At 36.5% G+C, this 288,358-nt stretch overlaps 2 protein-coding genes and 1 pseudogene across 2 annotated transcripts; 1 reads left to right on the top strand and 2 right to left on the bottom strand.

Moving 5' to 3' along the window:
• Positions 1–78,539, bottom strand: part of LOC143381925 (10 kDa heat shock protein, mitochondrial pseudogene) — a 104,330-nt pseudogene extending 25,791 nt beyond the window's left edge.
• A 4,730-nt stretch (positions 78,540–83,269) lies between these two features.
• Positions 83,270–84,361, top strand: Bhlhe22 (basic helix-loop-helix family member e22). The gene has a single exon (XM_076836340.1). It carries the CDS (start codon positions 83,270–83,272, stop codon positions 84,359–84,361), a length of 1,092 nt encoding a protein of 363 aa, XP_076692455.1.
• A 13,605-nt stretch (positions 84,362–97,966) lies between these two features.
• On the bottom strand, positions 97,967–270,605 carry Cyp7b1 (cytochrome P450 family 7 subfamily B member 1). The gene is made up of 6 exons (XM_076836139.1): positions 270,322–270,605; positions 126,068–126,204; positions 117,079–117,666; positions 116,402–116,608; positions 106,270–106,445; positions 97,967–99,356 (listed from the first exon to the last, which is right to left on the bottom strand). Exons 1-6 carry the CDS (start codon positions 270,417–270,419, stop codon positions 99,069–99,071), a joined length of 1,494 nt encoding a protein of 497 aa, XP_076692254.1. The 5' UTR covers positions 270,420–270,605; the 3' UTR covers positions 97,967–99,068.
• Between the last annotated feature and the right edge of the window lie 17,753 nt (positions 270,606–288,358).

Here is a 288,358-nt window from a genome sequence, read left to right as displayed (position 1 = left end):
CATTACCCAATGGGGTAATGCATGCATTAAATACATGCATAATTCTCAGGATTAAATACAGCAAAGTATAAAAGAGCCCAGCCAAGGGCTTTTACCTTGTGTGAGTTGTTCCTGTGGGCTGCTATCATCATCCTCAGAGGAGCCACCAGGGGCAGCTGACCACTATAGGTTGGGGCTCCTCAGGAAGTGTACCCACTGGGACACTGTGGTGCAAGAATTCCAGCTGAGCCTGAAATGGTGCATGGAGCTTAGTGAACACAACCCAAAGTGTAGAACTACAAATGTTCTGTGTTCTCAGCTTCTAGGAGCTGAGAAATAAGACTGTGGTTTACAATTAGGACTCAGGAAGAGATCTGAAGGGAAGCTGCTAGGAATAGGTAATTGCATCCTTCTATTTTCCTTGTTGTTATGACATGTGTTACACTTGAGTCTCTCCCACATCAGTCCTGGGTTCCTGGGTTTCAAAAATGGAGTGCATTCTAGAAAAGAGCCAAGTGCTTCTTCTGAAGCTTGCTGGCTGGAATTAGTCATTTAAACTTCTTTTTTGTCGTTGTTGTTGTTTTTTGTTTTTTGTCCTGGGGGATTGAACCCAAGGACACTAAGCTATATACTTAGTTCTTTTAATTTTTTTTTTTATTTTGAGACAGAATCTTGATAAGTTGCTGAGGCCATCATAGAATTTGAAATTTTCCTGCCTCTCCCAAATCCTCTGGAATTATACGCATGCACAACCATGCCTAAAATGGCTTCACTTAATTTTTTTTTGATATTTTGTTTTAGTTGGACACAATACCTTTATTTTATTTTTATGTGGTGCTAAGGATGGAACCCAGTGTCCTGCACGTGCTGGGCGAGGACTCTACCACTGAGCCACAACCCCAACCCCTTCACTTAAACTTTTAAGCTATCATTTTCCTCACCTATAAAATGGGAGTAATAATCATAAAAATAATTTTAAAAGGAGAAATTGGGAGGGCTCAAAAGAGAAATATTATGTGAAGGTAGTACTTGGCCAGCTTTTAGTGCTACAGATATTTTGTATTCTTACTGCTGTTACCTGCGTACCACATAGGTTTTTGGTTTTGTTTTTGTTTGATTAAACCCAGGAGTGCTCTACCATTAAGCTACATCCCCAGCCTTTTAAAATTTTGGGGGACAGGATGTTACTAAATTGCCTACCCTGGCCTTGAACTTGTGATCCTCCTCCCTCAGACTCCCTAGTTGCTAGGATTCTAGGCATGTACCACTGCATCCTTGCCAGGAAATTTTATGAGGTCTGTTCTCCAACCTCATAATAAATACTTTCTTGAAAAAATTCTTGGCCAGGTACAGTGGTATATGCCCATAATCCTAGCAGCTTGGGAGGCTAAGACAGAAGGTCACAAGTTCAAGGCCAGCTTCAGCAAACTGGTGAGGCCCTAAGCAACTTAGTGAGGCCCTGTATCAAAATATAAAATAGAGGGCTGCGGATGTGGCTCAGTGGTAAATTGCCCCTGAGTTAAATCCCTAGTACCCAAACAAAACAAAACAAAACTCATCCTCTCCTTCACCAAGGTCAACTGAGATGTGCTAGCACATTTGTGGTTCTACACTGCACCAAGTTTTCACCTTCCCTAGAGGGATGAGTACACCCCTCTCCACTATCAAAGGGGGCCCTTGACTCAAATCCTAGCTCTTCACTCATAAGAAGTGTCATTTTGCCAGCATGCAAAGAATTTCAAACAAAATCAATGTCATGATACTAAGGATTAGAGTAAATTTGCATTATATACACATAAGTTGTATGCCGATGCAGGTATAGACATAGGTATCTCCACTGCCCTTTAGGAACACAGCATCTGTACTCAATTCCCACTACTTCTCCTCTTTCCAGAGATCATCAATAGTATCCTAGTTCCACTGTGTGTAAAGGTTTTAAAATTACAAATGAGGAAAATTGTTTTCAAATTTTAAAAAAAGAGGCATACATAGTCTCTCAATAAATTATAGTAGATTATTTCACTCCTAAGAGAGAAGGAGTCTCTGTTTTGGAGAGTATAAGCAAGGCAGAAAGAAATAAAAAACAGTCAGAATGAGAAAATTGGCTTATCATTAGTTGTGCCAACTGAGGTAGAAAGAAAAAGGTTATAAAGAGAAAATCTGATTGTGACACTTTCAACAAAACCATGTCAAAGTTAAGAGAAAGGGAAAAGCATTATCAAGAAGAATTTTACTATCTTTCAAGGTAACTATTAGTCAAAAAGGCAATAAATAAGAAGGCATCCAATGGTATATGCGTGAGACAGACAGAAATAGAGAATAAAATGTAGGATAGAAGCAGCTGACTAGTCTAAACAACATTTTAAAATATATACATGTATCAGTTCTCACAATCTCATATTGCTACAAGACAAAATATTCTAACAGAATAAAACAACACAATAACTTTAAAATTGCCAGACATACAGACACACTTAAAAGTTTTAAAGCTTGCATGGTGACCTTAAAGAGTTTTAAACTGTAATTGTATATAACTTCAAGATTCTGCTTTGAAACAGAGATAGTACAGGCACATCTGCTCTTGGAGATGCACCACAGTCAAGTGGGACCAGTTGTACAAGTTACTATTTGTCTTTGAATATCTATTCTCTTCTCCCCGGTAAAATGAATTTTTTGACTGGTCAAGTGACTGCATAAATGAAGGATAATCCTTCTAAGATCTCTTAGAGTCAGTACTAAGTTCTTGGCAATAGTATACCAGGGAAAATTATATGTGCCATTTCTGAGCTAAGCCCTTAAATGGAAATCATGTCAACTTCTGGTCCCTTTTCTCACTTTCTTATAGCTGAATGTGGACAAGGTGTTGTAGGCCATCTTAGTCTGGGTGAAAAGGATAATTCCCTAGAGATATAGAAGGACAAATTAGAAGGCACCTAGACCTCTGATCATTCAGCTTGTCAACTTGAACTTGTATATGGGAATAGGAAAATGAATTCGAGTTCGCAGCTGCAAACAATTAATTCCTAGCATGCTGCCAGCTGTTTACCTTAAGATGGGAATCTGCCATCTTCTCAGATGTAATCCAGGAGAAGAGAGGAATCAATGTATTAAAGGCAGCTGTCAATCTAAGGGAAATGGAATTGGAAGATGAGCATCCAGTCTCCCCATCCGTCACTGAAGAATTTTAAGTATTTCCTCATGGCTTTTCTGATTCCTCCAATCCATCTGGATCAGCTGCCCCCTATATACATTAACACAGGCTTTCTTCACTTTCCTCCTTTACCTGTCTTACTTTCCCATTTTGTTTCTCTTCTACTTCCTCTGATCTCCCACAGACAAACCTCATCACTGAGTCTCTGTTTCAGAATTTGCCTTAAGTGGAAACCAAACCAAATGATCCTGTTTTCTTGCTTCCCTCACTCCAAGGACCTCCAAAGGCAGTTACTAAAAGAGTAATAATTGACAAAAAAGAAACTTTAGAAAATAATTACCCAGTTTTATCTCCATATTGTTTGTATGAAATTTCTCAACTTATATTACATGGATCCTACTAAATTACTCCAGTATGCAAGAATTTGGGGCAAAATATTGCTCACTATATTAAAAGATTATAGTAAAACTTTCTGTTGTAAGGAACAAATATCCCCAACCCACAATAATCTATTTAATAAAAATATTTGGGATCCAAATCAAATTTTGATCACCCAATAAACTAAGCATATATACAATGATTTTTCAAGGTTTTCATACACTTTCATAAAATTGTACATATTATCTAATGAGATTATTTCTATTCAATTTCTTCCAAATCAGGAAAGAATAAAGAAATGACTTCCTTTATTTTCCTGAACTTACTATTGAAATACCTTTAGACAAAACCAATTCTTAGCCTTGGTTTCCCTGCACTCAAAGGAATTTCTGGTATACACACTTAACCATGTTTTGCATTAATAGCATAGTTTACTGGTGGGTGTTAGCACTTTGATTTTTTGACTCTTAGTAAAGACATAATTCTTATTAACAAGAGAATCCAACAAGTATAAAAATGAAGGAAAGAATAGTTTCAAGCTATTCATTTCTAAAATGTTTTACTCATGTTGCCTTATATTTTATGCTCTTAATTCACAGATCTGATTCACCCTTGACTCTAAGAACTATAAATTATTGAAAACATAACTGTCACATTACAGAGGCAGAATATTTTTTCATGTATCATCTTTACAGTTAGATAAAAGATGTACAAATACTAACCTTATTGTGACATTATTCTGTGTGCAGTAAACTTCATGATAACAACTGTTTTTAAAAAATAGAGCCTTGGGTTGGGTAGAGAGCTCAGTGGTAGAGAGCTTGCCTAGCACGGGCGGGACCCAGGTTCGATTCTGAGAACCACATAAAAATAAAGGCATTGTGTTGTGTCCATCTACAAAAAAGATATTCTCTCTCTCTCTCTCTCTCTCTCTCTCTCTCTCTCTCTCTCTCTCTCTCTCTCTCTTTCTCTCTAAAAAAAAAATAGAGCCTTCTAAAACATGTACATGCAGAAAATTCAACCCCACTAACTCCAGAGGTCTAAGGTTCTTGTCATAAAGTAATGAATTACTAACCAGTACATTCAAATTCCTACTTCTAAAGAAAAGTAATTCAACAACAAAGGCAATGACTCTGTGATAGCATGACCCCTTCAGAGAGAGATACATTTGATAACCACACTGCATTAAGTGGGTCCAGGCATAGATTAATCTTAAAAAAATGCTCATACTTTCGAACATATTAAACCAGGGCATGATCTTTGGTGTCATATTATTTTTGTTTTCTAGAACTAAAAATTAGAACATCATTTTTCTCAATAACTGTACCCAGCGTGAGATAAATTTTACTAGCCTGTGCATACAATTGAGGTTGCATTCACACCATTGCTGAATTATAAACACTTGAAGATCCACCTCCCAGGCAAGACCTTAGCACCCTGAGTCACCTCTGACGGGACTTAGGTGTGTACTTCCATTTGCTTTTTCCAACAGGTGCTGATACTTCCTGTAGGTACTCAGCTCCACCAAAAAATGTCTCAGGGGTCCGTACCATATTTGCCCAGTTTCTGCACCCAGCAATATCCTGTGCCTTGGTCTGAAAAACCATTCCTACCTCAAAGTATCACCTGGGATCCTTGAAAAATATCGCTGAGCACCGTCTGACCAAGTCAATGCGGAAATCAGTTCCTTCAGCTTTCTACCTCCCAGCATCCAGTCTGCTGTCAGCAGCCACTCCAACAAAAGAGAAATCTCACTAAGGCAAAAGGGGAAAAAAATGTTCCCCTGAACCGTTAGGGAAAAAACAAACCATTTTTCTTAAAGAGATTTAAATGCACAAGAAATACAATTCGGATTTTAAAATGTGAGTTTATCACAAGTGACACCACTTTAGTCCTTTAGAGCAATATCACCTATAACAGCTTTCCTAGCTGCAATTCTTCACCATTTCCCATAGGGAGCTTTTCCAGATCAAAGGAACAGACTGCCCTAGACCCACAGCTTGCAGCACAGAACACATAATTCTCATAGTTTGAAATTACTTTGTTTTTAGATGTCTACCATCCCCATTAATATATTAAAAATAGTAAGGACAAGTTTCAAGGAACACTTGAGCTTAATAACCAATCTCTACATCCCACCCTTTCACACATTTCCAACTGATCAACTTGGAGTTCCATTCTGAAATACTGGGGTACACACTCATCATATCTTGCTTTGAGGATGCTGTTGCCTTTTGTTAATCTAGCCATTAGATCTAATCTAAGATCACTGCTAAAATAATACACATATAAAAAATGTTTAAAAAATGGCTTGATGACTTTGTATGATTTCTAGAAAAGTCTTTCTACTCCACCCACATGAGTTAGGATTTCAACTTAGGTCCTTAGTATAATTCATATCCAATTATGAAATATTCTAATAAATTATAAAATAATTTATATTGATATTATGATCTTTATATGGCTATTGTATAAATAACATATGCTAAGTATAAAAATTTAGACATTGAAAATAATGTAATATCAAAATACAGTTAGCCACTAATTCATTTTGGCACATTTCAATGCTTCTCTATAAACACTTTCATACAGGGAAGATCTTAAAGTCTTACAATTTCCTAATCTTCTTTTCTCACCCCAAATATATGATAAGAATCTAACTATGATTCTTGTTTCTCAAAGACTTTTTAAAATGACTCCATAATAGTTCATCAAGGAACTGAGTATAGATCAGTTAAGTATTACCCTATTGTTAAACATTTAGATTTTCTTGGTTTGTGCTATTATAGAAAATTTTATATTGCCTAAGTTTCTGTATAAATCTATATCAGTATTTCATATTATTTCCTTAGAACATATTCTGTGAAATGGAATTTGGGAACATGGACTGTTTGTTATAAATATATTGTCAAAGTTCTTTTCAATAACTTCTAACAAATTAATAACCCCATAAGTGTATGAGTGCTCATTTTATTATATCCTGATCAACGCTGAATACTATTATATTTAAAAAATATATCTCTATGTACAAAAGAAAAAAAGTCTCCCTGCTTCCATTCAAGATGGAGTGGCAAGGCCTGAATAGAACCTCTACCTAAAACAACATCAGACAAAATAGACGGACCATGACAGAAGAACATTAGAGATCAGGCAGCAGAGGATGCTGATTCCTGAAAGATGGTGAACAAATGAGGTGAGTACTGTAATCACCCAGGAAGTATCTGGGTAGCATCCAAAGAGGGGAAGCCCAGGCAGATCTCAGAAAAGACATCCTGAGTTGAGGATAAAGAAACAACTTAGCCATGGAAACTAAGTTCATGAGGCAGAGTGCCACAGAGGGCAAAACTAAATAGAGAGAAAGTCCTAGAGGTCTGCATGTGGTTCCCTCAAGTCTTGAGCTGAGTACAAGTTAGATAATGCAAATGAGGAAAGGCCAGGGACAGAACCAGCCAAGGTAAGTGGAGGGACAGTGCTCAGGTCAAAACACAGAGCTGGAAATACTGCTTACTGCCAATAGCCAGAATGGGACACCTCATATTTGGGTATCCATCTGTTAGAGTACTGAGAAGAGTCATGGATCAGTAATGTGGAAAATTAACCTTAAAATAAATGCAGTTTTAGTCCCATTTCACCAAGCAAAGCTTAAATGCAAGCCCTGAAAGTCTCAAACTGTTCCCAAGAAGTCTGATCACATCCCAAAACAAAAGGTCAACAATAATTGTAGAAATAGAAAACGAGTAACACCTAGTAGGGCAAAATTCACAATGTCTGGTAATCAACCAAAAATTACCCAACATGAAAAGAACAGAAAAATGCAACCCATAAATAAGAAGAAAATCAGTTAATAAAAATAGCACAAATGAACTCATTAACAGGGACATTAGAACAGTGACATATGCACTCTGTGTTTACGAAAGTAGAATACTGAACATATCAAGTAGAGATATGAATGATGTAATGCAGACTGTAATTGAAATTCTGAAAACGAAAACTAAAATATCTGAGATGAAAAAATATACTAGATGGGATTAACAGCAGGAGAGATATTCTGGAAGAAGGGATTATTGAATTTAAAGATATCTATATCTATATCTATCTATATATCTATCTATATCTATATATCTATATCTATATATCTATCTATATCTATATATCTATCTATCTATCTATATCTATATCTATATATATATCTATATATATATTTATAAAGTCCCATATAAAATAAAACTCAGAGAGAACCAAGAATGAATAAAAATGAAGAGAGCTTCAGCAAACTGTTGGGGTAGCTTCAAGCAGCCAGAAATACTGCAATTAGAATCCCTAAGAAATGAGTAAAGACTGAAAAAGGTATTAAAGGAAAAAATGGCCAGATTGCTTCCAAATTTGATAAAAACTGTAATCCCACAGAACAACTCCCAAGCAGAAAAATCTTGAAAAATGATACCAAGGCAAATAATCACCAAATCAACCTATAAATTTAATGCACCCCCTATTCCCATCATGTTTTGCTCAGCTTTTTTGCTGCTGTTACCAAAAGACCTGACAAGAACGATTAAAAGAGGAAAAGTTTATTTGGGGGTTCACTACGGTTTCCAGAGTTTCAGTTGTAGACAGCTGACTGTATTCTTTGGGGCCTGAGGTGAAGCAGAACATCATGGCAGAAGAGTGTGGCAGAGGAAAGCAGCTGGGATCATGGCACCAGGAAGCAGAAAGCAAGCTCCGCTCCCCATGGAGACAAAATGTAAGCCCCAAAGGCACGCCCTCAGTGCCCCACCTCCTCCAGCCACACCCCACCTGCCTATGGTTCCTACCTAATTGACCCCTGAGGGGATTAATACACTGATTGGGTGAAGGGTCTCATAACCCAAAAATTTCACCTCTAAACTTCCTTTCATTGTCTCACATGTGAGCTTTTGGGAGATGCCTCATATCTAAACTATAACACATCATAACATTATTTGGGTAGGATTTGAAAAACTAATTTTAAGATTTATACAGAAATATAAAAAAACTAAAAGAGTTAAAATTAAGTATAACAAAGTTTGGCTCTGTTTTGGCTGACTTCAAGTCCTGCTTTAAGGCTACATGAAACAGGACAACAGAGTATGATGTAAAGATAGACATCTACATTATTAGAACACAATAAACATGTCAGAAATAGATTTGCATATACATGGTCAACAAGTTTTTGACAAAAATGCTATAGATATGAAATGGACTTTTATAAAAACAAATTGCACTGGACAAAATGCATGCCTATGTTTTTAAAAAGAAGAACCTTAACTCTTGCTTCACACCAAAACCCAATGTTAACTTCAAATAGATCACAGGCTAAAATTCATTTGGAAGAATAAAAGACCCAGAATAGCCAAAGCATTTCTAAGCTTAAAAAACAAACAAACAAACAACAACAACAACAACAAAAAACCTCAATGCTGTAGGTATCACAATACATGACTTGAAATTCTCTCATAGAGCTATCACACCAAAAACTTCATGGAAAAAGCATAAAAATAGGCACATAGACCTATGGTGCAGAATAGAAGACATAGAGACAACCCCACACATCTAAGTCATCTGATCCCTGACAAAGTTACAAAAAACATACATTGCAGGGAAAAAATCAGCCTTTTAAATAAATGGTGCTGAGAAAACTGGTTATCCATATGAAGAAGAATAAAACTGAACTCTTATCTAAAACAATACACAAAAATTAATTCAAAATGGATCAAAGACCTAGAATTTGATTTGCATTTCTCTAATTTCTAGAGATGACGAACATTTTTTTCATATATTTGTTGATCAAATGTATATCTTCTTCCAGGAAGTGTCTGGTCAGCTCCTCAGCCCATTTATTGATTGGGTTGTTGTTTTGTTTTTTTGGTTTTTTGGTTTTTTTGGTGTTAAGTTTTTTGAGTCAGAATGGCAGTTATCAAGAATACAGATAACAATAAATGTTAGCAAGCATGTGGGGGGAAAGGCACACTCATTCATTGCTGGTGGGACTGCAAAATGGTGCAACCAATCTGGAAAGCAGTATGGAAATGCCTTAAAAAACTTGAAATGGAACCACCATTTGACCCAGCTATCCCACTCCTCAGTCTATACCCAAAGGACTTAAAATCAGCATACTATAGTAATGCAGCCACATCAAAGTTTACAGCAGCTCAATTTACAATAGCTAAACTGTGGAAGGAACCTAGATGCCCTTCAATAGATGAATGGATAAAGAAACTTTGGTATATATACACAATGAAATATTACTCACCATTTAAATAGAATAAAATTATGTCATTTTCAGGTAAATGGATAGAGTTGGAGAATATCATGCCAAGTGAAGTAAGCCAATCCCCAAAAGCCAAAGGCCGAATGGATGCTGATCCATAATGGGGATGGGGGAGGCATGTGAAAAATGGAGGAACTTTAGGCAAAGGGGTGGGGAGGGTAAGGAGGGTGCATGGGGGCAGGAAAGATGGTAGAATGAAGTGGACATCATTATCCTAGGTCCATGTATGACTGCACATATAGTGCAACGCTACATCGTGTACAATCATAGAAATATAAAGTTGTGCTGCAATTGTGTACAATGAACCAAAATGCATTCTGCTGTCATATACATCTAATTAAGATAAATTAATTAATAAAAAAGAAAAAGGTTCTAAAATTAAAAAAAAACTAAAAAGTAAAATCACAATGAGATACTATTTCATGTCTACTGGAATAGTTAAAATTTAAAAAGACTAAGAATAGTATTTGAGGGGGAAGAAGTAGGACAAATCAAATCAAATCAAGTCATTATGGCTGACGAACAAGATCAGCAGCTTCCTAAAAGACTAGGTAGTTATCCTTTTACACAACATTTTCACTCCTAGGCTCTGACACCAAAGAAATGAAAATATCTTAAAAAGAGTCTGACTCCATTTTTATGTTTCAACACTGAGAGCTTTCAGGTCCTACTATTCTCTCTTTCCCTTTTGCCTATATCTGAGAAAATCAATCAAAAAGTTTGAGCCTTCTCTCTTTTGGTGCAGAAGTGGAAATTCACCCAGTGCAAACCCCAGCCACGGGAACATTTATTTTGGGTCCACCCCCAAATTACAAAAGAAACAGCCTGCCCCTTTGCTCAAGCCATTCTGTAAAAGTTGGGTATGTGTGTGTACAGCTAAAAAAAATAAAAATAAAAAATAAAAAAAAAACTAGTTTAGCAAGTTTGCAGAATACAAGAACAATATATAAAATCTTTATATGACATTATTCTAGCCATTGCATCTCTTTTTTAGTTACTATTTTCATAGTTTATCCATTTTCATCTTTTTACTTTCAATATATTTTATACATTTGAATAAAAAGTATGTCTCATGGATAGCATATAATAAGATCACATCTCTTAAATTCATTCTGCATTTTCTGTCTTTTAATTAGAATGTTTAATCCATTCACAGTTAATATATTTGCTGATCAGATAGGATTTATTTCTGTCATTTTATTTGCTTTCTCTATCTTATTCCTTTTTGCTCTTTCTATACTTACTGCTTTCTTCTATGTTAAATAGATATGTTTAGTATATCATTTTAATTTTCTTATCACTCTTTTACTGTATATTTTAAGTTAGTCTTGTAGTGATTATCCTGAAAATTTTAATTAACATCTTAATTTATAACAAACTAGTGTAGATCAATATCAATTTAATTTTATTACTATACAAAACTTTGTTATGTAACTCTTTTTTGAGTTGTTATTGTCATATAAATTACACAAATGCCATTAACACAAATTTATAATAATTGACTAATTCAGTGATCTTTTTTTAAAAGATATGAGAAAAAAAGAATTACAAGCAGAAAATATATTTTCATAGTCCTTTATATATATATTCCTATGTAATTACCTTTACCAGTGCTCTTTATTTCTTAAGAATGATTGATTTATTGCCCCAAAACTTTAAATTTGACTTAAACTTCCTTCAGTATTTTTGTGCACTGGGTTTGCTAGCAATGGATTTTCTGGGTTTTTTTTTTTTTTTCAATCTGAGATTTCAGTATCATTTTTGAAGAATAAATTTGCTGGATATAGAAACCATGTTGACAGCATCCCACTGCCTTCTGGCCTCTGCGATTTCTGATGAGAAATCGGCTGCTAATCATGTTAAGGATTCCAGATACATGATGAATCTTTCACTCTTGCTTCTTTCATGATTTCCTTTTTGCTTTAGTTTTCAGGGGTTTAATTATGATGTACTCTAGAGGTGAATCTCTGAACTTATTCTAGTTGGAGTTCTTTGAGCTCTGATGTGTCACACTCAGGTATATAGATTCATGTAGACTGTTTTTCTTCAAATTTGGAAGTTTTCAGCCATTATTTCTTCATATATTGGTTCTATACCCACCTCTTTCCCCTGAAGCTTTTATTGTACATATTTTGGTACACCTAGTCATATCCCATAGATCTCTAAGGCTCTGTTCAACTTTCCTTGTTCTTTTTCTTTTTCTTCTGCAAACAACAAAACCTTGGTTCACCTGTTTTCAGGTTCTCTACTTCTGCTTTCTACCTTTGCAAATATGCCTTGGAGTACCTCTCATGAAATTTTTACTTCACTAATGTTTTCTGAAGTTTTTAGTTTTGTAATTTTTACCTCTTTATTAATACACTTCATCTGGTGAGTCGTCATTATCTCTTCTCTTTAGTTCTTTGGGTGTTACTTCTTTCATTTTTTTCAATATTTTAAATGACTGATTTAAAATCTTTATTTAATGAGTTCAACATTGGGGCTTCCTCAGTATCAGTTTCAACTGACTACTATTTCCAATATGTGAACCATAGTTATTATTGTCTCATTTTTTTTTTTGTCAAAAATGAATATTTTACATTCAATCAACAAATATATGAAATAATGTTCAACATCTCTAGTAATTAGAGAAATGCAAGTGAAAACTACTCTAAGATTTCATCACATGCCAGTCAGAATGACAGTTATCAAGAATACAGACAACAATAAATATTAGCAAGGATATGGGGGAACAGACACACTCATTCATTGCTGGTGGGACTGCAAAATGGTGCAACCAATCTGGAAAGCAGTATGGAAATGCCTTAGAAAACTTGGAATGGAACCACCATTTGACCCAGCTATCCCACTCCTCAGTCTATACCCAAAGGACTTAAAACCAGCATACTATAGTAACAAAGCCACATCAATGTTTATAGCAGCTCAATACACGATAGCTAAACTGTGGAAGCAACCTAGATGCCTTTCAATAGATGAATGGATAAAGAAACTGTGATACATGTACACAATGGAATATTACTCACCATTAAAAGAGAATAAAATTATGGCATTTGCAGGTAAATGAATGGAGCTGGAGAACATCATGTTAAGTCAAGTAAGCCAATCTCAAAAAAACCAAAGGCCAAATGTTCTCTCTGATAAGTGGATACTTATCAGAGCCATAATTGGGAGGAATATGGGAAAAATGGAGGAACCTTGGACAAAGGAAAGGAGGGTGGGGAGGGTGCATAGGGATAGGTAAGATGGTGGCATGAGATGGACATCATTACCCTAGGTACATGTATGACTGCACATATGATGCAACACTACATCATGTACAATCATAGAAACGTAAAGTTGTGCTGTAATTGTGTAGGAAATGAACAATGAATCAAAATTCATTCTGCTGTCATATATACCTAATTAAAATAATTTTAAAAAGGAAATTGTATATGTTAAGGATATTGAGGATACAAAGTACTTTTTTTAAAGAGAGAGAGAATTTTTTAATGTTTATTTTTTAGTTTTTGGTGGACACAACATCTTATTTTATTGTTATGTGGTGCTGAGGATCAAACCCAGTGCCACGCACATACCAGGCGAGCGCGCTACTGCTTGAGCCACATCCCCAGCCCAAACAAAGTACTTTTTGATGTGCATCTTATATTAAAATTTTAGATATGTACATTCTTAATTGAAATGTATTCTATAAAACATTAACATAAATTCCATTAACTAATTCTTTTTTAAAATTTTTTTTAGTTATAAATGGACACAATATCTTTTTATGTCTTTATTTTTAAGCAGTGCTGAGGATCGAACCCAGTGCCTCAAACATGTGAGGCAAGCACTCTACCACTAAGTTACAGTCCCAGCCCCTTCATTAACTAATTTTAATTGAGCACCTTATATTAATTTACAAGATTAAAATGTTCAAATTAAAAATTTATAAATGAGCATTTAAAAAAATTAAAACTATGGAAGTCAGATTCTAATCCTTCCCCAATATTTGTCTTTATTACTATCTGTTGTCACTTACTGTCTTAATGACTTCTCTGGACTAATTATCTAATCTGTGTTCTTTTTCATTTGTAATCATGGAAATCTCTACTCATTTTGCTTAGTGGTCAAATAATGATTGGACAGAGATATTTCTAAATGCCCAGAACCAGTCAAGCCTTCCAGTCTTTGCCAAGATTCTCTACGTATATGTTGTGGAATGCCTTCGATTCATCCAGGATATTTATAACTCGACTTCAGCCTTCACTTCCTACTCATGAATAGTCTAGAGGTTGGTCAAATGTGAGGACAGAGATTTTCCCCAATCTTTTCTGAACATGAGTTCCTAGACATATGCAAAACCCAACATATGAGTGTTGACTTCTTTATTTCCAGAAATACCTTACATTTTTTCAAAGTTCTTTATAGACATCTTCTTCTCTGGGTTTTCTTCTTAAACTTTTTGGTTAGCCTATTTGCCCCGCATTGTTACGTACCACCTCAGGCAGGCACAGTGTTAAATAATTGCCTCCCATTGTTTTCTCCTCTGGAGAAAAGACTGTCCAGGCTAAGTGATGTAAGATTGCAAAATGTTCTTTTTCAAGGTTTTCTCAGAGGTGGGTAGGGAACCCAGAAAAGGTCCAGTTAAAGTGTTCACAAATTTCACATTCCCTACAGAAATTATAGTATTTTTTTGTTGTTGTTGTTTTTACTAAAACTCTAAAATTCTGATAATGAAGACTCTTTTAAATTTACAGGTTTTTGAAAAAAAGTTGATTTGGGATGTTTTGGCTGTTTTTCAATGCTTTTATTGGAGGAGAAGATGTTTACAGTTCCTTCCTCTACCATTGTCACTGAAGTCCTCTACCTATCCCCAAATTTGATACATATTTTTAAATTCATCTATCTGAATAATTGTTTTTGTTCAGCTTTAGAACATTGAGTTTCCTACATATCTCATTTAATACATATCACTAATAAATTTTCATTTATATCTACGTACATATGTAGTTTTGTACAAGTAGCCACAAAAGGAGACACATTATTTGAAAAATCTTCTAATAATCATGGACACATACACACAAATACAAAATGATCTCCTTAAGCCCATTGAGTTCCCACTGTGCTCCAGCATTGACTAATTTCTGTCCTTACATGCATATCAACTGAATGGACTACAATTTTTCAGATGGAATACAAGTAGAGTCTCCAGTGTGGCAGCTGCAAAAATTCATGTAAGAGTAATGATCCTCCCAGTTCATGTCACCATCCTTCAACCTTCACCATACGTTTTGGTCTTCAATACTTGAAGAAAAAATAAAATGGGAATGCAGATAGTCTCCCTTCATAGTACACACCCATACCCCTTTAGGTGAGAAATAGGAAACAAAGACCTAGGACTTTATTTTAGATATGCTGAGTAGCTTCTGATGTGGCCTCTGTCTTTTCGTATCACCCAACTCTTGTTCTACCCAATGTTGATTCTTCAACTTGAGACTTCACTGAAAACCTTCCTTTGTGCAAGACAAAGAGTACAATACTTATGTTGGGCAAATTTTAGTTATGCTAATTACTAACCAAAGAAAGGTGCTAAACATTGAAATATACAGGTGAAAGAAAGTAATTTCTATTTGCATCAAACATATCTGTCAAGTGTTAGTCCTTTAGAAGCAGAATGATGTTGTTCTACAACAAGGAGTAGAAAGCTTCTATACAGTGTTGTGTGTTTATAAGATGAGGCATATTTGGAGTTTTCTTTCCTAGTAACTATAATGCCCTCGCACCAGAACTTATAAAACACACAAGTGAAGACCCTTGGATCTGGATTCAGACTTCCAGAATCTCAGTAATACTCCTTTTAAACAAAATGACAACTTTGTAGACTAGGCAGTATTCATGCAACTGAAAACAACATATGGCCATCAATAAAGGGAAAGGTAAACTAGGAAGGGTCAGCCTTAAAGAATGTTTTTAAGTAGTACAGGTAGAATAAAATTCAATATTCCTTTACTAGTTGAAAAAAAAAGATATATTTATCTGTTTTTATCCTAAGAGATTCATGAGGGGAGAACTTATGTGGTTTTCCCTTTTCCCACCCAAAAAGAATATGCTCAGAATACATCTTAAAATAATACATATAGAATAACCATATCGAAGAGAGAGGAAAGCAAAATGTTTAAAATGTTTAAAGTCTGCTCAGAGGTATTAGAATCCAATTCGCTAGATAAAATTCTCCCACCTTTATCTTCTATTTGAGGTATTACACGTACAATATGTATATCCTATCACAGAACCCATCTTAAAAATATGAGAAATCATGGCACATGCCTGTAATCCCAGCAGCTTGTGAGGCTGAGGCAGGAGGATCACAAGTTCAAACCGAGCCTCTGCAAAAGCCAGTCCCCAAGCAACTCAATGAGATCCTGTCTCTAAATAAAATACAAAATAGCTCAGGGGATGTGGCTCAGTGGTCGAGTGCCCATGAGTCCAATCCCTGGTACCCAAAAAATATATATAAATATGAGAAATCATGCTTTAAAAATCAACTTCTCATTTGTGCTGTATTTGTATTGTGGTGACCACAATATACCATTTGCCCAGGAGGTTAAATGTCTCTGTTACTTTCTTGTTTCTGAAAATACTTTATAGTGTTTTTTTTTTTTTTTTTGTAAAAAAAAATCATTTACATTTAAAATGTAACATGGGGCTGTGAAATGTAGTCATGGAAACCATGACAGTAGGAGAAAAAAGAGATTGGAGGATTTAGTGAGTGTTTTTTGATTTTTCAAATACAATAGTTCCCTTAGCAAAGTCAGTGGTGCCATATGGTGAACTGTGTGTGGTAATTTTCTAAGCTTGCAAATAGAATTCTGCAAAATGTGATCAACTGCTAAGTCAGTGCACTCTAAGTGAGCCCAAACTCCACTCCTGCTCACCATTCCCAGGGGAATTAGATGCCAACATTTTACATATTGCAAACAAACAAGCAACACTTAGTGTTAAATTTTTAAAAAGCAAATAAAGGTTCATGGAATTGGTGGGAAGTTCTTCAAAATCACTCACCATAAAAAGTAGAGAAGCGTTTGATTTCAGAAGGTCACAGACTTCGAAAACTCATTGCTGATCATCTACCTGGAACTTTTGGTTGCACTGAGATTTAGCCCTTGCCCTCTCTCCACCAGCAAAAACCCTTAATTTTACCATAGCTCTCTTCTTAAAGGAAGCATTGTCTGTATCATAGTTTTTAAATGCAAATCAGCTTTTGCTGCAAAGTTAAAAAAAAAAAAAATCACAATCTCATTTGCATAACAAAGAGCATGTACTACTCTCTCATGCACCTGCAAGTTGGCTGAGGCAGATTTGCTTCAGGCTGCAGGTCTATGGGTTGAGACAAGTCTGCTTCATGCATCTAACACTGGAGCCCAGTCTGGAAAGCTAGCAGGTCTTCCCATGGTAATGGCCAAAGTGCAAAAAGGATAAGCCCAACCATGCAAATGTATTTCAAGCCTCTGTTTGCATCAAATTGACAAAAGTTACATAGTCAAGCCCAACATCAGTGAGAAGTGTTCTTTACATCTAAGTAGGATGATAGAGTAAATATTTACTTAATAACAAATTTTGCCACAATACCCCCTTTTGTTCTCAAATATTCTGTCTTCCCATAAGCAAAATATCATTTGTATAACAAAGAGCATCATATTCAAAATCCAGAACCTCATCATCTATATCGGTCAGGATGCAGTGTTTTAATTCACTGACCTAAACTAAAAACCCAAGCTATCTGATCCTACATACCTGATTTATAGAATATATAGTTGTGTAACTTGGATATTTCCACAATAGATACTCTTGTATTTAAAAGGGGAGGAAAGGAAAGTACCTAATGGTCTCAGGTCCATAGTAATTTTAGAACCTCTAGAGTCAATGTCATCAGATCTTCAAACATTAGGCAGCTTAAATCATTGCTTGTTAACTGCTCTTACTCTAAAGATTGACCAAAATTAGAGGTCTTATAAGAGCAGCAATGAATGGCACCTGTGCATCTTCTCAGAGGAGGAAGATGAGTCACTTTGAACAAAAAAAAATAATTGGGAACTTGTATCTACACAAGTATACGAGTTGACACAAAGTGATCAAATTTACCCTCTGTTAATGTTTTCTGGAGATCATAAATAACGGAATTATGAGTATATTTTTCAAAAAGATCTAAGTTCTGCTCCTTGAGAATAGCTTTCACTTCACTATTCTCCACAGATTTTGGTTGGCCCTCTTGGAGGTCCTTTCTCTGCCATCATTCTTATTGACTATGTCTAAGAAGGCACTTGAAAATAATTTCCTTTTAGTGGTCCAACGACTTTTTGAAGTTCAATTCTTCAATTTGGGGGGCAAGAGATTTTTTATATCTATAACAGCCTTAGTGTCTTTCAGTCGAAGTTAATGGGTCTTTTGCCAATATAAATCTCTCAAAACTTGTTTTTTTTCCCCCTATGTACTTAAATATAGTTTAATACAATTGTCAAGAACCACAGACACAATTCTTTGCAAGGCATACCTCTGTCTAGACTTAATTGTGGACACTTTGAATACATTAGACATCTGTGTTATCTAGCCTGTGTTTTTCTAGAAGCCTTTTCAGTTAGCTGAAAAGACTTTAATCTGCTCATATGTCTTAAAAAATGATACTAAAGCAATCATTGATTTAGTCTCTATAATTAATTACCACATCTCTGTTTTGATAGGAAACCAATTTATTTTGCAAATCTGAGATTTCTAGGCTTTCTATTATCTAAATCTGTTTGCAAACCATCCAGTTTTGGCTGAGCTCATATTCTTGAAGCATTTTATCACTCATGATTAGCAGGTGTCTGCTCATGCTTTTTAGATCTGCAAGTGTTGTAAGTTTATTAGGTGCCTTTTCTATTTTCTGGGTAATTGGAAGCAATAGTTTTATCAACTGTTTTGTCATTTTATAACATATGTCACCATTTTCCTTCCTTCTTTAAATTTCTTCATCACTTATTCAGTGAGCCCAAAGCCAGTCAAATATTTGAGGTTTTGATATGATTGAACCCCATTTCCATCACTAATATCCATATCAATCAGTTATTGCCATTACAATATATTTTTTAAGAAAGCACTTGAAAATTCAGTAATTTAGAGTAATTAATTCCCATATTTATGTATCATCATGGTGACTATAGTTTAGCTAATTCAGGATAAATTTGGCTGTGATGACTCTATGTCAGGGTGTAACTTGACTGAGTTTGGCCCCACATAGCAGCAGATATCTGGGAAATGTTTTCCTGGCAGAGTTTATGCTTATAGACAATGTTTCATAAGTCATTTACACTCCTGCACATCTTGTGGACAGAAGTGCTGACTACCTTTGTTCCAGATTCTCTTTTCTTTTTTTTAAGAGAATTTTTTTTTAATATTTATTTTTCAGGGACACAACATCTTTATGGGGTGCTGAGGATCGAACCCAGTGCCCCGCGCATGCCAGGCAAGCATGTCACCGCTTGAGCCACATCCCCAGCCCCCAGATTCTCTTTTCAAAGAGATATGGCAAACAGCCTTGGAAGACAGAAATAAGTTCTCCTTTCAGAATAAAAGGCAGACATTCTGGCATATAACAATGGTTTTATAAGGGGCATTATAAAAGATCTGGATTACCTAAACTCAGAGTTTCTTTCCTGTAATGCAACTCACTGAATATAAGCCTAAAGTGGCCCTCTTCATACAAATCAGTGGAAACTGGGTTTGGGCGACCAAACCAAGAAATATGGATAATCTAACTTCTGCTTTTACCATGAATAATAAAGTTCTTCAATTCTGACAGGAGGTTCATGCCTTCTTCCCACCTCCATGAAACTATGCTAGCTTGTAAATAGGGTGAAATATCTGATCTTTTACAGTTCCTGACCACCAGAAGCAAAGAAAGTCACAAAATCAAACCCCCCATGGAGACAGGAGGAGTAGGACAAGAAATGAATATTTGCTAAATGACAACCTAATATACCATAATATCTACCACTGCATCTTTTATTTCTGCACATTTAGAATACATAGATTTTATTGGGAAAATAATAATACACCAGTGCTAAGTTTAGCAAAACTGAGAAACAAGTTGAACTTTGGGACTTCAATTTCCATAGTATTTATCTTTTAATATTGATTATGAACATTTACAACTCCCATCCCCATTTTGTAAATCTCCATTTCTCCCACGTCTTTTCTAAGATTTTTAGTGTCCCCAGAGGTTTTAAATGTAGACAGTATTAATGAAAGTCTTAAAAATAAGAAGAAATTATAAAAGTGGCAATTTTAGGGTTGAAGTTGTGTAGAAAAAAGTGGACCTCCTAGGGGTTCTCTAAAATGAAAACAAAAAGCCAGTAAATATTTCTCTTGATGCCTTCTCCACCATTTGGACTCTGGAACTGCAGCAGGTATTACCAGCAGGTATTACAAAAGACAAGATGGTAAAGCTTATAGAGTATGTCCTGATCTTATGCACTTAATCCATGATTATTAAGCCAACATGATAATAAATCAAGACTATTTCCTTGCATGCATAAAACTACAAGGGATTCATAGAACACTAGATGCAAACTTACCCATCATAGAAAGTTATTCTACAGTAGGTAATGGACAGGAATTTTCTACTTAGTTTCGGAAATATTAAGACTTTTGTCTTTCCAACCAAACAAGGCAGATTATATTCTAAATTTTAATCGTGTGACTCAAGCAATAGAAAAGTAATTGAAACTCCAAGAGTTTAAGCACATAACCAAAAAATTATGATCAAATGCAAGATTTGCAGTCCATTGTTTTGTCTCCCATATCAGCACACATTTTTTATAGAAGAAATGTAGAAAAACTAACAAAAATCAAATTATTACCTTTTATCCAATTTATTTTTTTCATTTGTATGATATTAGTATCACAATCTCAATATTTATTTGCTTTAAATTTCAACTTCACTAAACAGGTATTTTTGTTTTTGTTTTAATTTTTTATTGGTGCATTTTAATGATATGTAATAGGGGGATTTGTTGTTATGTATTTGTGTGTGTATATATGATATAACAGCACAATTTGGTCAATTGCATTGCACAGCTGAACAGATATTATACAGACAACCCACTATTTTAAGAGGAAATGCTATTCTTGGCACTCTAACTACCAGTATATACCCAACACCTACTTACTTATTAATTATTAATATATTCAATATTAGCCTTACACTTACCTAAGGCTCCTAGATAATAATGACTCCTATTAGACAATTCCCCAAAATGAACAAGCAAAGTAAAGTCATTCGGTTTTGCATTCATTTTTCGAGTGTAATGGACAGCATCGGTGCAAACACTGAGAAAACATGCTAGGTAAGTTTAGGCGGGTTATGTGACATCAACATAGTGTCCTGCAGTGGAAGAAAGACCAAAGGTAAGTAAGAAATAAAATGTGATGCCCTTTCTAGGCAAGATTGGCAAGTCTCAACTTCATCTATCAAAGTAAAAAGACCTCGCTGGGCAGAGAAGGAGATAGCTTAGAAACAGCCAAGCTTAAATTTCAGGACAAATAGAAGAACTCACTGAACCTTCAAGAAATTTAAAACATAAAAATATTTAGGCATAATGAAGAATCAATAATGACCCTTCTATTTTTAATAACATGTAAAAATACAGAGAAAATGTATGTCCCTTTACCCACCACCTAACTTAAGAAATACAATTTTACAAATATAAATAAATCCCACTATGTCTTACCTCTTACTCAGAGGCTACTTCTAGCCTAAATTTAGCATTCTTCCACACTCTATTTTTTCCCTTCCACTTATCCCTTTCACTGTCTGCTGTCACCACTACCTTTGTTCAGGGAAGCAATATTCACTTGCTAAGCAACTCTAAATATTATAGTATATCTGTAAAAGGAAGTTTCTATCTTTTCTTTCGTTTTAAGTTGTGATCTCATACTGTGATCATTGTATCCCTCTTCTTCACATGGGTTAAACTAAACACATTTAAACATGTGTTTAGCACCAGTAATGTGCCAGTTAGTCTTCTAATGACTGAAAATATAGTTTAATATTCATGATAGGCTCATAGCAATTGCTTAGTATTTCTTTTTTTTAATTTTAACTTGTTATATATGACAACAGAATGCATTACAACTCATATAACACATTAGAGCACAATTTTTCACATCTGTGATTGTTACAAATTAGAGTCACATCCTTTGTGCCTTCATACATGTACTTAGGGTACTGATGACCATTGTATTCCACCATCTTTCCTACCCCTATACCACCTCCCTTCCTCTTCCTCCCATTTTTCCCTTTGCCCCATCTAGAGTTCATTTAATCCTCCCATCTCTTCCCCTACATCATATTATGAATCAGCATCCTTAAATCAGACAAATCATTCAACATTTGATTTTTTGAGATTGGCTAATTCCACTTAGCATTATATTCTCCAGCTCCATCCATTTACCTGCAAATGACATAGTTTTATTTTCTTTTATTGCTGAATAATATTCCACTGTGTATATATATACCGCAGTTTCTTTATCCATTCATCCACTGAAAGGCATCTAGGTTGCTTCCACAGTTTAGCTATTGTGATTTGTGCTGCTATAAACATTGATGTGGCTGTGTCCCTGTAGTATGCTGTTTTTAAGTCCTTTGGGTATAGACCAAGGAGTGGGATAGCTGGGTCAAATGGTGTCCATTCCCACTTTTCCAGTGATTCTTCATACTGCTTTCCATATTAGCTCCACCAATTTGCAGTCCCACCAGCAATGTATGAGTGTGGCCTTTTCCCCACATCCTCACCAACACTTATTGTTGTTTGTATTCTTAATAGCTGCCATTCTGACTGGAGTGAGATAAATCTTTGGTTTGCATTTCTCTAATTGCTAGAGATGTTGAACATTTTTTCATATATTTATTGGTTGATTACATATCTTCTTCTGAGAAGTGTCTGTTCAGTTCCTTGACCCATTTATTGATTGGGTTATTTGTTTTATTGGTGTTAATGTTTTTGAGTTCTTTATATATTCTAGAGATTAGTGCTGTCTCTGCTGTGGAGGTGATAAAAATTTGTTCCCAAGCTGTAGGCTCTCTAATCACCTCACTGATTATTTATTTTGCTGAGAAGCTTTTTAGTTTGAATCCATCCCATTTTTTGATTCTTGATATTAATTCTTGCCCTATAGGAGTCTTATTTAGGAAGTCGGGGCCTAATCCAACATGATGGAGATTTGGGCATACTTTTGCTTCTAATAGACAAAGTATCTATGGTTTAATTCCTAGGTCTTTGATCAAACACTTTGATATGAGTTTTGTGCACAATGAGTGGTAGGGGTTTAATTTCATTTTGTTGCATATGGATTTCAAATTTTCCCAGCAACATTTGTTGAAGAGGCTATCTTTTCTCCAATGTTTTTTGTGCCCTTGTCAAATATAAGATAACTGTAATTATGTGAGTTAGTCTCTGTGTCCTTTATTCTGTACCATTGGTCTACAAGTCTATTTTGGTTCCCAAACCATACTTTTTTGTTACTATTGCTCTGTAGTATAGTTTAAGGTCTGGTATAGTGATGCTATCCACTTCACTCTTCTTGCTAAGGACTGCTTTAGCTATTCTGGGCCTCTTATTTTTCCAGATGAATTTCATGACTGCTTTTTCTATTCTGTGAGGAATGTCATTGGGATTTTGATTGGAATTGCATTAAATCAGTACAGTGCTTTTGGTAATATGGTCATTTTGATAATACTAATTCTGCCTATTCAAGAGCAAGGGAGATCTTTCCATCTTCTAAGGTCTTCTTTAATGATTCCCAAGTATTTCATTTTGTTGATGCTATTGTAAATGGGTTTTTTTCCTCATTTCCCTTTCAGAGGATTTGTCACTAATATACAGAAATGCCTTTGATTTATGGGTGTTGATTTTGTATCCTGCTACATTAGTGAATTCATTTACTAGTTCTAGAAGTTTTCTAGTTAATTTTTTGGTCTTCCATGTATAGAATCATATCATCAGCAAATAGTGCTAATTTGAGTTCTTCTTTACCTATTCATGTCCCTTTAATTTCTTTTATCTGTCTAATTGCTCTGGCCAGTGTTAGAACTATGTTAAATAGAAGTGGTGAACAAGGGCATCCCTGTCTTGTTCCAGTTTTTAGAGGGAATGCTTTCAATTTTTCTCCATTTAGAATGATGTTGGCCTGGGGTTTAGCATACACAGCTTTTACAATGTTGAGATATGCTCCTATTATCCCTAGTTTTTCTAGTGTTTTGAATGCTTTTTTTTTTAATCTATTGAGATGATCATATGATTCTTATATTTAAGTCTATTGATGTGATGAATTACATTTATTGATTTCCATATGTTGAACCAACCTTACCCTGGAATGAACCCCACTTGATTGTGGTGTACTATCTTTTTGATATGTTTTTGTATTTAATTTCCCAGAATTTTATTTAGAACTTTTGCATCTGTGTTCATTAGAGATATTGGTCTAAAATTTTCTTTCTTTGATGTGTCTTTGCCTGGTTTTGGAATCAGGGTGATATTGGCCTCATAGAATGCGTTTGGAAGTGCTGCCTCTTTTTCTATTTCCTGAAATAAATTGAAGACTATTGGTGTTAGTTCTTCTTTAAAGGTCTTGTACAATGTGACTGTGTATCCATCCAGTACTGGGCTCTTCTTTGTTGGTAAGCTTCTGATGATGTCTTCTATTTCATCACTTGAAATTGACCTGTTTAAGTTGTGTATATCAAATTTGGGCAAATCATATGAGTAGAAATTTATTGATGCCTTCAATATTTTGTGTTTCATTGGAGTACAAGTTTTCAAAATGATTTCTAATTATCTTCGGTATTTCTGTAGTGTCTGTTGTGATATTCCCTTTTTCATCACGTATGTTAGTAATTTGAGTTTTTTCTCTCCTTTTCGTTAGCATGGCTAAGGGTCTGACAATTTTATTTATTTTTTTCAAAGAACCAATTTTTTGTTTTGTCAATTTTTTAATTGCTTCTTTTGTTTCATTTTTTTAAATTTCAGCTCTGATTTAATTATTTTTTTTTTCTTCTACTGCTTTTGGTGTAGAATTGTTCTCCTTTTTCTAGGGCTTTGAGATGTAATGTTAAGTCATTTATTTGTTGATATTTTTTTCTTTTAAGGAATGAACTCCATACAATGAACTTTCCTCTTAGAAGTGCCTTCATAATGTCCCAGAGATTTCAACATGTTGTATCTGTGTTCTCATTCACTTCTAAAATTTTTTTAATCTCCCACTTGATGTCTTCTGTAACCCATTGTTCATTCAGTAGCATATTAGTCTTCAGGTGTTGGAGTAACTTTTATTTCTTCTTATATCTAATTTCTAATTTTATTCTATTTTGATCTGATAGAATGCAGGGTAGTATATCTACTTTTTTATATTTGCTAAGAGTTGCTTTGTGGCATAACATATGGTCTGTTTTAGAGAAGGATCCATGTGCTGCTGAGAGGAAAGTGTATTTGCTCATTGATGGATGAAATATCCTGTATATGTCAGTTAAGTCTAAATCATTGATTGTATTATTGAATTCTGTAGTTTCTTTATTCAGTTTTTGTTTGGAAGATATATCCAGTGGTGAAAGAGGTGTGTTAAAGTCACCCAAAATTATTGTGTTGTGGTCTATTTGACTCTTGAACTTGAGAAGAGTTTAATGAATGTAGATGCTCCATTGTTGGGGCATATATATTTATAATTGTTTTGTCTTGTTGGTATGTGGTTCCCTTGAGCAGTATGTAGTGTCCTTGTTTATCCCTTTTGATTAATTTTAGCTTGAAGTCTACTGTATTTGATATGAGGATGGAAACCTTGCTTCCACAGTCTATGTGGGTGGTATGATTTTTCCCAACCCTTCACCTTCAGTCTGTGGATGTCTTTTCCTATGAGATGAGTCTCTTGGAGTCAGCATATTGTTGGATCATTTTTTTTTAATCCAATCTGCTAGTCTATGTCTTTTGATTGGTGAGTTTAGGCCATTAACATTCAGGATTATTATTATTGAAACATGATTTGTATTCCCAGCCATTTTTGTTTATTTTTTGGTATTTAACTTGACTTGGTTTATCCTCTGATTAGTTTTTCCTTTAGTGTAATATTTCCCTCTGCTGATTTTCATTGTTGTTTTTCAATTCTTCCTCATGGAATATTTTGCCGAGGATGTTCTGTAGTGCAGGCTTTCAATTTGTAAATTCTTTTAACTTTTGTTTATCATGGAAGGTTTTTAATTCATCATCAAATCTAAAGCTTAATTTTGCTGGATATAAGATTCTTGATTGTCTTCCATTTTCTTTCAGAGCTTGGTACATGTTGTTCCACGATCTCCTGGCTTTGAGGGTCTGGATTGAAAAATCTGCTGAGATACGAATTGATCTCCCCCTCCCCGATATGTGATCTTATTCCTCTCTCTTGCAGCTTATAAGATTATATCCTTATTCTGTATGCTAGGCATTTTCATTATAATGTACCTTGGTATATATCTGTTGTAATTTTGTACATTTGGTGTCCTGTCAGCCTCTTGTATTTGGCTTTCCAATTCATTCTTCATGCTGGGAAATTTTCTGATATTATCTCATTGAAGAGATTGTGCATTTCTTTAGTATGAAATTCTGTACCTTCCTCTATCCCAATAACTCTTTAATTTGGTCTTTTGATGCTTTCCCATAATTCTTGGATGTACTGATCATAGTTTCTTACTATCTTCACTGTGTGATTAACTTTATTTTCCAGATGGTACACTTTGTCTTCATTATCTGACGTTCTTTCTTCCAAGTGACCTAGTCTGTTGGTTATGCTTTTTATTGATTTTTTATTTGATTTATTGTTTCCTTCATTTCAAGGATTGCTGATTTGTTTTTTTCAGAGCCTCTAACTCTTTTTTGAAGTAATATTTTGCTACCTGTATTTGCTCTCTTATCTCTTTGTTGAGTGATCAGTTTTTGCCAGTATTTGCCCATTTAGGTCATTCTTTAATTCACAGATCATTTTCATTATGAAACTTTGCACTCCTTCTCTGACATTTCATCAGCTTCACTGTCCATGGGTTCTGTTATTGTTGTATCCTGGTTTGTTTGGGGCACTTTCCTCCCTTGTTTTTTCATGTTGTCTATGTGTCTTCCTTTCTTGCAGTGTGGATCTGAGGTATTACAGTTTCTTCCCTACATTCTTGTGGTACCCATGCAGATTGTCTGTATCTCACCTTGACGTTGGGTTCCAGACCCTGCTGGTGTCCCTCAATGGATGGTAGTACAAGTAAAGCTGGTGCCCCAAGATAAATGCAATGTCTTACAGAGATGGGGCTGAAAAGGTGGGCCTTACACTGTCTTGGGGATGCCTGCTCTGAGATGTAGCTGCTTCTAGGCCCTGTCTATTGTCAAAAAAGTAGGAGCTATTGCATGGGGAAAGCTATGGCAATGTCTTCAGTGTCCCAAGATGGAAGTGGGTTAGGCTTGAGCTCCCAGGTGAGGGGAGGGTGGCGAACTTGGACCTACCCTGGGCCTGGGTCCCATGTATGTCAGTGTGAGCAGATCTGGACTGGGCCTGAGCTCCTGTGGTGGTCTGCTGGTCGGAAGAGGTGGTCCTGTGCTGGAGCCTGAACTCCAGGGGGTGTCTGCTGGTGGAGGAATGGATCTAGGCCTACTATGGGTCTGGGTTCCACGCAGTTCAGTGTATTCTTGAATGACTGAATAATGGACTCTATTACTACCCTCAAGAGCATCCAGAATAAACAAAAGAAAAAGACACGGCAATAATTTGATAAGCAATATTGGAGGAAAGAATGTAGGGCTACAGGAATATAAGTGCAGATATTCCATAAAGGTATTTCTTTGAATCATTCCAGGGTGTAACAAAACCTTGCCACTTAATCTAATAACGGTCACGTAAACATTTGCAGAATGTTTCCTATGCTTCCACGAGGCAGAAGCATAAAGAAAATGTGCTTACTAAGCATCAGGACCCCATAGAAAGTATTCTAGACAATGTTTACTTCCCCAGAGTGTCAACGGGAGAGACAACCCCAGCTCAATACCAGGCATCAACTTGAACCCCATCTTGATCAGTTCAAAGAGTTCTGTCCAACCAAGGGCAACTCCGAAAATGTTTTCTTCTCTTCCCACTTTCAATGGTGGAGACCCACCATCAATGCAGAGTGGGGAGGATCACTTTCTCCTCATATCTATCCAATAACCACAACAAAAACAACAACCATAAACAAACTAATAATAATGACTGGCACATATTAAGCACTTGATATGCGATACATATACACATTTTCACATGTGCTATCTCCTGTAAGCCTTACAACCCTTTATTAAGCATCAGTCTCATTATTGCCCCAATATTACATTAAAATTTTCCATCCAGTCCTGAAGTCTGTTAAGTAAACTACCTAAGAATATAGTCAAAAAAGCTTATCTGAAAGTTACTTGTCCTTTATGAAAAAATTTTGGTCATAAAAATAAATTTTAGCGTCATTAACAATGAATTATTGACAAAACATTAGTCATAATAATAATAATAGCATAGTAACTGAAAATTGGAACACCTGGGCAGAAAAGGACTCTTGATGGAGAAGGCATTGCATTGAAATTAAGTTCAGGGGGCATATTGATAGCATTGCTCATTTGTTTAATATACAACTAAGAACAGGACAAGGACTCACCTTCTTATCACTTGTCACACCAGGTTGTAGTTTCACATTGCCTGAGGCAGCAGGGCTCCTGCTGGAGTTTGTGTTAGTAACAGAGTTATTTCCATGGTTCCATTATGGTTTCTAGAGACAATAATATATATTTTTAAAGCTTGGCTGATTTTATTCATGGAATCCACCCAATAGTTGACACATTAAAAGTGGCATAAGTCCATATTTTGTAAAGTGTATCAACATGTCACAATTATGAAATACTGTATCGTAGACTAAAGATATCTTTTAAAAATGATATGCATCTACAATTGTCCTGCTCAGGGCTACAAACCAGGGGACCTCATTTATAATAGGATCCAGGGTATCCTCAGTGGTCCTTGCTGACCAGTCCCACAGAGGTCCCCTGGGAAAACAAAGATGCAGAATAGCCAATGCTCTCACCTCAAGTAAAAATGTTTATGGATGGTAGAGGCTGCAGAGAAATGCAGAGAGAGACAAATGTAAATTTTTAGGTTGAAATGTGATTTATTCTACAGAATAGAATGATATGCTGTCCTACATACTACTTTTCCAGGAAAACTTACCCAGAAGGCATTGTATTTAAGGTAGGTTTTGGAGGAAAAGCAAAGGTTCACCAGGTGGGGAAGTGGGTGAAATCTCAGCAGATGTGAAAACAAAGGTAATAGAATTTTCTCAGCCTATATGAAGATGAGTCAAGAGGTGTATGCATTTTTATGTGAGATCAAATTATTTACCATTATTTATGTGAGATCAAATTATTTTGCATGGGGATTTTTCTTAAATAGTATATCAGAGTTACATCTAAAATTCTTGAAAACGCCGTTTTAGAGATGATAATTTCATTGTATATTTGACTCTAATTTCTTTAACCTTTCATTTAGTTTAAGTTATTTAGATTTTTTTTCCTCCAATGTTCCTGCATTATGAGCAATGCTGGTAAAAATATCATTGAGTGTGAATTTTCATCTGATTTTCTGATCATTTATTTAATATCCAGTCTTAGAAGTAGGATTGCTGACCAAAAGATAATAGAAATATATGAGCTTCTATACTGACAGATTGCTTTCCAGTAAATTTGTATCATTCCACTTTGTGTCCAATTCTATGAAAGAGTCCTTATTTGACCAAGCCACATCCATCTTTGGGTACCAACTTGTATCAAAACTTTCTAATATGATAGAGGTAAATTGTATGTCATCACTGGACATATTTTTTTTTAATATTTTCTTCCCCATATAAAATAGTCATTAAGCTTTTGTATTGTACACTGTTCATAATAACAGCCTTCCTCTTTCAGGGAGAAGATTAATTTCTGCATTGCTTCTATCTGCAGAATCCAAGGAGAGGAGAGAGTTTGACCTAGCATTCTGATTTGGCCCAAGAAAGGCAGGGAAGGAAGGTAGAGGGAACATTAACTTCCAAACTCTTGTTTTATGTTTCAGTAAGTAAAGGTTTCTAGGTTTGTTGTTTAGTAAGTCCTTGGGCATAATCTGAAAGTAGGATGAAAAAAATATAATTAACATTGCATAACAAGTGAGGCTCCACGGTATCTGTAAGAAAAGTCTCCTCTTCCTTATTTTCTGAAAAATATTGGCTGCCTGTGGGAGATGAGTGTGTTCTTTTCACAATTACATAAATCAAAATTTACACAGTCACATGTGACAGAAACTGAGCTCAAAATAGCTGAAGCAATAATAGGCATTTGTTGGCTTAAGTAACTGAAATGCAAGAGCTCTATCCAGTTATTAAAATCATGATCATAGCTCCGCCATTTTCCTTTTTCTTTAAACATTATTTTCTTCTCTGCTCATTTTTGTTTCCAAGTAGGTTCTCTTGACATTGTGATCAGCAGGGCTCTGAGAAGCTCCAGACATTTCAGGGAATTTTGTGTCCTAAGGCCCAACAAAGCCCTTGAGGCCTGATTAGACCTAAGCCCCACCCACTGGAACTCCACTCATCAAATTCTGCAGCAGCCCCACCCTGGGAGCACACCAATCTGGTCTGAGTGGACAGAACTGTAACTGACAGTGTTTCCTAATCCACCCCACCTCATATTGATGAGAAGGGAAGCTGAAATTTATGTCAAAGAACTTCAGTCTTCAGTCTCTCCAACTGGCAGCTCAAAGAGCAATACAAAATCAGGAAGGAGTTAACACACCCAGCCCTTGTTCTATCCGTATGTAGATCAAGAAGAAATGAAAAGAAATAGAATTGAACACAGACTGTAACCATCCATTCTGATCAATAATTTTGACAACCTTACTGGAGGTGTTTCCTTCATTTTTCACTGAGAATCGTTTGTGTGTGTGTGTGTGTGTGTGTGTGTGTGTGTGTGAGAGAGAGAGAGAGAGAGAGAGAGAGAGAGAGAGAGAGAGGAAAGGAGGGAGAGAATTCTTGCTGGTGCTCATTGGTTCAGGGACATATATACATGCACTTGTTTCCTTTTTATTCTCATTTTAGCATTTTTAACTTGTTTTTTCTCTTGCCTTGTTTTTTGAGAGTTAGGGTTTTTTAGTTTGTATATTTTGTTTTTGTTTTGTTTTTAGTCATTTGTTTCTCTTTCTTCTTCTCCTGATAATGGCAAAATTCTATCGCTCTGTCTTCCTCTTTGTTCTCCTATTTTCTCCCTCCTTCCTTATTACTATCACGAACTACATCTCTTCTGTATTCTCTCTGTCCACTTTTTGAAATTATGAAGTCTTTTGTGTCTTCCTACTGCATTTTTTCTCCAAATTTACTGTATTTTTGCCATCTTTTAGAACTAATTTGTTTATATAACTCCTGCTCCCACCATTAATGTTGATGCAATCCTTATTGCTGTGGATGACATAGTTAACACCTGTTGTTTACTTTAAAGTAAGTGTAGTTCATGGTTACTTTTTTTACTCTTAACAATCAAGTGATCCACCATTTCTGCTTATTTATGGTAATTAATGTGGAAGATGTCAGAGCAGGAACTATGGGTATTTATTATAATGCTGTGTATCATTTGTAATGGTTGTTCCTAATTTTTTTTGCCCCAATTTTTGAGGTGCTAGGAACTTACGGGGACACTGTTATAGTTTAGATATGGTATGAGGGGTTACCCAAAAGCTCATGTGTGAAATAACACAAGAAAGTTTAGAGGTGAAATGATTGAGTTATGAGAACCTTAACCCAATCAGTGAACTAATCCTCTGATAAGGATTAACTGAGTGGTAACTGTAGCTAGGTAGAGTATAGCTGGAGGAGGTGGGTCATTGAGGCATGCCTTTGGGGTGTATATTTTGTACACAGTGAGTGGAGATTCTCTCTACTGCCTGATCATCATGTATTGAGCTGCTTCCCTCTTCCACGCTCTTCTGCCATGAGTTCTGCCTCACTCAAGCTCTAAGGAATGGAGCTGGCAATCTATGGACTGAGACCTCTGAAACTGTGTGTCCCCAAATAAACTTCTCCTAAAATTGTTCTTGTCAGGCTTTTTAGTCACAGAAGTGGAAGACAGGCACTAAAAGTTCACAGGGCAGAGTCTCTGCTACTGAAATACACTCAACAAAAAGACAGCAGGACTTGCTGCACACAAAAATTAATGACACTTGATCTTCAGCCATGCTTTTATACAAAGAATAGAAGAAATCAAGAACAACATTCAAAATTATACTTTGAAATTCCTATACCCCATTCAAGTTGATGTGACCATTAATATGCTAGACAACATAGTAGACACCTGCTGTCAAATTCCTGATCTAGTTCATGTTTATTTTTTATTGTTGGTACTGTTGTTAAATGCTGACCACACCATTTGTGTATAGGTGCAATTAGTATTATAAATGTCAACACAGACACCAGACATTTATTATAAAGCAATACATCCATTGCTGACCTTAGTGCAATGAATTCCTGGCTCCGAATTCCCTCAGAGAAGGGCTAGAAAGAGATTGTGACACTTAAAGATCACAGAATAGAGACCCTACATCTGATAAATACATCTCAACCATGTGGAGTGAGATTCAGTCCACACACAATTTATCCCACCGAAGTCCTGACATTATTCCAATTCAAAGAATTCAGGATACAAAAGCCTCAAACCAACAGCAAAGGACCCAAAGAAAACAATCAGAGAGGAACCTCAGATCTCCCCCCTGGACATATACTCATATAACAAAAAAAAGAAAGAAGTCCCAAAACAAATAAGATAAATACACACAAGAGGACACATGTAAAAAAGAAGAATTCATTTAAATTGATGTACGAGTCCAAGACCTCTGAAAACATGAAGAAGCAGGCAAACAAATCTCTCCCCAAACTTTATGATCCCCCAACAAAGAATCCCACTGACAGTGATGTGGATGAAATCCCAAAGAAAGATTAGTTGTTGTTTTTTTTAAAAAAAAAAAAAAAAAAAAAAAACCTGATTACCAAAATGTTCAATGAACTAAAAGAAGATCCAAAGAAGGAATTAAAAGAGCAAATACAGAGATAAAAAAAACCATTTTAATAAAGAAATAGAAATAGTGAAAAGAAACCCATCAGAACTCCTAGAAATGAAAGACACAACCCATGAAATTTTAAAGTTCACTTGAAAGCATCAATAAAATATTAGATTCAATCCTTAAAAGATAAAACTTCAGGCCTTGAAGACAGTATATATGATCTTGAACATAAAGAATGCAATAATGGGAAAAAATTATAGAACATGATCAGATTACACAAGAACATGGGACAGCTTTTAAGATCAAGCCTGAGAATCATCGGGATAGAAGAGAACGTGGAGATACAAACTAAAGGCATAAAGAAAATTTTCAATGAGATAGTTACAGAAAACTTTTCCCATATCAGAAATGAGATAACCACGACAGGAGGTTTATATGACCCTAAACAGACCTATTCAAATGAGAAGCTATCTAAAATATTTAACATAGAAAATAAGTACAGAACATTAAAAGTTGCAAGATAGAAACTAAGTCATATTCAGAGGCAAACCAATAAGGCTCACTTTTAATTTCTCAATGCAGACCCTAAATTCAAGGCTGGTCTGGAATGAGATATTCCAAGCTCTAAAAGAAAACAACTGCCAGCCAAGATCACTATACACAATAAAGCTCAGCTACAAATCCAAGGAGGAAATAAAAACTTTCCTTGAAAATACTAAAGAATTCATGAGCACTCAGCCAGCACTACAAAGAATAATCAAAGATAAACTAAACACAGAGGAACTAAAAAACAGTTCCCCAAGCTCCCAAACAGAAGCAGTCCAATAGAAAAGTAATCCAGTAAATGAGAATCAAGAGAAAATTAAATATAGAAAATATCAAAATGGCAGAAAGCCAAAAGATATCCATATGTATTAATGGTCTCAACTCCCCAATTAAAAGACACAGATTAGCAGGGGTAGGGGGGGACAAGATCTAACTACATGCTGTTTACGAGACTCATTTTACAGGCAAAGACACCCACGGGATGCAGGTAAAAGGATGGGGGAAAATGTTGTATGCATTTGGGCTCTGAAAACAAGCAGGATTAGCTACTCTCATATATAACAAAGCCGATTTCAAGCAAAAATTAATTAGAAGAGAAAAGAAGGCCACTAAATTCTGGTAAAGGGAACAATCCAGCAAGAATATATAATGATAGTAAACATTTATGACTCAAATATCAGTGCACCAAATTACATTTAAAAAAAAATACTCCATGACATTAAATCCCAGATATAGCCCAACAGAATAGTACTTGGTGATATCAACACACCCTGATTACCAATAGGTCATCAATATATAAAATCAATAAAGATATCTCCAACCTAAATAATACTATAAATCAAGTGTACCTATAGATATATAAATAATATTTTATCCCCAAACAGCTGAATTTACCCTCTTCTCAGCAGCACATGAAACTTTTTTCCAAAATAGACCATATTCTAAGCTACAAACCAAATCTTAGCAAATATAAAAAATAAAAAATTATATAATTCAATGTGTCTTATCAGATCAGAATGGCATGAAGCTAGACATCAACAATAAGAAAGCCAACACATAAATACACAGGAATTGATCAGTATTCTCTTGAATGAAGAATGAATCAAAGAAGAGATGAGAGCAGAAATCAAGATATCTGGGACAAAAGCAGTTCTTAGAGGAAAATTAATAGCATTGAGTACTTACATTTAAAAAAATAGAGCAATCCCAAGTAAATGAGCTTAGGCACCTCCTGAAGGGCTTAGAAAGAAAAGAACAAACTAACTCCAAAGCCAGTAGAAGACAAGAAATAACTAAGATGGTAGAATAAGATGGGCATATTACCCTTAGGTACATGTATCACTCACTACACATATGATGTGATGTTACATCGTGTACAACCACTGAAATAAAAAAGTTGTGCTGCAATTGTGTACAATGAATCAAAATGTATTCTGCTGTCATATTAAAATAAATAAATAAATATTTTTTTAAAAATTTGTTTCAAAAAAGATAAAGGGAAGATCAGTAATGTAGAAGAAGGCAGAGTGGAAGGATCAGTAAGGGGAGGCAATGCAGAATGAATTCTTAAAAATCAAAACTACATTAAGATTTCATCTGACTCCAAACAGAATGAAAATGGTCAAGAATAAAATTAATAACTGCTGGTGAGATTATGGGAGGAAAAAAGGAACACTTGTGCATGATTGGTAGAACTTGAGACTAGAACAACTCTGGAAAGCAGTTTAGAGATTCCTCAAAAACCTAGAGATGGAACCACCAAAAACATTAAGATTTCATCTTACCACACACACGCACACACACACACACACACACACACGAGTTCTACTCAGCCATAAAAAGAATAAAATTTATGGCATTTGCTAGTAAATGGATGGAAATGATGAAAAATCATTTTAAGTGAAATAAGCAAAAGTCAGATACTCAGTGGTTGAGTGTTTTCTCTCATATGCAAAAAATAAAAGAGTAAAATAAAAGAAATAAAAGAAAAGAAAATAAAGGGAAGACCAGTAATATAGAAGAAAGGCAGAGTGAAAGGATGGGTAAAGAGAGGCAATGCAGAATGAATTCTTAAAATCATGTTACATGCATACATAAATACACAACAGGGGATTGCAGCTTTATGCATAAGTAAAAAGAACAAATCACCTATAAATAAATAGATGAGCAACAGGAAGTCTAGCCGAGTAGAGGAAGGATAACACGGGAGGGGAAGGAGGATGGTAGGGGAAAGTGGGGAGGGAACGAAGAAATCACGAACTGAAATTGAATTCCATGCATGTATGAGCTTGTCAAGATGAGCCAAATTACTCTGTATAACTATAAATCTCTAATAAAAAAATTTAAAAAATATAAGCTTAAAAATGAGTCTGAATGTTATGTGTGACTCTAATGCACTAATAAAAATGTTTTAAAAGAAAAAAAAAAGAGTGCTACCAATCCTTGAACATTCTGTCTACTTTCTGACATATTTACAGAGGGAAGTAAATTAAAATATTATTTCTACTATCACCCCACTCACAGAAGCCAACAATGTAGTGAAAGTATCAAGTTGAGGGAGAAAAATTTGATGGTCTTGGTGGCATCAGGAAAGTGGGAAGGCACTCAAAGTAGAGTTGAGAGGAAAAGGGGAGGTGGGAGCATTGTGGAGAAGCTATGGAAGTCAAGGAGGAAAATGTCTCCTTTCCCCGAAAACACATTAAGTAAAAGCTATCCATATGGAATGTGTTTTACTCTCCAATGAATCCCTAGTCTTCCTCCTTAGCTTCTTTTCTTTCCCTTGTGCTTAGTATTTTAATTTTGATTCATGCCACAGAACTGAGCTATTTCAAGATCCTTGAGATGAGCATTTGTATAAAAGTGACTTCTTAGGAAGTATTTCTAGGCAAGACTAATAGGGGAGTGGAGAAGTGGGACAGGAAGGGAAGAAGAGCAAGCAGGTTTGTAGTACCTGCCCCAGGGAAAGCCTTCAAATATGAGGTGACAATTCTAAGTTTTCCTGGCCAGAGGACATGGGAGCTTTGCCTCTTGGCTCTTCATAGGACTATCCTGTGTTCATAGGAGAATTGGATTCAGACTCGTATTTCCTAGCAGTTTTGATTCTCCATGCAGCCAGTCAAAGCATGTTCAATTTGGATAAGAACAGGCTTCAAAGAAGAAATGCAGGTACTCATGTTTGAAAGGGAGCACACACCAGCCTCCAGTGTGACAAAGACAGTAGTGTCCAAGGGAAGAAGAATGAAGCACAGACAATGTTCACTGTAATTGGCTACATGGCAAGGGTTCTGTACACAATAAAAATATTAACTTCTGTCATACTTGTTAGATATGTTTTCCCAAGATCATTCTTTCATTTTTAATTCTGATTATGTTATTTTCTGATATGCAGATATGTTCCATGTTTATGTAGAAGAATGTTAATTATAATTTCTTTGCAAAGAATGCACAATATCAATCCTGTTTATGAGTACCTACCAAAAGGTTTATTAATTTTGAGATTACACTGTGAATACAGTTTTGTACATTCAATATTTTACACTTTTGGAAATGGCTAGCATTTCCAAAAAAAATCCTAAGAACCTCCCCAGATTTTAAAATATTTCTCTTGAGAATTTATCTTCAATGTAAGGTGTAGAAAAATGCAAGAGAATGTCACTCTCATCCTAAAAAATGTGAAAAATCAAGACAATTTACAAAAGTATAAATTGTCTTAAGCTCATTAGCAAGCTGAGGTTACAAGGCAAAAGTAACTTGCTTCTGGGAGAGAAATAAAACCAAACACCATCTGCCCTCAGGAGAGGAGGAGAAGATACATTTGAGCTCAGGAAACTATATAGATACAAAGCAAATCACAAGGTAAACAAGAGAAATACATAAAGATTTTTGTCAATTTGGGTAAACAAAGATTTTTTAAATAAGATACAAAATATAACACATAAAAGGAAAAATGAATAAATTGGACTTTGTCAAAAAAAAAAAGACTTTAAATCTTTGAAAGCCAATAACAGAAAGGACAGGTCAAACACTAGGAGACATTATTTTCAAAATACACACCTGAAAAGCAATTTGTACCCAGAATATACAAAGAACAATAAAAAGGACACACACAAAAAAGCAAATCTTTTAAAATGTCCAAAGATGTGGACAGACACTTGATCAGAAAAAAGGTACTATTGATAAATTAGAATATAAAAGTATACTAAACATTAACAGGTGTTAAGTAAGCAAATCAACATCACAATGACTACCCAAGAAAGGGGTAACTCAGCTGGGCTATTCAAACCCTGGATGTTCCACAGAAAGGTCTTCAGATTGTCCCTTGGAGTGGTTAGTCCACTATCAGAGTTGTATGCCTGAAGTTTTGCACCATGCCATTCAGGTTTGATAAGTTTGTCCTAATAATGTGATTTATGATGAATGCCTGGTTTTGCTCAGGTGGAGTTGGGATGAAGTGTGGAGACACAATAGCAGTTAGTCATAAGTATGGCATGACTGCTTTAGTCGTCCCCAGGAAAACTCTGCACACAAGGGCTCAGGTGAACTTCTGTGTGTAAATGTCTTCTCATGTATTATCATACATCATTTTCTGGAGGAATTAAACACCATTCTCAAGACTTCAATGGGAAAAGACAGCTGGAAGCTTGTACCTACTATATTCTTCTAAACTTCACCCCACGTTCTTTTTTCTTTTGCTTATTTCAGTCTGTATCTTTTCACTGTAACAAATCATAAGCATAAATATCATCATTTATTTGAGTCTTATGATTTCTTCTAGTAAGTCATTAAGCCTGATACTGGGGAATCAGTATAATGAGATAATACTCCATACCACCTTGAAAGGCCAAAATGAAATAGATTGACACACTAAGATTTGGCCAGGAGTGAAAGCACCTGGAATTTTTACATATTATTGGTTGGAAAGCAAAATGGTGCATGTAGCTCTTTTGGGCAACAGTTTGACAGTTCCTTATAAAGTTTAGTACACTTTTCAGGTGACCAAGAATACCACTTCTATATATTTAGCAGAGAAATGGAAAATATATGTCCACAAAGACATACATGCCAATATTTTGTAAAGCTTTACCCCAAATTGACAAACACTTCAAATGTTTAATGCCTGGTGAATGGATTTTTAAAAAATGTAAATAGTATATAGAATACTACTCAGCAACACAAAAGGAACAGATTACAAATACATGCAACACCATGGATTAATTTCAAACCTATTATACCATGTAAATGGAGCAAGACATGAAAAACTATATACTCATATTATTCCAGTTATGCAATATTTGGAAAAGGGCAAAAAATTACAGAAATAGAAATCAGATAATTGGTGTCTGAGGATTGGGAGGGGGAGATCACAAAATGATGTGATGGAATTGGGGACAATGTTATGACTGTATATATTTGCCAAAACATAAAAAAAAATGTATGTTTCTAAAAGTAATCTTTGTGAAACATTTCCAAAAGACACATTGTCTGGTTGAAAAGATATAGGCAGGTATATATTTAAGTAAGTTCCAAAGGATTGAATCATTGCCTAAGTTCCATATATCTAGCACTGTTCACCTAATAAATGCCTAATAATTTGCAAAGAAAAATCTCTCCTAAAAGTATTCCACCATAAAAAATATTTCTTAAGAAATTCAACCATTCTCACATTGTCAGTAGTTTAAATATTTTACTATTATAAATGATGTTTTAAGAACATCCTCATGTATGTTTCCCTACCTTTTCTTAAATTTTTTACATAATGTCTTTCTTTTTGTATATGTGTATATACGTATATGCCATATATATGATAATTTATTAAATTTCCATTTTTTAAAGTTTCCATGGAAAAATAAACTTCTATTTTCTGTGTAACTTACTGCTCTTGCTTTTGGGGGGGGGGGTGGAAGATGAGAGTTGGGTGCCCAGGATTGAACTCCAGGGTACTCAACCATTGAGCCACATCCCCAGCCCTATCATGTATTTTATTTAGAGACAGGGTATCACTGAGTTGCTTAGTGCCTTGCTTTTGCTGAGGCTGGCTTTGAACTCACAAACCTCCTGTCTCAGCCTCCAGAGCCACTGGAATTACAGGCATGCAGCACTGCGCCTGGCTCTGCCATTGCTTTTGATGTAGAAAGCTCTCTCCACTGGGCATTGTGGCACACATCTGTGATCCCAGCTACCAGGGAGGGTGGGGCAGGAGAATCATAAATTCAAGACCAGCCTAGACAATGTAGTAAGACACTGTCTCAACATAAAATACATTTTTAAAGAGCTTGGATATAGCTCAATATTAGAATACTTGCCTAGTATGTAAGAGGCCCTGGGTTCAATCTTCAGTACAAAAAAAAAAAAAAAGGAAGAAAAAAAAGAAAAAAACCCTCTTCTTTCAGATATTTTACTTCTGAACTTCCTTGTTTCACTTCGGTTTCTCTTTTGTGATCTTTAAGGACTTGGTTTAAACCAAGTGGCAGGAGGGTATGGCTGCTTTATAATTATTAATTTGTCTGTCTTTTCCCTGTAGAGGGTGCAATTCCTATGAGAAGAAATGGGTTTTAATCAACTTCTTCGTTCCTTCTCTCCCCGCAGTGTTTAGCATAGAATATGGGCTTCACCAGAACACCTTGGCTAAACAAAAAAATGACAGGGGTCTGGAGACCTGGGCCCTATTGCGGCCCCTTGTTGCCACTGGGTAAATAGACCCCTACTCATTGTTCAAACAAGCTAAATTCTGCTTTTCAGTGTCTTGAAGTGTAACCCCAAAGGAATGCAGCAACTCTCACCAGAGAAACATTTGAGTAGGTACCTGGTTCTTTGTTCTCTGCCTCCTGTGTTAGTCAACACTCCATTGCAGTGGCAAGATACCTGAGAAAATCAACATAGACATGGAAAGATTTATTTTGACTCAAAATTTCAGAAGTATCAATCCATGGTCACCTGGCTCCAAGGCTTCTGGGATTGTGGCAGGAGAGTGTGGTAGAAAAAAAGAAACACATTTCACAGAAACCAGGAAGTAAAGAAAGAGAAAAGGAGAAAAGCACCAGTGACAAGATTTGTCTCCAAAGGCACAACCCCTGTGACACTTCTCTTCCAAGTAGGCTCCTCCTCCTAAAGGTTTTACCACCTCCCCAAATCACCACCAGCTGGAGACTATTCCTTCAATACATAAGCCTTTGGGGAACATTCAGATCAAAATTATGACACTTGTAATGACATTGTAGGGCCTCATTAACTCAGAGAGAAGAGGGTTTCTTTGTTGTAATGCAGTATAGCTAGAGATTCAGATGATGGGTTCTGAAAACAGAATTCTTGGGTTGAAAGGTGAGTTTTGCCACTTGTTGGAAAGTTAGTGTCTTTCTCTGTGATATGGAAAACCAGCTACACTCTCTTCACAAGATGAGCTGACATAACATATGCAAAAATCCCTGTACATACCTAAGGCACAATAAGGGTGATATCCCTTTATGTTAGCTATCACCTCCCTCCATTGCATCTGTGTTGAGAGCTTACATTTCATGGAGAACATGAGGAAGGTGTTTTACCCGGGCTAGTACATTAAGATCAGAGCTCGGGGCAATGTGCATGGCCATGCCCACTCACCTTGCTCATTCAACCAAGGCAAGTCTCTTCGTGCTTCTGTACTAAGTCCCCTGTATGGTCCATCTCTCCAGCTCTGAGATTATCCTGTCAGTCATCGATGATTGATAGAAGAGCCTTCTCATCAGGCTTTGCTTTTTGTGCTCTGTCTGCACAAAGATGAACCATTATTTTTCATCACAGTCCTGTCACCAGTGTCCCCAGTCATCACTTGGTGCTTCGGTATTTATTTAATGAAAGGTCTGAAAGCCTGGAGACCACCCTCATCCCAGCTTCATTCAGGCTGTGATTTCTCACCTATTGACAATGGTTCCACTTGGCTGTTGTTCCAGAAGCTGGCTTCCTCCTGCTCTTTTTATTTCTCTTGTTTGCTTTACAAATTAGAGAGAAAAAAAATCTTTCCCCATTTTCTATTTCTGTCATGGGACCAGGAGCTGGGCAGAAGCTGGTTTTCTAATGTATCTTTCTAGATGCACACACACACACACACACACACACACACACACACACACACAACTCTAAGGGAATCCTAGAATTTGCTTTTAAGATTAAGTTTGCTGGGATTGTACCTGCTGGGTTTCCAGGCTGTAAATAAATACTAAACTAGTGGTTATTTCACCAGGATTTTAACTACAGTCTCATTTGCTTCGGTGAAATTCTAAGTGAGTCTCATTTTTTAAATGACTGGTGAAGAGAGACTTCAAACTCTGTATTCTAAGCAAATGGCATAGCCTCCCAAGGCCATCGACCATCTGCCAGCTATGTGTCTAAATTGCCACCGCTCAAATCCCACTCCAGTAAACAACATTAACCAAAAGGTTCACTTTGCTGAATCATTTTCAAGTCCTGAAAGTGGTCCACACTGACATTCAGTGTGGCAAAGAGGGAAAAACATCATTTTAGAGGAAGGATGACTTCACTTTGAATAGTTGGAAGAAAAGCAGGAGGATTGATAATAAAATAATACTAAATAATGCTTACTGGGAACATATTCCATTCTGGGCCCTGGGTTTAGTTCCTCATAACAGCACCTGATTGAATTCTCTACACAATCCTTCGAGGAGAGTACTCTATTACCTACTTTTGCAGATGACAAAAATGAGAACATTTAGGTAGGTCGGTGACCTACCTAAACTCATACAGATGGTGTTATGAGTTGGATCCAAAATGTCCTGCAAGAGCTCATGTGTTGAAGGCTAGGTCCCCAGTGTAGCACTGTTCAGAGGCTGTTCCTTTGGGAAGTTATTAGATCATGAGGCCTCTGACCTCATGAATGGATTGGTCCATTGATGGATTCATAGCTTCATAGGTTATTGGAAGGTGAAAGAATCTAGGATGTGGGGCCTACCTGAAAGAAGAAGGTCAATGGTAAATAAAAACAACTGGTTGAATTGTGAAAAAAAAAAAAAGAAGAAGGTCAATGGGGCACATCCCTGAAGGTTATATTTTGTCCCCAGCCCCTTCCCCCTACCCTTTTCCTGGACTCCATGAGGTAAAGCTCTGCTCCACCATGTGCCTCCTGCCATCACATTCTGCCTCACCAGAGACCCAGAAACAACAGAGCCAAGTGACCATGGAATAAAACCTCTGAAACCACGAACCTGAGGTAAAGCTGACTGGCACAATGATAAACAGTAGAATCAGGATTTAGACTCTGCGCTGTCTAAAACCCAAAACTACGGTATACAGCACTGGTCCTCTTAAACAGGACTGGAAAATGACAATAGTGCCTTAGCTACATAAGCAGTCTCTGAGGAGCTCATTAAAAAGGGAAACCCTCAGCTATCTGAGGTGGTGCACCCCTGTAATCCCAGTTACTTAAGAGGCTAAGATACTCCTATCTTTAGATACTCCTAAACAACTGAGTGAGAACTTGTCTCAAAATAAAATAAAAATGACTGGAGATGTAGCTCATAGCATGAGGTCCTGGGTTCAATCCCAAGATAACAAAAGAAAAAAAATGGAAACCTTTGGCTTCATGCTTAGAGATAATAATTCAGAGGGTTCAAAATTGGAGCAAATAAAAAATTAATTAATTAATTAAAAAAAATTTGGAGCCAATGAATTCTGACAGGAGCACAGTTTAGCTTCTACTATATCATGACTCCTGGAGTCTGTGTCTGTGTCAGAAATTAACATAAATGCTTGCTAGATTGTTGCTGCAGACTGGAGAAGGAAAGCTGGGTTTGAGGTTAAAGGCTGGCATCATCTGACTAACCTGTTTGATGGCAAGGCCTCTCAATTTCATACATATAAGACCAGTATCATATGTGCTCCCTATACCATTCAGGGTCAGAAACATGGCAAGAAGAGCTATGAAAATGGTAGAACGCCAGATGCACACGTGCCTTGTATTATCACTACCACGTTCTATTTCTCGTTTCCTGTGTTCAGCAGACAACTCAATACTGTATTCACAACTTGGATTCTGTTTTTACCATTTTTCTGCAAATCTCAACCCCTTGCATTCACATGCTGTGCCTTTTTCTCCACACCCACCCCTGTGGCCCTTCCAAAGTCTATCCTAGAGAAACGGAGGCTGCTTTGTCCTTGAGGTTCACTTCTGTTAAGAGAGGCCCTTGTCCAAAAGTGAATAGATGTGGGAGCAAGACAGGCCAGCTCACTGGCTCAGATGAGGACAGTTTTGAGGTGTAACCTAGTTTCCAGCCACAGATCAGGACTCGGTGTGAGTTAGCCTGAGATCAGACCCTCGTGGGGCTTTTCCCCGTCTCCTGTGCTACCTTGCCCTCATCCTTCCTGATCTCTCCTTGGAACCATTTGTAATCAAATATCTGTCCTTGGATCTTCTGATTAGCACCTTCTTCTGAGAAATTCAACCTCCAGTTCTTTGTACCAAAGTCTTGGAGAAGGATTCTTCTTCACAGAATCCATCAGCATGGACACTGGGGTCACATCCTCTTTGTTTTTCCTTCTCTCCAAGCCCAGTGTCTCTTCAAGTTTGGGGGCTGGAGAGCAGTCCTCAAATCCTTACTCTGCACTTAAAAATTATTTTCTGCCTTTCAGGCCCTAGGCATTGAGAAAGTTCGATAACAAGACCAGGAAAGATGTGGGTCATTTGCTTGGTGCTGTGCCATTTCTGTTTTCTGAATTAGTAAATAAAAGGAAGAGAAGAAGGAAGAAATGAATGGGGGTGATGCTAATTAAACTTCACAAAATATTATTACCCCCTTCCACGGGGTATCACAATTGCTTTTGGAGTTTTTATCATTGCTTTCTTTTCACTCAGTGGTCAACATTTTGGGAATGCCGATTCCCAAAAGCTACTTTTGCTTCTATTATCTTTTGTTTGCTTCTATTACCCTCTGGGTAGCAATGAAGGGACCCCAAAAAATATGACTTCATGATTTCTGATACTTATCTTCAACTCTTATTCTAGATTGGACAAAATTTATTGGATGCAAGTCAAAACTCCTTTATTACTAAATGAAAGCAAGAATTTCTTTTTTTAATTTTTTTTTAGTTACACATAGACACAATATCTTTATTTTGTTTGTTTATTTTTATGTGGTGCTGAGGATCAAACCCAGTGCCTCACATGTGCGAGGCAAGTGCTCTGTCACTGAGCCACAACCCCAGCCCAAAAGCAAGAATTTCTGACCACTAGAAGGATTAAGTTGTTAAGTACCTACATGTTTTCCACAGTATAGATATTTCAACTTGGTTTATATATTCAAGCTACAGTAGGAAAATCTCTTTAAAAAAAAAAACAGAAGCTGAAACTCAGAGTTACTATATTCTTTTGCCTGAATATTGAATAGCTATAGGCCCAAAATAGCTATAAGGAACTATTTTAAGGAGCATATTGACACAGGGATCCTAAAATGAATGTTACCAACTGCTTCATATCATATATTTAGAAGGGATCTGTTTGTATTGTTCTGTTCTTTTGAATAAAATCTCAATGGTTTTATCTACTTTTAAACATCAAATAATCTTTATTCTGACATGTTCTATTGTCCCAACATTTCAAACCCTAGCCACTAGAGTGAGACAAGCCAGTTATTTTCATACCAACAAAACACAAGTGTGGGGGCCTTGTAGACAAGAGAAGGAATTGCTGTACACCCCATCTTACTGCCCAGCACTATCTATGTGATAATGAAACAGCTGTTTGAAAATCAAAACATTCATCTCCTCCCACCAGTTGTTTCAAGCTGCACATTAATAAACAGTTGGATTGATTGTCTTTTATTTTTGTCTAACATATTTAAGTTTTTTAATTAATGACTGAGCCTGTGCATGACAGGCCAGTGCTCTATCACCGAGCTACCCCCACCCCCACCCGCCATCCCAGATCAGCTTTAAAACGAGCACTTGGGCATGACTTACAGAGCTCCAAAATGGAGCTGCATCTTGACTCTAACATTCAACACTAGTGACGTAACTGCCACTGCCCCTGTTCCCTGAAATTTGGATCAAATTCCAGAGACAACAGCAGGCTGCATCATAAACCCTCGTTTGATGATTTGGACTTAACTCAGAACCATTGGACGCCATAGTGTGGTGAGATTTTAGGGATACCTATACCAATTCATTCTGCTTCCATTTTCCTCTTTACATATGAATATAGGATGAAATATGACTAAAGATATGTGGGTTTAACTAAGACCAGGAGAACTGTTTTCAACATGTATAAAGCGAATATTCTAAGTAATAAAGAATAGTTATGGGACAGTGAAATGATATTGAAACTGAAGAAGGGTAAAAAAATAATCTCAAGGAAAACAGATAAAAGTGACATATAGAGACTTCTAATTATTTGAGAGAAATACCCGATCCTTAGGGACAAATGTGAGTATGAGCTAAGGAGGGGAACTAGAGAGATGAGACCTATGGTTTTCATCATCTCAATGGAAACAAAATCAGGGGAAGAGAACATTTGAACACTTGCCACTCCCAACTTTCACCTAGTAAGTGTGTTCATAAAATCCACTTTGACTAGTGGCTACTGCTTACTGGACTATAATACAAGTAACATGTTTAGTCTTTTAATAAGATGCTGATTAATTCCATAAGCCTCTTATTCTATAAAAAAGAAGAAAATATTTAGTGTCATTTTTCTCTTCAAAATCCGGTAAAAATGGGAGTTCATAACCCACTTGAATCTAATGTATGAAATATGATATGTCAAGAGCTTTGTAATGTTTTGAACAAACAATAAAAAAAATCCAAGTTTTACAGAAAGAATGATAATGGAGACCCTTTTTCTCAATTTATATTAAAAGTAATATCCTAAAGTTTACCTGGACCTCGGAATATTTTAAAACTCTTAATAGACATTAAAAAACAACTGTACAGGAATTGGACTAACTATGGTTGTTCCACAAATCCTTTTTAAGACCAAAGAACCCAGACTTCAGAAAGCCAATGATGTCAGATGATTATGTGACAATCTCCTTGGCTTTATAGGGCCAGACTCTCCTTTGAATGGAGAAAGAGGCTTCCCGGAGAAAATTAATGTTACCAATGACAACTCTTCTAGGAAGTGTTAAATTCCATAGCAGGAAAGACTCTGCAGAGGGCTGAAGATATAGCTTAATGATTAGGCATGTAATTTGCACAGAGAGATCCTGGGTTCAGTCCTTAACACCAAAAAAAAAAAATTAAAAATTAAAAAGACTATAAAAAGATTGATTAGCTTGGGAGCTGGTCAGTAGCTTTCTGGGTCAGAGCTGTGTAGTCTGTAGACACTTGAAAAATTTAAAGGAGTACTTTGCAATCGGTACTGTTTATATGAAGGCAAGCTAAGATAAGATTGAGTACAAGGCCAACTGGACCCTCCTGTGTGGGTCTTAGCTGTATAATTTGTCTCTGTATTGTATTTTCCTTATGTAACAGTTTAAACATGTTGCCTTCTTGCCTACTTTCTATGACATTTGTTACTACAAGGAAGGGGAAAGCAGCATGTCCCAGGTTCTGTTTATGTATCACCCCAAATCCATGTACTTGCTGTGCTTCTGGCCTGTGAAATCCTTTGCGTACTCTTTGTCTTCCACAGGTCATGGAGCCAGGGGTCTCCTGCATTCACTGCAGCTAAATTCTAGATGCTCAGTGCATCTTAACCCTTCCATGTGTCTCTAAAACTTTTGTCTTGTATTGAGATTGGGCAGGAGGATGTGGGTAGGACACCAGGAGGTGCTTGGTAATCAGGTCGCCAACAAAACTCCAGGAGTCCACTTTGACAACGGATATAGAAGTGAGTAGACAAATGCTGCTCCCTTTCTGTCCCAGACAGACAGACAGCTGAATATACAGTTTCTTCATTTATTCTTTCCTAAATATATCACTGGACATTAAGAAATTTGCTTACAATTTGAGCTCAATAACACACTTCTATATTTCTCTCTCTTCTCTCTCTCTCTCTCTCTCTCTCTCTCTCTCTCTCTCTCTCTCTCACCCCCATCCCTACCTCCTCCTGCCTCCTGCTCCCTTAGGAATTGCATTTCACTAATCAAATGTTGTTAAGCCAGTTTGGACCTCAGATTCTGCTTTACATGGCTTTTTAGGGGAACTAGACAAACACAGTTATCTCAAAAGTCTGTCCTAAGAACATGGAAGAGAAGAAATTAGAGATATAGGCAGGTGGGAAGGAGAAGGGAGAAACAATCATATAATGAAAGCTTTGACTCTGAAGTCAGCCTTCCTGGATTCAAATTCTGGTTCAAGAACTTACTAGCTGTGTGCCTTTGAGCAACTTATTCAGCACTTTATGCATACTTTCCTGATTTTTGAAAACAAAATAACAACAGAACCTGCCCTGCAGGATTATTATGGGGACTGAATGAGTTAATTAATAGAGAAGTACCTGATACATGGTAATAGCTATATTCATGTAAGTATCTATCATCATCATTATTCATATCATCATTTTAAGGCCATAATGGTGTTGAGAGAATGGGAGGAAATATGAGATTTTATGCCAACATCCTTAATTCTAACTCCCATTGTAAGAAAAGTTGATGCACTGAGTGGTAGGTGGTATAGCTAAAGATGGTGAAATAGGTTTAGAAAGGTCTAGGAACACCCAGCTTCCTCCAGCACAGCATAGGCAAATTGAGATCTTCATCAAAAAACATTGAGTTCAGTCCCACATGTGATGTGGCTTTCCATAGTATTAGGGGACAGCAAGATGATATGGAGCATCCTGGCTCTGCATGGCCTATGTGTGTTATACAGCAAGTCTAGAAGGGCCACACTAGCAAAAACCAAGGACACAGAATTGATATCGATGTAGCAATGTGGGTACTTATGAGAGAATAGAAGGCCCAGGAGACCCATGAGAGAAGAATTTCAAATTATAAAGGACTGCACTAAGACCATGGCCTGAGATCTAAACTATGGGAAGGACTACAGCTTTCAATATGGGCTGCCACAGGACAGGATCTGACCTTAGTAGACACCAACTCTGAATACCCAGGGGCTCCAACAAATGAGAGTTTCAGAGGAATATAGCTATTGCTTGGAAAATAGCACACAGCCAGGGCCACCTACCCCCATCCTGACAACAAAGTTATCTCTGCTTTCCCCTGCACACAGATGCCAACTTGCAAAGGAAGAGAGAATTTTCTTTTCTTTTCTTTTCTTTTTTTTTTTTTTTTTTTTTAGAGAGAGAGAGAGAGAGAATTTCTAATTTTTTTTTTTTTTTTTTTTTTTTTTTAGTTTTCGGCGGACACAACATCTTTATTTGTATGTGGTGCTGAGGATCGAACCCAGGCCTCACGTATGCCAGGCGAGCGCGCTACCCCTTGAGCCACATCCCCAGTCCCTCAAGAGAGAATTTTTAAGAAAGAAGACTATTCCTGAAAGGAAGTATATCTTTGAGCTGATTAACTTTTTATTCAAAAGATATAGTATAAACTGGAGGAAGCTGAGATATATTTTCCTGGAAAATTTAAGCCTCTGACCATCTCCCTCCTAATGGCATCCGTGATAGATCATAATGGAAGTGACATTATTTTTACACCTTAGAACTCTGAAAAATAACCAGGGATTTAAAAGCACCATTGCAGAACTCAGGTATGTAGAGTTTCCAACAATAAAATTTTTTAGGGCTTATAATATTGAGTAAAATTGAATTTTAAGATTATTAAACCTTTAAAATTCCTTTTATGTTACTATTATCCCTCTAAGGCCACTTCCACTTATTATTATCATTTTTTTTTCACCAAAGGAGAGATTAAAGTGGAAGAGGTGGACACCACCTGATACTTAATATGTCTGAAACCAGAAAAGGGGAGGAAGGACCAGCTATATTTATTCAAAATGGCAGCATATTCTGTCTAATCCTCACTGGAGTAAACAGCACATAGTTCTTAAGGTCAAGCAAGTACAGAAATTCAAGCATGAATAATTAATAAGGATGTACAAGATGTCAGAACTCACGCTCCCTGGATTTGCTAAGATACAGATAAATTGGAATCTGACAAAAACAAATTGTGTTTAATAATCCTTAAAAACGTGATCCCTGAAGCATTCTGCACTGCTTCGGTTGCCCCTTGTCCAACTTCTTCTATCTTAATTTATAGTTGACAAAGACTAGTAAGGAAAAACTGCTTAAACTTAGGTAATAAAATCCGTTACAAAAGCACTTACTTTATCACATATTTAATGTATATATCATATATACATACATATTTTATATATATTTCTATCATTCTATGAAGACGTCTAATTTCAGGTGAGAGAGCATCCTCCAGAGTCAACCCGAGCCTCAGAGACATGGAATGAATCATCCTTGCTAACTTTTTTGCTTAAGTGAAAGACATGGGTGATAGAAACTTGCCTTACATAGATCAGGAATATAAATGCCCTCTGATACCTTAAAAGCAGAACTTCCAAGACTGGACATAGTTCTACCCTGGGCAAATTAGATAGCCAAGGAGAAATTATATGGCTATATAATTGTGTATTCCTCCAAATTTATATCCACCATTTATCCTTGGAACCTGGGGTGGGATTTAAAATCTCTCTATTACTACATGGCAAATATTATTTATCTTGCTTTTTAAAAATTTTCCAAATATTTTCTTCTTTTTAGAATAGATATGCTTAATTAAGGCTCAATCATATGTATGTCAAAACTAAAGAAGAGAGCTGGGCACAGTGGCACACACCTGTTATTCCAGTGGCTCTGGAGGCTGAGGCAGAAGGATCACAAGTTCAAAGCCAACCTCAGCAAGTCAGGGAGACCCTGTCTCTAAATAAAATACAAAATAGGACTGGGAATGTGGCTCAGTGGTTGAGTGCCCCTGCGTTCAATCCCTGGTACAAAAAAGAAGAAGAAGAAGGAGAAGGAGAAGGAGAAGGAGAAGAAGAAGAAAAAGCATGAGTACTGTGAGCTATTTTTAAGGAATATAATAAAACAATCTTCCCCTCAATACACCCAAAAGGAAAGCAGTAAAGAACTCAAATTGGGTCCAAATGGTTTTAGCAACTCTATGAATTTTGCAAAGTTAAATTACGTCCATGTGGGTCTTTCATGGTATTCTGTGTACCATAAAATAATTCTAATTACATATTTCTTCAGAGCCTTGACAGAATATCCAAAAATAAAGTAATAACTTTTTAAATCTCAAGCAGTTCACTTAGAACTTCTTGATATATTAAGAAAAACTATCATAATAAAATTGGAGCAGGAAAGAAGGGGAAAATACATTTTACAAGTTATCAACCATTGAGTATAAACACTGCATTAAAAAATAACATTTTCTGATCATGTTGGAACTTCCCATCCTGTAGGAAGTGATGCATTATTCACTGAATTGTGTTGGAGCAAATTACCAGTCATTCGTATGACATTAGAGTAGTTCATATATTATGCAGCACCAAAACAAGGTTGAAGTGAATTACAGATTTAAGTAAAAAAATAAAACCACAAAATATCAACAGGAAGTGGGAGTGGTGATTTGTATAATCATGAGTGCAGAAGGCCTTTGCAAGTATTATGCCAAAAGCATAAATCATTTTAAAGAAGATATTGTTAGATTTGCTCATATAAAAGTTAGAATGTGTATGTATATCAAAGATCCAAGGTGGAAAAAAATTGAAGCAATACATAAAATCATGGGAAAATTATTTGTAATGTATGAGAGTAATAGAATTGAGATACTAAATGCCACCCACAAACAAATTAGAAAAAATGAAATAAAGTAGAAAATTTATAAATAAATGAATAAACACTACACAAAAGACAAAATCAACAGTCCATATATGTGAGAGAAAATAAAAAAGTGTAAAGCAGCAGTAATTAAGGCAGAGCACACTGAAACAATAATGAGATGTTACTTTTTTATCCATCAAATTGGCAAAGTGTTTTAAAATTAAAATTCAGAAGGTTGGCAAGTATTCAGCAACATGGTCCCTCGGAGAAATATAAATTTGGGGCCAATACTTACGCAAAGACCTACAATTGTTCTCACTCCTTTACCCAAGACTCTCAGTCTGGAAGTTATCCTAAAGTCAGAGGCATGAGTGGCAATTTAATAATATATGTCTGAGAATCACAGAGCAGATTGGCTCAGTTACCTTCATTCCAACTCCCTTGTAGCATATTTTTGTCAATAAATGTGGATCCACATAATCAGTTTTAATGGTTTCATAATATTGGGTTGAGTGAATGTATGATAACTTACATAGTTATTTCCATAATAATAAACATTGAAAATATTTTGAGATATTTTTTTAAATAGTTTCAGAAAACATACCACTAAGTACATCCATGTTCATGCTTCCAGCTCGTTGCTTAAGACTAATTTCTAGGGTCAGAGAGTTTTAGCTCTGTGGTGGAGCCCTTGCCTAGCACGCAGGGGGCTCTGGGTTCAATCTGCATTACTACACACACTAAAATAATAATAACAAAATAAATAAAGATTAATTCCTAGAGTCAAAGTGTACCCATTTAAAATTCAAATACACAGTTTTGAAAAGTTATAACAATATATTCTCACCAGCAACGTATGGATGCCATTTTTTACAATCTTGCTTAAGAGAATCTTAACAGTCTTTTTTAGTGTTATCTTCCTAATAGATAAATAATAGTATCCTATTGCTTTATTCCATAAGTTTTATACATAATCAAGCATTATTTGCCCATTTTTCTATTCTTATTTTTCCTATTTATTGTTCCTGTTTAAAAAAGATTTTATGTCAAGAATATTTTTCTACATTCACCTACAAGTTGTAAATAGATTCTCCAAACATATTTACTTTTTAACTTTATGTTGACTCTTTTAGTATCAAAGTTTCAAATTTCTGTATGGTTGCATCTTTAGGCTTTTCCTTTAGGATTTCTATACTCAGTGTCATTCCCAGAGTCTCTCCCACCAAGCACAAGTAATAAAAATATTCACTGCATTTATGGTTTAAAAAGGTTTTATTATGGAAAATTTCAAAAATACATAAAAATGAAGAAAACAACACATATACTCATTCTTGAGTCGTAAAAATTATCAAACATTTGTTCCTTTTATTATATTTATCCCATTTTTTCTTTGCCAAAATAATTTAGAGCCAATTTTGGACATCATGTGACCCTCATATCATTCACTATGTACCTCTGAACAATTTTCTTTCAAATCCCCAATAATATTTTCACATCTAACAAAATTAACAATTCTTTGTTTTCTTATATCTCAACCATAATCAAATACCCTAGTTGAGTAAATATTTTCTTTTTACAACTGTTGATTTGAATCAGTGTCTAAAAAGGCTTACACACGACTTTGAATTTTATGTCTTCTAGGTCTCTTAAATTGAAACCAGATCAATTATACTAAAGAATATTCCTTGGGCAGGGGATATGGCTCAAGTGGTAGCGCGCTCGCCTGGCATGCGTGAGGCCCGGGTTGGATCCTCAGCACCACATACAAACAAAGATGTTGTGTCTGCCGAAAACTAAAAATAAATAAATAAATATTAAAAAATTCTCTCTCTCTCTTTCACTCTCTCTTTAAAAAAAAAAGAATATTCCTACTCCTCAAGTCTACCTGTCTACTTCCTTGTGATGTCATTTAAATTACTCCTCTATTCATACAATTCCTATAAATAGATTTTATAAAAAACACAAAGGAATATGAATTTGGGGGCAATACATAGGCAAAGACCTACAATTGTTGTTACCCCTTTAGGTAAGAAACTCTGTACTTCATTCATAATTTTTTACCTTTTACCCAACATTTTTCCCAACCAGAATACTATTTTGCAGTTGGTTATATCATCTCCTATGATCCTCTTAGCTGTGACAGTTTCTTTAATAATTGAAGTTAATTTTGTATGTTTCCTATATTTCATAGGTGTTACTACATATCTCTATTATATAAAAATCAAATAACACCTGATTATACCACTTAATGCTATACTGATGTATAAATTTAACTCTCATGAACCAGAGCTATATGAGACTTCCATGATTTTCTTCTTTTAATTGCAAATTTTCAAAGTAATAATTTGGTACCTAGTTATACAAAGAATTTTTAATTATTTTATTTATTTATTTATGTGATGTCCTGATAGAACCCTGGGCCTCACGTATGTTAGGCATGCATTCTACCCCACTGAGCTATGTTCCCAAACCTAATTATTTTTTTATGTTTTGCATAATGAATCTATGGGGTTTTGTACAAACTATGTGTCAGTAATTATCAATTTTTATGTAATTTTGATGCTCAAATAAAATTAATAGGTTTTTAACTAAGTTTTAATTTCAGAATAGTTTTACATTCATAAAAATATTGAAAACATAATACAGTTTCCACATAATTCATACCTATTTTCCCATTGTTAAATCTTACATTAATATGGTATATTGTCATACTTAATGAGCCAATAGCGATACACTGTTATTGAACTCTACACTTCATTCATAATTTTTACCTTTTATTCAACCTTTTTCTGTTGCAAATCCCACCCAGAATACCATGTTGTAGTTGGTCATATCTCCTTATAATCTCAGCTGTGACAGTTTCTTAGGCATTCATTGATTATTAGTAGTCTTTAAATATCTGAATTTCATTTTGTATATTTCCTGCCCTAGACCAATAATCAAGGTACCCTGGTTTCTTTCCCACCCAGAATATCATATTGTAGTTGGTCGTATCTCCTTATGATCTTAGCTATGACAGTTTCTTAGGCATTCATTGATTATTAGTAGTCTTTAAATATCTGAAGTTCATTTTGTATATTTCCTGCCCTAGACCAATAAGCAAGGTACCCTGGTTTCTTTAGCAGAGAATCAAATGTAGACTACAAATTGAAAGCAAGTGTGCTCATTGCTGTTGTCATTGTCTTTGGTTTTTTTTCAGTAAACACAGCTTGAAATAAATATTTTTTGAATAGAGTACATTCATGAAGATATTTCCGAAGCTAAGTCTACATTGTAGAATTTTTACTTAAATTATTTCACTTTACATTTTGATTTCTTTTACCATGAAAATCCTGTTTTCGAACAACATAGATATAATTATTTATTAGAATTATTTTGCAATGTATAAAAAGGTTTCAAAATAATAATATCATTACTACTAATGATAATTCAACTATTAAATAAATTTTAAGATTTCTTGCCAGGGCTGGGATTATAGCTCAGTGGTAGAGATTTTGCCTAACATGCACAAGGCTCTGAGTTTGATCTTTACCATCACAAAAAGAAAAAAAGAAAGAAAGAAAAGAAAAAAGAAAAACCACTTTAATTATTTTTTTTTAAAACTTGGAGTATATTCTCCTAAAAATGTATAACCACCAAAATACTTTATTCTAAATTCACTCAAAAGAATGCTTTTCCTCTTCAGTCTGTACATTTCCATTTATTTTTCATTTTATGAATTGCCTATTTTTATCATTTGTTTATGATTATGTAAGATGTATATTTCCACAGTCATTTTCAATATATAATTCAAAATTAATTTTAAATATGTGCATTTAAAGTACACTAAAATATATACATATAATAAAGGATATTCTATGTTAGTTTATAGTTAAAATAAAGAACATTGTATTAACAATAGGGACTTTTAAAATAATCTCATTTCCTTCCTTATTTCCTCCATTTTTTCCCTTCCTTTCTGCTGTAGAGAAGTATTTTAATTTGATTTTATTTATGAAACCATTTTTTTTCCTTTGGCCAACATAACATATGTACATTTGCATATGTGTTTGTTTGTGTGTAATTGCATACATGGAATAAAGGGATGTATTCGTTTCTAGTTGTCAAATTTATATTGGTTTCATTATTTTGCAACTTTTATATACTGTAGAATAATGCAAATAAGTCATCATGGACATGCAAAATAAATTAATCTTAGTGTAAAATAAGAGAAAAATTATGAAATAGAATGATGTTAGCCCTGTGGCAGGAGAGGGAGCCCTAGACCCTCTTCCTTCCCCAGAAACTGATTCAGCAAAAATTCATGGGCCAGTTCCCTTTTTGTGAAATCCCGAAAAAAGTTAACAGGCTCCTGTACCTTGCATAAAAATGAAACAAACTACAATACAACCAGTAGGAAAAATTAAGGTACCCTCTCACCATAACACCCCTTGTACAATGATGCAATTGAGAGGAAACTCTCAGCTCCTGGCTTCTTTCTGGAGAAGAAAGAGAAGATTGGACTATACATGCACTATTCTGATAATGAGGAGGCAGTGTGAATGACTGACTTCTGTCTTTCCTGTCCTTTCCTGTCTTGTGTGGTTGGTAGGACTCAGTATACTCTCCACATCTGGGGAACTGCTGAGAACAAAGGATCTGGATAACATGTTAATACCCTAGATGGCCTGCAATCCATAAAGCAGAAGCTGATACAGCTCAGTAGCTTCTCCCTCAAAGGGAAAGACAAGAGTCAAGTATGGATCTATCATTCTGGTGTTTTGGAGGGCTTCCCTAGGGACTAGTTTGCATATTCATCTCAGAGCACTGACAGGATCTGATACTTTAGAGGCCTAGGGGATACTGAAGGGGGAAAACAAAGTACCAGATACTAGCATGCTGCTTTGCAGGGTCTATGATACAACAGATAAACATCAGAGGGAGCAAGAGATTATTATTTTGTAAAAAAAAATAAATAAATAAAAAGGAAAGAAAGATAGAAAGGAAAATGAAAAGAAAAAGAAGAGAAAACATATTATTCACAGAAAAGGTTAGAAATGGCCCTAGAATCTCTAGCCAGGCTGACTGGTGAAAGTCTTTCCCTGTACAAAACTAGATAAAAAGACTGGGTGAGATGGCAGCTTTTTAAAAAATGTGACTATCAAAACAAAATTATAATGAAAATAAAGAGACAGAGAAAAATGGCCCAATCAAAGGAACACAATAAATTTCCAAAAACAAACCCTAAAGAGGAAGAATATTACTCCAAAAAAAGAGTGATAAAACCCCCTAACAAACCTATAGGATGCCATCATGCAAACCAGTATACACCTTATGGGATGCCAAGAAGGAAAAGAGAAACAGAGTTTATTTAAAGAAATAATGGCTCAAACATCCAAAATCTGGAGAAAGAAATGAATAGCCAGAGTGGAGAATCCTAACAGAACAAAATATAATAAATCTGAAGAAGTCCACACTGAGATACATTATGACTAAATTGTCAAAATTCAAGACAAAGAGGATTTTGAAAGCAGCAAGAAGAAAGTGACTCATCATGTACAAGGGAAATTCCATAAGACTATCAGGGGATTTTTCAGCAGAAACCTCTAAGCCATTAGGGAATGAAATGATACAGGCCAAGTACTGGAAGAAACAAGCTGCAAACCAAGAATAATTTATCTGGCATCTGAAAATATCTCTCCAAAAATGAAAGGGAAATAGACTTCCACAGGAAAACAAACCCTGAGGATAATCATGATGACTAGACCTAGATTACAAGAAATGCTCAATTGAATCCATCAAGTTGAATCAAAAGACACCAATGCAACATATAATATAAAAAAGCATAAACTCACAAGTGAATGCAAACATATAAAGTACAGAAAAACTGTAATATTGTAACAGTGATACATTAATCTTACTTTTAATTCTAGTATAGAAGTTAAAAGACAAAAATCTTGAAAATAACTGGAACTATAAAAATGCATTGATGGATTCACAATATAAACATATGCAGTTTATGATATCAGTAATGTAAGTGTGTGGAGGAAACAAGCAGAAGTATAGTATATGCAACTAAATAAATTGTTATTCAGCTTAAAACACATTATTTTTATTGGTGCATTATAATTACATGTAATAGTGGGATTCATTATGAACAAATTGAATGATTTATGACAGTCCCATGGTAACCATATATGCAAAAAATGTCTGTACAACATACATAAAAGAAAATAAGAAATCAAAGTATGTAAATGTAAAAAATAAAGGAAGCCAAGAGAATAAAAATGGACAAATGGCTGTAGGACAGAAGATGATTAACAAACTTGCAATATTCTCTCCATGACAATTAGTTTAAAAGCAAAAAGATAAACTCCGTGATTCAAAAGATATAGAATAACTAAGTGTGTAAAAACATAAGATCCAATTACCTAATTATGTGCTGTGTGTAAGAGACTCACTTGAGATTTAAAAATACACATAAATCAAAGGGAAGGGATAGAAAAACATTAAGTGCAAATGGTAATTATATAACAAATAAGAGATTGGTGATGCCCTTATTTGTAATAAACAAGTAGTCTTTAAGTCAAAAACTCTCACAAGAGACAAAAAGAACACTATATAATAATATGTAGATTAATTCACCAGGAAGATATGGCAACTATAAATATGCATATGCACCCAATTTAGAGCACCTAAATATATAAAGCAAGCACTAACAGAACTGAAGGGAAAATAGCAATGAAGAGTCGAAGATTTCAATATCTCCCATTCAATAATGGATGGATCCATCCAGACAGGAGATCAATAATAAAAAGATGACTTGAATAACACTATAGACTAAGTGAACCTAAAACACATGTACAAAACATTCCATCTGACAGCAGCAGAATTCACATTGCTCTCAAGTACACATGGAACATTCTCCATGATAAACTGTATGTTTGGTCAGAACACAGACCTTAAAACATTTAAGAATATTGAAATCATACCATGTATCTTTTCCAGTCACAGTGGAATGAAACTATAATTTAACAACAGAAGGAAAGGGGGTAAGTTCACAAATACGTGGGGATTTAACAACATACTTGGACAACCAATGGGTCAAAGAAGCAATTAAATAAAATGTCCTGGACTAATAAAAATAAATAAATAAATAGATAGATAGATACATAGATAGATAAAAAGTAATAAGTTGCAGCTAAAGCATAAATATCAGGAAAGTTTATAGAATAAAAATCCACATTAAAAAAAGAAAGAGTGGGTGCTGTGGTGCTTGGGAGGCTTGAAGCAAGGAGGATCATGAGTTCAAAGCAGGCAACTTAGTGAGGCCTGAAGCAACTCAGTGAGACCCTGTCTCTAAATAAAATACAAAAAAGGGCTGGGGTTGTGGCTCAGTATTTGAGTGCCCCTGAGTTTAATCCCTGGTACAAAGAAAAAAAAAGAAAAAGAAGAAGAAGAGTAGGAGGAGGAAGAGGAGGAGGAAGTGGAGGAGGAAGAGGAGGAGGAGGAGGAGAAAGATTTCAAATAAACAAGAAACTTAGAACAAATTAAGCCCACTGCTCAGAGAAGGAAGGACATAATAAGATTAGAGGAGAAATATTTTTTTTTAATCTTTATTTTTTAGTTTTTGGCGGACACAACATCTTTGTTTGTATGTGGTGCTGAGGATGGAACCCGGGCGCACGCATGCCAGGCGAGCGCGCTACCGCTTGAGCCATATCCCCAGCCCAGAAATAAATTAATAAAGGATATTAACAATAAAAAAACAGGATTTGGATTTTTTTAAGGATAAATATAATTGACAAATCTTTATCTTGCACTAAAAAAGAGAAAAGATTCAAAATCAGAAATGAAAGAGGTGATGCTACAATTGATGTCACAAAAATATAAAGTATTTTGGAAGATTATTATGAACAATTATAGGCTAACAAATTTGATAACCTAGAGAAAATGAATTATTCCTAGAAATGTACAACCTACTATGACTGTCATAAAGCAATAGAAAATCTGAATAGACCATAATTAAGAAAATTGAACCAGTAATCAAAATCTCCCCAAAAGAAAAGCCCAGAACCAGATGGCTTTACTGATGAATATGAAGAAACATTTAAAGAATTAAATCAGTCCTTCTCAAAGTCTTGCAAAAAATTGAAGAAGAAGGAATACTTCCAAACTTATTCTTACTACCAACATAACCCTGATACCAAAGCTAGAAAAGGACTTTACAAGACAACAATAGGCTAATATCTCTAAAGAACATAGATACAAAAGCCTTCAACAAATATTAGCAAACTGCATTCAACAGCATGGTAAAAAGGATTATACACCATTACTAAGTAGGATTTATCTCTAGGAGGTAAGGATGATTCAAACTATGAGACAATTTTATACACCACATTAACATAATAGAAGATAAAGATCACATAATCATCTCTGTAGATGCATAAAAAGCATTTAACAAAAGCCAAAACCCTTTCATGATAAAAAAGAATTCACTCAACAAACTGGGAATAGAAAAAGATTACTTCATCATAATAAAAGTCATCTATGAAAACTACACAGTTAACATCATATTCAATGTGGGAAAGCCAAAAACCTTTCTTCTAAGATCAAGAACATGGAAAGAATGCCCGTGTCTATTCAAAATAGTACTGGAAGTCCTAGCTAGAACAATTAGGCAAAAAAAAAAAAAAAGAAAAAAAAAAAAAGAAAGAAAGAAAAGAAAAGAAAAAGGAAATAAAAAGGACACAATCAAAAAGAAAAATTTAAAATTATCTTTCTCAGATGCCATGATCTTATATGTAGAAAACCCTAAAATTCTCCCCCCCACACACACACACCCAAAACTGTTAGAACAAATAAGTGAATTCAGTAAAATTGCAGGACACAAAATTGACATTAAAAAATAAGTTGCATTCCTACACACTAATAATAAGCAATCTAGAAAGAAAATTAAGAACAATCCCACTAACATATCATCAAAATGAATGAAATATTTAGGAATAAACTTAATCAAAAAGGCAAAAGATTGTATGCTTAAAACTATAAAATACTGCTAGAAGAATTGGGCACGGTGGCTCATGCCTATAATCTCAGCACCTGGGAAAGCTGAGTCAGGAGGACCACAAGTTCAAAGTCAGCCTCTGCAACTTAGCAAGGACCTAAGCAACTTAGTGAGACCCCATCTCAAAATAAAAAATAAAAAAGAGTTGGCAATGTGGCTCAGTGGTTAAGTGCCCTTGGGTCCAATATAATATACACATATATGTGTATATATAATATATGTATTATATATACACATATCTACTTGCAAAAGAATGAATTTAGATTATTATACCACAAAAAAATGAACTCAAAATGGATTAAAGATTTAAATGTAAGACTTGAAATTGCAAAATCCCTAGAAGAAAGCATAGGAGAAATTATGACCTCAGTTTGGGCAATGATTTCTTGGACATGACCTTGGAAAACCAAGCAACAAAAGCAATCAGGTAAGGGGGACTGTATTAAGCTAAAAAAAGTTTCTGCACAATAAACAACAACAACAACAACAAAACAATCAAAAGAATGAATGTACAACCTGTGAAATGAATGAATATAATATAAGCCACATATCTAATAAGGGGTTAATATTCAAAATATAAGAGGAACTTCTACAATTCAACAACAAAAATAAAACAAACAAAACAAAACAAATAACCTAATGAAAAACCAGGCAAAGGACTTGGATAGGCAATTCTCCAAAGAAAATATTCAAGTGTCCAACAGGTAAATATATGTCCAAAGGTCACCAGTCACCAGGGAAACACAAATCAAAATTACAAGGCATCTCATAGCCATTAAGAAAGTCATTAAATTTTTTTTTTGAAAAAACAGAACATAACTACTGTTGGTAAAAATGTAAAGGAACAGAAATCTTTCTGTTCTGTTGGTGTAATATAAAATGATGCAACTGCTATGGAAAATAGTTCAGAAGTGTCTCAAAAAAACTAAAAATAGCATCATCCTTTATGATGCTGCAATTCCACTTCTGGGCATTTATTAAAAGAATTTAAATCAGTATGTCAAAGACATATTTGCACTCACAAGTCCATATTTCCGCATTACAATAGCTCATAGGTAGAAAAAAAACTAAATGTGCATCAACAGATGCATAAAGAAGTGTAATAATAAAGCCATAATAAAGAATAACATTACATTACATGTTACCATGTTGAAGAACATTGAGGACATAGCGCTAAGTGAAATAAGATGATCCCAGAAAGATAAATCCTTCATGATTCCACTTATGTGAGTTTCCTAAAGTATTGAAACTCACTGAAGCAAAAAATCAGAATAGTAGTTGCAAAAGGTTGGGGGAGAGAGGGAAAATGGAAATTGATATTCTACCAGTATAGGGTTTCATATAAATGTATTATGACATGGCATATAATATTTTCTTCATTAATTCTGAATTTTGAATCATGCTATTTCCCCCCACTTCCAGATTATAAAGGTATTCATGCACTTTTTCTTTGTGTACTTTAACACTATGACAATACCTGATGTTACTGGAACTTTATGGAACTTAGTAAGAAATTGCCTTTCATGCTAAGGAATATATATCTCATATTTTTAAAGGACCTGTTAACTACAATTTCATTGATTTTTTGAAAATAAAACATAGGTGTTAAATTTTGTCTAATGTGTTTTCTATATTTATGGAGATAGTTACATTGAACATCTTTGTGTTTCTTCAATGAGCTGCTCTTGGATATTTTGTGTTGCTTTTTTAGTGTGCTAATGGATTACATTTGCCACTGTTTTAAGACTTTTTGAACAATATTAATGTATGATTTGTGTATTGGTTTACTTTTTGCATAATCAGAGTTTGATATAAATGTGATGTTTATATGGTAAATAAATGAGTTTGCCCTTTTTTTCTATCCAGGGCACATTAAAAAAAATTGGTATTTAAATTTCAAAAGTTTCACAAAATTCTCTTTAAAACTATCTAGTAGAGCTGGTCTTTTTGTGTGTGTATGTAGAGAAGAGCTCCATGTTCATTTTGTCTGCAATAACTAATCTGTTTGGATTTTATCTATTAGGGTCAGTTTGGGTCATTATATCTTCCTAGACAATTTTCATTTCATTTCATTTTTCAATATTATTTATTTGCATGTAGTTGTGCAATAGTAATTTATTTTTATTCTAATTTCTTATATATGACAGCAGAAAACAATTCATATTACACATATAGAGCACAATTTTTCATGTCTCTGGTTGTATACAAATTATATTCACACCATTCCTATCTTCATACATATACTTAGGGTAATGATGTCCATCTCATTCCACCATCTTTTTTACCCCCGTGCCCTCTCCCTTCCCATCCCTTCCCGTTTCCTATCTAGAGTTCCTGCCTGGCCAGTATTTGCTTATACTATCACTACATAGCCCATCAGGATGAGGGGGGAAAAAGTGAACAAGATCAGAATACAGGGTGTCTAAATAGGATGGAATCATTAACAGGGGCAAAGAGCATATAAAAGAATGGCCAGAAAGGTGAGATTAAAAAGATGCTTCAAATTTTTGTTTCATTAGGTATGTCTTTCTGTTCTTCATTAGTTAGGAATTTCTACCAAAAATTCCTTAAAACACTCACAACAAGCATCCTATTATTCACTCTGAAACTGCTTATTACATGGCTTAAACTTATGCCAAATTTTGAACTCAATCAATTATTCTTCCCAGTAGAAAATAAAATTTGGACTAAATTCTACTGAAGCTATCTTCTTGACCAAAGAGGTCCTTTATACAAAAAAAAAAAAAAAATCTCACCAGAAGATATTTGGTAACTAATAAAGAGTTATAACAAATATCAAGTATTGCTGGATGTGTAACTGATGTGATTCTGCAATCTGTATTTGGGGTAAAAATGGGAGTTCATAACCCACTTGAACCTAACTATGAAATATGATATGTCAAGAGCTTTGTAATGTTTTGAACAACCAATTAAAAAAAAACACAAATATTGCTGTGACAGGCCTAGAATTGATCAGACTGCTCATTTATGATTTAATCATGACATTTTGTACTTCTCTTTATGCCTTCTCATCACCTCCATCACCCTGCCAGTGAAAGTGCTTCATCAGAGTCTAAGTAGCTGATTGGACATGCTGATCGCAAAAAGATGAGATTCACATGGCCAGGAGCAGAAACAAAAGGCATACTTTTTAACTTATTCACTCACTATGTATCAGGAACATATTAACTGGAAGCTACTGACCTAGTGCTACTCTGAGCTATCTTCTGTAACCCATGTGAATGAGGCAACAGATTGTGAAGCACAACTCTTCACCACATGTGACTTGGATACTACATTACTGAAGGCTTGACCCACATAAGGTGTTTACCATGGTGTCACTGAAGGACCTCAACATATAGCTGCTAATGATCTTATCATTATAAACTTCCATTAGCATTGGACCAAAGGGAAGGAATTTAGCACAGATGTAGCTCTTAGTTAAAATATTTCTCCCTTTGTCCTTTACTCAGAAGAGCTATTCATTTAAAAAAAAATCCAATTAACTTACCTCCCTGGAATTTTTGATAATTTAGTGATTAATACCGTAAAGTGTTTTGGAAACAGCATGTGAGATTTTTTAAATGATAAAAGTTGTGTAACAGTTTCTTTTAAATAGCATTTTCAATACATTTAATTAAGTAATACAAAGTTAAATAATAAAGAGCAGAGGAAGAAATAAATTGAAAGACATAGTTCAGGGAGAAGGGCATGTTTTCAGATGAGATTTGAAAACAAAGATGCTAAATCAATGGGGCAGACAGACACTAGAAAGCTGTTTTACTTGAGAGAAGATATAGACAAGGTCTCTCCTTAAACAATCTGCTGCATTCCCTGGTCCCTAATTATAACATTAAATGCATCAGCATCTCCAATAACATGAATGTTAATGATGGTCATTGCTGAGACACAAAAGAGCACTTAATTATCCTTTGGTAAAGTAAATGCCATCGTTACTGAGAATTGTTGAAGTCATATAAAAGTTGAAAAATGTAATAAGTCCTGGCTAGCTAACAATGAAGATCTCTCTCTCCTTCTACAGGTTATGAAGTTGCTGCTGTACCTGGCCATCTGGGACCTATGTTTCTTGCCACTTTGCTTCTATGGGAGGCTGGTGGCTAGACTAGATTATAGTTCAAGAGCTGAAGAAATGTGTGTCATTTCTGGACTAAGGTACATAACCAGCAGTTGTGCTTTTGCTATGATAATTTGCCTTCTCACAGCCACCTTGGAGCCTAACTGTAGAAAATAGTGGCACCAAAAATGTAGAAGAAACTTGAGTTCCAGAGTCCTCTCTTGAAGAAGGAAACTTAGGGGAGCTGCCCAAGTAGCCTCATCCACATTGGACAGGGCTTGAGTGAGAAGACCACTGGTATTCTATATCTATTCATACTGCCATCATTAATAATGCATCTTTATTTTTAAAGGCAAATTTTTTTACCAAAACACCTAGCTATTAAGAAAAAAAAAAAGGTAGATTTTGCAAAAAATGAAATGAAGTAGCAGGGGAAGAAACAAAAAGATCAAAATTTAGCCAGGTATGGTGGTGCATGCCTGTAATCCCAGCTACATGGAAGGCTGAGGAGGGAGAATGTCAAGTTTGAGGCCAGTCTGGAGCATATAGAGAAACACCATCAAAAAAAAAAAAAAAAAGTAACATGCAGCTACAATCTCAGCTGCTCATGAGACTGAACAGGAGGATCACAGAATTGCAAGTTTGAGGCCAGCGTTGGCAATTTAAGGAGACCCTGTCTCAAAATAAAATAAAAAGAGCTGAGGAGTTCTTACCTACTGTGCTCAAGACCCTGGGGTTGATCTCCAATGCAGCAAACACCCCTCTAGTAAGGAGAACACATAAGCAAAATAGAGAAGTGAGAAAAAAATAAAGAAAGTTGCTTGGCATAACTGGAATGAAGAGGTAGGCAAAGGTCGACTCTTAAATAAAGTAGAGAGGTCAAATAAGAAGAAAAAAATTCTGTTCTGTGTTGGATTTAGTAATCAGGATATCAGAATATTATAATTGTCTTTTGTCAAAGCAGTTACCAAGGAGTGTTGGTATAATGAGTCAAATTGTAGTGGATAGAGAACTGAGCAGGAACTGAAATACAGAAGAGAAATGTACTATACTTTTTCAAGAAACTTGGCATTAAAGATGAAGATAGGTATTAGGAGGGTTACTAGAGGAAACCATAGGATGAGGAAAGTCTTGCTTTGTTTTGCTTTATATTGTTGTATGACTGGAGAGACTGGTAGATACCTAAATGCTACTGGAAATATACTCAGAAAGGGAGTATGTGAGGTATAGAAAAGCTCCGTGAGAAAGTGAGTGTCTCATGGAGACACCTGTCTTCAAATGCAGAAAAAGCATCTCTTCCTCTCAGACAACCAGGGGTTGTTGGGGTTGTGGCTCAGTGATAGAGCACTTGCCTAGCATGTGTGAGGCACTGGGTTCAATCCTCAGAAGCACATAAAAATAAAATGAAGTCATTGTGTCCATCTACAATTTTTAAAATTTTTTACAAAGGATATAAATATAAAATGTAGTAAAACAATGTATAGAAGGAAAGAAGTTTTTATAGATACTGGAAATATATTTTATACTTATCTTGCAAATATTAATTGAGGGGGGAAAAATTGTCACCAAGGGAATACAATGTGCCAGAGAGCAAATTAGTTTAACAAATACTTTCTCATTTGAGAATGAACTGTTCAAATCACAGTTCCACAAGGTAATATCAAATTTTGAACTGGAGTTTGATTCAGTTATTAGTTAACAAAGTCATATCTGTCTGACTTAACTTATATTCTCATCATACTTCAAAACTGCTGTTGCTTTGGACAATGAAAGAGCCTTTGGTCTGGAGACAAGTAAACCTGAAAGGACATATCTTACTTCCCATATTATCAACTTTCTGAGAATAAGGCCTGTGTCTTTTTCACTTTTATATCACGTGTACACAACACAGTGCTTAAGTATACTAAAGGTACCTAATAAGTTAGTGTAGCATTGAATTTAATTTCCTGATGCCTATTTCAACATTCATAGCAGGATAAAATAAAAGTACTACAAAGACCATATGAAAGAAAAAAAACGTTATTTTAAAGGAAAATATATTCAATTAATCAAGAAATGACTATGGTGGAGAAGTAATAGATGGTATAGATGGCATACAGCAGTACAATTGCATAGATTATTTGAGAGATTTGTACTTGCTGGTGATAATACAACTTATAACACTGTCCATGAACAGGATAGCACATTCTTGTTTTAGGTCAGATTCCAATATTTTAAGTGAATGCACTCAAAAAATCTAAACAGTATATTTTTGTCAATTAACACCTATCAAATATTCCAGAAAGACTGTTTTTCCCAAAACCAATATTGAATTTTAAAATCCCATTTCCATGTTCACACTACAAATAAAGATTTTGCTTAAGTTGAATTAACCCCTTTTCAGGATCCATGTGGGAAGCTCAAAGAATTGGCCTTTCAGAATTCAGACACTAATATATACAATTTTAACAACATGGAGTTAAGAGTTTGGAATCAAAATATTGCATATTCTAACAAAAGTTCACAGTTTTAGGTATCAAAGGAAATCATAATATGCATAATGCACAATAAGCAACATTTGCAAACTACACGTATGGTGTGGGTACATCTGGTGTAATATTTAATTTGAATACTATCTTTGTGTTATGTACTCAGCATGTCAAATAGATAGCTTTCTCTATTCCTCAAAATAACAAAATATTTAAGATGCTTCACTCCAAATCTATGATTAACAGAGCTCCAAAAGCAACAATCACAATAAAAAAGAATGGTGTGAGCTAAAGTTAAAATGTTAACATTTATTCTTTTATTTAGGGTTCAGTGTGCAGCTAAGTGGTAGAAGGCACTCTTGGTTAGATCCCCAGCACCAAAAACAAAAATAATAAAAATATTCTTTTACTTATAAAGTATTTTTAAAATTAATTTATTGCTTTTTTAAATGGTACAGTTTTTAAAAATAGAATTCAAGTCCAAAAAAGGGGGGATAATGACTTCAAATTCAGTAAGTTTGAAATTATTCTAATTAACCATAGGTGACTATCAGTCTATTTATTTCTATATGCACAAATGCAGATAAATAATATAGATTAAAACTTATTCTATGTACTTTTAAAAAATATTTGATTTTATTTGCACTTAATAACAAAATAAGAGTGAAATATATTCTAACTTTAGATAAAATTTTCACTTCCATCAAAATTAATTAAAATCACAAACAAAAAATTTAGTTGTTGGAATTATGGTCATTTTTAAAATCATATTTCACTTTTAATTATTACTGTTTAACAATATTAAAAGATAAGGAAATGATCATACTTTCTCTTGCCTTTCATTTTATTTTTGTTCATGAACTATTATTTAGGGGCTGTCAAGATTCACCAGAGTTATATTCCATCCTATTGTAATTCTTCCCCTCGATGTTTAGTCTTAGTTTCATGTTGAAGTGAAACTCGTGTTCCTTTCTTTTTCCAGGTCTCCCTTATCCCTAAGTTCTGTATTTTAATTCATTGCAAAGCTGGCTGAATTTCAGCATCCATTAGTTTTTCTGGGAAGACCTCAACAATACCTAGTTGGTTCATTTTGGAAATGGCTGCCTTCATATGACTTTGACAGGCATAATATTCTTGGACTACACTTTGTCTGATTTAAGCTTATTTGACTCATTGTCACAGCATCTCAGCACAGCTGTGCAGAAATCTGAGGCCAGCCTGATTTTCCCCTTTTAGGTGACATCCAAGTTTTTTTCTGAAATGCCACAATCATCTTTATCTGTGAAGCTTGGTAACTTAAGACACAAATCTAGACTACTCATTCTGTCTTAATCTTCTGTGGAACACAGTATACTTGTTTACTCTGCAGATTCACTTCTTTATTTCAAGGAAAAAATATTTTAATTGATGTCCTTCAACTATTTCTCTATTTATTTGTTGGATGCTCAAATTCACAAACACCAATTATCCTTACGTTGGACATCTCTTTTCAACATATCTGATTCTTTCTAATTACTACAATGTATGGCTTATTCTTGTAAATTCAGATTTTTCTCCTAATCACTAATATGATTTTTATCTATGTTTGTGTTTCTCAGTTCTTCTGATGTTAATTTGTATGTTGTTTGTAACTTCAAAGAAATAAATTCTAGGCATTCCAACATAACTAAGAAAAAGAAGTTTAAATACAAGTAGTAGACATAAGCCATTATAAATAATAGTAATGTTTGTGCTTTTTAAACAAAAATGATTGCTGTTTCTAATGATATAAATGTTTCTATGATATAAGTGTGTGTGTTTTTAATCTATTTGTTCCTCATACACCCCTGTAATGTCAATTTTTGATTAGGTATTCAGAACCCAGGGGTATTAAAAAGAAAACAAAACTATTCTCCCAAGTTTCTGATCTGATGTGCTCTGATTATCATTTGAATGGTACAAATCAATACCATTATGTACTAATGGTACTAATTATAGACTTAAATCTTTTGTGCTCAATATTTGTGCTTTCCTCACCAGCCTAGATAAACACTATTTAAACTGGAGTTTTTTTAAATGCTGATTTACTGCCAGCTTTAATGTCAAAGAAAACACAACTTTAAAAAAAAACACACTTTTTTTTTCATCGTGAAAAACAATTCTCCTAGGTTTGTGAGGACAACTTGGAGTTACCAAAAATACTCGAATGTCTGGATAATTTTATTTTACTTGAGTTTTGTTTTTTGGTTTTTTTGTTCTTTCTTTCTTTGCAAAGAAGCAGATAGCTTAAAATAAACTGGACTAGGGTAAGTAGATCTTGAAGTAATGAGCAACAAAAAGAATGATATTAGAAAAATCAAATATTACACACAAGGATGTAAACAAGAGTTGAATATTACTTTAAGGTTTAAAATCATATTAACCCACCTATGGAAGTGACAAGTCAAAATATCTATTCTCTCTTTTTATGGGTGAGAAAAACTCTGCACAAATGTTATTCTTCCCCATCTTCAATTCAAAACTATGTTAGGGAAAAACACTGAGAAATATGGAAACTTAAAAATATATATTTAACAGTATTTAGGCCAGAGATAGAGGTTTGAGAGAGGTAAAATATCCTGAGGATTTTTTTAAACACACAATCCCATATTCATTCAGTTAGAAGAACTTATATAATTTAGAGAGGAATAATAATCAATAATAATGCTGGCTAATAATTATATTGCTCCCCAAAATGATTCTGCTATTCCCCTCAGGTCAGGTCAAACCTATTTGTTTCACAGGTTGGAAAACTTTATATAATTTTGGAAGTTAAAAAACTGAGGATCAGAGAAGTGAAAAGACTTTTTTAAGTTCATACAATTTAATTAAGCAGAAAAGTGAAATCAGAATCCAGGTCCCACGACCTCATAAAGTTTGTCACAAAAATTCAAGGAAATGCTTAGTGTAGCCAGCTAGGCCCATTATTTTCTTTTTTCTTTCTGCATGAACATCATGTTTGAATCTACATCAGACAATGGCCATCCCTTAGTTATTTCTCCTGCTTCTCTGGAATATGAAGGGGCAATCAATGGGGTAATCCATGTTCCTAGACAAGATTCAAAAAATACAACCATAAATTTTTTTTTCTCTAAGACATAAAATTATGTGCATAATTAATCACAATCAAAAGTTAAAATAAAATCTCCTTGAAAATAACATAAAAACTGCATATGATGAATGTGAAAATTTCAATTATACATTTACAGACGTGTTAAAAACAAAGATAACAATCAGTAAAACAGAGAAAGCTAAGATACATGAAAGCATTCAATAATCATTTATAAAAATTCTAAATAATTACAAGGACATGAAGTGTTGCAATTATGCATTTGAGCAAAAGGAAAAATCCATAAAATCCACTTTATATTTTAAAATATCTTAAGAACATCTATGTAATGACCTATTTTGCAATCAGTGCTTCTGTAATCTCAAATAAATTTACAAGTTTAGAACTGTATGATTGTTTTCTAAAGTAAATTTTGTATATGCAATTATAAGGGCAATAGGTTGTATATAGAGTTAAGAAAATTTTTCCTCTGTGTGGTCCCTGTTACTGGAAATATACTGAATTAACTAAATACTCTGTACATGTTTATAGTCCATAGAACTATGTCTATAAATTCAGGTCTGTATCATCACTAGGTGGCAGTGGCACCATCTAGGGTAGTTCTGACCTCATACAATAGTTTCATAGAACAGGATGCCTTTTCTCCTCCATAGCCTCTGAAGTTTCCGAAGAATTAATACATCTCATTCAATTTTTTTCTTGTTATTAAAGAGCAACTGAATTCACAAATAAAACATTAGTTAGATATTTCTTTCAAAAAGAAATAATGTTAGACTTAAGATTTAAAGAAAGCAAGCCTCGTGGATCACCATTGAATATTTGTTGCATTGCTCTCCAATCAAATTGAGTTAAATTGTATTGCGCTAGATGGAATTAAGTTAGCACAGATAGATGCAAGGCAGAAATGTTTAAATAGGTTTTGTCACCACTTACCTTAATTTAGGTTACAAAATTACTCTGACATGCTTCACAGAGGCAGGAGCTTTCCTGATTCTGTTCCTTCAGGTGAGTTTTAAACTCCTTGCTTACTCTGATCGAGACGAAGCATCACATTTTATCTTAATAATGAGCTCTGAAGAAATTTCACCTTGCAGGACTGTTACTCTTCCAAGATAGACTGAAGAAATTCTTGCTACAGCCGCTGCTGTTTCTTTTACCTCCCAAATCCACCCATGGTTCAAAACTATCACCTCTGTTATGAGTCACACTCACTGAGAATCAGTGCTTTCTTAGAGACATTGTCATCGGTAAGCCTCTTTAATACTTTCCCTCTTTTGAAGCTTCTTTTAATATGGAAGGTTGCTTTTCCCCACAGAATCATTTAAGACATCTTATTAACTAAGTTAACAGTTTTCAGTCTCTCCTTCGAAAAGTTTGACTCTCTTGTCTTCTATAATCCTTTAAAGTCGACAGAAGAGATTGATTTATAAACTGCTACAAGCTAACAACCATGTCTTCATACCTTAACTAGGATCAGATTCTACCAAAAAAAGTGCCTATGTTCATTAAGCAAGGAAAAAAGATATCCTTTTCACTCTAGCCTGAGATTATTCTCAACATATCTATTTTCTATACTATAATCTCTTTCAAAAATTAACAAAATAAGCTCACACACTGGAAAGAAGAAAAGCTATAATATCAGAATTGGGAACTAGAGAATACAGGATAGAACCAAAACCAAAAAAAAAAAAAAAACAGTAGAGCTGCTCTGAACTTAAGTAGTATGCAAATTGCTTTCTTTTAAATGGTAGCATGATAACAAATGATATTTCTGGATCTTGGCACATCAAACTACCCACAGATGAAAGATGACTTAATTGCTTTGACCACAGTCCGAGTCAGAATAGCTCAGTTGGCAAATATAAAAATAGCTTGGTGCTGTTTGCATTTGCATTTGAGCACGGAGTGATTTGATTTTAATGTCCAAAGTCTAGGTGACAAAGCAACCCACAGGTAGTGAAACACACCTTGCAAGAAAGAGATGCAGTTCCTGACCATAATGTCTAAGGGTTGCATGGGACACATTGATCTTGTCAGCTATATCCCCGTGCATAGGAAATAACACTGTCAGTGCAGAGACTTCAAATTCAGATCACAGTATATCGAGAGTTTATGTCTTTAGAGGTTTAGCAGTTAAGCATTCACAGAGATTTGTTGCCTGTGCCATCACCTTTAAATAACCTCCTAAAATTTTTTAATAATTCATTGTTATTCTGAATGCCTAATGTTAGTGTTAATAGCTTAAGTTTCTGCTTATAATTTTATCTAACAACGTGTTTCAAATAACTAATCATAGCAGAGTGAGATTTACTATATTTTATGTTTTACTATGTAGCAGTCCAAATAAAGTAAAAATATACAGAAGAGGAAAATATGACACAAAGAATAGGAAATTTCCCCAGGCCTTGTATTAAATGTGAGTCTAAAGCAAGTAATAGTAAAACATGAACAATAGACTCCCAATTTTTTCCCAACCATCTATGTTTGAGATGATGTTACTTTCATATTTCCTAAACTTTGCAATCTAAACAGCAAACTTAATTCAGAAAAAAAAAACTACCTTAACTGATTACCATAACCAGGATCCCAGACATTTAAATCAAAAGTCACTTGAGTTGGAAAAGGCTTAAGTTTTTTCAATAAATTATTTTTTATAATGACTATAAAAGTTATATAGTACACAGAGGCTAGCTGGAGCTAGATACTTTACTGTACCTGAATTGCAAGGAATACTTTCTGAGATATAAAGCTGACAATCAGACATCTGAGTGTGACTGGAAAATAACAGTCCCTGAAAGATTAAAGTGGGAATGTTAGTAACCTCGAAGGCAAAAACCATTGTTCTTTAACTTTGAAGCAGGAGATAGAATGGAAAAATTCTAATACAATCACATTTAAAGAGATCAAAAGAGTCAAATCATACCTCAAAGCAGAAAGTGAGAATTCTTGCTCTACAAAGTAAATATTGCTTCTGCTATTACAAAACAGCTCTATGGTCATGATAAGCATAAAATGGCTTACTTTATAAGGTAAAACTGAGTTACTCTTTATTGAAATTTAATAAAATCACTACTTTTGCAATATGATTACCTTGTGTTTTGAAAGTCAGATTTTCTTCAAAAATTTAATGACTAGTAAAGAAGGGCAGATACATACCTGAGCTTATGCAAAAAATATATTGCTCACAAATATCATTATTACTTTAAAACATATTCTTGGCTGAAACAACACATACACAAAAATGGTTTAAGGTGATGAAATTTGGGGGTCAAACTATGGACAAGTATTTAAAATCAGGAAAATTACTGTGGATATATTTTTAAATATTTTTATTCATTCTTAGTTATACATGACAGTAGAATGTATTTTGACATATTGTACATACATGGAGTATAACTTCCCATTCTGTGGTTGTACATGATACTGTGGATATTTTTAAATGGATAAGAGAATGAATAATAATGCCAAGAACTTGGGGAAACATTAACATTTTATTTAATTTTTTATTCTTAAGCTTTTTGAATTGTTAATGAATAAAACTATACCCAAGAGAGCAAGTAAACTATTATTCTTCACTTTTTGTGGAACCATTTAAAGAAATTTGTGAAAAATCCCACCCTTGACCTTCCAATCTCAGGGAAACAGGGTTAACTGTTCAGTAAACTTTTTTGATGCATGTATCCACCCATCAAAAAAATAATAATAATAAAATAATAAGGAGTTGGGGGATAATTGTTCATAGATTTGTTTCTTTGTTTTATAAAACCTGTGATTGCAGAACTTTTCATCTGGGAGACCCACCGAGTACTGCCTTTATTGTCCTGAATGTTGGATAGAGACCCTTACTTTTTTAAAAACGAAATATGACCATGTTATTATAGTCTAAGGCTTGCTTTTTCAATTTAATTATTGTCAAAAATGTCTTTCCAGGCATTGTTTATAAAAATCTACCCAGTCTTACTTTGTATTATAAGGGCATATAATTTTATAGAATGGAGGTATTATAATTTAACCATTTGCTTACTGGCAAATATATAATATGTTTTATATTTTCTGCCCTTTAAGAAAATCTTTATACATACATCTACTTTATTACTGATGCTGAAAATTTTGTTATATCATTTTGGGACATTTATATTTCTTTCACTAATTGACAAATTCTTCTGTTAGATAGAATCTTCTTGTTTTGTAAAAGTTTTTTGGTATGTTGAATGTGTTTATTTTCTCTCAGTCTTCCATTTGTTTTTTTTTTACTTTGTGTATGCTCTTTTCTTTTTCTTTCTTTTTTTTTTTTTGTGTGTGTTCTTAAATACGTCAACATTTTCCTTTTTGACTCCTTGGATTTTAACTTACTTAAGAAATACTATCTATTCTTAATCTATAAACATCAGCTCTACATAAATAGCAACATTGTAGTTTCATTATTCTAAATGTATTTCTTAATCCATAATATTGATTTGATTATAGCACTGACTTGACTTAGATTCTAATTAAATAGTGAAATGAAATTTAAATATAAATTATATTCAAACACATAGAAAATAATAAAACCTGGGACAATAAATAGCTGAGATTTAAAAAGAAAAAATAATTCAGCCCAACCCAAACCTGATTACCTTTCTTGATTAAAAATAATGATAATAAATAAATAAATTAGCGGGGGACAGAGGCAGGACCTGTGACATATATTGTCTCCATAAGTTTTTCATTTAGAAACAAATTCATATTGGCTTCTTCAAGGTGAATACTGTCCACTGAATTGAAAATTGTCTGATGGACCATAAACAAAAGAAATAGTAATAGCATTAATATACCCAACCCTAGGGAAGAAGAAACAAATATCACACTAAGATTGGTCATAGACCTATATTCACAATGTTTTCATATTGATAGAGAAGGAAGAAAGAAAATAATATAATCATTACTTTCAAAATGTCACTAAACTGAAAAGTGTGCTCCACACAACTGGAAGTACTATACCAAAGACTTTGAAGGATAGAAACATAAGAGGATGTCCGAGTAAGATTTGAGTTTGAGCCAATTCATGGCCATTTCTCTATCCATGTAGCAATTAGTTCAGTCAAACCACACTACGTCAACCACTTTGAAACAGAACATAGACAAATTCATTCAGTTTAACACAGCAAATAGAGAGCCAGGTGCTTTAAAAAGAAGATGATAGAGATATTTACAACAGAACGGAAAGGAAGCTCTACTCCTATAACTCCTACTCCCAAGCAGTGAAAGATGCTCTAAAATCTGCAAGTATATGAAAGTTATGATAGAAAAACAATTAATAAAATATAAACCAACAATGATAATGAAAGGCAACTGTTTTAGCTGAAATTGTCAAAGAAGCTTAATAAAGTATTAACATTAAATTCACATGCCATTTTAGTGTATACAAAATGCTTTTGCAGTTTCATTTGATTAATACCCAGAGGTAGTCAGGAAAACCATGATTAATAGATCCATTTTCTTCTTGAAGCTAAATAGGATCAAGGATATTGCCAAATGTTATGTAGTTACTTTGCTGTAGATTTGCTATTGCTTCTATAACAACTTATACCTTGTAAAACAATTCGGAGATGTGCAATCAGATTTGACATATATAAAGATTATAACTCACAAACAGACTGTATCTTTGTGAGGAAAATATTTTCCCCATACACTATAGATACCAAATGCATTCTTAGGCCTCAAATCTACATATTTACTTCTTGGCTCTCCTTCTTTCCATCCATACTTTCTCCTGACTTGTCCCTGCCCATGATCCTGTTCTTAAACATATGGAAAGCAACTCAAGGGAGTAAGAGCAGTTAAGTGCATGAGTCACAAAACAGTCTTCTGGAGAAAACCTCAACTTCTCATTCATGATAGCAGTGGGAAACACCCGTGACCTAGGAGTTTCTTAATTAGTTATGACATTTACTTTAATGTTTCCGTGCCACTCACATGGTAATGTCCATTCTCCACGTGGGCTTTGTACTAGTTAGTACACACCGTAGTTTGTCTCTTAACTTTGTAAGATGGCTCCCTTCTGACAGTGAGGATGAAGCATTTCATCAGAGGATGTTATTCATAAATTAAGACACTCTTGTCAGGATACCTTGTAGTTGTTTGTTTCCTTTTAACAATGCTTGCTTATCACTGTGTAAATATAGCACCAACATGTGTGCACATGCATGTGTGATTAGTTTTTTTAAGCAGGCAACTCAATCTGATTTCAGCCAGATACATTACTTGAACAGCCAAGTTAAATGTTTCTTAAATATAAGTTAAAATGACTATGTGCAACAATACTGCCGTTGCTAAGACAGATCAAATGACCTCATCAAAAATGTTTGAGAAGGTGTCAAACTTATCCATGTTAAATTTTAAAATTTAACTGTGAAAAGCTCTCTAGCTAACCATCTGTTTATCTAGTACCTCCTATATATAATCAAGTTTTTTTTTCAAACAGGAACTCTTACATTGACAGAGTAGATGAGTCCAAATATTTGGTTTAATAGTTCTTCACTTTAATTTATCAAATAAAATTAATCTTTCAATTGAAATGAGGTTTACATTTGTCTGTTTGATCTACAATATTTTTGAAGGATATTCATAATATTTTGTACACTACAAAAAGCATATCTACTTTTATTTGTATTCAAGCAGCTGTCTTATGTGTACATACAATCATAGATGAGAAGTGTTTTAACAGGCATATCATCACTAGTTTGTTTTTTTTTTCCTCCAGTGATAAGGACCAAACTCATGACCTCACACATACCAAGCAAGTATTATACCACTGAACTACATCCCCAGCCCCATCTCTAAATTGTGCTGGATTTTAATCTTATTTATAAAAGGGAACAAATTTTTAAAAGCAGTCATACTCCAGAAATATTTTAATTCAAAATGCATTGGGTATTCATGATTCCATTACTGCAACTAAATTTTTGGAAAATTGTTTACTCCCACAATAATATTTCAGGGTAATACAACTTAAATTAGAAATTCTGCAGGATTGTATGATGAGAAGGCTATTAGATAGACAAAGTAAGTGAAGAGCGGACTGGGGCTAGGGCTTAGTGGCAGAGTACTTGCCTTGCATGCATAAGGCCCTTGGGTGTTTAATCTCCAGCATGAAGAAAAAAAAGTGTGAAGGGTTATTGAGAAAAATGTGGTTAGGACTACTTACTAATGCTAATTAGTAAAGGGCATTAAGGAAGCAGGATAATTTATGTTCAATGCATCGTCATTTCATATTATTCTCCTTTCTATCATCTATTGTAAATACACACACAGAGATGCTTTTACATAAAATACTCATATTTCAAAGAAAAATATTTGGGTGATTAAAATACTTGAGAACCTGGTCAATTTTTACTAGTCAAGTAATTTTTTGTGTGTGTGTGTGTGGTACTGGGGATTGAATCCATAGACTGGCACATGCAAGGCAAATGCTCTTTCACTGAACTACATCCCAAGTTCACTGATAAGCTAATTCTTGAGTAATGATATTACAGTATCTTTTGCATCAAATGAGTAGTGCAAACATGATTTAAAAGTTAATCTGTGATTTATTTTCTTCCATCAAATTATGTACTTATAATAAATTAATCATATTTTTTCATAAATTTCCAACACAATAACATATCTGGATCTATAAAATCTATTTGTGTAAATATAACATACAAGTTTCTACTTACAAATAATTTGCTTCCAGGATTATTTGACAGCTTTTAATGATCATGAACACCCATAAAATGTTTGTAGTCATAATTAACTTATCAGAGAAAAAATTTTTGAGGTATAAATTACTTATTTTATATTTGTCTAGTTCAAGTTCAGTATTTAAGTATTACCGTGCACATAGATAGTCTCTTCGTTGTCAGGAGATGGCGCTGTGGGTTTTAAATCACAAAGCTAAAATTCCCAAATCAGTTGAATTTTTAGTTTGGTTCTTTCTCTATTCGTGCACATCGGGCAAGTCCTAAGAGAGTTCACCTTTTTGTTAGAATAATTTTAACTTCTAAAAAAATTTTCGAATGTTTTTCTTCATTCTATGAAGATAAGTTTCCCGGAGAGAGACAAGTGTAACACAAACAAATATGTTACATCAGCCCATAGAGAAGGCTGGACTATGTCCCAAACAACGAAGACAGGAGTGAGTTTTTCATTAACTCTATTCACTAATTTTGCACTATGTTTACCTCAGACCTAACACCGTTCTCTGGGCTTTCAGCAGTGACTGGCAGGCTCTAAGTGACTCACTTGCCATTCAGAACAACTAGCCTTCAAAGTCATCAAAATTGGGAGTCTAGGCGGGAACCAAGCGAGCCTTTTGCTGCGGGTTTGGAATCCGTCTTAGTGCAGGCGCTTAAAAAAGAAAAAAAGTCTGTTTCTCCGGGGGCTGAGGGTTCCTATTTAATGTCTGTTCGAACTAATTGTCGCTAAACAGCAGCAAGGATCAACTTCTTCTCTTTAAAATACATTAACAAAAGGAAGTTGTTCTTGAACTTTATATCAACAAGTTCCAACTTTTCCCCTGTGGAAGTCCTTGGAATTGCCAAGCACCTTGGAGCAGTGGTAAGGCTGGGACCCTTGGCTCACTGCCAGGAACGTTCCATCTGGGGCTAGTCTCCTGACCCTTACATCCTGATTGCCTTCCTCTTTATCAGACCCTCCAGGACCCCCGATACGCATGGACCAGTCTTTCTTTTGTAGTGAGCTTTACAGGACTTACAAGTAGGATGGGAAAATAAAGCTGAAAATTTGACCTCGAGAATGAGATCGGCTTGATTCTTTCCACTACCAGGTAAATCCACGCTCCTAAACCTGGCAGGGGCGCAGGATGATGAACCCCAGAACCAGCTACCTCGGACCCTTAAGTTTTAAGCTGACCCAGGAGCCACCAGACTGTGCAGAGTGGGCAAGGCAAAGGCAACTTCAAGGTCAACGTTCCTCTGACTGGGCTTTGAGGGCAACCCAGAGTGCCTGGGCCTCCAGCCCTGTGGGAGCGCCCCCATTCATCACGTTGGACACTGCAGGAGAGGCCTCGGAAACCGTACCACCAGCTGGGGAGGTTTCTCACAGAGGATCTCTTCTGGATCTCAGACATTATTAGTCAGACTGTACTTTTTCAGCCAGAAGACAATCCCCACCGCTCTCGGAGAACTCGCTTTTTCAGAGCATCCCCCAATCTAAAGTTGAGGTTATTTCTGCCAAACTTTGTTTTTATTTTTTAAAGTGTTCTGAAATAGAAAAATTGAGACACACGCACACAAAGTTCTCCTTCTCAGCCACACGTAGCTACCCAGATCCAGGCTTCTCCTGTTTAATCTAGATAAGCAATAGACTGTCTATCAGAGCTGTAGAAATAACAAAGAGGAACTCCTGTTTGGGGGATTTCAAGATAGTTTTGTGTTCTGCTCTAATTTTATTTGGGCCCCTATTTCAAATTTCAAGAAAATATTAGGATGATCACTAGGAAAGCTGATTATAACCTAAAAACTTCTTTAGTCTTCACCTTAATTTTCTGATTATAATTCTGCGCTGTTTGATGAATATTTTAGAATCCTTTCAAAGCCGTAGGTGTGTTTTCTTTCCGCAGAAACAAAACTATTCGTCTTTACTCACCGTCCTCTAGTGTATGTATATTTGCTATCCAGCACTCGACCAAAAATGCTGATGTGTTCGCCATTCCTGATGTGTTCGCCAACTGGCCTCACTGAGTTAATCAATCCAGTTGGGTGTTCCCCCAAGTGAGTGATCAGAGCTGCCCCACCCTGCTTCGAGCAAAGAGGAGGAATTTTTCACATCTCCTAGCCTTTGACTACTTCAGTAGTGCATTACTTCGCAGTGCTCCTCTCTGAAACTGTAGAGTCAGTATTTCCCTTCTGATGCTCCACTTTAAGGGGTCATCTATGGGCCAGGAGATTTCGCTGTGGGTGATTTCTTACCCTCATTGCCCTTGCAACAAGGCTTTTATTTAGACTTTCCTTTTGCCACCTTTCCAACTTGCCAATTCTCTCCGTAGCCCTGGCTCTTTCCCCAATTTTTGAGGGAACAAAGTTCAAGCGCACGCATTTCTCGATTTCCTGCGGCCAGGGGGCACTAAGTGAGCAGCTGAGGTCACCCCCTCCTTGGAGCCTGAAACCCGCTCACGGGATCCCACCCAATTGAGGAGAGGGAGCTGAGACAGTGACTCAGAGTTGGCGACGATTAAACCAGGTAACGAGACACCGGGCAGATGTGTTTTCATTGCCCTGTAAGATAAATGCAGTGTTAAGTGCCTGACAACTTCCCAGAAGCAATCAGCAAAAGTTTACGAGTGCATAAACCTCAAAGACCATTCCCCGGCGGTTGCTATAAGGACCGCTTTTAGAGCTTCTATAAATTCTCTCGCCGTTTCCCAAAGCAAAGTTTCTAGTGACTACTAAGCAGCCACCTCCTCCGAGGAGACTAGGGGGATTTTCTCGAACCGCCAAAGAAAGAGGCTTTTGCCTTCTACTGAGTGAGATAAAGTTGCGCAAAAGTTTGTTGCAGAAGTTTGGGGAGAGGAAGGTGGTGGTGGGAAGTCGTGGAGGTGGGATCCGGGAAGGGACAATAGATGCCTTTGGGTGTAGAATTACTAGAATCTTGCGAAAAAAGCAAGATCCGGTGAGCGTCCGGGGTCTAACACGGGCACGCAGCGCCTTTGCCACTCTTGGGCTCTGCAGAGTACAGGACCGCAAGGCACCTACCGCTAAGACAGCGCTATCACCAGGCCCGGGAACGGTAGACCCTACGCGCTTCAAGTGGCCACTGCGAGACCCATTCGAATCCAGAGCAAAGTTTTGGACCACAGGAAAGGGCAGGCTGAATGGACATTTAAGTCAGACATCAGGGGACGTGTAGCCACCCCACCCAAAGCCTTAAAGGTGTTAGCTTCCATCATTCTATAAGTAGCCCGAGAACTTTGAGATGTTAGGATCCTAGGCAAACACGACCCACCTAGGTTTATAGAGAAACTTCGTTTATGATCCCAGTGAAAACAAAGCTAATTGAAAAAACAATAACAGTAGCGTGTCTTTAGCTTCCTAAAGAGAGAGATTAACAGCTGCTAGCGCCGGGGGAGGGAATGAGGGAGGCTAGCCGTGAGCTTGAGACCGCCCTGCACGTAAACTAGCCTTTAGGTCCCCAGCGAGACACGTGGCCAGGCTCAAGCCTTCACAGGCGTGGATTTGGGCCAGGCAATAGAGCCTCTAGCAGTCAGAAGGCTTTCTCAACCTCTGAGTTCCAGTACATCCGAAGGAGCTTAGGTAACCAAGGACTGCGTGGATCTAAGCAGGGGGCTGTGTTTCTGTCCCTGGAAGATGAGATCTCAAGCAATTATTTTGTAAAGATAGCGCTGGCTGGGCCCTTTTTCATCATTTCCAGGTGAAAATGCAGACGTTTTTGTGTCACCCTCACCCTTCCATTATGAAATAAGGCGCCCAACTGTTCTGATATTACCATTCAAAAACAGGTTCTGTGGTGAACCTCATTTGTGAATCTATTACAGAGATTAATAGATTATTTCTCCTTTTTCAACTAATTCTCAGTGGGGAAATTTAACCATATGGTAAGGAGAGAATTAGAATTTCATCACATTAGAGCAAAATGTAATGAAAAGAGTCCAACACCTGGGGCCAACTCTGAAAGCCACAATTAAAAGGTTTTTAATGAAACCAGAGAAACCCAAAACTGCACAGCCTTCAGTAATTCTGCCACATAAGAAAGAATTATTGGAGGTGTTGGGAAATATTGTTTTTACCTATGTCATAAGGATGAAAACCAGCTGCTCAATACCGTGTGCTCCTAAAGACTCAGCTCGGAAGCAAGAGGACCCAGTGTACCATTTCCCATCCGGAGAGAAGCACTTGTTTTCACAGTTCTTCCCTTAACTCACCCTCCAAGAACAACCTAGACAGATCCAGATGTCCCTGAACAGTTAACCTAGATGTGGCAGTTCCAGTTCCGGTTAAATAAATTTGCACAAGTGCCCACACTTGGTGTGTGAGAGGATCTAACTCTTGGTATTGACTCTTGTAAAGCAACTGGATTTTAATCTTGAGGAAAGTTTGAGACACAGTTTCTTCCTGTTTAGAAAATAGTGTGTTTTATAGTTACCATCACCAGAGCAGTTATTTGGGTATCATTGTATAAGCACACCGGCTACCCCTTCCTTAAAAAAAAAAAAAAAAAAAAAAAAAAATCAAATGGGCTGCATAATAATCAATTTATTCTTCGTTTTGCATTTTTAATTTTTTTTCAATCCGGGTAGGAACTGGGCAGTGGAGGGGTGTGGAAAAAAGGAAGAGTGTTGGGGGGGGGGCGACGATTGCTTTGCTCTCTTACTAGCTGAAAATCTAGAGCGAATTTTGGACAAGCCTGCTGGGACACCACCTTCCCCCTGGAAAGTCCCATTTCCAAATCCAGACCTGAGACATCCTATGAACAGGGGTGGAGTATAATTCTCGCCTGAAAGGGTAATTTAGCACAAGCTGAAACAGCAGTGGTGAGGGAAGGGCAGTGGGGGTGGGGTGCGGTGGGTGGGTGGGGGCGTCTGCTTTCCATGGGACTCCCAGGCTTCTCCGCCGATCTACAATTTGCTGAAGGAGCAAAGAACATCCTCGGCTCTAAGTAGGGCTTTTAGTGTGCTCATTGATGAGTGAAAGTCGCCACACATGTCAAGCTAAAGGCAGTTGTTGGGTTACTAACAGGACCCAGCGCCTTGCAAACATATGCGCTAAGCTGTGTATACAGATGGCAGGCAGAATAATGGAGCAGGCGCCTTTTATAAAGCTCTAGCTGCTGCCTGTCTTCAGACCTGGGAAATGAAACTATTCAGACTCGCGGCCAGATAGCGCCTGCGATTGTTTGTTACCGTTTTAATCCTATTAATTAAAACGTTAACCTGATTGGGTAGAAAGCGCTGTCCCAACAGGCGAGTCTTCTTCATAATAACCTACTCAGAGATAATGATGTAAAAGACTCCCCCGTCTGTGGCGGCGGCTGGTTGATGGGTCCGGAAATCTCTTGAAGGTGAATCCAAGCAAGATAAACGGTGCGGAGAGGAGGCGCGGGGCTGGGCTCAGAGCGGCGGCGGCGGCGGCGGCGGCTCCACTCCCTCTGCTCCCACCCTCCCACCATGCGGGGCCGCGGCCCATGGTGAGCCCCAGCAGCCAGCACCATCGGCTGGAGACGAAAAAGAAAAAGAAGAGGAGGCGGCGAGCGCGGGGGAAGGCGAAAAAGAAAAAGAAAGAAGGAGAGAGGGCTGCCGGCAACACCGGGACCGACGCGCGCACCAGCTCCGGAGCCCGGCTCGCGCGCGTCTGTGGGGCCGCCTGACTCCGGAGCCGAGGCGGCGGCAGCGGGTGCGGAGGGCCCGGGCTGCACGCCGGCACCGGACCATGGAGCGCGGGCTGCACCTCGGCGCGGCGGCCGCGGGTGAAGACGACCTCTTCCTTCACAAGAGCCTGAGCGCCTCCACCGCCAAGCGCTTGGAGGCGGCTTTCCGCTCCACGCCCCCGGGCATGGACCTGTCCCTAGCGCCGCCGCCTCGGGAACGCCCGGCGTCCTCCTCCTCGTCGCCCCTAGGCTGCTTCGAGCCGGCTGACCCCGAGGGGGCAGGGCTGCTGCTGCCGCCGCCTGGAGGAGGTGGCGGAGGTGCGGGAGGTGGCGGCGGCGGGGTGAGTGTCCCCGGGCTGCTCGTGGGCTCAGCCGGCGTTGGGGGCGACCCTAGCTTAAGCAGCCTGCCGGCTGGGGCCGCCCTATGCCTCAAATACGGCGAGAGCGCGAGCCGTGGCTCGATGGCCGAGAGCAGCGGCGGAGAGCAGAGCCCCGACGACGACAGCGACGGCCGCTGCGAGCTGGTGCTGCGGGCCGGAGGCTCCGACCCGCGGGCATCCCCAGGCGCCGGAGGTGGCAGCTCCAAGGCGGCAGAGGGCTGCTCCAACGCCCACCTCCACGGAGGCGCCAGTGTCCCCCCGGGGGGCCCCGGCGGCGGCGGGGGTAGCAGCAGCGGTGGCGGTGGCGGCGGCGGCAGCAGCAGCAGCAGCAAGAAATCCAAAGAGCAAAAAGCACTGCGGCTCAATATCAACGCCCGGGAGCGCCGGAGGATGCACGACCTGAACGACGCGCTGGACGAGCTGCGTGCGGTGATCCCCTACGCGCACAGCCCCTCAGTGCGGAAGCTGTCCAAGATCGCCACGCTACTGCTAGCCAAGAACTATATCCTCATGCAGGCTCAGGCCCTGGAAGAGATGAGGCGCCTCGTCGCCTACCTCAATCAGGGCCAGGCCATCTCGGCCGCCTCCCTACCCAGCTCCGCGGCGGCGGCAGCAGCAGCCGCTGCTCTGCACCCAGCACTCGGCGCCTACGAGCAAGCGGCTGGCTACCCGTTTAGCGCTGGGCTACCCCCAGCCGCCTCCTGCCCGGAGAAGTGCGCCCTGTTCAACAGCGTCTCCTCCAGCCTCTGCAAACAGTGCACGGAGAAGCCTTAAACACACCCCGAAAAACACAAGACCGACCCAAAAGCTAGAGGAAAGCGAAAAGCTGCTCCCCACCCCTTTTATTTTGGTCCTCTCGTAGTTGTGAAACACTTGCTGAGCAAACAAAGCAGAGGCAAGAACTGAGAAGTATCAGAGACAAACGGGACTTTTAGCCTTGACATCCCCAGAATCTCGGTCTTTGGGGTGGGGAGGGAGGGAGGAGGGAGGTGGAGTTGGGATGGAGTATGGATGTCTATTTTTTTTTTTTTTCTCAGAAAAGTGGCAACTTTGGTGGCAGCCTAGACCTTAAGGAAGCAAAATCTTCCTTAAAGGTGAAAAATAAGTTGAGAAATAGTGCTTGGTTATTAAGCGTTGAGAGTATTGAATGGCAAAACACTAATCCTACTAATAATTGTGAATTTGGCTAGTGCTGAAGGGGAGAGAAGGAGTCCAGGCTTGGGAGACATGTGGAACGGAATATTCATTCAGACAAATCAGAAAGGGCACTTGAAAATAAATTTTGATTCTGAGCCAGGAGAAAAACTTGAAATGTAGACTTATTTAAGTGGGGGGAAAACAGAGAGAGACATGTTGCTATGAAAGACTTGTATTTTTTATTGTCTCTGAACTTTAATCCTGTGAAAATGCTCAAAGTTCTGGCGAGAGTGATATAAAAGCAAACTGACTGTGGCTGAAAGAATTGCATTTAAAAATATTTATGTGCACCTTGTTACTTTCTACTCTGCAATGATGTATTAACAATTCATGGTATTTATTTGTTATTCTTCAATGACCCTTCCACATCAACAGTATTTATCATGTGTTAAGGTCATGGGTCTTATGTGCAGATTTTTTTAATGCCTCTAAAATTCTGTTTTATAGATTAACTTATACTGTGTGCCAAGTGTTAAAAGGTTTATTTGCCAACAAGTATGAAGAGAAATATTGATGTATCTGAGCTGCTTAGGTTTATGAAAGGTCACCTGGATATTTTCAGTTGCATCATCCCTGTATTTAAATTGAGCTTTAATAAATTGCTTCAGTCCAAAAATTAGAGGAAAGGTGTATTCTTAATTGATGAATGAATTGATCTCTTTTTTTGAAAGGGGATTTATTTGCATTCCAAAAGGGAAAAAAAAAAAAAACATCACAGCAATAGATCCTATAAGTAAAAACATACTAAGCAAATATTTTTTTCCAGGCTATGCTGTGCTTTTTTTTTTTTTTTTAAGAAGTCTAATTTAATTGCTTTTAAAATATATGTACATATATAAGTTATTTTGACTGTGGAAAATTATTTAAGTTTAAAGACTGGTTTGTTTTGTCTATGGTGTGAAATCCTTTGTTATTTTTCTAAAAAAAAAAAAATTAAAAGAAATAAAATAAAACTAAGGAAAAGCAAGAAGCTATTTACCCAAAGTGAGCTTTCAGTTTTAGTTTGCATGGCTGTTTGCCTGCATTTCCATCCTATGAAAATCAAGAAAATCTTTTTTTCTTTTTCTTTTTCTTCTTCTTTTTTAAAAATGGAGTCCTGTTATTTTCCACTCCTTGAAGATAAAACAAATTCAGTTTGTCAGGTTGGATGGTGAGTTGGGAGCTGTGATGGATCTGCTGGTGGGTTTGGATGTATAAAGAATAATATATATTAAATAGGTCAATCAGAATATGACAGCTATGTATGACCATTTGTATGTGTATCTATGTCAGAAAGAATCTTTATTAAAATATTTTGATCAAACATTTTATTATGCTGTGCTTTGTGGAAGGAGCAACACCTCTCTTCTGTGTTACTTTTTGTTTGAAAGGAGTTTCAGAGAAGGTGGAAGTAAAATTTTGGCAGGAATGCACAATTAGGAATAGTCCTAGTTTACTTGTTTACTTGTTAAAAGGACAATTGCTAGGCCTGGCCATGCAAAGAGAGGTGAATGGGGTCAGTGGTGGGACCCAGAAGAGATCCAGAGCTCCAGGCTGCTGGAATGAACTCAGAAGGCCATGCTTTCCCTGGAATTCTTTTCCACTTGAATGACTTTGATAACCTTGCCAGAGCCCACCAAAGTGGATGAAGTCTCTAAAGAGTTTTTATTCAAAATTTCTACTTCCAAATACTTGAAAGCCAAGGAAAAAGAGATGGATTTAGATTTTCTGAACAATGCATTTTAATGTGGTTTTCCACTTTTGTATGTGTGTGTTAAAAGAGTCAATTGGCTAGGTTGAATTACATGTGTCAACAAATGCCCATAGAGATTTCCAGAGCTTACTGTAGGTGCTGCTGGTTAAAGAGATTTTTTTTGATATATTTGGATTGGGTTGGACCTGTATGCTACTGAAGGTTGAAGGATAATCTTGTATTTGGACCTCTATATTGCTCTCAAATGTAGAAGGTGTGATTTGTATTGTAGTGGAGGTTATAGAGTTGGTGGTGATGGTGGTGGTGATATGGTGTTAAGAAGTCATGGTGTTTCCTCTGTAGCCAGTAATGTTAAATGCATTTTTGTCTGTGTAGCCTCAGCTCATAAAGATATCCCTAAATGCCATCAAACTTAGTGGGGGGTGAGGGAGGATATTTTCTGCTCCACTTGCCATCAAAGAAGATTAATCAGAACCTGTAACTTTTCAGAAAACATAACAGCAAAGGGCCTTGAAGCTGGAGCCCTCCCAGTCTGGGAGTGGGGGTAGAGAGAGGGAAGAGAACAGGGCAGCCCCCAGGCAGGAGAAGAACGTCTCTTAGCATTTACCAGACAAAGCCTGGGTGCATCTAATTATGATTATTAAAACAATTTCCATGACGATGTCTAATATTATGTTAATTTGAAAACAACTGTGTATGAAAACTGTCGACTATAATACCTAAATTCATTTAATGAAACACATCGTTAAGGCAATTAAACCTCCTGGATGTGATTAAGAAACATAATTACGACACTGTTCTGCGCCATAATTGGGTGTCTTTAATCAAGGGGTAAAGTGATCAGCAACACAGCCATTAGTTTGTATTGTTCTGGCCCTGCTGTCCATCATTCTGATTAGGAATTAACCACAGCCACCACCAGTCGGATTTTTTTTTTTTTCCTTTTGCATATTAACATTGTAGGGGACACATTTGCTGCAAGATTTACTGCTTAATATTTCTCATTATTAAAAGGCCTCCTTGAAATACTTCCTCTACAACCTCTGTACTGTTCGACTATTATTAGGAATTGGGCAGAATAACAAATCTTGAAATTCAGAAGGAAAAAAAAAAAAAAGAAAGAAAGAAATACTTACCACTTACCCTTTAATCACTCAGCCTCCAGGTTTAGTCCTGAAGAGACTTGAAATGGATGGGGGTGGGAGCAAGAGAGGTAATTTGAAAATACGTTGAAATGTCAGATGAATAAGCAACTATTAAATGTACCAGAATTAATGGTGTTTATTTTCATTTTAATAATTTCAGACAAATCAACCTTCTTTCTATACCTAAGAGTTTCAGCATGTGGTTGTAGGAATAGTGTGGGACATCTGAAAGAACAGAAGGTCTTCCAATTTACTTATGTGGCTCTCCCTACCCTAACCCCAACCTTTTCAAAATTTATGCTGCAGCAGTTTTTGGAGAAAAACGGTGGTTGGAGTGAGAACATTTTCACCCTCCCGACAAAACACCTGAGGCCGCATTTCTTCTGAGGTTTGAGCCCTGAATTTCCGCTTGATCTGGAGAGTTTGGGCCATACATCTCTGGGCTGGGCCCCAGATGTGAGCACAGCTTGGGCAGCTGCATCAAGACGGGGTGACTGAACACCAGGGGGTCCAGTGTGTTCTTGACGAAGTGCCCTTGGGCCAGAGCAGGCAGTCAGGCCCTTAAGACTGTGGAGAGTGGCAGAGCATAGAGGTTCGCAGGGGAGACTGCTCTGGCACCCACCGCGCCTGGGGACACTTCTACCAGGCGCACCTCGGCGGGCCAATCCCTCAGTTTGGGTTCCTTAGGGAACTAGGAGTGGGCAGATGAATCCCAGGGAAAACTTAAGTTTCACTTGGCTTTTTAGACCCACTTTGAGTCTCTGGTCAGCTTGACACTGGACACAGAAGCTGCAGCTTTTCATTTACCCAGGACCAACAAATGATCATCTTCAGAAAGCTCTCTAGTTACCCCTCCTCCGCTCTTCGCGTGGTGCGTGTGTGTGCGCGCGCGCCCGTGTGCGCGCTTTGCAGTGCGCTCTGGACTGCAACTGGCAACCCCTCCAAGACCCTGTTTTAAACCGAAATTCTTCCTCTCGTCGCCCCACTACCCATCCTCACAGCCGACAGTCCCCTAGGGAAGACCGAGTCTCACGGAGTTTCCTTTTTTCCACGCACTCTTGGTCACCGCCGCCAGAACCGAACCTTTCTATGCGACCCCAACCCTGCGATTGCTCCAGGAAGTGGCATTGACTTTTCCAATGTAATGACTTATGAAAGATATAATCATGTGTTAAATTGAATCCTCCGTTTAACTGTTAATGGTGTGCTCTGGGCACATTTACGTATTAGATGCTATGGTAACTAATTACCACTAGGAAAAAGGATAATACACTTCCCAGACTTTGAAAAATAATGATGGGAGTTCACTTCCCGGCTCGCAGCACATTGTGGCGGCTCTGCCCGGCGGAGCGAGGGAAGAGAGTGGAGATCCGAAAGTGTGCTCCTGGAACGCGGGAGGTAATGAATCCTGGTCAGGCGCGGCTTCTCAAGTCAAACCTTTAATGAAAATGAGATTCAGCTGGGGACGTGGGGGGCGGGGGTGGGGCGCCAACTACACAAAGATGCCTCTACACCAAATTTAACTGCAAAACCTTAACATCAGAAACAAATGAGTTTTCTTTTAATTAAAATGCCAATCAGACTAAATTATCCACGTGCCAAGAAACTTTACATCAATGAACAATTTTTGTTGTTGTTGTTGTTCTGTGGGCAAAATAATCCAGCCTGTCTCCTGTGAGCTCTGCATTGGCATTTGTAACTCGAAAGTCCCAGTATTTGCCAAGCCAAGTGAGCTGCAGGTTGATTTAAACCGAGCCTTTTAAATCAAACTTCAGGCACAGTACGAGGGAAAATCAGGAGTCAACAACTTCAGTTGAAGAGTAGAAACAGCTTTCAGGGTGACAGTCTTTTTCGCCGGTCCCTATCTATGGCTCTTCCCCCTCTCTCCGTGGGTTTACTAGAACCACCGTGCTGTGCGGAATAATCAGGAACTTGTTGGGTCCCAGGATCTGGGCAAGTGTTTGTGCTGGGCCCCCGGCCGGGCTGGAGGAGGGAGACAGCGGCCTTCAAGTGGGCCCGCCAGCCCCGAGTAGCAAATAAACTGAAAGATGTCCACCACAGGCGTGCCCACCACACTGTTTTTCCGCTCTGCGACTCTCAAAGATCAGATCTGCGGCCGCAGGGCACCCCTTCTTCCTCGGTTTCTCTTAGGCTGGAATTTCGGGCCACCTCTTGCTGGCGCAATTGCTGCCCACCCTACAAGTTCCTTGAACAAAACGCGAACCCTTTACCGGTAGTATTATTAGGATTAGGCTGTTCTCTGAACCCCGCATCAGGGTGGGTTCAAGCACACCTGCCAGGTTTCTAAAGAGCAGGCGCTGCCACTCCAGACCCGGGAGTTCTGCTGAAGTGCTCCAGGTTGAAACCCCCAAACAACTCTTGATCTCCCACACGGCAGGAAATACTCTTTGCTGGTCTTCCCTGAGGTTTGATTTAGGTTACATTCAGACACTTTTTCTAACTTACTAGCCTTAATATGATCCAGAAGAGTTTTCTGTGCTGTTGCAAAATAATCAGGTACCCTTGAGTGTGTGTGTGTGTGTGTGTGTGTGTGTGTGTGAGTGACAGAGAGAGAGAGAGAGAGAGAGAGAGAGAGAGAGAGAGGGAGAGAGACTCACTTTTCTTTGCTTCCCTTCTTCAGTGTTCCCTAATTTGGGCAATACAGTAACAGATTAGAGAACTTTGGAAGAGAAATGAGTGGGTTGGGAAGGTTAGACTGCAAAAAGAAAGAGCAATTTTACAGTTACCCCTTCTTCCCCATGCTACTTAGATGATGGACAAACCTATCTTACAAGTCACCAGGATGCTTTGATGAGGAGTTGAATTTAATTATGCACAATGTGATATCATTCTCCTTCCAAGCTTGGGAAAGAGTTAATTCTTTCCCAAAGACCATAGTTGCCCTTGTCTTCTCAACCTGATTCAGAGATGCAATAAAATACGAAGCAAATTTATGATCTGTTTCAAGCATTTTATTGCTGTATTTTTAAATTCATATATGCACATATAAGAACTATGATCTGTGAATAATTTGAAATGCTATAGTAGAATGATACATTTCAGATAAAACATAACCATATCTTTATATAATTGTCTCAAATTAAAATAAAAAAGAAAAATAGATTTCTAATGTGGACCAAACTGAAAAACTAATGACAGCCATAAACTGCTAACCAACCATAAATTAACATCTTCATCAAATGCTAAAATGGTATCAGTGGTTATATAAAGCAATTATTATTTCTCCTTATAAGTTTTAGAATAAAGTTCAGGGATATTTAAAGGATCCATTATTTACAAATGTTTCTCAATCTTAGAGATTTCATTTTTTATTAGGAGGATGGTCACAACTCAAATCTGCTGTTAATAGAGGTGTTTAGAGATGAGAATTTAAACATAAAAAATGTTTCATGGCCTAATCTCATTTTATACATTTATTCTGCTTTGGAAATTACTAAAGAATTTCAAGCAAGGATTTTTCTGTTGAGTATCCTCATCTACTCTTTAAAAAGAGAAGATAAATAGTACCTCCTTCTGTGAGAGACTGATTATGTACCTAAGTAGTTAAAACATTAAATCATTCATTGCAGATTCAAGTAAGTGCAGCTACATTTGCCATGTACGGTTTCTTTGCAGAATTATGGTCAAAATTCAGATGCTACTCTGAGCCTATGCCCTTCTTTTGAGAGGAAAAGACATGTATTTATTGAATTCCGATGAATCAGGGATTGGGGTCAATACATACATACCTGGGTCTTGGAGAAGCATCAGGCATACATTTAAAGTATAGGTTTCTCAAAAGGGTTTTTTTTTTTTTAAAAAATCTATAATTATTCAACAAATTAATCTCTTTGAACAACTTAGAAATTTTTTTTTAATGAAAGCAAAACTAATTATTTGAACTATAGAGGATATGGGTGGCACACATCCTCACTTTATCTCTGTTACTCAGGTGTTATTTGTTGCCCTACAAGAAAGTTATGGTCAATTGTCTTTGAAAGTCAAGGATTTATGAAGATCTTCAATTTGTTAAGTCCTGGGATCTTTCCTTATTTTTAACTTTTTGTCAATATTGTTTCATCTTCTCTAAAGATGAAAAGTTTTTATAACTTTTCTGTAAGTATAAATTTGTTAAAGGTTTTAAAAAATGAGCATCTAATTGTACAACATGGAGAAAGTATTACTACATGTATACTATTAACTTCATCAAAAATTTAAAAGTGATTTCAAATACTTTTAAAAATATTCCATCTAAGGTATAAAACAAAGACACTTATAAAACTTTATACTGCTTAGTTCTTAGAATTGTGGGATTGAGGCACTTTTCATTTAAAAAATTAACAATAAAGCAAAATGTTTTTGTTATCTATCAGTAATATGATATACATTTTATGTTAACTACAATGGCTAGCTCTTAGAAGTAACATTTATTTAGAGTAAGTGTTCCCTTATAAGCAAATAAAAAGTCTACAACTAGTGCATGCTTCCTACTTATAGATGTTTAAATTTGACTCAATAATGAATCACTAGATAGTAATACCTTTACCTGTTATTTCCACTTCTCTAGTTTTCCTATAAGCACAGATTGCTGTAAGATATAAAAATGCTTCAAGATTTTATCTCTAAATATGTATTTTCTGTGTAGTCTGCAAAATGTCATGTTTCACATTATAAAAATCAACACATTTAGGAGTTGAGAACATAAACTATACTTTAATTAATAATGAACAATATCAAATTCTTTTTTTAAAATCAGCATAACTATCAGCATTTTGCATCTATATCTTGAATAAAAAATGCACATTACTCACATGATCATGACTAAATCCAGAAAGTTCTGCAAATTTTTATTTATTGTTTTATTAAGTAAAATTGAAAGTAAAGATAATGACTTCACAGATTGCCCACTTAATGGGCAATTTACCCTTGTTGATAAATAAATAATATTGAAGTGACTACTTCAAATGAATAGGAGGACCTTCCAGCAGAGATTAGCTCCGATTACCTGCTAACAGAAGCACCTTCTAACAGAACTCTCACTGTGTGATGTGAGTTCATGTAAAATGTTAGTGACTCACACAAATGTTCTTTAGAAAAGTCAAGTGTCCCAGTGAAATACTATAGGTACAGTTGCTAAAAGAGTCACATTTCATTATTCCACATTCACGTTTTCATCAACTGTATTGTATTGCACACTTTATGATTTGCATTTCAGTTTTATGAATAAGTTGAATACTGTCCAAATATCACTCAGCTTTATTCATTATCTGTGATAAAGTGAAGAAAACTGCAGAAGACAAAAAGATCACATCTGATGAGATCTCCCATTTCCTGTTGTTTTTGTATGTCTCTTTCTCCACAGAATAATACTGAGTGTTAAGAAAGGTAGCTCAGCTAGCTAAAAATAAACATTATAAAACTTGGAAATATTTTTTGGATCTGTTTTTATCTCACATATAAACAACAATGTTAAAATACAATGAAAAAATATTCTGACTATAAAATGCATTTTAAAGACAGCAGTATCATTTTCCAAATAATTTGCTATTTGTAATAAAATCTTCTGTCACCCAATTTGTTCCTAGTAGGGAAATAAGGAGGCATAATCATTAATCTGTGAGTCAAAAGTTGATTTATTGAATTTCTGTTGTAAATAAAAGGACACTAAATATTACATTTGCAAAATAATTGTATTTCTTGCTTAACATTTTAAGTTTACTTTACTATGATCCACACGTATGACATTTTAAAAATCAAAAGATAATAGTAAACAAATATATCAGGACTATTGCTTTTTATATTTCACAGCACTTTTCTAAAAAACATTTAAAAACATAGCCATGGCCAAATTATCACCTATTTAAGACTGCTGAATTGGGTTTTTTCACCAATTATATTTAACATACCCTAGAAAGTAATATAAACAAAATAAAGGTTTAAGCTAAAATGTTCAAACCTCAATGATCAATGATTTAGAATTACACTCTGCAGTAGAGTAAGTAATAATTGCTTTAGATAAATACTACTGTTTTATGAGACTGCTCATTTTAATTTAAAATAATGCTATAGGGAATGTAATCTTAGCATGCTTTTTCTTAATTGAGTATGTGAATATGAATACCTAATAATGCAGTTCAAGTAAAAAAATAGTTTGGCAAATTTAACAGGTTAAAAAAGTGCACATTTTAAGGGCATGAGATCCTTAGTTAAATAATTATTGACATTCTTTCATACTGAGATCAAAACCTTGATAAACTTTGTGCTTTAGTCTTTGATGGGTTTTAAGACTCCATTGTTAAATTAGAAGATGCTTAACGGAAATATTACTAAAATCATTATTTTAAATAAAATAAGCACAAATAACCATGTAAATTTTGAGCATGGAAGTTCCTTTGCCTTAGACATGTGACTCAAAACTTAATGACAAAATGGATGTGATAGGATGAAGTGTGCCAGGGAAGATAAAAACAGGGAGACCAAAGTTCACACATACTTTCCCTATCAGCAATCCTGAGTTAGTGATAAATGGCTTTAAGAAAAAATCCTTCAGGGCATTTACCTTCCTCTAACCAGATGACGGCTTTATTATTATTGGTCAGTGATATAAAATGATAACTTGATTATTATTTATTTCCTTTAAAACTTAGGTAAAGCAGTAAAAAAAAAAGATGGATTTTTATAATATATAAAATAATTTCAAAAACTTCTGGAGCCTCACTGGCCATTTGGTTTTGTTATTCAATTGGATAATTGAATGCATAGTGTCATATCTAGAATAGAGGAAATGCCCAATGCTTGATTGAATAAATAAATAATGAATTAATTAATGACCAGAAAATTATTCCCTCTACCATAATGATTTTTAAAAGGCACAACATTTTTAAGTATCTCTGTTAAAGTTTGTAATTGTATATAGCATTGTGTTTTTCAAAATAAGTTCATGCATGTAACTATGCTTAATTGTTACAATTAAACCAAAATGTCAAAAGGTCTCATTATTGTTATTATTATTTTTTCTAATGAGAACACTGAAGTAATGAGAGGCAAAGTAACTTGTTGATGATAACAAATTAATTATGACACAATTAGAATACATGTCTTTTTGCTTATTTCTTCATGACTTTTTTTTCTATTCATAAACACTTTAGTAACTGGATTTAAATCTATCATATGACTCTCTTGCTTTGTTTTGGTTCTACTGTCCATTCCTTTTATATAATCTTTTCTCTGCCATCTTGATTTTTACTTTCTATTCTAAATTCCTTTATATACTTCTATGTATTATTAGAAATTAGAATGCAATATTTTTTTTTTTTTTGTATTTTCTCTACTACAACATCATGAAAGTATACTACTAAGTTGAATTTAAGAATATGGAAGTTTCAGGGGAAAAAATATGAAGGTTTCCACTTCAGGACAGATGGTGGGCTAGATGTCCTAGTACAATAGTACAAAGTGAATGAAGTATGCTTTGTGGAAGGTAGGAGATAAAAGTCCAGGGCTGGAGCTGGGCTCAAGTGTGTGTGTGTGTGTGTGTGTGTGAAATTCAAGACTCTGCAGAGCCAACGCACTTTGTAGGTGAACAGAAAAATACTTTGCAGAGCAAGATTGGATATATTTGCCTGTCTCAGCCTTGCGTCTGGGTGAAACAAACAAGCAAATGTCTCTTCTGTCTATTCCTAATCCTGGGGTTACATTCTACCTGATGTAGGGCTGGAATTCACAACACCTGTGTTGTGCCCTGCCTCCTCCCAAATTCTCAAGCTGAAAATTTCAATCGATCTGAGTTTGATGGCAACATCAGCATTTGGACAAAAGCAATAACACATTTTCTCTGGAGGAATAAACTTTAAAAGCTTGGGTCTTAAAATAAAAATTTCCAGAGATAAAATTCCAAGGAACATGAGCTTGGTAATTAAGCTATCCCAAGTAAGTTAAAGAAAAATAAACTATAGAATCAAACACACAAAACACCAATGAATTCGCAATATTAGATACAGAATACAAAGTATGTTTGCTTAATACAGTTAAAGAAATGAAAGAGCATTGGGTATATGATGAAAGATCAAGGTATTATGAAATAAAGAACAAAAGAGAATTATCAGACTAGAAAAAATGTAACTATTAAACTTAGTAAAGGCAATAAAATGGAGAACTTAAAGGTTTACAACTGGACTCAAAATCAACCGTGGAGACCCCACAGATGGGGAAGGGACAGATGGATCTAAGGATAGAGCAAACAAATTTGGAATGTCTTGGGGAGAGTGCAGACTGTCACAGACTAAATGTGTGTGTGAGGTGGGCCAGTTGGAGAAGAGTTTGTAGAAGCCCAGAGCTGAGGGTTGCTGGGCATAGTAGGAGGATGGGCGAGAGAGTTTTGAAGTTCTGCTTTGGCATCTCTCCCACAGTAACTGTCTCCCTGAATACAGGATCAATCACTGAGTGAACACATCATTAAAATATAGTGAGTGCAATCGGGGGAGGCTGCAGCAGAAAGATTTTGAGTTCATGATCAGCCTCAGCAACTTAGTGAGACCCTGTCTCAAAAAATAAAAAGGGCTGGGGATGTGGCTAAGTGGCAAGACTTGGGTTCAATCCCCAGTATCAAAATGAAACAAAGCTAAACACAATGAGTGTAAATTATGGAATACTATGGTGCACTTAACTGCAATAGAGTAAATGTGAATATATTTTTGAAAACAAGCCTTTATACAAAAGTTGAGAAGGATATGATTTATAGAGAATATATTTATGTAAGTTAAAAATATGCCCAAGATATTTACAAATATAAAAGTATACACATAAAAAGGTACACACTAACACTTTAAAATGCTTGTCTGAGATGGGGGAGGTATGATAAAATGGAATAAATAAAGCTAGAAGGGTGTTGCTTAGACCAACTATAATTGTATACCATGAACTGAAGAGTGTAAGAAGTATGATTACCCAAACCTGTAAACCTGAAGTTTAAATATAAAAGAAGAAACAAACTCAATATATGGGTTTACGAACAGATTAGATATACTATATGGAAAAGAAACTAGAAATCTAAAGAATTTATCTCAAATGTGAGAGACGAAAAATGTGGGGAGAAAAGGCTACACAACCTAGAAGATACAGTGAGAAGATGTAGTATAGCATCTGAGAGGGGTGATCAAGAGAGGGTGGCCGAGTAATCCTTCCTACATGAAATACCTCCTTCCCATATTCAAGAAGCAGCATGAGACATGAAAGAGGCTAAGAACATCAAAAGCAAACAAAAGAAGTCCAAGTGGTCATAGTTAAGCAGTGAGCCATCGAGTAACCGTTAACCCCTCAAAAACAAGAACAGAAGCCTCAGGAACATGCGGCATCTTCAAAGTTCTATGAGGAAATTACTATCAGTTTATGTTTGTGCATCCAGCAACACCAACAACTTTTCAAGAATGAGGACATTTAGCAATCCCACTTCTGGCTGTTTACTCTGGAGATCTGAAATCAGTTTGTTGAAGAGAGATCTGTACTCCTATATTCACTGCAGCACTACTGACAATAGCCAAGTCAGGGAATCACCCTATGGATACATCAAAAGACAAACAGATAAAGAGCATATATAGTATTTTATCATGTACAATGAAGTATATGCACATGATAAAATACTATTCAGCCTTAAAAAAGAAGGAAATCCTGGCATTTGTGAGAACATGGATGAAAGTGAAGAACCTTATGCTAAGTGAAATAAAGCCAGGCATAGAAAGACAAATACCACATGTTCTCACTTATATATAGAATCTAAAATAATCAAACTCACAGAAGCAGAGAATAGAATTGTAGCTACAGAGGCTGAGGGTGGGGAGAATGGGGAGACAATGGTCAAAGGCTGCAAAATCTCAGCTAGTGGGAATACTTTTTCTTTTTGAAATCTATTGCACAGTGTGATAAATATAGTCAATAAAAGAGTATCTCATATGTTTCAAAATTGCTAAGAGAATACAATTCAAATATTCTTAGTACAAAAATTGTTGAGTATCTGAGGTAATGGATATGTTATCTGTCTTGATTTAATTATCCTATGTTGTATTCAAAGTCGTAACATCATTTTGTATCCCATAAACTTACACAATTACAAATGGTCATTTTCAAGAAAATAATAAAAAAGAATAAGGGTGAAAATAAACACATCCTCATCCAAGCAAAACCAAACTTCATGGCATTAGATTTTCAATAAAGAAACATTCAGAGCATGTAATTATAAAAGGAGAAAATAATGTTAGATAATCATGTTTGTTTATTAAGTATAACAAGCATTTTATTTTATTTAAAAATAAATTTCTTATTTAAAAATAGAAAATTTCTGAACTATTGGATTTTATAATTAATGCAGCATGAATTAACTGAGCTTAATTACCTGTATTGACTGTTTATACATTGGTTCATTCTTTAGGTCAAATGTCAACTACTTGGTAATCTGATATTAGAAATCTTTGAATTGATGAGATGATGTTGCATTGTGCCATGAAATTATACTGCATTATATAATGTTATAATTTAAAAGATTACAAGTAAAAAAAGTGAGATGTCAAGAACAAATACTAGTATTTAGTTTCTCTGTTTCTGTAATTAAGAAAAGTTCATTGCCAAGTTGGCGTAGCCCCTGGAGTTTATACAAAGGCCAAATACTGCAATCAATGCTGTAATGATTTCAACATTTGTGCCTATAAAAAACCCAATACTAATGTCTAGGGCAATTTCTGAGTATAAAATAGGTTTTGTGTTTTCTTATACATTTAATCTTATCAGTATCTAACTTGAACATGAGAGGTCTTACATAACAGGGAATTTTGTTCTATTGAGACATAGTATACAAAGTAATAAAAGAGCATTTATGGATGATTAAATATTGAAGTGAAGTTGAAGCATTTAATCTACTGCAAAACTCATTTAATGCAAACGTACCCTGGCAATATAGATATTATTGATATTATACTTGAAGGGAACATTTTCATCCAGTGTAGCTCATGGAAATTTAATTTCCTTGTTCTCTGAGAATTTGGAATTTGTTAGACTGTGTCCATTTCCAGTACAATTTTTCAGTGGAACATAAAATGTACTCTTACATATTAGCAAATAAGTTAAGTGATTAAAAAAAAAAAAACCCACACTGACAAACTGGGTGCTGTGAAGGTAAACTCACTATAACAGGTGAAAATCACAATAAGTAAAAAGTAAAAACAAGCTATTTTGAACTTATCACGAAGTTGATTTTGATGTCCATTTTATGATATCATTCTGTTTTATTTTTTGATAGACTTTGCAATCAAACACAAACTGGACTAATCTCAGATCAAATATAAATTGGTACTTCTTAAATAAACATAGCAATTGCATTTGCAGGAATTAAACAAACAGATAAACTTAGGATGTTTAGGTTCATTTAGATAGATTTCTTTTTTTTTTTTTAGCTTCTCTAAGATTTTGCCCTGTACCTAAATAAAACATCAGATTCTGGATGCTGAATACCAATCATTAAGCGGCTGTGGTCTAGTCCGATAGGCTTTTTGTCAATTATCTCTAAATCAAAATAAGTTACAAAAACAATCAACAATAGTTTCATTTCAATAACTGCCAAATATCGACCTGGACATTTGCTGGTACCAAATCCAAACGGCATTATGAAAAACTTCAGTTTTTTGTCTCCTTTGAAAAAGGTGGTTTTCTTCTTACCATCTTCAATAAAACGATCAAATCTAAACTCCTATAAAGAACAAAACACAATGTCAAAATTAAAATTTTACATGAAATAGTTTGATTTCAGGTCCACAAAATTACTAGCTTTTCCTGCCTCTCTTAAGAGATTCTTTCAATCAGCAACACCAGAAAGTAAAACTTGATTATGTACAAATCATTCATGAATTTCAAAAACAAAACAAAACCGAAAACTCATATGCTCCTAGGAAATTACTTTCCCATAGTCAAGTGAAGTCCAAACACCATATGATTTCTCTTCCCTATTCACATTTTCTCCTAATGTCTTAGTCAGTCTTCTGTTGCAATTACAGAATATCTGAGAATAAATAATTTATAAAGAATCATTTTGGTTCATGATTCTGGAGACTGAGAAGTTCAAGAGCATGGTGCTGATGAAGGTCTTGTGCTGCTTCATTTCATGGTGGAAAGCAGAAGGGCAACTGGGCAAATTTGGAAGAGGTAGGCTCACTTTATAATAACCCACTGTTTTAAAAATATATATTTTGTAGTTGTAGATGGACAGAATGCCTTTATTTTATTTGTTTATTTTTATGTGGTGCTAAGGATTGAACCCATGCTCACACATGCTAGGCAAGCACTCTGCCACTGAGCTATAGCCCCAGCCCTAATAACCCAATTTTAAGGTAGCTAGTCCAGTCAGTTCCAAGAAAGGCCTTAATCCCTCTTAAGGATACCTCTTATGATCCCCCTGCCAAGATGGCAGACTTCAACATGACGTTTGGAGGCAGACAAACCATATTCAAGCCATAGCACCTAAACTGAGCTTTGTAAGTGTAGAAGCTATATCTCTATTTTTTTCTCTAAGGTGGGTATTGACATATTGAGTCTTGACATATTGGCCCTTGATATACCAATTTTGGGTAGGAGACAGCTGTAGCACTGTCATTGTTACCAAGGAATAAGGAATCCCAGTAGTCACAGAAGCAACGTAACTGTGGATCCCTAATTTTCTTTTTCCTTATCCCTTCCCAATCAGCTACTGATGAATGAGAACAATGAGTTTTGGATCCAGTGTTTATGTTTCAATTAAATAAATTTAAAATAATAAGATTCAGATAAAGGCTAAAAAGAACCTAAGCCACAAAAATCAATTTTGCTTGTTTTTTGATGTTTAAGGAAATTTCTCCTGTGAAATTTCTACTTCAGTGAAATCTCTTTGGATTAACTCTAGGGTGGCAGACGGTTCTGGTATATTTAATAAATATATTATTTGCTACAGAAAATGATGAGACTGTTTAATCTAGAGTGTTTTGGCTCACCATCTTAACTTTTCCACCGAAGGGGTATGGTTCAATCCTCACTTGAGTTTTTTTAGAGAGGACTGAATGACCTTATTTCAGCCCATGGTGAATTAAACCATTGATTAAATTAAGTCTTGTGGCCTGCATGAAAATGACCATGTAGTTCCTGTAGTTGGTGCTCATTAATATTCGACCTGTTTGGCACACAAGTTTGATATAAACTACCTGACATCAAATGCAAAGAAGTAGGTCAAATAAAAGGCATTTTAGATTATGGTGAAAACTCTATAACACATGGATGGATTCTGGGCCCATCACAGATGATCTTATTTTCTCACTCAATGGCAGTGTGGTTAACATCAGTGAATCATTTCCTTTCATAGCATTGAGTTTACCCTCATCTACCTAGAACACTTATTTGAGCTAGAAAAATTTGGGGTAGTTTCTAGTCTCCTTCAATTTGCATATGCAGTAATAATGACAAAATCCATCAGAATTTTAATAATTGTTTGATTTCCTGACATGCCAATTCTGGGATGTATCCAAGTAGGATCTAACCCAAAATATCTGTTCATTCCTGAAGGAAGGAACAGTCTGTGTTGGCATACACTGTTACTGGAGACACTACTTATGGAATAAACTCTGCTGTGAACTTCTAGGGACCAGGCATGATTGCCTGGACTGAGTCCTGGTGCCTCCTGCTGACCAGTTTAAGAAGACTAGAACTCTTCCCCAGAGCTCCCCAGGGAAGTGAACTTTGCTATGAAATGATTGGTTCAAAACTAACACATAATATGTGTTAATGCAAAAGGAAACCTTAGCATAGGCTATCACTACACAGTGTCCTTATATCACAAATAAACCAAAAACCATTATGGTTTTTCAGGTTCTTCTTTGTGAAATTTTTCAGCGTGCTGCCCTCTGAGAGGCCACAGTGCCCATGACATTCAGTGAGTATTCATAATCAAGCTCCTCTAGCCTCTAGTCAATCATTAATGCCACTCCTTTAGTTTTCTGTTTTCTTATATTTCATTTCCTCATAATAAACATAACATAAATTTCTATTTTGTTGTTTATTCTGTAAAACTAAAATATAAATGACCAAGGTCTTTTACTCTGTGATGATCATCACATGGGTATAAGTATGTTTCTGAGTTAAAATTTATTTTCAGTTTGTTCCACTACTTATGCATGGAGAACCTAACAGAAACTAATTTTAGAAAGGACTTATGGCATTTGCTAGGTATACAGTTTGGTTTTAGTCAAAGGAGAAAGGATATTATAATCTCACTCCTGTGATTTTGGGGTCATAGTGACCGAAACATCAGGTTAAGAAGCATAAGATGGATCCATTCATTTGGGTCCACTTAAACTTAGGATTCATCATGCTGACTTAAATCCTATGCACTGATTATAGAAAGCTCAATACTTCATAATTAAAGAGGGTCAGTTAAAAGATAAGAACTAGAGAAATAATTAGAAAAGGTGTAAGACACTGAAATTCCCCATTGTCCCTTTAACAGAGTCCCCAGTATCACTCATACAGAAGTATGAGGTTTATCTAGGCACTAATCTTGGTAATCACAATTCTCTGGCCTCTGTCTGGTTTGGGACAGGATGTGTGAACCAATCTGGTCAGTGCTATGAGGGAAAAGTCTGTAGGGACATCTAGGAGCATTCTTCTCTTATAAAAAAAAGAAAACCAGAAAAGAAATGGTTCATTATCCTTCTTCCTCAGGGCCTGGTGATTTGTGAACATGGTGTCTGGAACTGCCATAGCTATCCTGCCACTAGGCAAGGTGAAGCTAACTCGCAGAAGATGGCAGGGTCAAGAGACCCCAGGGCAGTGGAGCTGGGACACTGTCTTATTTATCTCTGTATTTTCAAAGTCTCTAACATCATGTTATTTTCCACAGTCGAGGTTCCACATTTGTTTGTTAAATTAATGAACAAACACAGGAGAGTAAAGTTATATTTAAAAACCCAATATTCAAGTTTTTGGAAAAGCATGGACATTGAATAAGAAAATCATCATATAGAGAATGAGAAACAGATAAATATTCAGTATTTCCAAGTGGTAGAAATGGTACACTATTGAAACACATGAAATCAAGATTGAATAGAAGATCCTATATTCTGAATAGAGGAGAATTTTTGGTATACACGACAGTGGAAGATTGCATAACATCCTAATTTGTGTTTTCCAAATACTGTGTTTAGTTCAGCTCAACAGATTTTCCTTCCTTCCTTCCTCCCTCCCTCCCTCTCTGTCTCTCTTTCTTTCTTTTTAGCATTTCCTGTATAAGAAGCATTGAAGCTACAAAGATTTAAAACACGGTCCTGCTGAGGTAGGTCACCCATGATAGGCTCATGTCTTATATCCAATTTATAAGTTGGGTATAGCAATAGAAATTAGACAAAAGAAATGACTTCGTAGTAATAAACACAACCTGTCAATGTTTTGAATGGATGACGAAGGGGCCACTGCTCTGCTACCTTTGATTACAGCCCTCCTGAGGGGAAAGATGACAAAGTATGGAAGTTCCTTTTTATTTCCATGACTTGGGTTCAAGTCAGCTGCGAGATGCAGTCAGTGGCTGCCAGCTTGTGATAGGTTGGTACACCTTTCCCAAACCTGTGTTTTGGGGTCTTCAAGTGGTAACATGCAATCTACCATGGATGGTAGTATTTACACAATGAAAATGGACAAATATTGCAAATCAGAGCCTTTTAACACTTTGATATACAAGGACACAACTGTCCTTGTATATCATACCTACAATACTGTAGGTATGAAGTGCCAGTTTACTGGTAATGGAAGAAGCGTTGTCCAGACAGAGGATCTGGCTGTGAGAACATGGTTGCATAATAAGGCTCAGCTCCTATACTGTGGACTCTTAGGCAAGGACCAAGAGGTTACCCTTTATGCCTATCACAATGCTTTTGAGTGGATGCTCAGTATGTTTGCTTCCTTGAAGTTTACCGATGACACAATCTTTATTCCTTGTTGAAACATAGACAAACTTTATTACAATTATTTCCTCATCTGTCATAATTGGTCTATTCTAAGAACAACAATAATAATAAAAAGAATGTGTATACCACAATTCCTATAATGATTTTGAATTTTCTCAAGGGCTTTCAAATTCATTCATCATTTTTTTATGCGTACATAGAGTAGAACTACACTAGGTTAGACATGACCTTTCAATTTCAGAGCCTTTTGGGGGCATACTCCAAAGTATTTGGAATTCCACTGTCATTTCACCATGTTCACATGGCGGACAGGGAGGGAGGGACACTTCATGAATAAAGAAATGTGGGAATAAAAGCTCTAAAATGGTAAGGAAGACCTTGGCCTGTTTTGGAAAGCAACATTTTAGAGCCTTTGGGTCTCAGAAATTTTGAAGCCAAGACTATGTGAGTTGGGAGAAGCTGTGTCTATTAATCCTCTCAGGCCTCTATGTCCTCCAAAGCAGCTACACCTGTATTCAGAGTTAGTCTTCCTACTAGTTTTGGCCCAATAGCAATTGTCTGTTTTCTATATCTAAAACCTGGTCATCTCATTCAGAGTGCATAGCATACAAAAGGCTGGTAGTGATGAATATACATCTCTCATGAGCTTGTGGCCCGGTGTTCTCAGTGAGGAATGACCATGGATAGGATTTTCCAGAATTTTCTTCTTTACTGTCAGTATGTGTTGCTTTGGGATGCTATGTGAAGATCTCTAGCATCTTCTTCTTGCTATCTTAAGTTGTTACGAACCAAAGGAATAACTTCAGATGACTGACTGTGGTAGGTATTTAGTAAATGTTTGTAGAATGAATGATAAAAACTGGAAAATCATATATAAGTGATTCTTAATTGTATCTTACTTAACTTTTTTTTTTTTCCTGTGCTAAGAATTATCAGCATTTCCAAAATTAATTTCAGGGAAACAATACTATGGCAAAAATTAGCTAGTTAATTTTAACATCAGTTAGGCATCATTGGTTAATGTTCAATCTAGTAAAGAATAGAGATTGCTCCTCAACTCAAGTTACAACTACTTTAATGATGGTAAGTTAATATTCAAAATATTGCATTTTTTGTTCTTCTACTGATTTAATATGGGCTAAGCCCTCATGATTACTATTAAGACTGGGCAGCTTATTATGTAACATTTGGTCGTTGCCACTGTATTCCACAGAAGAAAATTTCTTAAAACACTTTCCATTTTTTTTAAACTTTGTTTTTTAAATTCCTAAAGTTCTAATTAAGGTCTTTTTTGTTGTTGTTGTTTTATCACGGGGGTGAAGACTGGTAGAAACTGGGTGTACTATAAAGAATGATACCAAAACATTTAGTGGTAATCTGGTGAACATTTACTGAGTGTTTGTTGATAATTTTAATGTAGCAAACTTAGTGACTAGAGGAATAATCACGATGTAAAATGAAGTAGAAGCTAAGTGAAAAACTATAAATAGAAATGAAACTATTTTAATATTTAGAAACATTTTTCAGATACTAACTCTGTGTTTGTCTTATTTATTAAATATGTACTTGTAAGTAGAGTGAAATTTTTTGATATTTACAAATGTGAAGATGAAGCTTGTTGTCCACAGAGTACTCATTTACTTGCTAATATTCTACAACCTATTGGCGATCATGATTCACCTAATGCCTCTTTAGAAATGGGTGGAAATACATTCCCACACTAAGATATTTGCTATTGCTGATGAAATAAATGCAGATTATGTTACTGTTATTTGAACTCTGATTTCTTTGTGTTAATTTCTAAAATTCAACAATACTATAATTCAGCCTAGCTGCAAAACATGTAACTTAGAAACTAGGATTTAAAAGTGACTCAGTTATGAAGTGCTCAAAAAGAGCACAGAAGTTCCCCTTTGGAAAAAAAATTAAAAAGCATTGTATATACAAAAACAGCTACAGCAACAATTACTTTCATGAAAAGCACAGAAAGAATATGACTGCCTTCAATTTGCATGCAGGTGGTGAATCTCTGAAGTGGTATTAAGGGATGAATCGGGTGGATTAATTTCCAGTCTTTGATATTCATTAACTCCAGCTTCAAAAAAAAAAAAATACAAGGAGATGACACAATTACCCTCAGAGCTTCACTGGTGAGCAGCAGCTTTACAATCTCAAGTTCATAATGCCATACTAATTGATCAAGAAGGGGTATATACCTTTAGTGAAAAAGTACTTGGGCTTTACTATAACAATGATGGTATTAGTCTTTGGGAGAGTCGACTTTACTTTGCAAATACTTATCAAAAGAGTCGTCATTATTTATTTGCTTTGCACCTGTCAAGAGCTAGGCCCTGAATGGTTTTCAGTAATTCTCTGCCAAGCAGAACCTAATTTTGGCCTAAAGGTAATAGTGGTCAAGGTACAATATTCCATTTCATTTAAAGCCAATAACATTCAGTCTGATCACACTATTTCCAGTTGTAGATCACACAACCTTTCAAAGATGGATCCTTCAAAAACACTTTAGTAAAGAAACAAACTCTCTTATTAGGAAGAAAAGCACAAGTCATCAAGCTGTCTCAGATCTCTTCTGGAACAAAGTGGCAAGAGGAAGAGCGATCATGAAGAAGAGAGATGTTCTTGCACTAAGAAGAAGCGATGACTGGCTTGATGCTTATTTACCTCTGGAGCTTCAAAGATTTCAGGATCACCATGTAGGACTGGAGGAAAGAGGGCAATCAGGTCTCCCTTTCGCAGGCAGTAGTTGCCATTCTCTGAACTGAGAGTGAAATCCTCTTGCACAAAACGAATGCTGCTGGAATACGAGTGTAGCCGAAAAACCTCAAGAATGATGCTTTCTGAAGGAAACAAACAGACAAAAGCTTACTGAAACATTGCTGCTTTGAAAGGTGCCTTCACTTACTAACACTCAATAGCGGTGATTGAAAAAGGAAGGCATTTCTTCAACACATCCATTGAACACCAAGAGGGAGCCAATGGGGGCTGTGGATGGCAAGGGTCAGGAGTGGGGTGGCCTTGCCCCAACATAGCTGAGGGGGGCATTTCACAGGTAAGAGGCAGCAGTGCTATGTTCAGGCAGAAAGAATGTTAAGGGTATACACAGCATACCCTTGGAGAGTTAAATCATATTCTACTTACAATACACTCCCAGTGGGTTATTTGACCAACCTAAAGCCAGGCTAAGCCATTTAATCACCATTTAGGTAGTGAATAGTAAAGTAATTGTAGTAGTACTTTCTGAGACAGCTTAACACTTAATTTCTTTTATGCTAGCTGTAAATAAAATGTGAGTCAGCATTTGCTGGAAAAATTTCAAACAAAAATACTTTAATAAGATTCAGAAGAAAACCACATTTTTCACAGTATCCAGGGAGAATAACAGTCACCATCATCTCCTGGAAGATTCCAGAAGCCGAATGTCCTTGCTTTCCCAGTGGCCTTCACCTTTTGCTCCTAGCACGACAGATTTTATGGCTAATTTCCGGCAATTTATCCTGGCAGTTTGAAGAGGAATTCCTTTGGGAATAATATGCATAATTTGCATAAATCATTCTGATAGCATGCATATCAGCGTGTAGCTCCTGTCTAGGTCTGCATCTCTCCCTTCATAATCAAAACTGACTATGTTTCCACCAGCGTGAATGGGTCTTAGAATATAAAGCTTGATTCTTTCTAATCAGCAATGTGAAAAGAGCTCCAAATGGAGTTTTTTTCCCCTTTCACATGATAACAAATGGTTGTGTTTATGACTTGCAATTTAGCAATCACACACATACACACACACACACACAAAAAAAAAAACACACACGAAGGCCAGTTTCTTATTGTTCAGCAAAACTCTGACACATTGAGTATCCAATTATTAGATTATCAAAGGCAGGACCATCAGGGAGGGCTTGCATCTGGCAAAAATAAAAATAAGTGTTATTTCAGTAAAATTTCAATCTATGCACAGCCTGCAAAGGGATATGAAGTAGCTTTGGGTGCCTTCTCCCAGGAGGTTTTTCCTTAAGCATGCATTTGTCTAAAGAAATGAGGCTGCGGTCAGCTCTGTGTGGGCAGTGTGGTGATTCAATGTGACGTACAGTGAGGCTGTGCATATTCTCTTGGACTGCCTTCGTTATTATAATCAGGCAGAGTCAAATCGGTTTGCTGGTGATGAGGCCAGAAAAGAACTTTGGTTTTGGAACATGGACTCTACTGCAGATAGCCACAAGGCACCTGACACGACGGATTTCAGCTGGCAGGACACCAACAACCAACATTTCTATGGTGAAAAGCAAGGGTCGGCTTCCCATGTACTGCTGCTGGCCCTGTTGGACCAACAATAGCGTAGCATCATTTTAGCTTGTGGTGTGAAATGGTAGCTGACATATGTAGCAGTGCTGTTCACCCAACAAGTCCAGTAGGGGTGTGGGAAGAAGAAAAACAAAAGCAAAATAATGGTGGGGTGGCTGCTGCGACAGGGCAGGCATTTAACAGTCCAAATAACATGGTCACATCCGATTGGCCAGTATGCTCTCAGGGAACATGGCAGCTTGCGCCCACTGCAGTATCACAAATGACAATTGGGCAAGCATATCTTATGCAGAAGTTAATCACAATAATGGAGCTCAAAGTGTGGCTCAGCAGTCAGATCGTAAGTGACAAATCTGTTTTACCTTCCAGTACCAGTTATGTGTGCAAGACGAGGTTGGCTCTCGCTCTGAGCGATCATGCCGATAATCATTAGACGACAAAAGTAATGAGTTGCGTTATTATCAGCAATGGAGAGTCAAGCTTACAGGGCTCTGCAGTACAACATACAGACACAAAAGCCAGCAGCTTTTCCACCAGCCCCAGCACAAATGCGGGCAGAGCTATATGTTGAGAAGAATGACAACTGCACAATAAAAAAAATTGCAGCCTCTACTTGTAGTTGTCATAGTTGAGCAGACACCAGCCAGTGCCACTGACAGACCAGCTGGGCCCTGGGAGGACTTCCATGCTACACCAGGAGGTACAGTAAATTATCCTGCACGGTAGAGCAACATCTGTTTCTGTGCTAGTGCCGAACAAACAAGGCAATTTAAAACATACCAAGGGATAACCAAGCAACAAATGAACATGACCCTCATTTTTTCCCCCTTCTCACACACGAGGTGCTAAACTTCATTGTGCAAGCATTCCATGAAAGAGAAGCCAGGTTTTTACTTGATAAGGTGTTGTCAGAGAGATTTTACATATTTCCAAAATGGAAAGAAAAAGCTTATAGTATTGTTATTCTTAGAATCTTCCCCCTTCTATCTTCATTTCTTTTATACCAAAGCTAGCACTCAGTTCTCAATTCGCTCTAGAATTAAAAAAAAAAAAAAAACTTTCCATATACTTATAAATATTCAGTCTTTAAACCTAATTTGCTATACTTAGTTCACATGCCTTCAAGCATTTGTCTTCCAATTTCCACTGAATAAATGCGTACTAATGAGAACTAGAGCAAGCTGCTGAGGCAAAGCTGGGTGACTTGGGTCTGGCCTGCCACCAGCTTGTGATAGGCGGGCAAATTGAGTTAAAATGAAAAGTCTTGTCAGCTGAAATTCAACATGGTAGCCAAACAGCAAGCTGTCAATCATCCAGCCAAAACAAGGGACTGCAGGTAATAAAAGGTCATTGTGAATCATTAGTGTACTTGGCTTTCATATGGAAGTTAATTTTAATTAAACATGATCTCTATCTGTAAATGTTTTATAAAACTTATTGTGCATAATGGATTGTTAATTTACACTAACATTTAGCAGGTAATAGGACCTCCTAATTATTAGAATGCATTGTAGAAAAATGGCTATCAAGAATGCAAATATTTGGGGGATAAAATTTACACCAGCCACTGCAAGGTGCTAACAATTGTGACTGAGATAAGGCTGCCTGTGTATTATTAAGAACCGAGTTTTACTGACTGGTAATGAATACACAAGGAAAGCGGATTACAAAAATTCCCACAACCAACTCAAAATTTTGGGGCTGTGCTACATCCTTCACCTGGCTAGCAAGACTTGTTTCTCTTATCAGGACATAAAACTATTCTGATGAAGTGTCCCTTCTAAGCAAAGAGCTGAGGACGTTTTACAATATAGCTGGAGGAAAATAGAAAATGAAAGGAAATGCTGGCAGAAAAAGGCATATATACTTTCTCTTTTGCTCTCAGATCTCAACTCTGGCTGGAATAATTGACAGATGACTCTCATCTGCAGATTTAAAGTACTAAAGCAGATCATGACAATCAATAATGCATGTTTCAATGCATATGCAGATAAGCACATCCGGGTTTCTGCCTCACACTTAGGCCATGTCTGTATATGTGGAATGAATGTACTGTGACATGGCCAGGCTGTTAATTTGGGTCATCTTAATGATCGGTGCAGGCTGGCATGCCATCTGATTAGCCATGGTGATCACCGATAGCAGTGATGGCTGGAGTGAAATGAACAGTCAGGCCTTGCTGCAGTCACTGGGGCTGAACACTTAGGCGGTCTTAAAGAGATGGTGGATGGGAAAGAGGAAAGGAAGGGTGGATATGAATACACTGTGTTCCAGAAGGTGTGTTGAAATGGAGTGAGGCTCAAGATGTGTGTGTATCTGTGTGCACAAGTGTCTTGACATAACCTCTTCCAGGCAGATGAGGAGGTAAAAAAGAAATTGTCATAACTGATCATATAATTTAAAGCAAAATCACAATTTCTTGGCTCAACAATTGTGTATTTGAATAAAGTTAAAAGTAAGTCTGAGCTGGTATGAAGTTCTACCTTCCTGTGTGTTGCAGACACAAATTTGGGTTTACTGCTAAAATACATAAATGTAAATTCAACATTCATATATTCAACAAATATTTATTAAGTTCCTACTCTGCTCAGAGCACTGAGCCACTGTTGCTGGTGAGGAGATGGAGGGCAATATGGATCTGACCTTCATGCACACAGCATATAGGGAAGAGTGTTCTTGAGATTCTACTTAAGACACTATAAAATTTCCTTTTAAATTCATTTCAATTGATAGATGAAATGTGTATTTATTTATGGCATACAATGTGATGTTTAAAAATATGTATGCACTGGGGAGTGGCTAAACTGACCTAATTAACAAATGTATTACCTCATATACTTATCACTTATTTGTGATGAGAACACTTAAACTCTATTCTGTTGGCAACTTGATATTGTGCAAATTCTGATTGTATAACTCCAGTGATGACATCCTGAAAGCCCATTTTAGTGAAAAGTTATGCTTCACATTGAAGTGAAATTTTCTTCCCTTTAATTTGCACCCTTTATAAAACATAGGTAGGAAAGTCTAATTCCTCTTCCACATAACAACCCTTTAAAAATGTGTAAAGACAACTCTCATGCCATTTTCTAATTGTGTAAAGACAACTATCATGCCGTTCTCTAATTGTGTGTCAGAGATGATATGGTAGTCAGTCTTTTGATGCGCTGGATGAATTCAATTAGCCAATGTGCCTCTTAAAATGTGGCAGAACTGGATGTACTATTTCAGTTGGAAAAGTGGAGAGGAATTCTTCTGTGTCCTAAACACCAAACGTTTACTAAAATTTCATGGGAGTAGAAGAGGAACAGACTTTGAAATAATATCTTCACTGGCTTGTTTTAAGCTTTCTGATATCCCAAGTTATCTGAAGTTCTGGCTGCCCTTTACAGTCACCTGGGATTGTTTAAAATAAATACTCCATCCCTGCCAATAGATTCAGAACCACTGCATTAACTAAAACCTTGAAATTACTGGTTTTGAAAGTTGGCTGTGCGTTTGAATCAGATCAGGATTTTATAAGGCCATCAGCCCTCAACCCCCAAAAATGAAATTTCTGGGGCCAGGACCAGGACAAATAATTTTTAAAGAAGATGATTCCAATGACCAATCAAGGACGAGAATCATGGCTTTGCACTGGTTTCTTCAAAGCCATATATTTCCTTATCACATTCTTTTGCAATTTCATTTTAGATCTACATACAACAATCTGCTACTTTAATTCTTATTAAAATTCCCCTCAAATTCTTTCAGCTTCTGTTCCCATCATTCACTATCTTATAGAATCTTTTTAGCTTTGTGCTACAATGAAAAATTGATAAAGATCCAAATCAGTGTATTTTGTATTTTTTCTAATGCTTCTTTGTATTACCTATAAAAATCTCACTGCCTACATTGTTAAGTTTCTGAATGCATCCCTTAGTGGATGATGGCTTCCCTTCTCTCCAGCTTAGAAGATTCTGACTTAAAGTAAAATTTATACCTGGTCAATCTTCCTATCAAAAGAGATGATCTTCAGCAAATGTCACAATTGTCTAACTTAGGTAAACTTTTAATTTTTTAAGTATACAGGTATGATACTGAATGAGCCTTTGCAAAACAATAGTCATAATTGTGACTAACATACCACACAAGTATAAGATGCTAATAATAAAGGAAGCTGTGGGGAGATATATGGGAACTCCTTCTACTGTCTAACATTTCTGTAAATTTAAAACCATTCTAAAATGAAAAGCTTATTTATATTAAAAAAATACCCAAAAGATTCTAATGTCAATCTAGCTCTGTCCTAACCCTCAAACCCTGCTGCATTTGAGAATGAGTAATACATATCTTGTAAAAAATAGAGCTCAAGAACTCTGGTCCATTTCTAGAGAAATTTTGTCTGAGGTTAACAGTGTTATGGTCAGGCAATGAAGTCAAGTAGACCTGGCATCAATTTCTGGATCTGCTCCTGTCTAGTTATATGATTTGGGTTGACTAGATAATATCATTGAACTATACTATCTAATAATTAAATAAAAATAGTAATACCTGAGAATTAAGTAAGCTAAATACATGAGTTACTTAATGTATAGTGAGTTATTAATATTATCAGTCTAGGGATGAAAGAAATATCATCTATATTTTCTTATCCTGAAGCTAAAAATTCAAGTAACAATTTGGCCCACATTTGCTGATCATATACACGTGCATATCATGGCTGGCTTCATAGAATCAAGATACAAAGGATTCCTCTCCTCTCTCGGTTGGAACATAAAAAGGATTCCAAGGGCTCTAGGATCAGACAGGTCTGAGGAGAAAAACGTGGTCATGGTCATGGTCAGAAAACCTAAGTGCAAATCCTTCCTCTCTCTTTACCATCCCCCACTCCCTTAGGCAAGTTATTTAGACCCGGAGAATTTTCTCCTTTATTACAATAATGACAAAATAGCAGTGCCCATATTCACTCAGAGTATCTTGGTGAAGATCACATGAAATAGGTCTATAAAATTGCACTGAAATATTGAAATCATGTATACATTCACTATGATAATGTTTAATGATGATGATTATTTCTTATTAAAGAACCTTTACTTTTTCTAGCTAATCTTTCATTTCTGGGTTCCTCCACCCTACTCACCCCAAATGCTCACAAGCAATGGGTTTAAATATCTTTAATAAAATTTTGATGAGGAAATCAGCTCAGGCTCATAATCCTAGAATTATAATAATTTATGATCTCCTTTAAAAAAAAAAAAGCCTGACAGGTTTAGCCTAGCTCTTGTTTTACAGCACTTTCTTTCATTCCAATATCCCTCAAAGGGACCACATTTGCAACTTTGCTCAATTTCAGGATATATAATCAAACAAAATCAGGTGCCCACAATTTACCTGAGCTGTTGAGGAGTTATAATTCATTTTACCTTATGTGTTAACTAGAATTATTTTTGTTCTTTTTCCGGATGATGCATAGAAAAAGTATCCCTGTGGGGTAAGGCAGACCTGAATACGATGTCAGTTTGCTTCACAAGTAATTGAAAAGGAAGAAAACAATATCAACTCTGGACGGATGGCATAGAGGTTAAATATCATTTTGGTGATAATAATAGGTAACATTTATTGAATCTATACTGTGTTCCATTCAACTGTTATTTATATCCATTTTTCAGATAAACTGTGAGATTATTTGCAATTATCAAGATTATTTGCTATCAATTTATCAAAATTTCAATTGTGAGATCTTTGCTTTCCTTGTGTTAATATTTTTCTTATCTTTACCTTTCAGGATCATCTTTTATCCTTTTCTTTTCCTGTATTTGAAACCTGGAGTTCTAAATACTACTTATACCCAGACTTTTCCTAATGAAAAACACTTAAAAAATTCTTACTTTTCTCACAGAGTTTTTCAACATCCATTCTTTCAGCATCTTTTCCTATTGAGATCTTGACCCCAAGTAATAGTTATCTGAAACTTGTTGCATTTATTGTTAGTTTACATTTTATTTAGACTTGTAGAATTTTTTACTGAACATTGATAAATAAGAATTTTTAGTGAGGTCATGATAAGTGAGTACCCTTCATGTAATAAGATGGATAAATATAAAACAATATGCTGTCATGTTTTCTTTGTCTAAAAGAAAAGAGTAGAATGGTTTTGAAAAGCGATTCTCAAGAGCATTGGAAAGAGCTGGGCATGGTGGTACAGGCCTGTAATCTCAGTAGCTTCTGAGGCTAAGGCAGGAGGATCACAAGATCAAAGTCAGCTTCAGCAACTTAGCAAGGCCCCCAAGCAACTTAGAGAGACCCTGTTTCCAAAAACAAACAAACAAATAAATAAATACATAAAAATGGCTGGGAATGTTCCCCTGGGTTCAATCCCTGGTACCAAAAAAAGCATTGGAAAGAAAGCACTGATGTATCACACAGTTCATGCTCCTTTGATAAAGAGTAATACTGTGATCAACCTATGACTAAATGTAGGGGTCATCTGTTGTTTAACTGATTCATTAAAAATCTGTTTCAATCTCATTAACCTTATATTTGTGAATAAAAAAAAGTGTGAAAAAGTATCTCTTTTCTAGGTGATAATGCACTCCAATGTTTTAAAGTCTCATAATAAACAACACTGGTCTTTGCTGGTGACCAAGTTCACAATGAGCTTTGTAGCTAATGAAGGCATAATGACCTTTGTACAGGTAGATCTCAACTCACTTGGAACTTTCGGTTGTCATTCACTGAGTGATGGTAGGGGAGCTATACATTTACGAGGGCTCCAAGTACAAAAGAGTCCAGGTCCATCTATTGAGTTAAAGGAACCCAAGTTATAACAGTAGAACTTTCAGTTTCTTCTGATCAAATAAATTGAAACATTTCTGTTTTAATACTATGGTTTGAAAATATTTTTTTTTTGTTTCAATGACAAGGAACTGAGAACAAAAATAGAATTGATGAGTTTCAACTGAATTTTTAAGAATTATTATTAGTACAGAAGACAGATACACATTCCTTGAAGTTTATTTGCATGACTTCCCTATATGTATCATCTTTTTCATATGATGCTATGGAAATTACTTGAACATACAGCCAATGCAATCTTAAAATTTTCAAGAAACTGTAAATCTTCTACCCAGAAATAGAAATACAATGTATCCAAACAGAGATAACCACCCAGAATTTTACAAAAATGTTGTGCATTTCTGGCCAGTTTGCTTTCCGCCACTGCCTCTGATGGATCTCAGCCTGACCAGTGGGAAAAATTTTACAACACTTGGGCCATTATTCTCAATGCCAACTGGTGGTGAACTATGATCAAGACTGGGAGGGCCTTTGTTCTCAGAATTTACCCTTAAAGAACCTGGACAAATTTAAAAGATGAAAAGTTGAGGCCAATATATGCTAAAATACTGGCCTACATAGTCAAAGGAGTGAAGTGATACAGATATATAAATACTTAATTCTGCATTTGTCCAAAGGGACTTGGAATATGGTGATCTAAAAGAATATCAGAGAATGAAATGCTAATATGGAGGAAACAGAGAATAACTCATTGATAAGGAGTTTAACTTTGAGGGTATAAGTTCACTACATAATGATAATGAAGAGTCTTCCCAAAACCTGTAAAGGTGAATGTGATCTTGCTGTGATCTAGAGCTCATATTACAGATGTATAGGTTGGGCTGAGGACATAGTTTTGTTGGTAGAGTGTTTGCTTTCAATGCACAAGGCTTTGAGTTCAATCCCCAGCATGACAAACAACAAAAATAACAACAACAAAAACTAGATGTATAGTCCATGTAGAAAACAAAAAGAACTTTGACTTATGGACCCCAAATGTGTTTGAAATGGGTATTATGTACATCTCATGAATTAGCAAATATTTTACAAAATAACAGTGTTTGACATGGGGCAGTTTGTAATTGTTTTTTTCTTCTTCTTTCCCTCCCTTCCTTCATTTTGTCCTCCCTGATTTTTTTTAAAGTATGTTTTAATCATGAACCTACAGTAGAAAAGACATTTAGTACATTTTTGAGAACTACACACTTCCAGCTGTTTAAAATGTCCTAACCTGTGCCTGAAAATGTAGATACACCATTTTAAGGAAGAATAAATATGTTTTGTACACAAGTTGTCCCTCTGAAATACTTTCTTTTTCAATCTCCAAATCCTTTTCTTGTCAAGATAGTGCAGCAGTGTTTGGAAAGAATTAGCACACCAACAGATGCTTAGAATCAAATGACTTAATAGGCATAAACTTTTTTTTTTTTTCCAAATAATTGCAAAGCTTTGGTTTAGCCTTTTGCATACCTTGCATAGTTAATTACCTAGGCCTTAATGTTTACATGCAATGAGAGTATCTACAGCCATAAACTACATAATTTATAATTGATGTAAATGGGTGTTATTATGTCAATTAGGCAGCTGTGTCCTCCACCTCTTGGTAAACAGCTATGAGTGATAAACTGAGTTTGCAGAGAGGTACCTCTTTTCTTCATAACAGATAAAAATAAATTACCTAGGCAGACCAGGCTGTCCAATTGTTCTCTGGTGAGGTGGATAGAAAATCCAGATCCTTTCTTTTGACCTGTTGACTGCAGCAAACAGTCAATTTCGTCACGCAGTGCTTCCACAGCTTCTGGGTGCCGGAGAAGATAATACATTGCCCAGAACATGGCTGGAATCGTGTTTGTCACAGAGGCCCAGAGAAAGCCAAAATGATGTGCTGGGAGAAAATAAGTGAAAAGGAAGATTAATAGCGTTTATTACACTGATTAGATTTGCAGTGTGCTAATTAAAAGATGTTAGGACACAGACCCAGCCAAGGATCAGTGCATGCTAATGAGAACCAATAGGCTTCTGAAGTCTAATTTTCTGCTTAATGAGAATAGTTTAAAATGTAATGTGTGTGTGGTGGGGGGACAAGAAGGTGGGGGATGAGATAAAAGGAATAAATGCAGCTTAGTTATACTCTTTCTCATTATCATCATTAAGTATCTTGTTTTACCACCTCAGCAAAAAAAAAAAAAAAAAAAAATCAATTATCACAGAGGGTTGTTTCAGAGTAAAACATTTTATCATTAGCCAATTAGAAAGAGCATAAAAAATCTCAAGGTCGCCATTTTGTCTTTTTATTTCAAAGGTCTACTGTAAATTATTTTATTTTAGGTAAGTAATCATTCAGAAGTTTCTTACCTCCTATTTCAAGGTCCTGAACCAAATATTGCTCCAGGATTTCTTGCCTCCTTTGCACAATTTCTGACTTTTCTTGTGTCTTTGCTAAGTTTTTTGATGTCAGGGAATTTATCAGTTTCTTCTGCAGAGCCTTGACATTTCCTAGAAGCTCAATGGGTATGTCAGAAATTAAGTATGTGAACTTGTCATCATATTTAAAAAGATCATCTTTCAGCTCACTGATAATCTTTTCCTTGTCTCCAGCAGGAATTTTTCCATATATGGCTGTAAACGTGACCTCAAATATTATTGAGCGGCAGAAGGTTAACATTTGTGCTGTGTTCCAATTTGTGGTTTTTAATAGTTCGGGCTCAAACATTTGTTTTAGATCCTGCAACATGTTTTCCAAGAGTATGTCCAAAGATCTGCCTTGCAAAAGTTGATAGGCAACATGAAGCTCATGAGTTAGATCTTTATTTCTCATGGACGTCTTGATGGAGAATGCTTTCTCTGAAAGTTTTCTAGAAAATATTTCAAAGCTTAATTGTTTGTGGTTTTTTATCACCAATGGGTACTGGAAAGGGTCCAAAATAAATGTTATGTAGTTCCCTAAAAAAAAAAGAAAAAAAAAAAAGAAAGGAAAAGGAGGAGGTGGTGGAAGAGGAGAAGAAATTAAGTTTATTTAGTGGCAAAACAAAAATATATACCTTAAGTTTGAAAAGATTTTAATTAAAAATAGATTCTTCGAGTTAAGACAAAAAAACTTGATAAGAATTCATTTTATTCAAAGGTCTACTACATGAAATGTAAGATGGTATTTAAAAAAACTCTAAAAGCTTGACGTTAAATATCCTAAATTCTTAGTGATCTTTTACATAATAATAGTTCATACTTCCAAATTTATTATTTATTTATTTATTCATTGGTATTGGAAATTGAGCCCAGTGCTGCTCTACCACCAAGCTGCATCTCCAGCTCTCTTTATTTTGAGACAGGATCTCACTAAATCACCTGGCTGGTCTTGAACTTGTGATCCTCCTGTCTCAGTCTCCCACATACCTGGGATTATAGACATGCATCACCACACTGGCTTATTTCCAACTTTTAACTCAAGTATCCAAACATTTTAAATATCCTTTAATCCCTATTCACATAATCCCTTGATGTAAACACTTGTCATTTACTCCCAATAAAACAAATGATAAAACAAATTGGTTAGATACCATTAAATTACTGATTATTTAACTTGCTACAGAGCTTTTTCATGCCTGACGTTATCTTAGTTTGATCAGATACAATAATTATACTTAATAATTAATACTCAATAATTAATTATTGTTTCAAATAAATGAAAATACCATATGCAGTGGTCACTTAAAAATAAACATCTAAGATTTTGGAACATGTTCAAGGTCACATATTGAATTGTGATAAGCACTATATCACAGACCAGAATCCATCCATTAATGCACAACATTTATTGAGACCCAGACATTTGGTTATATTCTTTTCCTCTTGAGATCTAAACATATAAAGAAAGCATTGGGTTGTGATGGATAGTGATACAGCAGAGGTGTAAACACAGTGGAAGGGGAGCAGGAAGTGGAATTTGTTCCAGTTTGCTTCCTGTTTTCAGCAAGGGTTTCTTGAGGGAATAATATTTATCTTTTCTACACATCAGTGTTGCCAAAATTTATCTGATTAAAAAACTAGGGATAATTATTAATAATACCAATTCCTGTAAGATTTTGATTCAGAATGCTCGGAAGTGAGGCTTACAAGTCTCTATGTATGACAAGGTCGTCAAGGGATTCTTATAAGGAGGTACCCTTGAGGAACAGTTTTGTCACAGTCTGTTCCTCAAAAAAGGCAAGGACCTTGGAGAGTTCCTAACTCAACCCCTACAGTGATCAGTTGAGCAAGCTTAGGAAGGACAAAAGAGGTAGAGTCAAGGTCGTGCTGCCATTTTTAGTGGCTGCCATTTTTAGTTACAGAGCCTGGACAAGAAGTTCTGCTCTATGAACTATGCTTTTCTTCCTGCAGTGCTAGTCTCTTTTCACTAGAGTGCTGTTTGTTTTTTTTTTAATATTTATTTTTTTTGTTGTAGTTGAACACAATATCTTTATTTTATTTATTTATGTTTACATGGTGCTGAAGATCGAACCCAGGGTCTCGCATGTGCAAGGCCAGCGCTCTACTGTTGAACCACAATCCCAGCCCTAGAGTGCTGTTTTAATATCCCTTCCAATTAGAAATACTGTACAGATAGTATTTAATAGTGACATGTGAGGAAAGCCTTTTCTATCTATACAAAAAAAGAAAAATTTTAATTTCTAATTATTTATTGTCTTCATTACCACCCCACCTCATTTTCTTAGAGGAAGAACTTCTCACTTTTTATTTATGGAAACTCAAATGGCATTACAGAAATCAAATTCAATTTGACACAAGATATTTAGGATAGAGTGTTGGGATAATTTTCAACCAAATCCTGGAAACAGGATAAATGTGTTCTTGTTCTTCAATTTTATAGTTTAAGCTTTTAATATACATGAAAACACATGCGTTGTGATTTATTTCTTTAAAAATTAGTCACATGACCTGAATTTTGTTTACTTCGTTTCCCCTTGATTCATTTAATAAAGTAAGCCAAATCAGGAATGAGGGTAAAGCTGCAAGTGGCTACTCATTCTCATAAGATATCAAAGCTGCTCCCTTATACAAAGTGAATTTTCCAACCTCCCTGGGGAGAGCAAAAAGGACTCAACTGGATTTGGGCATACTTTATGACACCTGCTTTACTATGGAGGCTTAATTAAATAAAATTGCCAGCATCTGCCTGACAAATAATTTCTTTTTAAAAAGTCAATTTTTTTAATTTTGCAAAAAATCATAATTTTAGGCACAAAAGTATATTTTCACAGGTGGTAATTCATACTTTTCTGGTTTTATTAAGTGAAAGAATTTTGCTCAATACTTATAGGATTATTTAAAATTATTCCCTAAAATTCAGATTATATAAAAGGTTTAATTTGTAAAACACACAATCTTTTAGAGATTATTTTGAAATTTTTCCTACCAAATTTCTACATACATCTAACTCTAAGTGGAAAGACAAAAATATAATCAGACTTTACATTTAATACACACACACATACACACACACACACACACATACACACATATATATCCTCATAATGTAGAGGATGTATGTATGTTTTTGTTGTCTACAATTCATGAGAAATAGACACATTCTTTCTTTGCCCCTTCTCCCCCATGGGAAGAAAATATGAGGCTCATTTCAAATAAAAGAGATAAATGTTGCCTGTGGAAAAATTGATTCAGTTTAGCAACCAATTATTAATGCATTTTTTAAAAAAGCAATTGTTCATATTAAGATCTTTTGAAAAATCATTACTGACTAGTTTAAATCAATGTGCAGATAAAATTCTCAATTCTCATCTTCTCAAGGCTCTTTTCACCCTAGGATCTGCATTTTCCTCTTTCTCCCCATTCTAATTTTAATTTTCTTCAACATCAAGGCCCTGCTTTTTCACCTTCTATCTTTCTGATTGAGATGAAGATTGCTTTAGAAGTAGATGTTTTGATTTTCTGGATTTTTACTTTTCAAGTGGGTTTGGAAGCACTAATAACCCTCGAGATGGTAACTGGCTTTCCAACTTTTAATCTTCAGTATAAACAATTTAAGCTAAGTTTTCCAAAATTAATATTAATTTAAACCATCTGTCCACCATCTGCTAATGTGAGATGCAAAACCAGAGTTTCTTTGTGATCTTTAATCAGACAGTTAGGAAAACACATATACATTCATAAAATGAATTTAAATTTCCTAACAAAGGAAATCTTCTGAAAGTTATTTTGAAGGCTATGTATTCTCGGAGCAAAATTAACTTCTGCTCCAGTGTGATTTTATGTAAATGAATGCCAAGTGTCAACAGGCATGTTGCCTAGTTCACAGAGATCATAAGGTAGAAGGAATATCCTTTGCCATGTTTTCAAAAGAGAAGAGAATGCTGTCAGCAGTTGATATGAAATATTGATTTAAAGAATTTCAGAGTTTGTCTGAAATATAAATGTCCAAATGGGGCCCATGTCCATCCAAATACAATATTAAATCATTCTTCTGAAAATTAAATTTGAAAGGGCAGATTTTTGACATCTTCCTTGCCCATTATTTCATTCTTGGCCCTTTCACGGAGCTGATGGGGCCGTTTTAGATATTAATTCTAGCATTCCTAGATAACCCGTACATGATCCCTTCACTAACTCAACAGTCTTTTCTCTTCCTTCAGGACTAGTCCTCTATGAGGGGTAAAGCTGCAAGATTCAAAAAACATCGATATATCTATTTTAAAACATCTAGCTATTCACCCTAATATATTATATACAGGAAGTTTGATATCTGGATCATTATAAATTGAATTTTGATGTTTTCATGTCTGATATTGGGTGCTATATAGTTACATAGCCATGGGAATTCAAAGCAACTATTTAGCTGCTTGGGATAGAAATGCCCAGTAAATAAATACGAGATAAAGTTTAATTTTAAAGAAATTTTCCACAATTATAAACTTTTAATCTCTGTATTTAGCTAGTTCTTTAATAAATTTTTTAAGATCTAAAACTGAAAGTATTAGTTGGGAGAATGGAATATGAGTCAACTTTTTATTTTATGAGGATGACCACCTTTACATCCTCTCCTTCTTATTAGGGAGATTTCACTAGCTGTTGACAATGATGTGCAGTGGAACTTCGCTGGGGTGACATCTAGGGAAAATGATTCCGCTGCACCACCACACAAAATCAATTAGAGAACTATTTTCTGCGACAGGTCACGAATTTACGTGGTTTCTCATAAAAAGATGTACCTTTTAATTTCTTTATTAAGATGACATCCATGTCCCTTGAGACTTTTGGGGATGACAATCATTTGCTCATGCTGCAAGAATGTACACTCATGGAAATCACATTATGGGACAAGGGTGGAAGACTTTGTTCTTCATTTTCTAAATGAGCTACTTGGCAAACTGATCATTCAAATCATGCACATTAACAGGATTTCTCGACAAGAATTTATTCAAATTCTACTAAGAGCAAAAGGAAAGCAGTGGTACCTATTCAATTGTGGTTGTCTACTGTTGAGTTCAAAAATATAACCATGCTTAAATTATTTAGACACTAGAAATTCAGCAAGCTTCTCAGAATTTAAGATTAAGATATCAAGTGTCAACAGAAATTGGTTGTTTTTTGAAAAGTGAATAAAGTTATTCAAATCTGCCACAAGTTTCTGCTGAATCATCTTAGTTAACATTTATATCATGTCTTACAAAAGGAAAGATGAAGTTTTCAGTAATTTTTTGTACCTACTCATTGGAAATATGAACTTACCTTTGTAAAAGTAACAGTAACATTTTTTTTAAAAAGTGAAGGATACAATTTTTGGCATCACGAAGTCAAAAATTTACTTACAAAATAAGAAAAAAAAAGCATCAGCTATGTCTTAGGATTTATGTCATTTCCTTTCATCAGCTCTAAGGTATTAGGAATTTTCCCCATCAAATATTTATTGTGACTCAATCAGCACTGAGCTCTGGACTCTATGTTGGTAACAGAGGACCTAACAAGTCCTCTATAATGAAGGGAGACAGACAAGCGAATCAGCAATAAATTCAGAATGTGTTACATGCTCTGACAGCAGTAATTCTGGGAGTAATTGAACCCTGAAGAAGAGATACCAACGGTGAGATGGCCACAAAAGGATTGGAGGAGGAAGTACCATGAGACTAAGGTCTCAAAATATGAGTCTGTGCCAATCAGGTGAGAACAGAATTCTAGCAGAAAGAGTAGCAAGGGAAGACACAGAAGCCCAAAGGCCACAGTATGTGAGGAAGAAAATCCCAACAAGATGGTATATTAATGGTATATTAAGCACAAGACAAGCAGTAACAAAGGACAGGATTGGAGAAACAGGTGGAGATTGGACCTAAGGGATCCTTGTGAAGATTAAGTTATATATCACAAGTCCTCTTTTTCTACGATGCATGATTTTTTTTTTTAATTGATACAGTTCGTGTACATCTTTATTTAGTATTTTTTACGTGGTGCGGGGGATTGAACCCAGTGTCTCACCTCACACGTGCTAAGCAAGCTTTCTACCACTGAGCTACAACCCCAGTCTGCATGAATTTTTTTCCCATTTCTTTCTTTATGAACTTTGAGTCTATGCAATTATTGATGGAAGAAACCTGCTAGCTGCCAAGCAAAATAATAAGCTGTGATAAAACTCAGACATCCTGTTCATGGGAAAATTTAACCATATTGATGAGGTTATCTAGTTGAACCCTGAACCATATTGATGAGGTTATTTAGTTGAACACTGTTTGGATTGGATATGAAGTGTCCCCAAAAGCTCCTATGCTAATGCAAGAATAGTCTATGGTAAGTTGATTAGATTATGAGAACTGAAACCTAATCATTGACTTAATCCATTGGGTAAATTAATAATTCAAATGAACTAACTAGGTGGTAAATGGAGGCGGGTGGGACATGGCTGAAGAAGTAGGTCACTGGGGGCATGCCTTTTGGTTTTTGTGTTTTGGCACCTCACTCTACTTCCTGGCTACCATGAGCTGAGCAGCTTTCCTCCACTACACCCTTGCACCATGAAGTTTAGCCTCACCTCAGGCCCAGAGCAATGGAGTTGCTGCCCATGGACTGATCCTCTGAAATCATGAGCAAAAATAAACTTTTTCTCCTCTAAGCTATTCGTATCAGGTATTTCCATTTCAGTGAAAAAAGCTAAGATCGATCCTTCCTTCCTTCCTTCCTTCCTTCCTTCCTTCCTTCCTTCCTTCCTTTTCTTTCTTTCCTAAATATTATGTTAAAATGGAAGAACTGAAATGAAGTCCCTGTATGTATAAAAAAGTCACCTCTGATACTCAGCAAAGTAATTATACGAAGAAGACATTACTGGCTCTCTAGGAAGGAAACATAAAATTTCAAAGCTGGTTAGAGGAAGACATAAGGGATGGGGCTAAGAAGGAGGTGTCTGCATAGAAATGGTATAGATAAGGGCTATTCAGAATCCATGGAGGAACCAGAGGGCCAGTGTTGAGGAAGCCAATTAGCAATAGAATGTTTCAGGAAGGAAAAGAGATCAGTGATGTCAATGCAAGTAGAGAGGTCTAGTGATGAGGGCCCACCAATCACCTCAGCACAGCAGAATGTGGGTGGGTTAAGTTTAGGAGGGCTGAAGGAGGTAAGCAACTAGAAACAGCAAATGCAAAATATCTAGATGCAAAAGAGAAAAAAAAATAGAATGGAAAGTAAGTAGAAGAAGAATATAAGAGAAGTTTAAGCATGGTTATAAGGAGAAGGAACCCAAAGGAAAAAAAAAATAGAGATATGTGTGTGAAAGCAATGGATTACAATGCAGCAGTCCAGAGAAGGCAGGAAGAAAGGACCACAGGATAGATAGGGATTGTCTTGAACATTCTCTGAAGTTGGGGAAAAGTGGTATGGAGAGTTCTGAAACAGCTACTTGTAATAGGTACATGGGGGCTCTGAGGAAGATTATACTTGATATTATCAATTATCTAGTTAAGGAAAGGAAAGAGAGTGAACAGTTAAAAGGGAGGGGGCCCCAAAATAGTCTCTTTTTGCCCTTCCTCTGATAATATTCAACCATAAGGTGGAAGGCAAAGAAATGTGGGTAAGTCAGTCTGGAGAGATCAGTCTTTGGGATATAGATAGAAATTAAAATTAAAGAAATAGAATCGCTAGCCTGGGTGATAAACTGATGCTGAAGACCCTGCACAAAGATGGCCACAGTCATTCCTTTCTGTCTTTCCACAGGAGCTCCTGTGAACTGTGACTCTGTGGTTTCCCCCAGGAGAAGGCAGAGTCTATTTCCCTGACCTTGAATTTGGGCTACTCTGACTTGTGCTAAGTGACAGAATGTGGTAGAAGTGACATGATACCCTAGACCTCATGATACCCTGCAGCTTCTCCTCTTGCTCTCTTCAAACACTAACTGGCAGGTGAAGAAATTTTCCTGGGGATGAAATATCACATGAAGAAGGAAGCCCAGGCAGCATGAGAGGAGACCATCTTGGACCCTGCAGTCCCACCCAGCAGCCAGGTGACTCAGGCAAGACCAGTTGTTTTGAACCATAAAAATTTTGGAAAGATTTGTTAGGTAGAAATATTTGATCTCAAAAGAGGAGGGGCTAAGACCATTTGAAATTCTCTTTTCAACCCTATGATTTGGGAGTGTGTAGGAATCTTACTGTTTGTTTATTAAAGTAAATATTTTTATTAATGTCTAAAGAAGAATGAAAATGACAAATATAATCCAGACTACTCTTTGCTAGGGATCCAAGGGTGGAAGAATGAGTATGTGGAACACCGAGGATTTTTAGAGCAGCAAAACCAAACTGGTAGATGCATGTCATTATGCATTTGTAAAAACCCAAAGAACAACACAGAAGAAGTTTCTAATGTGAAAAGTGAACTTTAAATAATGTACCAATATTAGCTAATCAGTTGCAATGAATGTTTACACTTATACAAGATGTTAATAATGGGGGAAAGTGCAAACAGGGGAGAGAGTGGGTATTTGGGAATTCTTTGAGTTATCTGCTAAATTTTCTGTAAACCTGAAACTGTTCCTCAAAATAAAGGCATTCATAAACAGTTACACTTAAGCTCTTTTTTTAAAAAAACCTCTTAAATCTAAGCCAAAACCAAACAAAATGATGAATGAAGGCAGAAGAGTGGGTTTTCTCTAGATACTAACAAGAGAGTCTGTAATTTGTTCTTTTAAGGCGATAAGAACATATTCAAAAACATGGTATTATTTTTCATTAGCCCTTCAGTAAAACAATGTTATATGAATATTCCATATTTTCTGTGCAGAACAATATAAAGTCATTAAAGATAACATGAGAAATTAAGCCAAACTCAAGGTAATCATGGAAATGCTTTTTACCTCCAAGGAGAATAGTGAATATGTCACCATGTTGCTTTTGGAGAAATTTCATGTACCCTAAGGGATCTTTTTGTAAGTTGAAGGCCACTCCAAAATAAGGAAGCCAGCCTTTTATCAATGGAGGCTCACCAGGTCTCCTATAAATTGAAAAAAAGAAAGAAAATTAAATCATTCTTATTTTAATACATATGGATTACTTGTCCAGTCTAGAATTGTACTGCATAGATCACACATCTTCTTTCAACTCTCTTCTTCAATGATTCTTATATAATCATCCATGTGTTTATTGATCTCCCCCAGTACATGTGGCTCTGGGGTAGGCAGTTTAATTCACAACTTTTATTAAGCAAGTTTGAAAAATTTTGTCTTCAAGGCCTGAACGACTGTTTGACAAGTAAATCACAATCTGTTTTCTGTATTTCATATTAAACTTTCCATAATTATAAGTAGGAACTTGTAGACTTAAAGAATCTGAGACTAAGAGGATCTCTAGGAAACCAAATCAAATGTTTTATGTAATTTATAGGAATAAATTGTCAGTTTGTATAAGGCTGAAAAACAAATGGTCAACTGCTTACTTTTTGGTCTTTCATAAGTCATGTTATAAATGCTGTCTGATGAACTTAATAAGCCCCAAATTTAGTTTTGACTAACATTTGTGGTTTCCTACCACATGCTTTCTGAGGACTAGGCTTAATTTAACATACGGTTAAACTGCTTGTTGGAAATCAAGTAAATAATACGTTTTGAATATTGATCTTTTTTTTTTTATTGGTTGTTCAAAACCCTACAAAGCTCTTGACATATCATATTTCATACATTAGCATACATTAGCTTCAAGTGAGTTATGAACTCCCTTTTTTACCCCAAGTACAGATTGCAGAATCACATGCACAACATGTTTATAAGTGTGGACCCCTTCAAACTAAACACACCTCATTCTAAATCCTAACCTGTGCGGAGGCATTTAGGTCTTTCCACAAATATAGAATATGAGTTGTTTTAACCAGAAGAAATTTTCAATTATATTCTTATACATAATGGTTTAGGGGATGATGTGTTATAGGATTTGAAGTTTCTCAAACCACTTGCATGCACTTAACACACCAAATATGGTGTGTTCTTTAGTAAGAACAAGTGATATTTAAGTATTTATTGTGAGATACTTCACTGATTTGATTGATCAAAAAGTTCTGAACTAGATGGAGGGATTTAGTGCACTTTCTTTCTTTTTCTTTTTTCTTTTTTCTTTTTTTTTTTTTTTTGTAAATAAGGGATTTCAATCTGAGAGTTCAACAAATTTGGCTGAAGTCATGAAGCTACTCAATAGCAGTGGGTGTACGGGGATGTAAGTCTTGAACCCCAAGGCTACACTCTAGACCTCCAGGAACATTAGTCAGTTAACCTGTGAACCTGGCAAAAAAAAAAAAAAAAAAAAAAAAAAAAATCAAACAGTTCCCTGCCTGAACTGACAGACACGTCTAATAAATTGCACCACCCCTTGAATCTGAGAGCTCTTGCTGTGCGCTGGGTGTGAGATGTGGGTATTTAGTTGCCAAAGTAGCACTCTTTGTCATCAGATGTCAATTAGATTGAAATCGCAGAATCAGAAGAGAGACACATAATAATCTTGAAAAGTATTTTATGCTATTGAGAACAATGAAAACCTCAAAATTATTTCCATAACATATATATTTGACATATTCTTTTATGAAGCTTTTTAAATTGAAACTGCAAGTGAATACAATTGTTAAATTTCACTAATGTGCTTTTTTAATCATATGAAGTGTTCATTAAAATAATATGAATTAAACTACAAGTTTCTTCTTTTTTAATCTATGATCCTAGCAAACCTGCACTTTGAAATTTCTTCCTAGTCATTTATTTGGTGAACCAAATCTGATTGAAAGTAAAATCAAAACAAAACAAAACAAAACAAACAAAAATGCTATTTTTTTTTATCCTAGAAGGGATTAAAACAAATATTCAGAACTCTGATTCTCTAGTCCATCTGTGAGATGACTTATGGTACATGCAACCCATTTTGATTAATCACAAGATATTACTAGCTCAGATCTCATCAAAGACCAAGATTATGATCATACTAGCATGGACTTTTAAGGAGCTGGATTAACCCTATCAGAAGCTTTAATTTTCCCACAACCCAACATGGCAGAATTAAGCTTAAAAAATAAATGTCAGCTGTTTCAGGGAGAAAAATTAAAATCTATCACAGTTGTGATAGAAATCAAGAAAAGATCCTGCTTTCTTCTTTTAAAAGCAATTTATCTCCATGATAATTTTAAAAAACATGCTGTTGTTTCAATACATGTAGTGAGAAGCAGGAAAATAAGAAACATTGCATAGAAATGTAGGTGTTATTCATCATAGTGTTTTTCCTATTATTTTCTCAAATATAGCCTTTAGCAATAAAGACTTGCTTTTTTGGAAAATATAAGAAAATCAAAAAAACATTGTAAAATTTTATATTCAAAGATTATCTGATTAGACAGCAGAATCCACATGCTGGAAACTGTCATATCCATGTGCTATCTGTCTATGACCCTTTTGAATTTGTGAGTCATCTACTTCACAAAACTTCTTTTCAAAGTATTAACTCTTTTCCTTGGTTTACTTTTACTGTGTCTGGTGGAAGGTTGCTTGAATGTTGCGTTATGACTACAATTTAGAAAGGGCTTTTTTTCATATTCTAATTTATTGCAACTAATGACATCTTCTATTCTGTCAGTCAGTCAAAAGCCATATTCTTCATGGAGTTTTCGTAGTGGAAGAGGATGGGGCTCAGAAATCCAAGGGAATATTAATTTTCAGAGTTAGGGAAGCACATTAGAAAGCCATTTTATTGTTGCAAAGATGAGAGGGTCATCATTTCTTACAGCTGTGTTTATTTTGGCAGCAGTAAGCTGAACACTATTAAATACCATGTCACAGCAATGCTTAGTTTCAGGAAAAAAATATATTGCTAGTTCAACTTATGACCCATTGAAGACAGATTACAAAAATCTGTCTTCATCAGTATATTTGTAAAATTTATGTAGGGAGGGAAGACATCACATAATGACCCAGAAAGGCTGTTGACACATGGCAAAGTGCAAATACTGCTATTTGTCTCCCTCATGCTCTATAACTTTGAAAATAGAACACTATCCACTGCTGAGTGAGGATACAGTCTTACTTCTTGTTGTGGATCATCAAATCTCAAAACTTTAAAGAAACAGGCTATACGGTAATGGTAGGTTAAAAAAAAAAAATCTATGGCCCATACCTTCTCTCAATCTCACTCAAACAAAACAGACTTCCTCAATCTTCTAATTGTATTTAAGGAATTACAAGGACACATCAAATAAATTATGCAAATTAGAGCTTATCAATGTTCTCAACCCTAAATTCTACGAATATACCTTTACATCAGGACTTGCAATTTCTTCCATGGACATGGTAGGACACATCTATGAGTTTATGCGAACTATCAAGTACAGTTCAAATTTATCTGGGAGTAAAAATTGGAGAAGACCGTAAATACACAGAATGACTACAAAATACAAATGATGTTTAAGACATGTCCTTTTGGTTAAAAAAAAAAAAAAGGAGATTAAAATTTAAAAGTGTGGACCCATGCTAAATACTTGGTTTCTCATGATATTTGAAATTCATCTTTATGCTGCTTCTGTAGGTAAATACATAGGTTAAAAAACATGGCTAATGGCGATTGCATATTGTTCTTCTAGGCATTTTTAAGTAGAAGTGACTGAACTACTCTCACTGAAAATATTTGGTATTTCCTTTCATCACCAAAATATGAGCTCAAAGAGAAATTTTAGTTCAGTTACGGAGAAATAAAGTTACAGGAAACCAGGGTTTGGGGCATCAAGGGGAAAAAGAAAGAAGAAAGAAACTGGAAGGGCAGGGGACAAAATCATGCAGCTGATTCATGACAAGCTGGGACTCTGAGAAGAACAGAGATGGTGCTAACAGGGAGCTCACAGGACTAGAACTCACCATTCTTCAACTCTTGACAAGTTGTTCACTGGCCTGAAAGCCACATGGCCTTTTCATCTCAAGTCACTCACTAAAAGTATGCTACACACAGAGCTTCTGTCAATGATAGTCAAAAATGTAGAGGAATTAAGGCAGTGTCTACCAGAAGGACTTTATTGGGTGGTTGGACAGGGCAAAGATTGTACATCCAAAAGGCAAAACAGAGAAGGCAGAGAATTCAACAGAACATGGAGCCAGAAAACAACAGCTCTTCATTCACTTTATAAATAATCTTGTGGGGGTGGTGCACACCTGTAATCCAGTGACTGGGAGGTTGAGGCAAGAAGATAGCAAGCATGAGGCCAGCCTCAGAAAAAATTAAAATAATTAGGAATACAAACCAATTGTGGAGGACCCTTGGGTTCAATCCCAGTTCTGAAAACTAATTAAACTAACTAACTACAAAATAAATAAATTTTAAAAAAATCTTGTGGGTATGAGAGGGGACCTTGGTGTTCATACCCCACACGGGATAGAAATTTCACACACAATTATTTGGAGTATTTGTATAAATGAAAGTGGTTAAACATCTAAGGCTACAATGACAGCAGCATTTGGAGGACTGGAGCAATTGAAGAACTGCTCTCTGAGATGGATAAGGGTCTTGAATTTCAATCAAGACCTATCCTTTTACAACTCTTTGAATTCAAAAGTCCCAATTCAGCACCTTGCAAATCACAGATTTTTAATAAAGGTGTATTGTTTGAGAAAGAACATGCAAATTTGGATGTGTTCACAGAGTGTGATTTTTATTATTCTTATTGGTCATTAATGAATTACTAACCAGTTATCAAACATGTAAAGGGGGGGGAAACACTGCCATAAAATCTCAACTTGGGGCTCACCCAAGTTTCTGGGCCCTGCATGTAATAAGGTTAGAAGATATCACCTCCATTTTCAGAAGAATTAAACTAAACAAGCTCAAATTCAAGAACTCTTACATCATTAGGAGAATTGATGTCATAGGTGAACTGTGGCCCTGAAAGCTAGATGGATACAGAGAATCACAGCTGACTAAGGACAGAAGCTGCTGCTGGAGACATCAGCTGGTAGAAATCCTTGGAAGGTAACTGACAATTGCTGCACACAGAGCAAGGACTAACATGAGAGAGAAAATCAAAACCAAAACCAAAAGGACTAGGGCCTAGCCTTATGGAGGATTTCCCAGTGCTTACACAAGGACAAACAGATATGAATATGAATGTATCTAATAAAGAAACTCAATTAATAGTTTATTTCCGGGAACAGAAAATACCAGATCCAGATAATCTCACTGGTGAATGCCAATAATCATTTAAGGAAGAAAGTTACCTTTTTCTACAATCTCTTCCAGACAACAGATAAGTAGTCTAATACCAGAACCAGACAAATATTTGAAAACAAGCATTATTAGAAAGGAAAATTAATAACTTTCAAAAAACATAGAGGCAAAAATCATCAACACAATAATAGCCAGTTGAATTCAATATGTATAAAAAAGAGTTACACACCACAAGCAAGTGGAATTTATTCCAGGTATTCAAGGTTGGCTCAACACTCAAAATTCCATTTCTGTAATCCACTACATCAACAGCATAAACATAATTGGAGAGAAATTAGAAGCTTTACTATCAAGATCAGAAACAAGACAAAGATGTCCTTCTCACTATTCCTGTTCAACCTAATTCTGGAAGTCCTAGGTAATTCAGTAAGATAAAAAATGAAAAATTAAAAGGCAGACAGACTTGGAAGAAAAATAATACTGCCTTTGTTCACAAATTACATGATAGTTGATGTAGAAAATCTCAGAGTCAGTAATAACAACAAAAATCCTGAAACTAATAAGCTCTTATAGTCAGAACACAGAATACAGTGTAAGATTAATATACAAAAGTCAAAATTGCTTTTTTATATACCATTAATAAACAACTGGTATTTAAATTAAAACACAGTTCTATCACACCAGAACAAAAAGAAGTGGTATTTTGTTAATCCACTATGAAATTTATACTTAGGTATAAATCTAATAAAACATGTATAAAATCTATACAAAGAGAACAAAAACTCTGATGAGAATAAAAACAAGAACATCTAAGTAAATTATAAGAGGTCAATGTTCAAAAAAAAAAAAAAAAAAGAAGTCAATGTTTGTGGATAGGAAGACTCAATATTGTCAAGATATCAGTTCTTCCCAATTTGATCTACACAGTCAATGCACTGTCAATTGAAACCCTAGCAGGTTTTCTTGTGAATATCAACAAGATGATTCCATGTGGGTAGAGAGTCAAAACACCTAGAACAGCCAATAGAATATGGAAGAAGAAGGAAGTGGGAAGACTTATACTACGTGACTTCAAGGTTTAATATAAAGTTATAGGAATCATGACTGTGGTATTAATTAACAACATATAAATAAATACAGAACAGAGCAGGGAACCCAGACATAAACTCATTAAAAATAATCAATAATCAAATCTGCAATCAAAGTAGCAGAGGCAATTCAATAAAGAAAGTGTAGTCTTTTCAATAAATGCTATAACAAATGGATATCTATATGTGAAACTATGAATCTAGACACAGTTTTTATATCTTTATAAAAATGAAGTAAAAATGGAGCAGAAATACAACTGTTAAAAGCAAAACTATAAAAATCCTAGAAGATAATAAAAGAAAATGTAGGTGGTCTTAGGTTTGGTGATTTTCTTTTCTTTTAGATATAATACTAAAAGTTAAATGGTTGGCATCATTTTGAGACCAAGCACTCAGAACTTAAAGAGAAAGGAATTGATTATTTTAATTATAGATATTATGAGCTCTTTAAAACCCAAATATGACTATAGCTTTTCAAACTAGATATTAAAGGGTCATCAAAGCATCCTAATAGGTTTTAGTTTTTAATAAGGTAAATATTAATGGCTATAACCCACATAAGTAAAAAGTTCTTTGGAGTCCTCGGTAATTTCTTTTAAAAAGAGTTCTGGAAACTAAAGAGAGAGGAAACCACTGTGAATCATCTCTATCCTTGATGGTCCATTTTTTGCTCTGACCTCATAAGGAGCCCTTGCAATGGAATTCCAAGCTCTGATATAAGTTGCTAGTTGAGTTGAGCTTTTTGTACCTTTCTAGCTCAGAATGCTTGTTTTCCACAATCTGAGGGACTTTCACCAAAAATGTAGTTTCTTCCAATTGTGAACTGTCTATATTGTTTATTATTAATGTTTATTTTCTTTTATTTTTTTCACTTATTCCTTTTATTTCTTTTCCTTTTCTTGTGAATATCAACAAGATGATTCCATGTTGGTGGAGAGTCAAAACACCCAGAACAGTCAATAGAATATGGAAGAAGAAGGAAGTGGGAAGACTTACACTACCTGACTTTGAGACTTAATATAAAGTTACAGACTTTATATAAAATCATTTTCTTTTTGATTGTTTTTATTTTCTCATTTATTCTCATTCTTTTATTTTGTAAATTTAATTCATTATTGTTTGGCCTTTTGTAGAACTATGTTTTTCAAGTGGGCTTTGGAATTGATTTTCTTTTGAGATGATTTGGATCAAGCTTCTTGCTGGGTTTTTTTAACTTTAAGATGGTTCTGAGTCACCTCTTCCCTTAACTCAGCAGTAAGTACACCATGCAGTAGGACTTCTTTGCCATATCTGCTGAGGAGGAGACTTATATTGTAAAAACTGGCTCCTTGAGACACTGGCAAGGATATCTTTGTAAAGATGAGGTTGGCCCAGCACATTCTGATTAGGAAAGAGTTGGCCATGAAGACCATTAAGAAGAATCAGTAGAACTTGACCAGTCTCTAGAGACTATTCTGCAAAAAATAAAGATATTGTGTCCACCTAAAAATAAAAAATTAAAAATTAAAAAATCCAATAACTACCCAAGACCATCAAATTATTTGAAGTGATGGAAACTGAAGAAACACTTCACTGTGTCATGGCGTATGATAGTAGAAGAGGGGTGTTCAGTTATTGAGTGGAAGAACATGGCAGAATGAAGATCCAATGCAAAATCTACTAGATGGTGTCTTACATGTAGTGTAGTACTGCCTCTGGAAAGGTGTTGTTCATGGGAAACTAAAGGCAGAAACACTGCTTTTGGATGCTGTTACAGTCTGAATATGAAACATGCCCCACCCCCCCAAATCTTATTCATTGAATGCCTGGTTTCCAGTTGGTGGTGCTAGTAGGAGGCAGTAGAAACAAGGTGAGAATCAGCTGAAGGAAGGAGGTCACTGGGGGTGTGTCCTTGAGGGGTATATCTTGTTCCCAGCTTCTTCCCTCTCTCTTTTTCCCTCTTTCTGCTTGTCAGCCTCCACTAAGTGAGCAGCTCTGCTTCATCACATACTGTCTGCCATGATGTTCTGCCTTGCACAGGCCCACAGTAATGGAGCCAGCTGAACACAGACTGAAGCCTCAAAAGGCACAAGTCCACATAAATTTTCCTCCTTTAATTTGATTTTCTCAGAGACAGAAAGCTGGTTAACACAGATTCTTAACATCAAGATCGCAGACTTTGTCACCAAGTGTGACACATTGTGTGAAGGCACCGTACGCTATCTCAGAACTGTTCCGGGTTAGATAAGTAGGCCCTGCAGTGGATGTGTGGAGACTGAAATCATCCTTTATATACCTGCTGAGGGGAGACCTGCTTTTTGATGGACAGAACTTAAAAGGGCCAAGGGACAGCACTGAGTAGACTACACCATATTCCTTTCTACTGGTCCACCGAGTGTGAAAATCTATTCTAGAAACTTCTCAGCCTCAAACCCAGCAAGTGAGGCACATTTGAGCAAATCGTGAAAGTTCCATGAATGAACGTAGCTCATGAAGATGAGGAGTGAAAGCCTTACGTGAAGCCACTGCCTAACTCCAAGGGCCTGAGTTGATGTCTGTGGACATCACAGTAAAAGGGGGTCGAGAAGCAATGACATGAAGTGAAAGCTGTGAAGGTTGTCACCCTGAACCTATATCCACAGGCAAGAGGTGGAGATGCATGACATTCACCTCGGAGCCCACCAACATTTACTTTCCAGAGAAATTTGTTCACAATATAATTTTATTTATTTAATTTTGTTTCACAATATAATTTTTAAATGAATAATAAAACAGAAAATGACCACAGGCACAACCACATAATACCATTTTCCTAAAAAACTATGGGGATATAAATGCAGAGGAAAAGGTCTGATATACTTGAAGATATTAGTGGTTATTATTTCTGGGTGGCAAGATTAAGGGGCTTTGGCCATTGGTATTTTCTACTTTGCACACAACATGGGCATGCTGCTTTTGGAGCATAGTTGTCACTTACTGTGTAAAATGACCCTCAGCTTGGGTTGTCTGATGTTTTCTCATGACTAGACTGAGGTTATGACATTGTACGAAAGAACTGTACAGAAGTGATGTGCCCTTTACAGTGTACTGTTGTTTTATATCATGAGGAAATGATAGTTCAGTGTTTGAAGTAAAATCCATGTAGAAAACGCATTGTCTTCTGAAAGTGTTAATGGCAAGAAACACACTCTACAAATGATTCAAAGACTGATTCTAACGATGAGCTCAGCATTCCTAAGGTAGGTGAGTGGTAAAAAATCAGACTAAAATCACAATAAGGCCAAGCAGAACCCACCTCCTACCTACCCCCCAGCATTCTGAGATAAAGGGCAGACACTGCCAGTCATGTGCTGTAACTGTACAAAGTGTGGATGCACAGTTCTGCCCCATGCACAGTACCCTATTACTTTCAGCAGGAGTCAAATCACCTACTAATGAGGCAGGCAGAGTCAGTTTCTAGGACATTCATGTTAGAGAAGGACACTTTTCATAGGTCAGGCATGGTACTGGACAATGACAACTGAAATTCCTGATTGTCTCTTTAAAGAACACACAGTCTCTATGCCCTTTCAGAACCCACAGCATCTCACCAGCACAGTTAGGGAATAGGTTAATTCTCTCCTTCCCCCAGCCATATGATAAATCACATATTCTTTAGGACTCTCAATTCATATGTTGAACATAAATGATCTGCTTAATACGTGTTTACTGTAAGCATCAGACCTACTATAATCTCTTTTCAGGATGAACATTAATCCAACTCTGCCTAGAAAAATTACACAATTCATTACCATAAGTAATCTCTATTGTACCCTGTGCTTAACCTTCATCTTTTTTGCCAGCCCTATAATCTTGCAAATCCACTGGTGGTATGTGATCAGCATCTGGTGTTCACACAACCTCTGCCTCACAACAAATAAATGAAAAATCCTTGGATAAAAAAAGTCACTTTCCAAACTATCAATGACTCTCTGCTCTTTACTGACTTCTGTACCCTTCTAGGAAGGGATCTGTCATGGTAAATAAGACCTTTCCTTTTGAAAGGTTTTGGCTCCATCGGGATGGCAATTAACTTAAAACTTGATTTAATTTCCTGGTAGCAAAGATCGCCACTGCTCAGGTACTTTTGTTCAAAGTGTTAAATGTAATGGCAATGCAAAAGCAAGCAATGCTGAATGGTCACAAGTTTCTCCACTAGTGGCACAGAATCAGAGCAAAACCAATATGAATATGACTAAATATATCTTCACACTCTAAAGTATAACTTTTCTAGCTGTCCAGCAGCTGAATCTTAAGCTATCAATTCATCTATGCAATTTTGTGATTCAAATAATGCTTTGTCTATAGAATGTGCCTTGTAAACTCAATGACATTAGCAGATTTATACTAACGCCTTGATCAAGTGAGTGATTTGTAAATGATTTTTTTTTTTTTTGGATAAGAAGCCAAGCCACATCAATGTAGGATTTCACTCAGACAAGTGTATGACTGACCTTTCTTCCTGGCCCAAGGGTATATATTTTTTAAAATATCATTTAAAACTTAATTGAGTTCCAAGACAGTGAATGACCATGCAACTGGAGAATATTTCCTCATGAATTTGACCCTGGTTTTGGGGCATAGTTCAAGCACTCATTACTGTGCATTACCACAGCCCACGAATTTCTTGGTATAGTCTCACCACACTGAATTATGACTGGAGCTGTACTGTGTGGCTCCAGGCTCTGCTAATACCAGCTTGGTAACTTGGATCCATTTATTTATTTTTGCCTCTGTTTCCTCATCTGAGAAATGGACATGTGACTATACTTTCCTTACATAAGAATTATACAAATTGATGAATGTAAAGAATTGAAAGCAATGATTACACATAATAAGCACTCAAAATTTTAACCGTGATTAATATTAATCATTATCATAACCTCAAAAATGCAACCTGTGATCATCTGAAGTACAGAGCTAATCATGGCTCTCTTCTGACTTTTCTTTCCTCAAAGTTTTCAATATAGTATCAGATTTTTAAAATCTGATTTATAATTCCTTTATTTGCCTAAATTATATTTTAGTTTAGAACTGCCATTTAGATTTGCTGGTCAGAAGAATGATGTGCCTGCCCTGACAGAAACTAAACAATTTCAGGCTTGATTCTCTGAGCAAAAACAGTGTGAGCAAAACAGAATTGGCTGCAAAAACTACCAGGTCTTAGGAGAAAGCCAGTCAAAATGTTTAAACAGACTAGACAATTCTAAAAAAGGGAAATCGATTCAAAATTGAGAGTTATTTCAACTCCTTAATTAAAATAGAAAACTATGCAACAGAATTTGTAATTTTTGAGATGATCAGTTTCTAATTTATATTACAGATGGAATTTGATTTGATTTCATGGGGAAAAGTATCAATTCCATTAACTCATCATTTCTTAGATTTGATTAGATCATTTGAGTTTGAAATGTTTGAGCAAAAAATTAGATCCCACAGTTTTGTGGAAACTAAATTTAACAGAAGACTTTTCCAGAAAGCTTTGGTAATGGCAATATAGAGATCAAAGCCAGTGATATATAAATGCATAGTCTAGTTATCAAATGATGTCTCATCAACTCAAGCCAATGAATAAATAACATGTCCAATGCTGCAGGCCAACACTGCACCCCCTTTCTCCACAGAATAGTTTTCACTGGGCTTCTCCAGAAATCTTCACCATGGCTGATTTTAGGACTGTCAGCTAAAGAGTTTCTACAAAAGAGTTCAATGTAGATAAACTTCCAATATTTATGTTGCCCTGTTTTACTTGGCCACTGGCCAGGAAGAAATCTGCACTCCAGGTTCTGGATGCTCCCTTACTAGTTTTTCACAAACATGTATCCAGTATAGTAGTTTGTAGAAATGTGTAAACAAGACCTCTGGCCTTGAGCTGGGGCTTCACAGTCATGTCTACATTTCTAAGATAAGAGAAGTTACCAATTGGGCTCCATGGTAACAGCTGGCAGGGGGAGGAAAGAAAGGGGAGAAGAAGCTCTCCCCTTCTCAGGTGTTGTCCTTGAAGGGTTAACTTGCCCAGAACATTGAAAGAAATAAGCTACTTTATGTGAACTTTTGCAAACTGTGAACTTCTGAGCCCCTCCCCTTACATGCTGGGTATAAAGTTCTGAAACTACCTGAACTCGGGGTTCAGGGGATTGATTGATTACAGCAAAAGCTGTGCCTTGAACCTGGCTGCAGCCAAATAAAACTGTTTCCTGCTATCTTCGGTGCCTTGCCTCATCTGTCCCTATAACAATACCAACACTAAAAGAATTGAGTTCAGCTTATCAGAATCATAGGAAAGGAAACCCTAGGGTGCTTTGGTTTGCTAAGGTGGGAAGCTAATAAAAAGCCTAAAGACCATATGCTACTCCTGCTTTATAATATGATAAATCATAACTGTATTTTAATATTGAATAAACTGTTAACATAGCAAAAGATAATAACATCTTTACACTTTTCATACAGCACGCTGTATCAAGCAAGGCAATGTTTTGATCTTGTCATGAAATAGAGGGTTTTTCCAAAGATCAGTCTTAACTTTGGTTGGTGATTTTAAGTCACTTCATAGGTGAAGAATATAACTATATTGGGATATACATCCTTATCAATATTGGAACAAGGAACACAGGTGGCACAACATATTTAAACGCAGAAATCACTAAAATTTGCAAAATCTAAAATTCTATTAAAGATAAACTCTTCCATAGTTTAAGTATCATAATTCCTGCAGTGTCTTGCTCATGATTCTCCATACTATCTGCACCCTCTCACTTATTTTGGAGTATCAATTTTCAAAATTTACACAATTATAATTTAAATAGTGTTCGATTGCTTTGTGTGCTTTGTTTTCTAAGTCCTCCTTACTAATTCTTGCCAGTCTCTTTTCAACCCCTCTAAATTCTCAATGAGGTCAGACAATATGGTCCTGTTATTTTCACATAGCTCCTTCCTTATTTTCCATCATTCTTTGTTTTGCTCCACTTACTGAAAGATTTTCTTAACTTCATTCCTTCCACAGATTATTTTGTTCTGTTTTTAAATTTCTAATTTACAACTGTTCTTTTGTGCTCTCTGGTTATGTCTTATAGAAACTGCATTCTGTTCTTGTTTTATGAATGTAATTTCTTCTCTTAACTTTCTTTGACTATTAAACATAGTTCTTTGGTATTTTTTTTCCTATTCCTTGAATTGTCTATTTTCTCCAATTCCTTTTTGTTGTTGTTGTTGTTTCCTTTTTCTCTTTTGTGATTGAAACTTTCCTCCATGTCTCATGATCCTCTGCTTCCTTTCACATTTGAAGAAGGTTCTGTGTGTATTGGTAGGGTTGGGCGACTTTACCATAAACATGGTGGTCGGAAGGGGACCTAGAGATTTGATGAAATGAGCCTCTTTGCTAGTTACATAGATGAGGATGTATTTCCATTTTAATTTCACTTGGGGCTTGGGGATAGAACCTGGTATACAAATATCCGTAAGTATATTTCCTGTAAAAAAGTTAAACCGATTTTGAATTTGTCTTTATAGATTTTTGGAAATTGTTGCCAAAGACATCTGGAGTAGGATTTAGAGATAAAATGTTTTTTCGGTTCTTAAAAAATGTATGAAAATAAGAACAGATAGAGAATATTAGGGGAAGTTGGCATTAGAAGTCAGTATAGAGGGAACAATGATGTGTTTTGTAAGTTATGCAAGTTATCTGGTACAATTCCAGGGTGAAATAAGGAATTTATTATTTCATGGTGTTGTTCCAAAATTGCTCTAACGCTCCTATAGATGACATTAACTTCTTTTAGGGGCTGGGACAATTAGGGTAAACTGGCAGAAAGAACTCAGAGTAAAGGAATATAGGGTTTTTTGTTTTTAATGTGTGTGCATGCACATGTATGTGTATTTTAAGTTGGGAGCTGGAAAAAGTGATGCCAAAATCAATAATTTACTAATTCTTTCTACAGACCACCCCTCAGAAGACAGATGTCTTCACTCACAGTAGGATAGAAAGCATTAAATATGCAAGGACTCTAGCGTCTCTCTCCTAGTTCCTCAGACACTTCCTCTTCACTCCTCAGAAATAGCTGGATTCTGACAATCTCATGCATCTACAGAAAGTACTTTTTTTCTCCCATAAAAATAGAACACAGACTAAGAAAACAAGCCACTGTTAGATTTGTAAAGAACCATTCTGCCATTTGGAGAGCTTACAGGTAGATTCTTGAAATATTTATTTAATGATTGTTAACATGCATTTATCAACTTACTCTGCTTCTTCCCCAGAATTAAAAAGTTCATATTATATTCACAGGATTTATTTCAAATGATGAGCATGAGAGAAAAGTCCCCTAAAATTTAGGGTAGGTATACCCAGAAGTCTCTCAACTGTATAATAAGGAGATAACTGATAAACAAATGGGCAAAATATTTGAATAAACACTTTTTCATGGAAAATTTATGAATAACTAAAACGCATATGAAAAGATGTTTAACATCATCTTTATAGGAATACACATTAAAACTAAAATTTGATACTACTAGACATTCATTAGAATGGTAAAAATAAAAAAGAATGAGTATACCAAGGGTTGCAAGATTAAGGAGACTTGGAACTCTCATACACTGCTGGTAGGAATACACAATGCTACAATAATTTTGGAAGAGAGTTAAGCAATTGATTTGTTATGTTCAACATACACAAAATATATTACCCACTAATTCCACTCTGAGATATTTCTACCCAAAGGGAACAAAAACATACGTCCACACAGACTTGTATGTGAATGTTCAAAGGATCATCAAAATAATAAGAACAAAATACTGGAAGCAAATCAATAATCATCACCTGAAGGATAAACAATATTGGCCTATCTATATAATGTAATACTATTCAACAAAAAAATAAAGAAAAGGTCAGAAATACATACAACAACATTGATAATACTCTAAAGCATTATGCTAGGAGAAACAAACCAGATATAAGATCTAGAAAAAAGAAAAATAGAAATTAAAAATGAATGAACTTCACAATCTGTAATCATACTGCAATAAACCTGCTGAAAAACTGAAAAACTATGAAGCATGGTCTATGATTAATTTTACATTTCAATTATCAAACTAGTCTATGAGTGAGATATATCACTCAAAAATCATAGTTCGATTTCCATTTTTATGTAGAGAAAAAGTCAGGATCATGCTATAGAACGTGAACATTTTATACACTGGTGGCAAGAATGTTCACATAAATTAATTTTAGATCAAACATTTGGCAATTTTTGCATCATTTTAATATACAAGAAATACTCTTATTTTCATGTTTTCCATACGGAACTCTCTTTTTTAAATAGAGTTTGCTGAACTACCCATATACTTCTGCAAAAGTCCATAAGTAGAACAAGAAACTGAAACTGAAAGAAACTAGGAAGGTTTGTCTAACTCATTGTGTTCCTTAAAACTAAGGAAATGGAATCAGAAAAGTAAAATAAATTGTGTGAAGTCACACAGCAACAAAGCTGCCAAAAAGTTCAGGGACCAAGACTCCTGATGCACAATTCAATGATTTATTTTTTGAGCAACACACTATGCAAGGAAAGACAGGTACATGCCACGGTGAAGGGTATCTTGACTTTCTGAAATCTGATTTTTCTCTTTTCTGATATGTTTTGCACTTGCATTGAGCCCAGAGGTGATATTCCTATAAAGTAAATAAACATAAGATGTTATCTCCCAGAGGGCAACTTCTGTTTGTGGCTAAATGAGCCAAGATGAAGAAACACTTCAAATAAAAGACTCAGCTGGAATAACACAGCAAAGAGGCTGCTTAGCTTGAAAGGGAGTCTGGCACGTCGCCACTGTGATTCATAAACTATAATGTAATAAACTTGTATGAACAAAAATCTAATTTCCATATTCAACGCTGGTTACCTGAATGAGCCATATGAGAGCTAATTTTTGGAAACAACATTAATTCTCTGGAAACAAAATGAGCCACTTGATACCAGCCAGAATGTGGTAACTAAAGGGTTTTCAAATCCTACATTCCATGGATGCCTTTTCTCCATCTCTAGACTCCAAGCGTTATCTCTAGAAACTTCTTAAATTGATTCTTAGCCTAGTTTAAAGTCTGGTTGGTAAAGCGGAATACAAGAATTGGGGCGCTGAAAGAAAAGAAAAGAAAGATGAGGACATTTGAGTCTAAAAAAACTTCAGAATTTCAGTGTCACCCATTCAGCTGCATTTTCATTTTTGGTGGCGAAGTGACAAAGAAACTGAAGGGTTTGTGACATCAAAATTCTTAGGGACTAAAAACAGCAAATATTTACTCAAAAGTACTCAGGCAACTAATTTGTACGAAAATCTCAATACAGTCAAGCCAACAAGGAACAACGGACTCCATACTCCTTAAACACAGATCAAAGGAAGTAGCTTAAGAACTGTAGTAGACCCTAATGGTATCCAAAATATCAACTGTTCTTGCCTAAAGGGGCGTTTTTCCTTAGTGCCCCACTGATGCCAGGCTTAGCCTTGTGACTTTTCTTGACCAGTGAATTGGCACTGCCCAGCACAAATTCTAGGATCCAAGATAGGCTTCCTCTTTGTTCTCATAGAGGAGTCTCCTTAAATCTATATCTGAAAGAAGACAAAGACTCACGATGAACAGAGATTGAACAAGAAATAATATTGCAGTTGTAAGGGACTGAATTGTTATTGCAGTAGCACCTGCCCAATAATGACTAATAAAAGAGCCAAGCAAAAAGCCAAGAACTGGGTGGCTCTTTGCCTGTCTCAGATCTATTGCAAAATAAAAGTGTTGCTATCTATATGGACTCACTGTTTCAGACCACTGTTTTGCAAACTCTTTTGATACAATGGATACATTATGATCAAGTACACTATACATGTTGAAATAGATGGGTCAGAAGGCATGGCTGCAGGTTAGGAAACAATATTTAACTTGTATTGTGTGTGAAATACTATGACATTTTCTCTTCTACTTTATTTTTTAAATGTTTGTTATACCCCACTAAATCGACTTCAAGTCCTTTATCCTTGATCACTCTGTTTGAATTTAACACCCAGTCTATGCATCTGTTCCTCTTCTCTGTATATCCATTCTGAATATATCCTTGCCAAAAGAATATTGCTACTTAACAGAAATACAATGACACTTTATGACTGTACCTATCCCACCCATGCATAATTATGCTCAGATCTCCAAATGAACATGCAACTCCCACAATGGTTGATAAAAGATCCTACAGGATGTGCTCATATCTTTTCTGAACATGTCTTTAACACATTATTTAATTTCAGCACCTGTCAAGTGATATCTTGCTAGTCCCTTGCTCATTGCTATCTCTGTATCTCTTTAAAGTATAGGATACTTTGATTCACTGTGTTTCATTCCAACATCTGTAGTAATGGGCAAAATTGTAATAATTACTTTTCTCTATAATAATAGCATTTGTATCAACAGGAAGCTATGTTAAAGGTCTTTTAGTGGAAAGCATGAGAATAATTTTTCTTCATTTTGTCTAAAAGCACTATACAATTTTCTCAATATTTAACTTCCCAAAATGCATATTACAATATCTGATGAATGGGATATGAAGAGTAAATGATCAATAATATCATCAATTATGTGCCTTCCAAAGTGACCTGAGTTTTAAAAATATAAGTAATGCCTTATCATAGCCAACAAAAATTTACATCAGCCTTCTGTACCCATATACTCTAAAATCCATGCAGTTTTTAAATTGTGGTAAAGAAAAACATGTGGGCTGGGGATGTGGCTCAAGCGGTAGTGCACTCGCCTAGCATGCTTGCGGCCCAGGTTCAATCCTCAGCACCACATACAAACAAAGATGTTGTGTCCGCCGAAAACTAAAATATAAATATTAAAAAAAATTCTCTCTCTCTCTCTTTTTTAAAAAAGAAAAACATGTAATATAAAATTTACCATCTTAGCCATTTCTAAGTATGCAGTGCAGTAGTGTTAAGTATATTCACATTATTTTGCACAAATTTCTACAACATTTTTTATGCTGTCCACTGAAACTCTATACATGAATCCCCTCTTTCCTTCCCACCTGTTGAATAGCTGTTGAAAACTACCTTTCTATTTCTATGAATTTGGCCATTTTGGTGTAATCATACACTTGAATGGCTGACATTTAATAAATTTGTTAGGTCATTTTGTTCTAAACATACACAGAAGTCCAAGCAACAAAATAAAAAAAAAATGAAATATGTCATTAGTCTGTTTTTAGCATAATGTGGTCAAGATTCCTCCATGTTGTCGAATAATGCAGAATTTCCTACTTTTAAAAGTAGTTGTATAATATTTCTTTGTATCTATACACCAACATTTTCTTTATGCATTCATCTATTGATGGACACCTGGGTTGCTTCCACCACTTGGCTATGGTGAATAATGCTACAATGAACATAGTTGTGGATATATCTCCTCAAGTTCCTACTTCGAATTCTTTTGGATATAGACCAGAAGGGGGATTATTGGATTATATGGTTGTTCTATTTTAAATATTCTGAGGGTCCTCTGTACTGTTTCCCTAATGGTTGAACCATTTTGTACAAGCATTTCAATTTCTCTGCATTGTCACCATTTGTTATACCCATTCTTTTGACAGTGGCCATCCTCATGGATATGAGGTGATATGTTGTTGTGGCTTTAATTTGCATTTCCATAATTTTTAGTGGTGTTGAGCATTTTTGCAAGTGCTTATTGGCTTTTAATATACATTTTTTGGAGACATGACTATTCAAATTCTTTGCTGATTTTTAAATTGGGTTATTTCATAATTCTGTTGTTAAATTATAGAAGCTCATTACATACTCTGGATATTAACTCTTTATCAGATATTAGATTTCCAATTATTTTCTCCCATTTGGTAGGATGCACAACAGGTTTCACTCTGTTGATTGTTTCCTTTGATGTTAAAATTTTATGTATGATATAGTCCCATTTGTCTATTTTCTATTTTGTTGCCCGTGCTTGTGCATATTTAAAACAAAATTATCTAACAGTTTTTTTTAAATTTTAAAATAAACAAGGGCATAAGTTTACGGAGACTTCTCTATGATGATACTACTCCCAGATGAAAGATACATATTGGATGCTCTGTATGAGTTAAATTTATTTAGACTGTGTAATTGTCTTAATAATAAAATGAATCAAATAAATACATAAATGTCTTACTACAAAGTGCCTTACAGTCTTAAAATAATTGGAAACAAAGGCATAGATCATTCTCATTTGGAAATATCTAATTCTTTATGCATCAGGTAAAATCATTTTCTAATATAAGCCTGCAAGGATTTTTAAAACTTAAATTATAATAGCTTTATTTTTTTTTTTTAATTTGGGCCTCTGAGAAAGGTATAATTCAACAACGGAAACTAACAGCACCAGAAAATTTTCTACATTTGGTCTTCACATTTCCTTTCATCCTTATTTTATAGGGTGTCTTTGAATTCCTACATAGAGCACTGGGGAACTGGATTTAGAAGAAGCCAATGGCCTGTGGACATTTCCACAGTTTTCACTGGGTGTAGAGAATGCAATTATAAATGCAGATTTACTAGATTAAAACAATATACAAAGGTGTGTTTGAGATGAGGAAGAGTAGACAGAGACATCCACAGGGGGCTCTGATAATGCAAACTTTGAGAAAATACCACTTGGAGAATGTTTCAATGGTTGCTTAACATTACCAAAAGTGCATGGTGCTTCTGGAATGGGCTCTCTCTTCTAGGCGCCTCTGGCAAGATATGGCTCACTCTTCCATTATGCAGCTGGAGGATTGAAAGACACATTCCTCCAAGACTGCTCTGCTCTGCCTGAGAAATGGCCTGGTTTAAGACTAAAGCTGTTTCCACAGAGGGATATGGGTTAAAGATAATCTGGGTGATGTAGATGAATATGTTAAGACTCTGGAATTTAAAATAAAATAAATGTTGTAAAGACTTCCTGAGAACCGAGGCTGGTAACTGTGCAGATTGGGAGCATAGATCTACAGTCAGACAGTTTGGGTTTGACTTCCATGTTTCTCCCTCTACACGATGTAAAATTTTGGAATAGCGCTCTCTGGGTATCCTGGTTACTGCTGTAGACTGAATGTCCCCAACTCCAAATTCAATGTTGAAACTGTAGCCATTTCTAAGTATGAAGTGCAGTAGTGTTAAGTATATTCACATTATTTTGCACAAATTTCTACAACATTTTGGAATTGGGACCTTTGGCAACTGATAGATGATAATAGGATTCATATATTTCTAAAAGAGGCCCCAAAGAATTCCCTCTTCTTTTCTGTCATGAGAGGCCACAGAAAGACAGAACGACATCTGTGAATCAGAAATCACATTCTCAGTAGACAACAGATCTGCTGGTGTCTTGATCTTAGACTTCCAATCCTTCAGGAATGTGAGACATAAACTTCTTTGGTTTATAAACTACTCTATGGTACTTAATAACAGCATGAACTTCCTGCAAAGTGGGGCTAATAATTCTACTTACTTCACTGGAGGATTGTGGGGATTCACTGGTGAATATAAAATATTCAGGAACATCCAAGATTCTAAGAAAGCCTCTATTTATAATAGCTATTATTGTGAGTCACCTATTATCTAATCTGAAAATTGACAGATAAAGATATTAAGATATAGAAATGCAAACCACTGGCAAACATCCTGAAATGACAAATATCCAAAATATAAGTCTGGACCTCTTGATTCCAACCGAGCCTTCCAAATCTTTTCAATCTTTCCAAATTATTGATCTTCCCAAACTTCCATCATTCCTATGCGATTGGCAGAAATTTTTAGCTATATCCACACAACACCTGGTCACATTATTTTCTTAGTATCTTCTTTAAAACTGGCTCATCCCTTTTAGATAAATAAGTCATTAACATTGTTACTAAATTCTAGCTTGATATTCTAATCTGCTGAAAGCTCTAATTTTTACTAAATTCTAGCTTGATATTCTAATCTGCTAAAGCTCTATTAACCTAGGCCTCTTGTCTTGGTTAGAAGGAAGATTAGCAAGTGTTAAGGGGGTGGAGACTCATTCCTTGACTTACTCAATATTTCAAGCAAACTGCAAAGGAACTAACATTCTCACAAATGACTCAACATGGAGAGTAGGCCCCAAGTTACCTCCTGACCACAGAAGGCTCACCACACACTGGGAAAGCTGTCTGTACTGTGCTGCTTCCTGGAAAAGGTTCCTGCACAGCAGGTACAGGAAGTGTCTTTGCTGGCCGAGACACTGGGGGAGATTTTTAGTCACCACTCAATAGAAGTGCTCTAAATAGGATCCTACCATCAGAGAAAACCTTCTACAAGAATTCACTAAAGGGTCTGGGGAGCCCAATCATGCACAAACCTTCTGTAGGGTGTTTAAGGTATTTGTTTCTGAATTTCATTTATTGATATTAAGAAGTATCCCTGCTTTATAAAAAAGTGTAGTCACAACTGCATTGTGATTGGAGAAAATCACTGATTTTAAGCCAACATAAATATATTGACCTGTAATTTAAAAACTCTTCATAATACAAGCAAAACATGAAGAGGCTCTGTCTCTATCAGTCACACTCCTGCACCTGGAACAGAATAAACTGCCTTGATGTTCCTTGCTAGTGAAAAAAAAAAAGAATTTTTTTTTTCTTTTGTTACTAGGGATTCAACCCAGGCGGGATCTACCACTGACATATATCACCAACCATTTTGTATTATTATTATTTTTATTATCATTATTATTTTTCTGAGACAGGGTCTTACTAAGTTGCTTAGAGTCTTGCTAAATTGCTGAAGTTGACCTTGAATTTGTAATCCTCCTGCCTCAGCCTCCTTGGTTTCTGGGATTACAGAGCTAGCTACTAGCAAAAATTTTAATGACAAAGGAATAGCTTTTATAAAAAAAGTAATGTGAAAAACAAACAAACAAACAAACAAAAAACCTCTGAGATCCATAATGTTAAGCATCAAGGACAGAAGGGATCAGATCAAACAAGGATCTGAATAACTTTTGGCAAGATGTTCGCTGTACTTTCCCATGACCTTGATAACTTTGCTGTTTTCATTTGTGAAGCCTAGAAATGAAATTGGTTTTTTTAGAAAGATAGCTCTAGGTTCTAGTAACTTCCTGTTTAATAAAATACTCTGGCTGATGAGGATCTACTTTCCTTTGGGGGAAGATAACTTTAACATTAGAGGGTTAAAAAGCAGAGGCCCTCTCCAACTTTGGAAATTGATTCCTTTTTGGTGTTCTCCTGACATTCTTTCATATCTCTATTTGTGTTAGTCAGCTTTATGTCATTACTACCAAAGTACCTAACAAGAACAACTCAGAGGAAGAAACGTTTATTTGGAGCTCCTGGTTTCAGAGGTCTCAGTCTGTGGTTAGGCCTGAGATGAGGCAGAACATCATGGCAGAAAGATGTGGTGAAGGAAAGCTGCTCAATTCACATCAGCCAAGAGGAAAGAGAGATAGGAAGGGGCCAGAGACAGAGTTCTAGGGGCCACACCCCCAGTGATCTACTTCCTCTAGCCAAGCCCCACTGGCCTACGGTTATCACCAATAGAGCATCCAAATTACTAATCCATCAAATGGATTAATCCACTAATAAGTTACTGTCCCCACAATCCAATCATTTTCTAAAAAGCCCAACTCTGAATCTTGCCACTTTGGGGAGCATGATTCCAACACATGAGCTTTTGGGGGGATATTACAGATCCAAACCATAACACTACTGTATAAGACTTCAGTGTAAAAATTATGTGTAATGTGGTAGATATTTTCACTCTTCTTTGACCTCCTTTTTGGAAAATTCTAATTGCCACTTTGTCAGGCATGAATAGAGCTCCAAAATGCATGTTAAAAGAGGAGATGCCAAAAAACCTTGATTGGGTTTTAAAAATCTGTATTCATTGTAGAAACATTATAAAACGGAGACAAAACATCACCTATCACCAAACTACCCCAAAATAGACATTTACATCTTAACATATATCCTAATTTTTCTGCTGATATATACAGGCAGTCCTTGTTTTGCACCATCATGTGGACCCAAAAAAAATGACTGTGCATGGGCTAGGGACAAAGCTTGATGGTACAGTGCTCGCTAGCATGTCTGAGGCTCTGGGTTCAATCTCAGTGCCTCATAAAGAAAAAGGAAGGAAAAAGAAAAAAAAAAGTTGACTGTGCAAGCAAAACTGATCTGTCTTAGTCTGTTTAGACGGCTATAACAAAAACTGGATGGCATACAAATAGCTGAAAATTGTTTCTCATAGTTCTGGAGGTGGGGAGTTCTAAAATCAAGGTGCTGGCAGAACAAGGAGTCTGGTCAGAGCTTGCTTTCAGGTTTACAAGTGGTGCCTTCTAGCTGTGTTCTTACATGTTAGGAAAGTCAAGGAGTCTCTCTTAAGTTTCTTAAAAGGGGGGGCACCCTATTCATGAGGGCCCTACCCTATGACTTCATCACTCACCAAAAGATGGGGATCTCCTAATAACATCACCCTGAGGGCTAGGATTTCAATATGTGAAGGGGGTGGGGGGTACAAACATTCAGACAATAGCATGACCTTATTAATCAGTGTAAAATATTATAATTGCTCCATGACCTTAAAATTTATTTTCAAACCATTGAAAAAAAAACTGTTGGCAATAAATACAGAAAGGAAAAAATAATAAAACTGATACTTATTTAGTGTACTATAGTTTAAAATATTAGAAACATTGAGAAAGTAGTTTTTAATAAAACCTTATGAAGAACACTTAGAAGAGTATTTGTTTCCTTCTTCTTGTCTTACAACTTCTGAAACAGAGTGAGCATCTTTTCTACACTTTGGTAAGTTGCTACACTTCTTTTTGAGGTTTCAATAAGTTCCAGCACTTTATCCTTGATGCTTTCAATGTGAAATATTGCAGAGCTCCTTTGATGGGAATTGTCTGTTGTCATGTTCCCTGGGAGGTTTTCCTCCATCTCATCACATGCACTTTGCTAATTCAGGCTGGGAAGCTCATCTTCACTAAGCACCTTTAGTCTCTGGAATGACAGTAGTGTCAACATCCCCATGCTCAGCTGCTGCTCCTTTAACTCTTATATTAGCCTTGCATCTCATTTCCAGAATTATCAATTTTTATTTCTTTGCTGCACTTTCATCATTCTTGATCAGTTTCCCCCTCTCATGTATTCAGTTGGTCCTGTAAAGTTATCGCTGGGAGACAAAGAGTCAACACAACTGCACACGTGTACAAACTGAATCTCAGATGTGCATGACTGATCACCAAGAGTTTTGGAGAGAAGCAATGTGATCAGTCATGACCATGTTGTGCATTTGTTGTTAACAGTGATTTGGGAGCTGAAGAGCTAGCAGCAAAGTTTATATTTTATTTTTCATACTAATACACTACAGTGGCTGAAATTTAAACTGTATTGCAGAACTGGTATTATTTAACTAAATGGTGGTAACCAAAAAATTGTGCATTTCCAAACAATGTAAAGTGATTGCCTATAATAAAAAAATTTAGTCTCTCTCTCTCTCTCTCTCTCTCTCTCTCTCTCTATATATATATATATATATATATATATATATATACCTATACATATACATATACATACACATATCTATGCCTTGATGTGTATTTTAATATTGTGCTATTATATATTTCCTTCAATAATTTACTTTTTGGATGTTACAATATTTCATGACAATCTTTCTAAACCAGTAAATCTATAACTATAGCATCCTTTAAATTGGGATGTGGAAAGATTAAATAAATTTTTCCTTTCTTTTTTTTTCTTTTGTTTTTGGTACTAAGCATTGAACTCAGGGGCACCTAATCACTGAACCACATCCCCAGCCCTTTTTTGTATTTTTATTTAGAGTCAGGGTCTCACTGAGTTGCTTAAGGCCTCGCTAAGCTTAGTGAGGCCTTAAGCAAGGCTGAGGCTGGCTTTGAACTTGTGATCCTCCTGTCTCAGCTTCCCAAGTGGCTGGGACTGCAGGCATGTGCCACCACACTAGGCTCTAAATAAATGTTAATTATCTAGGATTATAATTGTGATTTCCTATTGATAAACACTTAGATGATTTTTAAATTTTAGCAAATCATTATGATAAATATTTTTGTACATAGATCACTGTGTACTTGCAATGACTGTTTTAAAAGATTAGAACAATCATGACTACTCATAGTAGAAGAAAGTACTTAGATTATGATATTTTTAGGGTAAGAGAACATAGGAACAATAGCTGGGTTAAAAGGAAAAGTAGGAGCTCAAACTCTGAGTTTTTGAGTTGAGATACTGTGGATGGGACAGCCTGGTAGAGTTATCCAACAAGCAACAATAAATGCACATCTTGAGTTTGTAAGAGATGTAGAGGATTGCTGATTATCAGTGCTTCCTGGTGTCTTCTGAGCTCTATCTCCCACACCACTTTTAGAGTAATCACATTAGGCTAAGCAGAGGGATTCAGGAAGTAGGAGTGGGTACTTGCACATTACTGAGCAATACTTTGGAATCTGGATAGTCTTTTTAGTTCTTGATTGTGCCATGAAGAGAGACACTAACATGGAAAGTGTGATTCCAACCTAAGCTAAAGCAAGAGCTTGGAAAAAACACTTTGACAACTGAGACAGTCAAGGGGAGACACAAAAGACCGCTGCAAATATGTAATATTTGATATGAGGACTCTTCTTTTTGAATAAGAGCAGAACATTGTCGCCTTAATCTGTAACTTGCAGGATTCAGAGAGGCCTGAAGGATCAGATCTTGATGGGAATTGCTGCTAATACAAAAAGAGGTCACCACAATATACATGCACACATTCTCCCCAGTGTGAGTGGAATCCTTCCAGAGCAGGAAGGGTTAGAACAAATGTCAGAAGTGTCTAGAAATCATAATTACGACAAAATTAAATAGGACTTTGTATATGTTTGGAATAAAACAGCCAAATCTTCCATAAGGCCAATTTAGTCTCCTTAAAAGTTGGTAACTCTCAGTTCAAGAACTCTGAGATGATTTATTGTCATTTGTTTGCAAGTAAGCCAGTTTTAATTTTCCTTATTTTTCTTTCTTGAGAATTAGAAATGTTTTGAACTACTTTTCTATTATAGTGAAACCAAAACAGTTGATCTCAGCTATATCCAGATGGTTTGCATTGCTTAGGCTGATTTCTGCTAAACTGTTTAATGTTGTTAATAATCCTTTTAATATATTTAAATTTGTGTGGAGGGTAAAAGGGGACAGATCTGGTACAGATTGAAAGTCATGGCTCCTGGAGAACTTCGGTTGATTTGTCAAATCCCACTAGTGTATCTAGCACTTGTTCCAATTTTGTTGAACTCACAGTAACCCCGTCGTTAAGCTGTGACATTCAACTGCAATGATTCAGTACCAGGGACATTCAGGGGATGTGGACTTGACCATTCTGGAAATGAATGTCTTTAATATGAAATGCCTACTTTGGAAAAGTGAAGTTAACTATAGCCTTTAAGTCCATAGAGGAAAAAGCACACTGTGAAGAAAAGAATACCAACAGTCAGATTCTCTTCTGCTTCAGTGAATCCCCAAACTGTCAGTTTTCATTTTTTTTTTTTTTTAGATATGGGGTCTTACTGTGTTTATCAGGCTGGTCTCAAATTCCTGGGCTTCAAGTGATTGTCCTGCTCCAGACTCCTGAGTAGCTGGGATTACAAGCGTGCACTGTGGTTCCTGGCTTTGACATCCATTCTTAGATACCTAATATCTGTACCCTCTCACAAGGAATAGCACTACCTTACTCCTCAGTTGGTCTCTTTGATTTCTACCTCACTCCTGTGAAGATAAAGAGGAAAAACTAAGCTGCATTGATAGATTACTTTTGGGTTAGGCACAGTGATAAACCCTTTTCAGGATCTCATTTCACCTTCATAATGACATGAGAAAGTAGGTTTTCTTACGGTCTTCCTTTTTTTAGACGAGCAAACTAAGGTTTGGAGAATCTAAGTAATTTGGCAAATCATAAGCAATTACATCCTTCCCATTTGCTATGGTTTGTTCATATAGTTTGAGTGTGTGCTCCCAAAATTCATGTGTTTGAAGCTTGGTGTGCAGTACGGCGGTGTTGAGGTGGTGGAAGTTTTAAGAGGTTAGACCTGGTGCCAGGTATTTAGGTCATTGAATGAACACCCTCAAAAGAGATTACCACCATTCTCTTGTGACCCCAGTGAGTTCTTGCAAGAATGAATCATCACAAAAAGAGTGACCCTTACAAAAAAAGAGTGATCTCTCTGATTTCCTTTCTCCCCATGTGGACCTCCCTTACATATGATCCTACCATTCTGATGCTAATCCATTATGAGACACTCATCAGAGGTGAATCAGATGGGGTTGCCTGACCTTGGACTTTCAGTTTCCAGAACTGCAAAGAAACAAACAAGAAAACCTCCTTCCCCAATATAGTATTCAGTCCCACGTATTTTGTTATAGCCACAGAAAACAAATGACTATATTAAACCAGACTGTGAACGCAAACCATGTCACTTTGTTGATTAAAACCCTTACCAGCTCCATGGAACAAAGAACATAAAGTACAAATTCCTTGGCAAGGCATTTAAACAGGAAAGATCACAGACAAATACTGAACACTTTCTATATCTCCAAAGTTTCACTTATGCAGTTATAAATCTTTACCACAAGTTTCATCATGGTAGAGGAAGAAATGGAATCTTAGAGAAAATCTCCAAGGTCATAAAAAGATTATGGATTGACAGAAATGGGATCCAAACCGACTGGACCCCAATCCTGTCTTTTCTCTTATGCCGCTTGCCTTTCTTATAGCCTAGTGTTATGGTTTGGATATGAGATGTCTCACAAAAGCTCATGTGTGAGACAATGCAAGAATTTTCAGAGGTAGCTTGATTAGATTATGAGACCCCTAACTTTACCTCTACCCATGGAAACACTAGGTAATAACTGTAGACAGGTAGGGCAAGATGGGAGGAAGTAGGGTCACTGGAGATGTGTCTTTGGGATATATCTTTTGTCCCTGGTGAGCAGAGCTCTCTCAGCTTCCTGACTACCATATCCTGAGCTGTTTTCCTCCACTATTCCCTTCCACCATGATGTTCTGCTTCACCTTGGGCCATCTAAGGATTGAGAGCTCTGAAAATGTGAGCCAAATTAACTGTTCTTCCTGTACACTGTCCTTGTCAGGTCTTTGGTCACACAGAGATGAAAAAGCTGGTTAGAACACCTACCCTCTGCTAGGTGTGACTTTCTCTTTGCCAATTCTTTTTCTCTCCTGTATTCTACTTCTATAATTAAGTAATTCTGGAACAAAGGCAACTTTGGAAATATTATCTTCTCAGCGAATACCCTGAATTCACTTTTGTTCTTGTTCAGCTATCATTTAAGACTCAGCTTAGACAAGCCTCTCCTAATGAACTTTTATTTGATCTTCCTTCCTCTATCCTCCCCTTGTTGGAAGATAAAATGACTTCAGTTTCACTGATACTTTGTAAATAGTTATGGGGAGGTTGCTACTTTACTTTATTAGCCATGTTTATTTATAATAAACAGTGAGGAATCATTTATTGATTCATTTTGTTCAACTAATTATTCCTGAATGCTTACTGATGCAGCTTATATTTATCTCTGTTTTCCCAGCTCTTTTAGCACAGGGCTTGACATGTAAATGCTCAAAAAAAAAAAAAAGGCTGTAAGAATGAATGACTAAATAAATGGAGGTTTTGCTCAAGAGCGTGGAGGTCTGAATCAACAGCAGTCACTGCTGAATCAGACTATCATCTCCTGAAATATGGTCTGCCATGATTCACTTTTCCTTTTCTATTTGTGCCAAGGGCTTCCTGAATCTAAACATTTTTGGAAAAAGATGTGTTACATAGCCAATGAATCCCTCTAACTCCTGAAAGTTGCAAAAACTAAAGAAACATTTGCTAGGTTATTCTGTTAGAATCCAGAGTGCTCCTTCTCTCTCACTCTCTCTCTCGCTTATCCTGCATCAACTTGCATCCAAACTATAAATAATACACAGTCATGTCTAATAGAAAGGGCAAGGAAAAGGATGAAGATAGCTCTTCTTCCTTTCTCGGAGGACAAGAATGCCATATATATATATTCACTCTGATCTCTCATCACCATGCATTGGTCTTGCCTACCCCTGACACCCAGTCTTTCCAGGTAAGCTTCCCAATGCTCCCTGGCTGTCAGCAGCACAGTGCCTGTTTAGACCACTTTGGCTTTTCAAGCATGGTTGGAAATACCATCAGGATCTACCCAGGACAAGCAGGGAAAGAGCTGCTGGGACTATTCCCCACTGCTGACCCTCGGATGGCACTCATGTCCTTGCTGGAGGTCAGCCTAGGTGTGTGTGCAGGGTAGTAGAGGGTGAGGTTCCGAGGCAGGATTTGAGATCCAATTCATTTACTTTACAATTTAAATAGTCCAGCCGATCAGAGTTCACTACTTTTCATACCATATCATATATATTTACACACACACACACACACACACACACACACACACACACACACAAACACACAGAGCTACTGCTTTTGGATCAATTTTAATAATACCAGCTATTATTTATAGAACCCATTTATGTCAGACACTGTGCTAAGTGCTTTGAATGGATTATTTAATTTAATCTTTACAGCCACCCTCTGAAGCAGATTTTATCATTATCCTCTTTTACAGAAGAGAGGGAGAGAGAGAGAGAGAGCAAGCGAGAGAGAGAGAGAGAGAGAGAGAGAAGAGAGAGAGAAGGAGAGAAAGAGAGAGAGGGGGGAGAGAAAGAGGGAGGGAGGGAACAGCGCAAGACTGAGAAGTAAGAAACAGTCTCTCAATACACAGCAGGGAGACTGGAACTTCAAGAAGCTGGTGTGTGACTCCAGTTGCGCAGGCTTAAGAGATGCTAAAGCCACACCTTAGTTGGTTATTCCATTCAACTCTTGTCCTCTCTCCTGTTTCAGTGACTTTGGATTGGTGAATGCAGAGACTTAAGAAATGCTCTTAGAAAGGTCTGGGAGTCCTGGGAGGAGGACAGGGCTGAGTTAAGCTTTATTCTCCATGAGTGGTACTTTGCTGTACCTTGCTTTATCTATAAATTCTTGTCTGTCTGAAGGGCACTGAAGCATAAGAAACACTGAGACAGGATATAGAGTTGAAATACTAACAGAACAATGGCATAATTAGTTTGTCCAAAGGAACCTAAGCCAACTGCAATTTGGCTTGGTTATGCATGGAATTAAAATTTGTCTCTGCCGGTCACATTAGCATCACCATAAAAAAAAAGCACTCTGACCAGGGTTGGCCAGTGAATTGGACCCTGGCAACTTATATAATTATTTTCTATGTGTCCTATATGAAAATGATTCTTGTCCATGGCTGTCAGTGGGATGCACATTAATATTTATTAATTAATTCAGTAGACATTTATTAAGTGCCTACTATGTTATGGGTATGGGGCAGCTTCTGTGTGCAGTAGCTATGATTTCACCCACTCCTATGAGGCATTATCCAGAAGGGGAGATAAAATGAGATGATTAAGAGGGGGGAGCTTAAGGCTCTATGAGGTATAAAGTACTCTCTTGTTTTGGAGATTAGGGGTCATGTTCTTAGGAGATGCTCTGGAAAGACTTCAATGGGGAGGACATTTTACACATAGTAGAAGGGTAGAATTTCAAAAGGCAGAGATGTTGAAAGCATTCAAAGAAAATAGAATGTTTATATGTAATATGCTATATTAACTCGATGAGGCAAACAGTTTGGGCAAGTGACCTTTAAAATTTTTAATATAATACACAGAGAGGTTACACTTTAAGTTCTATTTCTGCAAACAAATCTTCTTTAAATTTTTTTCTTTATTTAAACTAGTATATAAATCATAAAATTGTACATATTTATGAGGTACCATGTGACATCTATCTGAAATATTTATATTTCTTTATGGTGAGAATATTAAAAATGCTATATAAATTTTCTACAAATAAATTTGAATATCTGTTTAAAATGATTTACATTGTTATTATTAGTATTATCAGTATTATTAGATACTGGAAATGTACTCAGGACCTCATACATGCTAAGCATGTGATCCACCACTAACCTATACCTCAGACCTAAAATGATTTATTTCATAAATATATACACTGAAATTAAAAAAGACTTGAAAGATGTACATCATAATGTAAAATTGGTTGTGATTTTTTTTTTTTTTTTTTTTTGTACCAGGGATTGAACTAGGGCACTTTGCCATTGAGCTACACCTTCAGTCCTTTTTAAATTTTTTTTATTATTATTTTGAGACAGGGTCTCGCCAAGTTGTTTAGGGCCTTGCTAAATTTCTGAGACTGACTTTAAACTTGGGTTCCTCCTGCCTCAGCCTCCAGAGCCACTGGAATTACAGGCCTGTGCCCCTGTGTTTTTAAGTCTACTGGAACTATAAATTTTTATTTTCTTTTTTGTGCTTTTCAGAGTTTTTCAAATTTCCAATAATAAAAATGCATTTCTTCTATAACCTGTCAAAACATAAGTTACTCTAAATGGCCCTTTGAATGTCCTTTAGAGAAAGAGAGTAAGTGACTTAGTTCACACATTTAACAAATATGAGTCCCACTCACTGTTCTTGTCATTGTGGATACAGAATCGAGCCAAGGTTCCTCTTATAGAGTCTGCAGTCCACTGAGGAAAAAGATATTAAACAATCTAGATGAATTTTAAAGTACAGAATCACAACTTGAGAGGGAGACATGAATAGGGTTCTGTGAGAGAGGGTAATGACAGCATACAATTTAACTGGTAACAGGAGGAAGTTAGGCAGGATGGTTCAGAGCAAGTGGCATTGGGGTCAATTCCTAAGGGTGAGTAGAATCAGGCTGGGAAGAGTGTGCAGGTGGGTGAGCAAGTGTGCCTGACCTCTGAGATGAATAACAGCTCCTCACAGGAGCAGGAACCCCCTGAGGGAAGGGAAAATATGTTGAAAGCAACTTGGAGGGACCAGGTCGGGGTGAGGCTCTAGATCCCACTGGAATTTTGCAGGCCCTGTCTCTAACAGCTAAGTACAAATCTGTTCTAAAGAATAAGTAATATAGGAGGATTCAAGATGATGAGAGAAAGGGGTAAAAAGTAAAAAGCTCAGACGGTCTAGTGAGCTGGACCTGGTATAAATCCCCAGGTTCCCCTTTTGTGAAAAGTATGGTGGCCTTGGAGAAGATCCTACCCAGTCTCCTTAAACAACCCCACCCTATTCATCTGTAAAAAGGATGGCACCCAGTCCAATCTGCAGAGGTAGTTGTTAGGATTTAATGAGATAGTGTATTTGAAGAATAGTGCCTAGAGCTAGTTAATATTAATCAGTCGAAAAACTGTTTCTGCTTTTTATCAATTTGGACAAAAAAAAAATCCATTCTTGAAGAACACTGTGAAAGTTGATCTGAAGTTCTCACATAAAAATCTTGTGATGCACTGTATATGCTAATTAGCTAGATTTAGTCATTGTATAAGACATATATGCTTCAAACATCCTGTTGTATGTGACAAATGCATTTTAATCTATTTAAAATGTTATCTCTAAAAATAAATATATAAATAAATAAGTGGATGTAAAAATTCTTTTTCCACTGCTTCTTTCTAGAGATAAAAGCCAAAGTAACATGTATTCCTTTTTAAAGAATGACTATTCATTATGTAACTAAGATGCATAAAAGAGCTTATTTTTAGGACATCAGTTTTGACGAATAAGAAAAATACTTATGTAAATAAAATTAGATATGCTCCCAAACACATGCACACACATACCATTTTTCTCTTTTAAAACTTTGTTTTAGGTTGACATCACTAAATTGACTGAACTCAAGCTAAACAAATTTTAAAGCTGGATCTGCTTTTTCATGTTATCACAAATGCATTTTTGGAAGGATATAACCCAAACAGTCGGTCTTCCCGAGCAAGTGCAAATGGCAGAAGAATCCAACGCCACCACCAGGAGAATGTATTTGGGTTCTGCAGAATGCTTAGATTTGATGACACTAATAACCGATTTAATGAAGGAGAATGAACACAGCGAAAATTGTCTAGTACTCAATTATACATTTGTATTTTCCCTTTCAATGGTGTTGAGTATCACTATTATTTAACATCATGATGAGTTGGTTTGCTATCGCCATGATTGGCCTTTAAAAATTATACATAGCACAACATCGAACAACAAATGCTATTGATTTTTAAAAAATAGTTGTGTTAAAGTAGCATTATTTCTTTATTTGGAAAGTTCAAGAAGAACTGTATCCACCTAGCATACTAACTTGTTCTGTGTCTGATGTCTTCGCAGCTCTGCAGGGGAGCATCTTCATTCTGTTACCGCCATCAGCTTCTCCCTCAACTTCAAAGTTATCAGGATATTACAGAAAGAAGCCACGTTTTCATGTGATCAGGGATTACTGACCAAAGCAAATTCACAGTTGATTTGGAGAATATATTTTTTTAAATTAAATACAGCTATTTATTCTTAAGGGGCAAAATTTCTGAATGACTAACAGAAGAAAGAAATAAAAAACAAAGGGAAAAAACCCCTCCCTATCACTATGTACCAAATTGTGCTAATGGAATTATAGACCTGAAACCAACAAACAAAAAGGCTTTCTTTATAATGGATTGCTTTGGCAATTTACTCTACAAACTGGTACATGAAATAAGAACCTAGAGAAGCTTGATACTGTTTTGTTTTGATAAATATAAGGTTCCCCTAATAACTAATATGAAGTTAGGCAGATTTACACATTCCTTCAGGGGCCACATCTCCCAAAGTCAATCCTCTTATAGAAGAAAAAGATACTACTACTTGCAACATGCTGGTGCAAGAAGCTGAGTCAGAAAAAATACTGTCCTATTTTGAACAGAGGGAAGAAGGACCCTTATGAGCTATCACTTTTCAAATGCTCCCAGAAAACAACTTAAATGTTTTAAGGCTTGGTGACAATAGTGACCTTTAAGAAACTGGAGACCTTGAAGCAGATAAAGCAGCTCATTATTATCAGATCCTTTTATACTAACACACACTCCAGTAACTCATTAGTCTACTCACCATGTGACAAGGGACAAGCCTCATCTTTAATTATGCATCAAGTGGACACCTTGCCATTAGGGAATGAAGATAGGACAATATGATTCTTATCTATACCTGCAAAATATCTGTGATGGAAGAAATCACTGTCTTTCTGTTCCCTAGGGAAGGATGGAGGAAAATGTGTATCTAGTTCTTTTCTTATATTCTAAAGAATTGTTTTATTTGGATCTTAATTAACTGCTATAAACACTACATATAGCCTAACACATAGTAGGTAGTTTTGTAAACCTCACTTAACTTTGTTTAGAATAAGAATATAGTGACACGTCATCTTGAAGTACTTGAATCAAATTCTCTGTGCATCTCTAAACTCAAATGCTACAGACAATTGCTTAATCTTTCAAAGAATTCTCATAGCCCAGGAACAGTTTCAGAGGGTAATTCTTTTTCTTTTCTTTTTTTTCCCCCCAAGCAAGGCCAGCCTTCCTGTCAGCGGCAGTGTTTGAGATGTTTGGGGCTTTGCCTTTGATGAATACATGACATGCCACATTCTATGGGCCTGCAGATTCATCACTCTCCAAATTTATAGGGATGTATGCAGTGTGATTTGATAAATTGTTTTGTTTTTCCTTTCATCACTCACACGATATTGGAAGGACGCTCCCTGTATATCTTAGGCATCATCTATCAAAAATAAGGCTTTGGGGAGAACAAATAAAATGCAGTAAAAACTTGTTGAACTGATAACTATATAATATGAATGTGTCATCTCTGGGGGCCACTATATGAGGCTCATATTTTATGTTTTTTAGCAAGTTTACCTATCTGTCTCCTAGCGGTTTAAACTGCATTTTGGTTCAAATGTTTGCAAAGCTTCCCAGTATCTTTGGAAGAGAGTGCTATAAATTAAAATGGTTATTAATCTTACTAAATCTATTCCTTTTTACTGGCATTTACTTAGGCGTTCCGTACTTCTTTATGATGGATTGCTTTGGCAACTTACTCTACAAACTGGTACATGAAATAAGAACCTAGAGAAGCTTGATACTGTTTTGCTTTGTTTTGTTTGTGAAGTAAGGAAAAACCTTCACTAAATTCACTGCCCCCTCCCAACCCCCCAAGAAAAAGGTTGAAGTTGAAAAGAGAATTCTGGAACTCTACAAATACTGGACCTGCCAATTTTAATCAAGGTGGGAATGAAAATTGTTGTATTTGTTAATTCAAATTGTACTTACACTTCATCATGAGAACTACAAGTATCCTTTAGTTAATCAAATGTCCTCGATTCAAGGTCATTATGGAAATCCATAAAAATATGTTTGAATCCCAGAAGAAAATTGCTTTATAAGCTCCAAGGCCTAAATTTCTTATCAGATACTTAAAGCGTAATAGTGAATAACTCTGCTAAACAGATTCCATGGTTAAAATGTTCACCTCTTTTTGTAGACGTTAGGCGATCCTCAAAATAATGGATAATGGGATATCTACCTTGCTATTATACAATGCTCAGATGAATGAAAATCAGAGAAAATGAAACAATACAAAGATAGCAAATTTGCCCTTCTGATAGGACACAATTTCAAAGACAGTTAATTTTCAGGACTGTTGATGTCACAGGGCAAATGGGAATGCCAATTCTCTTATTACTGAGCAAATTGTTCAGTTTTTAGAAAGGATTAAAATTAAGCCAGGTGCCATAGCACGTATGACTGTAATCCCAGCAACTTGGGAGGCTGAGACAGGAATCTTACAAATTTGATGCCCACCTCAGCAACTTTGAGAGATCCTGTCTCAAAATAAAAAATAAATGTAGCTCAGTGGTAAAGGGGCAAAACACCCATGGGTTCAATTCCCAGTACCAATAAATAAATAAATAAGAAAGAAAAGAAGAATTGATTATCATACTGATATAGGAAGGTTTTTTAAGGTATACTGATCAGTGAAAAAGTAAGTTTCTCAAATATAAATTAACAGATATGTGAAAGGAAGTCTAGTAGAGCAAAAGGAGGAGAATGGGAGAGGGGAGGAAAGATGGGAGGAAAATAGGGAGGGGAAAGAGGGGCTCATTAACTGAAATAGAATTCTATGCATTATGAGTTTGTTGGGATGAACCCAACTACTGTGTACAATTATAAAGCTTTAATGAAAATGTTTTTAAAAGGCATTTATCAAAATAATAACTAAAATATGAACCAATAATGTAAATGCCTCTCCCCTCCATATATATATACAAAATCAATGCAAATGTAAAGATTTGGAAAGTTTCATACTAAAATCCCAGCACAGCTCACGTGTGGTGGGAGACAGGGAAAGAGGGTGTAAGCTGAAGGACACTCTAGATAATCCTGGATCACTGAACTACAAAAAGGTAGGTCCCATTCTCATGAACCATCCATGAGCTGTGTGTGTGGACTATTGCACATAGTAGATAAATGAGGGAAGAGGTCTAGCACTTCGTACTCCATCAGTGATTGATCACAGGATGCTGGTGAGCCTCCCCCTCTAGCTCTGCCTAAGGTCCCATTCAGCACCTGAGATGGGTGTGACTTGCCAAGATGTCAATCAATCTGCTGACCACAAGACATCAGGAAGCAAGACTCCACCCTTGAAACCTTATCCCTGCCTCTGATATCCCTTCTATAAAATAAACCAATCAATCGCGGGCTTACTTTCTCTTTTTGAGTGTCCTGTGGAAACTTGACCTTTAAGGTCAAGGAGCCATCTTGCCCTGGATTCCAAAAGTACTTTCTGTGATGTGCGATTTTTTTGGCCACCTTCTTAGCTGAATGTCGCAGCCAGCCTGTTTAAACCCCATATTTCTTATGTGACTATTATTTTTTAAAAAGCATAGAATTATAAAAAATCCTGTGAATGCATTACCTCTCTAACAAACATTTTCAAGCAGGAAAGGCGTCTTTCCATGCCACGGAATTAACAGTTTACAAACTAATCTGAAGCCTTAGGGATTTCTCAGCGTCTCCTTGAGGGTGAGAAATAAAGGCTGCAGCTGTGGGCTTCAGACCTGTAAGTGTGTATACACAGACACCTCCCTGCCCACTCTAGCCTCCAGCTTTGCTTTTCTGTTGCACAAATTAGAATTAAACACGATTTTGTGTGAGCAGTGTTTCAGGATCTAAAAACATTGAAGGGCTATTCCAACTCCATTTTAAATTTTTACCCTACAATGATAACATGATTGGCTCAAGGCTACACCCTAACAGTCAAGCCCAGGGAAGGATAGGTCTCTCACCTGCCCGGTGCCCTGTACAAGCTGGCCTCTCTATAACATCAAGGTCTTTTCATCTCACATGTACATCCCCTTAACTGAGAGTTGGATGTACGTAGCAGCAGAGCCAAAGGCAGGAGCATTCCTTATTTCCCATTTCCTCTGGCACATGTATATTGATTTTTTAATACTATGAATATGTACAATCACTTAAAGTCTTCTAGGCTCCTCAGAAGAAGAACTTTAAAAAATTTTTTTTTTGTAGCTATAGATGGGCAGAATATCTTCCTTCCTTCCTTCCTTCCTTCCTTTTTGTGTGTGTGTGTGTGGTGCTGAGGATCAAACCCAGTGCCTCACGCATGCTAGGTAAGCACTCTGCCACTGAGCTATAGCCCTAGCTCCCAAGAAGCCTAACTTTTATAGTTGACTATTATGGTTTGGATATGAGGTATCTCCCCTGAACTCCTGTGTTAATGCAGAAATGTTCCAAGGTAAAATAATCTGATTATGAGAGCTGAAACCTAATCAGGCCATTCTAATTTGAATGACAAAATGGTAGTGTGGCTAGAGGAAGTAGATCACTGGGTTTACATATGGTATTATTATTATTAATTATTATTATTATTATTATTTGCTACAAGGGATGGAATCCAGGGGTGCTTTACCACTCAGCCACTTCCCCAGCCTTCCTTTTTTAAATTTTTTTTTTTTTAAAAATTGAAACAAGATCTTGCTAAGTTGCTGAGGCTAGTCTTGAAATTGCAATTCTCCTTCCTCTGCCTCCTAAGTCACTGGGGTTATAGGTGTGCACTACTACACCTGGCTTGGATTTTATATTTTTATCCCTGATGCCTCACACTTTCTCTGCTTCCTGGCCACCATACACTGAGTGGCTTTCCTCCACCAGCTCTTCTACCATGATGTTCTGCCTTACCTACGGGCAAGAACAATGGAATCAGTCAACCAAGGACGGAACCTCTGAAACTCTGGGCCCAAATAAACTTTTCCTTGTCTAAGCTATTCTTCTTGGGTATTTTGGTCATAGAAACAAAAAGCTAATGAACATATCAGTGATCTGAGTAACTATAGAAAACAAGAAAAAGGTAGGCTTTCTTTATTTTCCTTAAGATAAAGAGATTTCCAAATGAATTAATAAAATAACATTTATTAAGGTCAGTGATACATTCCACTGAAGTCCCTAAGTACAAGATTGCTTAAGTAAGTCACCTGCCCCATCCAATTAAGAGCTGATAAACAGGATCCAAGAGGACAGGGAAGATAGTCTAAGGATGCCTATCCACCTCTTATCCAGCAAGAACTAAACTGCAGTAGGGATCAAACGTGCTCCCAAGGAAGCGGTTCATTGCCACTCTCTCCTGCAGAGATGGCCCAAACTGAAGACTGTTACAGACCCTGGGAGGGCAAAGAGAAATCATCTCACTGGGTAGTCACTTACTGTCACACAACATAAAATGGACAGACCCCCAAATGGATCTCTTCTTTGCACTCTAAAGGATCTCCTTTCTCTGAATTCTTAGTCTTTAAAAAAAAAAATCAGTGTTAGTATCTTATTTTAGCTTTGAATTATGCACTGTCCATCGCTGTGGCTTAATTATTTCTGTATGTGTCTCCCACATAGACCGCAAGCACAAGAGGAACAGGGTTGTATCTTACACAGGGTATCTTGTATGTCTTACACAAGGAATTAATAGTAGTGCCAGAAAATACTATTAATAACCTACCATGTGCCAGGCATTCTTCTTAATGCTAGAGACAGAGGCACGGAATGGTAATTTGGCTAGCTGTGGTACCAAGTTATGCAAAGACTTATAGAAGTATGCCATGCAGATGTTTTGTAGATGTGGCAAATAGCTAGGGACTGCTTAACTTTAAGTAAAGGAGATCACTCTCAATAAAGCAGGTGGACCACATCTAAATAGCTCAAAAGGAGCTCAGAAAGGAATAGAGGGTTGGACATGGTGGTGCATACCTGTAATCCCTGCGGCTCTGAGGCAGGAGGATTAAAAGTTCAAAGCCACCGTCACAACTTAGCAAGGTCCTAAGCAACTTAGCAAGATGCTGTCTCAAAATAAAATATAAAAAAAAGGGTTGGGGATGTTGCTCAGTGGTTAAGCACCCCTGGGTTCAGTACCTGGTATGGGGGGAGAAAAAAAAAGAGTAGAAGAAGAGAACTGGCAGTCAGAATGGCAACTATTAAGAATACAAACAACAATAAGTGTTGATGAGGATGTAGGGAAAAAGGCACACTCATACATTGCTAATGAGACTGCAAAATGGTGCAGCCAATATGGAAAGCAGTATGGAGATTCCTTGGAAAACTGGGAATGGAACCACTTTTTGACCCTGCTATCCCACTCCTTGGTCTAGACCCAAAGGACTTAAAAACAGCATACTACAGGGACACAGCCACAACAATGTTTATTGCAACACAATTCACAATAGCTAAACTGTGGAACCAACCCAGATGCCCTTCATTAGATGAATGCATAAAGAAAATATGATATATATACAAAATAGAATATTATTCAGCATTAAAAGAGAATAAAATCATGGCATTTGCAGGTAAATGGATGGAGTTGGAGAATATAATGCTAAGTGAAGTTAGCCAATCCCAAAAAACCAAATGCTGAATGTTTTCTCTGGTATAAGGAGGCTGATTCATAGTGGGGTTGGGAGGGGGAGCATGGGAGGAATAGACGAACTCTAGATAAGACAAAGGGGTAGGAGGGGAAGGAAGGAGCATGGGGTTAGAAATGATGGTGGAATGAGATGGAGATCATTACCCTAAGTACATGTATGAAGACACGAATGGTGTGAATATAATTTGTATACAACCAGAGATATGAAAAATTGTGCTCTGTATGTGTAATATGAGTTGGAATACGTCCTGTTGTCATATATAACAAATTAGAAGGGAAAAAAAGAACTGGGAGAGGGAGGAAGGGAGGAAGAAGGGAACCAAATTGACCAAATTGTGTTATGTGTAAGTACAAATATGTCACAACGTATCCCACTATTGTGCATAATGATAATGCACCAATAAAATAATTAAATTTAGAATAACAAAAATGACTGATCAATGTGTCCTAAGTCATAATTGCATAGGAGTACAAGTCCTGGTGTGGTATTGCACAGTAAGGAGAGTGATGATAGATAATAAAAATGGACTGTGTATTTCAAAATAGAAGAAAGGATTTTGAACATTTTCAACATAAAGAAATAATAATATTTGAGGAGATACGTGTACCCTGATTTAAACATTATACAACATGTACACATATGAAAACTTCACATGGTATGCCATAAATATATACAATTTTTATGTTTCTATCAGTTAAATATTAAATTAATAAAAAGCAAAACCTAGTTTTCCCTGAGAAAGTACAAATTCTGCTTCAAGTGTGCTGTTACCAATTCGTGCCCAAGAGTCCCCAGCCTGTCAGTCTGTGAATTTTGGATTTGACAACTTCTTGGATCCTGAGAGCCAACTCCTTAAAAGAAACCCTGTACATACAACATACAACACACACATACACAGAGGACACATGCGAATGTTTCCTTTTATTTCTCTGTAGACTGACACAAAGAATGAACAGGCTGCTATCATGAACCTGACATTCTTCCGTGGAGTAAACTAAAAATTTCTTAATCGTATCACTAATCAAGGGAAACAGAGCAAGTGACAAGGCCAAGCAGAAAATAAAGCAAGACAAATATGACCTCACTTGGTTGGAGAGCGACATTTAGTCTGGGTGGTCAGGGCAGGCTTCCTTGAAGCAGTGACATTCAAGCCGAAACAGGAGTTGACATTCTCATTACTGTTTTTGTTCCCTCCATAGATCTTGTATAAAGTAATTTACATAGTATGAGCTCAATAAATTATTTGGAATAAATACTGAATAAATTAATAACATGATCTTAAGGAAGACTGGCCATTCTAATTTCTGGTAACTAAGAAACAAGCTGAGTTTAAGGCCTTAATGAGAAGAATCTCCCCTCCATGCTGAAATTACACCAACCTGGAGATGGAGGCTTTTGTTTCTAACTTGATTAATGAATGCAGGTGACTGATTAACTTGTTTTAAGTATGCAATTGCTTTAACCTGCACTAATTTAAAAACGGTATAGACTTGACATAGTTGGTGGACAATGTACAGAGCACAACAAATATCTCTTCCTGGCCCTGTTTTGTCCTTTTCTTATCTCCTAGTTTCCTTCAAAGCCCAAACACACCTCCCACCCTACACTCCCCAGACTTGATGCTTAATAAAGAATACTTCATGGAGAAAAAAATACGGTATCTCGTTTTTTTTTTTTTTAATTTAAATTTATTTTTTTTTTTTACTATTTTTTAAGTTGTAATTGGACACAATACCTTTATTTTATTTATTTGTTTATTTTTATGTGGTGCTGAGGATCGAACCCAGGGCCTCGCATGTGCTCAGCGAGCGCTCTACCCATTTGTCTGATTCCTACTACATGGCCAATCATGTTTGCTATCTTTAATATTGAATGGTGTGGGGATGATGGGGAATGGGGCAGGATAAGGTGCTGATCTCCTTAAAGGTTCAAAAAGTGTTTCTGGTCACAACATTATGTCTTGAAACAGTGATTACACTAGTTGGGAGGGATAAACTGAATGAGTTAGGCCTGTGCTAGAGGTCCTTTAACAGGCTGTCACTCTGGGACCTCTTCTCTTCCTGTCTTAGCTGTGATGCAGAAAGCATGAGCAGAGGCTACTGTTCCAGTAGTTTGTAGAATTTCCAAGCAGACTATTGTAGGCAGTAGAGGTTGACCAGAATAGGGAGTATGCACAGAGATAAGAGGTGGCACTAAAGACTTTAATTACACCTTTGATTGGAAATACGGAATACTTTGACCAACAGGCTTGAACAGAATTTCCACCATAACAGGATTGTGTGTTTGGGTGGACTTACAGACAATAAACTTGATTTTTTTTTTTTTTTATGCAAAGAAGGGAAAGACTGTGTTAAGTGGAGACAATACTCATTTAGGATCCAGAATCATTGATATATAGAATTAAGGTAAACCACAGATATAACTTAGATCCTAACTTTGATTATTTCAATGATGAGCTTGAGGCTCAAAGAGAAACACGTTTCACCTGGGAAAGATCCACTTTTTTCTCTCATAGAGATACTTCTCTTCTCGGGGTGAAGGATACACAAGTCTATTGACAGGTTCTGCAAGGCTTGCCCTGGGCTAGTATACCAAGAAGCAATTTATTAAAAAACTCTATTATTTATTATTGTTGTTGCTATTGTTATTATTATTTTTTGCATTTCTTGCATTAGCCTGCTATGGTCCCAACTATTCCTACTGGTCCAAGTTATGTACATAATAATAATAACAATAATAATAATACCAGTGGCAGTCATCAGCATTTATTGAGGGATCCACTATGTGCAGGAGATTCTACACAGCACTGCACAACTCCTCTCTTTCCCAATATACCCACACACCTTAAAGACTCATGTTCCCTACCTGACCTTCCTATTTGCTCTAGCTTCTTGGAGTAGGTGCTGGTATCTTAGATAAGTTTTACATGGCTGTTCCCCATTCTGGTTTTCTCTACCTTTGTTATGAGTTTTCTTGAACAACCCTTTCAGCATAATGTGTACTCTTTTTCTAATTCAAAACCTTAATTAGATTTCTCCAGGTCTTCAACAGAGCAGGCAGCAGAATGCCTCCACCATGTTCCCGTTTGAACTTGATTTCAGATGGCTTCCCATCACCCTCACCGGGTACTTTCTCCACTAGCGACTTTCCACTGTGAACAGGGTAATACATTTAAGTCCCCAGCTTGCACTCCCCTGCTCTGGTCTTGGCGCCCCTTCTCTCTGTGTGGCTGCTGCCTGAACATCGAGCTGCTTCCCTGGAGAAAGTCTTAACAATGGGTGTTTGAATTTCTGCAATTCTTCCCATTGTAGGTTGAGAGTGGGAGCCAAGGCAGAGAGCATAACTCAAACCAACTAGTATTCTGAACAGAATTATGACCTGCAGGTAATTCATGATTCTATTAATTGTTTGTTCTTTCCTGCTCTGAGTGAGATATTAGCCACCACTGAGTCTTTAGCCATAATAAACAGGCAGACAAGGTGACAGTGGAAACAGGTCCTTGATTAAAAATCTATGCCCTGCAAACCTGCAAATTAGATAATCAGAGTAGATGGGAGAGAGTTTCTTAGTGAACGTAACCATTGCCACAGACCTTTCAGAAAATAAAAAGCCACAGGTCTAAAGAAAATGATCTAAGTGATTTCTGCAAAAGTACAAAATAATCTTTAAAATGATGCTGAGAGCTGACAGGTGATATCAGTGGGAACCTTAAAAACAGCATAAAATGTCTGGTCCCCCAAAATGCCAATGGTGAGCATGACAGCTCTTTTTCACCCTTCCTTCGGCTCGCCCCTTTGGAACTGAGCAAGGTTTTAGTACCTTGTTGACAGAGCCAAGAAGTGAATGATCGACACTAATGGGATTTTTAATCTTCAACCTAATTAACTTTGTTAAAATTAAGGCTTACCAGGAAGAATCAGCACAAAGAAATTAATTAAAGCAATGGAATTTTTGCTGGGTTTAACAGCTGAGTACCAACTATATCTATAACGCACAGGGAGACAGATATTTTAAATTCATTTCCATTTTTCTTTTGTTGCTTTGGTGTTTCTATTTTCAAGATAACCTACACTCCCAGCACTGTAAGTGTATACCTCTGTCACTGGCACAGGCCGTGCTGTCCAGTGAAGGGGGGTTTCCTTATCCCTCAAGGCCACTGTGCCTTTGACCTTGTTGGACCTGCACTGCCTGGTGCCTAGCTGGGTGTCTGGCATGTGGCCAGTGTTGGATACATGTTTGTTGAAAGACAGAAAGTGTGAGCAAATAATGATAACCCTAAATAACCGGTGGTAATAAGTAATGACATTGATATTCCAGCTTATTTTCTTCACTTTGTTTTATTACATGAGAAAAAGCAAAGATAAAGAGAATGGGAACATTTTCTTCCTTGCAGAAACTAAATAAGCGAATGTTTACAACATCCTACAGCACACAGAAGTATCAGGAGACCCAGTTCTAAGTGTACCCACTACAAATTACAATTCAGGTCCGCCTCAAACCTGAAGGACTATTAATGAAAAATAAAGTAACACCTTTGTTTTGGATCACACAGAAATGGACTACTTTGGATGAGTATTTGTATAGCTGTAAATCTCACAAAATATTCTGTGTGGCAATATTTGCAAATTTTATCACATATTTCCCTGACTCCGTATCATTGCACAGTGATCACCATGGAAAGAATTGTTTTCAGTGATGCTGTGTTGGTGGTGGGGTGACCATGATGAACAGCATTTATTAAATGAAATGCTGTAAAGCAATGATTCTTTCATTCCACCTAGTTTCAAAGGGACAGTTGTCTATAATCTTTTTGATTCCTTTCAACTTGGCATTTGGGGCCATTTTCCATGTATCTTTGCCCAAATTCTGGGACAAATTGTTTCTCCAAGTAAATAAATAAGATTGGTAATTCACAAAGTTTATCATAGTACCCTGGGGCAGAGGGACCAGGAACCTGGTGGGAATGAGGAGTGATATGAAGATGGCTTCACAGGGCAATGGTACCCAGGGAAGTAGGGCTTCAGAAAATGAAACAGGGAATGGGATCAACAGTGTTCCAAGAGAAGGAATCAGCTCAAAGGACAAGGCTGTGGCTGGTTGGAGTTGGGTGGAGAATAAAAGGAAGGGTAGAGAGGACATTCTAGTATCTGGAGATGGGCAGAAAGATCTGGGCCAGACTGGAAGGGGAACGCCATTAAAGGTTTATTATTGAGACCAGGACACGGTATTAAAAAAATCACTCTTTCACCAATGTGTATAATAGGCAAAGGTAAGGAAAGACTTGAAAAGTGAAAATCACAGGAAAGCCTAATCTTGTCACTACAGGGAGAAATTACAAGAGTCGGGGATGGAGACAGATTCAGAAGCATCCTGCCTGCATCCTGACATGGTCTGGTACCTTCTCATCAAGCCTGCTGGTGGGCACTTGGTCTCCATTATGGTCCTTCCCTATGGTTTGGCTCTTCTGGGACTTCAGTTGAACTCTTAAGCCCCCTTCCCACAGTTGGGACACAACGGCTGTTATAATAGCTAATTTCCACAGCACTCCCACTGCCTGAGACTGGTACACAACCCATGCTTACTCCTTGTCTCTATGTACGGGGTTAATTGTCTCTGTTTGATGTTGGTTGACATTCTGCTACTCAGTCATCCTCATCAATGGTCTTGTCCTCTGGAATACAGCTGATTCTTGGGTCACAGTTGATTCTAACTGGGCCCATATCACTTGAGACCAAACCTTGGGTTAGGACATCTATGGTTCTCGACCCCAGCTCAACATCAGAGAAATTGATTAGACTCACCTGCAGAACTTGAAAGACAGGATGCTTGGATCCCACACTGAAAATTTCTCATTCAATTCCTCTGGTAGGAGATGAGCAGGGATAGTTTTTAAAGTTCTTCAGGTGATCCTAAAATTTTGACTGAGAACCACTATTTGATACTCTGCCCTCTATCTAACAGGGTGCCTGCAGCTAGAACTGAAATTTCTAGTCATTTGTTTCATCTTCCTTGGCTTCAGTCGGTCCTGATTCCCCAAAGCTCCCCACTCTCATCTGCAGAACAACTAGGAGAAATCTACATAAACACACCTTCACTCCTCATTTTACTTCTTCTTTCTTACTGACCACCAACACCAAACAAATTATGATAAAGCTGGGCCAGTAAACTAGGCAGAGAGACAGGGGGACCAGGGCTAGAATTTGCACGAGGCACAGTGTAAATAAAGGCAAGGAGAATCAACTCAAGAAGTTGCATTAGTAGAGAAGTAATAGAGACATACTCTGGAAACATATGTCAGACTAAACAGTCCCAAAAAAGAGATCAGGGTCTGGATAGTGTGTGGGTAAGTTCACCAAGAACTCCAAAGATCTGCCTGAGGAAAACCCTGGTTCCATGATCAGATAAGACTAGGTCCACAGGTGAGAGTAGGTGATCAACTCTGGTGCCAGAGAAAGGACAGAAGAGTGAACGTGGTCTACCTTGGGTGTGAATGCAGAGAATTTTAAAACAACCATAAAACTTCTAAAAGCCAGTCTGTATTTTATTATGACCATGCACCAACATTTCCAAATAATGTTAGTGACAAAATACCACACATGCTGAAAGTCCTTTGTTAACCTAAGTTCTAAACCATTATTAGGGCTATAAAAATTAGAATTTTTTTCATGAACGTGAAAGTGAAATTTGGGAACCACGTATACAGTCATCCTTCTTGAACATAGCTACTCACCTACATGCATTATTTTCAAGAGAGGTCTTAACTGTTTGAAAAGGGGCGAATCCACTCTGAATGTAACTCACTCATCCTAAACCAGCTGTTTTGCATGGTCCTTAGTTTAAGCAGTAGATGCTTAATAAATATGATTGCACAGTGTGAGGAAATAGAACCTGTGCTGGCATTCTGCCCCCCTGGAGTTTTTACATATGTTTAAAACTTAATGAAACAGTACAAACAAACGCAAGGTGACTTTTTTTGTTGTTATTATTTTGTAAATGCAAATTTTAGCTCATGCATGACAAATTTTACTCATTTTGAATAATATCTATAAAATTGAGATTTCTTCATTAATTAAAAAACTATTAAGAAAATACTTACTAATGACTATCACATAATTATCACTAAATGATTTTGTCATGTAGAAAGAGAACTAAAAATCTACTCTGGGTGCTAAATACATGAGTTACAACACTAGCACACAGATAGGTGAGATGGGAAGGGTGAGAGAGGAACTGAGAGGAACATGGCAGTTGCTTAAAGCATACACTTGAACTTCCCAGGAATAATCTCAGGGTTACTCATAATATTACATAGCTGGGTCCTGACCAAGGGCCAATGTATTTTCCTGCTTAAGTTTACTAAAAATGACTTGTATACACCACTGCAAGGCCAATTCTTAGAGGTCTATGGTGTTGAATATTCTTCTGTGTGGGTCTCTGGTTGCATGAGAATCATTATTTTATACAGGTTAAACTCAGAGCTCCTGGTGAGGCAGGGAATAACCACTTATTTCCTACCCTCCCCAGTCCTACTGAAAATCATGGTATGGCTTAAGTATAGAGAGAATGAAAAAGACAAATGAATTCAAACAAAATGATAGTCTTCTTTCAAGTTACCTAGTGACTTTCTTAAAAGTTATCCAATTAGTTTATTGTTTATTCTTAGTTTATGTGGATTCTATTGTCAACCATTCATTGATAAATATTTATAGGCTAGGTAGCATGATTTTAAGCACTAGGAATGTAATCAGTGAACAGAACAAAGTACTTTAGTTTCATGAGGAAAGTACTTCCCAATGACTGAACAATGTGACATGGCATCTCTAGAGAGTATACCATGTGTACCTGGCTGTATGTGTCAGAGCAACCTGCAAACCATTCAGGCAATATGAACTAAATGGCCTTCTCCTTCGAATATCTCTGAGTGACCTGGGTTTTATACAATATAAATATCTATATTTATACAATATAAATATAAATATTTGAATATCTCTGAGTGACCTGGGTTTTATACTTTGAAGAATTCTTCACATATTCCTGGTTGAATTGAAATCTTGTCCTATGAAATGCATGGGGTTAGACACATTAGGTCTGCACTCAGGGCTTGTACATTATCATTAATTTTATTACCTTGAAGGTAGTAGATTCTCAATAAATACTTATTAGATGAATAAATGATATAAAACCCATTATAACTCATTTGTGATGGCATATTAACAATATACACAATTCCCCATAATATATTTTCTTTTGCAACTCGATTTCTCTTGCATTCTTAATTCAGTATTAAATGGTCATTTGCTCCCATTTTCTTTGACTATGCACTACATTAAAATACTGCTTTCTTCCCCCAAGCTTTCAATTTAAATATGCTAGCAGAAATTCCTATTAATTCCATTCCAAGTATTTGCACAGAACTGATCCACCATAGCCGTCTGCTAATGATGCATCTGTCATTTTATTGACACCCCTAAACAGCTTTATTCTCTTTTCTAATTAAGAGACAAAACTGGTATTGTCAGCTGATGAACCGACATTTGGGGGCTTTTGTTCCAATGTAAAAGGCAACACATTATGATGCTAAAACAAAAACGCAGGACTCTTAACAGAAAAAGCCCACTAGACAAAATATATTTACATGAAAGGTTTGAATTGAACTTGTTATAAGCCTAATAGATATACAATATTTTGAGTTACAGGGGGAAAATATACAATATATTCAAAACAAAAAGCAGTGCTTCCTACCCTAAATGCCCACTAAATCCAAAAGAAAACCTTCTCATGCACTCACCGAACAATCAAAAATCCTAAAGGGGGCGGGGGGGGGGGTGGAATACTAAACCTTTTAAAGCTGATCAGAATGAAATGCTGGAATATAAATTACTATAGAGGGACCAGTAATATTTCAATAACAGCTAAATAGGGGCTAAAAGTTCCTGCAGTAAAACTACAAAAAAAAATGAGGTAAATACTACATTTTTTAAGGGCTTAAAAAAGAGCAATGATTTCTTGATGATTACATTAGCCAATTCCCAGTGAAATGACAATTATGGACAAGCACAGGACCAACAGCTCACCAGAATGTTCTCAAGCAAGTGAGGAGGACAGGTCATAAAAGCTCCATCACCATCACATTAAAAATCTAATCTAAAATCATTGCGTGTCAGAAAATTAAGGATTCATCAAAATATTCCCAAAGGTTATGTGCTGAGAGGAATGCATAAGAAGGAACCACACTTCACGATTTCCTTACATAAAAGTGTATCTTAGGGTGTACATTTTAGAATAAACTAAATATAAAGTCAGGTCTGCCCAATGAGATCATTGTTATAGAGCAGTCAGCCCACTTTCTGGCACACAGTCAGTGTTCGGTAACGATAAGTTGTTCTTATCATTGTTATTATGACTGTGGTGTCAAAATCAGCTCAATACTTTTTCATGGTTCCCTTCCAAGGTTTAAAGGACCTTCAGAAAGATTTCTTACAGCTAAAAAACACAATTCCTGCTAATTCTGTTCCTACGCTCCTTTTTGGATATTTTTGCTCTGGTTTGGCACACTGGTTCCATGTTCCTGCCTTATACTTTAATTCTTTCTGCCTAAATGCTTAAGATAAAGCTTCAGTCCTAAGGACTCGCCTGTATGTCTTGCTTTTATTGCCCATTTCCCCACAATTTGTCTTTCGTCTCACTTTCAATGTCAGAGAATATAGATGAAGCCTATCACACATGTCACCCATGGCCATGCTCAAATTTTCTGCTTGTCGCGAAGAAAAGTTTGGGGATATGATGAGCAAATATCATCTCATCGGACCTGCTGTCTGCATGTAATCACTCTGAGACTCTACCTATTGTCCTAAGCCCCTAAAAAAAGTTAGGCATTAATCCTAATGCCTACAGGGGATCTATGGGGTTCTAGTCTAGCAGGATTTATTTAGCATTGGTTCTTTAGGAAGTCATTGAAACAAAAGACAGCACACCTACTGGATTAAAAAATTTCTTCTATGACAACAAGTAAAATGCTGGCTCATCTGTCATGATGCTGTGGACACCATGGAAGGTTACAGCAAGCATTCCCTCCTTTCTCCTTGAATGTAACCTGTCAATGTGACCCTGTCTCCTGGTTTCAGTTCATGGGTCCAGGATCGGCATCTCGCACACTTTGATCAAGCTGATCCTTTTATTTCTGGAAATTTTGCACAAGCCAAGGTGGGAAACGTGGTGATATCTAGAGCAAAGCAAGACAAAATCTATAGTCAACATGTGGTCACACAGTTGCTGCTAGAGATGACCATTCCAGAAACAAGTAAAGAGGAAAATACAAATTTGAGGTAGAGAATATTACTGTGATAGTCACATCTGTGGGTACAGGTAGTGGATGTTTTAAATGGGATGAGAAATCAAAACTCTTGTAAACTTTGAGGAAACTGCTTTTGTTAAACAGAAATGGCATGTGTGTGTGTGTGAGAAGCAAAGAAATTGTGGGTTCTGAAAAACAAGATAGAAAAATGAAAACTGGGCAAGAATGCTTAAAAATATATTTGGTTTCACACATATGATGGTCTTTACCTTCTGAGTTTCTAGGTCAGGAGAGGTAGAGCTGGTGATTCATAAACATACAACTTTTATAAACTTTCTGCTAAAATTCAAACTTAGGATGTACATTTGACAAACTCTTTTTCCACATTCATATATTCATTCACTTATTCATTCGACAGTCAGCTTGAGGAATAAAAAGTTGACCAGGAGCTGTCTCTCGTTTGAAGACTGGTTAATAGAGGTTACTTACGGAAGTCAACAGGGATTCCTGTTATCACTACTTGACCGCCCAGTGACTGAGGGTTATAAACAGGGAAAAACGAGAAAGTCTCTTGTAAAAAGAAGAGGTATGAGTCTATAAAGGTATCTTATCAATAAGCAAACATCTCTTCAACTTGAACCTCTCGGGCAACTTTCTGACTTCACAAACAAGAAAGGTCCTTGCCTAGGATTTGTGCTAGGTAGGTAGATGGAAACAAGTTTAAAAAAATATTTTTAGTATTTTTTTTTTTTTTTGCTTTTGAAAATAATTTTTGTTGCTATTAGTTAAACAAATCTTAAAAAGACTATCTGGACAAAAGAGCCATTTTAGCAGATGTAGCTCAGTTGTATTTTTACTAATTAGATATTAGAATGTGTTTTTCAACATTTTTTTTCTTGCTAAATTTTAATTCTGCATTTTAAATTTCATTTAATGAAGAACAGGGAATTTTTTTCCCCTTGTCATTTCCCTTGTTAGAGTAGTGTTTATTCTCCATTAGGAAAATCTACCCTGATCCCTTTTTTTCCCAGCTTTATTATTATTATTACCATTAGGGATTCAACCCAGAGCCTCATGCATGCTAGGCAGGCCCTCTTCCTCTCTACCCCTGCAACCCTAAACACTTTCTTTGGTCACACCTTCATTCTTGTAACTGTTGATGGACAGAATGCCTTTATTTTATTTGTTAATTTTTACACGGTGCTGGGGATTGAACCCATTGCCTCATGCATGCTAGGCAAGCGCTTTGCCCCTGTGCTACAGCCCCAGCCCACTCACACCTTCATTCTTCTCTCCAATATTGTGCATGCTTATTTTAGGCCCTCTAACCCATTAAGCCTTCCTTCCAAATACATTCTTATTTTCCTGACATGCTTTTCCCAGCTGATGTGCTCCACTGGTCCCTCGTCTTCTCCTGGGAAGGTAACGTGACAGTCCTGCCCAACCCAATTGTGTGACTGGGGAGAACAGTCCCAACACTTCCACTTTATTTAGATTAAAAATATGAAATCAGACTATGTGTCCTGCAGCATCAGGGTGTTGCTTTATTTATAGAATCAAGTTTCTATGAACTATATAAATTCACAAGAAAACCACTGCATGGGCTCTTCCAATATTAAAAGCTGGAAATAAAGGTGGTAACAGTTACCAGTGACACAAATTTCAATACTTTAGCCAGAAATATGGTTCCACTGAAGCATAAATTAGATGGCCACAGAAAGATGGAAGATCTTCCTGACCACTACAGGCTTTTACGGTTCTCTAGCTTTTCAGGTTGAGATTAAAACTTGAAGCAGTAGTCAACAATGTTGTATTAGTGAGAAGGTAGTTTTTAAAATCATCTCTCCATTCCAGTTTTCCATAGGAGTCTTGGTATCCAATTCTCTTCTGCTACACCCTTTACCGCTTAGGTCTGCTTTACCTGTAAATGGCTTTCTCTTAAACTTTTTTGGTTTTTTGTTTCTGGAAGTACTGAAGATTGAACCCAGGGGTGTTTCTGCCTCTGTATATACAGGTTCTTTGGTCTGGAATGCTCTTCTTTCAGACATCCTTGTAGTTCAATCTATTCCTTGTTCAAACGACAAGCTTCATCTGACTTCATCTGACTTCCTATCCACACACTTCTTCCACCACCCCATCATCCTCTCCTTTTACCTTGTCATTGATAATAGTTCTTTCTACTTACAGGACACCGTATTTCTTATCCACTAGAAGGTGACACTCCTTCACTGGTGCTTCCCCAGTGCATAGAACCATGACTTACACAGGGGACGCTCTCAGCAACTACTGTTAAATGATTATGTGATTGGGCTTTCAAACTCCTCATCCAAATACGGAGTATGGACGAGACAGCACAGTGTAAGCAGGGCAGCAGAGTGTGGTGGTTGAAAGCAAATAGTCCAGAACCAGATGGGCTGGGGATATAGCTCAGTTGGTAGAGTGCTTGCCTTGCATGCACAAGGCCCTGGGTTCAATCCTCAGCACTACACACACACACACACACACACACACACAAAAAGATTATCATAGAACCATGTTGCTTACTAGTGATGTGACACTGAATAAATTTTTTCATCTCTTTTAGCCTCAGTATTCTCATCTGTAAACTGAAGAAGATGACAATCCTGACTGTGGGTTGTTACTAGGATTAAATAGATTAATAGATTGTCTAATAAGCAGAAATTATGCTAAATTGCAATTTTTGTAATAAACATGTACTAAATAGATTTATTTTTAAAATGTGTAAAATCACAATCAGCACTCAAGATATTTTTTTTCAGGATTCAGAGAAGATCTTACTCCAACATACCTACAAATGCCACCTTCCCAAGCAATTGCTAGCAGGTGCATAAGAGAGGTACCCAGCAAATGCTTAGTGATGGCTGCCTTGATTTTTGTCTCCTCAATAATCCAGAAATGCATGATTATAAATATTACATTTTCTCGAAAGCAGTTATACAAATGACCAGTAAATACACAGAAAGATGTTCAATATAATTAGTCACTAGAGCAAGGCAAATCAAAAGCACAATGAGATACCACTTCTGGGCCACTAGGATGGCTATTATCAATAGAATATGACAAGTGTTGTGAAGGACATGCAGAAACAAAAGCCCATTTACCTAGGTGGTAGGAATGTAGAATGGTGAGACCGCTGTGAAAAACATTCATGCAGACCCTCAAAAAATTTGAACACAGAATTAGCAAAAGACTTATCCATTCTACTTCTAGTTATCCACTCAAGTGAAAAGAATATACATGTTCACAAAACTTGTACACAAAAGTTCATATCAACATTATTCACAATAGCCCCACATTCAAACAATCCAGATTTATGTACCTTAATGAATGAATACACAAAATGTGGATATTCACACCATGGAATATTATTCAGTCATCAAAAGGAAGGAAGTGTTGACACAAAATACATACAGCATGAAGGGACCTTGAAAATATGATGCTAATGGAAGAAGACAGACACAAATGGCCACATATTATATGATTCCATTCATCTAAAATGCCTACAACAGGCAAATACATGTGGACAAAAAGTAGATTAGTGGTTATCTGGGGGTGAGGAGAGGTACAAATGAGAAGTGACTATTAATGGGGCTTCTTTTTAAGGTGAAGAAAACATTTCAGAATTAGATAGTTTCACAGCCTTGTGAATCTTTGGTGAACTGTATAATTTTTATTAAAGAGCGAATTTTATAGCGTGTGGATTATATCTCAATTAAAAACATATAAATGTCCCAAACAAACCAAAAAAAAATATATATGATAACATCTAAAAACTATGTGGCATATAACAGGTGCTCAAGAAATGTAATTTTTTTCTTTTAAAAAATTACTCCCTGGATAATTCAGTTTCTCCAAGTTATTTCGTAAGTGTGTATCACTCTGCATAGCTGGGAAAACAGCTCCACCTGCTTTCGACATTGTGAAAGAAGTAATAAATAATGAAAGCCTCACTAGTTAATTGTCAGTCTTTTCTCTCCTTATAGTATTTCTCCTATGCCCCTGGATCCACCTCTAGTTGTTTGCCAAGATTCTATCCAACATGAAGCAGTGGCTAACTAAAGAGGGTTTCATTTGGGAATGGAGACAGAAGGGTTGGTTCACCAAGCATTAATAATACCCTGGAAGTCAGTTTCCCTTCCCAGCCATTTCCTGGAGGGGCAGAGTCCTCTCATAGCACAATACACACAAATACATTTAGAAGCAAATAATGCTGCTCAACCATTGCTCCTTCTGTTTTTAGCACTGGTAGCCAGCATAAAACTCATTTCCTGACTCAAGGAGCTCCCTGATGATGTTACAAATGTCTGCACAGAAAACCCAGTACTCAGGCTGGGTCACTGTTCCCGTGAAGACCCTACAAGCCCACTTCCACTCCGTCTCCATCACCTCGCCAAACAGAGCTTTGGAGACTTGAGTGGCTGTAGGGGCTACAATGAACATACAAAGAGCATTTACAACTAGTTCTTGAAGCATGTCCATTCCAAGCCCTTCCTTCTGTCCTTTATTTTGACCCACTTTCCTTCTTTTGTATTCATTTATTTAGCAATAAAAGTTTATTTAATATAGACTATGTACCAGGCACAAGGACAGATCTTGAAGATGTATCAAATGCAAAAAAAAAAAAAAAAACAAAACTATGAATAGTTGACTTTATGATGCAACCCTCCCTGTAAGTTCTCAGGAGTCCAGCTTTAGCTAAGTGTGCACTTCTTGGATTTTGGTTTTCTAGGCGCTGGTGCTTTTTTAAAATGTTGACTTTAAACTTGTAGGTGTCTGCCATTAAGTCTGAAGATATTTTCATTTCTTTCCTAATGTTACAAAATAGATGTGTCTAACTTTTTAATCTTTAAAATGTTCCCAAATATATAGCATATTTTAGATAAGTTGTTAAAAATCTGTATGAATATCAAATTTTAAAATGTAATTTATATTTATAATGTCCTATGGGAGATCATTATTAAAAGAAGCAAGGAAGTAAATAGTTACGCAAATATAAAATACCTATAACTGAACTGTAAATTTGATTTTATTTCTAGGGATACCTTAAAGAGGACAGGGGCATATTGATATGTTTAAAATTAAGTTTAAAATTCCTCACAAATGCATCCACACACATAGGTCACACTTGTCTGAAAGGAAACATGAACACTATCTTATATATTGACACTCACACATATATAACAAAAATGTTACTCTTCTTATCATGAGTAACACAATAAATTCTCTCTTCTGTAGTATTATTGTGAATTTGATCTGCCCACATTGAAATTTACATTGTTGGGCTGGGATTATGGCTCAGTGGCAGAGTTCTTGCCTCTTGCGTGTGAGGCACTGAGTTCGATCCTCAGCACCACATAAAAATAAATATAAAATGAAATAAAGGTATCTATCTACAACTAAAAATTATTTTTAAAAAAGAATTATCCATTGTTTCTGTAGCAATGTGCCACTCCTAACTGGACATAAGACCAGCAAAATATTTGCTGTATTTGATCGTGGATTTCAACTGGCATTTCTACTTTTTTGAAAATGCCTCAAATAAGGTACAGCTCTGTACCTGCTATGTCAAAACATATACTTCCCTTATGAAAAAAGGAGTATTATATCTTGAAATAATACTCTTTTTTCTCTAATTGTAACAGAATGCTCCAATGCTAGACGTTTCTTAAAACAAGAAAATTTTCTGATGCCACCATTTTCCCATGTGTACAACAAAGCATTCTATTAAAAAAATAATGAACAAACCCGAATATTGTGTGTTTAGGGAGGAATGAGAGCTACTCTTATTTGCAACTGCCTTTGAAGTCAAGGACCTATAAAGCCCTTATAATCTCTAATTCTTTCTTCCTGGATCTGCTTAGAAAATGCAACCTAGATGTCCTTCAGTGGATGAATGAATAAAAAAAATGTGGCATATGTACACAATGGAATTTTACTCAGCAATAAAAGAGAATAAAATCATGGTATTTGCAGGTAAACGGATGGCATTGGAGAAGATACTGCTAAGTGAAGTTAGCCAATACCAAAAAACAAATGCTGAATGTTTTCTCTGATATAAGGAGGCTGACTCATAGTGGGGTAGAGAGGGGGAGTATGGGAGGAGTAGATGAATTCTAGATAGGGCAGAGGGGTGGGAGGGAATAGGAGGGGGCAGGATTAGCAAGGATGGTGGAATGTGATGAACATCATTATCCAAAGTACATATATGAAGACATGAATTGGGTGTCAACATACTTTATATACAAACAGAGATTTTAAAAAATTCTGGTATATATGTGTATTAAGAATTGTAAAGCATGGGCTGGGGATGTGGCTCAAGCGGTAGCCCGCTCGCCTGGCATGCGTGAAGCCTGGGTTCGATCCTCAGCACCACATACAAACAAAGATATTGTGTCCGTAGAAAACTAAATAAAATAAATATTTAAAAAATTCTCTCTCTCTCTCCAAAAAAAAAAAAAGAAAAGAATTGTAAAGCAAAAGAAAAACAACAACAAAGTACATGTATAAAGGCATAAATTGGCGTGAACATACTTTATAATACAGGGATATGAAAAATTGTGCCCTATATGTGTAATAAGAACTGTAATGCTTTCTACTGCTGTTGTGTATTTTAAAAAATGATGAAATGAACCTAGATGACAGTCAACAAATAAATATATATATACACATATATATGTATATGTATATGTATAATATGAAATTATTATATATGTTATATGAAATTTACCCATAAATGAATGGAAATGGAGAATATCATGCTAAGTGGAATAAGCCAAACTCAGAAACTCAAAGGTCTAATATTTTCTCTAATATGCAGAAGCCACAGTAAAATAAGGGAAAGAGGGAGGGAAGGTAGGATAACACAAAGATAAAGGGAACATCAGTGATGTAGGAGATGGAGAGGCAGAGTGAAGAGATGGGTAAGGAAAGGGCAATGCAAAATGAATTCTATGTGGATGCGAACACACCGTAGGGGTGTGTGTGGTGGTGGGGGAGATAGAAGTTCATTGGATTATACAAAGGAGAATGAAGGGAAGGGGGAATGGGATTAGGAAAGACAATAGAATGAATCAAACATAACTTTCCTACGTTAATATGTGAATAAACGACCAGTGAAACTCTGCATCATCTACAACCACAAGAATGGAATTCTAATTAGAATAAGTTACACTCCATGTGTGTACAACATGTCAAACTATACAGTCATGTATATCTTAAAAGAACAAATAAAAAATAAATAAGTAAATAAATCATGTGATGTATGACAGGGAATTTCATCTTTATGCATAGGTAGAAAGAACCAATCAAATATAAATTAATAGATCAGTTCAAGGAAGTCTAATAGAGTAGAGGAAGGAAAATGGGAGAGGGGAGGGAGGCTGGGAGGGAAAAGTGGGTGTCATGAACTGAAATTGATTTCCATGCATGTCTTGAGTTTGTTGGGATGAACCCAACTACTATGTATAAGTATAAGCTCTAATAAAATAAAATAAATAAGCAAAAGAAAGAAAATGCTGATTAAAACAAACAAAATCGGAAAGAATAATGTACATTTTGAAGAACATGTACATATTGAACCATGACTGAAGAAATATGTGAGACTTGTTCTATTTGAAAAATCCATAAAATAAAATTTGAAAAGTGAAAACGGTTTCATTGCAGGCTTATGGTTACAACTGCTTCTCCTGCTCACTCCACTGTGGGATGTGGATACAAATATCCCCAGGCGTTTGCTTTTTGCCAGGACATTTTTGTGGCTCAAACATGCACATAAGCAATTAGTTTTGTGCCTTCCAGTAAGAAATGGAACCAAACATCACCATGCCATTCCCCCTCCCAGGCTGATGAAGAATCCTGTGCTATAATCACTCTGGGATGGAGTAACTCTCAGGGAAAAAACTCCCGTAGGATGGGGGGCAGCTTAATAGGGGCAGTAAGGGGAATCCTATTAATGGTTTACTATCTTTCCAACATTCTATAATAGCATTCAGAGTTTTAAAAAGTCTCAAGAAGTCTAAATTGACATAATCGTTTATCAAAAAATGGTACACTTGACCCAAATGTCTGTATTTTCTCATTTACTAATGTAAATGCAAATACTAATGTAATGTAGTTTCAGGACATGAAGCTGGCTTAGTGACCACTGAGTTCTTCAAAAGCTCTGAACAGAAGAAGTCAAATGGACTCTCAACTCCTTGTACCTTAACTCCTGTCTGCTATCAAAGGACACAGACTTCCAGAGAAGCCAGGATTCTGCTGTACACATATCCAACACAGGCAGAAATAGAGACCAATACACAGGAACGGTTTTGAGGTGGTGAGAGGTGGAATATGGATGGTCTCCAAAGTCCTTTTCAATCCTAAACTCAATAGTCCTGTTGCCACTCACCACTGCCTGAGACATAGTAGGTCATACAATGGCACAAAACTACCTTCCACTTCAAGGTGTTCTGAGGAGCTAACAAATCTGCCTCCAGTACCAGCTCAATGGTCATGGGATCATCAAAGCTTTAAAACTGGACAGATCCTAATGCTCACTAATCTAAACACTCACATCTACAGAGAAGTTAAGCAGCAGCTACACTATGGGGTAAGGCCTTAGCCAGCTTCCTGTCTCATTGCCCTCAGGTCACTGCATCTTCTCCACCCACAGCTCCTCAGTACTGACCAGGTTTATCACAGAGTTACTAGGAATATCCACAGGGTATTTCTGACATACCTTCAAGTAATCTAGAAGGTGTACAGTACAGATATCCATGTTCTATTCTAAAGGACTGCAATCAGTCAGTATTAATTGAGTGTTTGTTGTGGGCAAAAGATTATTCGGAAAGAAATTCACAGAACCAGAAAGGATCACAGAAATGAATATACAGTACACTGACAATAGAGTCCTGCTCAAAAGAGCCACAAGACTGTCCACTTTCCATGGCTCCCAATTCCTTTCTCATTAAGCAGTGTCACTGGAAGGCCAATATGATCTCCATGTCCTCTCAGTGTCAGTAAGGGGCCACCCTGTAAGGATATACAAACACTTATTACCTCCAAGAGGGTCCGGCCCAATTGTAAATTAATAAATGCACCTTTTTACTCACGTCTATTGTGAGATGGTAAATGTTCATCAATCCAAGAGAAAGGTCACTCTGTATTCACTGGTGAACTTAGATACTTGTACAGCAATGTGTTGATCCAAACCCTGGAGCACAGACTAGACTCTAGCCTGCTAGTTGCTTCCCTCAACATTGCTGGATCAGTCATCTCTTAAACCAATAGAAAATGGTTAGGAACATTATTTAGTGGAGCAGAAAGAGAGCAAAGTTAGATCACACTGAACTGAGAGGGTCACAGCTATAATTCTACAAGGGTAAAAATAAACTCAAACCAGTATTCTACAACTTTCTCTGACTTGATCACACTGTGTATACCTTCAAAGAGTAGAAGGGGGAAAAGTTTTCTAAAGAGCTTTATAAACCCTATATTATAATTATCTGTATTTTTTTTTGTGAGAGGAGGAGCCCAAATTATATTATTATTATTATTATTATTATTATTATCATTATTATTATTGTTATTTCTACCCAGCACTGGACCTGGTATGTGCTATATGTTCAATAAATGTTTGCATATATGTATGTATAAATAAATGAACGAGATTCCACAATTCTCCCAAATTGTTCTCAAATCAAAAGTGACTCTTCCAAGAACTAAAGCAGATCTTTCCAGTTTACGAGGGTGAAAAGCAATTTTCCATTACCATTTACATAACTTCATATTTATAGTCAAATTGTTCAAATCTGTCTCCTCAGGGATCTGAGGAGATGGTCAGGACCAGGTCTGCCAAGTGTCACAGCATGGAAACCACCTGCTTCTTTGCTCTCAGGGCAATGACCTTGTGGTCTCATTTGCAATCACTGCTCTCTGAAAGAAGTCCCATTCTGATCACTTATGGAGCATAACCAGGATAATAGGGCACTGTCATGAAGAAATTGCAGGCCTGGCTATGGCTACAGGCAGACAACTGAGTGTCAGACACTTGGGGTATGTGTGCACTTGTGCACATGTATGTGCATGCATGAGGTACATATGGATCTGTGCGTGTGTATGTGTGCACACACACAGGTACACACATGTGTACGGGCATGTGTGCATGTACGTTGGCAAGGAGGGCACAGTGGGGCTTGGAATTGGGTCTTCAGGGACAGGACTTCCTTCATCCAGACCCACAAGTTCAGCCCCACAGATCTGCTAAACATCACTGGACAAGTAAGCTACATTTTGGAGGTGATGTTTACATGACCTTTTCCTCTTTTTAAAAAATAAATTTGATCATGTATATTTGAAGTTTATCCTCTGTCTTTTAGAACAAAAACCAAAACAATCATGAACTTGAAGTTTTGAATGGAAGGGAGTGAGGTGAGAAAAGACCATAATAATATAGATGTAAGGGGTTAACAATGAGTCAAGATAATTAAAAAATGAAGGTTTAAGAAAAATGAAGAATCATGCCATATATGCACTCTCCCTCCCTTTTTTACACACACACACACACACACACACACACACACACACGTAACACACCTGATGGTCTCCAAGGCCTGTTTTCTAGTTAATGTGACTTTCCCAGCAACCAACTCTGGAGAGGGAGGCCCTGGTCTTCCCATTTTAAGAAAAGAGAACTGAAGTCTGTAGAGATTCACTGAAAGCTGTATGGCTACGAAGAACAATATGATGACCAGATATATTGATTCCCAGTATGTTCATTTAGATAATCTGTTCTCAATATGTGTTGAGGCTGGAAGACAAAATTACCATCAACTCTATTTGAAAGGGGTAACTACAAAGAAAAATAAGGCCATGTGTTCAGTTTATTCTTCTTCTAGGCTCTATATATTCTATTCAATATTCTATTGAATATGTCATGAACCTGAAGACCCCTTTAATTGCTGCATCCTTGCCCTAAATTCATAAGAAGAAACATTTAATATTGAATGCTTTTGAGTGTAAGAGGCCCAGAAAAATATCATCTGCAGTAAAATCAATTATATGCTGAGGATCAAGCATTTCTTTTTAGAGAGAGAGAAGAGAATTTTTTTAATATTTATTTTTCAGTTTTCGGCAGACACAGCATCTTTATTTTATTTTTATGTGGTGCTGAGGATCGAACCCAGTGCCCTGCGCATGCCATGAGAGCGCATTACTGCTTGAGTCACATCCCCAGCCCAGGATCAAGCATTTGAAACTTTACTTTCATTAAATCAACACTGACACAAACTCTGCTTTGTAATTTTAAGATAGTTTCACTTTACTCCAGCCATAGGCTCAGCCTGGAAACAAATCGTTCAATTATTCCCATGCTTTCGTGTACATGTGTATGAGAGGGAGAATAAGCAAGATCTGATAATTTTGCATTAGTTCTGAAAGACATACATGTTGAGCATCCCTATTCAAAATGCTTGAGACCAGAATTGTTTCAGATTTTGAAGTTTTTCAGATATTCTAATATTCGCATACATATAATGAGATATCTTGGGGATGGGATCCAAGCCTAAACATAAAAAATTAATTTATATTTTAAATACACATTTTATATATATATGTACATATATACATATGTATGTATATATAACCTGAAGGTAATTTTATGCATTATTTATACTTTGACCACTCAGATGAGGGCCAGAGTGAAATTTTCTACTTGTAACATCAATTCAGTGCACAAAAAAAGATTTGGGAGCCTTTTGAATTTCAGATTTTTGAATGCTCAAGTTGTAGTGCCCAGTCTCTGGTTGGATCAGCAAGGAGATGTGGAGCTAAAACTAAAATCGCTATCAGCCCAGCACAACTCAAAGTACCAGCCTACAGACTGTCCACAATGAAATACAGAAAAGTGAGGAAGTATCTAGAAACTCCTGCAGTAATTTCACAAAGTAATTTGATGTCTGTTGAGTATCCTCATAAAAAAAATCTGGTAGAATTTCAAATGCTTTTTATTTCACTTTTCTAGTCATTTATTTTTATTGTATTTTTTAAAAAGTATTGATCCACAACAAATTGGAAAAGAAATAAAAGAACTGAACCATGATCACAGGTAGTTTGAGAAGCAACATTGTAGGCCACTTTATCAGGCCGCTGAATCAGGTTTTATTTGGGAGGAAGATAATGGCTTTCTAGAATTTCAAAGGTACCAATATCTAAATGCAAGAGCAAAAGTTAAATATAAACATGTATCTACATTAAACCAACAGAAGTTTCATTCATTCATTGTTTTCATGCTCCTCTGGCTGATTTCAGAATACAAGGGTAATGGGAGACAGGCAACCCAGAAGTGAATGGAACCTAATGCAGTTAATGTGTAAAGGTGTAAAGTAAGACAAGAAAACTAAATCCAAGGACCCTGTTAGACATTCGAAATTTTTAAAAATGTGATCTCTTCAATTATATGCTACTGAGTGAAAACCAGCCACCCTGAGAAAGGAATGGCTGCCTCTGCCCTCCCTCTGCTTCTTTGGTAGCTGAGGTGAAATGAGCAGGTGTTTTCAGTTCAGATCCTCATTTATAAACCAGCTCTATGAAAACACACACACAAAGCCACTTGTTTGGCAGTCTCAGAAGAGGGGCTAAGGACTGACCGGACATGAGACACAATTACCCTCTCACCCTAGAAGAAGTCCCTGCAGGTTAGGGGTGATGTACATCAGTAGGTCAGGATGCAAAGCTCCAGCACAGCTGCTGCCTATGTGGGGTGGGTCTGAGGGAGAAGGAGATTTTCACTTCCAGATTAAAAACCAGCCCTAAAATTGAAGTGATCGGGTGATCACTAATTTATGTACTTAAATCCCTCATGTTTTTCAGCTTGCTAAATCTCTCATTTTAACGAAGCATTTTAAGTTGTTGCTCTTGAAATTCGTCCAAATTTTTTAAAAGGACAAAACAAACTGTGATGGAAAATTTCTTTCTTAAAAAAATAATAAGGGGCTGATGAAATTAAATTTGATGACCATGGCATTCTGTATGCATATGATGTCGTGGACAGACAATGGATATGTTACCACCACTCTCAAACAGCCTAGGATTTCTCTGACGTTCATGACAATGCAGACTCCCTCTAGTGGCCAATGTCATATATGTACATACACTGGTTTGTTGACAAAAAGGGTAGGTGATCTTTTTTTAATCTTGCTATGTGAAAAGACAATGATATTTTTGATGTACAAATTTTAGATTACTTTGAATTAGGCAATTAAATATAAGTCTAAGAAAAGGCAAAATGTAGTTCTGTTCTTCCATTATCGAAATGTATACACCAAGTATGATATTTAGTTATAATCCTTGTCATTTATTCAATACGAATTCATTCTTCTTTGTTTTTAAGGCTACATGTTCAGAACAAAGAAGACCACTACAAAATTTGCTAATACGGTCATAATTATTCTTTACTAATACCGTCACCTGTTTAGGTGGCTGAGTTTCTGCAGATTGATTATTTCCAAAGTGGGTATGAGGTCCTGCCATGGGACCATTAACACCTGTTGCCTGTGATGAGGGCGCTATTCAACAGGATAAATATTTAACCTTTCTTACTGAAGTTACAGATTCCCCAAACATCAGACCTGAAAGTCCTGGTTAAAGGAGATAATATGGTGGAAACTATAAACTGCAAAGCAAAAAAAAAAAAAAAAAGTTGGTTATAAATTATTATTTTTGCCATCTACTTCTCAGGCCTTCTTTTTCAGATGAAAAAATAAAACCCTGAGAACCAGGGTGATCAAATCATTTTTTCATGGACACCAAATTAGTTGGCAGAAAAGGCTATTAGAAGTTAGCTACCCAGACCTATAGGGTTTTTTTTTTTTTTTTTTTTGATCTGTGATTGAGGACAGATTTTTTAAAAATCAGTTTTCTTCCTTTAAATTTGTATTTTACAAATTTAAAGGAAGAAATATGTGACTGTGAAGTATTTAGACTGATTTCTACATGAAAGAGTCTGATTCCTTTTGTCACTTCACTTATATCCTGTTACATTTTATTGATTATTAAAGTATGTTCAGAAGCATTTGTTAACTGACAGAATTAGCTCCTAGAAAATTCTTTTATGGAATGAACATGAGGAATTAAAAACTAATTATTACCAAAATATGTGCAGATTTCTAGTCTTTATATGCTTTTCCAGTTACTGTGGATTTAAGAGTTAAATTCCAAATTTCTTGTACATTGATGAGATTTTTGTGAAGAACAAATGGTACCAAATTAGTAAAAGTGCTTTAAAAATTGTGGCAAATGCTACAAAAACAAGTTCTTCTTTCAGTTAGCCAAAGTTAAATCACACAGGAAAAAAAATAATGATTTTTATCTACTGCTTTAGTTCCCTCGATGGTGAAGGAAAATATAAGGAAATCGCCAATCTTTTTGGAGAATGAATGAAAATAGAAGAAAAATCACAAATTCTCTCCACAAGCATGTATCGAGCAGCAGGTTCTGTACTAGGTGCTGGAGAATGCATTATAGCTTCCTCCTGAGAGTTTTGGCATTTGATTTGGACTAGAATTAAAATCTTGTTATAATCATAGCTGTGAGCTCTCATAATTATAGTCACATATAAATACAGTAAGGGGTTGCCAATGCTTGGGAAGGCCAAACACACTCTGAATCATTGAGTTTTTTTTTTGTTTTTTTTTTTTTTCATGACATGAACATTTCTAAGTCCTGTTATCAATCCAGTGTATAAAGTCTGAGAGAATAGAAAGTGTACTTGGCTTGCCTTCTTCTGTATTGCTAGTACCTCTAATGGTGCCAGGAGCAGTGTAGGCATTCATTACATGTTTGTTGAATTAGAACTCCAGGTTGGAGATTGTACAACTCTACCTGGAGAGAGGAGGCCTAAAGCAATGGAAGAGGAACTGAGCTATGGGTATACAGGGATGCTTATTTCCCTATCTATGGGATATGCGGGTATTGAAAATAGGTCTAACCAACTAACTGCTATTAGGGGAGGATATTCCTTTTGGTGTCAATTCCCAACTGGGTGAAACCTGATCACATTTGCAATACTTGCCACAGATAACGTAGCAGACCCAAACTGTTTTCTACTTTCCAAGTTGGTAGATTAAAAAAAAAAAAAAATGCATGTGATCTCAACTACTAATAGAAATGTCAGAAAAGCAGACAAAAGATATCAACTTGGAGTCCAGAATCAATAAGAAATAAACAAAACATAAGAACAGTTGGCATTATTTACTTTTTTTTTTTTCTTTAAATGCTGACCAAGAGGGATGAGACAAGTCTCTCTTAGACTAGATGTTTGCACATATTGGACTTATTGATTGTGACAATATTTTTGGAAGTCAAGAGTAGAATCCCGTTAGCCCATGTCCCTGTGTCAAACAGAATGTTCCGCTTGAAAAATAAAAATGGCAAAAACCATAAAATTCTATCGTGTTCCAATGCTCAGTGCTTTTGAAAAAAAAAAAAAATTTAAAACTCTAACACATGATGGGTGATAGAAGCTTCTTTTTACTGTCAGAGAGATCAAAGAGAGGTTGAGAAAGAATCCATAGCAGATGCTGCCCAGCGACAAACCTGAAAGAAACAGACAGTGGGGCCAGATGTTGGAGTGACCTTCGGTCTTCGGAGCACATTGGCATGGTGTTGATTTAGATGGCTGTTGGCAGAAGCTTTAGCTCCAGCAGCAGGGGGAAGAAAAAGTGAACTATGGAATACCGCCCTACTCTTTCCCCTCACTAGAAAACTCAAAACCACTGGTCAGTAGCGCTGATAGCTGTCAAAGAAGTTGAATTCCCCACACAGTCCTGCCAGTAGGTATCACATCAGAAAGCAGCGAGCTGAGTGAACAGGAACATCTTCAGGCTGTGCCATTTTGCATCCAATCGAACTTCCAACAGCTGTTTCTTGAGTGAATACAGACGCAAAATAATTATATGAAAAGAACAGCACATCCAACAATGTTGGTATTTATTACATGGTCATTGATAGAGACTGTAACTAGGAAAGATGCTGACGTGTCGGAAATGGAATGACCTGCCAACAGGTATGATTAGTACCCAGAGAAAGTTCTCTTAAATGGAACTCTGAACCATGAACTCTGAAGATAGCATGAGAAAGTCATTTTTCTTCAAGGAGAACTCCTCAAATCAGTACTGCAGACACACACACAAAAAGAATACATAATGGTGTGTCGGGGTTTTTAAAGACTCCTGTCACATTATACGATTATTGCATCATTCACTCAATAGGAATTTAAAGGTTTTCTAGTGACCCCAATGTTCTTGTTCTCAGTATCATTAACCATTCCTAAGTAAGGCAAAGGCTCTCTCATCTGAGGGTCTGACAGAATTTTAAATCTTAGCGTCCTACAATGCTGAAACACAGAGCATAAATAGAGACTTGCTTTAGAATATTAGATATGATTGAAGACCGCACAGTTCTTCTGACGCTTTTAGACATTTTGTCACTTTACCTGGAGAAATATACACTGCTTATTCTGAATTGCTGCTGATGTCCAGCACTTGTCAAAACCTCTATCTGTCAAGGCCTTCACAAAGAGTTGCAAAATGACAGATCAGGATGTCTGAGTTGATGGAGCCCCAGGAAAAATGGAACAGATAGAAAATTCATGACTCTAAACTACATCAAAGTGACTTCTGTCAACATCATGTCAAAAGAACTGTTCATTTTTAGAGGTTTTTTTTTTTTAATTACATAAACACTTTTTTGAGTATGAGCTAAGTGTAATGAAAAATTTTTCTTGGTGTACAGTATGATCATCCAAATGTTCCAAAAATATACTTTAGATCATCCAGGAATAAGGAAAATTCTAATAGTAGATACTGTCTGCCAGTTAAAACCAATGACATTCAAGAGAGAATTATGAAGATACTATCTGCCTAAAATAGGACAAACCATCTGGCTATCATGGAACAAAAGTATATTTTTTTGCACACATCAAGTTTCTACAACTGGATTAATTTTTTATTCATCTACATTCAGTTTTGATCCATTCTTTTTTTTTTCTCAGTGTGGCAATTATAAAACATCAGTGTTATTTTCCTAAAATATCTGGCATTATTTTAATTTTTTAAAAAAAATCAATGGAAAACCCTTATAATGCATAATTCCCTTAAATTATTGCTTTCAGAAGGAAGTAAAAAAATAAATGGCTTATGATATGCAGTACTGCATACGCTGAACCACTCCATAATCACATTCAAAGAGTCATTCACTGAATGAAATATGAGTTGCATAAATCTGGAAATGACCACTCTCCCATTTTAATTTCCAACACCTTCAGAGAGGATGGCTGGCACCTGGTGCTAGAACCCAGGCAACTTGATTCCCACTGCTCATATGTCACTGAGATAAACAGGATAAGTGACCTTGTAAGAACAAGACCATGCACTGTGTTGTGTGGGTATATACACTACAGATGGTGGAGAGAACACACATGTGCATGCACTCAGAGGTGTCACACCTGAAGGAAGAATCAAACTTGGGCAACTTCCATGCTCACCACAACTGACCGTAGCACAGTAACATTGTCAGTCACTTACACTATCCCACTGGCTTTTCCTTTAGCTGGGCAATTTTGACATCACTCCTTTTGAACAATCACCGTCACAGAGGCCATCCATGATCCCAATAATAGTGGCCGCTAATTCAGTGCATTTGTTCAGGGGCACAAAGCACCCATGGTCTATGACCAGAAAAGTTTGCTTACCTCCAGAATGACAAAAGAGCTCAAAAATAATAACCACTTCCAGCGCTGGGGGGAGATGCTTGCTTGAAAAGGGTCCCACTGCACTGTGTCTATACCGTGTGGGAAGCACCATCTATTACTACCAAAGCGGGACAAGATCGCCATTTCTTATTACGGGCAGGACTCAATATATTTTGTGTCCTACTTAAGAAAAGATGTTTATTACCTGTAAGTGTACAGAGGTGTGGGCTTCACAGCAGCCGTGATTGGTAATAAGCCTCTTTTTCTCATTTACATTGATAGCAGGCATTAGTGAAGATATATGCATTTCATTTCATGGTTCAGAAAGAACAAAGTATATGTATATGTGATAGCAGTGGGTGGTTAATGAAATGGTCTGACAAACATAAGCTAATACATAATCATACCAGAATGTGAGTGGAACACCTGTTCCTGCTTCACAGACTTCCAATTCTTAAGGAAAAGTTACCATTCCCAAGAAGTGCAGTCACTACTATTTAGACATCAATATGCTCCAAGGAAATTTTAGTCACTTTTTTTTTTCTGTTGTTGTTGCAATCACTAAAGGGTGGCTATTTTAATGATATCAAATCTCTTTTGCTTGTGTCCTAAGAGTAATGAAAACTTCACACATGCATGAAGCTCCAGTAATTATTTTAAACTGCCTTCTGTTGTCCCCCTGAGGAACGCGGTGGTATTTGTTTGATGCAGTTTAATTAGTGTCAGGGTAATTAATGCTATGCTATCTACATGAGATCAAAACCCTTCCTTTGTAACACTCTGGTAACTAAGAACTAAGAAAAGGAAGCATTTTGAAAACGTCGAGGCACGGTGTTAACCTAGGTTCACCACTAAACCAAACTGCTCATCTCTTCCTCCACGCCTTGCCCAAATGGCAGTTTCAGTCTCTCCCAGGACAAGAGCAGACCCGTAATGCATTGGAATCACACTGCCAGGCATAAGACCCAGTGGCTGCTATGGAATTAAATTCTTTTTTTTTTTTTTATGGGCATAATCAAATTAACTAAAACATTCACAGTCACCAGGCACCTTTTGCTCTAGTTTAGTCTTTTAATAATGAAATAGTAAACTTTTGCACTGACAGAGAACTAGAGTCCCTTGTATGCAGGGTGTGATATTACCATGTGCTGATATATTTTTCCAGATAAAAGAATCATTTGCTTTAATGAATGAATGTGATTCTGTTTAAATGCCTGAATAAAATTTGCATTTAATTGTAGGTATAGATAGTCTCTCTGTTTGACAATAATGTTAAGAGAGGAAAGAACAGAGATAGGCAAGGAGAGGAGTTAAATAACACACAAATTCCAGACACACACACACCGTGCACTACCATAAATCCTTTTTAACTGTTTCTTTGGTAATAAGCAACGGCGGTATAAATCTCCCAACACACAAACTCAAGCTGATCACAGGCTTAAGGAAATAGCTCCAGTTATCTTGACTGGATAAATTATTATATCCTTGAGGTTATTCCAGTTTCTAATAAAGCACTGGAGCTAACAAACAAAAATAAAAAGATCAACCATTCTCTTTATTTTATAACAGATGAAATTACAGGCTGCATGGGATCCACACAATGGCATTGAATTTATTTTCACTCTCAAAAATGCACTATGTAATGTTTGTTTTGGAACAAGACTGGTGCTTTAACACAATGAGGAGGACCAGCATTAGACTGATAATAATTTTTATGGTAAGGGGAGGTTTAATGGCACATATCTTAAAAAATAAACATGACTGGTTTTTAAGTCAAACCAAATGGATTTAGCCCATTACATAAGTATACTAAGCATGAAAATTACCTCTGCATCACATAAGACATAAACAAAGAAAAACACCTCCAGAGGGTACAGATGCTAAGTCTATGGTATTTATGAAATTGTGTCAGTATCCATCAGTGGCTGAAATTAAGGTTAACGTTATAAAATGAAATTTCTCTAGCTTAGTTTGGGCGGTGGATCACAACCTAGGGGGGCTTGTGCTGAATGCATCTTCTTGGGTCATTCATTACTGAGTACCTACTGGGATCAGCTGACTCTCAAAATATGTTTTTTCACATCTTCGGTTCTGCTTCCCGTGACTTAGTTGTTTATCAATTAAAGTGATAAATACAAGTGACTTTGATAACACCAGAAACACATTATGCAGTAAAGTAACCTCCGGGAACCCTGCAATAAGAACTGCGTGCAAAGTTCAACAACTGTGAAGGAACTATTAAAGAGGACACACAAACAAGTGACCTTGACTGACAAGCGCACTTCATTCCAGCAATAAACAGTGGTGGTGCTGATAACTGTTCATTGGCGCAGAGAGTAATTACCTATCTGTCAGCGTTGCTGGTGTGTGCGAAATAGTATAAATGAAACATACATAATGTACGGCAATAATATCGCGCATGCAGAACCTAATGTATTATCATCATTCTCAGGACCCAGGTTTATGTGGCTGCCACCACTGAGTAAATGCCTTCTAGCCATGATAATTTCATTCTAATCTCTGTTCCATATTATAATTTTCATAGCTAAAAGATACTAAGGAGCAATACGTTTCAATCAAGGGCTAAATAGAACACAACCTGTAACCGGAAATTTTACACACCTATATTTTTTTTTTCTTTCAAAAAATTTAGTCAATTTATGAAGAGACTGGAATAAGCTGTAAATTTATGGGTGACAAACCCTGTCTGTGCCAATGTCACCGTGTCTGGAGATGGGCTGGAAGGGGCTTATGAAAGGATTGTCAGCTTTGTCTCCCATTTCTTCTAACAATAAAAAATTCTTTTTAAATGCTCCTATTCTGTTCCAAAAGAGAAGGTAAGAATGCATTTTTGAACAAAATAAAAAAAAATAGTTCCTATTGGAAAGCAGAAAAACAATCCAGTTTCTAAGACAAGTTATTTTTTAATTTGCTTGAATTGCTTAACTACATAACAAGAAGCACAGAACAACCTTCTGATCCGGGATACTCTACTCTTCTTATAAAACTGTACATCTCCCTCCTGCTATTTATTATTCCTTTAATGCAAATGCAATATGATGACACCTCTCCATCATATTTAAGATCACACAAAAGAAATGAAAATAAAAAGGTAAGAAACTGTTAGGCCACTGTGACCAGTCCCTTATCCCCAGGACGAAATGTTAGAAACATTCCTAGTTAACAGGGTGAACAGCAGAAAGCAACACATCCCAAACTACATAATAGAAACAGCTGTTGGCCAACCGGCTCTGTCATTTAGAGAAGGGAATAAATGAATATTTAAAAAAAATAAATTGGCATGTTTGATTGTTTTAATCTATTCCTCCTCTCTTTCAGCAAGAGAGCGTATTTTGGAAACTTTAGGTTAGCATCAATTAATAATGCAAAAGTCTTTTCAGGAAGAGAATTCTAATTGAGTTTTTCCAATGTCCCATGTCAAAAATCACAGACATGAGTGATTTAGGCTCTAGAAGAGCCTCTTCATTCTTTGGCCTATTGTTTGCTGGTTTCTTGGTTTTCTTAATATTATGGGTGATAAATGATGTCCTGATAGATCGGGCAAAGAAACAGCTCAAGTTCTTCCTGTTATCCTTTTGCGTTATAAATTCTTCCTTTTATATTTCTATCCAAAAGAGAAATCAATAAGGAAAATTAATCATAAGTTGTTAGGGATATGATGTGTTAGCTCTCAAAGAAACATGTGTATTTTAAAGAGGAGGCAAGGCTCTTTAACAGGAGGAAATACAAATTTTTATTTTTTCGAGTCTCAGATCATGACATTAGTAGCTTACCTATCCCACCTGTGCATCAACCATCTTTACCATCCATGCCATGCAAGGATTTGAGCCCAACTTCAAGTCATTTGACCAAATCTGGCATTTCAGGATCTTCTACCAAAAGACAATATCTGGTCAGTGAATAATGTTTGTAAGTTCCCTAGATACATCCTAATCATCTCAGTGGGTTCTCACTTGATTCACTTACTATTATTTACTTGAATAATTTCAGTCTTTCTTAAGGTGTACTATTCCATGTGTTTTACATGCAAGTTAAGAATATAACATTTATCAGAACACAGAAAAAAATGTCAGGGAGAACTATAACCTTATTTCACTGATTCTAAGAATAATAGCACATGTTTCACATCTTAACCTCTTTGAAAGAGCCTCTTCTAGTCTTTAGAAGCCAGGTGGTAAGATCAGAACTGCTCCAGTATTAAAGCACCAAAGCATTTTAGATATAACTTTATTTAAAAGTATATTGAAGATTGAACCCAGGGTCTTTCTACCTGCTAAGGAAGTACTCTACCACGGAGCTACGGAGCCAGTCCTAGACTCGACTATTGCACTAGATGAAATACAATATTTCATACTAATCTGTCTTTGAGAAATAATCTGTTATATGTTTATCTTAAAATGATCCTGTTCAGGAAAATCACGTCTTAACAAAATACCCAACAGTACATTTATTTTATATTGACACTACATTATGCCTGTGGAACATGAAACATCTAAGTTAATCGGTTAAGTCAACAACTAGTTCATTTAATGGGGAAAAATGTCAACTAAACTTACTTAATTCAATTGACTATATTAGGACCATAGGACCTTGCACTGGATGTAATGAGGTATTTATCTCCGTGGCCTAATCAAGAATTAAGTATGATACATTCACTGATGTTTTGCAACCTAGGAATGGGGCAAGGAGCCAGAGGACTCTAAGACATTCCCAAGTCCTGCAAAAGGACAAGTGATCTCTTCCCTCCAGCTCAGAAGCACTGTCTTAGGAGCTAGTATGTCTGATGGGGCATGTCTTACCACTTTGGTGTGTTTGGGTGGTAAAAATAGCAAGAACCAGTCGAGAATGCAATCTACGTAATTTAAAACAGTTTGGGGAAGGAGGTATCATCTTTCAATAATTTTCTCAGATAACCCCAAGAATATTTATGTACAAAAATGATTAGAATTCAGGTTTGTTTACTGCTTCCTAATATGCCAGAAAATTGATACTGCATTTTACAGTAATTCTCAGTACCTAAAACATCTCTTTTTTTCAATGAATTTTTTTCAATGTGTTGTATAAATGGATGAATAAATGATTCAATAAGTGAATAAATGGTATTCTCCAAATAAGATTAATTATTTTATAAAAATATATGTCCTAATTTGATGTTTCAAAGTCCATGACAAAAAAAAACTTTCAAAAAGTATTCTATTTATCATATTCTTTAGTGTTGTAAGTAATTTTTTGGGGGGGAGGAATAATAAAATTATTTAGAATTGATGGTTTTGCATTTAAAGTCCACTTTTAAATTAGAAATTAACTTTTAATATATGACTAGGTGATGATAATACTGAGGTATGTAAAGCGCAGTTGCCTTCTTATAGGTAATATACTTGATTAATTTTGAACGATTTAACAGTGAAAGATTAATTAAGAATTTCATCCAGTACAGGCCATCTTTCTTTTCCAATTACATTCCTTTAGAGCCATCATAACTGTTTTAATAATTGCATTGAAAATGCTAGAAAGTATCAGGAAAGTATAGTGATTCAGGAAGAACAATAAAATTCAGAAACACAGTACTTTAATATTTGAAGCATTAACACTGCAGTGTATATGTAAGCTCCAAACTCCAACAGGTTATTATAACCCCAGAGATCTAAATTGAGTCTTAATTTATTTTTTACTTACATAAGAACTTTCATTAAATATCTATTCAGAAATATTTAACTGGAAAAGTAAAGTACCATTAAGAATACTGCTACTTATATGCTATCAGATTTCTCCCTTATAGCATTTGTGAAAGTGATCAGAATTGAAAGAGTTACTCACATCAACCCTAACAAAAAGAAAAATAAAGCCAGAATGTTATGAAGGAAAGATTCTCATGCATGATTGCCTGATAACAAAAACTATTCACAATACTTTGTTGGAACTACAATCTTGCATAAAAAATAATTCTGCAGGAATGTCTGTCTTGGACTGACACCACCTTTGTTATTCATTCCTTTAGCTAAGCATGTCTTTTTCAACTCTCAAATCCCCCTCATTTTGCCTTTAAATACTTCCCCTTGTTCAACCTCTTTGAATACATCCTTGGTACATACATTCTCATTGCAATATTCTGTTAATCCCAAGTAAATATTATTATTCTTTGGAGAAGTCCTTCCTTCCTTCCTTCCTTCGTTTATTCTTTCCTTCTTCCCTCCCTCCCTCCCTTCCTTCCCCAGGAATTGAACCCATAGCCACATCTCCAGCCCTTTTTAATATTTTATTTACAGACAGGGTCTCACTACATTTCTTAGGGCCTCACTAAGTTGCCGAGGCTGGCTTTGAACTTGTGATATTCCTGCCTCAGCCACCTGGGCTGCTGTGATTACAGGCATGCTCCACTATGCCTGGCTTCTTAGAGAAGTGTTGAATGTTATTAAGTTCATACATTTCTCTCTGAAAACATATTTGGTAGAATATTCTTTGAAATACAAGGATACCTTTTTTTTTTTAGCGGCAAACTTCATGCTAACTTAAGAAAGCTTTAGAGTGCAAAGGTAAAGATGAAGCTTGAATTCATGGAGTTGATTATAAGGCCCTGAGTGAAATATGCTAATTATGAGTTTAAGGAAGAAAAATTTAAATTTAGGTACTCTTTAAATACTCAAGCTTGGAAGGTAGTTGTCTCAAAACAATCATTCTTTTCATATACTCCAAGAAAAATTGTTAATACCTTAAGCAAATACTCTCTCATATCACTAACTTTGGTAATCAAGATCCTAATTCTAATGGAATATGAAAATATTTAAGGTAGCCAAGTAATAGCAACATCTCACAGGCACCTAGCAAGCCATCAATAAATTAAAGCAGAGATTACCACGGATTAAAAATTTTTTAAAGGAATTTAGATTGGTATAAAAATAAATAAAACACGTCTATGAGGCAGACATTATAACTGAGCAATTCATCTACTTAATGCCATCTAGTAGCTCACAGAATCAGAATTTGTATGAAAAACCTTGAATGATTCAGCTTTAAACAACAACACATTAGCATGCACTTAGAATCTACACCTGAACAACTCAGAATGCATATGCTATGCAACATATGTGTATACCAAACAAGCCTTCCAGAGAGAAAATGAGCGTCTGAGAGTGATACTAAAGTAATACTTTCATCCTTAATGAAGTTCATTTTCATTTAGTTTTGAAGGTCCCTAGAGGGACCCACAAAATGAATATTGGAGCCAACATTATTTCCCAAATTCCAGGGTCTAATATCTACATCAATATGTTTGTGTGATTCAAGGCCACATCCCTGGCTAACTAGCAAGTCAATCAGCTTTCTGATTTGTGAACTATATCTCTAGGTGGAAGTTCTTTTCTAGGCAAAAGTACAGGCCAAGCTTACCTAGGGAGATTTAGTACTGAGGAGGTTAGAGTAGACCTATTCTTTTCTTTTGAGTGAACAGAGACTTCACACATCCAATCAGACTACAGAGGTTCAGAAATTCAGGAGATTTGATTGCAAACATGACTTGCAATCAGAAGTAAACCACTGGGAGTGGGATTCACCTGTCATTTGAAATGAAACATTTCTGCAATTACTAATGTGGCAGGCTATATTGGATCAGTTATCATCAAATTATACTAACCAACCATTAAAACATTAACATTTTATTAACTTAAGGTTTTATTTCTTCATTTTTCTGGGACTATAACTTGTTTTCCTAACAACTGAAAATTCAAAATTAAATCCAACATTCTCCCTTTCAACATCAATCACTAACTTTGTTCTCGTTTGTTCTTGTTGTTTCTGTGCTGGAGATTGAACCCAGGGCCTAGCATATGCTAGGCAAATGCTCTACCACTGAGCTATATCTCCAAATCCCCAACCATTGACTTTGAAATTCTGAGGATGTTATTGGAAACTGTAGACAGGAAATAATAGGTGGCCATTTTTTAAAATAATTTGATGTACAATTTCCAGATATATTTTATGATGCAATCTACATAATTTAAAACAGTTTGGAGAAGGAGGTATCATCTTTCAAAAAGGGGCAGATATAGAGAAGAGCTACCCTGGAAATCAAAAGTGCTAGTTTCTTAATTCTAATCTCTTTGGGTTTTCTGCTGTGTCTTTTGCAATGTCAGAAGATGGGAGCAAAGACAGAGGCAGAAAGAGGCAAAGGATGTGTCCTTTCCTTCAATGTCTGGTCACGTGTCAGCGTGTCTCCATGCCAAGTCATCTGGATTGCACAACTGATGTTGAACAACAGAGTATCGCTTTGGAGAAGAATCTCACTTAATCTAAATATTTTGACAAAATTATAACAAATTTGAATGAGATCATAGCTTTACCCACTGTTATCCCATTGTGGATACTAGTTTACCCTACTCAACACAACATCCTTGTTACTTTCTCATAATCAGCCAGTATCCCTTTTCTTTGGTACTTTGCAAAACCTAACAAACACAACTTTGTTGTACATAAAATCCTTAAGTAAAAAGTATTTCCTGAAAGTCTACAAAGTATGTTAAGAATTTTTTGGTTGGTTCTTCTTAGGTGAACATAATATTATGATTTATTTTGACATAAGTATAAAAGCATGGAATATAATTTGTTCTAATTCAGTCCTCAGAAATTCCCCTTCTCCTCCTCTCTACCTTCCCCCTGTTCCCTTCCCTCCACTAATATTTCTGCTATTTACTTATAAATTTTTTTAAAAATTGTGTCTTGTGGATATATATTGATGGCAAGATTCACTGTGGTGTATTCGTATATGTACCTGGGAAAGCTAGGTCAGATTCATTCCACTGTCTTTCCCTGTCCCATCTCTCCTTCCTTCCCTTCATTCCCCTTTGTCTACTTCCTGATCTTTCTTCTATTTTTTTATCCCCCCCCCTTATTTTGTATTAGCTTCTGTATATCAGAGAACACATTTGACATTTTAAGTAATTTTAAGTATGTAAGTATTGGGACATTTTAATTTGTTGCTTGATATGTCACAATACCTGCCCATTTAACTGTTTCATAAATACTGATGGAGTTTTCAGGGTGACAGGTGAAACACATATAATAAAATGATAAGATAATTGCAAACTTTCCAGAAAAGATAAAAAATGTGTGAACCAAGATAAAAGGGCTAAAGTATTTTGTGGTTATTGCAAAACCCTTAAATGAAACCTTCACATTAATCATTATGAGCACAGCTACGGTTCCTGAAACAATTCCATATGATCACATTTTGATATGTAACAAGGACTCAAACTTTTCATTTTTCTGAATTAGTGTTTTATTAGTTAATCCATCACTTTTCAAAATATGGATTTAAATTATTCTGTATTCTTGAATGTCTAAGTGCATATAATATACACATTCTGATTCTAATGTTCAACAATGAAATAACTAATTATTACAATCACAGTCATCCATAGCAAAATCATTGTAAAAATATTTGTATTAGCTTGTCCTTCAATAAAGCCTAAAGACATTTATGAGTATGTATGTGTGTGCATGTGTGTGTGTGTTGGGGGCTCAGCCTCATTCCACTGGTTTGGTGTATCTAGATGTAGGGATTTTCCCTAGATAACACAACTGGGCTCTTTCTGTCTCAAAAATTTCCTTCTCCTGTGCCTCCCTCAAAGAAGGAATGAATGCTAACTTATCTACTTATGGGTGACAATGTTCTGATGTGCACTGGTCCATCACTCCAAAGGGTAAAGGAGAAGCAGGGGGATCCCTGTTTTCTTCCTTACCAGCTCCAGACCAGTGGCAGTACAACTGGCCCTGCAACGTGTGTGTACTTCAAAGATGCAAACATTTGTTGGGTGGATCATCACTTTCCAGGGGTTGTGAAGAAGGAGCAAATGAAGAGACTGTCACATAAGCCCTTTTGTCTGCAACTGTCAACTAGTTTGATCATCAACAAATTTGATATTTTGATTTCTGTCTTGTGCCTCATTTATCACTTTTCTTTTTCTTTTTCTTTCTTTCTTTTTTCCTTTTTTTTTTTTTTTTTTGAATAACAGGAGTAGAGGGAGAAAAATGGAGTGCCATGCACTGATTTCTTCCCATTTCAAAAATTTACTTGAATGGCCTGTGCATGTATGTATGTGTGGGTTTGCATGTAGAACTGAATGTCTATTTATATAAATATATATTCATTCAAGTAGTTCCTTCATAACTACTTGGAATGTGCATAAATATATTAGTGGAATAGTGGTAATTATTAACAAACTGATTACAGAACTTATAAGGCTGTTTATAAAAATTCAGAATATTTTCTATAATCATTACTTTGTGTATTTCACAAACAATGAAATAGTTCTTAAAATATTTAAAATATTAGAGCTAATCTGGATGGAATAATAATTTGTGTTACAACCACAAGAAAAAGCCTAAATGATAATAAACAATGTACAATCTTTTCAGAGTTGAAAAATAAAAATATCAACTTAAAAAGTACTCTCTCTAAAATACTAAAGACTATTGAAAAGAAAAAAAAAACGAGGCAGCAAAGAGTTCAATTTCTGGTTTGTTTCACTGTGCTGATTTTTATTTCTCATGAGATATTTCATCCCGTAGTTCCCTATTTGAGAGCCATTTATTTTAGTCCGAGTATGCCATGCCAGAATATTTGGTTGACATTTTTCCAAAAGGTGCGTCAAGCACCATTCCATCAGATAACAACAGGGGTCAGTTCATTTCTCTGAGGGTATTGTTTGTGCAAGGAGGCAATCCCAGCAGATTCAATCCCATTGATGGTCCTATTCTCACAATCAGCCCCTATGATTCTGGGATCTCTCCTTCCCTCCTCATCCACCAGTTGTCACCATCTCTGTCTTTGTAAAACACACACAGGATCAGTTCACTGCTCCTGTGAAACTTTCAGTGGCTTACCATGCTACACAGAAATCCAAATTCTTTAGAGTGGAGTTTGAAGCTCTCTACTATCCGACCTCAACTACAGTCATCCCTCCATATCCATGAGGGGATGTAACCACAGAACCTTCACCTCAGACATCAAAATCCTTGGATGCTCAAATCTCATATGCAAAATTATGTAGTATTTGCATAAAATCTCTGCACATCTTTCCACATAAATTAAATGATCTCTAGATTACTTATAATACCTAATACAATGTAATGCTAGGTAAGCAATTGTTATACTGTATAGTTGAGGAAACAATGACAAGAAGCAGGTCTATGTTTTCCAGGCAAACAGTGTTTTTTGTTTTTTGTTTTTTTCCTTTTTTCTTTTTGAGAGGTTCTTTTTTTCCAAACACAATTTTTTAAAAAATATATTTTCAGTCCTTAGTTATTGGAATTCTCAGATGCAGAAGCTGTGGAAATAGTGGAGCAACCAATTGAATTTTTAAAATGTTCATCCCTGTGGCTGGGGCTGGGGCTCAGTGGCAGAGCACTCACCTAGTATGTGTGAGGCACTGGGTTCGATCCTCAGCACTACATAAAAAAAAAAAAAAAAAAAATAGACAAAATTTAAGAAATAAATAAACAAAATAAAATGTTCATCCCTGAAATCCAGTTAGACTGAATTGCTGCTCCTTATTCCCTACACCTGACTTGAATTTTCTTTCTCTCTTTGATCACACCATTGCCCCTGGTCTGACATTGTTTCCAATCTACTTGCTTTGCAAGGCCAAATGCCTCATCTCTTTCATTTGTCCATCCATTACTCATTTGTGGAGTCCATACTGTTTAAACAGCTCCTAGATGCCAGCCTCTGTCAGACACTTCCTCTGCTAAATCTTTCTTACCTTATCAATTCCTCCAACCTTGGAAGCAATTTTTCTTTTCTCTAAATTCTGCTATCACTTTGTACCTCAGTTAGGATGCTTGTTATTTTTAGATTTAGCAAACTTCCCATAAAGGAATAAATACATTACAGATTGCACATTTCCATTCCATTCATATATCACTATAGGCCCATAGTACCTTGCACATATTGGTAACTCAATAAACTTTATGAATGGATAAATTGATTGTTGAATAACAAATGAAATATGTAAATAAAAACACTTTGTAAAATACAGGTGATACGTAAAATAAATTTTAAACATATTAATATGTTTTAACAAATAGATAATATATAAAGCACCTTGTAAAATGTTCAAATTAAGCTTTATATTAAAAATTACACAAAACATACAAACAACCTCCTTTTAAAAGGAAATATCTATAGTAGCTTAAAATAGGAAAACCACAAGATCTCACATATTATAAATAATTTTTCTACCACTGTAACAATATTTTACTATCAGAGCAAACAGCACATAAAAGGAACAATTTTACAGATTGCCCATTTCCATTCCACATTTTTTGAGGGGGAAGAGAACTGTGGGACCAACAGGGAGGAAGAAAAAGTTCCATGTTTTCAAAGTGTTCAAAATTTAAGCCACTATGAGAAGAAAAGAATATAGGTGCCAGATGGGACTGCGACTGTGGCTCAGAGGGAGAGCACTGGCCTGCATGCGTGGGGCACTGGGTTCGATCCTCAGCAGCACATAAAAATAAAATAAAGGTATTGTGTCCACCTATAACTAAAAAAATAAATATATATATTTTTTTAAAAAGAATATAGGTGCTAGGAAGACTTCCCTCTAGGACTGCTGATTATATTTTTCTATCAACTCAGCATAGAGAGGTCTGCTATAACTCTGGAACAGTGGAATCATGCAAACCCAGTTCTTTATTTTTACACAACTCACAGCTGAGTGGAAATTGCTTCACAGCTGCATGGTAAACCTCCTGGCGTCTCTCCTGCTTGGCGGCCCCACTGCCCGAGACTGGTCACTGCAGAGCAGCCCATCACCGCTGCTCTCTGGGAAGGGACAAACGGTGGTGCTACTAAGAGTGTGAGGTGCCAAGGGAAGGCCATCTGCCCAGTGCTGGTTTTGTCATCTGTCATTTTCTGAAATAAGTCCCTGCCTTAGAGAAAGAAGTCAAGGCTTGGAGAAAAATATCCCCTGGGGTGCATCTACAGTGCCCCTTCTAATCTTGTCTCTTGACTAATCTAATCTTGACTGGACTTTGAGTTAGTTCTTTGGAAAACTAGTTACATGGGGCATCTGCCTTTCAGTCAGGCAGAAACACTGAGGAGGCACTCTTGAGAGGGTTATTTTAAATTCTAAATATAATATGCTTTCCTCCTAGAAAACTGTGTAGAATTTGATTTGAATTTTCCAAATAAGGCTTTCTCAGAAAGCCATCTACTCAGTCATCAAATCAACAATGCTAATTGCAATTTACAATGTGCAATGTAGCATGTGCTAATAGTCTTATTATAGCACTTTCAATATAGCAGATTAAAAATTATTTCTGTCTTGGTGACTATGTCTCATTTTCATAAATACTTTAAAAATGATTTTATAGCCAATCCTAACTTTTCTGTGCTATCATTATCCTTCACATCACATGGTTCTTTCAAGGATTCATACTGATAAGGTAAGTAAAGAACTTCACAGAGCCCCTAACACAGGACCAGCACATAGTGATGATTAAGAAATAAGACTTGGTATCAGCAACCACAGAGGCAGTGACAATGGTAGTAGCAACATTCATAGTAATTGCTCAAGCCTGACTTTTCTTCTGCAATTAAGAATGAAATTCATACTCTAAAATTCTAAAAACAGGAATTCAGTTTGTATCTTCCAAAACAGAACCAAAAAGACTTTTGTCTTTTTGATACATCGGTAATCCTTTTAAAAGAAAACTCCTATCTGGAAGTAGCCATTATCAGAAGCACTGAGAATCTGGATCCAGAAAAAGAAACAAGTTGGCCTGCTAGGGACAAGTTTTCTACCATTAACTTCAGACTAGAAACATCATGCCATTTTAAGAGTAGGACCATATAGACAGAGTGTTCATTCTGTAATGCATTTTATGTTTTATCACAACTTGCCTTTGTGGTTTGAATTTGCATTTTGAAATAACTTGTTTGTTTGTTTGTTTGTGATGTGTCTCCAGTTCCAGAACTGGCACATTACAGTCAGTTGTATATATTTGTTGAACAAATTCTTGAACTTTTATAAAAGTGGATACATTTTTCCTCATTTATATATTTTTATGTATGTACACATAAATATATGCATACTTACATATATTGCTTGTCATTTATATATATACACACATTTTTCTGTTATTTGCATATATATTATTATGTGGGAATGTATGTGTGTGTGTGTGTGTGTGTGTGTGTGTGTGTGTGATTTTATATAGCAGAAACTTATATAAACAATTTTCTTAAACACTGTAAGGTCCAAAGAGAATGTCAAAAAAGAAAATTTGATATGACTAAATTTTAGTTGAACACTTATAGATACATATGGGAAAAGTAAGATACCAACAGATTCTTCAGCACTTTGTGAATAATTCAATTAGTGCATATTACTGCCCAATGATGTTTTATGTTTATCTTCCCTCCTGAACTGTCAGCTCCTTGAGGATTTTTATTTATGTTTTTTAATTATAAGAGAAATTCAACAAAATATTAGTTGAATGAATGAATAAGAGCTAATTAATGTTAATTAATAAAGAGCATCATCAAACAGATTTTCAGTATGGTATCACTTGACAAGTCTGCCAAATGATCTGCTCTTCAGATGCACTCTTACAAAGCCACAGCACAAATTTCAAATGAATCACACTGATACCAAGAAGCTTAAGGACATGCCAGAACCAAATCCAATACTATTAAAAGAAATATGATGAAATCCAGCACCTTCTTAATATAAAGTATGAAGTTTAAAAAAAATATATCAGGCATGCAAAGAAACTGGAAAACATAGGGGAAAAAATGAATGAATAAAAGCAGACCTCCAAAATGAGAAAGCATGGAATTAGCAGATAAGGATATTAAAATAGCACTTGTTTAAATGTTTCCCATTTATTCAAGAATATAGAAGAAAACATGAACTTAAAAAAATGTGGTAAAAAGTTAAAAATTTTTAAAGATGAGTGGCTGGGGTTGTTGCTCAGTGGTACAGTACTCGCCTAGCATGCATGAGGCACTGAGTTCAATCTTCAGCACCACATAAAAATGAAATAAAGATATTACATCCACCTAAAACTAAAAAATAAATTTAAAAAAATTTAGAGATAAACAATAAAATATCTGCAAGAAAATCACACTCGATTAGAATAATGGAAGACTCAGTTATATGCTGTGGAAGAGAAGATCAGTCCACCTGAAGAAACAGTAATAAAAAGAACCTGAAAGGAAGAAAAAGAGATAAAAGTCTTAAGATATGAGAGTCACAATGACCAGTGAAAAAAGTCAATGGTGTAAGCAAAACAAGGAAGTCGAATCCCAAAAGGAGACAAAGAAGGAGATAAAAACATTTTCAAGGAACAATGGTCCCACATTTTCCAAGTGGGCTAAAATTATAAACTTATGCATCCTTTCTTTTTGCATTATGCTATCTTGTAAAGGTTGCATTATTAATATACACAAATTCAGCCACATATGTAATAATAATTGAGATGTATGCCTTGTACCAGGCCCCGTTCTAAATGCTTCATTGATGTTAATTTATGTAATCCTAACCAAGAGAGGGATAGAATATTTTGTTATCCTATTTTACAGTTAAGACACACTGGCTATCAACAAGATTAGGTGGGATGCACTCAACCTAGCCCAGCTCCTGATTGAGGCCAAGAAACCACTAAACCACATGGCCTCTGTGCCATCTGGGTAGTGGATAGACATTAACACGTAAGACTCAGACTCCAGATGGATGTGATCATTTTTGCGCTAAACATGATTTTAAAACAATGCAATGCAATCTTTTTATTAAAAATATTAATTTATCTCTTATCATTTAGGACCCAACATGACATCAATAAATGCAGGCAAATGCATGAACAAACAGGCCAAGAGATGAGCATGTTTGCACTCAAATCAGCATGCCCTGCCATTGAGCCATGGACTAACTCAGTAAGAAAACTATGTATATGGTAGTGGAATGTGCACCTGTGATTTTCTGAAGCTATATTACAAAAGAAAACCCACAGCATCCAAACACCAGAGTTGTCAGCAACTTGACTCCCAGTTGGAATCAGAGGGTTCTTGCTGACACATGGAGCCCTGTTTGTCCTTTGTCACATATGTGCTTTCCCTGCAAACTGTCAGTGACTTGTCAGAATTGATCAGCAAGTCGAAGGTCATTCTCAGTGATGGACAGGTCTGGACATGACAGTGTCCCATTTTTCGTTCTGTGTCACATACCGTATGAAAACAGATGTCCCATCACCCTTCTCTCAGGATGAATGGCTATGCACAATGATGATGAGATTTTTTTAAAGGTTAAAAAACCCAACAAGATAAAGACAACATGGAATCATATTTTAAACAATTGTTTAGAATAATGTTGCAGAAAGAAGCTGGATGAGGTGGTGCATGCCTGTAATCCCAGTGGCCCAGAAGGCTGAAGCAGGAGGATGGCAAGTTTGAGAGCAGCCTGAGCAACTCAGTAAGTCTGTGTCTCAAAATAATAATTAGAAGGGTTGGGTTGTAGCTCAGTAGTAGAAGACCCCTGCATTCAATCCCTAGTACCCAAAACAATGAAACAGAAACGATGTAGAATTCCTACTTTCTGTGTTATGAGTAAAACTGCCATACTCCTTAGGGCATTTAAATAAATAACCTAAGATGGGGAAAAGGAAAGACTGTGGAATGCATCTGACATAACTTTCCTATGTACATACATGAATAAACCATAGTGAATCTCACCATTAAGTACATCCATAAGAAATTAATTTTAAAAAATAACCGTAAGTAAATGGCAGAAAGATCAATAGGAGGAAGGGAGCAGGAGGTGGGGAGGGAATGGGAAGGAGAGGAACTAGGATCTGAACTAGAATATGATATATTCCTTGCTTTTATTATTATGTCAAAATGGATTCTACTGTCATGTATAACTAAAAAGAAGCCAGACAGACAGATAGATAGATAGATAGATAGATAGACAGATAAGTAGCCCGAAATCCTGATGGCTCCCAAGACATTCACCAATGAATTGTAGGATAAAATCTCAAACTATCTTTCTTGCTTTCCAAGATATATACCTTGAAATTTGGCAGAAACCTGGATTTGTGTTATACTTCAAAGACTCTATTTTTTAAAAAGTGAACATCATACTACATTAGTCCCCTCCCATCCACAGTTTCACCTTCTATTATTTCAGTTACTTAACAGTCAATTGTGGTCTGAAAATATTTAATGGAAAATTTCAGAAAAAAACATAAATATTAAATTGTGCATTATTCTGAGTAGCATGATGAAATCTATCACCATCTCACTCATCCCTTTGTCCTGTGTATCCATGCTGTATGTGCTACCCACCCACCCATTAAACACTTGGTGCCATCTTGGTTGTCAGATCAACCAACTGTCCTGGTATCATGGAAGTGCTTATCTGCTAGTAGCCCTTTCCTGGTAGCCTAACACTCCATCATAGTTCATCTGTCACGAACTTCACTTCATCTCATCATGCTGACAATGTATCATTTGACATCATCACAAGAAGGGAGAATTCAGTATAAAAGAATATTGTGATAGAGACCACATTCACACAACTTTTATTATAGTATATTATTAAAATTATTCTATTTTATTATTGTTAATTTCTCCTTGTATCTAATTTATAAATTAAATTTTATTATAAACGTGTATATAAGAAAAAAATGTAGTATGTATAGGTTGAGTTCTATTTGTGGGTTTTAGGCAGCTCCTGGGCGTTTTGGAATGCATCCCTCATGGATGAGGTAGGGGATGGGGGGATACTGTATTTAAATTATTCTTTCTAAAAGAGAAAAATTCTTGAAATTTTTTGATAAAATTTGTAAAGTTGTCTAACATCACTGAAATATATTAAAAGACTATAAAATAACTAATGTTTTAAGGAAGGAGATGGCAAATTACTAACTCTGAACATGGGTTTAAACTATATTGTATTGTTGAAAAGTGAAAGGGACATGGGAATAGGGACAAAACAATATCAAAGAGATTTCCTGTTGTTAGTGTTAAGCATTGCATATGACTTTCTAATCATTTTGGCTGAACATTTCAGAATGTTGTGAAAATCCAACTGTTTATTGAATTGCTAGTTCTTTATCTTTCATAAGAGCCATTGAGATATATTTGCTTAATGAAACAAAATTGAATAACTCCCTTAAATCATATTTATCTCTTCTACCTTTAGGAAATCTCTAAGTACCAAATAACATATTTGGATCCTTGACAGGGTCATCATGCCCATTCTAATGTACATCTCTTAGGGTTTTTCTCTTTGGAAAAAGGAATTTAAAGTAAGATTCTTTATCAAATGATCATAATATTGTAATACAATACTATAACATCTAGAAAGCATAATAATAGCAGTAGAGAGTTAGGAAACTAATAAAAATACATTACATTTACTAATGTAAATATTACTACAAATTACCATATAGATGCAAAGTTCAGATACTCTACCCTTAATCACCATGACTTTGTAAGAGTATTAAAAGTACAACTCAGGCCATTTATGTGATACATGAGGATATACTTAGTATATGGATTTTCAAAGGCCTAGACAAACTTTAAATTACTGACCTCAGGATGTTGCTGGGTGTTTTAATCCTGTGGGTATATATGGTATCATGTTTTTAAAACAGATTTCCTATGCTACAGTAGCACCAAAAAGTGTGTATGCCTTTTCACTATTGAAAATTCAAGGTACAAGTTATTAATTATCACTTTGTTAGTCTTTACTTTAAGACTAACAATTAAATAATGTGAATTATGCACTTCAGGATCCTTAATAGTACCTCCTTAGGACTAAGCATCCAGACCCCTTCCCTAAGTCCTCTGTCTCTACTTCTCCTCATAGGAAAGGAGTTCAGTAGCTAAGGGACATGCTTCCTAGCTCCTTTACCTTTGTGCTCATGGCCCAGGTGCTCAGAAATTGGAATTCTCTGCCTCAACAATGGGGAACCCACTTCTGGGGCATGCACGGGCCTCCTTCTTGGATCTGTCTTCCATGGACCAATCATGCAATCTTTATGATCCCTTGTAGGTCTGAGGTTAGCCAATGGAAGCTATTGGGGGTAGAAGTTCGATTGAACTTCCTGTGGGGCGGAGTAGTTAGTTGCAGGTATGGAAGAGAAATAGCATTGCAGAATGGCTGATGCAGGTTAAGAACCACATTTCTATCTGTGCCACATAATTATCAAAGGTAGATTTTGCTGAGGTAACTGGAAATATGAGGTAGATTCCCTCAAAGGCCTAAGTAACATTCCAGTGGAAAGGCTATTATGAGTGGGGTTACCTCTTCAAGGTCATCAAGGTGCCATCTGTTCTGCTACAACAATCATGATTTAAATTGTCATGGGATGCAGTGACTTCTCCGATGCTAATTTAGTGCATAATTTGGAGGTCCTTAGATTAGATTTTTAACGAGCTTCAGCTGATGACAAGTGGACAAGTGGTTTTGACAGACTTTAGGGCAACTATGGGTATACATCTGACCATATCCACCACTACCACCCCCAAATTTAAATAAAATGGGATTTGTAAGAATAAAAATTTGGAGACAGAATATAAACATCATTTGTATGAGCAACCTAAATTTATGACATTTGAGGTGATTTTGTGACTAAAATTCAAAATCTCTTCCTCCACATATTCAAATATTATTGCACATTCTACAATGATAACTATTTAAAGTATATTAAGTGGTTAATTCTAAAATTTGTATCAAGATCCCCAGAAAGCAAAGCACCTCCTCTTTAAAAGCCAGACTTTCGTGTTAAATCAATAATGAGGGCTGCAGATTCACATATTATTAAGTTAATTGTCTGTCAAGATACTTACAGTGCTGATTTCTAAAAAGAAGTCTAGAATTTTAAAAGCCAAACTGAATTTATCCACAAGGACAGATTGCTGCTTGTCTAAGTGACTTAGTTTGTGTGACAGAGCTACATGCTGCCTTTGGGTTCACAAGTCCTTCAAAGCCAAAGATCCGTGCTAATGGAAACCTTTTCAGCATAAAGCACACAACAATCAGAGTTAAAGTTTTATTTATTGGCTTTGACCATCTACTTCTGTTATCAACCATAAGGGCCCATACACTTCATCAACCCCTAACAATAGCCGCGAGCTTGGACAATCTGTCTTGCGTCTTCATTGGGTAAGACTTCAATGGAACAGCCTCGATTAAAGAGCAGCCCACGCATAAAATGGAAACTCATTAAAATAAACTTTCTCAAAGGGGGAAACTTCAGTTCCAATTGAACTGCACTGTTTTTATTTCAAAGATGAAAGGCCCATTACCCAGCCATACATTCATGTGCTCTTGGCCTAAGTGCTTTCTATTTGAAGACTTTAACTTTGGGTCCCTTCCCATGTCTTTTTGGAGCCTTTAGAAACATAATAGGAATTCAGCCCTTATTGAGCCTGATTGGAACATAGTATCTGTGAACCTCTTAATAATACTTCAGACCTTTATGGTTTAATTTGCAATGGTGTCCCTTTTGTCTGCCTTACTGGCCTTTAATCTAAGGCACAATACACCCACTTTACTTCTATTTGCAGAAAAGCACTGAATAGCTAAGGATTTTTTAATGTGCCCATTAGAAATAGTGATTTTTTTAAAAACAACAGGTATGGTCATTTCCATAACAGAACGTAGAGCTAATGAATAAAAGAATGATGTCAAAGATAGTTGTTGTCACTTGTTTACATGAAACCTGACTTATAGCTTTGGGCCTGAAAACTTCACCTTGAACTTATATTATGAGGGCAATATCAATGAAAGGAACAACCCAATAAAAAGAAAAAGTCAAGAGACTGGGAAAAATCTCTGTTATGTGAAAATATCAACTGACCTATAAAAGAGTAATATAACTGGTATTAGCTGAAGCAAATAATAATATTCTCAGCTTTAATTTTATATGAATGACCATTAAGTGAAATGAACCACAATCATGGTTACTTAGATACACAGAATATTCAGAGAAAATGTTAATACTCAAACCAATGCAGAAAACATCTATCTAATGGTTGTATACACATGCCATCAAAAGGAAATTAAGCTCTTTAAGATTGGCTATGTCATTATATAACTCTGATTCATACATCTTTGTCTGAAACCAAAATGTACAATCATATACACATTTTAAAAGACATTAAGCAAATGTAAATCCCTTGTATCAAAAGTACCCCCTTTAAATTATGCAATTATAAAAGTATATGTGGATGTATTTTAAATTTTATCATAATTAATAACTAGCACAATGGTCTCTGTGTAATAAAAATGCTATATAATTTTTCAGCAGAGTTTGCTAAAAGCTTCTCAATTGTATTTTGAATTTAATCTACTTGTAAATTACTTTGAAAGGTTATTTTTCTTTATGCAAAAATCTATCAAAAATTGAATTCATAAATAAAACATTTTATATGAATGATCATTTGTTTTTCCTACAAACAAAATCTAATATTTTAAAACAAAAGAAGATGAAAATTGCAAAGTCAAAACATAATTACTAGTGACAAACTATAAAAAACAACGAATTCTACCTACTCTCAACTTTCTAGGTTATCATTGTTTTCATTTTGTTGGGTTGTTTTTGGCTTTTGGTTGTAAGATGGAATATATTAAAATGTTGACATAAATCTTATCAAAAAAAACATTAAAATCCATCATCATTGAAATGATTCAATATCAAACAATTCTGTCATTCACCAAGTTACACACCTAGCTCAAGTACAAGACAAACATCTGCCCTGATGAACAGAAAGAGCTAAATGAATTCTTGGCTTTGCTCAGCCAGGATCACATAGATACAGGTTTCTGTTTTGTTTTTCATTTATTTTTCTTCATACCTCAATTTCTGCATTTTACTTGATATTATTTTGTTCTTACCACATATATTCTATTATTTGGGGGTCTAAATACATTAATATAAAAGAAACAAAATAAGTAAGACTCAGAGAAAACTAAAATAGATATATCTCTCTTTAAGAAAACCACCATATAACATAGATGAAGGATGATTAAAAGATTAATATTTGTAATGCACACTATTAGCAATAGGACTTCTTCAGTTGCAAGCTCTCCTACTGAAATTTATAGCTTTAAAAATGTATATTCCTAAGCCTGAAGCAGTGGCTTTTGCCATAGTCTCAGTTACTCAGAAGGCTACAAAAGAAGGATCCCAAGTTCAAAGCTAGCCTAAGCAACTCAGAGACCCATCTCCAGAAAAAAAGTATATTACTTCTAATTGTCCTGGTCTATATCTAATACACAAAATCATATGTCATATAAATGAAAATACCTGCATCTCTAAAGAGATTTCTTACATATGAAAACATTTGCAATAGATGCTATATTTATCATTGATATATATAAGAATATATAATGATAACCTCATTATCATATATATAATTCTGTCAATATCTACTGCAAATGTTTTCATTTATTGCTGTATTCAAATAGGCCAACAGAATTTCAATTACACCACCAAGAATAAAAATATGATTCATAAAAATATGATTTTTGTTAATAGGAGCTGCTCAGCCTGAAAAGGTAACTTATGAATTTCACATTAACTATAAACCATTTATAATTTTTTAAAAATAGCATAACAGGAGCATAAATGTCATAAGAAGATTAAGTCATCAAAGTTCAGAAAGCATGATTCATTTCTTATTTAGAGAGGCTGGCCAAAGTACCAGATAGCATCCTCTTGCTTTAAAATGTCCACTCTGTAAGTTTTGTCCCCTGAAGATGAAGCTCCTTTTTCACCTTAAGCAGCACAGTTAGTCCATTATTACAATGGAAGGCCCGATGCTGGAAGTCATGGCCTCTGTAGGCCGCATTTGCAAATTGAAAAGGAGAGCAGCCAAAGTCTGTCTGGTCTGGGCTTCCCAGACTTTCTATGGTCCATTAGAGAAACTCCCTAAAAACACATGCAGTAAAAAAAAAAAAAAAAAAAAAAAAAACAACATGCAGTATTAAAAATGTGGCCATCAATATGATCCCCAGTCATTTTAAATTCAAATAAAATTAATTTTAATGTAAACAAACCACATAAATGTGGAATAATTTTAAACAGTGTTAGATGGTAAATACCTTTTAAAATTTGGACATAAGCATATCATCTACTAAAGAAAGTCTAACATAATTATAATGCTTATACTTTTGCATTGAAATTATTGTTATGTCACTAAATGAGGTAAGACAGTGGATTTCCCCTTCCATATGACATGTTCAGAGTTGTGCGGGATATGGGCAGTTTATACTTTCATGATTTCATCTCCCGATGCTCTTTCAGGAAAATTGAGATCCTGTAGTAGCCAATTTAACAACAGCAAACAAATGATGACTTCAAGGGTGTGTAGTGTAAAGGGGTTTTTTTGTTTCTTTCTTCTTCTTTTTTTTTTTTTTTTGGTGGGGGGGTGCTTTCTTATTTTTTTATTTTTTTGCCTTCTTTTTCTTTTTGCCTTAATCCTCTCATTTGGTTTAGAAACATAAGGCCCTGTTCACTTCATTTAAGCCTCACAATGACTGGGAGCCCGATCAATCTGTCTTGTGTCTTCTTAGGGTGAAACTGCAATTGAGCGGAAGCAACAGATGAACAAAGCCCACATTCAAATCTGTAGCTCATTAAAATAACGTTAAAATAGAGTAAAATCTCAATTGTAAGTGAACTGTAGCTGACTTTTTTTCCCTGCTAAATACATTTGATTAATAAACTATACAATCATTAGCCCTGAATCAGTGGTCTTTAAAGTAAATTTAAATAAATGTCTCCTTCTTTCTTAAAAATTTGAACATTTTGAAAATCATTTTGGAAATGGGCTTTCAAGGTAGTGAGATAACTTCACAGCATGCTCCAATGACACATCCCATCAAGACAATCATTCACAGAGATTCTGTAGAATTTATAGTTCTTCCTACAGTGTACAGCGGAACCGTATCCTGGATAGAATCAGTATCCATCAATGGAACCCTTAAAACTCTGAATTCCTATAATTCTCTAATGACACATCATAGAAGCATTTACATAAATAAAGGATTATATTTGACGAACTATGCAGCAACTTGTTATCCCAATGCCCAATAAGTAAAATTTTTACAACTTTTGTGAATTTTAAGTAACCCAGAATTTCATATACAAGTAAATCTACTATCTTTGGCAATTTGTTTTCCACCTGATCCCATGGGTTCCAATCTGTATCTAACTAGGGCTGAAATGCCTATAAACACATTTAACGAAGAGCTAGAATCTGTGAAAGTCATATGCTAATTGGGAACCCATGTGTCCCTTCTTTTATCTGATGGTTTTCGATAAAAGACATAATCACAGGTCCTAGAAAGTGTGTGTTTAGGCAACCTAGAGATCTTTGTTAAAATTAAAAATTCATATCCTCTTCAACCACCGAATCCCACCTTTAGGAAACCAGGCTTGTAAAAAATAAAAGCACCAATATGAGACCATATGGACCCAAAGATATGGAGGGAAGAATTGTTTTTTAGGGCATAAAAGGAAATAACAATAATGAAACAACAACAAAAAAAACCCTCGATAACAAAGTATAAAACTGTGAATTGCCCATATTATAGAATATCACACTAAGTTTTAAAGTGTATTAAAAATTATATCAGTGACCAGGAAATTTTTCCATGATGTACTCATGAATGAAAAGTAGAGGGCACATTAAAAAAAAAAAAAATGAACAATAGCAAAATCCCTATACACATGTGTGCACATACTGTTTTATTCCTATTATAATAAGATCATGGAGAAATATTTGAAGGGCCATATAATAGGTTGTTGACATGAGCAAGAAAGGGGGAGGATGATGTTGGGTGACAACCAAAACAATTAATATTTTTTCAAAGGTCCTCAATGAAAGCATCGTATTATTCAGAAATATCTGGTTTTTACAATTAGTATATAATATTTACAATAATCAGATCCAAACAATAAAGCTACTTCCACACATAAAAATGCAGAAGAGAAGGCTGAACAAAGCAGGTCTGGTTGGGAGCTTTCCAAGTCATGCATGACTTTGCTGGTCAATTCCCAGCTTCTGTATATGTTGTTGACAATTTCCAGGGAATCTGTGAATTCCGCTAAGCCTCTATTTTGTACCTCTGTGCCCAGGGAGATAATGAGGTGTGGGCATAAAATGACATCCTCTAAAGACAGAATAGGGACTAACTATAGCAGACCCTCGAAACACTGAGATTCTTAAATGTCTCTTCCCAACTCTGGTCCTCTTGTCTAGGAAGGTTGCTTCCTTGCGGACAGTTGGTGCCTGGTTCAAGAGCAAGTAGCTACTAGAAGCCTTTCAAACACAAAACTGCAGGGATTGAGCCTGCAGGATCACAGAAGGGAAGAGGAACACACAGTGAAAGCAGAGAGGAAAAGAGGGATGGAAGGAAAGAAGGCAGGGAGGAGTGACAGTTTTCTTAGATGTCTTCTTAGTGATTAGACTAGAAAAAATGACTAATCCCTTAGTGATGGGAAAGTCTCTGACAGTTCAAAATCTGGGTTCTGATAGTCTACACGGTTCATGTACTGCCTGGCTCGCTGGCCCACCGCAGGCCTACTCTTGAAGTGCCCAGCTCTGCCCGCAGCACCATCCGCAGTCCTGGTGGGTGCCGGGTCAGAGATGTGAGAGGTGTCAGAGCAACAAAGGAAACAGACGGTATGTTTCATGGATATCTGGTCCCCACATGAGGATCCGAGTGACATGTTTTAATTAAACTGGCCCACTGGAGTTTGATTAAGGTGTTGTGTTCTTGAGAGGAAACTAAAGGAAGATAGATGCCTTTTATGGAACTAGCATGTCGTATAAGAAATCTTTCTCTTTCCGTTCTCAAATATTAAAATTTTTAAAAACCTAAAAATTATTTGTTTTAATTTCTTTATTCTAATTTGTTATATATGAGAGCAGAATGCACTTCAATTCATAGTACACATTATAGAGCACAATTTTTCATATCTCTGATTGTACACAAAGTAGAGTCACACCATTCATGTCTTCATACATGTACTTAGGGTAATGATGTTCGTCTCATTCCACCATCTTTCCTGTCCCCTAAAAACTGTTTTTTAAAATTGATTTTTAAAATATTTAATCTTCAGCAAGCATGGAAAAAACCGCTAGAACATGATCAAGGCACAATATATGAATGTATGGAAATGTCGCAGTGAAATCCAAATATTTGGACAATTAATATGTCTTCATAATTATTTTTTAAATCCCCTCCCTATTTCTTTATGTTAACAAAGTTGTTTTAGCAGTGATTTAAAATGGCCCATAAGTTATAAGTATCTGAGAAATTAGAGTCTGAAAATAAACCCTCAGAAAGTCCTTCATTTTAATTCAATGAAGTCAGCTAAGTCTCCCCCTTATTCACAAAGGATGTGTTTCAAGACATCCTATAGATGGCATAAAACGGTGGGTAGCCCCAAACCCTATATTACTACGCTTTTTCCTATACATACATACATAGAATAAAGTTGGATTTATAAGTTTAGCACAGTAAGACATGAACCACAGCTAATAATAAAGTAGAAGCATTACAACAATATGCTGTAATAAAAGAGAACTCAGAACAGTGCTACTCAGAATACTGCACAATTTAAAATTTGCGAATTGTTTATTTCTGGAATTTTCCGCTTAATATGATTTGGGCCAGACTGGCATACATGTAACTGAAACTACAGAAAGCACAACCTTGGATAAGAGATAACTACATATCAATAACCCAGTTAAGGACACAAGTTCCAACACACAGAATACCATGGGAAAGAGCACTAGGTATAAAGAGCACATAATCAAAACTCAAGAGATGAACCTGGGCGGGCCTCTCCGGAAACTTCTCTGGAATCCCCAATAAAACTGGAGTGCAGAAGAAGCACATCGTCCCTCTCCTCTCTGAGAGGACCCAGAGAATTCCCCTCTCTCTTTTCTGATCCCTTCAATCAACAATTCCTGTTACTCTGAATGACATGTCTGAAATAGTTCTGACTTGATCACAAGCATCAGGGTTTTAAGAGGGGGTCTTCATGCTGCCTATTTCTCGGGAAGCCCCAGCTCTGCAACATCATAAATCAGCTATACTTCCATGAGATAAATATAATATATGTATATAGACAGCCCGTGTTTAATTCAATACAACATATCCATTCACTTGTTTATTTACCTATTTGGCAATCATTTTTTGAAGACTTCTGCATCTGCAGTCTCTAACAAGCCATCTCCACTTCTCTGAGGATTAATGAGATAATGCCCTTAAATCACCTGACTTATTATAGTAGGTGCTCAATAAATAATAGGTTTTGTTTTACAATGAACAAAAAAAGCAACAACCAAGAATTCCTAATCTGGCTAATCTGATTTTTTTTTCCTTCAATCTGATAAACCAGAACAGATTCGAAAGATCCTTATTGGATCTCTTCGCAATCTAGGTTTCCAAATGATATAATTCCAAGCACATCCTTTTCTTTCATTGAATTATTTCTCTCCCCCAGCATAAAAAGAAATATATATATTTGCTGATCACTTGAGATCTTTAATGTATAGATAGCCAAGGAAACAATTTTCATGATAATTCTTGTGAATTAGGTCTTTACTCAATATATACATTGATCATAATAGTAAATGACACAAAGGACCTGAGTCCTTGAAAAGAATAATTATCATGAAGATGCCAACATCAAAGTGACCGCATCTATTTCATTCTTCCAAACTGAAAAGGACTACAGGGAACAGTTGACCAAGTAGAAATCTTTAGGCAAAGATTATGCTAATATACTTGCCCACAGAGCCAGGGAAAGTCAGTCTAGAAAGACCAATGAGAACCAGCTGAAGTCTTTTTAGACTGAAAGACTTAAAACCAGCACTCAAGGTTCAGAGCCAGGGCAGTGTGCTTTGCCAATTCTATCACCGAGTTCCAAAAGCATCCTGCATTTCAAAACACAGGAAATTAAGTAAAGATAGTAATGCTTCCATCACACAGTTTCCAACCTTTGAAGAAGCATAAATAATTTGAAATGTATCTGAATATTTAACTGAAGTCTGGAGCAAGAACATTTAAATTAACCTCTTTCATTGTCATCATTATCTCTTCATCCTCTCATTCACCACCACAATGGAAAAGCTATGCTTGCCAGTCATGTGGACAATAGGGTCATAAGTCTTGGGCTTAGCATGCAGTACCTGCTGTGGTACATATTCTTCTGTTAATGAGCATGCATAACTCTTGTCCCTAAGGAACTGTCTGTGCACATAAAAGGATACATAATTTTTATAATGCCAGAAAGAAGTAAATACAGCTCATTGAGTTTTCTATGGGAGAATTTGGAGAGTTTAATTATCATGCACTGCTAGTATCTCCAGGCACTAGCCTGGCTCATTTTCCATGTTTAAGTCTTTTATATCATACAACTGAGTCACCCAGTATATTGTTAGTAAGTAGAAGATGAAAGCACACGTTAGCTCCCCTTGGTGATTTCAGGGGCCAGAGCTTGCAGCAATTCCCAGGTTACTGGAGCCACTTGATTGCTTGAAATGAGCAGAAGTATTAGGTGATCAATCGATCCTTTCCTGTGCTCTGTGAGCCCCTTGCCTTGGTGAGAAAAACACTAAGATATATTACATTTACAATAATTGATATGCAAAAGCCCTTTTTCCTGTGTGTTACGCTTACAATAATTGATATGCAAAAGGCTTTTTTCCCTGGGTAGTTATCTGTTGAGTAGAAGAAAAGTATAAATGGAGGGCTTTGCAAAGCAGCTGACACATACTAAATGTTCAACAAATGTTACTGTAATGTGATGATCATAATTATGACTATCACTAAGAAAAACACGAAGGAATTATCACACATTTCTACAAAAAAAAAAACAGGAAGACAAGTGAAATTTAACTTGAAGTGTTTACTGAATTTTTGCTGTCTTTACAATTCTTTATAATACAGGTAAGTTATTAAGAGAAAATTTCACAAAGGAATTCTAACTCAGTAAGTCTGAGGCTGAGGGAAAAAAGTACAACAAAATCAAGAAGGTGAAAGGCAACAGCAAATTTAAAGAGGCACATTCAGAGGGTCCTGTTATTTGATACATCAAAGTGCAAAAATTCATCATACACACTCTCATGCATTCACAATCACACTCTTATACACATACATAAGGCACTCTCACACATTCACAGTCTCTCTCTCTCTCACACATACACACACACACACACACACACACACACACAGGCAGTCCTTGCTTTCCACAGTAGTGAAGAACAGTAAAATGACCTCTTAAGCTAAAACCATGCAAAGCAATCCTAATCATCAATGGGAAAAGTTATAAATGTTCTGTGACCTTTCAGATTATTTGCCAAAAGACATTTAAAATCCTTTATGCCAGTTATAAATGTAAGGGAAACAAAAAATGAATAAAAACTAACATTTATTTAGTAATTCTAATACATTTTTAAATTTTTTTTATCCCTCTTCCTAAAAACCTTAACCGAGGGTAGAAGGAATTTCTCACAATAAAACTTACAATATGGGGTAATCATCTTTTCTAGGTCTTGATGAATCACCATCACCATATTCTTCTCTGAATTTGGATCAGATTTCAATATTTTATCCTTTCTGTGTCCAGTGTTGGGAAATATCTCAAGAGTTACTTCCATGGAAGTTCTTGCCAGTGTCACGTACTCGGGGACATCTTCACCCTTTTTTTTCTTTTTTCTTTTTTTCTTTTTTTAACTTTTAGTTGAACATCTTTGTTTACTTATTCATTTATTTATTTTATGTGGTGTGAAGGATTGAACCCAGTGCCTCACAGAGGCAAGGCAAACGCTCTACCACTGAGCCACAACCTCAGCCCCATCTTCATCCTTTTAATTATAAGCACTTTTCTCATTTTCATTGGTAAATTATCCACCTTCCCTATTTCCCTCTCACTGTGTGTCCACAGTCTCTAGAACGGTGAGTGTCAGTTATATCTTCTGTATGTTTCATTCTAATGTCACGTCCAGTTTTATCACTTTTTTCTTTGTTGCACTTTTATTTATTTATTTATGTATTTATTTATGCTATGGATACCACTCAGGGCCTCCCACATGCTAGGCAAGTGCTCTACCTTTTAGCCACAGCCCCCAGCCCTTTGCACTACCATCTTTTTTGGTCAGTTGTTCCCTCTTTTGATTTTCTTTAAAAAAAAAAAAAAAAAAAATATATATATATATATATATATATATATATATATATATATATATATATATGAGAGAGAGAGAGAGAGATGAGGAGGCAACACAGCTACACACTTTTTTATCTGTACATGAAATGAGCAGCCCATCTGTGGTGGCCCATCACACTAGACTCAAAGTGAGGTTATGGCCATTGATCAGGATGAATTCTTGTTATTTACCTCATCGGGTGAAGATCTAGGCACTAAGCTTATTGTATAATTACTCAGTAAACATACTGTGATAACTAAACTCTGGTGACTGGGATTCCTATATCTTGGAACTGTGCAAAGCCGGAACTGGCAGTACTCCCACATGTATGAGCACACGTGTTCGCACACACCATACATGTAATATACATACATTCACAAATATACACTCAGAGAGCCATCCCTGATGAGTTTCTCCATTCGGGGCACAGTAAGCCTGCCGCAAAAAAGATTTTAAATCACTTATTTCACAATAAGTGATTTTAAGAGAGATGTTCCACTACTATATGAACTATTAACTAGAGATAAACTGGAGATGAAAAAGAGGTTGGGATTCCTTGCGGCTAAATTCCAGACTTCTTTGACACAGAGTCTGATGCCTGCATGGGTGGAATAGGCTGGAAGGACAGCACTTCTCTCCCCCTACATGAGGACTGACTAGGGCCTTATGGGCACTATCTCCCCACAACAATCCCCCAGAAGGATTTGATTTCCAATAGTCCCACAATCATGATGTTGCTCTTCTCCCCTAGGCACTAGTACCATTTCCCAATTCATCCCTAGAAAGCCAGCCCGTGAGCAAAGGCTGTCACAGGCCTGGCAATCATGAAATGCACCTGGAAATTCCCACTCAGTTTGAGGTCACCAGTTAAAAGTCACTTTCTCGGGGAAGCTCAGGCTAAGTGAGCACCGCCCCCATTATTCTCTTCCTATTCCATGTTCTTGCTTTATAGTATACATGCATGTATACTTAATGTATAACTAACTGTGCTTACCATGGGTTTAGGAAGTGTAGCAAATGGTGGGCAAACAAGAACAATTCTCAAATCAATATTAACTTCAAATTGATTCATTCAATAAAAAATTAGACTGTGTGCTTCACGCTTGGAGCCTGTCTTCGTTTCTTAATGCTACTACAACAAAACCGCACAATGAGACTGTGTAATTTATAAAGAAGAGAAATCCATTTTTTTACAAGAAGGCACTGGATAGTTTGGTGTCAGATGAGGGCCAAAGATCTGCTTCCAAGGTGGTGCAGTGGAGGCTACAACATCCTCACGGTAAAGTTACAAAAAGGCAAAAAGGGTAACAAGAGCCTAGTTAGTCCACTCCAGCCCTTGTCTATAGCAGTAACCCATTCATAATGGCAGGCCCTCATGACATCTCCTAACGGCCACATGTTTAATGTAACTTCACTATTAACTTTTAATAATGTCGCATTGAGGATATAGTTTGATCATGAATATTGGAGGGGACACAAACATTGAAACCACAGCAGATCCCCAGTACCTGTCTCTATCCTTTTTTTTTTTTATTGGTTGTTCAAAACATTACAAAGCTCTTGACATATCATATTTCATACATTAGATTCAAGTGGGTTATGAACTCCCATCGCCTGTCTCTATTCTTAACACATACCAGATGTCCAACCAGTATCATTTAATTTGTAATCCTATAGATCTTGAGAGGATGGTTCAAAGCATTCATAGATTGTACTGAGGGCTACCAGTTAAACACGTCTTTTAATTTGTCAACACAACTTGTGATTTCAGAAAAGCATGAACAGTTGTCTCTACAAACTTTTTATTTTTTACACCTGCATAGGTTACCCACATATGAAGCTGCTCGCTATCACAACTCAAGTCTGGTTTCTGCCAAGAAAAAGAAATGGGGAAAATACTTCAGGGCAATAGGTTCTCTAAACCTGTGCTCTATAAACTTAATTCAGTGAATTCCCTTCCTAGAAAAGTTGCATATTTCCTCAATATCTGTATATCTATTTAAAAACAAATACATTATATTATAGAGTACTAAAATATGCCACCCCAAAATTTGCTTCTTTGGCAAAAGGGTTATTTCAAGTTGATTAAAAGTTGGTTTCCTCTGGTATTTTGTTACAGTGACAAAGAGCTGACTAATACAAGAATCATCTTAAATCTAGTAAAAAGAGAGTGGGTTGAAATATTTAAAGAGTTGCAAGGAAGAAACACCAGTTTAGAACTCTGTATTCACCCAAATCATCCTTCAAAGGTGAAAGATATATAAAGATTTTCTCAAACAATAAAGAAAATTCATCACCTGGCAATCTACCTTGCAAGAAATGTTAGAAGGATTTCTCTAGAGATAAGAAAAATAATATGTAAAAAAAAAATCATCTACATAAAAAAAGGGAGAGTACTGAAAAAGCAGTATCAGAACAATAAAAATCAGTACTCTTCTCAAGCTTACAAGGAATATTCACCAAGACAGAACAAATTTAAAAGTTGTACAAACTGTTCTTGGACTACAATAGAATTAACTAGAAGTCAATAACAAAATGAACTACTGGAGAATTAACACATTTCTAAATAATACATGGGTCAGGGAAGGAGTCCTCAGAGAAATCACAAATATTTTGAACTAAAAATACAACTTACATAATTTTTTTGAATATAGTTAAAGTATTACTTAGAGAAAAAATTATAGCACTTAGGGTGTGAAGGAACAAAAATCTAATCAATAATCTAATACTAATTCAGAAAATTAGAAAAAGATGAACAAATTAAATACAAAACAAGCAGAATAAAATAGTTAATAGAAGAAATAAATCAAATTTAAAATAGACAATAGAAAATATCAATAAAACCCAAAGCTGGCACATTGAAAACATCAATAAATTTGATAAATTTTTAGCTGAGCTCTACACACACACACACACACACTCAGAGAGGGGGCAGGGCAGAGAAAGAGAAACAGAGGACAGAGAAAGAGGAAATACAATTTACCCATAGCAGAAAAAAGAGAGGGGTCATCACTACAGATCCCATAAACAGATCCCATGAACAGTAAAAGGATAATATAGCAATACTGTGAACAACTCCATTCCCACAAATTTGATAATCCAGATGACATGCACCATTTCTTCAGGGACAAAAATCTACCAAAACTCATAAAAGGGAAAATAGACATTTAAAAAGGCCTATATCCACTATGGAAACCCAACCAATAATTAATAAATTTTCAAAAAGAAAGCACCAACCCCATACAATATTGTTAGTGACAATTTTTTCAGACATTTAAGGAATAAATGATTATTCTCCGAGATTTCTTCAAAAACACTTCCAAAATTATTCTATGAGGCCAGCATTACTCTAAAACTAAAGCTAGATAAAGATGTTTAAAATAATGAAAATGACCGAATAATATGTCTTATAAAAAATAGTGGCATAAAATTTCAATAAAATATTAGCAAGTCAAACCTCACAATGTATAAATATAATTATACATCCAGGTATGCACATTTTATTGTTATCAATTTCAATTTCTAACAACTCCCTAAATCATGTAGCTAAGCTTAATGAAATTTCAGTCAATCAATCAGTAAATGACATGGTCTTTGAATATTGATACATCTTTCATTTTATTAGTTTGGAATAATAAATTACTTTTTTCCATATAAAGAAAGTGAACTTCCCTATGAACACATTTAGTACATTAACACATGGTTATCAATTTGCTAAATCATTTATTTTACAATATTCTAACAGATTTTCCTTATAAACTTAAATTCTTCCTGTTCGTATTTCCTGGAAAAATTTAAATACCTGCACAAATTTACATAATAAACAATCAATACAAGTGAGGAGTTTTATAATAAATTTACTCACAGAAATAACATCATCAAGAATGAGATTAATATGTAATATTAACATCAATTAACAATATTATGGGGTAAAAAGACCATTTTGTGAACTGATTCTTCTGTTAATAAGGGTCAAAATTTTAAAATCTTTATACTTCTACATTTACTGTTGAATTCTTTAAAAATGGCATTCATACACTACTTTATTTGGTTGAATCAGGACAGAACAGAGGTAAAGAGAGAGATTCTGGAGACTCACAGATATGGTCAAAACCAAGTTCCTCAGTTAACAGCTGCATATCTGAAACTCTTTAAGTCTGTGTTCTCTTATCTATATCAAACCATAAAAGCCATAAAACAATGTTTTGAGGATGAAAGAAAAACAACATACATTATAACAGGGACTTTGCCCTGTATAACACTATAAAATGTTATACAGTTGGGTTGGATTAGGGTCCATCCATGGGATATCATTTAATGTTAACCTTATGGCTTGGATATGAGGTACCCCAAAAATCTCATGTGCAAGACAATACAGGAATGTTCACAGGTTAAATGACTGGACTGTGAGAGCTGTAACCTATTCAGAGGGTTAATCCACTTGGTGGATTAATAATTTGAAAGAACTAGTGTACTGGTTGGTAATTGCAAGCAGGTAGGGGGTGGTTGGAAGAAGAAGGTCACTGGGAGAATGCCTTTGGGGTTATATTTCCTCCCTGGATCCTCCCTCACTCTCTCTTTGCTTCCAACTGCTATAAACAGAGCAGCTTTATTCTGCCATGCCCTTCCACCATGATGTTCTGTTTCATCTTGGGTCCAGAGCAATGGAGTTGGCCAATGATGAACTGAACTTCTGAAACCAAGAACCCACATTAAATCCCTCCTCCTCTAAGTTGTTCTGGTCAGGTGAAAGAAAAGCTGACTGACACAGCTAATTATCTCTGTAAGGTCCCATCTTCAAATATGTTCATATTCTGAGGAGCTTAGGGTTAGGGATTCAACATATAAAATTGGGGGAAACACAATTCAATCTATAATACAAATATATTTCTTATTTTATTAGTTTGGAGTAGAATAGTGTTTCTTTCCACGCAAAGAAGTTGATTTCCTCATGGACAAATAGTAAGAAAACATTGTTAAGCACAGCATTATGAGTATTATGAGATTATTCGGTGGTGGTTAATGTGTCATTGTGGCACCTCAGTTCATCACTCTTGAAAACTACTTACCTTAGTTATTATTTCTGCAGATAGGAATGAATATTTGCCCATACTAAAAATATAACCTGGAAATTGCTTATGAAATAAATTCTTTTTATTGGCTTTTTTTTTTCATTGTGATTGGACTCATTATCCTCAAAGTACAGAGGAAATACAACCAACTAGGTGTTAGAAAAATGAAACAGTGTCTGTTTACTAATTTATATATAAAATATTTAAGAAGTTTGAATCAGTGTACTTATTTTACAGATATTCCATGAAATACCAAATCATCTGCAAATTTCAGTCACCTCAAGTAAAAATCAGATATTTAAAAGAAAAATAATTTCACTGTTTTTTTTTTTTTTGTTCACATTACATAGACTTTCCAACTTAGTTATGCATTGAATTTTCCATGATAGAATGTTCCATAAGTTAGTTCTATCCCATGCCACAGCTGCAGTGACACCAAGATAGCTAAATAAATCCCTTGAATTGGGGTACACTGCTAATTAAAGTGTTGCTCAGAGATAATTATTTGAGCAATCAAAATTGTGGATAAATGCAATAAGATCTTCTCTTTTATTTTCACTTATTTATTCATTTGTGGTGTTGGGGATAGAACCCCAGACCTCACATATACTAGGCAAGTCCTCTGTTACTGAGCCACATCCTCAGCTGTTTTATTTTCTTAAGAAACACTTGGTCTTATCCTTTTCCCTACATCTTACAATAAAAAATAGTCTTGCACATATTCACGTTGAGCCTTCTTGCATATATGTTCCCCAAACCTATCAATTATCTTAACTTTATACTTTGGCTTGGATTTCATTGCAGTATGAAGCAAAATTGCATCCACAACCAAATATCTCTACGTGAGGGACTTTTCGTTGTTCTAAACTGAACCACAGCAGACTTTTGAAAGTCAATGAACTATATAGATGCATATATTCTTCAGCAAATAATCGGTTTTTTATACATATTTATTAGGGCTCTATAGTATAATGACAATAAGTTTAGGTGTAATAATTCCATGACTAAAGTTAAATGTATGCATGTTTTAACTGGCTGATCATACAAATAATTATTAAATATAAACACATATGCTTTTGTAGATTTGTAGGAGAGATTCGTTAATTGCTTAATGAAAGATGTCTTTCAGATACTAATGCCTTCATTTAGTTCACCAGATTAAATTTTATATGAGGAGATATTAGCATGCATGCAATGAAGTGACAAGGACAACCAAAAAGCTTAAATGTTAATGGATAAAATATAGCATTCGGGTTATTTAAAAAATGAAACAGTATAATTTTCATTTTGTATGCTTCCATTTGCTCTCTGCACAGACAAAAATGTCCTTTTTAATATTCATGCAAATATTGCAATATCAAGAGTGTTTCTACATTTTTCCAAATTGTAAACAAATTATGAAACTTTAAACAGTGTATGAAAAATTCCAGATAAACTAAGATTGTGCATTTTCTACTCTGCAGAACTAGTCAGGACTTGACATTTGAAACCAAAGCAAATCACTTTTTTGCTATCGTTTTAAGTCATTAATTTTATGGAGATTCTCTGTAGTTTGCAGAAAGCTGTCATATAAAAATAGCTTTGCCACCATAGAGTTAATATTGACAATTTCTTTTTGAAAGAAAATTGCCGCTAATACCAACAGACTTGTGTCTTCATTCCCCCCCAGTCCCCTTAAACTGCAGTTCAATCTGGCATCATCTTTTTTCCTCCCCCAGTAGGGTGCAGAGAGCCCTCTAGCTTCCAAGCCTGTTTCCTACTGAGGTACATATTGGCTAGCATACAGCTGCTCAGAACAACTATTTGCATCTACAATGGGGTCATCCCACCACGTTCTTTTCAGATCAATATGATTGGTACAAACAATAGTTTGATTTTGATTGCTCTATAGTACGCTTGGGTAGAGCCTCTGAATGCAAGTGAATTGCTTAGAAACAATGGGCTGGTTCATCATCCAAAGCGTCCCTTTGCAAACAGCTGCCTCTGCCACACTCACCCTGACAACGTCCAGAAAAACAGATGGTTTCAGCATTCATGGCCAGTTTAGTGAAAGCCCCTGAGTCAACCATTCAATGCATGTTTTTTAATCTATTTGATATTAAGGGGTATTTCTCTCCATTAAAAATTCCAAAAATATTCTTTTGCTGGCTCTAAGTTGAATTAAAAAGAAAAAAGGAGTAGGCATTCTGGAGGTGAGAATAAAATCCTATTCTTAACTCAGTTTTGCCAGGTCTTTTGTTAAAACTGCAGTGTGGACCCTCATGCATGATAAGGTGTAGTAATTCCGCAACACAAAAAGGTATATAATAATGGAGCACAGGTCCCTGAGCACTGACATCCCAAGCTTCTGTTGTCTACTTAAAGGTAGATCTTTAAGGTTACCTGAAATGAAAAGCATTTTCTCTCCTGGTTTTGTTTTATCACAAGAAAAATCAGTCCAGGGCATCGCATCAGGAATAACACAAGAGGTACTGTCACTCCTGTGTGCTATCATCACTCATTTATAGACTATATTAAAATATATTTTTGCACTCAGATGGTTACAATGACTATGAAGATTCATAGTGATCTTAAATGCATGTGTTTTGGTGATTTAAAAGAAAGAAATAACTGTTATATTTGGCATATAATACTAATACCTCAGCATTTCTATAGTAAGCATTAAGGGCAAGAAATTTTTTACCTGTTAGGGGAAGAAATATTTTAATTTAAAAACAAATTATTAGAAACAGGAGAGTACACAAGTTTTAGTTATAATTTTTTCATTTGTGTAACTTAAGATACAAGATTTTAGAAAAGAACCCCAAAGGAACTCAATGTTACATATTTTTCTAAAGACTCCTGTTTATATCGTAACTCTCTTAGGACACAGAGGAGTTTGATGTACATTCTGACATATTTTTGTTAACTGTATTTTGCAGAACATCTTTAACCCCAGTCTATATTTATAAATTCACAAAAACGTCTGAATAAAAATAAATTTGATTTTTCATAAATTACAATTATAAATTTATGTAAACTATGTCAACATATTAATGTTAATTTAAATTAACCACACATTATTTATTATAAATATATTTATTTTATTTATTTTTTAAACTTATATATGACAGCAGAATGCATTACAATTCTTATTACACATATAGAGTGCAATTTTTCATATCTCTGGTTGTACACACAATACATTCACACCAATTCGTGTCTTCATACCTGTACTTTGAATAATACTGATCATCACATTCCACCATCATTTACAACTCCATGCCCCCTCCCTTCCCCTTTAACCCTTTTCCCCTATCTCCCCTAACAAATAAGTGATTTATACCACATAAATATGTAAATATGTACTACTTATATATTATGTACTATATAATATATAATGCAAATTATAAATATAACATTGTATACATGTATATAAATATATTCCACTAACATTACTGACCTATACAATGAGGATAATAATCTTATCCATTTCATTAATAGCTGAAATAAATCAGATAATGCTCAAAAGAGCACTTAAGGACTGGCTATTCATTTTGGGGGTCTGGAGGGACCAGGGATTGAACTCGGGGGCACTCAACCACTGAGCCACATCCCAGACCTATTTTGTATTTTATTTAGAGACAGAGTCTCACTGAGTTGTTTAGCACCTCGCTTTTGCGGAGGCTGGCTTTGAATTCAGGATCCTCCTGCCTTAGCTTGACGAGCCGCTGGGATTACAGGCGTGCACCACCATGCCTGGCTATGCATTATTATTATCATCACCATTGTCATTCATTGTGGTTACTAGAGAAATATGAAGAAAATATAGAGCAGAATCCAACCGGTGAGGCTAAAACCTTGCCCTGGAATAACTAAGGTCATGGTCTGGTCATGATCATGGTCATGGTCTGGTCCATAAGCCCCTGCAGCACTTGGAAACAGCACTTTACAACTTCAGGATCCATTCCTCTTCACACTCAAACTTCTCTTCTGGGAACCCAAGATGATTCCCTGGTCTGCTAAGCATGGACAGTGTTGATGCAGTTCTCACGCTACCTTTTGGGTTCCTTGATGCGGCCTAGCAACACTTGAGTTTCATAATTATGAAACCCGTTAGTTATCTTTGCCCCACACCAAAGCATCTGCAGAGGTGCTCTGATGAGGATGAGTAGCAAAACAAAAGGTAGTTTTTCACCCTAGGTGTGCGGAGACCCTCCCTTATCTCCCAATATCACGTGCAAAAAGACAAACACTCCCCCTCCCCCTGGATTCACATTTCCCCTACTGGCCAATATGTCTCCTCCCCTCTTATTCTAAGAGTGGTCAGTTCTTGCCACGTCTCCTTTCTCACCTCCTTTTGCAACAAACACTCCATTAAAACTATGATAATCCAGCTGATGACCCAGGACCTCCCTACATGTCAAATCCAGTGAGCACTTCTCTGGTATCTAATTTTGCTGAAGAATCTGTTGATTCTTCACCATTCATTCCCTCATTCATTTACCCATTGGATACTGGACCCTGGGGATCTAACCAAATATTTGTTACTTCCCCTTACCTTTCCAGTCACATTCATAAATTTACATTTCTCTATCACTACGTGAAATATTCTTTGCAGTTCTATTGTTTATGCCTGTGTGTAGACACCCCCATTACCTACCCATTCATTCAAGAAAACCCTAACTGGGGCTGGGGATGTGGCTCAAGCCGTAACACACTCACCTGGCATGCGTGGGGCGCTGGGTTTGATCCTCAGCACCACATAAAATAAAATAAAGGTGTCCACTGAAAACTGAAAAATAAATATTAAAAAAAAAAGAAAACCCTAACCAAGCAATCATTCCTAAATGCAAAATTTCCCTATGCCCATAAATGTGACCTCCAAACAGACATCTTTTATTCTTCCAACAACTACTATCAAGCACTTATTGTGGGCCAGGCATAGTGTTAGGTTCATTCATTTACTAACTAACTACAGTCTCCAACTTGACAGAGATTTCTGTGTAGTCTGGGAGGATGTTAACTACACAGACAATTATAATACTGAATGACTCAAGAGCTGGAGACACAGAGAAGGTCAACCTAATGGACATAAAGGGTGTAGACTTCACATGTATAAAAGCAGAGGGACAATGTCCCCTGATTAGTATTTTAAAATACTGGTTACAGTACAGAAAACAGATTTGAAAGGGGCAGCGAAAAAAAAGGTATTCTATAGTAACCCTAGAAAACGATGATGGCAACCTAGATTAAGGGAGAGGAGACAGAAACAAATGAGTTTAGAGTTATTTATAAAATATGTTTGGTGACTTATTTATTGAGCCCTGAAGCTATATTTAAAAAAAAAAAAAAAAAAATCCTGGAAGCAAGACAGAATACCTGGGGGTCAGGTATGTTTCTGTGGTTGTGTGGCAGTTCTCATAGAAGCATTTTGTAATTTAGGATATGACTCTGTCTACCGCACCAGGCCAGAAGAATTCTCTATTTCTTATTAAGATCAGGGTAGAAATGGAAAGAGAAGAAGGAAGAAGTCTGAGGGGAATATATAGTAGAGGAATTTAAAAATCCTCATTATATAGAGTGTTTTTTGACAGCAGGACAGAGGTCCTTTCCAATTTTGTTTACCTGAGACCTAGCACAATGTTGGGCATGAAGCCAGATGTTCGGTGTTTCTGGAATTGGATAAGTGGATGAAGGAACGAATGCTAAAATGCCCACAGGCCTTGAAGCATGCAGTCTGTGAAGGTGCTCCAAGGAAAAGAAAAATGAGCCAGCCCTTTCCTCAGTCCGACCTTCTGTAATTGATCTTCTCCTCCAAGCCTCCTGTATTTAGGGGATTGGGGTGCGCAACTATGAGAGAAGGAGTAAGTATTAAGCAAGGTTTCAAGTCCAAAGAGATGTGAAGTTTCCAGATGGCAGCACTGAGACAGAAGTTTCCTGTTCAGGCATGGAGGGGAGTAAGATCTAGATCTATGAATGTGAGTCCAGTGGTCTTTTCCTCTCCAGAACGTCTCAACCCCAAACCTTTCACAAGGCTTCAATCAATTCAGATGTTTCCAATGACCCCAATATAAGGACACATCTGAAGTCAAGGGAATGAATCTAACCAATCTTTGCTTCACAGATACTGTCTCCGTCTATTGGTTTAGTTTTGTCTGTCTCCCACCTTGTTCCAAGTACATTAATAGCCCCACGCATCTTTGAGAATGATAGATAATGTGCTTCAATTACCTGCCAACAAATAATTCTCTAATTCTTCAATGAGGGGCAGGAGGGAGAATTAAGCCTGTCTGGAGTGTTATCCAGAAGAAATGTAGAGCCTGGGACAGTGGTTCAGTGGCTTAATACCGACCTGAAGTTGCTTTTCTTTCTATCCCAGGTTTACATCCACTTTCTACAGCAAATGCTAATTCCTGTCTTTTGCTCTCTCTAGGTCCCCCAATTTCTCTAAGACAAAGATGATTTATATCCTGGGACTACTCTCCAGGCACCATGGCTGGGACCCTGCCGTTCAGACATCTCTGTTGCCACCTGTCCATCTGTGTGCTTCCCAACCTTCTTTTACAACATGCCAGGATAACACCCTTATGCCAACTGCTTGATCTTCTTGCTTCCTAACATCGACTTCCCACTAATTTCCTGCTGCAGGGATTCGTCCCTTTCCAACTCTGGTCCCGCCGGATCTCTTTTTGTCTGAGTTCCTGGTTGCTTCCTATAACGATATTTTAAATTCTTTTTTAAAAATGTAAGCAATTTAAAATTTAAAAAGTAATGTGTTTTATTGTAGGCAATTTATAAAATAGAGATGAGGAAAAGAAGAAAATGAATGTGATCTGTCGCCTTATCTCTCAGAGATAACCACTGTTGGGCATTTTGGTGTGTCTTCTTCATACACCCACACAACTCACATATTAAGTGTTACTCCAGAACTGGTACAATTCAGTCCTGTAAATCTACTTTTTTACTTAGGAATATTGAATAACATTTTTTCATACCATTAAATATTCCTATATATTTTAATGGATGACTATAACTCCATTTTAGAGATATATCATAAAGCTATGCTAACAACCCTTTGTATTGTTATTTAGATATTGTTTCACTGTTATAATAAATGCTATAGTATATAGCACACCTATACATACAAAGATGCAGTAACTATCTATTTATATGAATCTTCCAAGCACCTCTATGTTTATTTCCCAAGGATTAATTACTAGAATTGGCATTGCTTAGTCAATAGCATGCAGACTTTCAAAGCATATAAGAAAACTGTCCTTTAGAAAAATCAAAGGAATATATAAGTGTCAGTAGATAAGAGTGCTTATTGCCAGATGAATCTTTTCAGAATAGTTTTCTCTTTTCCACCTCAAAAACTTCGTTATCCTAACTATTTATCAGGATCAGGTTTTGCTTCAAATCCTGCATTCGCCAGCCTGTGAACCTGGGCATGCTTCAAATCCTGCATTCGCCAGCCTGTGAACCTGGGCATGTTTCTGAACCTCTCTGATCTTTTGACTTCTCTGATAGCACGTAGAACACATATAGGCACACAGTCACTCACAATGAAAGCTCATTTTCTCCTTTCCTGTGTCACACACCAGTCGACATGTAAATATAATCATTGCCACCCCATTTTGTTATTTATCATTTTATATGCATGCTTGCTCTAAAAGACAAAACAAACAAACAAAAAACCCACCACCATGATCTGCTTTCCAGGGAGGTACTGTGATGACAAGCTAAGCCACCTATAGAATTAGAAAGCAATATCACTCATTGCCAGCAGATGCCACTACCTGATCCATGATCTATATCAGAAATGTTTAAGTACAAAGTTCCAAGTCTTGTAAGCAAATCAGTGGTCTGGTTTGATCACCAGTGCTACACATCTGAAATGATGCAAAAACTGTGCAGAGGAAACTTACTTGTAAACAGGGCAATATACTTTGGAATATATTTTCATAACTAAATGTCTTGCCCAACTTTCCATTAAAATACATTGTGTGTGTTGTATGCATGTATAGGCACAAATCAAGTTAAATACTAAAATTCCCCCAAGAGATTTATATTAATTATGAGCTGCTCTCCAATGTATCTCTGCCACCCGCTGAGTTCTAATGACTTTAAAATATGCCAGTAATGAGCAAAGACATATGGGATATTATGTAGAGCTGAGGTAGGTGGTAAGAGATACAGAATGAGATTCAAGGAGAGAATATTTTTTTCTAATCTACTCTGTGTGGAATTACCTAATACAGTATTAGGAAAGGAAACTGCATAATCTGATGCTTTTCTTAATATATGTGAGTCTACATATCTGTCCGAAACATCGACTGTATGTGCAAACATTCATATATAATGTTTGTTATCATTTCTCTTGCAATACGTGAAGGATGTACAATCCCAGAAACTTCTATACTTTCTTTAATGGTATCCAGAGAAGTCTTGTTACTTAAGTAATCTACTCAAGTACGTTTACTCAGGGATTGCAAAAGCTCTGGCTAATTTACATGTGTGTACTACTTTCATTACACATTAAAGGGATGAGAAGAAAATTGAGAGAACCTACAGATAACACACACACATGATTAACAATCTGGAGAAGTTAAAAGAGAGTGCAAAAAGTAAGTTAGAAGATAAATTATTAAGATTTTCTCAAATTTGAAATGTTATGCGCCTCTGAAAATTGAAAGAGAAGATTTTTTTTTAATTTAAAATATACCAGAATTAAATAGTTATCTCTAAATGGTCAACACTTTTAAAAAATGAAAACGATGGGCCCAGATTTGGAATGATTGACAGGAATTTCTCACAAAAATGGTCATTTTTCAAAAACAACAACAAAAATAAATGCCTAATGCCCACTATCACACTCTTTGGATGCCAAGTTTGAGCATGTAGGGACTAAGGTCTAGTCAAAAGGCAATCAGCTGGGCATGTCTGAGGAACAAAGAGGCCATTATGACCTGTTCCTTGCACACAGAAAGGGGAAAGAGTGGGAGGAGGCTTCTGCAAGGGCCCTGTGGCCCAGGCTGGGACAAGGGCTCTCTTCTGAGAAAAACAGGAAGCCAAGAAGAGTCTGAAATAGGAGTGGAGAGAAGAACTTAGGTTACAAAATGCTTGTCAAAAAGTGCCAAGGATCATGACTGTGTTTTTAGTGTCAGAATATTTGGGCAAACTTGATGCATTACCTTCATAAATTTGTTTCTAAATATCTAAAGTCTCAGTGTTTGGCACTGTGTTGTCATTGGAGTTATTTTGCCCTGACAGTCATGTGAAGCGCTCAAAAAGACAATCTGTAAAACTTAAAACAAGGTTTAAGATCATTTGATTGACAAGGTCAAGTCAGCCCTGAAGGGCTAAAGAAAGTAAGATGAGCAAAGGTGTCTGAAGGTGAGAAGCAGAGGTTTGTTAGGGTCAGTGGAGATGGAGGTGCAGATATACAGGCCTAATACATCCAGGGAGTCACCTGACATTTGTCTCGGTAATGAAAGGCCTCTGTAGACACTCAAGTGGAGTGACAGAGTGATGTGACCATATTCCAGGAGGAGTGAAATATTCCAAGGAAAGCTCAAGAAAGGACTAGAGACCTGAGGACCAAGCCTCGGAGGAAGGCTGATATTTTTGTAGGGAGTCTCAGAATGACAAAAGGGGTCAAGAAGGACAGTGAGCAGCAGCACTGCAGAAACCAGAGAAGTAGTTTCAATGGGAAATGGGAAAACCCACTCCCACTAGTGGTAATGGTTTCAAGGTGCAGAAGCAGCTCCAGGGAATGGAGATTCTGTGAGATATACAGGGAGCTAAGATGGGAAAGAGCAGACCTGGGACTTGGGTTTATGGTCATGTGTCCCTCATAGCATGCCATCTGGTAGGCATATGGATGTGCATATGTGTCCATGTGCATGTATGTGTGGGCCTGTGCACATCATGCTTTAACACAGATGACATGTTTTAACACATAACTTTTTGCAATTTTTATGAAAACACTTTTGCTATCTTTCAACAGAAACGATTACTTTTTGCTGGGGGTAGGAGCATGTCAAAAGTCCTTCATGATTCTGTGTGAAGTCCTTTATATAAATACATTCTATTTTTCCTGTTTTGTTACATCACTGTCCTCGGTTTCCCTCTCCCTTTGCTCTATTATCCTCCCCTATTGTTAACCAGGGACTGGCAAACTTTCCTCTGTAAGTTTCTGGAGAGTAAATAAACTGAGGGCCACGAGGCAAAAGCAACTGTATTACGGAGCTTGATGGGGAACAAAATTTTCACCGATCGCTCATGATGAAATTTAAAATATAATAATAATAATGATGATAGTGGAATGCAGTTCTTTATTTCGTAATACAGGTTTAATTATTAGTCCTGGAATTAATGAAATGAGCAGAATGAAACTATTTGCAGGAGAAGGGCTGGCATTTCACTTAATGGAAGTTCCAAGTCAATGTTCTTAATCATCAAATTAGACGTGAACATTGACCTGTAAAAATCATTCCTGGCTTACACATTGAACAAAAAAAGGCAGAGGTGGAGGTCTGGAGGTGCAGCAGAGATGGAGGTGCAGATATACAGGCCTAACAGATCCAAGGAGTCATCTGACATTTGTCACGGTTGTCCTACAGATTAATTTGCCCCATTCAACAGTCACATCATTCACCCACCCTGTGTGCTTGATACCTGGTGGCTCTGCAGCAGGCAACAGAGAAGGAAGCATCGGATTTCCATGGTAGTGCCCTTGATCTGTATTTCCCTTCATGTCCAAGTTTTACTGCTTTTACATTTTGTGCTTATGTAACGGGAAGCACTCTTCCTTGGCTGTGATGTTTAGGGGAGTTCCATTTGCGTAGCAGGGAGACTAAGCATGCGTCAGCTATAAAGCCAATATAAGAGGGCATACAAAACACCCTACTGTTGTCCAGATAGTCACCACCAAACAATACTGGCTCCCCAATGGCCACCAACAGAAAAAACGAGACCATACAGGAATGGGCTGAAGTAGATATAATGCGCCCAACCCAGAGTCCTTTTAACTCCCCTGTGTGGCCAGTAAGAAAGCAGATGAGACTTGACACATGACAGTGGATCATAGGGAATAAAATAAGGTGATCCCTGTATGCAGCTGTTCTCAACAGAGTCACCATCCTGGAAGAAAGAGCTCAGGACTCAACTGGGAACACACCATTGTGCACTAGACCTTGCTAATGCCTTCTTTAGCATAGAGATAGTTCTGGAGAATCCAGAACCACTTGCCTTCATATGGGAAAGCAGACAACGAACGTTCACTATGTTACCTCAAGTGTCTCTCCAACACCTCACCGTGTGTCACAAAATGGTAAAGAACCTGGTCCCCACATTCCCTGGTCAAACATTTATATAATGGTCACATCTGATACTCCTTCAGTGCTTGCGAAGGCTCCCCCACACACACACGCTTTTGACTACAAGGGAAAGGATGGGCCATAAAAACCCTGGGAATGTGCAGGGTCCTGGCTTCTCAGTGAAGTTCTATGTTGTTTTTTTTGAAGTAAGACAAAGGTTATACCTTAGGCTGTGATAATGTTCAGGACTTTTCAATTCCCAAATGCCGAGAGCCATAGCCAAGTCGGAATGATGCATGGCATTTTTGCCAGAACGGAGTGGTAGAGAGGTGAGAGGTGACACCAGCAAGCCATTGAGATGATAATGGTTATGTTAAGCTGTGTATTCAATTGTATATTAGACCCCTGCTGTCCGCCTTGGCCTGCTACTTTGGAGTTCTTGTGGGGATTCCTGGAGAGTTCCCAATGGTTGGGGAAGTGCGGAGGAGGGATTTCTGGAGGAGGGATTTCCGGTAGGTGTGGTGTGTCCCAGGAGAAGGCCAAGTGCGTGGCGTTCCCAGGAGTTCGGAAATAAAGTTTGTTCCTGCTTCGGTGGCTCGTGATTTGTGCCCAGCCAGACTGTGGCACCCAAACAGTAAATCAAGTACAAGAATTTGTGGGGCTCCTGGGTTATTGGGAGGGCTGGATCCAACAACAGCTGGATTTTAACAACAGTTGAAAAAAATGAATGTCCTGCTGAAACAAGTCGTAAGGACTGAGAGTAACTTCAGGCAGGGGTGGGTTGCCCATCTGGCTCACCTGTGGCGACCCCTAAATAACATCTGTTGAAGGGGTAAAGTATGGCACTGGAATGATGCGCATACTGAGACATTTACCAGCCCAAAGGAACAGCAAAACAGGCACAGCTTGAGTCACCGGACACATCAAATCCCGCAGAGCTTATTGTCCATGTCACTCCAGGTAGCTCTGGATGGGGGTTATGGCAGCAAATTAAGGGGCATAAGACCCCCAGCAGATTTTGATCACAGTTACTGGAGGGAATGGAAGAAGGTTATAGCTTTGGGGAAAAACTACTGTGGGCCACTAATGCTGTCCTTCTTGCCACAGAGCCCATTACCAGAGAAGGACCCATCAAAGGGTGAAAATAAGATGGCTGGAGAAAGCCCCCAGCAGAGGAAGTTGATATTCGGCTTCAATGCAAATTAAAACATGCAGGACTAAAGACAACGTGGGTGGACGTGACCTACTGGGAGGGGGGGGACCCAGGAAGATGTCTGATGGTGTTGCTGCATGCCAGAACTGCCCTGCCTGTTCTTAGCATTACCCCAAACAACAGGATGCTTCAGAGAGGTACAGCAAACGAGGTGATACAGCTCTTCAGCAATGGCAAATGGAAGGCATCGGCCCTCTCCCACTATCATAAGGGGCCCAAAGTGCTTTGACTTGTGTGGACACGGTTTCTGGCTTGAGGCAAGCCTTTCCCAACAAAAGAGCCAATCATAAGGCAACTATTAAGGGACTGGTCTCTCTGAGTGACACGTCTTGCACACCACAGGTGATCAAGGTGACCAAGGAACCCATTCCCTAAGCCACAACATACAACAGTGGGTTCAACACCAAGACATACTATGGATTTTCCACCTGCCACACGATCCAACAACAGCTGGACTTTAACAACAGTTGAAAAAATGAATGTCCTGCTGAAACAAGTCCTAAGGACTGAGAGTAACTTCAGGCAGGGGTGGGTTGCCCATCTGCCCAAGGCACTGAGGACACTAAAGGAGAAATGCTGTTATCAGCAGCCTTCAGTCATTTCCTTGTCATCTCACCTATGGTGGACAGTGTTAAGGTCATAGAAAAAGGACACATCCACTGAACTTCTTCTTCGTCAGCTTGGAGCAAAGTAGCCACTAACTGTTGCTGGCTCCTCAAGACCACATCAGAGACAAAGAACATTAGTTGGCCATGGACTGTACAAGTAAATCCCAGGGGTTTGCCTTACGGATCCCTTGAAGGGAAGAAGAATGTCCAAAGCTACAAGTAAAGCCTACTGCTTTGGGAAACTGGCCCTCATTACTATAAGTGACGCTTTGCCCACGGGTGTCATCACCTGAGGAACACTGTCTGTTTTGACAGCTGTATATATTCCAGAGGAGTCTTATTCTTTCTATACCTCTGAAGTGCAAACAGACAGACTGGGATGGTGCACTTGCCCAGGCAAGCCTACTGGGCAGGCTACTTTACTAACACAAGATTGGACAGTTGCTTGAACATCACTTCCTGGAGCTGATCTGCCATTACTGGTGCCTATTAACATCTGTTATTTCCTCCTAGGTTAGCAATAAGTGATCTACTCCTGAACAGGGTGACAGGAAGTTGTACATCATGCCAACCAGACTGACTGCTGGATCTGCTCAGAACTCTGTGACTAAAGCTCAAGGACTTCCCTGGGTACCCAACCTGCAAATAAGACAGCTATCTTAATGATCTTAACATGCTTGCTAATAGTTCTTGCTCTTTGTACTCCTGTTGCACAACATGGATGCAGTACGCCTCCAGAGCCTGAGGGCTCTGCAGAAAATATAGGGCAGTATAAGATTATGAGGGACGTTAAGGAGCTTCTAAGGCAATGAAGGGACAAGTATCGGAGTGAACACTAGTCACTCCCTGAAAAAGCTTGCTCTGGGCAGTGAGATGAGAAGGACTCTAAAGAACATGATATACATTGTTGGTGGGACTCCAAATTGGTGCAACCATTATGGGAAGCTGTATGGAGATTCCTTCGAAAACTTGGAATGGAACCAGCATTTGATCCAGTTATCCCACTCCTCAGTTTATATCCAAATAACTTAAAAAAGCATGCTACAGTGATGCAGCCACATCCATGTTTATAGCAGCTCAACTTACAACAGCCAAGCTACGGAAACAACCGAGGTGTTCTTCAATGGATGAATGGATAAAGAAAATGTGGTATATATCCACAATGGAATATTACTCAGCCATAAAGAATGAAATTATGGCATTTGCCAGTAAATGGATGGAACTGGAAAATATCATGCTAAGTGAAATAAGTCAATCACCAAAAAAACAAAGGCCAAATGTTCTCTCTGATTTGTGTATGCTAACCCAAAACAAGAAAGGTCAGAGAGGGGAATAATAGAAATCCACTGGAGTAGTCAAAAGGAAATGAAGGGAAAGGAATGGGGAGGGGAATAGGAGAGACAGTAGAATTAACTGAACGTATCTTTCTTAGCCTTGTATCTGGGTACACAATCAAGGTAACACCACATGATGTACAACCAGAGTGGGATCCCAAACAGAAGAAGTTATACTGTATGTATGTATATTCTCCCAAAATACATTCTAATGTCATGTATAACTAACTAAAAATACAAGAATATTTAACAAATAAAAAAAGAAAAACAAAGGACTAATAAAAAAAGGAAAAGCAAAAGAAAGAACATGATAATGAAGGAAACTGGCCACTTCCTTTGTCTCCCATCTTTAAGTATCAAAACAGAGTAACCTTGGTTGGGAAGTAAAAGCACTACTCATAAAAACATCTAGAGAAATCCACCTGAGCAGTGGCGTGCAACCTCTCCTACACACACTCTCCCTGCTTGTAGGCTGGGTGTGGCTCTCCATTGTATCCAGGCCTGTCACTACCGAGGAGCACATCAGTAATAAAATGTCCAAACCTTCTTCATTGAGTCCTCCAAGTTCTTTCTTTGGAATTGGTAAAGAATATGCTTGGGGTATTTGTGGCCTTGGGGTTGAACACACATAAAAACTTACACATAGTATTTCCTGTAGAATATCAGTGAAGTGCAGTTGAATCTGGGTACTCTGTCATCCTAACACGGTATAAGAGACTTCTATACACATTTTCCCCCAAATTTTGAATTTGTCCTTTTTTTCTCTATAATCTCATATTTTCTTATGGTTATAGAGACTGTTAGGAGATATAAAAATATACTTGCAGGAAAGTCATTGATTTGACCCCCCTTTAAGGTCACAATTAGATCTAAGTCTCAACATGCAAATTACACCTGAGGACAAGAACACACTAACAGGGTTCTCCACATTAAGGTGGAAGTAAACATCCAACCATGTTTTAGGCTCAGGGTTCATTTCGGAAGCTGACTTTATGGGTGCTAGGATAGGGTGAAGAACTAACATGGAGTGCAGAAAGGAAATACAGAGAGGGGAGCTGCTAGCTTTGCATTCTACTGCCAGTGGCAAACAGAGATTCTGCTAAATTCCGAGGGAACAGAAATGTTGAAACCAAGCCCCTCACAATGTGCTCCAGCGTGGCTTCTGTATCATGAAATTTAGCTTGGAAGGCACATCAGAGACCATGAAATCCACATCCTTATTTCCTAAGTGTAAACGAGAACCCCGAGACCCAGAGACGTTGACAGTCATTTTCTCTGTAACTGTGAGCATGCCATTTAATCTTTATGTTTCTGATGACTAGAGAAATTGTGGCCTTTCAGCACTTTGCAGGGGGGAAAAAAATTCAGTGCAGTTTCTAAGAACTTTCAACTTGAGTTTTTGCTTACGCAGACAGCTTAGATTCATAGACTCTGGAAGGCCACTCTGAGTCAGAAGTGCCCTGGGGATTTCCAGTACTTACTGTGGAGACCCGCCAGGTCTCCAGTTGACTCACTTGAGGGATGTTGACAAGTCTGAGTCCCAGAAGTGAGTTCATATCATAGAGTTCCCGGGTAAGAGCTCAAGCGCTGCCCAAACACGAGCCAAGCCATTCTGTCTTTGCCAGTCCAACAGCCTGCAGAATGAAAAGAATATGGGCTTCGGAATCAGCCAGAGGCATGTCTGGATTTCGGCTCATCTGCTCTGTGGGAGTGGCCTCTGGCAATCCAGACCGGCTTTCCAGGCTCGGTTCGTTCTTCATCACAGTGTGTTAAGATGGAGTGATACCATGGGCTTGGAGTCCAGCATGGAGCTGGCACATAATAGATATTCAATAAAACAGGATTGTTAATGTCCAATGTGCTTATGTGCTCTCATAGATTGAAAACAAGAGAGGGAAAGTGGAGGAAGAAGCTAACACTAGATTCCATTAGTATTTCCCTAGCACACACGTAGTCTTGTGTACATGGCTTACTGAGTCCTTCCAGGCCTAGGGGCATTATGGAGGTCAATGGTGGTCAGTGCCCTATCGAATACTTCTTTAAGATCGTCTTGTCCCCACTACTCACACCACCACACTGAGCTAACCCAGTTCAGTGCAGGCTTTTACCAGCTTCCCTCAGGTGAAACTTGACTATACCTCATCCCTGATCTGCAGTGTTGGCTTCTGGCTTTCCACCCCTGGGCTTCTTCAATACTCCAGCATAGGCTATGCCCCCAAATCCCTGAACACTCACACAGGAACCACCCAGTAGTGTGTGTGGGGGGGGAATTAACATGCACAGGACTGCCTCCATATAAATGCCTTAATATAAATGCTCTACAACCCCATACGGACACAGTTCTTCATTTCATTAAGCTTCCCAGGTCATTCCAAACTGAGTACCAGTGCGTACCACCTCTGTAATGACCCTTGCATGGGTTGTCTCCCACCCTCACCCTTTGCTCCTGCTCCCTGGAGTCGCATTCCCAATTAAACTTCCTAGAGCATACAGGAGCCTCTGCCCCCGACTCTTCCTTCAGAAGAATATAGACTAAGACACCACCTATTCTTATGGTTACCTAGAATGACAGTCTTTGGAGCTGAAAGGGACATGAGTGAGCATGTATTTCAGGGATAAGAAATAAGAAGCAGGGGTGCTGCCTCCTCCCCTCATTTCTGTAACGTTCACAAAGTGAATGAGATGCTCTTTCCCATGATTCTAGGTACAGTCTCAGTGTCCTCTCTATGCAGCTATGAATAACCTCCAGCACCTGCAGCTGACAGTTGAGAGGAAATTCATTGGCCACCTGAAGTCCAACAGAATGGGTACAAGTTTCCAGTAGTTATCAGCTACGTGGCCTGCAAACATCTTTCCAAACTTCTAAACCTCGGTTTTCTCATCTACAAAATGGGGATAATAATTTGTTTCATATTATTATTAAACACATTTAATATTCCTCATATTCATTTACTTATTTAACACTTCATAATAGAATATACTAGAGTACCTAATAAGATATTTGAATCATAGAAAATACACAGTACATGCAATTCTGTTCTCCTTTTCTTTTGTTTTAAAATAACAAAAAAAAAAAAAAAAACAGGCAAAGGAGAGACACAGCTAATCACTGTTTAAACTTGGTAAGTTCACTTCTTCAGATTTTACATCTGTAAAAAAGCATATAATAATGATATCTCATTACTCGTGATAGTTAGGATCAAATGAAATGATGTATGGAACATAGTGCTGTTTTTAGTAATAATTGTTCTATTTCAAATGAAAAATTCCAGGGCCAGCTGAGTTGAAAAGATCAGTGTCACCCAGCTGATAAAGGCAGAGCAATTAGACCCTGCTCCTTCTATCAGACTGCCCCCACCTGGGACACGAGCCAATCTGACCAACATCAACAGAGGACAAGCCTAAGGCAGGGTCTGTGGGTGAGCAAATACTGACTCAGAAGCTCACCAAACACCCTGGGGTCCCGCTGCACTTTGAGAAGAAAGGAAGAGGGAGGTAAATAACACTTAGGGTGACCTGCCCAGACTGGTCAGCCCTGGACCCAGTGATGGAGAAAGAACTGACCACAGAAATATGGATCCGCTGCAGCTCACTGAAATGAAAGATGTATTCTTGAATGTCACAAACCAACGATCACATCAGAGTAGAAACATTAAGTCTAATGGTACAGCTACACGGGAGGTCTGCAGTCTGTTCATTTCTGAATTAATAGATCCTCCCTCTAAACCAAAATTGAGCTCCTACACATCTACTATCACTTCTCTCACTTCTAGTGAATGGACTTGATGCTGTTTATGATCACAAATATTTCTAGATATCTACACTTTTTACATGATTCTCAAAAATAAATTCCAGTGTGTTCCCTCTTATAAGCTGCATCAAAATGTATCTGAAAATTACAACTGGCCAAAAAGAAACAGCAATCATATGTCAAATTATAAAAACTAGCAAATACAAAAGTTGATACATAAATTATTTATAGGAAAATATGTGGGAACTTATCAAGCTATGAGTGTGAGATGTTAGACTTTTGTGAAAATGGAAATTCTGACCTAGAATGGGATCTTAGAGATGCATGAAATACAGAATTCTTTATTTTATAAACAAGGAGACTGAAGCTCAGAGTCATCAAAACATTTGCATTTTAAGATAAATAATTAATTAGCGAGAAAGCTATTGCTGCTTGAAAGTTCAAGGACTTGAACCCATGTCACCAAACTTCTTAAATATTCTCTCCACTCTATCATAGCTGAGTATTATGGGCAACATTTAATATTTTTGAAAAAACAAAATTTCCAATAGGAGTTCACAATTTTACTATCAGTATTTTATGCCCAGAAGAGAACCAATATTTCTAAGATATTTTAGATGATAATTTTTAAAGCTAAAATGTCAAAGTGACATTTCTGAAGTCAAAATTCATAATCACAATTACTGTCATATAAAAACAGAAGCACAGACCAATGGAACAGAATAAAGAATTCAGAAATAAACCCAACTAACCTTAAATAAGAGCCAATAATACACAATGGGAAAAGAATAAGCTCTTCAATAGGGTTGGTAAAACTGGATATCTATACACAAAATGATGACATTGGAGTGTTATTTTACACTGTACATGCAAATCAGTGTAAACATAGAGCTAAAAAAAGAGTACAAATAAAATAAAATAATAAAATAGAGAAATAAAATAGAGAAAAATCTTCTTGACATTGATCTTGGCAATGATGTTTCAGGTATATCAAATGCACAGTCAACAAAAACAAAATCGAAACAAGTAGAATTACATAAAACTGAAAAGCTTTTGAACAGCAAAAGAAATCATCCATGAAACAAAAAGGCAACCTATCGAAAGGTAGAGCATATTTACAAAACACACATCCAACAAGGAGTTAATACCGAAAATAGACAAGGAACTCATCCGATTCAATAACAGCAGCAGCAACATCAAAAAACCCGAATAACTCAATTTTTAAAATGGCAAAAGGACTTCAATTCATTTATATCAAAGACATAAAAATGGACAACATGAATATGAAAAGGTGCTTAAAATCACCAACCATCAGGGAAATATCAACCAAAACCACAATAAGCTATCCCCCCACACCTGTTAGAATGGCTATTATCAAAAGACAAAAGATAACAAGTGCTGGCAAGGGTATAGAGAAAAGGGAAGGCTGGTACACAGTCGGTGGCAATGTAAATTGGTGCAGCTGCTGTGCAAAACACTATGGCGCTTCCTCGAAAAGTTAAAAACACAACTACCAAATGATCCAGCAACCTGGCTTCTGCATATATACCCAGATGAAATAAAATCAGTATCTCAAAGAGATGTCTGGATGCCAATTCACTGCAGCACAGCTCGTAATAAATAGGCTATGGAAACAATAATATAGCATTCATTCAAAAGAAGGAAATCTTTCCATTTGGAACGACATGAATGAACTTGGAGGACATTCTGCTAAGTGAAATAAGCCAGGTAGAGAAAGACAAATATTGCATAACATCAATTCTAGGTAAAATCTTAAAAGGTCAAAGTTAAGAGAACACAGTAAAATGGTGGTTGATACAGGCTGGAAGTCAGAGAATTGGAAAGATGCTAGTCAGAGAGTACAAACTTACAGTTGGAGATCTAATGTCAGGTTTATCAGCTATAATTCATAATAATGGATTGCATACTTGAAATTTATTAAGGGTACATCTTAAATGACTTTATACAAAAAGAAAATGATTAACTTGTAAGGTGATGGGTATGTTAACAAACTTGGTTATAAAAAAGATTACCCTGCCAGGCACAGTGGCACACGCCTGTAATTCCAGTGGCTGGAGAGGCTGAAACAAGAGGATTGCAAGTTCAAAGGCAGCCTCAGCAAAAAGCAAGATGCTAAGCAACTCAATGAGACCCTGTATCTAAATTAAATACAAAATAGGGTTGGGGATGTGGCTCAGGGGTCAAGTGCCCCTGAATACAATCCCTGGTACAATTAAAAAAAAAAAAAAAAGACAGAAAGAAAGAAAAGAAAGAAAGATTACCCAGGTCCTCATAACATTATTTTGTATATCTTAAATATATACAGTTTTTTATTTGTGAGTCATTATCTCAGTAAAGTTGGGGGGGAATTATCTTAAAATGAACAATCATTTCCTGAAAAGGACTGAAAATATCAAAAACCATGTATAAGTAACTACAGATGTGCCAATCCAGAAAAAAAGACTTAAAATTATCAAACTAAAAGAGAGTCTAATCAGTTCCACAATGGTGGGAACATTCTTTGGGAAAATATGTCTGCTCTCTGCTGACCCCCAAAAGCCCTACTTAGTGGCATGTGTTTTATACCAGAATGCACATAAACTGGAATATATTTAGGAGTTGGTCTATTTCTAGTCACACAAGTTTTGTTTCCTAAATAAGACTTCAGATTACCATTTTGGTTTGTTCCCCAAAATTTCAGCACTCCATATGGTTGAAGATGTAGTCCCATCTTCTTAACAAGACCTTGTGTGAACTGTGTACAATACTGTCTTCAAACCGTTCGCTCCTATGCATATTCCATGGTGAGGAGAAATGTAGGGTTTATAAGGGAAGCAGGAAATGAGAAAGGCGGGCCTGTTCCAAAGTTGAGATTTCTGAACTGCTTTCCAAATTTTCAAATGTGAAAATTTCTTTAGTTTGCTAAAACTGTTATAAATGATAGCACAGAACATACACATTGAGCTTATGGAAAGTCACACAGTATGGTAGTTATCCTAATTACGGCTCAAAAACATACCATAGTAGCTTTCCTAGTGCACTAATAAAATTTTATGGTTGCAATTTTATCTTATCTAAAACAAGTATAAGGTTTCTGCCATCTGAAAAGGGAAATAATGGCTTATTAAAATTATTTTTGATGTAACACAAGAATAAAACAGCCCATGTATGAGAGCTTCTCTTGAATTTTTTCTGACTTATCTCCAGTTATAGGCTTAATGATCAACCTTACTTGTATTAACCAAATAACCAACCCACCAAAATTCTAGAATTTCTACAACACTGACAATAATTTGCATGCAAGGAGATTAAAACCTTGGATTATTAAAATATGAATGAAATTAGCTTGAGAAAATAAAATACACATATAAGTAATAATAACAGGTTACTTCACTAATTTTTCATGCATTTAAACATTGGTTAAATTATGAAATTATCCAGGTCTACCAACTATTTGCCAAAGCATAAATCTGCATAGATTAAGGCATATATTTTAATAGTTTGTATAGCTTTTGAGAGGAAAACATTTTTCATGGCCATTATTCATGAAAGTTCAAATCTTTCCAAAAACCTTTAAATAACTGCTTTATGCACTCATCTTATGAATAAGATTAACCTAAAGATTGTGTAGTATTTATCCTCCCAGAATACCTCCTCTGCCTGTTTCATTATTCTTTGTTATAACAATTGATGAATAATTTCTTTTAGGTATTTCTTTTCTTTATTGGTTCTTTTTTCATTGGTATTTCTTAATTAGTAGAGAGGCAGGCACACATAAATAAAGCACAAAAATTTAAAATAGAGGTGGTGAATAAAGAGGTATTATTTGTATTTCAAGGAGCAAGTCTTTTATAATTGGCTTTTGTGATACATTTCCAATATTTAAAATTGATTCTCACTTTTTTCTATAATAATTTTCGGAGAGGCTACTTTTTTAAAGTCATGTTTAATTTAATGATTATATACAATCAAGTTGAGGTATTCATATACAAGGTGAGAAAGAGAAAGAGACCATTCACTGAAAGCTTTCCATGAGCCTGAAACTATACTAAGCACTTAATATATGCTATTTAATTTACTTCTCAGAGCTGAACTACGAGATGGTCTTATCATTCTCAATTTACTTATGAAAAAAAACCTAAGGCCCAGAGTAGCTAAGTCATTTGTCTAAGATTATATGTTGGTAGGTAACTAAGCTTGAATTCTAAGCTTCCTCTAATTTTAGGCATAATCAAATGCTTACCTTGACAATTAAGAAAACATATCTAGCAGGGTACAATAGCCTGAACTTATAGTCCCAGCTATTCAGAAAGCTGAGGCAGGAGCAGCACTTGAGCCCAGCCGGGCCACTTAGGGAAACCCTATCTCAAAAACCAAACGAAACCACCTCCACCACCAAACCAAACCACATCAAAATAAAACAAAGCCCTCAATAAAAGAATCACCCACCTTAGACTGATTCTAATTCCTGGATTTTCCAATATAAACTGAAAGCTACACAAAATGAGTTGCATAGAATTATTATTTACAACCTGTTTTTTATAGATCAACTGATCATACATTTTGGCAACAAATATTATACATATTAAAATCTAAAATATTGTTTTGATGTTCATGATCATCACATTCTGTTAAAAATGCCCTTTTGGGGTAAATCATTATTAAATTATTACAATCATTAGTAGCACACAATTGACCCAGAAAAATGAATGAATTGCACATTTTTACCTAAAAAGTAAAATGTATTGCCAGAGGCTCAAATAGCTGAGACAGGAGGACTACAAGTTCAAAGCCAGCCTCAGCAACTCAGCAAGGCCCTAAACAACTTAGCAAGAATCTGTCTCAAAATAAAAAGGACTGGGTATGTGGATCACTGGTTAAGTGCCCTGATTCAATTCCTAATACCAAAAAAAAAAAAAAAAAAAAAAATGTAAAATGTATTGGAATATAATTGGAATATAATCCCTTGATGATATCTACAGGAGGGGATGGTGCTATGGCTTGACTAGAGTTGTGACCAACACAAATATTTGAATCTTCATTTTTTCCCCTAGCCAAGAGATTTTTACACTTTGAGACAATGATGAGATTCAATGAGAGCTGGAAGACTATAAAAGAGGAAGGAGGAAAATTCCTTGGCACAAAAGCATGTTTTCAGGCTATCACTGTTAGAAAAAAAATAAGGTCAGTGAAAGTTGAGAGATCTGAAACTAATGACCTCACACTGTCCTCTGCACATTCTCCTAGGGATGCACAAGCCCCAGTTTGTATTCCATGTTTCTAATGAACTTTTACTCCATCTTAAATCTCGATTCCCCATTAAATTTTAATTGTTCAACCTTTCATAAAAAGAATTAAATATTAACACTTGAGTGTGCTCCATCCATTACATTTCATAGCAATGTCACCTGCTGGCCTGAGTTTTATCATCTTACTCTTCCTGTATTTGCAGCCTTTTCTTCTACTCTTCCAAGGAGAACTGATGTCTTCTCCCCTCCCTCAATGTCATCCTCTCTTCCTCATCTCCATGCCTTGGCCAAGGCTTCCACCTTCATTTTGCACTTCAACTAAGAAAACATGGGAACCCCCTCTTGTCCCTGAAGACTAGGTTCATCCTCCAAACACTAGGTCATTTTCCTCCAGCCTTACCAGAAAATTCAGCAAGTCCCAATGTTCTTATCATTCCTTTTTATCTTTATTACTTACTACTCTTTTTTTTTTTTCCCTTTTTGATAGGCAAGCACTCTACCAACTGAGCTATATCTCCAGCCCTACTTACTACTCTCAATAGCATTTTATATGTGTGTAGATGTGAACAGAAATTTTCCCTTTTCACTACAACATACTGGGAAGCAAATTATTCATGTTTTCTCCCTGCCACCAGGCAATACTCCAATAACAAGGGATGGGGGGAGCCACATAAATAATAGGTAAGACCAACAATGTGACATAAAACCAAAAAGGTAGGGCTGGGGTTGTGGCTCAGCAGTAGAGTGCTCACCCAGCATGTGTGAGGCCCTGGGTTCAGCACCACATAAAAATAAATAAATAAAATAAAGGTATTATGTCAGACTACAACTAAAAAATAAAATATTTTTTTAAAAAAAGATAGAACACCCCTAAGTCTCAAAAATAGTTTTTGGAAAAAAAATGAAACTGTGGTTTCAGTTATAGGGTATTAGAGTAGAAATGGATCTTCCAGTACCAGTACAGCCCCTCATTTACAGATGGAAATTCTAAGGCACAAAGAGAAACTTGCTTTGAATTTCAGAGCTGGGAAGTGGAGGACACAACTGAGCAGGCTTTGCTGACACAGAGACGGAAGCTCTTTCCAGTATCTTCTATTGCCCTACACTGAGTGCTTATTAAAAGGGACATGCTTTACACATGGATTATTTAGGGAGCCTTAATTTGCAATAAAGTGTTCATCTACCATAAAGAATAAAACTATTAAGCCATAAATCTAAAACCAATATACTCACCATAATGAACATTAAATAAACAATAACACAAATAAAAACCCACAATGAGTTCCTCAAAAGTGGCAGCCATGCCTTCTCACTGCTCAGATGGTGCCCTGCGCACCACGGTCATGAAACCACCAGGGTAGGTGAATCCTCAGTGTGGAGCCATAACAGATTCCTCAGTCCTCACCAACTGTATCAGAATCTTGAAGCTGAAATATAGTTATCATTTTTAAAAATCAATATGCTTAATAATAATTCTGATACAGTATGAGAATTAAGAATCACTTGATTAAAGATTAAAGTTCTGTCAATTAGCTCCCCACCTCTTCTTTTCTTCATATTTTCTGTCCAAGTTGGCAGAATTCTTTCAGCCTTAAAACACAAGACACTAACTCAATGCAAAGGAGAATGTGCTCAGGTCAGGAGTGACACCAGCCTCAGGCTGAGCAGAGTTTGGTCTCAGTAACTTTTAGATTCCTTGACCTTTTCTAAGTTCCTGTCCTATTCAATGTCCTCTCCTGTTCATTTCCAAGTTTAAATTACATGGTTGATTATCATAACCACTATGTGGTTCTCTCCATCACTATCTTTTCCTCTTGCTCTCACATGGAGATCAAAGACAAAACCATAACTCCATTGGCGTGATGTTCTCCCTTCTCCTACTTAGACTAAGCATCATAAATGGAGAAAAATATACAATCCTGCTGACAGGTCTTACTTTAACTTAACAACCATAAACCTTGGGTAAAGTGGTATTTGGTCCAGCAACCAGACGTTTGCCTACTCCATTCACCTTCCCCCATTCCTGGTTCCCTCAACACTGGGCAAAGGGCTATTCACTATTGCTAGGTCACATCTTTATAATTTCAAGACCTTAGATGAACAGGATCTATTCTAGCAATTGCAGCTTGAAAAATCCCAAATTAAAATGCTTTTAGGCCACATACTACCCTTCAGTCAATTACTTACACCCAGAAGATATTATCTTGATAAAGGACAGCAGAAACTATTTCATGCATCATGGGGGAAATGTGACATCTGAGAGAATTACCCTGAGCTGGCAGCTAACCAATTTATTTCATTTAGCTACTCCAAAGCATGAAGATAGGACTGTCTGCACACTGAACTGCCAAAGAGAACACTAATACCATAGGCACTGAGTATTCAACATATCCATCAAAGCTTAGGGGCAGAGATAAAGAAAATATCACTTTCCTTCTTTTCTTCTTTCCTTACACATCCAATTCAATACCAAGTCCAACAGTTCCTAGTCCTAAGATTTTCTCCTATCTGGCCCCACTATCAAAATTTGTTTTTCTATGGTTTATCTCTGTGCTTATTACCCAGCACATTATAAAATGGAATTGCTGGAAACAGCCTTGAATCACATCATTATTACAACTTTCTTCCACAGACCCAAGAAATCCAGTAGAATGTGATCTTCTAGGCCTTTCTTTACTGGTGGAAATACCCCATCCACGGAACACATTGAAAAACGTGTAGTGGCCATGGTATACACAACCGAAAGACTCCATTCACCTGCAGTGGGGTTCGTCTCCAAGGCCCATGCTTTTGAAAACACAAAGAGCTCAAGTGCATGGTACCTCTAGAGATGAAAATAAGAGAGGCAAGTTTCATACATAGAAATGGAGAATTTTCCTAAAGAAAAACACTGATTTGAATCAATTTTGGTAGAAAAACAAAGTCTAAAGACTTTACATTTGAGTTATTTCTCTTAAGAAGTAATTACCATTTCAAGGTTAAAATATGTGCTCTTTTTTGGAACTGGATATTTAAGCCATGTATTATTGCCTATAAATATATCAGAGTCACAAATGCTTTGGTCAAGTCTACCCTCCTTCAGTTGACTAATGATTTCATATGTTCTAGGAATATTTTTGTCTTTTGGCATGATGCTCTAGACCATATGGTACAACACACTGACAAGCAAAAAGGGTAGGACTAGTTTGAAACATATACACATATATATTTATATATATGAGTATACATGTATATGTATACATACATACACATACATATATACATGTACATACACACTGCATATAAGTAAAAGAAGTAGCATGTAAGGCTACAAAGAAACAGAAGGACAGAGTTACATATTCTTATACAATACAGTGCTGAGATGCTTTGCCCACGCGAAAAATGTTATTCAAAATCCAAAACAAGACTAAAAGTTCATATTAGACATATACCGGTAACCACCATGCTTTGCCATAGCAAATATTTGAACTGTGTGTAATACTTTCTCATTCAATATTTAATGTTGCTTATCTAGGTAAAAGAAGTAGCATGTGAGACTGTTATTATCATAAGAGCAGCAATGACATGTGCAATAGTTTGCATGATCCATGTAGGAAAAATTGTTAAAACAGGAAACACCCTAATCTCTCTTTATCCAGGTACAGTGGTGCACACCTATAATCCCAACAGCTCAAGAGGCTGAGGCAGCAGGACTGTCCCTTCAAAGACAGCCTAAGCAACTGAGAGAGGCCCTACTAAACTTGGTAAGCAACGTGTCTTAATTTTTTTTTTTTTAAAGGGCTGTGGCTGTGGCTAAGTAGTTAGTCCCCTCTGGGTTCAATTCCTGGTACCAAAATAAATAAATAAGTATTTTTAATTAATTCCCAAAGGGTGAAAACATCCTTCCTCTTTGATTCTAGGTCCCTTCATGTGGTCTTCGTTTATAAAATGGTGGGTCTGAAACAAATTTTACAAATTTTCAGGAGGATTAAGATGTGACTCTAAACCTGGCCACTATCTTTGTGTCACATGGCAGGTTCCTGCATCATCTGTCCTTCTCTCCATTGGATCTGAATGTAGAGCAGTCAGGACACTCAGAGAACCCTAATCCTCTGCTGGGCCAGGAAGAATGGGTGTAAAAGCCAGTATGTAGGATAGGGAGAAAGAGATCTGTGTTCGTTCATGATCCATCAGCCGCAGATGATATGCAGTCTAGTGGGAGAGGAAGGCAACAGAGTAATTTTTTTTTCTGTCTTTATTCTTAGACTTATTATAGTTTGTGTTCAAAAAGCTCAAATGTGTATATTCATATGTTAGTTAAGTTTCTACTAGAAATGCTTAAAAGTTGCATTGGACCTTAATATGTTCATTTTTACCAAAGGGGAAATGTATATGTCTGAACGTTTTTTGTAAGAAGAGCTAAAAAAGAATAAGAAGAAAAGAAGAAGAAAAAGAAAACTGCATTAAGAGTTTGGACTTGAAGTCAAATACTATGAATTTGAACTCAAACTGTAGTAACAGCCTAGCTGTATAATGTTGGGAACATTATTTAAATGAGATTTACTTTCTACTTCTAATAAAATGAGGACTATTATGAAATGCTCGAAAGGGTTAGTGGTCAATATTACAAGTCAAAACAAATCTATAGTACTATATACTCAAAATACAAAAACAGAAACTGGAGTCAACAATATTGGGATAGCTAACTTTAAAGTGATATCTGTCATCCCAGGATGTCAATTATTACATCCTACCTGCAAAGGAAAGCATTACCAAAATGCAACACCACAACACTAATTCCTCACTGGATGTGATCCAACAACAAACCATTTGGCTTCCTGGGATAGATACAATAGGTTGTGTGTTCAGAATTCTGAGGCACAGTTAGTAAAAAACATTGCTTTCCACCAGAAAAACTTTACTTTTTTATTTTTTTTTTTTTCTGTTTGACAGAAAACTTGGTCTCTTTAAAAGTTATGAGCTCTCCTCCTACCTGTTTAAGAGTACTTAGGACCAAACATAGATATGACTTGTATATGATTATCAAAAATGGTCTCAGCCCTTTCACAAATGAGTTCTGTTTTGTTAAATAAAGCACTCTGTCCATCTATGCCGGGGAGTGAAACTTTACAGTTATACAAATCCAGTACCTAAATCTGAAAGTTAATAATATATATTTTTTAACTCTGAATTTTCAAAAACAGGAATTTTGTGGGTTAATTCCACTCCAAAGCTATTACTCTTCCCACTACTGCATTCAATCAGGTTTATACCTCCAATTATAAATATTCATATGAGTTAAGCACCTGGTCAAGTAGTATTCACTTTTTAATTGAAGTAGCAGAAATTTTGATATGTATGATATTAGGTATCATTTTTGTATGCATTTATATAATTTGATATCAATATTTACAACCCTAAAATACTCATACTGGAAAAAAGTTAACAATTACTGCATCAAAATGCCTGTTCATTCATTCATCCATCCTTCCTTCTTTTTACAAATATTCACTGGGCACCTACTCAGTGCTAGATATTGTGCTAGGTGACAAATCAAATAAATCTTCTGAAGTTTCTTCTTCATTAATATTAACTATTTAGGATGAAGTTGTAAGGAGAAATGACAATGAATTTAAATCGTATTATGGTTACACTTTTGTTAAAAATTCTATTAATTTTTATATTCGGCAATTACAGAACTAATTAATCCTTTTCATTATTCTATAGACAAAAAAATATCCCATCCCAAATACTTCTGTTAAAAAAAAGCCAAAGCCATAAAAATGAGTACTTTAGCTATAAAAATGCATGATATAATTGATGCCATCTTCTCTTATTCAGCAAAGTAGCTTTCTATATTTCTGTCTTTGCCTTTCACAGAACAGTAACCTGGAGTACTTTCAGTGGGACTTTGCCTTGATAAAGCACAAAAATATTCTCCTACAAGCAGCTATTAATCTTTCCTCTACAGCCTATGGCTCTGTCTGTTCCACCCTTTTGGGGGGACACCAGTGAAGCACAACTCCCCTTTCCCCAATTCCCTCAAATCCTCAAATTCATCAAAGTCTTCTCCTCCAGGCTGCAGCTGGTGTAAGTAGGTCTGAACCAATTGTATGATAGAATCCATCTTCCTGAAAAAAATCATGGGTCTCAAGGCCTATATCCTATGACCTATTTTCAAAACATTTTTAAGATTCATGGAGCTAGACACATAATAATCCCTCAAAACTTAATTATGAATTGATGGATTAAAAAAGAGACACGGATAATGTCTCATAAGAAAGTGAAGTCTTCCTCTAGAGGTTTGGATGTGAAGTGTCTCCCAGAAGCTCACATTTGAGACAACGTAAGAAAGGTCAGAGGAGAAATTATTGGGTTGTGAGAGACTTCATCCACTCTGACTTCTCTTCCAGTTTTAATGACCCTTGTGATTACACTGGGCCCACCCAATAATCCAAGATAATCCCCATTTTAGGATTATCTGATTGGCAACTTTCAGTCCTTCTGCAACACTAATTCCCCTTTGCCATGTAACCTAACCTATCCACAGTTCTGAGGATTAAGATGTGAATATATCTGGGGTTGAGGGGCTTTATTCTGTCTACCACAGCTCTAATGAACCTAGAACCAAAACCCAGAATAGCACTATAGTTCAAACAAATTAATTAATCTCCTATGGTTTTAGTTTTTGTCTTTTGGAAATAACTTAATAAGAACTATTTCTTGAATGGGAGTGAAAATTACATGAGACAAAATAAGGAAAACCTCTAGGTCCAGAGCCTTGAACACAGTTTAACAGGGGTTCACTTGATGCTCTGACTACATCCCTCGTGGCTTTGAGACTTAAGTTTTTTTTTCTTTTCCCCAATCTTCTTTTCCCTAAAATTATCCTCCCTGATCTTCTTTTCCATAAACAACTTCTCCCTGATCTTCATTTCCTTAACCTTCTCCAGCCTAATCTCTCCTCCCTAATCTCATTTTTCTCTGAATCACCTCTATAAAAGCCCCCTGTTCCTATGGATAGGTAGAATCACAGCTTTGGGGACAGTTGTCCCCTGTGTTTCTCCTTTGCTAGCAAAGCAATAAAACGTTTTCCTTTTTCTCAAGACCTTGTCTTCATTATTGGATTGGCAACGAGGACAAGGACCAAGCTTTTGGTTACAACAGTAGCACCTCAATATTGTTCATTTCCATTTTCCTTGCCACCTTCTCAAAAATCATCCTTGCCCTGAGTGGAGCTGAGTTTTGGATCTAGGCTCTTTGCCTTACACAGCACTGCTTTCTGCAAAATAAATAAATAAATAAAAATACTGCTTTCTCCATGCTGAAAGACTGAACAATGGATGACTTCCCATACACAAATTGCCTTCTATGGTCTGCATGTCTGTGTCCCCTCAAACGTCACATGTTGAAATCCTGACCTCTAAGGTGATGATGTTAGGGGGTGGGACCTGTGGGAAGTAAGTAGGTCATGAGAGTGGAGCCCTCAGGAATAGGATTAGTGCCCCAACAAGAGACCCAAGAGGGCTTCCTTGTCCCTTCTACCTTAAAGATAGTCATATATGAGAATGGGCCCTCAGCAGACAAAAATCTCCTGGAACCTCGGTCGTAAACTTCCCAGTCTCCACAACTAAGAGAAGTAAATTTCTGTTGTTTAAAAACCAATTTTTAAGCTGGGGATGTGGCGTGCTCACCTGGCATGCGCAGGGCGCTGGGTTCGATCCTCAGCACCACATAAAAATAAAGATGTTGTGTCCACTGAAAACTAAAAAATAAATAAATAAATATTAAAAAATTCTCTCTCTCTCTCTCTCTCTCTTAAAAAAAAAAAAAAAAGATATATGACACTTTGTTAGAGCAACCCCAATGGCTAAGAAATTGTTCCACATACCATACAAGCAAGCCCTCAAAGATTTTATTCCGACAGGGATAAAAGATTTTTGCTAATTCAACAAAACTTCTGAATTGATTTTCTCCTCTAACAAACAGATGACATTTTTAAAGCCTCCATAGGACTTTTCAGTAGAATGTGATTATAGAATTGAGTTATGTTGAGAAATGTGGACCCAGTGGCAGTACCAAATATCCTATAATCCATTAAATAAACATTTGATGACACACAAAATAAAGTCAACCACAAAATGTTTGTTTAACAGAGTCCTCCCCTCCCTCTGTTACACAATAGGAATATTCTCACACGACTTTTTTTTTTTTTTTTTTTTTTTTTGCTTTTTCTTTTTTTATGTTGCAAAGTAAAACAGCAAAGCAAGTCAAAACCCATTTGGATTGGTAATAAGACCAACCCTGGGCTTCATCAGGTAAAGTACTGAACAGTGTACAAATTGCTTCATGAAGAACAACCCAGGTGCCAGGAGAGTGTTGTGACACCTCTGTAAAAACACAAAAATCTACCTACTAACTTGAGCACACTCTTGAGTAGTAAATGGTTTGCTCTCAGCTGTCCATATCTTTTTTTTTTTTTCTATATTTTGTTACGAGAAAAGGGAGAGAAAGAAAAAAAAATCTACTAATAAGGGCAGCCCAGTTCTTTACATGCATAGCAGTGGAACAATGCCATGGCTCCAGAGCCCCATGGGTCCTGTTTGAGGGTAATCAAGTAGAGTTGGTCCTCTAAATCCACAGGTTCTACATCTGTGAATTCAACCAACCACAGATTGAAAATGTTTGGAAAAAGCTGCATTTGTACCGAACAGGTATAGACTTTTTTCTTGTCATTATTTACTAAACAGTACGGTATAACAAGGGTTTCTATTGTATCCAGTATTAAAATTAATCTAGAAATGATTCAAAGTACATGGGAACTACATCATTATATACAATCCACGTGAGCACTGTGGATTTTAGAATCCCAGGAGTTCCTGAAACCAGTAGATACTGAGTGATGACTAATGAGAAAGAGACATGATTTTTTGTGTGAAACAGTAATATCAACAAATCAAATTTCAAAACAATGCATGATTCGTATAACCTTAACACGTCACAACTCATCTTACTTGGACTAAAACTACCTTAACAGCATTTTAATCTTATTTCTTACCACTGACAGCAATTTTGGGATATGAGTATGTATGTGTTAGGGGAGAGGGGTGAAAGGAAACCCTGTGACTGCCCCCCACAAACAGTAACTAGGAGAAAAAGATCTCTGGGTAGTGCCAGGGAAATCTACTGCACAAGTCAATTCTCTTCTAGGCTTTCAAACCCAGATAGCATATGATATTTGAAAATTCTAGACTTTATCACATGGCCAGGTCACTTTATCACAAATGGCAAGATCATCCCTGCTTCCAAATAAGGCTTTGCTCAGAAAAGAGAGGGCTGAACAACAGTTCAAAAGAACACTTTACGCAAACCTTAGTCCTGACTGCAAGCCACCACAAACTTTTCTTGTCACTCATCTACAAAGAGATAAATGTAAGAATCTTTTAGACCTGTTTGACAGAACACTTTTATGTCTGCTAGATCCAATAATAAAGAAAACGACCTTGGGTTTGTAACACCTTTTACATTCCATTTTATGAATTCTCTTTTTTAATTAATTTAACAAAGAAGCAGTCCTTGACAGATGCAAATTAAAAGAAAAAAATGAAAAAGACTAGTCCTTCATTACAGCTAGCTTGAGGAACACTGCAATAGAAAACCCCCAGAACAGGCAAACAGAAGCAGCTCAAAGACATTTGCTGGTGGAAATTAATTACTATGGCTCAAGGTTACTTTTACCATGTTCAGAAGGTAACTGATAATCCACGCAGAGACAGCCAGACTCAGAGGAAAACCAAACAGACACAGAAACTGAAAAAGAACCAATACTTAATCAGTCCTTTGAAAATTCTGTAACCTATACAGTCCACTACTATACCCCACATTGACAGCACTTGCAACAGGTGAGAATCACTAAGAGAAAACATTTTCAGTTTACCTTTTTGCCATTAGATTTCTATGGTAGGCAGTTGATTATAGTCTCAATGGCTACTGGATAATAATTCAAAGCAGAATTCCCTGGATACCTTGGTTCCTCAAAAGTATCCACATACAACTTCCATTTATTAAGCACCCAATATTCTGGAACATTGGTAGGTATTTGATTATTATGTTTCAAAGAGGTGAAATATTTGTTCAGGGTCTCAAAATGAGTAACAGATAGAGACTGAATACAAGGGAAAAAAAATGAGATGTGGGAAATAAAGTAATCTTATACACAATTTTCATTAAAAACTGTTAAAATTAGGGGAAAAAAAGATCTTTGGGGGAATCACAATTCGATCCACAACAGTATCATTTTTTAAAACTAATTTAAAAACATAAATTCTTCTTAAGTGAGCCTTTTTGACCCAAGATAGACCATACTCAGATTCTCATACACAGATAAATTTTGATGACTTTGATAATGAGATCTTGACTTTTGAGCTGATGAGCTTTAATGATAGTTTGGAATATGAGTTGGTGTTGTAAATGGGCTGAGACTTTAGGGGATACTGCGATGGGTTGAATATGTTTTGCATATGTGCCTCTTTAGGGATCAGAGGAAAGACTATGTTGAGCAGAATGTATGATTAAGTTAAGGATCTGGGGAAATTATCCTGAATTATCTATATAGGCCCAATGTAATCACGAGGATCCTTATGAGAAAGGCAGGAGTATCAGAATAAGGAAGAAAGATTTGAATTCAGGTGAACTGTGGGAACTAGAAGAGAAAAGGAAATGTTTTTTTATTCTCCCCTAGATCTGCCAAAGGAATGCAGTCCCTCGATACTCTGAATTTAAGCTAGGAAGACCTATTTTGCATCTAACATCCAGAATGGTTAGATTTAAAAAAAAAAAAAAATCTGTATTATCACCCCCTTCCTATCATTTTCTTTAACTAATTTCACCTACTCATTAAAAACCTTTGGATTCTGTCTAAAGTGTTCCATTTTTTGAAAACCCCATATAACATAGTCTGCCCGGCTAGTAGCACTTTTATTTAGAAGACTTGACTATCTTATATTTATTTTTTTATTTTTTATTTTTGAGAGAGAGAGAGAGAGAGAGAGAGAGAGAGAGAGAGATTATATTTGTTTTAATTGTTTCAAAAAGGACTAATTTTTGTCTTTTTTGTAGAGAATGGGGGAAGCAAAAAAAAAGAATGAAGGTACATTTATTTTCATGTCTGCTTTTTGATACACAGACTGTTTATATATGTTGTCTTTGACAATAATTTGGAAAGTAGTTTTACTTAAATCTATTACTAAATCTATCACTAGTAAACAGAGACTTTATGAATAAAAACATATCCAATGAAATATTGACAACTTGCTGTAAATGAATTGGGTTTCCAAGTGCCCCTCAAATCTGAGTCAGAAATCAGCCAAGCACCGTGGTTCAAGAGCAGGAGGCTAAGGTAGGAGGACTGCAAGTTCAAAGCCAGCCTCAGCAACTTAGCCCGGGCCTAAGCTACTCAATGAGACACTGTCTCTAAATAAAAAATAAAATGGGCTGGGGATGTGATGTGGCTCCGTGGTTGAGTGCTCCTATGTTTATTCCCTGGGACAAAAAAAAAAAAAAAAGCTACCACTACCATCTACCTGTAATGTTAGTTCTTCCAAAGGAAACAAGTATTGATATATTGAAGAAGAATTTATCAAAGTTTTATTTTAAATACGTATTTTTATTTTATTTTATAAAAGACACACTTTTGGGGGGTTGTTTGTTGCTGTTGTTTTTGGTATTAGAAATTGAACCCAGGAGCATTTTACCTCTAAGCTACATCCCAGACCTTTTTATTTTTTATTGAGACAGGATCTCACTAAGCAGCTGAAGATCCTGCAAAGTTGCTGAGACTGGCCTTGAACTTGCACTCCTTCAGCCTCAGCCTCCCAAATCCCTGGGATTACAAGTGTGCTTCACCTCACCCAGCTAGAAATGCCCATTTTAAAAAGGCAATGTAAAAGTGCCTGTAAGAATTAAAAAAGAAAAGAAAATCATCCACACAAACACATTACTTAGATATAACCACTGTTGAACCTCAGATATTAAATTTCATACCAGAAATGGTGAAGCTTGAATTAACCTAACATTTCCACAGATGACTAAATATTTTTTAAAATTTTATATTCACTGAAGGAAAAAGATAATGAAGGAGTGAAAACTCTGAAAGGACAGACCCATGTTGAATGAGGTCCACCGTAAACAACATCACTCAAAGCAAAAAGTTACACTGTGCCTTGAGGTTTCAGAGTATGAAGTGGCTGGAAATCAAGGAGAAAAATCTAAACCAAGAGGGAAACAACCAAAAAAATCTCGGCCAACCCTGGAGGAGTGCATCTGCAGGTAAGATTACAAAGAACCCAGAGGAAGGAATTTGCCTGGAGGCCAAGCTAAGAGCTATCCATCCCAAGGGAGACAGATTTCAGGGTTTGAGTTGCTATAACAAAATACCATAAATTGGATGGCTTACCAACAAGGGAAAGTTCTGTCCTAGTTTTAGAGGCTGGGAAGTCCAAGATCAAGGCACCAACAGATTCAGTATCTGGTGAGGGCCTGTTTTCTGATTCTCAGGTGGCCACCTTCTTGCTTGGCTCTCAGGAAGCCCTCATCTTCTAAAATTACCACTTCGAGGAGCAACATTTCTTTTCTTTTATTTATTATTTATTTATTTTTAGCAAGCAAGAAGTAGGTTTGTTGAAAAGAGACGGAGATATAGAGACTTCTCTGAAGAGAAGGGTCCCCAGAAGTAGGAATCCAGTGGGGCAATTCTGGCCTGTTCTTTTTGTGGTCTCTGGAATTTCCTCCCTTCCTTATCTCCTCCCCTGTCCATGTACTGCTCACTCTTAACGCTGGGTGCCCCCCTGTGTCCACATGTCTGTTTTTTCTATTAGATCCCCTGCTTAGGAGCATGACTACGGAAGTGTCTGCCTGATTGGGTCCCCCACTTGTGTGAGGGGCAAGATTTCAACATGAGATTTAGAGGGACATAAACATTCAGATCATGGCCCCATCAAAGAAGGCAGTCATAGTCAGTATCTCAAGTTTCCACAGACTCCCCTTCATAAAGGATAAAACTAAGTTTTCACAAGTTTAAGATAATCAGACAGAAATGTCTCTGCATGCCAAAACAAAATTCAATACTTCATAGGAAGACAATGATCCAGGATCTAGAAGGATCATGCTTACAGTCCAATATACTAGCCTTATCAAACATTGGTGAGGATGTGAAGCAACTGAAATGCTCATATATGACTGATGGAAATGTTTTAAAAAATAAGGTAAAATTACTTTGGGAAAGTAGCAATTTCCCCAAGTGAATGTAGGTGGAAAAGCCTTTACCTTAAGACACATTAATCTTTTTCTAAGTGCTAAATGTACATATTACACACATAATTTTAAAATAGTGATGTAATTTTAAAATGCCTATAAGCATAAAAAAAGAAAATCAATCCACAAAAAACACGTTACCTACATATAACCACCACTGAATGTCTGATATAGAATTTGTATACCAGAAATGGTGAAGTTTGGATTCATCTAACATTTCCACAGATAACCAAATATGAAAAAAATATATGTATACTCAGTGAAGAACAAACAAAAGAAAGCAAAGGATGGAAGGATGAAAATTCTTAAAGAACTGCCCCATGCTGAATGACAAAATTATATATATATAATTTCCCCATCTCAGGAAATGATACCACCATTCACCCACCTGAAAAATTAAAACTTGTAAGCTTCATTGTTGATTCCTCTCTCTCCCTTACCCACCATTAGCAAATCCTGTTGACTCTACAGTCAAAACTACATCCTGATTCTAGCCACTTCCCATCAGCCCCATAGTGACAATCCGATGACGTCTCCCCAGAGAAGTACTACAGTGGCTTCTGTGGTTGACAGTGTCAACAGTCATTTTCTCAACAGGGGAAAAGAATGGCACAAAAGAAAATCAAAGTGGCCAGGCATGGTGGCTTATGCCTATGGTCTCAGCAACTAGGAAGGCATAAGTGGGAGGGTCACTTAAACCCAGGAATCCAGACCAAGCTGGGCAACAAGAGTGAGACCCTGTCTTGGGAAGAAAGGGAGCGAGTGAGGATGGAGGGAAGGATGGAAGGATGGAAGGATGGAAAGGAAGAAGGAAGAAAGAGGAAGGGAAGGAAATCAGAATGCTCAGCAAGAAGAGTAAGAATCAATGATAGGTAGTCAAAGGCAATAAATACCTCTGAGCTGGTTTTCACCTTTTTTTAATTTTACTTATTTTATATAACATTGAAATTTTTACATCAGAACATCCAATGTTCCTATAATATGCTATATTACATACTTTTTACACATAGTTGTTTGAATAATAAAAATGGAATGAGAATAAAAATGTATATATAAAATCTCTTTAAAGTAAGTAGATGAGCTGGGTACAGTGGCCCATGCCTATAAACCCAGCAGCTCAGGAGGCTGAGGCAGGAGTATTGCAAGTCCAAAGCTAGCCTCAGCAACTTAGTGAGGGCCTAGGCAACTCAGTGAGACCCTGTCTTCAAGTAAAATATTTTAAAAAGGCTGAGGATGTGGCTCAGTGGTTAAGCGCCACTGGGTTCAGTCCCTGGCACCAAATAAATAAAATAAAATTAAAATAATTTAATTATAGGGAAAAACAGTGGTGAATATTTTTTTATCATGTTGTGATATAAAAGTGCTTTCTAAACAAGAAGGTATGTCTAGAAATTCTCAAATAAATATGAATTATAATAGTAAAAATAACTGTAGCAGGTACAAAAGTATGTGAAAAATCATTAATGATCAGATAAAGAACACAAGAGAAAAACAAGTTTTAGAAGAACAAAGAGCTTATCCTTTAAAGATATCCAAACTTCCTTTTTTGAGGAAATAAGCAAGGTGAAATTGGGATAAAAGATAAATTTTATCTTCTGTAGTATGAGACTGATAAAATTAGAATAATTTAAATTATTAGTATTAGCATGTAGGGAAGTTTACATTTATATAGATGATTAGAAGTAACATAAACTGGGACTTAGGGAAATTTGACAACATCTATTAAAATATAAAGCTCATATACATTTTGATAACAACTCCACAGTCCTACATAAATATTTTCACATGAGCCTAAATATATCCATTATTGCGTGCGTGTGTGTGTGTGTGTGTGTGTGTGAGAGAGACTGATCTCTCTACAATCATTACAAGTAATGATTTTTATAAACTGACATAGAAAGGTGTGTAAAATGTATCATAAAGTAGAAAAAGTTGCAACAGAGTATATTCTACTTTTGTTGTTAACATATATTCAGTCATATTAGTATAAGCATAAAAAAATTGATAAGAATATATAAGGAACTCCCAATCATGGTCTCCCCTCTTAGTGGTGACTTCAGACATTTTCCGAGAGCATTAAACTTCCAAACACCAGAAATAGCAGCACTAAAGAACAGGATTCCCTAGGTACTGGGTCAAATGGAGCTAACTTTTATATTCTGAAATGCAGTGTATCAAACTTTTTAAATAGAGTCTCTCTGGTATGAAGAAGTTGGCAGTTGGTGACATGAATATCTCAGCAAAATAATTTTTAGCCATGCAGAGTAAGAGGGATCTATTTTCAGAAAGCTGGAGAGAAAGTTTACCTGCCCTTTTGCCTTCCCAACTACTCCCCCAAGTTCCACATTCTTACCCCAGTGACCATCAATGATCCAGAGTGCCCTAGTCAGCTTCTCTGTTCCTGCCCTGCATGTAAAGTGGGAGTAGAACAAATAGCCTTCTTGTCTACCACCTTCTCTTTTAATAAAAAGATAGCTAGAATTATATCTTCACTGGCTTTGGTTTATACTGCAAATAGAGAAAGTGGAACCTCCACTGAATCACATAACACTGAAGTTAAAGTGTCCTAACAATCCTTTGCTCTAAAGCAAGAGCACAGTCACTGGAAAAGAGGCCTCTCACTGGAAGAAGGTATTGCACATTCTAGAAATATCTAGAAAATTCGAATGGCAGGAAAAGCAAGTACTCTTATCTGGAGTATTCACCTGCAGCCATTCTAGAAATGTCTATGGATAATTATACCCTGTACAATAGTGTGATTTTTCCAAAAACCACTGAGAAACAAACTATCACATGTACATATACATGTATACATTGATACATATATCTGTTAATATGTATGTTAAAATATCAATTGCATCCCCCCAAAACTTACCTGCTTGGTTTTCAAAAGTCACAAAAACTAGGATTGGGGTTGCAGTTTCATGGTAGAGGGCTTGCCTAGCATGTGCAAGGCCCTGAGTTGGATTCCCTGAACCACATTAAAAATAAAAGTAAAAAATAAAAAGGCACGAAAACTGTACTAGCATGGAGGGATAGTGGGGGACAGAGGAAAAAGGAAGATAAATTCCAGGTGAATGATTTTTTTTCTACTTCCCTGTTTCAAATCAGTTAAAGAAATGACACACTTCTAGGTTGTGGTATTTTCTTGTCCTAATAAAAATAAAGCAATGGTATATTCACACTATTAACGCAACTACTCCTCAAAAAATTCCCATCAGTTAAGTGCTACTATTCCATTTTTGCAGACAAGGTACATTCAGGTAAACCGAGGCACAGATACCCAGATTTCATTGTCCCTCCCACCCACCAACATTTTCCTGAAACATTAATTTCAAGTGAATGAAATGCAATAAATAATAAATAAACAAACAAACAAACAAACAAATCCCTTCCAGAGACGCTCTATGAATTCTAGGCCATAAAGCAGCAATTCAGAAACGTGGCACAAAAAAATGTGCCTGTGCGAAAGCCACTCGCGATGCACAACGCACACTGCAAACGTTGGGATTACTACAACCTAAGCTGGAGCAGCAAATTGAATTCGGTCCCAGAGCTTCAACCCGTATGCCTATGTACGAGAAAGAGAGGGAAGAAGCTTTTGTTATTACACACGCTCCCAAAGAACGCCAGTGGCCGGGAGCAAGTTCTGTCTACTCTGGAAATCATGGAGGGGGCTCCCTTCTCCATCGGGGTCGCGCGCGGGCCGCGGGGCCCAAGGCGCATGCGTGTCCCCAAAGGCCCGGGCGCTTACCTGATGCGCCTGGAGCGCAGGCACAGGGCAAGGAGTAACAGAGCTACCGCCACCGCCAGGCCCGGGAGGCTGAGCGGCTCCACCGAGAAGTAGCCCATTCTGGAGGACAGGTCTCTCGCCTTCCAGTGCGCGCGGGGACGCGATGGTGGGCCGGGGGACCAGCGCGGGCGGCGACTCTGCACACTGCGACCGCTTTTCTGAGCGGCGCCCCCAGGTCCGGGAAGGAGAAGCTGGCCTGCCCGCGGCGCCTACAGGAATGTCACCGCGGGTCTCGGAGGCTGAATTACAAAGTTAGTGGACTCCCCTCCCCCCGCCCACCCCTCAACCACGTGCACCGCCCCGCTGTGTCACCCCCTCCCGCCCGGCCTCTTCTGGAAAACTGCGTCTCTGCTCCTTGGGGCAGGAAGAAGGGCCAACCGAGGGGTGGGGGGTAAGGAATTAGGAAGGCCTGGAGGAGGGGAATTTCTCCTCTGAGTTGGAAGTCGCACCCAGCGGGAGGAGCGATTGTCCCTGCCCCTGTGAGAGTTGGAAAGTTGGCCTCTGCGCTTTGACCCCCAGGGAGCTGGGCCAGCCGCGGGTACCTGCTAAGTGCACCAGGTGGTTTCATGTTCACCTCCTTCTAACACCCTCTTTGCTCACACGTTTTTTGTTGAAGGCCTACTGTATCCAAAGGCCCCTAGAGCCAGCTTGTAAGAGGAGTGATGGTGAACAGCTCAGTTGAGAGCCGTAAGCCCCACAGGTTGTACTAACAAAGAATAAGGAGGAAACTTAGAAAATATCTATTCCTAAGTGATGATCATCCACCAGATATTTTACACACATAAACTTTACTTCACAATACAAGTTTTTAAAGTAATATTTTGTAGAAAATACAGTGAAGCTCACTCTGTCTATATAACTCATCCTGGTTTCAGTAGATAAATTCTTACCCTTCTAAACTTGGCCTTTTTTTTTTTTTTTTCCTGGGAATTGAACCCATGGGTGCTTACCAATGAGCCATATCCCTAATCCTTTTGGGGATTTTATTTAGACACAGGGTTTCACCAAGTTGCTTAAGGCCTTGCTAAGTTGCTGAGTCCGGCTTTGAACTTGCGATTCTCCTGCCTCAGCCTCCCCACCTGCTAGGATTACAGGAGTAGGCCGTGGCCCCAGACCCCCTTAGTCTATTTTGAAATATCTGTGACCTTTGAATCGTGCAAGACTTTATCTCCATTCTTAGAATTGTCACACAATAGCTTGAAAACTCATCTCCTGTGATCTTGGACTTTCCTAATCTGACATCCCCTAAAACGCTGACTGGCTTTTACTTTACCCAGAACTCTTTTTGATAAAGTCATAAATCTTCCACCCGTGATGAGATGCTGCCACAATTTGTCTCCATGGTACAACTACCCTGGCTAGTAAGTACAATTGGATACACACTAAAGCTGGAGCCATTGTGTTGCTCAGTGTCAACCCAGTCACACTTTTGTTTAGGATGTTCCCTCTGTCTGAAAAATGGTCATATCTCCTAAATGCTAAAATTCTACCTACCTCTTAAGGCCAAGTTCAAATCCCACTTGCTTCTAGAAATTGTCCCCAACTCACTTTTGTAATTCATCTTTTCTGCCCATACTTCTGACACTCTGTTGTTACCTTTATTTCCATCACATGTTCCTACTACACCTACATTATTTCTAAGTCTGTTTTTCCTGCTATAAAGATACAGCTCAAGAACCATCTTAGCTGATATAATTATGTCCCAAATATTTCATCCAATATTATTTGTAGTACATTTGAAATTCAAGCTTATCTCCAGGTCCTTATATTTGCTAAATCTAAATCTGGCAGACCTACCTTAATTCCAACACACAGGTTCATAAGGCAGACGGGTATAGCAACTGTAAAATTCTAGCTGACCACCAGTTCTCTTACGTAATCAGCCACTGTTCTTTCGACATTGGTTGGTTGCTAATGTTCGTGTACCTTCAACACACTAATCAGATCAACAATCAAATCTACAAGTTATCATCATGGGCTGGCCCTTAAGACTTTGAGATGTCTGTATAAGAAATGTCTTCAATACCAGAGGATAACTGGCCTAATCTTATCATTTCTCCTCAGAAAATATTGATTGTGAAACACACTGAGAAAGAAAATAGAAACAAAAGCAAACATAAAAGCACAGGGAGTAAAGGGAGAAGATGATGCATTAGAGTCTCTCAGGTAATAGCCATGAGTGTCAGGATGGTGGGTCTGTACTCCAGAGCCTCACCCCAGCAGTCCACATGACCCCCATTTACCAGGTGATTGACATGGTGTTATGGTTTGGATGTGTTTGTTCCCCATGCATTTTTGTGTTGGAGGCTTGGTCTTTAATGTGGTGGTGGAACCTTTGAGAGGTAGAGCCTAATGGGTCAGGGACAGAGTTGATGAGGTCATTGCAGGCACTGTCCTTAGTTCTCAGGGGGACCCTGGTTCTTTTAAAAGTGACTCATTATAAAAAATCAAGTCTCACCCTGAATTCATCTCTGGCTTTCTGGCTTTCCATGTGATTTTTTTTTCCTTCTCTCATGTGTTCCTGCCATAATGCCATCTAGTGTGACGTGGTATAGCCAAGGGGAGTCTCACTAGAGGCTGAATCAGTGGGACCTCATATTGGAATATCTAAAACTGTGAGCTACACAAATCTCTTTTCTTTATAAAGTATGTCAAATATCTACTCTCAGGTCTTTTGTTATAGAAACAAAAAATGAACTAATACCAATAGTTTCTTTCTTTGTTTTCTTTTGTCATCTTCCTCCCCCTGACCCAGTAGTAGAGATTGAACAGCTTGAACATAAGGCCTCTTAGGCAAGTGCTCTACCACAGAGCCACACTCCCATCATCCTTTGTTCTCTTTTTAATATAGCATTCAGGCTTGAACTCTAGTCTTACTTCTCTCTAGGGCTTCTTTTTTGATTCTCAAGAGACTGTTTGAGCCAGATGTGGTGGTGCATACCTGAAATGCCAGTGACTCAGGAGGCTGAGGCAGGAGGATTGCAAATTCAAGACCAGCCTCAGCAACTTAGAAAGGCCCTAGACAATTTATAAAGACCCCATCTCAAAATAAGAAATAAAAAGGCCTGTGGATGTGGCTCAGTGGTTAAGTACCCCTGGGTTCAATTTCTAGTACCAAAAAAAAAAAGAAAAGAAAAGAAAAAGAAGAAGAGAGAGAGACAGATTGTTTGAAAATTTCCCCTACATTTCAACCTGGTCATCCTAATTCTCCTGCTCAGACTTTTAAAACACTATTACACTGAACTGAAACCTCCTAGTTCACCTACTTAGTTAACAACTTTTGTTAAATGCAAACTGTATGTATGGCGCTGCGCTTGGTCTGTTGGACCTGTACAAATGAACACAGTAACACTTCCTTCAAAAAGCTAAGATGCAGAGGATTAAGGGATTAATTTGGATAAAGTAAGAAAAGAAACTAGTTGGCATGAGATTGTGAAGTGATGGTGGGGGAATTTAAGAACAAGCACCCATATGGCTTCAATCTTGTGAGTTCCTGTGAAGCAAATGATGTGCGAGGGAAAGGGGCTTCAGTTGTTGGAAAACATTAGAAAGTATCACTGTGGGGAATGCCAAAGTGGAGTTCCACATATTTCTTTCCCAATATCCCTAAATCAGGGTTGAGTGCTGAAGCCTGAAAGGGCCTGTCATCTTTGACATAAAATATAGACTGAGTTTTGAATCATATCAAAGCATAATACTTTATAACTAAAAGCAATGACTGCTGCTCTCCCCCCCGACCATAAGTTCTATCATAACCAGCTCTAAGTTTCTAACCCCTTCTGTTAAAATGAAGACCTCCACTACAAGTAGAAAAAAAAAACAAAAAAAAAGAAGTGTAAGAAGGAAAAGAAGATGAGCTGCATGTTTTATATACCTTGTTTTTTCTAATACTCAAAATAAGCCTTTGATATAAATATTGTACGGATTGACTATCCCTTATCTAAAATGTTTGGGACCAGTCATGTTTTAGATTTCAGATTTTTCAGATTTTTATAATATTTGCATATACATAATGAGATTAATTAGGGAATGAGACCCAAGACTAAACACCAAATCCATTTAGTTTTCATATACATCTTAAACACATAGTCTAAGGTAACTTTGTGCAATGTTTTTAGTGTGCCTGTGTTTTGACTGTGACTTGTCACATGAGGTCAGGGGTGGAATTTTCCACTATGGCATCATGACAGATATATATATATATATATATATATATATATATATATATATATATTTTTTTTTTTTTTTTTTTTTTTGGTGGTGCTAGGGATTGAACCCAGAGTCTTGTCCATGCGAGGCAAGCATTTTACCAACTGAGCTATATCCCCAGCCCAATATTTTTGATTTTCACATTAGGGATACTCAACCTAAATTTTCTTTCACATAAAAACAAGACTCAAAGAGTGGTTATTCAGCTGCTATTTCTGACATGAAGTGGCCCCTCTTTTATTGTACCATTTTGCTCTCTGTAGAGCTTTCTTTCACTAACCCTGTACTATACCTTTTCAACCATTCTTTAGTTTTTATGGATCCAGCTTTGACTTTGAGTTGTCCATCACTGATGTACCCCATGGGGAGAATTGAGCTTCTCTTTTGTAGGTTGGCCTTCTTTGGCCCTTGGGTACCTCTGAGGCTAGGCTAGTTTTTCCATCCGAAAGAAATGGTAGGACGGGCTGAGGCTGTAGCTCAGTGGTAAAGTGCTTGCCTCGTATGTGTGAGGCACTGAGTTCAATCCTCAGCACCACATAAACATCTACAACTAAATAAATATTTGAAAAAATAAATAAATAATGATATGAAATTACCTTCCTTGTAGGTTTATAAGATTTAAATTGTGAAGAGTAGATATTTAACAATGGAAATGACTGAAGCTTCTCCCTTTTTGTCAGTTCCGCAACTTCTGCTTCATTGGCATAGGACATAAGTAGAAATGAGTTCAGAAGACAAATTCAACCTACTAAGGTGTTAGCTTATTGATGTATTACTTCTGCCCTTTGTAAAATGTGTCATTTTTTTCTTTCCTGAGTGCTGGTATTCAGGGTCTGATTTCAGCTGAGATAGCAATAATCATATATCCTGAGATTGATACAAGCCTGAAAGTTATTGTTTAATTTGGCACATAGTAAATGGTGAGGCATTGCAGATGTAAGCACCAAATCTGGCTAAAAATATATCAGAACACAATGTTACTGATTAATATGTCATTCTTTGCAATTTAAACTGTTGTACCTTTTGTCTCTTCATTTTCTTTTCTTCTATGAAACTACTTTGCAGTATTAATCTAACACTCAGTCTAGTGCAGGATACACATAGACATGGTAGGCAAAGATCTTATTAAGTAAAATCCTGTTGAATGAGCAAACTGACCCAACAACAGAGAGTATAGTTCCATTTAAATCTTTTTTTATATATATAAAGTACGATTTTAGGTAAGACCTGAATATAATTATTTTGAAGCAGCTTTAAAAATGGTGGAACAGATGGCTCTGATTATCTCCAAAAGGAAGGGAAGGATTGGAGAGTTTTGTCATTTCTTGTTTAACAGTTTTGGCATTGCTTATACACACTTAAGTTTTGAATACTCTGGTTTATAAATTCACAATCCCGTGCTAAACCTTATTTCATTCTCACTATCTGACCCTACTTCCCATGCCAACTCTCAAGACTCAGTCTCTTTGTCTGTGACTCATACTGGCTCTTTCAACATTTCATTTCCCGATTATCCCTGAACCCAGATTTCCCAGGACAGAAAGTACAAGGCTGTCCCAGAATTTCTTTTAACGAGAACCATTCCTTCCGCCCCCAGTCCCTAGCCAGTCTTGTTCACTAAGGGAACATTTTATAAACTCAAAAGCATTTTCTTTTGGATTGAACCAGGCTGGTTCTCTGAGGACCTAAGCAATGTACAGAGAAAGAATCTCTAAAGATGAATAAGGTTATTTGGGAATAGCAGAGTTTTGCCAGGGAAGTGTGGATACTGTAGCAACTATGAGCATGTTCATAGGTTGAATTAAGGGGGAGAGGATTACATAAGCTATTTGGAGTGATAGCGTCTGATTATAAGGATCAATAACAAAGAAGGCATCCATCCCAGATCAAACAGACAGTTATTGGGGAGAAGTCTGCAGAAGTTGTTTCTATGTAGGATTGCAGAGGCCTTTGTGTAAGGTTGTGGTTCTGGCGGAGTCTTTTGTGAATAGTTACTGTTGTCAGTCAATCATGCATGAGATCCCCTTCTTTACAATTTTTCAGCTTTATTTACTTTCTAAAATTATATTTTGGCAAAAAGTAACCCCATCTTAATTCTGATAATGTTTACAGATAACTATCCAAAGAATCTTTAATATTTTGTTTCCCAGTTCTCTTGGGCCAGGATAGATATCTTATGCTTCCCCCTGGCAAAATTCAGTCTTTTTGGCTCCACACTGCCTCCAGAATTTTCTTCATACCTCCCGCCTTTGAAATGCAAAGCAGTTCAACTCATATCTCATTTGAGGAAGCAATTGAGGTGCCCCATGCCAAGTAACTATCAAAAATTTCATCTAAATAATGAGCATGCAATATTTTCAAAATATAATAACCATCATTAACAGAACAACAATTTAAAATGTTTTTTTAAAGGGACAGGAATCATTTTCTTTTTCAGGAATGTAAGTAGATGTTAAGGAAATGAGGGGAGAGTGATGTCCTCTCCAACCATCCTCACAGAACCCCTAACTATAGTGACAGTCAGAGCATATATGAATGGACAGATATCAGCATGTTTCCCTTCTACATCAATAGTTTTATTTCTAGACATGCTATGCCTTTTCTTCACCTGTCTCTTCCCTCTTTATGGACTAGCTTTTCAGTCTAGAAAGGCAGAGGAGCTAATTTAGGCTTTTCAGAATGTCTTCTTTCTGCCTTTGGGTGTTTGAGGACCTCAAATTTCTTTCTCCTTTCCCTTGTCTCTTTGTTTTTGTTTCTCCTTTATCAGTTCTGAACCATCTGGAAATCTCTTCCTCATCTAGATCCTTACTGCCAGTCTCAGCAAAACTCAAGGCCTCTAGCACTTATATCCCCACACCCTTGCAGCAAAGTCAAACATAATGTTTTAAGGATCTTCTGAAACTCACACAGATATTAGAGTTTATATTAGAATTCTACACCCTCTACTTTTTTCTGCATCTCTGTATCTTTGAATCAATAATCAATTTTGTGTGTGTGTATGTGTATGTGCGCTGGGGATTGGATCCAGGGCTCAAGCACTCTACCACTGAGCCACATACCCAACCTACCCTTTGACCCATCTATCCCACTCCTCGGCTTATACCCAAAAGACTTAAAAACAGCATACTACAGGGACACAGCCATATCAATGTTTATAGCAGCACAATTCACAATAGCTAAATCATGAACCAAACCAGATGCCCCTCAATAGATGAATGGATAGGGAAACTTTGGTATATATACACAATGGAACATTACTCAGCATTAAAAGAGAATAAAATCATGGCATTTTCAAGTAAATGGGTGGAGTTAGAGAATAAATATAATGCTAAGTGCATTACTCCAATCCCCCAAAAACAAAGGCTAAATGTTTTCTTTGATATGAGATGCTGACTCATAGTGGTGATGGCAGGGAGCATGGAAGGAATGGAGGAACTTTAGATAGGGCAAAGGGGAGAGAGAGAAAGGAGGGGGCAAGGGGGTACGAATCATGGGAAGGAAAAGGAGGGGGAAAAGGGGAAGGAATGATGGTGGAATGAGTTAGACATCATTACCCTAAGTACATGTATGAAGACACAAATGTGAAAATACTTTGTGTACAATCAGTGACTTGAAAAACTGTGTTCTATATGTGTAATATGAAATGAATTGTATTCTGCCATCATGTGTAAAAAATTAGAATAAATAAATAATTTAATAAAAAAGTACGAAGAAAACATGTACTTACTTTGACTTTGATCAAGCATTTTCTCATTTGACCATTTAATAATCCAGTGAGCTGAATATTATCATCAATGTATTCATATACCCTGTAGCCTCCCTAACAACAGGCACCATGTATGTATGTCTGTTTAGAATTAGGGTTCATTGTAATGAATCAAGTATCTTTACACCAGAATACTACCTTCTGTAAGTAGAAACTGCCTGTCGAGTTCACTACTGTATCCTTACACAGGGAATTCACTGTATTTGGCACTTACATATGTATTGTGTACACAGATCAATCAATCAATATAAAATAAAATAAACAGACAAGTATATGAACCATTCACTATTTATTAATCACTTATTACATGCTTTTTGTGAAGTTTTTTCATATAAACCTCATAACAACCCTTGTGTGCAGATAATTTTATAATCTCCATTTCAGTATGAAAAAGCAGGCACAGAAAGATTAATAACTTGCAGTTGTATAATCTCCATTTCTAATACCATGGCCATCTTGTTCATAAACCTATTGATCAAGGACTGGAATAACTGAGGAAAGAAGCTAATTATTAAGATCTTATTCTTTGGGTAACATTCACATGTGACAAAAACAAAACAAAACGTTGACATTTTATGCCCATTTGGAGAAATCTATCTACATATCCCTTCCCTAGTCCTCCTTGTCAACAATTCTCCAATCATTTTTCTTCTACATACATGACCATACAACTTAACTGTTAATCATTACCCATTAATTCCTGTAGTTGCATACATCTGACCGTCATTCTTTCCAGGCAGAGAAAATCATCGGGTACATTGCCTGAAGTTCTGTCTACTGGAAGGACTTCCCTTCACACCTATTCTGTAGGATCACCTTGAATGCAGCCATAGTACTACTGCATCTCTCTCTTTTGTGTGGTACTGAACTGCCACACAATATTCTCTCTATAAAGGAAGATGAATTGCTTTTTCTTTTTAAGTCAACAGATCAGAGGAAATAGTGATGATTCGAAAAAGAAAAGGTATTACAGCAGATGTGAACCTTGAGAGTTTGAGCTATTTGTTCATGAAAATTATTTAGATCTTTAAAAGCTTCCTTTTCCCCATCTAGGTGCTCCAGCTCTTATCAAATCAATCCACAGTAATTTTACTTGTTGCCATTAAATTCTTCTGTGCCTACAACCACTTAGACATGCAAGGTGACTCTGGGTGGTGCTAGGTAATTTAAGTAGTGCTTTTCCACTGCAATCCATGGACTAACAGTGCCCCATTTTCCATTGGCAGCAGATTCATTAGTGTCTTTAAATCTCATTAGGAAACTAATTCTAGAATCCTAGTACTAAGATCTTGTACTCTGGAATTACTTTTGGTAACAATAATTGTGTTAGGAAGCAGAGTCATGATTCCTATTATGAAAATAAGAGATTTTTATAGGAATTAGACTTTACACATTGTGGGAAGAGCTAGGGAAGTGAAGGCGAAGAAAGGAAATTTGGAAAATCAAATGCCTGAATCAGCATGTCAGGTGGACATGTTGGATCTTGCAGAGAACTCATGGAACAGAGCACATTTAATAGCCAACCTGGACTGTGGAGGGGGAGTTAGGGGAGAGCACTGGGGAAGCCATGACTTTATGAGTTTTAGATTGCTGTGCTGAGCTGGCTAACAGTTGGAAAGATGAACTGGGCAAGAAATGGAACAGAGTAAAGAAAAACTGGGGAAACACTGTTATGGGAGGAAATTTAGATGATTAGAGTCAAGTAGGCCCTTCCAGTTTCATCACTTACTAATTTGATCTTATAAAGACTAATTAATTTTTTGAAACTTCATTTCTCTAGCTTCAAATGTGGATAAAATGTCTATGTTTAGGGGCTGCTTTCATGCCTTTTAACATTTTTGATAACTCTATTTATTTTCCTGTCCATTTTTAGGATGATGATAAACTCTTTCCATCATAAATTAGAATTAGTTTTAAAACATGATCTCTGACATACTTTAACTATTTGATAGCAAAATTGTAATAATATTATTTTCAATGTATCTCTCCAATCCAGGTGCTGTAGCAACTTTTTGCCCATCACCGTCAATTTAAAAAATACATGAATAAGCTCTTCTCTAACAGCCAGAAATTTTACATTGTTCCATTTTCTCCTTGAACTCATATTTCCATTCCATTTCTCCCACAAAATTTTATCCTAACATAATATATTTTTATGCTTGAAGGTCTTTTATTGATAACATTTTATATCTTCCTGTAATAAAAATAGGTATATAAATTGAAATTAATTTTTTATATTCTGTATGACCATGAGACCTGTTATCTTTTTTTATCTGAACTAAGATATTATTACAAGTATTATTGGCACATTATTAAATAAAGAAACTTATATGTCTTATAGAAATTGATAATTAAAACTAAAAAGTTAAGTTTAAATAGAAAAGCACATTTTGAAAATGCGTATATAGCTATACATGTGTGTTTGTGTGTATGCATGTGCCTGTATATGTGTGTGTGTGTGTGTCTCCCTCCTCTGACAGTGAGAAAGTTTGATTCCATCATCATTAATGTATTTACTTCTTTGATCAATCCTACCTATATGTAACCAACTTCCTATCTCTACCACCTTCATGGCCCCATTCCCACAGCCTCCTCACTCCTGTGGGGTTCTGACATTCTACACAGAGCCAGTGTATAAATGCCTTTACTCTGCTTTTCTATCTTCTAATTCTGAGATAAGTAGGTAGGTAGATAGATAGACAGACAGACAGACAGACAAATAGCACATGGAGCTTGTCTTTGTCTTGTGTTGCTGTATAGAATGCCTGAGATTGGGTGATTTATAAAAGATAGAAATTCATTTCTTACAGTTCTGGAAGCAGGGAAGCCTAAGGTAGAGGGGCCTACATTTAGAGAGAGCCTTCTTGCTACATCATCCCCTTGCAGAAGATGAAGAACAAGAGAACACAGGTTGGGGGAAGAAGGGAAGTGAGCTGATTCTTTTCTCAGGTACCCACTCCCACAATAAAGGCATTAATCCATTCATAAAGCCAGAGCCCTCATGACCTAATTAAGTCTTAAAGATCTCACCTCTCAACACTGTTCCACTGGGGATTAAGTTTCCAACACAAAAATTTTGGAGGATCAATTCAAACCATAGCAGAACTTCCTACTGAGATTCTCATCTATTAAAATAACCTAGGAACCCTTCAGTATTTCCTAGTAACACACTTTTGTTGCTTTCTTTTCAGTATCTTCCTCAGCATCAATGATTTCCTTGACAAGAGTTGGTAGGATAATGAATAAGTTATATGTCTTTAAAAGAAAATTGTTACCACTGCTCACCTGACTGCACAAACATATCTCATTTTAAAATATTTCAACACAAGGAAAATGCAGCAATCTCCTACCTTGTTCAGAACAAGATAGCATACACATGACTCTTATCTTTTGTTATAAGTTTGGTTGTGGCATGGAAAAATCGTAAAGTAAAAACAATTGAACTTGACCCCAGACCTATTCTCAGGCAAACTGATTTTAGGAAAAGGTAACAGTTGAAAATGTAAAAACAGATTTTCTTAAATCTTTCAATGCTTACTAAGTTCTTGGAAAATTTTCATGGCACACATACCTAGTTTAGAAATTATTGGTGTAGGTGCTTGAAAAATTAAGTAGCAATAAATTTTAGTGAATTGATGACTGTGAAAAAATAAAATAATTCATGCAGATAATCCAATAATGTCCACAGGTTACAGTGAGATGAAATATGTTTAAGTGTCATTCATTAATGAGAATGAGTAAGAATTGAGTGTGAATAACACTTCTGTAATAACAACCTGTAGTAGAAACTACAAAAGCCACTTGAAAATTATCTTAAATTTTGGCTTGTGTAAATCCAACTTTTCATATTTGTACACTCATCTCTGTCATGTTGTTTTTGATGTTTAATATAAAGTAACCCAACTATTTCAATTTAATGTGTAAATTGCTCTCAATCTAAAAGGCAAACAGTATTTTCAGGAATTAGGGTGTACGTATTCACCTACACAGTTTCATCATTCAGCAAATAGTTGAATACCTACAAGAGCTAAGTGCAGAGCCAGGCACAGGCTCAGGAAGTGTTGTAGTGGGCAAAATTTATATAGAGTCCCTGCACCCATGGAGATGCAGTCTAGAATCTGATAGGAAACAAACAAACAAAAAACTATGATTTAAACAAGAATATGAGATCCACATTCAGAATACAGATTAATTTGCCAAAATGAGAGGCTGGATCAAGATTGTCAGTGTGGCTATCAGCTACAGAAATTTGAGGACCCATTTTTTGAGGTGGCATCATTGGATCATCCAATCACAAACAGTTTCTGCATCCGTTGGTCTTTTCCCTGATTGAAATCCCTCTGAAAGTGGTTACGATGATGAAGAAGCTTGGATCATGGCTCCAACTCTGGGAATAAGTATTTCCCCAATAAACATAAGGAATGAAGTTCCTTGATGGGAGAAAAAGTGTTCTTTAGTGGGAGAAAAAATAAAGATAACTGAGGGTAGGAATGTCTGCTACAGTTTTCATCCATGAACCAAAATCTATCTGGTTCATCTTGTTACAAAAATGTCAACTCATTTTTTATTAGTTTTGTGATTAGAGTCCTTGAGTAAAACCCACAGCTCCAGTGACCCCAATAGACTAGGCTCAGACATTCATCACAATATGCCAATGTAGTACCAAAGAGGTGAGCAGTGGTGAAGTGCAAAAAAGGAACTCTCAATCAGTACGACCATGCTGGTAAGAACATATATAGGGATACAGTGGGCAATGATCTGTGTTCAGGTGGCTGACAGAACTTGGAGGTTTTATAGGAAAAGGGAACAAAGCCAAGGTTTGGAGACTAATGCAACTTGGGAGTTTGCATAGATGGCAATGTACATCATTTCGGTTTTGCCGTGGTCTGCTTGATCATTATCTCAGGACTGATTCTGTGAAGCTGTGGAAGGGTTCAGAGGACAATTTAAATCTCATAGGATTTGGTCATGTGTAGGGAGGCAGCCTGGATTCCATCATGGGGTGATTGTTCCCATTTAGGAGGGCAGCCTCATCATGGGGTGGTGGTCTGGTACTTGGGAGTCCCTTGTCATAAAGAGACTTTACCAACCAGGTCTGTCGTTCTTGAAAAACAAGGTAACTGCAGAAGAAAGTGACTCAGTGAAAAGAAAAGAAAAAAAAAATGTTACAAAGGCAGAGAAGAAATGGAGGCAGAGAGGAATAAATTGGAGTTGGTTAAGGCCAGTGACTGGGCCTTCCTTGAGTTTCCAATTTTAAACTCTGATTTAACCCTTACAATGTTTCTCTTCCCTTCCCTCTCCCTTGCTCTCCCCCACTCCTCTCCTTTTCTCTTTTCTGTCCCTCACAAAAGAGCTAGCCACATTGCCCAGCTTTTCTTGAGAAAAACCACAACCCATAATCATCTTTACATAAGATTTATTTAAAAACCAGAGATGTAGTATTTTTTATGATTAAAATGTTTTTCATATGTATAAGTACATTGCTATGTGATACACACATAAACACTATTTACATTGTGCAGCACATTACTTAGGGAAGTTGCTCAATCACCAATAGGCACCTGCAATTTGTAGTCTCTACCCTCCTAGCTTAAAAATATTTAGGATGAAAGAAATGTTTCATAGAAAGTGTAGATGTTTAAAAGGGAAAGGTAATCCAAAGAAATCAGTGGGACCCACCATATAAAATACTGGTTTCCTTTTACTGCACACTCTAGATATGCACTGTTTTATAGTCTTTTTTAATGCTCAGAGTGAATAAGTTTTAAAATAATATTAAATAATATTAAAAGCTAAAAACTTTTAATATCTTAAAAGTTTTTAGCTTTTAATATTGTTTTTTTTCTGTTAGTAACCATTTCAGTCATTTTGGAGCCTCAGTTTCTGACCTCAATATGGAATCTGTGTACTCATATTGTACTTTCAATATTTATCAATAATTACAAATTTTCTGTGTACTCATATTGTACTTTCAATATTTATCAATAATTACAAATTTCAGATATTGAACTGCTATGACATTGCTTGGTTTGAGGCTCACATTTGAAAACATAATTTGTTCTCTCTGTCCATGGCATCTTAATATGCATGGTGTGTCTCTCCTGGTTGGTGGCCAAATTTCCCTCAGGCTTGACTTTTATCTTCCCATGGCAAGTCTGCCCTTATTTGCAGTCACATGGGCATATGGTCAGGCCTCAGTCCAGCTGCTCTAGAACATGCCTGTCCCTTGGGGCCACCAACTCCTCACAGTGTGCATCAGTCTCAGTTGTCCTTGGTGATTCATGCCTCTCTGATTGTCATCCAGAGGTTCCTCTTTATAGAAGACCTTTGGACATAGAAATCTCATTTTTGTTTAATAGCCTTTTTAATGATGTGCTATTTAAAATTTGCCAGTGTTTTAGCTTGCCTTTTTTTCTAACATAATTTCTTGTGACTATGATTGAAAGAATTTTGAAATCAACCATTTCAGAAAACCAACAAACATTGGGAACCTCTTCTCCATCAAAATATAAAACAATTTAAAATATGTATTATATTCTACATATACATGTACATGTGTATAAGTATAAAATATAATTAATTCAAATCTTTGAAATTATGCTCCCTCAAACATGTAAGTTGTGCAATTATTTATATTACATAGTCTACATTTTAATTCAGACCATTCTGAACTCTTAACAATTTGGTAGAAACCCCATCAAGTTGTTTTATAAGATATAATTTAAGACAATCAAACCAAAAGTTTATAAGAAATAACATTTCATGATGACACATAAGGCTTTCAGGTTCTTGAACTCCATGAGTCCTCCATACACCAGATCTAGGAGTGTATTGCAGAATATTTTCTTAGTGAACCCCCTCTCCTTCTGTCTGTCTCAGTCTGTTTGGGGCTGCTACAACAGAATACCAAAGATTGGATAATTTACAGAGAACCAAAATTTATTTCTTGTAGTTATGGAGACTGAGAAGTGCCAGATCAAAGCACTGGCAGCTTTGGTATCTGGCGTGGGCCCTGTCTTCAATTTCCCAGATAATACTTTTAATGCTGCATCCTCCAAAGTAGAGAAACTCTGTTTTTCACATGACAGAATAGGAAAAACAGAGAATATGCTCCTGATAGCCCCCTTTAGGGCTGGGGATATAGCTCAATGGTAGAGTGCTTGCCTGGCAGGCACAAAGGCCTAGGTTCAATCCCCAGTCCATCAAAAACAAAGTAAAAATTGAAAGTCCCCTTTAAAGGCACTAATTTCAGCTGTGGGGGCAGAACTCTCCTGGGCTAATCACCCCTTAGACGTCCCACCTCTTAGTACTGTCACACTGGCAATCAAATTTCAACATGATTTTTGGAGGGGACACACATTCAAACCTCAGTGTTTCCCCAACTGCCTACTGCTTAGCATTCCCAGAGGATCCCAGGATAGAAGGGTCAAAGTTTAGAGCCTGACTTTTAATATGATGTCAGTGACCAAAGAGTACTTGGAAGTTATTCTTCTGTAACAGTAGAGCACAACCCAGAGAATGCTTGACTTCTGGGGGTAAATGTATAAAACTTGAGATATGCCAATGAAATTCATTGAGGGCTTTCTGGATTTGAGGCAAACATTTTGGTTAATGCTTTGTAGAAAGAAATCATTCTCAAAGTATGTTTCACTTTTCCCCTTCATTTTTGTTGAATTCTACATTTCTGTCAAAATTAATTTTTTTTAAAAAAATGAGCATGACATGTAACTTGTTTCCAGATCATTGGTTCTCACATTGCCATATTACTACACAGTCATGCACCAAATAATGTTGTTTAGTTCAATGATGGGTCCCATATATGACAGTGATCCTGCAACACTATCCTGGAGCTGAAAAATCCCTGTTGCCCGGTGACATCATAGCCATGGTAATAATATAGAACAAAGAAACCATCTAAGTTTGTGTCAATACATGTCATGATGAACACACAATGAGGAACTCACCTAATGATGCATTTCTCAGAATGTGTCTCCATTATTAAGCAATGAATGACTGTATTCTAATGGACCTAAGAGTTGTTATTTTATATGTCCTGAATATTCATCCTCTGTTGGAAGAGTAGGTGGCAAAATTTTCTCTAGTTCTGTAGGATTTCTCTTCATGCTCTTATTTTCTTTGTTGTGCAGAAAGCTTTTTAATTTGATGCCATTCCATTTATTAATTCTTGGTTTTATTTCCTGAGCTTTAGGGGTCTTACTGAGGAAGTGTGCCTATGTGTTAGAGAGTTTTGACTCTGTTTTCTTCTAGAAGTTGTAAAATTTCTGCTCTAGTTCCTAGGTCATTGAACCACTTTGCATTAACTTTTGTATAGAGTAAGACATAGGGGTCTAGTTTTATTTTTTTTTTAATATGGGAAGCTAGTATTCCCAGCAACATTTAATTTAAAGGGTATCTTTTCTCTAGCATGTTTTTGGCACCTTAATAGACCAGATGACCATATCTGTTTTGTGTGGACATGTCCATATCTTCTGCTCTATTCTGTTGGTCTACATATCTATTCTTGTGATAGTACCATGCAGTATTTGTTACTATGGCTCTGTTAAATCCCACTATTATATATAATTACAATGTACCAACAAAATTATATTTTTTCATTTTTAACATTTGTATTGAGTTATTAGTTGCACATACTAATGGGTTCAGTGTGATTTTTCATAATGCATATAATGTGCCCTGGTCAAATCCAGCCACCCTTTTGAATTTAAAAAAAAAAATTAATGATAGGATATCAGTGTCTACACTTCAATTTTTAAGATGCATTTACAAAGTAAGTCATGATCAATATGACTATGGCTTCTTGGTTGTTGGGAAAGCATTTATTTGCCCTCTGTATGTCTTTGTCTCCTCCCTTTACTCTTTGGTTTGAACCTTTGAGGAAATTTACCCAAATTTTGTTAAGAGTAATTGTCAGGAACTTACCAGTGCCTCAGGGTGCATGGAGTGACCCTTGTCACTTATGTCTCTGGGAGAGGCCAGCTTGGGGCCCAGGCCAGAACAATAGCCATAGTAACATTATTTAAAGCAGGAGGATGGGGGCCGACTATTGTTATTCAGAGTTATTAAAATTATGATAGAAAGTGGTTGTCACTTCATAGTAAAATTGTGATTTTTTTCAATTTTTTAATTAACTTTTTGCATTTTGCAACTGTCCTCAGTTTACATTTCTTTTTTTAAATTTTTTTTTAAGTTGTAGATGGTCACAATGTCTTTATTTTTATTTATTTATTTTTTTATGTGGTGCTGAGGATCGAACCCAGGGCCTCACACGTACAAGGCAAGCGCTCTACCACTGAGCTACAACCCCAGCCCTAGTTTACATTTCTTTTAAAAATAATTTAAAAGATAATTTTAAAAATTAAGAAACTAATTCAATGTATGTATCAAGATTAATACTGAATTTCTCTCCTAAGAGTTATAGAGGAGGAAACATTTTAGGAATTGGCATATTTCGAATAAGAAAAATTAGAAGGAAATATACCAAAATACTAATGGTTGGTGAGGGGGTTTAAGGTAATGGTTAAAGTGTATTTTATACTTCTCTGCATTTTTCAAAATTTACATTGTTAGTGTGAATCAAATTTATCGTTAAGAGAAAATAATCCTTAAGTGCTTTTCTGAGGACCATCTGCCTCTCTGGGTCCCTGATTCTGCTTTTATTAATCCCATGGTTCCTTTCTCTTTACACCACAGAAACAAGTAAAAAAACCTGAAGCTGTTACTATACCATGTTGCTATACTAAAACAAAGTGCAGGGGAAAAAAATAGCATTGCAGACATCACTTAGGAATGTAGAAAAACTACTATGTAAAGTTACTCATACCAGGGAGAGACCTTGCCAGCCTGCTTATTCATCCCACTCCTTTACTGAAAAAAAATTTTTCCCCCAAAGCCTAGAATTTCACATTTCAAATTCCAACTTCAAAAATGGGAGTAATTATCATTTATTTGAATAAGGTTAATCATTTTGTTGCTTTTTTCTAATAACACCTAAATTATTTTGGC

The sequence above is a fragment of the Callospermophilus lateralis genome, chromosome 16, assembly GCF_048772815.1.
Source record: "Callospermophilus lateralis isolate mCalLat2 chromosome 16, mCalLat2.hap1, whole genome shotgun sequence".
Taxonomy (NCBI): Eukaryota; Metazoa; Chordata; class Mammalia; order Rodentia; family Sciuridae; genus Callospermophilus; species Callospermophilus lateralis.
This window is presented reverse-complemented; position numbering and strand designations above follow the sequence as displayed.

Coding starts and splice junctions, on each gene's coding strand:
- Bhlhe22 (XM_076836340.1), top strand. CDS start 83,270: ATGGAGCGCGGGCTGCACCTCGGCGCGGCGGCCGCGGGTGAAGACGAC.
- Cyp7b1 (XM_076836139.1), bottom strand. CDS start 270,419: ATGGGCTACTTCTCGGTGGAGCCGCTCAGCCTCCCGGGCCTGGCGGTG. Junction 126,205..270,321: donor CTGCGCTCCAGGCGCATCAG/GTAAGCGCCCGG, acceptor TTCAATTTATAG/GAGACCTGGTGAGCCTCCAT. Junction 106,446..116,401: donor GGACAGCCTGGTCTGCCTAG/GTAATTTATTTT, acceptor TGTTTCCTTCAG/AAAGCATCATTCTTGAGGTT.